General features: G+C 42.9%; 1 protein-coding gene across 1 annotated transcript; it reads left to right on the top strand.

The window, feature by feature from the left end:
* MYO1E (myosin IE) lies at positions 64,697-281,201 on the top strand. Its single transcript, XM_005685707.3, has 28 exons — positions 64,697-65,092; positions 160,422-160,565; positions 173,429-173,518; positions 176,603-176,697; positions 192,759-192,846; positions 196,935-197,024; positions 202,040-202,171; positions 205,278-205,412; positions 207,339-207,471; positions 212,794-212,990; positions 216,428-216,508; positions 216,801-216,887; positions 219,193-219,279; positions 220,409-220,576; positions 221,538-221,623; positions 224,230-224,311; positions 229,445-229,551; positions 233,487-233,585; positions 240,390-240,534; positions 244,205-244,319; positions 244,528-244,697; positions 246,093-246,238; positions 254,873-255,019; positions 256,664-256,821; positions 258,886-258,978; positions 261,831-262,032; positions 275,646-275,815; positions 280,137-281,201. Exons 1-28 carry the CDS (start codon positions 65,090-65,092, stop codon positions 280,211-280,213), a joined length of 3,327 nt encoding a protein of 1,108 aa, XP_005685764.2. The 5' UTR covers positions 64,697-65,089; the 3' UTR covers positions 280,214-281,201.

Raw genomic sequence — 285,723 nt, 5'->3', positions numbered from 1 at the left:
TAGCCTCTCCGGCTGCTGTTTCCCACCCAGCTCGCAGCCCAGCGACTCCGAGTCGGCGGGCGGGGATTTCGCTTATTGGAAAATAAATCCTGTTGTAGGGCTGCTTGACTTGAAGGCAGAGGTGTTGAAATGGTGCCTGATTAAGATAATAGCCGTGGTGGCTGCACTGTAATTCTCCTCAGAGCCCTCACGTCCCTTTACCAAACCTCTTTCCCACAAACAGCATTATTATCTCCCCCCATCCTCTTTCTTCCGCATCGGGGAGAAGTTATTTTATGAGGCCACTGTCTGGAAAACAGCTTCTGCGTTGACGCCCCACCTGTGCAGGGGAGCTAAGTAACCCTCGAGGCGGCCAAGTGACATCTTAATGAATCACCTTGACACTCGCCACCGGGACCAGGGATGGTGTCTCATTGCAGCAGACGCGAACGCAAGAAAGATCTGTCTCCACCCGTCTTCTTCACCTCCCTTCTACCTCATCCCCTTCCCAGAGCCTCCTAACTCTTTCCACCTTCCTCTCAACGTGGATTCTGAGCAGGATGCACAAGCCGATCCACTTAGAATTTTGCTTCCTGTCCGTGGGCGGGATGTAGCAGAGTTGGGGACCCCCACCTATGCCCGCCTCGCCGTCTCTCCGGTTCACGTCTCTTTCACGTCGCTAGTATTTACCCAGTACAGGTGTTCTATCCGTCTACCCTACCAGTCGCAGCCTCTCCAATCCAGGGAAAGGAGTAGGACTTTGTAGACAGACCCTGAGCTGTGGAGTCAGGCTGAGCTATTCTGGAATCCTCTCTCCAGCAGTGATTTCTGTGTGATCTTGGATATTCTGCTTCCATACGTATAAAACGGAATAATACCCCCATAAAGGGTTAATGCATCCATAACGTTCAGGGGACAGTTTATTGGATGCTTGTCAAATGCTGGAAACTGTGCTTAGTTAGCCCTAATACATAATGGTGAAGAAGAAAAAGAGAAACAGATTTCTGTTCTCATAGAGCCTACAACAAGAGACACATCAGTCAAATAACAACAGACACCCTTGAAACTGCCATTGCCATAAGGAGAGTGCATGACCTTGAGACCTGTGGTGTGAAGATCTAACCTAGGAGCATCCCTTTAGTTCAGTGATTATTCTTTCCTTTTTTCCCTTGGATTCCCACTGCCTGGCACATGGTATACACCCAGTAAATACATATGGAATTCAATGCTATGTCATGGTGATAACAGTATCACGCAGTTTCGCACTAAGTTTTTGGCACTGAAAATATATTTGAAACATACATAACCGGCTGCTATGTCTGGAAAGATGTGCAGGTCTTATGAGAAAGTACTCATTCAAACCCAGAGCCCATCATGAAGAGTCTCAAGAAAGGTTCAAAGTGTTTCTCGCCTATCCACATGGGGTTACTATAGTAAGGTGTGCATCTCAGAGGGGCACATGAAAGTCCTCTTTGCCTCATCCCTCTCCCCTTACTATTCCACTCTCTGCCCTGGTCCCAGCTCCATTCTACCACTTCCCCTTGATACAGAGCTGCAGGACACCCATTCCTGACTTCCTAGGAGAGCAGCTGCATCTTTAAAATCCTAGTAGAGCATCTATAAAACAGAGAAAACTCTCTCTTGTACTTCTGCCGCCTTTGAAGCGTAACTGTGTGCTGTATTTGCCACAAGACTCCATCACTCTCAAGGGTAGAGAAGGAGACCTGGTGAGTGAGGGCCCTTGCTACATATATATACCATTTGATTCTGACTTTTTAAAAATCATATCAAATAGCATAAATAGAATCTAAAATTTTAAAAGATTCATTAGTAAGACACTTAACTGTAGCTCTTTCAAACTCTGAATTCCTTAATAGGAATCCTGAAGTTTCATAGTAGCCTTGAATTAGCACCATGACTTCCCACTTCTGACCTTTTTTTTACCCCTGTTCAGGTGACATGTTTTGGCTCCTGAGGAGACACACTGCACAATGATTTAAGCCTACCTTATTTTTTTCCAGCTCAAACTATTTCTGTAGGATAAATTTCAAAGAACTATCTGTTTTTCCAGGATTGTTTGATTGTGACTCATTACAGGAAATGGATTTTTTGCATTAAATTAAAAAGCTGTGTATTACAAATTATTTAATACTGGCAAAGATTGCCAAAAATAATTTCATCAAAGAGAGCAATTTTATAAACTTGATGGCTATCGTACTGTTTACCAGTTATTAAATACAAATAACAAGTGCAATATATTTTGCTAGATGCTGTAGAGATTTTTTTAAGTGATTTATGACTCGTGGGATCTGAGTTCCCTGACCAGGGATTGAACCCATGTCCCCTGAAATGGAAGCATGGAGTCCTAAACACTGGACCACCAAGGAATTCCCACAACTGAGTTCTGGTCCTACTTGTGTTTCAGCACCAAAAAAAGTCATGAAGATACAATATAAAGGGCTTCTCTGAGGCCAGTGAACAGGCTCATCCAGGGACAGGTCAAGGGATTGTATAGGTCAAACTGGTATTTGTAAAAAGGCTGGAAAACAGGCCAAGTATACGGTGAGCCGTGCAGGGTGGTTAACACTTTATCTTCTAGTCAGCAATTCTCAGCTAAGGCTTATAACTCAGTGGGGTGTCAGGATCCATTGTGAGCTGTGTCACACAATGTTCTTCACCAATAATAAAGTGCCAAAGGATTTACCCACAAGCAATGGTCAAATCTAGGAACCAGGAAGTGGAAGAGGGTTCCCACAAAGGGAACAATGAGGAAGAATAAGATACACTAGGGATGATCTCAGAGAGCCTCTAGGCGAAAAGATTCAAGGTGACAAGTCCCACAGAAGGCAAGAAAATTTAGGGACTAGAAGGTCACTGATGACCTTCATGGGTATTTTTGAGTTATCGGACTGCTGTGGGTTAAGAAAAGGCTGGCTGCTAGGAAAAGGCAGCAGCACGTGTGGGTCACTCTTTAAAGAAATTTGAAGTGCAGGGAGGGTGAGGAATAGGTCAGGAGAACGGTTTTTGGTGCTAAGTGAACATTTTCAATATAGGAAAAAGTAGCCTTTGCATATATGTATTGTTGGACTCATGAAGAAACGCAGAGCACAATACATCATTGTGCACTAACTCAATCTAAATTCTGCTACTAATTTCATCATCACCATATCCATTTTCTTCTTAAAAATCTTTCATCAAATAAGAAAAGTCTTACACTGAACAAAGGTGGGGTTCAGACCTCAGGACATTATTCTGTTAATAGACAGTTAGTAAAATATGTGTTATTCCTGGTGGCTTTTCTTTGGTGGCTTTCCTTGTCGATAATAATAACACAGCTATTTGTAAGGCCTCCCCAGACAGCCATTTTGCTTTTTTGCATTTCTTTTCCATGGGGATGGTCTTGATCCCTGTCTCCTGTACAATGTCACGAACCTCCGCCCATAGTTCATCAGGCACTCTGTCTATCAGATCTACTCCCTTAAATCTATTTCTCACTTCCACTGTATAATCATAAGGGATTTGATTTAGGTCATACCTGAATGGTCTAGTGGTTTTCCCTACTTTCTTCAATTTAAGTCTGAATTTGGCAATAAGGAGTTCATGATCTGAGCCACAGTCAGCTCCCGGTCTTGTTTTTGTTGACTGTATAGAGCTTCTCCATCTTTGGCTGCAAAGAATATAATCAGTCTGATTTCGTTGTTGACCATCTGGTGATGTCCATGTGTAGAGTCTTGTCTTGTGTTGTTGAAAGAGGGTGTTTGCTATGACCAGTGCGTTCTCTTGACAAAACTATATTGGCCTTTCCCTGCTTCATTCCGTACTCCAAGGCCAAATTTGCCTGTTACTCCAGGTGTCTCTTGACTTCCTACTTTTGCATTCCAGTCCCCTATAATGAAAAGGACATCTTTTTTGGGTGTTAGTTCTAAAAGGTCTTGCAGGTCTTCATAGAACCCTTCAACTTCAGCTTTTCAGTGTTACTGGTTGGGGCATAGGCTTAGATTGCTGCTGCTGCTGCTAAGTCGCTTCAGTTGTGTCCGACTCTGTGCGATCCCACAGACGGCAGACCACCAGGCTCCCCCATCCCTGGGATTCTCCTGGCAAAAACACTGGAGAGGCTTGGATTACGGTGATATTTAATGGTTTGCCTTGGAAACAAACGGAGATCATTCTGTTGTTTTTGAGATTGCATCCAAGTACTGCATTTTGGACTCTTTTATTGACCATGATGGCTACTCCATTTCTTCTAAGGGATTCCTGCCCACAGTAGTAGATATAATGGTCATCTGAGTTAAATTCACCCATTCCAGTCCATTTTAGTTCGCGGATTCCTAGAATGTCGATGTTCACTCTTGCCATCTCCTATTTGACCACTTCCAATTTGCCTTGATTCATGGACCTAACATTCCAGGTTCCTAAGCAATATTGCTCTTTACAACATCGGACCTTGCTTCTATTACCAGTCACATCCACAACTGGGTATTGTTTTTGCTTTGGCTGCATCCCTTCTTTCTTTCTGGAGTTATTTCTCCACTGATCTCCAGTAGCATATTGGGCACCTACTGACCTGGGGAGTTCTTCTTTCAGTATCCTATCATTTTGCCTTTTCATACTGTTCATGGGGTTCTCAAGGCAAGAATACTGAAGTGGTTTGCCATTCCCTTCTCCAGTGGACCACATTCTGTCAGACCTCTCCACCATGACCCATCCATCTTGAGTGGCCCAACACGGCATGGCTTAGTTTCATTGATTTAGACAGGCTGTGGTTCGTGAGATCAGATTGGCTAGGTTTCTGTGATTATGGTTTCAGTGTGTCTGCCCTCTGATGCCCTCTCGCACACCTACCATCTTACTTGGGTTTCTCTTACCTTGGACGCAGGTTATCTCTTCACAGCTGCTCCAGCAAAGCGCAGCCACTGCTCCTTACCTTGGACAAGGGGTATCTCCTCACGGCTGCCCCTCCTGACCTTTGACTGCAGAGTTCCAAAGAATAACAAGAAGAGATAAGACAGCCTTCCTCAGCGATCAATGCAAAGAAGCAGAGGAAAACAACAAAATGGGAAAGACTAGAGATCTCTTCAAGAAAATTAGAGATACCAAGGGAACATTTCATGCAAAGATGGGCTCGATAAAGGATAGAAATGGTATGGACCTAACAGAAGCGGAAGATATTAAGAAGAGGTGGCAAGAATACACAGGACTGTACGAAAAAAAAGCTTCATGACCCGGATAATCACGATGGTGTGATCACTCATCTAGAGCCAGACATCCTGGAATGTGAAGTCAAGGGGGCCTTAGAAAGCATCACTACGAATAAAGCTAGTGGAGGTGATGGAATTCCAGTTGAGCTGTTTCAAATCCTGAAAGATGATGCTGTGAAAGTGCTGCACTCAATATGCCAGCAAATTTGGAAAACTCAGCAGTGGCCACAGGACTGGAAAAGGTCAGTTTTCATTCCAAAGAAAGGCAATGCCAACGAATGTTCTAACTACCACACAATTGCATCTCACACGCTAGGAAAGTAATGCTCAAAATTTTCCAAGCGAGTCTTCACCATTACGTGAACCGTGAACTTCCTGATGTTCACGCTGGTTTTAGAAAAGGCAGAGGAACCAGAGATCAAATTGCCAACATCAGTTGGATCATGGAAAAAGCAAGAGAGTTCCAGAAAAACATCTACTTCTGCTTTATTGACTATGCCAAAGCCTTTGACTGTGTGGATCACAATAAACTGTGGAAAATTCTGAAAGAGATGGGAATACCAGACCACCTGACCTGCCTCTTGAGAAACCTATATGCAGGTCAGGAAGTAACAGTTAGAACTGGACATGGAACAATAGACTGGTTCCAAATAGGAAAAGGAGTACATCAAAGCTATATATTGTCACCCTGCTTATTTAACTTTTATACAGAGTACATCATGAGAAACACTGGGCTGGAAGAAGTACAAGCTGGAAGCAAGATTGCTGGGAGAAATATCAATAACCTCAGATATGCAGATGACACCACCCTTATGGCAGAAAGTGAAGAGGAACTAAAAAGCCTCTTGATGCAAGTGAAAGAGGAGAGTGAAAAAGTTGGCTTAAAGCTCAACATTCAGAAAACAAAGATCATGGCATCTGGTCCCATCACTTCATGGCAAATACATGGGGAAACAGTAGAAACAGTGTCAGACTTTATTTTGGGGGGCTCCAAAATCACTGCAGATGGTGATTGCAGCCATGAAATTAAAAGACGCTTACTCCTTGGAAGAAAAGTTATGACCAACCTAGATAGCATAATCAAAAGCAGAGACATTACTTTGCCAACAAAGCTCCATCTAGTCAAGGCTATGGTTTTTCCAGTAGTCATGTATGGATGTGAGAGGTGAACTGTGAAGAAAGCTGAGTATGGAAGAATTGATGCTTTTGAACTATGGTGTTGGAGAAGATCTTGAGAGTCTCTTGGACTGCAAAGAGGTCCAACCAGTCCATCCTAAAGGAGATCAGTCCTGGGTATTCATTGGAAGGACTGATGCCAAAGCTGAAACTCCAATACTTTGGCCATCTCATGTGAAGAGTGACTCATTGGAAAAGACCCTGATGCGCGAGGGATTGGAGGCAGGAGGAGAAGGGGATGACAGAGGATGAGATGGCTGGATGGCATCACCATCTCGATGGACATGAGTGTGAGTAGACTCTGGGAGTTTGTGATGGACCAGGGAGGCCTGGCATGCTGCGATTAATGGGGTTGCAAAGAGTCAGACACGACTGAGTGACTGAACTGAACTGAACTGAATAACACCTTGCTGCTGCTACTGCTAAGTCACTTCAGTCGTGTCCAACTCTGTGCGACCCCATAGACGGCAGCCCACCGGGCTCCCCCATCCCTGGGATTCTCTAGGCAAGAATACTGGAGTGGGTTGCCATTTCCTTCTCCAGTGCATGAAAGTGAAAAGTGAAAGTGAAGTCGCTCAGTCGTGTCTGACTCTTAGCGACCCCATGGACTGCAGCCTACCAGGCTCCTCTGTTCATGGGATTTTCCAGGCAAGAGTACTGGAGTGGGGTGCCATTGCCTTCTCCGAATAACACCTTAGAATTAAGGAAATACCTTGTTTTCCTCTTTTATATGTAAAAATAATGGATTTTTATATGCTTTGAGTAAATTGTAATTGACTTATCTTTATTGCTAATAACTTTCCTTCATGTGGTGGCTAATTCTCTCAGATATTATGTTTTGCTTCTGAATTTGTTGGTACCTATCCATCTCATAATGGTTTTTTAAGTGATTATAATTAGGGTACAACCAGGAGGGAAGCATAGTATATTGGAAGATTCTTCCTAATAGTGTTAACTTAGGAGATGTTATCTTGTCTAAACTTAGGTACCTGGTGGTGTACATAGAAGGGCAAAGTCCACTTGAGTTGTGTTGAAATAGCAAACTGAGCTTTAACATGATACTACTCAATAGAAAGTGAAATCTGGAATAAAGGAAAATTTATCTAAAGAACTTATGGCCAGAAGCTCTAGAATAATTCTATAATTAAACTGATTCATCCCAAACTCACTTCAGTGGCAAAGGGAGTCCTGTAGAAAATTCCATTGTAAGGACTTCCCTGGTAGTCCAGTGGTTAAGAATCTGGCCTGGCAAGGGAGCCACAGACATAGAGAATAGATTTATGGACACTGGGGCCGGGGGCGAGGTGGAGAGGGACGAGTAGTAGGAGAGGGTGGCACAAATGAGAAAGCAGCATAGCAACATATACACTGACCCAGGACAAGTAGATAACCAGTGGGAATTCGCTGTGAGACTCAGGGAACTCAGACTGGGGCTCTCTGGTAACCTAGAGGGGTGGGATGGGGTGGGAGGTGGGAGGGATGCTCAAGAGTGAGGGGACAAATATATACCTATGGCTGCCTCATGCTGAATGTATGGCAGAAACCAACACAATATTGTAATTATCCTTCAACTAAAAATAAAGAAAACAAACAAAAAAGAATCCACCCTGCAGTAGAGGAGACACAGTTTCAATCCCTGGTCAGGGAACTAAGAGCTCACGTGCTAGGAAGCAACCGAGCCCACGCACTCTAACTACTGAGCCTGGGTGCCACAGCTAGAGAGTTCGCGCACCACAACACAAAGTCCCACATGACGCAGGGAAGATCCCACAAGCCACAGCTAAGACCTGATGCAGCCCGATAAACAAATAAATCAGTTAGGTTCAGTCACTCAGTCATGTCCGACTCTTTGCGACCTCATGGACTGCAGCACGCCAGGCCTTCCTGTCCATCACCAGCTTCCAGAGCTTGCTCAAACTCATGTCCATCGAGTCGGTGATGCCATCCAACCATCTCATCCTCTGTCGGCCCCTTCTCCTCCTGCATTCAATCTTTTCCAGCATCAGGGTCTTTTCCAATGAGTCAGTTCTTCACATCAGGTGGCCAAAGTATTGGAGTTTCAGCTTCAGCATCAGTCCTTCCAATGAAGACCCAGGACTGATTTCCTTTAGGATGGACTGGCTGGATCTCCTTGCAGTCCATGGAACTCTCAAGAGTCTTCTCCAACACCACAGTTCAGAAGCATCAATTCTTCCACACTCAGCTTTCTTTATGGTCCAACTCTCACATCCATACATGACCACAGGAAAAACCATAGCTTTGACTAGACAAACTTTTGTTGGCAAAGTAACGTCTCTGCTTTTTAATATGCTTTCTAGGTTTGTCAGAGCTTTTCTTCCAAAGAGCAAACATCTTTAAACTTCACGGCTGCAGTCACCATCTGCAGTGATTTTGGAGCCCCCCAAAATCAAGCCTCTCACTGTTTCCACTGTTTCCCCATCTATTTGCCATGAAGTGATGGGACCAGATGCCATGATCTTTGTTTTTTGAATGTCCAGTTTTAAGCCAGCTTTTTCACTCTTTTCTTTCACCTTCATCAAGAGGCTCTTCAGTTCCTCTTTGCTTTCTGCCATAAGGGTGGCATCATCTAAGTATCTGAGGTTATTGGTATTTCTCCTGGCAAACTTGCTTCCAGCTTGTGCTTCATCCAGCCCAGCATTTCACATGATGTACTCTGCATATAAGTTAAATAAGCAGGGTGAAAATATACAGCCTTGATGTACTCCTTTCCCATGGGAGGGGGGTTCAGGATGGGAGGACACATGCATATCTAGGGCCAATTCATGTTGATGTATGCCAAAAGCCATCACAGTACTGTAAAGTAATTGTCCTCCAATTAAAATAAACAAACTTTTTAAAACATAAAATTTAACGAAGAAAATTCCATTGCACATTGATTTTGGAAAAGTTTTCCTCAAAGCGATTTTCAGAAAATAGACATACACACACACACATATATACACACACTGTATAATCTTTAAGCTTTTTTGAAGTTTCATGTCACAATGGTTCAGTTTAGTATAGCTGAGCAAACGTGTTTGTTTACTGTGTATTAACCAGTCACGTCAGCACAGTTTAGGAAATGGAACCCCACATAAGCTGACACCCTTGTTTCCGCTTCTCTGCCAAGCAGTGCATTACTAGACAGTAATCCTCACAGGTAGGAGAATTAAGAGACAACTTTCAGTTCTGTTTAACAACAAAAAAGAAATGACAATACCTACTACATAACAATGCACGCCACATACATGATACATTATACAGTACCATGCTAAGCCACATTGAAGTGAGGCAAAAGAAAAATCAAGACTGCCAATCCTGTACTTGTTCAAATTTTTGATAGTTTGTTCATCACTGATTTTTGGTGTTAATTGTCAATTTTCAAAGTATTGCATTAAAATTTTATTTATCTTCATTACTGAGTGTTTTGGGCACCCCCTTAAATTTCACACTTAAATGCCTTACCTCACATGGGCCCTATCTAGCTCTGATGCTACAATAGCCAGTGTTTATGTATCGGGCCCTAGGCTAACTGCTTTACCTATAGTATTTAATTTATTTCTTGCAACAATCCATGAATAAAACTGCGACTTAAAGACATTACTAAGTCTCGTCCAAGTCCCAAAGCTGTTTAGCACTGCTGCTGCTGCCACTAAGTCGCTTCAGTCGTGTCTTACTTTGTGCGACCCCACAGACGGCAGCCCACCAGGCTCCCCCGTCCCTGGGATTCTCCAGGCAAGAACACTGGAGTGGGTTGCCATTTCCTTCTCCAATGCATGAAAGTGAAAAGTGAAAGTGAAGTTGCTCAGTCGTGTCCGACTCTTCGGGACCCCGTGGACTGCAGCCTACCAGGCTCCTCCGCCCATGGGATTTTCCAGGCAAGAGTATTGGAGTGGGGTGCCATTGCCTTCATTAAAAAGAACAAATACACAGGTAAAGAATATGGAGGCTCTGTTTGCATGTAAGTTTCAGATAATTCATCTGTAGCTCATGGACAGATAGGAGTTGTGGCTGAAAAGGTATTTACTGTGTCTGATGTTTAGATTATAACTAGAAAGACTCCTGTTGGGATTTGCAATATTAGGCAGATTTTTATCAGTGAGAATTTCATCATAAGATATTTGACAGGGCTCGTAGATCAATAAATTAATTGGCAATAATCTTGATTCGTGGGTGGCATTTTCAGATGTTGGTATTTGATGTTCCTGTATTTGAAATATAATGACAATTTTTCATGTTATTGGCCCTAGTCAGATTTCATGTAAAAATAGTAATAGAGAAAACTAAATAGATACAGTATAAATTTTAAGTACTATTTGTGTGGAATTTGAAGTACTATATGGTGGAATTTGAACCTGGGCACTTCTGATGCCACGACCTGTTTTCTAACCAGATGCTGGATGGCCTTCCGATGACCACATCAGTCTGAGAGGGAACAATGCATCACAAACTTCAGTACATAAAGCGTGTGGAAAAGTGAATCGTGAATAAATGCTGTTTTTGTTTCCCTTTTTCTTCCCCCAAGAACTGCACATATCAGAGAATATGAAGAGTAACATAAAAAATTTTGTTTGGGGGAGAGCAAATTAATTTTAACACGAATTTCTTACACCTTCACCCAGGTCTACACTGGAAAAGAATGAAGATTTAGTGTCATTTTCGAATGAACCTGATAAAAGCATCTTTAGTTTGATATACAAAGAACCAAAAGCATTTTGGGATTTGAGTACCTTCTTAAATTATGAAACTGAACCAAGAGCTTTATGAGTGCATGCTTCCTAGCAAAACGTACACAGAGTGATTTTTTAAGATCTAATTGATAGACAATACACATTCTGTACTTTAATATTATCCAATTGCTCTTAAAAGAGAAATATCAAGTATAATCCTCTTTGTTTCCTCTCTAGCATTTAGCTACTTTGTTTTCATGTACATATAGCAGATTTCCCAAGGTAGTATAAAGGAGTTTTAGGATTTTCTAGGAGAAGGCAATGGCACCCCACTCCAGAACTCTTGCCTGGAAAATCCCGTGGGTGGAGGAGCCTGGTAGGCTGCAGTCCATCGGACATGACTGAGCGACTTCACTGTCACTTTTCACTTTCATGCATTGGAGAAGGAAATGGCAACCCACTCCAGTGTTCTTGCCTAGAGAATCCTAGGGATAGGGGAGCCTGGTGGGCTGCCGTCTATGGGGTCGCACAGAGTCGGACACGACTGAAGCGACTTAGCCGCAGCAGAAGCTGTAGTTCCCCCCACCCCACGTAGTCATGGAGCAGGTTTTCATCACTACAGACTCAGGAAGCAACTTTTTCTTCCCCTTAGAATCATAAATTGTAAACTTGACACTTTTTTTTCTTTATGAGGATTCATGCTGTGAACTTCCTGAACACTATTGGTATGTGTTTAAACTAGTTACTTAACCTCTCTTTGACTCAGTTGCATCATCTGTAAAATGGGGGTAATATAGTGCTTGCTTCATTGGGTTCTAATTGAGAGCAAAAGCACTAATTCATGGTAAAAAATTTAGAACATTTAAGTTACTATTTTAATGTGTTTATTATACTTAATATCATATAAGTTTTATTATTACTATTTTTTCCAAGGACCCAATCAGAAGAGTGGAAGTCTAATTAATATTGGCTCAACTATTTTATCTTACATATGCAGACAGAAGTTGGTAATTAATCTGGTTGACTCACACCCTACACTGTTTTCTGATGTTGCTTGTCTTGGAACAATTCTAAGTTATCCTTCTGGTGTCAGCCACATCCCAAACCATCTCCTTCCCTTGCATGAAACTATCAAGTCCTAGTCAAGTGGATGTACATTTCCAACATCCTAGATCATTTTTGGCTGCACCTAATACAAATGCCAAGGTCTCCTCTAAGAACAATGAGTGAGATTGTCACAGTACAGCTTCTGCCTTATTTATCTGAATCCTTCCTGTCCCACCTATATGATTCAAACAAACTAAGCACACACCCAGGCCCTTGAAAACAGAAAGAAGCCTATGCATTTGGTGCCGTGGGAAAAGTGCAAATGGCATCACTAGTCCATCCTTCTTCCTCCCACTGCAAATTTAAGTCATTCTGTTCACAATGGCCATGTCTGAGGCTGAATGTAGCCAGCAATGGCTGAGGAGTTGACAAATACAAGTTTCTTGCTAATTCATTATAAGTTTAAAACACAAGCATACATAGTATCTAATCTGTTTTTTTTTGTTGTTGTTGTTGTTTTAGTTCTCCCAGTTTATTGCTACCAACTTATCTCCCTCCACCCCCATGCACGCATGCTCAGTCTTGTAACCCCATGGACTGCAGCCCACCAGGTTCCTCTGTCCATGGACTTTTCCAGGCAAGAATACTGGAGTGGGTTGCCATTTCCTTCTCAACACATTATATAATAAGTTTGACATTCCTTTTTCCAAAGAAGAGCTTACTCCCTTTCCAAGGGGAGGAAATAATGATATCTGTAGAAAATTTTTCACAAGAAATATCAGCTTTCCTTTTATTAAATTGAAAGAGAGAAAATTATAAGTAAAGCTTAAAAAAAAACTTCAACGCAGGCATTTTTATGACCAGTATTGGATGACAGGACAACCAATCAGATATCCCATAGCAAGCCCTTTAAAGTTGCAGAAATTACACAAGAAAATGTCTCATAACTGAAGGACTTGATCATCTAGATTGAAAAGAGTCACCAAGTCCCTTCAAGGGCTTCCCTTGTGGCTCAACTAGTAAAGAATCCGCCTGCAATGTGGGAGACCTGGGTTCAATCCCTGGGTTGGGAAAATCCCTGGAGAAGGGAAAGGCTACACAATCCAGTATTCTGGCCTGGAGAATCCCATGGACTGTATATAGTCCATGGGATCACAAAGAGTTGGACATAACTGAGCAACTTTCAATTTCACCAAGTCCCTGGGAGAGTGAATAAAAAAGACTCATATCAAGGCAATTCATTTTGAAATATCAGGCCACCAAAGATAAAGAGAAGATCCTAAAATCTTCCAGGCTGGTAAAACCACATACAAAGAATCAGAAATCAGGAGCACATCTTGGTAGTAATATTACCAAGCCCAAGCTCATTCTGCTCACCACATGACAGGCCAATAAACTGGGAGACTCTGTTATTGGAACAAGGAATAACGACTTTAATTAGAAAGCTAGCAGATGGAGAAGACGGCAAACAGCAGCTCAAAAAACCATCTTCCCTCAGTCTGAATTCAGGCAACTTTTACATACAGGAGGGGAAGGGGCGGGACCCACTATGGCACCAACCAATGGCTGAGCAGGACCGCCAAGGGCACCAACCAATTGCTGAGTGCCTCTGCAGGACAAGCAGAAAGGTGCAACTCCAGGAAGCAGCTGGTCTGAAGGACCCTGCTTTTGCAGAATGTCCTCCTCCAGCCCTCCATGGAGAGAGGCATGCAAGCGGCAGAGACCACGGTGGCCATGCAGAGGCAGCGGACATGCCTATTAACCAGGATCACTGTCTGAGGCTGCGGGTGCCATGGGATCAGCTCACCACTGGCCCCAGCAGTCAGCTTGCGCCAACGAGGAGGCCTGGAAGCTGGTGCCCTGGAGCAGAGCTCCCACCTGCCCGCTTGCCTGTGGGTGGGTGGTGGGAGCAGGTTGGCCTAGTGGGCTAGGTGGAGCCTAGGGCCAGCAGCTCCTGCCTCAACAGAGGACTGAGACTGGCACCAGGGCGGGAGCAGGGAAGGGCCATCGCATCTGGGTTCAGGCTGAGGAAGCCACCACCGCAGTAACACTGGAAGCAAGACCGGTACCTGTGAAATCCTGAGAGATGCGTGTTTCCACTTTAAACTTCCGCATGCAGATGAGCTATCCATTGAGTCTGAGGGCGAAACAAAGACATTGTCATACCTGCTTCTTCCCACAGATGTACACCATCTGCACACTTCTTAAGGAATTTACTTAGAAATGTAAACCATGTGAGAAGTAAACCAAAAGGTCACACTATGTACAAAATAGATAAACAACAAGGATTTACTATACAGCACAGAGACTGTAATCAATATTTTGTAATAACTTATATGGGAAAGGAATCTAAAAATATATATATACATATATGTATACATAACTGAATCCCTTCATTATACACCTAAAAAATTAATTAAATAAATAAAAATAATTTTAAAAGAAAGTAACCCAAAAAGAAATAGACATGGGTCCAAGAAGTAGAAAATCCACTCCAAAAGAAAATTCTTAGGATTATGACAAAAGTCATCCCAGGACTGATATCCAGCGGGTCTTATGGAGAGCAATTAGTGCAGACTGAAGCAAGAAGTAGAACATCACAGGGAAGATATTCCCAAGAAAATGAAAGAGAGCTAGAGAGAATGTGTGAGAGAAAGATGAAACAGCTTACCTAGCATGTTTGTACCACAGTGAAGGGAGTTATAATTCTATCAAAAAGTTTATAGATGAATTAGTGATAAGTGCAAAAAGAACTAAAGCAGTGGCCAAAGAAGGCAATTATTAATATGAAGAGAAGAAAAAAAGTTGTACAACCACACATAGCTCAGCTGTGAACAACAGACATAATATAAACATTGATTACCAGTTTAATCAAAAGCTGGTACATTGCCAAATTGGGAAGATTGGAGGAAAAGCATATGTGGCAGAAAGTCCATAGGCAACTGTGAAAAACCAGGAAACATCATATAAGCAACTTAAAAAAATTATTTTTATTGGAGTATAGTTGATTTACAATGTGGTGGTAGTTTCAGGTGTACAGCAAAGTAAATCAGTTATGCATATACATATATCCCCTCTTCTTTAAATTGTTTTCCTATATATATCATAGAGTATTGAGTAGAGTTCCCTGTGGTATACAGTAGGTCGTTATTATATATTTTATATATAGTCGTGTGTACACACCAATCCCAAGCTCCCAATTTATCCCTCTCTCCCTTCCCCTCCTGGTAACCAAAAGATTGTTTTCTACATCTGTGACTCTGTTCTGTTATGTAAATAAGTTCATTTGTACCATTTTTAAAGATTCCATATATAAGTAATATCATCCAGCCTGACAATCTCTAGGTCCATTTATTTTGCTGGAGCATCTTTGACTTTATAAACTAAGTACATATATTTCTTTGATGCAAAAAAGTTAAAGGAAAAAATCCAGAGTTATGAGGAGAAAATTATAGAGTATTTTTTAAAATACATGTACCTATTATTTTGAAAATCCTCAGGTTATTTATTTGTCTTATTACCTCCTTTCTTCCTAGGACATAATTTCTGTATTTCTATTTCAGACACTTTCAAAATGTGTGGTTAGCAAACCACAGTTCTCCCTTTGAGAATGGCATTATGAAACCTTTTTCAGAGGACATAAGACACTAATTTAAAAGCCAATTTTGTTCAAAAGAACCTAAACCCATTGACTGAATAGTAAATTGTTCCAAATTTATTTTAATAACTTTCTGACAAAAAAATCAGTATATGGTTTTTCCTATCACTTTTAGCCCATTAAAAATAGGATAGTCAAGGTAAGGCCTATTTTATTAACACAAAACATTTTCCAGATACATAAGAGTATTCATTTAAGGCCTGTGTATGTGTGAATATAATAATGTTTTACAGCAAGGAAAAAGAAGAAAGTTATATTAGTTAGCTTATTATAAGCTTTACAAATAACAAAAAGCCAGGGGACTTTTTTCGATTACTCAGATAATGAAAATAATTGCGTTCTGAATGTATATTTCAAGCATTATCATGTAGTAGAAGGGCTCCTGAATTCAATGTGAAAGACTTGGGTTCAAATTTTGGCTTCATCTCTTACTCACTGGATGATTTTGGACACATCATTTAATTTTTTTGATTCTTAATTGCTTCATCTGTTGAGAACCTAGACTGTAACAGGTACTATTTTAAGCATGGGGGTACAGTAGTCATGTGTAGTCTATCCCTCATGAAATTCATCTTTTAAATGGGGAAGATACTAAGCAAGCAAAGCAATTTTAGAGTAACGAGGCTCCTGGAGAAAATTAAAAGAGCCATGGGGGACTTCCCTGGAAGCACAGTGTCTAAAACTCTGCACTCCCAATGTAGGTCAGGAAACTAGATCCACACACCTCAACTGAAAAAAAAAAAAAAAAAAAAAGATTCCACATGCCACGACTAAAAATCCCACATACTGCAACTAAGACCCTGTGCACCCAAATATATAGATATATATTTTTTAAAGACCCATAGGATAGTGACCAATGTGGAGCAATGTCAGCCAATTTTAAAAGGAGGGCTATCATGGACTTTCGGAGAAGGCAATGGCAACCCACTCCAGTACTCTTGCCTGGCAAATCCCATGGATGGAGGAGCCTGGTGGGCTGCAGTCCATGGGTTGTTAGGAGTCGGACACTACTGAGTGACTTCACTTTCACTTTTCACTTTCATGCATTGGAGAAGGAAATGGCAACCCACTCCAGTGTTCTTGCCTGCAGGATCCCAGGGACGGGGGAGCCTGGTGGGCTGCCGTCTATGGGGTCGTACAGAGTCGGACACAACTGAAGTGACTTAGCAGCAGCAGCAGCAGGAGCATGGACTTCTCTGAGAAGCTGGTATTTGACACCAAATTTGGCTATGTGGAGATCTAGGGGAAGAGAATTCCAGGCAGAAGGAACAGCCAGTCAAGAAGGGACTTGGCATGCTCGGAGATCAGAGAAAGCTGCTGCTGTTGCTGCTGCTAAGTCACTTCAGTTGTGTCTGACTCTGTGCAACTCTATAGACGGCAACCCACCAGGCTCCGCCGTCCCTGGGATTCTCCAGGCAAGAACAAGAGAAAGCTGGTGTGGCTTAAATGCAGAATGGGGGCGGGGACAGGGAGGGTTGTTTACTGAATGAATTCAGAGGGCATTGTGTGCAGGAGCTTGAAAGCCACAGGAAAAAGTTTGAGCTTTATCTGAGAAGAGAAACAAAGGACTGTTTTAAGTAGGGGAATAACCTGATCTGATTTGCTCTGATGGCTGTTCTGAAAATGAATTACAGGAGGGCATAAGAGAAAGCAGAGAAACTAGTTTTAAGCTATTGTGTGTATTGTAACAAGAGATGGCAAGGGTGAACGTCAACATTCTAGGAATCAGCGAACTAAAATGGACTGGAATGGGTGGATTTAACTCAGATGACCATTATATCTACTACTGCAGGCAGGAATCCCTCAGAAGAAATGAAGTAGCCATCACGGTCAACAAAAGAGTCCGAAATGCAGTACTTGGATGCAATCTCAAAAACGACAGAATGATCTCTGTTCATCTCCAAGGCAAACCATTCAGTATCACAGTAATCCAAGTCTATGCCCCAACCAGAAACGCTGAAGAAAATGAAGTTGATTGGTTTTATGAAGACCTCCAAGATCTTTTAGAACTAACACCCCAAAAAATTGTCCTTTTCATTATAGGGGACTGGAATGCAAAAGTAGGAAGTCAAGAAACACCTGGAATAACATGCGAATTTGGCCTTAGAATATGGAATGAAGCAGGGCAAAGACTAATAGAGTTTTGCCAAGAAAATGCACTGGTCATGGCAAACACCCTCTTCCAACAACACGAGAGAAGACTCTACACATGGACATCACCAGATGGTCAACATCAAAATCAGATTGATTATATTCTTTGCAGCCAAAGATGGAGAAGCTCTATACAGTCAACATAAACAAGACCAGGAGTTGACTGTGGCTCAGATCATGAGCTCCTTATTACCAAATTCAGACTCAAATTGAAGAAAGTAGGGAAAACCGCTAGACCATTCAGGTATGACCTAAATCAAATCCCTTATGATAATACAGTGGAAGTGAGAAATAGATTTAAGGGTCTAGATCTGATAGATAGAGTGCCTGATGAACTATGGAATGAGGTTCATGACATTGTACAGGAGACAGGGATCAAGACCATCCCCATGGAAAAGAAACGCAAAAAAGCAAAATAGCTGTCTGGGGAGGCCTTACAAATAGCTGTATAAAGAAGAGAGGTGAAAAGCAAAGGAGAAAAGGAAAGATATAAGCATCTGAATGCAGAGTTTCAAAGAATAGCAAGAAGAGACAAGAAAGCCTTCTTCAGCGATCAGTGCAAAGAAGTAGAGGAAAACAACAGAATGGGAAAGACTAGAGATCTCTTCAAGAAAATTAGAGATACCAAGGGAACATTTCATGCAAAGATGGGCTTGATAAAGGACAGAAACAGTATGGACCTATCAGAAGCAGAAGATATTAAGAAGAGGTGGCAAGAATACACAGAAGAACTGTACAAAAAAGATCTTCATGACCCAGATAATCATGATGATGTGATCACTAATCTAGAGCCAGACATCCTGGAATGTGAAGTCAAGTGGACCTTAGAAAGCATCACTATGAACAAAGCTGGTGGAGGTGATGGAATTCCAGTAGAGCTGTTTCAAATCCTGAAAGATGATGCTGTGAAAGCGCTGCACTCAATATGCCAGCAAGTTTGGAAAACTCAGCAGGACTGGAAAAGGTCAGTTTTCATTCCAGTTCCAAAGAAAGGCAATGCCAAAGAATGCTCCAACTACCGCACAATTGCCCTCATTTTGCATGCTAGTAAAGTAATGCTCAAAATTCTCCAAGCCAGGCTTCAGCAATATGTGAACCGTGAACTCCCTGATGTTCACGCTGGTTTTAGAAAAGGCAGAGGAACCAGAGATCAAGTTGCCAACATCTGCTGGATCATGGAAAAAGCAAGAGAGTTCCAGAAAAACATCTATTTCTGCTTTATTGACTATGCCAAAGCCTTTGACTGTGTGGATCACAATAAACTGTGGAAAATTCTGAAAGAGATGGGAATACCAGACCACCTGACCTGCCTCTTGAGAAACCTATATGCAGGTCAGGAAGCAACAGTTAGAACTGGATGTGGAACAACAGACTGGTTCCAAATAGGAAAAGGAGTATGTCAAGGCTGTATATTGTCACCCTGCTTATTTAACTTCTATGCAGAGTACATCATGAGAAACGCTGGGCTGGAAGAAGCACAAGCTGGAATCAAGATTGCCGGGAGAAATATCAATAACCTCAGATATGCAGATGACACCACCCTTATGGCAGAAAGTGAAGAGGAACTAAAAAGCCTCTTGATGCAAGTGAAAGAGGAGAGTGAAAAAGTTGGCTTAAAGCTCAACATTCAGAAAACGAAGATCATGGCATCTGGTCCCATCACTTCATGGGAAATACATGGGGAAATAGTAGAAACAGTGTCAGACTTTATTTTTGGGGGCTCCAAAATCACTGCAGATGGTGACTGCAGCCATGAAATTAAAAGACGCTTACTCCTTGGAAGAAAAGTTATGACCAACCTAGACAGTATATTCAAAAGCAGAGACATTACTTTGCCGACCACGGTCCGTCTAGTCAAGGCTATGGTTTTTCCTGTGGCCATGTATGGATGTGAGAGTTGGACTGTGAAGAAGGCTGAGCGCCGAAGAATTGATGCGTTTGAACTGTGGTGTTGAAGAAGACTCTTGAGGGTCCCTTGGACTGCAAGGAGATCCAACCAGTCTATTCTGAAGATCAGCCCTGGGATTTCTTTGGAAGGAATGATGCTAAAACTGAAGCTCCAGTACTTTGGACACCTCATGAGAAGAGTTGACTCACTGGAAGAGACTCTGATGCTGGGAGAGATTGGGGGCAGGAGGAGAAGGGGACGACCCAGGACGAGATGGCTGGATGGCATCATGGACTCGATGGACATGAGTCTGAGTGAACTCCAGGAGATGGTGATGGACAGGGAGGCCTGGCTTGCTGCTTTTCATGGGGTCGCAAAGAGTCGGACATGACTGAGCGACTGAACTGAACTGAACTGATGATGATGGGTGGATTACAATCGTTACAGGGGAGATGGATTGTACTGATTTGGAATATAATGGAAAGACAGATTTAAACTTATCATGAATTAGTTAGGGATGAAGAAAAGAAAAATTCAGTTTAGTCACTCAGTCTTGTCCGACTCTTTGCGACCTCATGGACTGCAGCACGCCAGGCCTCCCTGTCCATCACCAACTCCCAGAGCTTGCCCAAATTCATGTCCATCCAGTCGGTGATGCCATCCAACCATCTCATTCTCTGTTGGCCCCTTCTCCTCCTGCATTCAATCTTTCCCAGCATCAGGGTCTTTTCAAATGAGTCAGCTCTTCACATCAGGTGGCCAAAGTATTGCAGTTTCAGCTTCAGCATCAGTCCTCCCAATGAATATTGAGGACTGATTTCCTTTAGGATGGACTGGTTGGATTTCCTTGCAGTCCAAGGGACTCTCAAGAATCTTCTCCAACACCACAGTTCAAAAGCATCAATTCTTCTTTATGGTCCAACTCTCACATCCATACATGACTATTGGAAAAACCATAGGTTTTACTAGACGGACCTTTGTTGGCAAAGTAATGTCTCTGCTTTTTAATAGGTTGGTCATAGCTTTTATTCCAAAGAGCAAGCATCTTTTAATTCTGAAGGAAAAAAAAAATTAAGGTGGTTTTTTTTTTTTCAAATCTGAGCAGATGGGTAAATTTTGATGCCATTTATAAGATGGATATATATCTCTGTGGGAGGATCAAGTTTACAGGTAGAAATCAAGAGTTCAGTTTTAATCATGTTAAGTATGACATGCCTATTAGACCTCCAAGAAAGAACTATGCTGGAACTCTGAGTTTGAACTCTGGGGGAGAGTTTGAGCAGAAGATATAATTGGATTAGCATTAGCATATGGTTGGTACTTCCAGTCAAGGGATCAGATAAGATCATATAGGGAATACTGACAGGCAGATGAGGAATAGTCTGTGTCCTGGAACCAAGCCCTGAGACAAAGGAAAACAAACTATATGCTGGAGTCAACAACCAAGAATCAGAAAGGAGACTGAGAAGGAGAAGCCTGTGTAGATGAAAGAGAGTCAAGGAAGTATGGTGATGCAGAAGGCAGAGGAGTTTCAAGGAGGGTGTTGACCTTGCAGTCAGCAGGGTCAAAGGCTGCCAAAAAGTTTCAGAAGGTCCCAAAAGAGAATGATGGATTTGGCAACATGGAGGTCAAAGGAGACCTTGATGAGGGCTGTTTCAATGGAGTCGTGGGGATGGAATCTATTTGAACAAGTTGACGAAAAGATGGGAGATGATTGAAGGAGTGACCACAGACAATGCTTTCAAGGAGGCTTGCAGTGAAGAGGAGCAGAAAAACAGGAAAGTAACCAGAATGACTTTTTATTTTGTTTTTTAAAACAGAAAACATTAGAACAAGTTTCCTTTCTGATAGTGGTGATCCAGGAAAAGATCACCTGGGTGATGCAAGAGAATCATGATTTTAAAATCCTGACAGGACTTCCCTCGTAGTCCAGCTTAACCACTTCCCAACGCAAGTGTGGGATCAATCCCTGGATTGGGGAATTAAGATCCCACATGCTATGGGGTGCAACCAAAAAAAAGTTAAAAAAAAGACTCCTGACAGTTGAATAATTAAATAGAAGTCCATTAAATTATATGAAAAACTTCCAGCAAAACTCCCTAACTTTGAACAGATCTATGAAGATTTCTGGGGCTTCCCTGATGTCTCTCTGGGTAAAGAATCCACCTGCAATGCAGGAGACACAGGAGACTCAGGTTTGCTCTCTGGGTCAGGACGATCTCCTAGAGGAGGATATGGCAACCCACTCCAGTATTCCTGCCTGAAAATTCCCACGGACAGGGGAGCCTGGAGGGCTACAGTCCAAAAGGGTGGCAAAGAGTCAGACATGACTGAGTAATCACATGCACGCATGAAAATTTCTGGTGTTTTGTTAGCTTTTTCTCATTGCTTGTTTTTAAGCATTTAAACTTGAGTTTACATGTATCTAGTTTTTTTGCTTTCTGAGAGTTTAACTTTCTTTATAATCCATACTTGTCACAGATAATAAGTCTGTGTCCACATGAGGTATTATTTTGTTGTGATTAAGAGATTGAGTCCTGGCTGCAGATTGGCTTGGATTAAGCCTCAGCTCTGCCACTTGGTAGAAAGAGGAGCCTGGCCGGCTACAGTGCCTGGGGTCACAAAGAGTCGGACACAACTGAGCCACTAAGCACAACACAGCACTGCCACCTGGTAGCTGTGTGGCCTTGACACGCGTTAATGAAAATCTCTGAGCTTTGGGGGTATTTTCTATCCTTAATAATAATACCTAGTTCATTAGGTTATTCTGAGCTTAAATAAGCAGCTATATGAAAAGTGTCTAGTATGTAGCAGGCATTCCATAAATAACAGCTAATATTATCATTACCACCTAAGAAAATTAAAAAATTAAAAAATATTCATGTAGTTAAAATATTTACAATTTTCAGAGTTAATAATTTGCCTAATGAATTTAATAAATGACAGAAATTTCTTCTGAATCACCCAAGTAATCTTTACTTTTGTACAGCTTTCAAAAGATAAGTGTTAATTGTTTTGGGGACTAGACAGAGATGCTTGCACCAAACATGAGTGTATACTGTACATGAATTAATACATGAATCACACACTTGCAAATGCTTGATTTTATTTTCATGAATTTTACCTCAATTTTTTAAAAGTGTGCAATGAATACTTCCTATGTGCAAAGCACATACTATGTGCCTCTATCTTATTTTGTTTATGAAGATATAGCCACAATGTGGGCTTCCCTGGTGGTGCCTCAGATGGTAAAGAATCTGCCTGCAATGCGGGAGACCCAGGTTTGATCCCTGGGTCGGGAAGCTCCCCTGGAGAAGCCATAAAGAACTTTCTTTTCCTTTCTTGGTCAAGAACATCAAATTAAAGCAGAGATGGATGGAAATAGGTGGATGGATGGGTAGATGGATGAGTACAAGATAGATAGACAAGAGACAGACAAATGATCAGGGTTTCATGGTTTAGAGAGTCTATCCCCAAAGAAAGAGCTTAAAGACCTCAATATTTTTTCCCAGGCAGGACCAAAGGCTCCAGATGTTAGCTAGAAATAAACACGAGGGATAGTCAAGCATCAAAGTCCAAGAAAGGCACATTTTCAAACAAGGATTTAGATTGATGTTTTGGATAAGAGCTAAAATTCAGGAGGGGATCCTGCAAGGAACGGAGACTGGGGAGAAGTCTCAAGCAGCACCAGGGAGAGCTCCCAGCCAGTAGGCATTTCTGCCTACTAAGAACAAGCTACCCATTTTCCTTCAGAAACTCAGGTCTTCCTCAGCTTGTTCTGCTTTCAGTACAGGGCTATCCTTAAATGGGAAGGGAATCCACGGAAGAGGGAATATATGTATAACTATGACTGATTTACTTTGCTGTATAGCAGAAAGTGACACAGCAGTGTAAAACAGCTATACTCCTTTTTTTTTTTTTTATGGCAATTAAAAACAAGAAAAAACTGGGTCATCTAAAACTTAAGGACCTTTCTGACCTCCAGCCCTAGGGATCACATCTGCTTGCACACAAGCAATTTCAGTCAAGCTTTCAAGGACCTGCTTCTCCACAGAGACTTAACTCTATTTAGAACATTGCTACCCAAAGTCTGGTCTGTGCACCAGGAGCACCAGCACCATTTCTGTGTTAGAATGGAGATCCACAAGCCTATGAAACTGAATCTGCATCTTTACAAGATTCCAGTTGATTCACATGTATCTCAAACACTGAGAAGCATTTGTCTGGCAAACATGACTGCACCAGAATCAGACTCTTGGAGACCTTTGTTTTTTCCCCTGGATAAGAAACAGTGGTTCAAGAGGCAGGAACCCTGGTCATTGGAACCGCTGGAAAAAATCTAGAATTTTGTGTTCAAAAAGAATCCTAGTGATGTCTTGTCATTTGGAATTTATAAGGAATATCTATTTGATTATATAATAACTCATATAAACCACCAGGAAGACATGTGATTAAAAGGAAGAAACAAATGGGAAAATTCTCTCTAGGCTGATATTCAGCATGCAACAATATGCAACAGATATTCAATACGAAACATGTTTATTTTTCCATTAAACTCAGCTGTACTAATTTAAGAGACTCTCCAAAAATATCAGTTGCTATTTAGCCTCCCTTGGTTAAGAGTTGTTTAATTTTTCTATAGACAATTGAGTTGATTCTCATCACCACAGAAGGGAGAACAGAGTGTCATAAAGTCACAGAAGGATGTCCCACTTCCACACGGTCACAGTGCTATGAGTAGGGGACACTGTGACTAAGGGCATGTTCTGGTCATATAAACTTAGAGGGATATGATGGGGATTGCCAGAATCAGAATCAAGTTGTATAAAGTGATGTGTTTGCTGCTTGTGTTTGCTTTTTGCATTTCAGTTTCCCAGCAGGAGCATTTTTGTCCTGTTTCTTAGATGCCAGTCCCCAGGGAGTGATTCTCCATGTTTATCTTGCAATGGATTTTCTAGGTCATCATTTCAGGGAAACTCTCTGTGAATCAATCAAATATGCACCAGGCACTTGCTCTGAGTCTAGTTCCAGGCTGGGGAGTGTGAAGGGGTGAGGGGAAGGGAATTGGGGAGTGAGACCCAAAGTGTGTTTAAGTTCCTCGATTCCTAGCCTTGACAGGTTTCTTGTCTTGCTGGCTTGAGTTAAAATTAAAAAGATACACACACACACACAAACAAAACAACACAAACAAAAAAACGCAGAAACCATTGGGAAGAAATGAAGAGAGTAATACAGTGCTAAATTATGTGGTTCACACTTTGAGTGCTAGAGAAGGTCAGAAAAGATGGAGTTCTTTTCACCACTACTCCACACTGGCCAAGCTTCACAGCTTGTAAGTGATGGTCCAGTGGTTAAGGCTCTGCACTCCCAAGGCAGGGGGCCTGGATTCAATTCCTGGTCATTGAACTAGATTCCACATGCCACAACTAAGGGTTCATATGCCACAACTAAGACCTGGCACAAATAAGTAAATAAAATAGTTTTTGAAAGGAATCATTGCAAGAAATGGGCTTTCCTGGTAGCTCAGCTGGTAAAGAATCCGCCTGCAATGCAGGAGACCCCAGGTCAATTCCTGGGTCAGGAAGATCCCCTGGAGAAGGGATAGGCTACCCATTCCAGTATTCTTGGGCTTCCCTGGTGGCTCACCTGGTAAAGAATCTGCCTGCAATGCAGAAGACCTGGATTTGATCCCAGGGTTGGGAAGATCCCCTGGAGAAGGGAATGGTTACTGACTCCAGCATTCTGACCTGGAGAATTCCATGGACTGTTTATTCCATGGGGTCACAAAGAGTCGGACACGACTGAGTGACTTTCATCATATTTCATAGAGCAAGAAACATTATTTATTAAAGTTTTCCCTACCTTGCCTCCTGTTAGCATAAACAACATTTGGAGGAAAAAATAGCTGAAAAAGTGAAGTGGTCCTTATACCAGTCTTGAGAAGCACTTTTGCAACTTATGAGCTATCAACCAGACTACATTCTAACAACCTGTTTCAGCTTTCTTAACTCACTCTTGGGAAGATTAGATTCCAGAGAGATCACAGAACTACTGTGTTTATCCCTGTGAAGTAGAGAATATTGTCTTCTAAAAGAGGAAACATTAAGTTACAGCTCATGAGTTTGATGGATTGTGAAAATCAGTTTGGATAAGTTACCAAGCACCTTTTTCCTGCATCAGGGAGGTTTTCTGTTGCCACTGTTCACTGCCTCACCTCTGCGACTAGTCCATCAGCCCAGTCTTAGAACTAGCTCCCAGCTCGTATTGTATCCTCAATGTACCATGAAGCTTATACTAGAATGTTCATTTGGTTCCCTAGAAGAGAAAGGCTTAATGCCTTCCTGGTAAAGCAGAATGAGTTTTTGGCTTTTTTTTTTTTTTCCTATAGCTATGTTGATCCCAGAGTAAATTTAACACTTAGAACTTGAGGAGATGATATTTAGGAAACCAAGTAACTATGAAAGGAGAGATGAGGGAATTCCCTAGTGGTCCATCAGTTGGGACTCCAAGCTTCCACTGCAGGGGGCACAGGTTTGGTCCCTGGGTCGGGGGACTAACAGCCTGCATGCTGCACTGCTTGGCCAAAAAAAAGTGGAGGGAGATGGCAATGGAGCCACTGACTCGGCATCCACAGAATTTGGGGGATGGGAAACTACTGAATCAAGATGCTGGAGATCTCAGGACTCATCCATTTGGAACTGCAGTGAGCTCCACTCATGCTTTTAACCTCTAACGTCTCCAGTTCTGATTTTCCTTTAAGTTATTTCTCAAGATTCTTCAAGGGTAATGACAGAAGCTCCTCCAGCTGCTTCACTACACACTCCCCACCCTACCCCCCGTCAACTCTTTCAGTGATTCTGGGCACATCACTTGGGAAGACACACATGCAGAAGTCTAGGACGGTGGTTTACAGACTCTTCAACTGCTTACAAAGAATTTTGAAAAACTATAAACCCCCACATACATTTTAAATTTGACATCTCAAAATGTTCACCATAAATTCAAATAGTTGCAAAAGATGTAATTTCTGGCACAATAACATTTTAGAACTGAACTGTTCCAACACACTTTGGAATGATTCCAATATCCTCTAAGCACTAAAGCTCTTTGAAATGTACCCTGTAGGGTCATTATAAAGACTCAAAGACTTAAGAGATGACAGTGCCCTGCACATGATGAATACTATGCATTTGCTATGTGTATGTGGTATGGAGAGAGGTGGAGAGGGGTGGCAAGATGTTAGGTGTTAGTCTTAGGAGGGGTTGTAGCAGGTGATATCGATGTTTCACACCACAGCTCCTCAGCCCATGTTTGAGTTCACGCACTCCTGTGGGGCACAGTTTCTGCTGTGCTGAAGACTCTTATCTCTCACATGGTACACAGCTCTGCTTTGCTGCCAGAGAGCTCTTTCCAGCTCAAAGGAGTTTACTAAACTGACGCTTAGACACAACCTGCAACCTGAGGCCGTTGACTTCCTCGGAGTCAACATTCCACCAATGGGAGACGGGAAGCAGTGGAACAAAGCCCCAGTCCCCCCTTTCCATTTCCAGTGAGACAACTGTGAAATGTGTTGTACAATTTCCCAGATGGTCCCCCAGCAGGACTGAGCCCAAGTGGTCCACTGTCTTATTAAAACACACATTATTGCGGTTTTTCCTTTCCTGTCTTTTCAAAGTAAATAAATAGATTTTTAAAAAACGTTTTAGAAAAGCAGCCCCATGGGATGGTTGGGCATTGTTCCTGGCTGTATGCTCTCTAGCCTGTTCCATGGCCCTCCCAGAGTTCCTGTAAGCTACAGAATGTCTCCTTATAAATCTATTTCTGCTTAAAGAGAAATCTTTGGTAGTTAGTAACAAAAGGTACAGAAGAATGGTTCTGAAGGAGTAATCATTCTGTCATTTAAGGATACCTCCTCTTTCTACCATTAAACAATTACCATGAATTTGGTGGCTTATCATGACACAGATTATTATCTCACAATTCTATACATAAGAGGTCCTATATAGATTTCACAAATGGAGGTGTTGGCGGAGCTGCATTCCTTTCTGGAGGCTTCAGAAAAGGCTCCCTTCCATTGTCCTTTCCAGCTTCTAGGGGCTGCCCACATTCCTTGGCATGTGGCCACTTACTCTACTTTCAAAGCCAGCAACAAACGGATTGAGCCTTTTTCACATGACACCTCTCTGGTCCTCTCTCTGCCTCCTTCCTTCATTTTGAATAACTCCTATGACTAGACTGGCCCCATCTCAAGATTAACTGACTAGCAATCTTAACTGCACCTGCAACCTTGATTCCCTTTTGCCATGTAACACATTTTAAAGTTCTGGGATCAAGAACATCTTTGGACATCTTGGGAGCACCATTGTTCTACCTATCAGAGCCTCAAGACAGCTTGATCCCCATCTCCCTAAGAATGACAGGATCACCTGGGAGGAAGCTATGGCTTCCCAAACCAATAAGTTTCCAGGTCTTTTCCTGAGAAATGAGCATAGCCATCTACCTGTGGCCTAAGTAAGAACTCCTGCATGCAAATAAGGAAGAGCAGGTAATGGCTTAGAACTCTTCAAATTTAGGCTTAAGTAGAGAGATTTTGAATGGTTTGCCTTGGAAACGAACAGAGATCATTCTGTCGTTTTTGAGATTGCATCCAAGTACTGCATTTCAGACTCTTTTGTTGACCATGATGGCTAATCCATTTCTTCTGAGGGCTTCCTGCCTGCAGTAGTAGATACAATGGTCATCTGAATTAAATTCACCCATTCTAGTCCATTTTAGTTCTCTGATTCTTGGAATGTCAACGATCACTCTTGCTATCACTTGCTTGACCACTTCCAACTTGCCTTGATTCATGGACCTGACATTCCAGGTTCCTATGCAATATTGCTCTTTACAGCATCAGACCTTGCTTCTATTACCAGTCACATCCACAACTGGGTATTGTTTTTGCTTTGGCTCCATCCCTTCATTCTTGCTGGAGTTATTTCTCCACTGATCTCCAGTAGCATGTTGGGCACCTACTGACCTGGGGAGTTCCTGTTTCAGTACCCTATCATTTTGCCTTTTCATAAGAGTCCAAAATGCAGTACTTGGATGCAATCTCATAAACAACAGAATGATCTCTGTTCGTTTCCAAGGCAAACCACTCAATATCACAGTAATCCAAGTCTATGCCCCAACCAGTAATGCTGAAGAAGCTGAACGGTTCTATGAAGACCTACAAGACCTTTTAGAACTAACACCCAAAAAATATGTCATTTTCATTATAGGGGACTGGAACGCAAAAGTAGGAAGTCAAGAAACACCTGGAGTAACAGGCAAATTTGGCCTTGGAATATGGAATGAAGCAGGGCAAAGACTAATAGAGTTTTGCCAAGAAAATGCACTGGTCATAGCAGACACCCTCTTCCAACAACACAAGAGAAGACTCTACACATGGACATCACCAGATGGTCAACACTGAAATCAGATTGATTATATTCTTTGCAGCCAAAGATGGAGAAGCTCTATACAGTCAGCAAAAACAAGAACGGGAGCTGACTGTGGCTTAGATAATGAACTCCTTATTGCCAAATTCAGACTTAAATTGAAGAAAGTAGGGAAAACCGCTAGACCATTCAGGTATGACCTAAATCAAATCCCTTATGATAATACAGTGGAAGTGAGAAATAGATTTACAGGCCTAGATCTGATAGAGTGCCTGATGAACTATGGAATGAGGTTCGTGACCTTGTACAGGAGACAGGGATCAAGACCATCCCCATGGAAAAGAAATGCAAAAAAGCAAAATGGCTGTCTGGGGAGGCCTTACAAATAGCTGTGAAACGAAGAGAAGCAAAAGCAAAGGAGAAAAGGAAAGATATAAGCATCTGAATGCAGAGTTCCAGAGAACAGCAAGAAGAGATAAGAAAGCCTTCTTCAGCGATCAATGCAAGGAAATAGAGGAAAAGAATAGAATGGGAAAGACTAGAGATCTCTTCAAGAAAATTAGAGATACCAAGGGAACATTTCATGCTAAGATGGGCTCGATAAAGGACAGAAATGGTATGGACCTAACAGAAGCAGAAGATATTAAGAAGAAGTGGCAAGAATACACAGAAGAACTGTACAAAAAAGATCTTCATGACCCAGATAATCACGATGGTGTTATCACTCATCTACAGCCAGACATCCTGGAATGTGAAGTCAAATAGGCCTTAGGAAGCATCACTATGAACAAAGTTAGTGGAGGTGATGGAATTCCAGTTGAGCTGTTTCAAATCCTGAAAGATGATGCTGTGAAAGTGCCACACTCAATATGCCAGCAAATTTGGAAAACTCAGCAGTGGCCACAGGACTGGAAAAGGTCAGTTTTCATTCCAATTCCAAAGAAAGGCAATGCCAAAGAATGTTCAAACTACTGCACAATTGCACTCATCTCGGTGGCTCAGAGGTTAAAGCATCTGCCTGAAATGCAGGAGACCCAGGTTCGATCCCTGGGTTGGGAAGATCCCCTGGAGAAGGCAATGGCAACCCACTCCAGTACTCTTGCCTGGAGAATCCCATGAAGGGAGAAGCCTGGTAGGCTACAGTCCATGGGGTCGCAAAGAGTAGGACACGACTGAGCGACTTTACTTTCACTTTACTTTCACATGCTAGTAAAGTAATGCTCAAAATTCTCCAAGCCAGGCTTCAGCAATACATGAACCGTGAACTTCCTGTTGTTCAAGCTGGTTTTAGAAAAGGCAGAGGAACCAGAGATCAAGTTGCCAACATCCGCAGGATCATGGAAAAAGCAAGAGAGTTCCAGAAAAGCATCTATTTCTGCTTTATTGACTAGGCCAAAGCCTTTGACAGTGTGGATCACAATAAACTGTGGAAAATTCTGAAAGAGATGGGAATACCAGACCACCTGACCTGCCTCTTGAGAAACCTGTATGCAGGTCAGGAAGCAACAGTTAGAACTGGACATGGAACAACAAACTAGTTTCAATAGGAAAAGGAGTATGTCAAGGCTGTATATTGTCACCCTGCTTATTTAACTTCTATGCAGGGTACATCATGAGAAACGCTGGACTAGAAGAAACACAAGCTGGAATCAAGATTGCTGGGAGAAATATCAATAACCTCAGATATGCAGATGACACACCCTTATGGCAGAAAGTGAAGAGGAACTAAAAAGCCTCTTGATGAAAGTGAAAGAGGAGAGTGAAAAAGTTGGCTTAAAGCTCAATATTCAGAAAATGAAGATCATGGCATCCAGTCCCATCACTCCATGGGAAATAGATGGAGAAGCAGTGGAAACAGTGTCAGACTTTATTTTTTGGGGCTCCAAAATCACTGCAGATGGTGACTGCAGCCATGAAATTAAAAGACGCTTACTCCTTGGAAGAAAAGTTATGACCAACCTAGATAGCATATTGAAAAGCAGAGACATTACTTTGCCGACTAAGGTCCGACTAGTCAAGGCTATGGTTTTTCCTGCGGTCATGTATGGATGTGAGAGTTTTACTGTGAAGAAGGCTGAGCACCGTAGAATAGATGCTTTTGAACTATGGTGTTGGAGAAGACTCTTGAGATTCCCTTCGACTGCAAGGAGATCCAACCAGTCCATTCTGAAGGAGATCAGCCCTGGGATTTCTTTGGAAGGAATGATGCTAAAACTGAAACTCCAGTACTTTGGCCACCTCATGAGAAGAGTTGATTCATTGGAAAAGACTCTGATGCTGGGAGGGATTGGGGGCAGGTGGAGAAAGGGACGACAGAGGATGAGATGGCTGGATGGCATCACTGACTCGATGCACGTGAGTCTGAGTGAACTCCAGGAGTTGGTGATTCACAGGGAGGCCTGGCTTGCTGCTTTTCATGGGGTCGCAAAGAGTCGGACACAACTGAGTGACTGAACTGAACTGAACTGAGAAAGATTTTGGGGTCTTCTCAGGTAACTCAGTGGTAAAGAACCTGCCTGCAATGCAGGAGACCCAGGTTTGACCCCTGGGTAGGGAAGATCCATTCTGGAGGAGGGCATGGCAACCCACTCCAGTATTCTTGCCTGGAGAATTCCATGGATAGAAGAGTCTGGAAGGCTACAGTCCATAGCGTCACAAAGAGTCAGACACAGTTGAGCAACTAACGTGTTTACTTCTTTCACTTCAGAGACTTTTGTATGCTTCTAGGTTTATACGTCCACTAAAATAAGGAAATGACACTTGCATCCTTAGGTTCATAAAGTGTCATATGGTTTATTCAAATACTGACGACTGCGTTTTGAGGGCCTGGCTAGAGTGCAGTCACCTCCTCTCTCTGAGCAGTCCATTGAGTCCACACCCCAGCCGCCTCCCTCATCAGGCACTCACACTCCAAGCTGCTCTGCACCATACTAGTCACTCCAGGGCCAGGCACCAGACAAGCAGGGACAGCCCCTGTGCCCAGGAACCTGCTGAAATCATTCAAGTCAGCCAGTGCTAAACCTCGCTTGTTCCTTCTCACAGAATCCACAATAAGGTGCTTGCACATGGTTCTGCTTTTTTATGCCTGTGGCTGGCCCCAGTATTTCCCGGCCCTGGCCCGGCTTCTCTGAGTGGCCCTGGAATGGCTTCTCGTTTCTCCCCAGGGATCTGTGAGTCCAGCAACACTGTAACACTCTTTCTGGTTGCTCTCGTGATAGGTGTCTGGCTTCACTCAAGGTAATACAGTTAAAACACGGGGTAAGTGTGTTTAATCGATTTTTCTCACTTTAAATTTTGATTGGGGCTTCCTCGGAAATCCAATGCAGAGGGCACAGGTTCACCCCTGGTGGGGGAACTAAGATCCCACATGCCACATGGCTGAGCCAAAAAAAAATTTTTTTTAATTGATTTTTCTCTCCACAAACGGTTCAGAAAAGACGTTTCTCACTGGGTTCAAGGCAAATTTTAATACCAAAAAAGGGAAGTCCAGAAATCCCGAGGCAGCTCTGCTGAGGGCACCCAGCTGTTCTCTCACCCCTGATGCTAAGAGATCTGCTCAGGCCACTCCATAGCAGATGGCAGGAAAGAAAGTGCAGGGAAGGACACGGATTGCAAAGCAGGTCTTTGGAACTAGTTTTTGATTGGTCCCCAAACCAGCCTCCAGGGTGGGAACAGGAATTCTGACTGGAAGAAATGGCTCTTCATCACAAAGAACCCAGACTGCTTCTCAGATCCATGACACTCCAGCAAGTCGTTCCAACAAAACTCCCACAGCTCCTTCCCTATCACAAATGCTGCACCATCTGCCCCAAACATCCAACCTTTCGTCTCCACCTTATACATCACAGGCCTCTTTCCGCTCAGGAGCCCTAACTCTCTCCAACATCATCTCCACAATCAGGGGGCAGCAGAAAGCTAGATCCATGTACACATCTAGGCAACCAGGCTGTGAATGCAAAGCCCTCCCCTGATTGCTCCCCTCCTATCTCTCTGTCCCATTCTCCCCCTTTCTCTTCCCCAGTGGAGTCTCTTCTCCCTCATTTTTGTCCTACCCACTCAAACAAGGGCAGCAGCAGATTCCAGCCAGAGGCAGGGACCTGGAAGAGACACAGACAAAACACTTGATTCCTCTGGTGGAGAGAAGTGGAGAGATGGTCACTTTTCCTACACTTGTGTCTCTGCCCTGCTCTGAAGGAGACATGCAGTCGTGACAAGTCTGTCATGTTTGAGGACTGCTCTAGAAATCCCCTAAGGGACTTCCCTGGTGGTCCAGTGGCCAAGACTCCCAAGGCAGGGAGTCCAGGTTTGATCCTTGATCAGGGAACGAGATCCCACATGCTGCAACTAAAACCTGTCTCAGCCAAATAAATAAACAAATATTTTTAAAACAAGAAATTATCATTAATGCTTGGAGTAATTTCTTTCCCCTAGTCTTGCTTCCAGCTGAATTCTTACTGGGAATGCCAATGTTCTCTATGGGAAGATACATACATAACACTATTTCTGCTGAGGACCTAGGTTCATTCTGCTTCTTCTTCCAGGCCCCCAAATCCAGCTCTGGGCTCCCCACAACCTCACAGCTCCAGACACCCCTCCCTCCTTTGTGTCCCCTGCCCCAGTTACCCTTCCCAAAGCAAATCCCAGCCAGTGTTCTGTGCTCTGTCCACGCCCCTCCCTACCTGTGGGACTGAGATTTGTGTTCATTCATACAGCAGAACTCATTTCTAACTTTCAAGATGGTTTCTTTCTTCCCAACATAGGATGTGGGAACATTTCCCAGGTTAATTAGTTATCCATTTCATTGCAGGTCCTGGGTTACCAGAAAATACCTGAAATTCTTTCTCCTTCAGCTACTGTGATGAATTCTCAAAGTCCCATCTCAGATCCTCCTTCCCCTATGCATGAGTATGGCCTCACCCTGCTTATTTAACTTATATGCACAGTATATCATGAGAAACACTGGGCTGGAAAAAGCACAAGCTGGAATCAAGACTGCCAGAAGAAATATCAGTAACCTCAGATATGCAGATGACACCATCCTTATGGCAGAAAGTGAAGAGGAACTAAAAAGCCTCTTAATGAAAGTGAAAGAGGAGAGTGAAAAAGTTGACTTAAAGCTCAACATTCAGAAAACTTAGATCATGGCATCTGGTCCCATCACTTCATGGGAAATAGATGGGGAAACAGTGGAAACAGTGTCAGACTTTATTTTTGGGGGGGCTCCAAAATCACTGCAGATGGTGACTGCAGCCATGAAATTAAAAGACGCTTACTCCTTGGAAGAAAAGTTATGACCAACCTAAACAGCATATTCAAAAGCAGAAACATTACTTTGCCAACAAAGGTCCGTCTAGTCAAGGCTATGGTTTTTCCAGTGTCATGTATGGATGTGAGAGTTGGACTATGAAGAAAGCTGAGCACCGAAGAATTGATGCTTTTGAACTGTGGTGTTGGAGAAGACTCTTGAGAGTCCCTTGGACTGCAAGGAGATCCAACCAGTCCATTCTAAAGGAGACCAGTCCTGGGTGTTCATTGGAAGGACTGATACTGAAGCTGAAACTCCAATACTTTGGCCACCTCATGTGAAGAGTTGACTCATTGGAAAAGACTCTGATGCTGGGAGCGATTGGGGGCAGGAGGAAGAGGGGACGACAGAGGATGAGATGGCTGGATGGCATCACCGACTTGATGCATATGAGTTTGAGTGAACTCCGGGAGTTTGTGATGGACCAGGGAGGCCCGGCATGCTGTGATTCATGGGGTCGCAAAGAGTCGGACATGACTGAGTGACTGAACTGAACTAAATTGAACTGATGGCACCAGATGCCATGATCTTCATTTTCTGAATGTTGAGTTTTAAGCCAACTTTTTCATTCTCCTCTTTCACTTTCATCAAGAGGCTCTTTAGTTCTTCTTCACTTTCTGCCGTAAGGGTGATGTCATCTGCATATCTGAGGTTATTGATGTTTCTCTTGGCAGTCTTGATTCCAGCTTGTGCTTCATCTAGCTCAGCATTTCACATAATGTACTTAGCATATCGGAGAAGGAAATGGCAACCCACTCCAGTATTCTGCCCTGGAGAATTCCATGGACAGAGGAGCCTGACAGGCTACCGTCCATGGGGTCGCAAAGAGTCAAAGATGACTGAGCGACTTTCACTCATTTGCTCGTTCTGCATATAAGTTAAATAAGCAATGTGACAATACACAGACTTGACATAATCCCTGCCCAAATTGGAACCAGTCTGTAGTTCCATGTCTGGTTCTAACTGTTGCTTCTTGACCTACATACATATTTCTCAGGAGTCAAGTAAGGTGGTCTGGTATTCCCATCTCTTGAAGAATTTTCCAGTTTATTGTGATCTACACAGTCAAAGGCTTTGGCACAGTCAATAAAGCAAAAGTAGATGTTTTTCTGGAATTCTCTTGCTTTTTCAATGATCCAACTGATGTTGGCAATTTTATCTCTGGTTCCTCTGCCTTTTCTAAATCTGGCTTTAACATCTGGAAGTTCACGGTTCATGTACTATTGAAGCCTGGCTTGGCGAATTTTGAGCATTACTTTCTAGCATGTGAGATAAGTTCAATTGTGTAGTAGTCTGAACATTCTTTGGCATTGCCTTTCTTTGGGATTGGAATGAAAACTGACCTTTTCCAGTCCTGTGGCTACCTCTGAGTTTTCCAAGTTTGCTGGCATATTGAATGCAGGACTTTCACAGCATCATCTTTCAGGATTTAAAAGAGCTCAACTGGAATTCCATCACCTCCACTAGCTTTGTTCATAGTGATGCTTCCTAAGTCCCCCTTGACTTCACATTCCAGGATGTCTGGCTCTAGGTGAGTGATCACACAGTCATGGTTATCTGGGTCATGAAGATCTTTTTTGTGTAGTTCTTCTGGGTATTCTTGCCACCTCTTCTTAATATCTTCTGCTTCTGTTAGGTCCATACCATCTGTCCTTTATTGAGCCCAACTTTGCACGCAATGTTCCCTTGGTATCTCTAATTTTCTTGAAGAGATCTCTAGTCTTTCCGATCCTATTGTTTTCCTCTAGTTCTTTGCATTGATGACTGAGGAAGGTTTTCTTATCTCTCCTTGCTGTTCTTTGAAACTCTGCATTCAGATGGGTATATTTTCCTTTAGCTTCTCTCTTTTTTGTAAGGCCTCCTCACACAACCATTTGCCTTTTTGCATTTCTTTTTCTTGAGGATGGTCTTGATCACTGCCTCCTGTACAATGTCACCAACCTCCGTCCATAGTTCTTCAGGCTTTCTATCAGATCTAATCCCTAGAATCTATTTGTCACTTTCACTGTATAATTGTAAGGGATTTGATTGTAAGGGATTTCAGTCATACCTGAATGGTCTAGTGGTTTTCCCTACTTTCTTCAATTTAAGAGTCTGAATTTGGCAATAAGGAGTTCGTGATCTGAGCCACAGTCTGCTCCTGGTCTTGTTTTTGCTGACTGTATAGAGCTTCTCCATCTTTGGCTGCAAAGAATATAACCAGTCTGATTTCAGTATTGATCGTCTGGTGATGTCCATGTGTAGAGTCTTCTCTCGTGTTGTTGGAAGAGGGTGTTTGCTAAGACCAGTGCATTCTCTTGGCAAAACTCTGTTAGCCTTTGCCCTGCTTCATTTTATACTCCAAGGCCCACCTAATCACTTTGCTGTACATCTGATATTTTGTAAATCAATTATACTTCAAAAAAACTGGCTTGTTTTCAGGTCTTGGTAAAGAAAGGAACACTTCTGAGAGATGGGGGCAGGGGAGAGCATCACCTTGGCTTGAAGGCTTCATAAACCCACTTACCTCCTTTCCGCCTCTGGAGAGAATTTGTTCTTGGTGAGAAAAGAAGTGGGTATGAGAGGGGTCGGAAATGACTAACCCCACTGGCAAGGGTTTTGTTCTCTCCCCGGGGGGAATGGAAGTTTCATTCAAAGGAACAGGGATGGTGTTGGGAGGAAGGAAAGGGTTTAGCTCCCTCCTTTATCTTTCCACCTAGGAAAGGAACTTAGGTCTTCGCTTCAGAGAAAGACGTCTCAGGAATAACAGAGGGTCTGGAAGCACTGGAGTAAGATCCCTAGGGAGACCCAGGTCTGGAGCAGAAATATATGTTTAAGTTTTTATGGCCATAGTGGGTGGGAATCGGGGAGAGAGTCAGAGGAATTGACTCTTTGCTATTGTCTTTCATGCTTCCGCTTCCAGGGAGGAGCTTCCTTACTGGGTACAAGCTGGGCTGGTGCACTGTAGGTTGGTCCCCTGGATTATGTTTTTTCAATAAGATTTGTAAGGCTTCATTTCACTCTCTGCATTTTATTTAAAATGGAAACTTTCCTGAAACTGTTTCGAGTAGAAGTTCTTGAATTAAGATCAATGATTCCACATGTTTGAAGAAAACAGGAAAATCAACAGGTATGATTCCCCTACTTTGATTTTCTCCTCCCAGCCTGGCAGCACCCAGGTGAGCCTCCTTAGAAGCCAGGACCAGTTAACAAACATACACTTCCACTCCAGGCCTGCTGCAGAAGTGGAGGTGCAATGCCTTCCTTCTTGGGTTTATCCACAGCACACCTCTGAACTGAATGTTGAGAAATGATAAATAGTCTTCACAAAACAAGTGTGTTTTTTCATAAAAGATAATGCAGGATGATTTCATTTATACAGAGTATCTAGAGAAGCAAATTTGTAGAGATGAAAAATAGATCAGTGTTTGCCCAGGGCAGAGGGTGGGAGGGGCATTACCTGCAAATAGACATGAGGAAACATTTGGGGCAGTGGAAACATTCTGAAACTGCAATATGGTTATGGTTGCATTCAATTGCCAACTTACAGTGGGCGAATTTTATGATATGTAAATTATGCCTCAATAAAGCTGTTTTTAAAATAGTGCAGGTAACTGGCTTAAATTAATGTACCGAATAACAGTGGTTAGTTAGTATCCATTATGGTCCTGACTACTTGCAAACCATGTGAGTTGGAGAAAAGTAGTTCACATCCCTCATCTTCAACCGCCCCATGTGTAACACGAAAGGTGATAATGCATATCTCTTAAACAGAACAGCAATTAAATGGGATAGCTTGCAGAAAGCATTGAGCTCTGCAGCTGGCACAAAGCTACTGCTTTTTCTTTTAACCTTTTATTTTGTATTGTTGCTGTTGTTCAGTTGCTAAGTCACATCCAACTCTGAGACCCCATGGACTGCGGCATGCCAGTCTTTCCTATCCTTCACTATCTCCCAGAGTTTTCTCAAACTCCTGTCCATTGAGTCAGTGATGCCATCCAACCATCTCATCCTCTGTTACCCCTTTCTGCCCCTGCCCTCAATCTTTCCCAGCATCATGGTCTTTTTTTTATATTGGACTTTCACTTTTCACTTTCATGCGTTGGAGAAGGAAATGGCGACCCACTCCAGTGTTCTTGCCTGGAGAATCCCAGGGACGGCAGAGCCTGGTGGGCTGCCATCTATGGGGTCACACAGAGTCGGACATGACTGAAGTGACTTAGCAGCAGCAGCATAGCTGATTAACAATGTTGTGATAGTTTCAGGTGAACAGCAAAAGATCTCAGCCATACATATACATGTGTCCAATCTCCCCTAAACTCCTCTCCCGTCTAGACTGCCACATAACACTGAGCATAATTCCGTGTGGTATAGAGTAGGTCCTTGATGGTTATCCATTTTAAATATAAAAGCCACTGCTTCTTGAATATTACATTTTATCCATAACTAGAAAGGTAGGGAATGCCCTACAGGTAAGTGTGAATATTAATCTCTTCTGGACTTGGGAGGGACGTTCATTCTGGACATTTTAATGAGAATGATCTAGAGAGATCTACCATAGCATTGTCTCCAGTCTCTTAGGCCCACCAATGCCTCTGTGTCCAATAGTTTCACAGTTCCACCCTTCCTTTCCAGGAGTACCTGGACATTCTTTCACTTCGTCCTGGATCAAGTTGTGAAGGGGACAGGAATGAGATTTGTGGCCAGGCACACAGAGAGAGCAGATGCTCTAGGCTCCTTGGTGACTGTCCCAAGCTGACTGCCCTACCAGATGCTCTACCAGATTGAGGCAACAAGATGTGCACAGAGTCCTTATCTCCTGAGAGATGCCTCAGTGAGCCCAGAAAAGTCATATCTGATTTGACTGCTGGGATCAAAATAGGATAACTGGAGTTTGCCTCTAGAAAGAGGCAGTGCAGGAGGAAGGTGGGTGGTCTCAAGACCAGTTGGGTGGGCTTGTTCTCTCCTTGCGTGTGGAGGATACTGTTTCCTAAAGTTCTTAGGGACAATGGTGGACAGAATGAAGTAGCAGACATTCTTGGACAAAAGAGGCATATAGTTGCATCACGCACAGCTTCACGTTTCTCATTCCCACTCTGTAGCTAGAGTGGAGTAACAGGAAGGCATGGTGCTGGGAGATGAGTTCGGGGCAGTGGTCAGGGCCCAGACCGGTTGGCCTCGCTGGCCACAGGAAACATGAATTTCATTTGAGGTATGATGGGAAGCCATTTGGAGGAGTGCTTTGGGGGCAGGGGAGACAAGTGATGTGATGTATAGAAGCTCATTCTGGCTATGGAGAGAACAGGCTTCTAGGTGCCGGAATATTCTCACTGAACTAGTACAGATTCCACACTAGAGTGGACAGCCCCTTCTACCAAGAAACCCTAGTGACTCTGTCGGAAGAAGAGGGACCATGGGTCTCACATTGCTGGGATAATGAGATCCCTCCTGCTTTTTTGTCCCAGCGGGTCTTCCATTTCCTGTTTAGGTTCTCCAATGTGTCTCTCACCTTCTCTCCAGCCTCAAGAATAAATGGGTTTGTTTGTTTGTAAAGATTTACCTTTAGAAACAATCTAATCCCCATTAATTCTCTGGCATTGAGTCTTGAAGACATTGAAGAAAACTTTTATTATGATTTGGAGTAAATTTACCATATAAAATGTTTTAACATGGAAAGAATTAATTTCTTCCCCATGTGCCATGCATGCTAAATCTTTCCTTTTTTTTTTTTTTTTTTTTTTTTGGAAACATCTCTACAGCTCTAACCAGATCTCCATTGCTGGACTAAAAGAAGGCCTTGGATAAGATTTTCTGTGGATGTGTGCTAAGTCACTTCTGTCGTGTCTGATTCTTTGCAGCCCCATGGACTGTAGCCACCAGGTTCCTCTGTCTATGGGACTCTCCAGGCAAGAATATTGGAGTGGGTAGCCATTTCCTTTCCAGGGGATCTTTCTGACCCAGGACTTGAACCTGATAAGTGGATTCTTTATCATTAGCACCCCTGAGAAGCCCAGGGCTTTCTAGCCAGATGCATTTGTCCATAAAATAACCCAGAGAAAGGTGCCTGTTAGTTTGCTAGGGCAGCCATAACAAAATACCACAAACTGTGTGGCTTTAACAACAGAAATTTCTTTGTTCACAGTTCTAGAGGCTGGAAGTCCAAGATCGAGTTGCTAGCCTGCTTGGGTTCTGGTAAGACTTGTCTGCTTCACTTTCAGATGGCCACCTCTCGCCATGTCCTCACATGGTTTTTTTTTCCTATGTACAAGCATAGAGAGGGAGCTCTGGTATCTCACCTGGGGACCCTAGGTCTGTGGCCTGCAATTTTCAACCGTATTTTCATTTAACCCAAGGTCACATGCGTCACACTTGAGAAGACCTCATGTTGTCCATGCCACCTCCGTGAGGGTCTCAAACTCAGTGTTCCCAAGGGAGCAGAGGACATACATGTCAACAGAAATGAGTTGTATAAGCCAAAAAACATTCAAATGAATTTAACATTTTCAAATGGTAAAAAATTTTGAACATCCTTTTAGCCAAACAAAACACATTTAGAGTGCTAATGTGGACTGTAGGCCACTAATTGGTAACCTCTGATGAGCATAATGGATGTGAAGCTTTTTTCCAACTGTAGGCTGTTGGAACAGAATTCAAGCAAACCCTTCTTCCTGAAGGTAGCTCTCCATGGGCAGCTCTCCTGAGACCCTCAACCCTCAAATTCCTGCTGGAGCTGGAGGCAGAAATGTACTGGGTCTGCAAAGCAGTTAAGAGATATTAAGATAACACCACCACTGTTGATGTTTAGTTGCTAAGTCGTGTCTGACTCCTTTGTGACTCCATAGACTGTAGTGTCCTGAAGACCCAAGAGACTCCAGCACAAAAGCTTTTATTGCCTGGCTAGAGTTAGGGCTTGAGATGAAAAACTGGTCTGAAGTCCCTTCCTGTGTATCTTCCTCAAAAAAAGCAGACTTCTTTATGTTCTGGGGATTTATCTCTGTCTTTAAAATATTAAATTCCCCCAGTGCCTCCCTAGCATTTCCATTTTTCACTGTGGCCACATATTGAGACACAGAGTAAACTAGTTAATGAAAAGGTAAAATCAGGAAAAACTCCCCTAGTCTTAGGGTTTCATAATAAACAGAACCAGATACTTTATCACATTATATTTGACCAGTGGTACCGAGCACAGTTCTAAGTACTACTTTCCTTGCATGAACTGATGCTTGTGCTTCTGGTTCTAGAGCAGGGGTGGAATCGTGGACCCCCATTGGATGACCCAGCTGGGGAGACGGTTGAGCAAACAGCAGCAAGTGTGAAATCACAAGGCAACACGTGTACAAAAGGGAAGAAATATGAGAAATATGGGAGGATGGTTCTTAGCAGACTGAGAGTTTAAGAACAACCTCCCCAAGACAGCAACCAGAGCAGAGAAGGCGCAGGTGCCGGGCATCCACCGGGAGAAAGCAGGAGCACACAGCTTGCGGGAAAGCGCTGAGACGGGAGGCAGGCCAGGGGGTTGTCCAACCCGACTGGTGACCTAAGTGGCTGGACTGAAGGGAGATGGGAGGGAATGGCTCTTGGGTGGTGGGAGTAGTGTGGGCTTGAGAACCCAGTGCTGCACCGAACACAGAAAGAAAACCCCAGCGGGGACAACAGTGGCGAGGAAGGGGGACTATGCTCACCTCATGCTGTGAATGATGACCGTGCCTGTGGCATGTTCAGGTAGCAGAGGGTCCGAGTAGGTGCAGGGCAACCAGATCGACAAGCACTGCGGTAAGTCAGGAGCGCTTGGCAGTAACTCGGAATAGCCTGGGGCAGTGAAGCTGGAGGCGGGGAGGCGGGGGCAGATGTGAGAGCTATGGGGTGGGTGAGCGGTTGGATGTGAGGGGCAGGCAAGAGGGGGGAGCTCAATAACTCTCTGTTTTCTCACCTAAGTGAGGAGATACTTTGAAGGTACATTCCTGGATACAGGAGACATTGAAGAGAAATGAACTTGGGCGGTAAAAGCATGAGTCAGTCTTGGACAAGTTGACTGGGAAGTGGCTTTGCATCCCCAGTGACCCCCTGTCGCCCAATTCACAGGTCCCGTTTGTCATGCTTGTGACAGTAATGGAAGGAGGTTCTCTCCTAGGTGCGGAGGGGCAAACCGGAGCTTCTTGGGGAGCTCTCTCCCTCAACCCCTCACACACTCTGGAGCCTCATCAAGGACTCCACTGAAGACTCATTTCTCATTCTCAATTTCTCTATTCTGAGGGGAAAACAGAAATCCTTCACAAGGGTATTGTGTTCTGTCTGCTCTTCCCTTTCCTGCCCTGGGGAATGGCCGCTCAAGGTAAACTTGGAGAATCAGATGAAGCAGGAGACACGGGAGAAAGCCAGGCCTCCGGGAACATCACTGGAGAATGGGGACAGGCCTCCCCTTCCTCCTCTCCTACATCCCTTTTGTCCAGAAGAGGCCCTAATCATATTTCATTCACTTTGCGCTCAGACATCCTCTTTTTCAGACGGTTTTTCCTGATGTCCATGGTTCAGTGTCTGTGGCCAAGACTGCTAATCATATCATCCAGTATCCATTCTCTTCTTTCTTTCTTGGTCCCAGAACCCCTAATTTTTAAGTATAGGGTGCTTGGAATAAAGACTATTTCCCAGCATCTTTCTGCAGGTAGATGTGGCCACCTGGCTAAGTTCTGGCCATGGACATGAAGGTGGGAATGTTTGCAATTTCCCAAATGTGATCTTATAGAAAGGGAATATGCCTTTCTTCTCCTCCCTCCATTTGATGGAGGGTATGATGGTTGATTCTGTAGCCACCAAACTGTACCATGAAAACAAGTAAGCCAGGCTTACTTATCCAAACACAATGCTGAGAACCATTTCAAAGGCAGCTTTCCAGTCTTGAGTTCACAGCCTCTAAGTGAGGTAGTGATTAAGACTAGGTCCATTTCTCCTCTAGTGCAATTTCTCACTCAATATCTGGCTGCAACGCGGGAGACATAAGGGGAGTGGGCTTGATCCCTGGGTCAGGAAGATCCCCTGGAGGAGGGCATGGCAACCCACTCCAGTATTCTTGCCTGGAGAATCTCACAGACAGAGAAGCCTGGTGGGCAACGGTCCATGGGGGTCACAAAGAGTCAGACACGACTGAAGCAATTGAGCACACACAACACCCCACCAATAAACCCACAGACCCCAAGGTGAAAAGTACACACACAAACATCTTTATAACTGACATCTCCTACTCTACATGTCCTGATATAGTATTTGGCAGATCAAAAATAATTTTTACAACTCTGATGGTTTGGCATTTGGAATATCGAAAGCAATCTGGAAAATCCTGATAGTGTTTGTGTCTCCATCACTAGCTTCAGAAACAGATTGTCAGGATGGTTTTCAGTAAAATCAGAGGAGTGAGTGTCTCCAGCTAGATCAGCTCATCAGTAGCAGCGTTAATGAGCGTTTGGTGACACACTCTTCCTTAGACTCTAGCAATAAGTCTATGCTGAAAATTCAGCTTTTTCCTGCAGAGCCTTTCAGTGGTCAAATACGATGCAATGGTGTTTCACACCCTTACACCAAGGGTTTCTGCTTTAATTGGCTCACTTGCTATTGAAGAAGGCTTCAAAGCACAAGCAAAAGTAGTAATGGCCAAGACCTAGATAGAAGAACTAAACCTGGAGACTATCTTAGAAATCTGAAAAATAATTGCACATTATCAACAGAATAATGCCCAAATGTCTAGACAAATCTGATAATCTTAAGGGTTGAGGTCCCAATTATGCTGTATTTTGGGGCTTTCTTGAGCCAGCAGAAGCTTCAATAATAACTCTTACCAGAGGACAAATGTTTATTAGCTTAAATGACTAGTTAATTCACCATGTAATAGTCCATCTGATTCTCCTTTTCCAGCTCCAAAACCACAGTCACATGCCACGGCTTGGAACAAGCTTCTCTTGTTTACAGCTCTGGCCAAAGGACTCACTAGTAGCCTCACTCCCCAGAGTATGGCCACGAGACTTTTGCAAGTTTAGCCTCGAGCCCAAGGGTCAGAGAGTCCAACTTGGCAATATCTACTGATATACAGTCATCAGAAAATTCACGTTAAAAAAAAAAAGGAAAGGCAAAATAATAATGCTGCAGGAACTCAAATAAAATGACTTCTCTCCCTTACATTACATGAAATCTTCTTTTCCCCAGCAACGGATTGTGCTCGTGTTACTCTGGTTAACAACCTTCTGCCTACCTGGCTCCAGGGATCACCAGTAACCATAGCTGATAAGGAGAAAGTGGGAGGGTAGTTTTGTGCTCATTCCTCCATTTCTGTCTCCAACCTTGAATTTGCAGTGAGGCAGTGGGGCAGGCACACCACAGAGAGGATCTATGGCTTCAGCACCACTGGACAGAAACTAGATTCACGATAATGGTACAAAGGCCAGACTTGCCTATTTGACTGGCTAGAAGTCTCTCTTAGACTATGCTCAGCAAGAATCAAGTGTTTCCTGGAGGTAAGACTGAGATAGTTTTGGCTAAAGCTGTTTTTCTGTCAGCTTTAGCTGTTTTTCTGACATGTAAAGCTGTTTTACATGTCAGCTCCTGGGAGTAATTTGCATGAAACTTGTAAGAAGTGCATTTTCAAGCCCTGAAAACACAGTATTTGCCAGATTTAAGGTAGGGACTTTGGTCAACCAGACATCTGCCTGCTAAGGCTTTCCCACGCATCACCTTCTAAGAACCAATAAGCCAATTCCAAGGTTAACATTTCAGAAGGAGCTGGGTCTACGCAGGCGTTCAGCAACCTATGCTAGGGGGACTGAGAACGGGATGTCAGGACCCACGGGGTGGAGGGTAAGACTGAAGGCAGCCTTGGCTAACCAGAGAGTCAGTGTTCTGGAGTCAGCAGACCGAGGGTGAGTGAGTTTCTTCATCTTTAAAATGGAACTAATGAGAGCACCAATCAGAAACAGTGAGTGTGATAGCTGAATGACTTCATGAATGCAGCTCGATCTGCATATTGGCTGGCACACAGTATATTCTTGACAAATGTTAACTGTCTTCCTCAGCACCATCTTTATCCTCACGGTCATCACCATCATCTTGGCTTTTCTACTTATTATGTATGTGACCTGGAACACATTTCTTAACATCTCTAAGTTTCATATTCTTCATCTTTACATTGAAGCTAAAAAATATTTATCTTCAAGGATATAGTGAGGGTGAAACTAGATGATGATGCACATAAAGCATCTAACGCAATGCTTGGCGCATAGTAGGTGTTCATAGTGTGGGTATCATTCCCTAACTGGCTGCAAGACTTTTTAATATCATTATTATTTTAAATATTATTTTTATTTATTTCTTTATGTGGCTGCACTGGGTCTTAATTTCTGCACTCTGGATTTTCAGTCTCCATTGTAGCATGCGGGATCTTTAGTTGCAACACTGCAACACTTAGTTGTAGCAAGTGGGATCTAGTTCTCTGAGCAGGGATTGAATCAGGGTCCCCTGCATTGGGAGCTCAGAGTCTTAGCCACTGGACCAACAGGGAAGTCTCAAAACACTTTCTTTTTTCTTGCCATGCCTCTTGCAGTTTGTGGGAACTTAGTTTCCTGACCACGGGTCGAACCTGGAACCTGGGCAATGAAGGTGCTGAGTTCTAACCACCAGACCACCAGGGAACTCCCAAGGTATTTCCTTTTTTGATTGGTAGTGAAGAACAGGGATTCTGACCCAGATGTGTACGACCACAAAGGAAGACACCAAAGTCTGCCCAATGGGAAAATTCTACTGGAAGAAACATTCTTGTTTTCAGCGGGAGTCTTTCTTTATATTATCTCTATGGCACAATGTGACGTCTCTCTAAGGCTTCAGACATCCTTGAGTGTTCTGTCTCACACACTATGGAGATTTTGTTTTTGAAGAAATCAACGAAGATTGAAGATCTGAGGACTCATGGATATAGGGTTGCCAGGTTTAGCAGATTTTTGTTTTTTAAGTATCCTTGGGACTTCCCTGGCAGTCCAGTGGTTAAGACTTCACATTGCAATGTAGGGAATGTGAGTTCAATCCCTTGTCAGGGAGCTAAGATCTCACATGCCTTGCAGACAAAAAGGCAAAACACAAAACAGAAGTAATATTGTAGTAAATTCAATAAAGACTTTAAAAATGTTTTTTAAAAAGTGTTTTCTATTTTTTCTGGCAGTCCTACATGGATGTCAATTTATCTTCTTGTAAAATCCAACCTAGGGGTTGACATACATTTTGTGACTTTCTCTGATGTCACAAAATTCATATTCCAAATCATTTCAGAGAGACAAAGATTCTGTAGAACTTGCATTTGATTTCTCAGAGTTCATGACTATCAGGGGGCTCATTTACCATGAATCATGTTAGGCATGGTTGGTAAAGACCTTGATGCTAGGAAAGATTGAAGGCAAAAGGAGAAGAGGGTGGCAGAGGATGAGATGGTTAGGTAGCGTCACCAACTCAATGGACATGAGTTTGAGCAAATTCCAGGAGATAGTGAAGGACAAGGAAGACTGGCATGATGCAGTCCATTGGGTTGCAAAGAGCTGGACATGACTTAGTGACTGAACAGCAAAATGTTGGGCATACGTAGAGGCAAAATGGACCCTGCAGGTTATACTCCAGTACAAAGGTCCTGAGATAATTTCCTCAAGATTTCTCTTCATTATTATTTCTTGTTATTATCAATAGAGGGCTACACATCCTCACTTCCCCTCCCAGACCCTGCAATGTGCTTTCTCTCACTCAAAGGAAACACTGCAGGCTCTCTACAGTGTAAGGAATGGAGTGAACTGTGACTTTCTAATGATGACATTATGAGAACCCAATGCAAACCTAGCCTTCTGGGCTCCATTTTGGCCAACCCATAATATTGAGGGGTTATACCACTTCTCTTTCCAAACTCCCAATGGCATTTCCCTGTAACTTGACTCTTGAAAATGTAGATGGTACAGCAACTACCAAATTAATGATATTTAGCTCAAAATCAGGATAGTACACTGACTTCCAAGTGTTTTTGGTGGAGATGACAGGAATAGACTTCAGAGAAGGGTAAATATTATGGACTTTCCATCTCACCAACTGCTATACCCTAAAGCATTGTCTTCTGCAGAGTAGGTCTTGATGTAATGCGTTAGTGTTTATGAATACCTCTCTAGAATTTTCGTGTCCAGTCCTTATACCATTCCTGGCTGGGATCACATGACTGGCCTTCAGAGTAGAATCTTTCAGAGCCCAGTAGCTAAAGTGACAGTTTGCTAATCCTCATTTTTGGAATAGCATGTGGGAACCCCAGAATTCTCTGCCCAAATGTCCCTGAGATAGCTTCTAGGCTCAGAGCAGGCCTTTTCCAGGTCAGTCAGTCCTTCCAATGGTGACCCCAAGCCCAGTATGTACACCACAGGCTTAAGGAATTTTAGCAAAGACTAAGTATGGAGGGCAGTGAAGGAAACTGGATAGTGCGTTGAGGAGTCCATATGAGTATGCAAGGGATCCCTGCTGATGTGAGGAGGGCTGGAGCTGAGAGAGGGAAGAGAAAGGGAAGCAGGATGAGGACTGAAGCAAGGCCCTGCTCTCTCTATGCTGCCATGTTCTGGCAACAAATTCTGAGGAGTCCAAGAATTCTAAATTCAAGTCTGGACTTCCAGGTTGTCCCGAGGTATTTTTGTCAAGGTAGGAGGACAGAACATGTTTTATTTGTTAGCTTGCTTTATCATATTTAGACATATGTTTTGTGAGCCTCCATTTGTGCTCCTGACTTGGGGCCTACCACACCCCTATCCCCTTCTAGAAAAGCCTTCACAGCCCACACAGCTCAGTGGTCCAGCTGAGCCCACATGCTGAATGGCCTTGCATCTGTCTTACTTTTCAGACTGCCCTATTTTAGCTTCTAAGAGTGGTTAGATCATACAGGCCTTTGAGTTAAGGATTCATCCTTATGGCCACATGTTTGTGTGTTTTTTCAGTTCTATCAGTTTATTACTACCAACCCGTCTCCCTCCACACTCATTCACACATGCTCAGCCATGTAACCCCACAGACTGCAGCCCGCCAGTCTCCTCTGTCCAGGGACTTTTCCAGGCAAGAATACTGGAGTGGTTGCCATTTCCTTCTCCTGGCCACATGTTTTGTACAAACCCTGTATTAATTTCCATGTCTGTGTCACTCAGGACATTAAAAGTATAAGGTTTATCTGGCTTCCAGGGACCATTATACTAATTCAATTGAACTAGGAGCCTTGGAAGGGGCTTCCCAGGTGGTGCAGTGGTAAAGAATGCGCCTGCCAATGCAGGAAACAAAAGAGATGGAGGTTCAATCCCTAAGTCGGAAGGATCCCTTGGAATAGGAAATGGCAACCCAGTCCAGGCCAGAGGAGCCTGGCGGGCTGCAGTCCGTGGGACTGCAGAGTTGGACACAGCTGAGCGCACACGCACGCAGAAGCCTTAGAGGCATGCCTGAAAAGGATGAGGCAATTCATATTTGGCTGACAACCTGACTTTCTTTTTACTGGGCAGTGTGTGCTGGCTGAAGAAGAAAACAATGTCTGGCACAACAGGCCCCAGGAGGCAATTTGAGGGGGAAAGGGGATGAAGCCACTGCTGGGAGAAAGACTTTTGTTTTTTGGCCATGCCGGTGGCATGAGGGATCTTGGTTCCCAGACCAGGGATCAAACCTGAGCCCCATGAAGTGGAAGCACAGAATCTAAACCATCCTCCTTAAGAAAGAGATTCTGAAGAAAAATTAGAAGTACACACTGATTTTATTTTTAGGGAAATGTTCTATATGTTCTGAGGAACTTGCTGAACTTTTCTAAGAAAAGTCAGTGAACTCTCCCCACTATTCAAGACAGCTTATGGATTTGGATTTGTTGTTTTGGAGAAGGGTGACTGAAGGATGGAACCTGGTGCTGAGTATAGTGCAAAGATGATCTTGGAGTAACAACAGAAGCTGCAAAGGGCCCATTCGGGTAACTAAGTGAAAGGAATATTGACCATTTGCTTCTCTTTCCCCAGAGCTGATTGTGTGAAGGCTTTAAAGGCCCTATGTGATGACCACATAGCTGAGACTGAACCCAGCGGCAGTGGCCACAGGCTTCCTCCAGGCTTCCTGGAAGATGAACTAAGAGCGGGATGAGAGTGTGCTTGGCCCTGGTCCACCACACTCTCTGCTTTTAAATATGTGCTTTGGTTGTTTTCTGTTTTCCCTATAAAAGTAGTTTACATTCATTACAAAATAGGGAAATAAAGAAAAAGTTAAAGGAAAATAAAAATCATCCATGGTTCTGCCATCTGCATCCCATCAATATAAACATTTATTATACTTCCTTCAAGGCTTTTTTTGTTGTTGTTCTTTGTAAAGCTGGTGTGTGTGTGTGAGAGAGAGAGAGAAGAAGAGTGACTGATTTTAACATAATTGGATTCAGTTCCCTAAAGCACTGGTTTCAAGGCAACTGGATTAACGTGATTAATGTAAGTACTAAAATGAGTCATTTTAGGATTACTGAGCAACTTCATGAGGTTTGGTGAAAACAAAGTTGATTTTCCTTTATCTTGTCATCAAGAATCACCTAGTCTAATCTTCAGCTGCTTTTTCATGGTCCAAGTTCAGTAAAACATGAACATGGATACACATCAAGAGATATAAAGGTGAGAAATACAACTAAGGCATGCATGAGCTATTATGACTTTAACACTTAGTAAATTATTACACAAACCCAAGTCCCTTAGTCACAAGAGACCTATCTATGATTAAGGTTAAAGAGGTTAAAAATCAGGTTTAATCATTTGAATTTTCTGCTAAGTCTTGCCACAAAATGGATCAGGATTAGATTTTTGTGACATAGCAGCTTCATATTTTCTTGGTGGCTTTTCTCCAAGATGAGCAGCAGATGAGATCTGGCAAACCTGAGAATGGAATATCAGTAGTATATGAGAAGTTGCATTTTATATCAAGCACAAACTGGGAAATCAAGTTCATTTTGCCGTAGTTTCTAAGAGACAAAAATGGACTCTCAGCTCATTATTTTCTCAGAGAGTTTGAGAAAATGTCCTGGGGAGAAACACTGCCAGTCAATTCTATTAGCTTTCATACCCCTAGGCTTTTGCTTGTGTGTGTGTGTGTGTGTGTGTGTGTGTGCGCGCGTGTGTGTGTGCGCACGCGCATGTGTGTGTGCGCGTGTGTGTGTGGGTGCACGTGTGTGTTCTCAGTCATGTCCAACTCTTTGCGACCCCATGGACTGTAGCCTGCCAGGCTCCTCTGTCCGTGGGATTTTCCAGGCAAGAACACTGGATTGGGCTGTCATCTCTTTCTCCAAGAGATCTTCCTGGTCCAGGGATCAAACCCGAGTCTCTTGCATCTCCTACACTGGCAGGCAGCTTCTTACCACTGTGCCGCATCCTGAAACCCGGAAGGTCTGTGCTAATGCACCATCTTTCTAAATCAACATTGAAGGCTAGCCAGCTCCAATGCCAACACTCCAAGAAGCCCTTCTATATTTTCAAAATCTTTGTTTCTATGACCCCTATTTAGCCTTTGTATTATTCTGCCATATGGAACAACGTATTTTGCTTGATGATATTTTAAAACATTTCTGAGTAATATGTTTACAGAGGTTCAAAAAACAAACCACATAGGCCATCACTTAAAAAGTCTACCAATAATAACTTCAGAGAGGGTGAGGAGACAAGGGGACCCTCTTACGCTGTTGCTGGGGAATGTAAATTGGTGCAGCCATTATGAAAACCAGTATGGAAATTCCTCAAAAAAACTAAGAATAGAGTTGCCGTATGATCCAGCAGTCCCACTCCTGGCCATATACCCAGACAAAACTATAGTTTGACAAGATATATACATCCCAATGTTTATAGCAGCACTATTTACAATAGCCAAAACGTGGAAACATTGAGAGTTTGGGTTTAGCAGATGCAAACTAGCACATATAGGACAGATAAACAACAAGGTCCTACTGTATAGCATATGGAACTATATTCAGTATCCTGTGATAAACCATAATGAAAAACTATGAAAGAGATTATATATGTATAACTGAGTGACTCTGCTGTATAGCAGAACTTAACACGGCATTGTAAATCTACTATGCTTCAATAAAATTAAATAAAAACAAAATGCACCCCTCCCTCAAACAAACAAAAAACCAAAACTCAAGTAATATGAAACATATTCAACATACAGTCTTTTCCCTGCCCCTGTTCCCATATCTCACAAACACGTCTGTAAGTTTCTCGTGTCTATTCCACATTTTCTTCATGTGAGTCACATTTTCTTCATGCAAACATAAACACAAACCTATTATTTCCCCATCCCTGTTTTCTTACACAAGAGGTAGCTTGATAGACATCTGATTCTTGATATATTAATACATTCTATTCTTAGATATACATAGATTCTTTAGATATACATACTATTCTGTACTTTGCTCTTTTCATTTTAACTTTTCAGTGCATCTTGGAAATTGTTTCATATCAATTCAGAAAGAAATTCCTCTTTCGATTTTAAAAGCCTTTAATTTCTCTTTATTTATTTATTTATGTCTGTGCTGTGCTGTGCTTAGTCACTCAGTCGTGTCTGAATCTTTGGGACCCCGGGGACTGTAGCCCACCAGCCTTCTCTTCCCATGGGGATTCTCCAGGCAAGAATATTGGAGTGGGTTGCCATGCCCTCCTGCAGGGGATTTTGCCATTCCCTCCTGCAGAGCATCTTCCCAACCCAGGGATCAAACCCAAGTCTCTCGTGTCATGGGCAGATTCTTTACTGTCTGAGCCACCAGGGAAGCCAAAAATACTGGAGTGGGTAGCCTATCCCTTCTCCAGGGGATCTTCCCAATCCAGGAATCAACTCAGGGTCTCCTGCATTGCGGGTGGATTCTTTACCAGCTAAGCTACCAGGGAAACCCTATTTTTGTTTGCACTGGGTCTTTGTTGTTGCAATGGCTTTCTCTAGTTGCGATGCCCAGGCTTTTCATTGTGGTGGCTTCTCTCGTTGTGGAACATGGGCTCTAGAATACTTAGGTTCAGTAGTTGTGGTGAATAGGCTCAGTCACCTAGAGGCATGTGGATCTTCCTGAACCAGGGATCAAGCCCATGTCCCCTGCATTACAAGGTGGATTCTTAACAAATGGGTCATCAGGGAAGTCCTTTAAAGGCTTTTAAAATTTTAAAAATTCTATTATATATTATATGTCTCCTAATATATTTCACCAGTTCCACGAATGATGGACAATTTGGGTTGTTTCCAATCTTTTGCTATACCAATGATGCTTTGAAGACATATGTTAATTTGCATTGTGTATGTACATCTTTGGATAAATTCCCCAAAGCAGAATGGCTAGGTCAAAGATCGTACAGTTTTGTAATGTTGCTAGATAGTGCCAAATTGCTCTCCATAGGGTTTCTACCTATTTATACTCTCATCAAAAAAATAGAAGAAACCTGTTTTTCCACAGCCTTGCCAACAGAGAGACAAGGAAGGAGAGAAGGTTTAGAAAAGAATGGTTTGATATCAAAAAGAAGACAATTAGATGAAGACTGCAAAGGCACAATGTCAGACCTGACCTCTCCCCTGAGGTTCAGCCAGTCTCTCCCAGAGATACTTGGTGATCTCTCCCAGAGACACCTGGCGATCTCTCCCAGAGATTGCTGTTAAGTCCAGCTGAGCATGTCTAACTTGGAATTCACTAAAATTGAAGCCTCTTTTCTCCCAATGGACTCACCATTTTCTCATATTTAAAACTTTGTAGGCGGAGAAGGCGATGGCACCCCACTCCAGTACTCTTGTCTGGAGAGTCCCATGGATGGAGGAGCCTGGTGGGCTGCAGTCCATGGGGTCGCAAAGAGTCGGACATGACTGAGTGACTTCCCTTTCACTTTTCACTTTCATGCATTGGAGAAGGAAATGGCAACCCACTCCAGTGTTCTTGCCTGGAGAATCCCAGGGATGGGGGAGCCTGGTGGGCTGCCATCTATGGGGTCGCACAGAGTCGGACATGACTGAAGTGACTTAGCAGCAGCAGCAGGAGGAAAGGTATGGGTGACTAGACTTTCACTTTTTCCTTTACAAATTCTGAATTCATATGCTTTATTTAATAATGTGAAGCATGTATTTTTTTGTAATTTAAAACCAGTGATAACGTACTGTGAACAAAATTGTGAGTCTAGTTATCTTTTAGTCTTTATTAATTTATTCAACCACTTTTTATTCTGTCAGCTGTTTTTTCCCCCTTTTTCTTTTCCTGCCAGGTGCTTATGGTTTTAACTAGCTTTATAGGGCAACTGGCTTCCCAGGTAGCACTAGTGGTAAAGAAACTGCCTGCCAATGCAGGAGACATAAGAGACCCAGCTTTGATCCCTAGGTCAGGAAGATCCCCTGGAGAAGCACATGGCAACCCACTCCAGTATTCTTGCCTGGAGAAGCCCATGGACAGAGGAGCCTTGGTGGGCTACAGTCCAAGTGGTGTTGGAAGAGTCAGATAAGACTGAAGTGATTTAGCAAGCATGCATACAGAAATTAATAAAAAAAAACATTATTTCTACTTTATAAATTATTTCTAAGTATCCTCTTCCCTGGCACCACTTTCATACCCACTCCCAGTTTTTAAACTGAAAAGAAATTAAGAAAAAAATATCTCTTAATGATATGTTAAAATAATAGTTATTAGAACTGGGATACTATTTTAGGGCAAATTTATAAAGTTAGATTTTATAATAGCTGCATGATATTTTAATGTGTTATAATGTGCTGTGGACTGTAGCCTGCCAAGCTCCTCTGTCCATGTGGATTCTCCAGGAGTGGGTTGCCATGCCCTCCTCCAGAGGATCTTTCCCAAGCAAGGATTAAACTCATGTCTCTTATGTCTCCTACTTTGGCAAGGGGGTTCTTTACCAGTAGTGCCACCTGGGAAGCTCATAATATATATCTATACTTTTCAATCCACTGAGGTCCTTTAGGTAACAAAGGTGTACATTTATATCCATTCGATACCATTTGAAGCAAAATTGTACTATCTTAAATTATAGAAACTTACAACTGTCACATTCTTGGTCAAATATATAATTCATTTGTTATCAATGCCTTATTAAAACATCCTTAGATGGAAAGCTATCATCAGTTTTTATCATGTCTGGTTCTATTTTGGGATTTCCAAAGACTTAATATAGTAAAAGGGAAAGTCCATTTCCTAGTGCCTTTGATCTTTGTACATTCACTTTTGTACAGATAAGGACGCCGTACATTAATGTAGCTGACCCATGTTTCCTATATGGCACCAGGTGATAAGACAGGTAACAAAGGAACATGTTGATGGATCTCACGTGAATGCTTCCTGCTAGCTCAGCTCACAGCGGGTTCCCTCTGTACCGTCTTTCTCAGCCTTGTAGCCTTTATTCAACTGTGTTCCTACTAAGCTGCATTTAGCGTTGTTGCTTTACCAAAGTGTGTGAAATATGAGGAAAATACAAATGCAAGCAGCAGCCAGCGGAAGTGCAGTTCTCATAAACTTAAAACAGTCGAGATACAGAAGGAAACCAGGTGGTGGACTTTAGCCTCAGTAATGAGGACTCATGCTGAGAACTCCATGTGCCTCAGTCGCTGTTCTAATCGCTTCACATGACTTAATTCATTGATTCTCACAATATGTGAGATACAAATGATGGCGGCATTATCATTCCCTCTGTGTTTTTTGGTTTTTTGGCCATATGGCATGTAGGATCTTATTTTCCCGACCAGGAATGGAACCTGGGGCCCCCGCAGTGGAAGAGCAGAGTCTTAACCACTGGACCACCAGGGATGTCCCACTTTCCCTCTGTTTTTACAGACAGGAAAATCTATCCACTATCCATAGGGAAGTAAACAGCCTGACCCAAACTGGAAAGCTGCCTTCCAGACTTTTGATAGTCAGCTCCACTCAGCTGGGATGTGCTATGCTTGTGTCTGACTATTTGTGATGACATGGACCGTAGCCCACTATGGGGATTCTCCAGGCAAGATATACTGAAGTGGGTTGCCATTCTCTCCTCCAGGGGATCTTCCCAACACAGGGATTGAACCCAGGTCTCCCGCATTGCAGCGGATTCCTTACCAGCTGAGCCACCAGGGAAGCCCAGGAATACTGGCATGGGTAGCCTATTCCTTCTCCATGGGATTGTCCAGGAATCGAACCAGGATCTCCTGCACTGCAGGTGGATTCTTTACCAGCTGAGCTACCAGGGAAGCTGGGATGGAGAAGTTTAAATTTGAAGAACATTCACTAAATTTTGGAATTACAGCTATAAGAGACAAGACACAATTAGGAATTTTAGAGTATATTTTAGCTCTCTGGAAATGGAACGCTCTCCTTGAAAAACACGAATCTGTTTTTGAGTTTGATACATCTAACATGGTTGTGTATTTTCTGGAGCATGTTGTGTACTGAAGTAGGAAGCCCTTGTGGTGGTGTGTATGTTTTTGATGCAAGTAGAAAGATGTGACTCCCACGGGGACAGAGTATTTGTCTAACAGTTCTCCAGCGCCTACAATGCTCAGCAAATGTTTGTTGTGGTGGTGAGTGAACGGGGTAGTGGTTTGGAAACCATGCCACTGACAGGCGGAACACCAACATCACGAAGCACTGTACTGGGACTTCCCTGGTGATCCAGCAGCCAGGACTCCATGCTTCCACAGCAGGGAGCCAGGGTTCAATCCCTGGTCAGGGAACTAAACCTTGCACATCAGAACTCAAAGGTCCTGAGCGTCCCAACTAAGATCTGCCCCAGTCAAATAAATAAGCAAATATTTAAATTTTTAAAAAGGACAAAAATTTTTTTTTTAAAGAACCACTCTACTGAGGTAAATCCCCCTGTTGATGGGGAAGCTATGCACGTGGTGGGGCAGGTGTATGGAAAATTTCTGTACTTTCCCCTCAATCTTGCTGTGACCCTAAAGCTGCTCTAAAAGGTAGTCTATTTAAAAAAAAAAAAGTCTGTTTTAAAAAAATTAAATCCCCTCAAGTGTTTGTAACAATATCTTGAAAAATATGTCGTCTTAAACACACACACATCTATGTGTATATACAAAGTTATAAGCATACATAAACACAACTTCTAAGTGCATGATAATAAAAGCAAAACATATGTCACAACTTAAATATGTAACTACATTTATTTATAGGTCTATGACAATAAATTCGAAATAATGGTTGTTGTAAAACCTACGCTTTTTTTTTTTTTTTTGCCGATTTCCTGAAGCTTGTGGGATCTTAGTTCCTTGACCAGGGGTTGAACTCAAGCCCGTGGCAGTAAAAGGACTGAGTCCTAAACACTGGACCATCAGGAAATTCCCTCTATGCGTTTTTTTTCTGTTGAAGGGGTGAGTGAAACTTCCCTCCTCGCTTCACTGAGACAACTGTGTATGAATTTAAGGAACAGGCAGTTGTGAGTGGCAAACAGCTGCATGTCCCAGAGCTGGGGTATCCTTTCCTTAGAGACTATCCCCATTCACCATCTCTTCTTTTTTTACATATTTGTTTATTTATCTCTGCTGGGTCTCAGTCGCGGCACACAAAATCTTTTCAGTTGCAGCTCGTGGGCTCTAGTTCCCTAGCCAGGGATCAAACCCAGGCCCCCTGCACTGGGAACGCAGAGTCTTAACCGCTGAGCCACCATGGAAACCCTCACCATCTCTTTTTAATAGGGCATAGCTCCAAGACACCACCCTTGTGACAGCACTTGCTTGGAATGTGATTGTACAGATACCTGGTCCAAGCAGAGCTTCCATAGGCTTTCCAGTGACCTATGGACAGGGTGGCGTGGTTTGAAGGGTTGAGCTGGTTGAGTTAGATTCTTTCTCTCCCTCCCTTTCTTTCCCTGGAACTTGAATCCAGAGACCAAGAGGGAAGTTTCCAGTCAATTGTGGGCAGTACAGCCGAAAGATGGTTTGGGGGCTTGAGCCAGGATCATGACAAACTAGAGACACTTTGCAAGCTGAAATTATGGAAGGGGGAGCAACCATGAGCAAGTGGGAGAAGCTAGAAGAGACAGAGAAGAACATCCATCCTTGCTGAGAAGCCAGGAAAGGACAGAGCGCATAGACAGCCCTACCACCCTTCGTGTTTTTCCCTGGACTCTGGGGCATATATACCTTTTTTTATTTGGCTGCACCACAGTGTATGTAGGACCCCAGTTTCCTGACAAGGGACTGAACCTGCACCTCCTGCCTTGGAAGCCTAGCATCTTAGCCATTGGACTGCCAAGGACGTCTGGAGCATATACACCTTTAAAATATTTTTCTCACAAAACAACCCGTGTCCTTTTTTTTTTTTTTTTTTTTTGCTCCTTGTTACTAGAGGAGACTAGATTGAAATAGCAGATAGCACGAGGAAAAAGTCTGTGACATGGAGGGTATAAAATAAAAACTAAAAGACAGGATAACTATACAAGTACAGCAGTCCAGGGACATAAAGTATAGTGGCAAACAGTGGTTCCATTCAATAGTCCCCAAGGACCTCAGCTCAGTACAACCCTGTGTGATAATCGATATTTATAGTGATGACCTTGAGTCTTCAAGCACAGGCTGCTTCACATTCAGCATATTTTCAGAAGGCAATAAAGCATGTATAAAAATTTTCCCTCAAGTTAAAAAAAAGTTTTGGTGCTTAAACAGGCAACGTTCATGCAGTTATGTGTCATTTTTTAGTTTGTTAAAGGCATATGCTTATTTACATATGCCTTGCCTTTTCCAGCAAAGATTAAAGATGACGTAAAAGAAAACACAAATTTCAACAAGATAGCATAAGTGGATAGTAAGGGAGAAAAAGAAAACCAGGCTGTGGTCACATTGTTGATTCCAGAGATTCAGTTATCAGCAAAGCTGATCACCTTACTCCTTGATAGATCATGGGACATCATAACTAGTATTACTCATCATTCAATCATTTTAAAATCTGGAGCAAGGTCAGGACTTATCTTCTGAATGTAAAAATCAAATTGAAACTGGGAGAAAGAAAGAGAGGAAAATATTGGCTTGTATCAGAGAAACTATAATCATAAATTTATATAAATGTGCATTTAGTAAGCTGTCAATTTAAATGTATGTTTAAGTAATTACTGTTCCTTTATTTTGGTAAAATAATTGTTATAGTAAAAATTATATTAATCCGAAGTAGCATCATATTATATCATCCCACTGTTGAAATTCTCTGCTATATCCTTTTCACAAATCAATATTAATATATCAGAAGAACAAAGAATGTTCAAGTTAAACTCTCTGTACAAAGGCAATTCATATTCCCATAAAAAAGCAAGAATATTTTTAGAAAACAAACTATGGTTACCAAAGGGGAGGAAGGGGGAAGGATGAATTAGGAGTTTGGGATGAACATATACACACACTGCTGCTGCTGCTGCTAAGTCGCCTCAGTCGTGTCCAACTCTGTGCGACCCCATAGATGGCAGCCCACCAGGCTTCCCTGTCCCTGGGATTCTCCAGGCAAGAACAATGGAGTAGGTTGCCATTTCCTTCTCCAAAGCAAGAAAGTGAAAAGTGAAAGTGAAGTCACTCAGTCGTGTCCGACTCCTCGAGACCCCATGGACTGCAGCCTACCAGGCTCCTCTTTCCAGGCAAGAGTACTGGAGTGGGGCGTCATTGCCTTCTCCATACACACACTACTATACAGAAAATAAACAGCAAGGACCTACTGTATAGCATAAGGAACTACATTAAACATCTTATAATGCCTATACTAGACAAGAATCTGAAAAAGAATAGACGGTATATATATATAACTGATTGACTTTGCGCTACACCTGAAACTAACACAACATTGTAAATCAACCATATGCCAATTAAAAAAAACAAACAAATAAATAAATAACGAGCAAGAATTTTTCCAGGATCCTGGTTTGGACAGGCTCCTAAGGTGGTGCTAGTGGTAAAGAACACACCTGCCAATGCTGGAGACATAAGAGACACACGTTTGATCCCTGGGTCAGGCAGATCCCCTGCAGAAGTGCATGGCAACTCACTCCAGTATTCTTGCCTGGAGAATCCCATGGACAGAGGAGCCTGGTGGGTTATAGTCCATAAGGTTGCAAAGAGCTGGACTCGACTGAATTGACTTAGTACTAACATTTTAATGTGTGCTTCCATTCATACTGGACCTTCATAAGGGGAAATTCTTTCTGGTGTTCATTCCAGTTACAGAGTTGATGCTTAGAAAGTAAAAGTTTCAGAATTAAACAAATATATATAGATTTGATGCATGGTAGCTGAGTGATGATATCTTGGGCAAGTTACTTCAAATTTTTACCTTAGCTTCTTAACTGTAAATGAAGTTAACAAGGTTGTATGGAAGATAAAATAAAATACTGTAGAGTAAGTACTTAGCTCAGTATCTGATACCACCCGAACCTAATAAATGATGCCTGTTATGGTAGAAACACTGATAACCCAGGAGATCTCACATTGATGTGACAACAAGCCTCTCTTTCATTAGTGTCTTATTAAAGAATTCTGCCTTTATTTTCCTATTAACACATTTTTTCTGTGTTGTGAATGCATTCTGATGTTTTTATGAAACTCATTTCATTGCCCTATATTATCTTCTTACTAATTATTTTCTAAAATACGTGAGCAGTGATTTTTCTTTCACTAATGGATTTGTCTGGGGATCTGCACTTTGTATTCATCTCGATTTTTTCCTTTCATTTCTTTTCATCTCACCTCAGATAAAATGCAGATAATCATGCCAACTTCTGTATAAAGTCTTATCTGACTAGCTCCATCATGTGTCTAGAATGAGTTTTACAATTTTGAAAGTTTTCACTTCATTGCTACTATGATCTCAAATAAGAATAAATATCTGGTAAGATATTACTGAGTTCTCTAAAAAAAGGGCATAAATGAAGAAAATTGGAAAACCTTTCATTCTAAAAAGTGAGGATTTTGGGGGAGGCGGAATTTGGCCAAAAATCTATGGTGACCATGAAAAGTCTGACATTTCATTTCATACTTAACATCAATCTATTTTATAGTTAAGGGAATTGAAGCTCAGAGAAATTAAGATCTTACAGACAGTTGAGTGGAATAGCCAGACTACAAATTCAACCTAGTTTGGTTTATCATTCAAATTAGGCCTTTTGGGAATGCAAGAGGGGTGCACTTCATCATTTCACTGAGATAAAGGCATTAACCAGGGCTCCCCCAGGCAGAGGACTTCCCAGGGGGCTCAGTGGTAAAGAATTTGCCTGCCAGTGCGGGAGACATGAGTTTGATCCCTGGGTCAGGAAGATCCCCTGGAGAAGGAAACAGCAAGTCACTCCAGTATTCTTAGGAGAAGGCAACGGCAACCCACTCCAGTACTCTCGTCTGGAAAATCCCATGGATGGAGGAGCCTGGTAGGCTGCAGTCCATGGGGTCGCAAACAGCTGGACACAACTGAGCAACTTCACTTTCACTTTTCACTTTCATGCATTGGAGAAGGAAATGGCAACCCACTCCAGTGTTCTTGCCTGGAGAATCCCAGGGATGGGGGAGCCTGGTGGGCTGCTATCTATGGGGTCGCATAGAGTTGGACACGACTGAAGAGACTTAGCAGCAGCCAGTATTCTTGCCTGGGAAGCCCATGGATAGAGGAGCCTGGTGGGCTACAATCCGTGGGGTTGCAAAGAGTCAGACACAACTCAGAGACTAAACAACTCCCACGTAAACCAGGATGTCACCCCAACCAAAAGTGACAAAGAATCTTCCTAAAATGAGGATGGAGCAGACAAGAGCTTAAAGGGATTCTTCATGAAATTATAGGCTCTTCCACATCATCACACTCTGTATTCCATGCTCAAACTGTGAATTAGTGGATTCTGCTTTGCTAATCCAAGTGAACTTTTGTGCTTTTAGTAACAAACTCAGTTCTAATCCTTATATCTCAAGAAAAGCACAATGATAGAGACAAAAGTCCAGAGAGGGATAACTAATATGATCAGGAGCTGTGGGTGCTAATGGTTGGCAGTCATGGCATCTTTGAGGATTTGATGAAAGCTATTAATATTAACTCTCCTTGAAGAAAAAGGCACACATAGTCAGCCCCTCGAAGGACTTGGCATGCATTCAGACGGCCAAGGACTGTCTGATCTCACTCAGGGATCCAGGTCTGAATCCAGAACCTAGAATGCATGATGTAGACGAAGGGAGAAGGGAACCAAAATTTGTTGACCATCTTTGTGCACATTTCATTCCAGACTTACATTAATTTATTTTATAGTTAAGGGAATTGAAGCTCAAAGAAATTAAAATCTTACAGACAGTTGAGTGGAAAAGCCAGACTACAGATTCAAGTTTATGTGCATGAAATCTCATATTCTAAGTACTGCCTAGACATAACCATTAATCTATATATTTATATTTCATTTTGGAAAGAATTATATTACATAATCATGAAAAATGAACACAAGCAGATATCTTCATCAAAGTTGTACCTACTAGAGCTGGGACTTCTTCTGGAAACTGGAAAGAGACTATTAGGGCAAACAAAAGTAAGCACTTAAAAAAAAATCTCAGGGACTTTTCTGGTAGTCCAGTGGTTAAGACTTTACCTTTCAATGAAGGGGGTGCAGGTTCGATCCCTGGTCAGAGAGCTAAGATACTACATGCTGCTGCTGCTGCTGCTAAGTCGCTTCAGTCGTGTCTGACTCTGTGTGACCCCATAGACGGCAGCCCACTAGGCTCCTCTGTCCCTGGGATTCTCCAGGCAAGAACACTGGAGTGGGTTGCCATTTCCTTCTCCAATGCATGAAAGTGAAAAGTCAAAGTGAAGTCGTTCAGTTGATCAGGCTTCTCCATCCATGGGATTTTCCAGGCAAGAGTATTGGAGTGGGTTGCCATTGCCTTCTCTGAGATATTACATAACTTCCAGGCAAAACATAATACAGAAGCAATATTGTAACAAATTCAATAAGGACTTTAAAAATGGTCTACATAAAAAGACACTTAAACGCTAATACAACTGAAAAACAGTTTCAAGGTAGTTTTAGATAAATTCAAGACTGATAAGCTGGTGATAGATTCCTAATAAGTTCAAATTTCCCTTTTGGTAACCTCTGTTCATTAGTGTTTTTTTTGCCGCTCCACTTGGGGATCTCAGTTCCCGGACTAGGGATTGAACCTGGCCCTGCAATGAAAGCACTGAGTCCTAACCACTGGACTGCCAGGGAATTCCCTAGTCATTAGGTCTTTTTTTTTTTTTTTAAGGCTTTTAGAATGACTATTTAAATATTATATGCAAACAATACATAAAGAGTAATACATGGATTGGTTGTATGAAAAGAAGGACTATTCATAGAAAACGAAAAATTAAATTTAACAAATATTCAAGTTGAAGTGAAACAGTTCATGTTTGGAATAAAGGCTTTAGTGTTCTTTTTCTCTTTGAATTACTATACCCTGTTCATTAGTTTTTAAGATACTTGCTCATATTTTGAAGCTGACATGCCCCTGAGACATGGATTTACCTGAGAATAATGAGTCACATCCGAATATACTTAGCCTATGATCACACCTGTACGGACCTAATGAGTGCTCAACAGATGCCTTGAGGGTTTCCTGTCCAGTCTGTGCTATGGAATGCTTTCAGATCAATTATCTAATCTATAGCTTCAAATATGGTACTTCCGTGTACAAAACTACTTTTACTTCTTCTTATAGTTGTATCTTTCCTGTAATTATTTATTGTTTTAAAATTTATCTTTTGTCTCCCTCCCTTTAAAATTGTAAGCTTGATGAAGTCAGAGACCACTATATTCATAGTGGCCATAATTAGGTCATTCAATTACATCTATTTGCCTTCCTGTGTAGATGAGGACAAGAATTTGGTCAACATGATCTTCCAATTTTTAAGACAGAGATATAATTCACATACTATAAGGTTCACCCTTTTAAAATGCACAGTTCAGTGGTTTGTATTGTATTATATTCACAAAGTTGTGCAACCATCACTACCATCTCCAGAATATTTTCACCAATAAGGAAACACACAACTATTAGCAATTATCCCCACACAGGACTGAGCGACTTTCACTTCATTTCACCTCTCTCCCCAGTCCCTGGAAATCAGTGTTATCCATTTCTGCCTCTGTGGATTTTCTAATTTCATATAAATGGAATCATATAACATGGCGTCTTTTTTCCTGGATTCTTTCACTTAATATTGTCAAGGTTCATGTTGTAGCAGCACGTTGTTAGTACTTCCTTTTTAACAGCTGGATAATACTCTATTCTGTGGATATACTACATTTTGTTTACCCCTTCCAGACAAGAGGATTTTTAACATCCCTTCCGACTCGAGGATCCTTTATTCAAGTGAAGGGTTACCCCCAAAGTTCATAAAGCAAATCACGGTGAATCATTATGCTTGGTAGTTTTTCTGTGCCCCGAAGTTTTCAAATCTTACCTACCATAGATCCAGAGAGGACTATCTTGTTATGACCCAGCATGTTTACTTCTGAACCCTGAAAACATCAGCTTCTCTAATTTATTTCAGGATTCTGCTTTCCCCCCACCCCAATCGTCTCTTCACTGCCCACCCGATTCTTGATTGTAACTCAAACTGTCATCAGCAGATCTGTGCTGACTGAGATTGGGTGGGCGTTCTTCCCACGCCTCTCTCCCCTGTCCTTGGGCTTAGTGCATGTGCAATTTCTTCGCCATCAAAAACGCCCCTTCCTCTCCTCCCCCTTGAAAAGCCTTCCTTTGTTTTCCAAGGAAATTCAGGTGAAAGAAAGGGTGGGGGAAACGATATTTTTGACTTTCCTCACAATCCAGACGTTGGAAAGAAAAAGGATTTCCTTTGGGCTGCTGCCATGACTCTGATCTTTTATGCTGATAAAATATTTCCTTCTTCTTAAAAAAAAAAAAAAGGCTATGGGAAAAACATACACTTCAGCTACACTTACTCTAACTTTGGCGTTAAAAAAAAAAGTTTTCCAGTTTACTTCTCTTTCACAGAGTGGTTTTCTTCTTACCAGTTCAGGGATTGCAAGAGGGAGCGAGCCAGGTCAGCAGCGCTTTTTGGAGGCTGGCGTGGAGGAGGACTACAGGATCCAGAGGGCTTTGGAAACTCCAACAGCTACAAGCTTGTTGGCTACTACGGTTTCCCTGAGGAGTGACGCTGTGAAAACAAACCCTGATTGGTCAGGCCAGAGCTGAATTCTCCATTTATGGACAGATTGCCCTGCCCGAGTCGAGGCTCAGCCAGAGGAGTACGGAGTAAGTGGCCGAAGAAAGAGGAGCAAGGCAGGGCAGCTCGTGGGACGCGCGGAGAGCATTGCACTCACCTAGGCGGGGCGGCGAGCGCTGGGTCTGGGTGGACCCTGGTCCTCCGCAGTATGCGCCCCGCCTGCTAAGCAGCCTCCTGCTCGCCTTCACCTACCGCCGCCGATCCCGCGTGGATGGAGTCCCCCCAGGGTTCCCATTGGTTCTTGTGAGTCCTTGGGTTGTCGAGAGCCTGTTTTTGGCGAAGGGAACCAACTTTTGAAGTTCGCCCAGGAGACTGCGTTCCAGCCCCAGCTCCCCGGCAGCCGGACACGCCAGAGGCGCGATCGCGGCGCGAGTCACCATGGTGAGTTGGCCGCGCGGCGTCCCGGGACGCCGGACCCGGGGATGGGGCGGGAAGCCCGGGCGCGGGGCACCCACCTTGGGCGCGCTGCCGAGGCCGGGAGAGGAGAAGGTGGACGCCGGAGCCGGCACGTCGCGAGTCCTGATTTCCTGCCGCTTTTCCTCCACCCGGACTCAGGGAGAGGGAGTGGGGGGCCAAGGAAAACTTTCTTTCAAGTCGCTTTCGGCGTCGCCAAACTTTTCGAGGCCGGTTGGCTATGGCTGCCAGCTGTCGGAAGCCGGGGAGATCCGCGTTCAGGGGCACGGCTCCCCGGGAGGGGATGGGCATCGCTTTCTCCCGGCTGGGAAGGTAGGAGCGGCCGCCCGCAGCACCGGCGCCACGGACCCCGCTCCTCCCCGGCCGCCCGGCAGCGCCGCAGTTGTCCCGCTGGCATCCGCGCGCCGGCGGGGGCGACGCGGCCGCACAAAGGCAGCCGGGCGCCAGGTAGGGCGAGCACCTGGCGGTGGGCAGGCGGCTGCGGGCGAGGGTGCCCCGGGCAGCTGAGAGCCGCGCCGGCCGGGAGGGTCTTTGCACCAAAAAGGCCGAGTAAACACCACCCTCCCTTTTCTCCAAGTGCGAGGTGGCTGGCACTTTTCGGGTGTACAGCAGACGGTTCGCGGGGGAGGAAGTCGAGTTTTTTGTTCTTTTTCCTTCGGTACTTGGGAAATTGATGGAAGTGGCTGGCCTTTTTTCTGACTCGTTTCTGACTTTTCCTCTACCCCACAATGTCCCGCCTCGACTACCCCGCCCCCCATAACCTTAGCCACAGCCCTTGGGGTTTGGCGTGGTGTGTACTTTTCTTTCCAAAGCACAAAAGCAAGGGCTCTATTTTGAAGAGATTGGCAATCCATCAGCGGAGGGGAGGGGGGAAGTTTTACCCCAAGGCTTCATAGTTTCCACACTTGCTTCTTTTCAACTAATCTGACTTAGGACTCCGCTGGTCCTCTTCTGTTTTTTTTTTTAAGTGACTGTGAAAGTGGCGCTAAGTAAAAATGATAACCCGTGCAGCACTCATTTAAAAATCTCTATCCTGCAGGAGCTGGGGGAAATTAGCAAAGGCACATAGAAACTTACAACTAAAAGGAGCACTTGATCCAGTGCTGTGTTTATTCAAAAGAATGATTAAAAACAAACACACAAAAATCTTTAAAGGGGCACCCTTGACCAAAGCTTTTTGTTTTGTTTTGTTTTCACTTAGTCCAAAGTTATGTCACCCTTGCTTCTACCTAAGAGGGTACTTAATCTGTAAATAAAATTTCCCTTTCAGTTTTAGGGTTTAAGAAGTCAGCCCACCCCACATTATTTTTGGAACCTTTATAGAGAACCATTTACTTAAACTGTGTATTAGGGTGGAGATACCTAAACTGGGCCACAGCCTAATTGGCTACTTAAATTTAAGTACTTTAGAATTGCTATAATTATTTTCCATGGTTAAATATTTCCAAAAAAAAAAAAGAAAAATCAATGTGTTTTATGTCAAGAGCTTGAAGAATCTTACTGAATTTAAATAGTTGAGTGGTACCTTGAGAAAATTAACTTTACCTTGTTGACTCATTTTTCATGCTGTAGAGGCTAAAAAGTACTGTATGTGTGTGTGTTTAGTCACTCAACCGTGTCCCACTCTTTGTGACCCCATGGACCGTAGCCGGCTTGCCAGGCTCCTATGTCCGTGGAATTCTCCAGGCAGGAATACTGGAGTGAGCAGCCAACCATTCCCTTCTTGAGGGCATCTTCCGGACCCAGGGACCGAACCTGCATTGCAGGTGGATTCTTTACTGTCTGAGTCACCTACTGTGGGATGCCTTTTCTAGGGACCTTGGAGACTCGTCGCTCAATTCAGTCCATAGCTGTTGAAGTAGGTGGATGGTGAAGTGGATGCAGAAGAAACATGCTCTAAGGAAGAGTTGTTTCCAGAGTGTGTAGGGTGTCAGTCGAAAAGGATGGGGTCTGACTTACCTATTGATGCGTTCCCTGCCAACAGCGCAGATGGCAGTACTGTAGGGTGCCAGGAGACTATCAGTGCATCAGATACGGTTGCTGAGGCCACGATACCCTGACGGAAAAGTTGAAACAGCTGGCTGTCCTGAAATAGGAGCTGTGCCATCAGTCACTCCACCTACTGGATCTAGAATAGTTTGGCAAAAATGAAATGAATCATTTCTTCACTGGCTTGCAAAATTAAGTCTGTGCACTGGATTTGTGAAGTTGCCTTAGAACAGAGCATAGGCAGCTTCAATAGTGAGAAACTTTAGTTATTATGTTTACTATTTATGTAAGACCCCCTTCCAGCTAAATGAGGCATTGATTTGTGTTTCACATCTGTCTGCCCAGCTGCATCCCTCAGCTGCTTAGAACAGGAAGAGAAGACATTGCCTCCAGTGGGTGTGGCTCAGTGTTAGGGAGAGTATAATTGACCAGGAGCTTGGCACCTGTACTGTGGATTTTCTCCCTCTCTCCCTCTCTCTCAGATATCTTAGGAAATCTGGTAGCACATTAGGAAGGCTCTCCACCTGTACCCAAGACTCACTCAGTTGTGATTCACAGGGAGAGTGCCATTCTCTGACTCATGAACAAAGTATACAGCTTACAGTTTACCTCATATCTTCCTCCTGGACTTTGGGACACTTTTCTCCATCTTTGGAGAACCAAGAACAGTACCAGGCAATAGCAAATTTGTTTCTTTTTTTTCTTAGGTGACTTGAATGGGGAAAAAGTAGAAAAACACCAAAAAAAATCTCTGCATGTCTCTCTAATTTTGTATACATTGGTTAAGAGGGCACAACAGTCTCCTTTGACTTTAATCAAAATACCCATCTAAGATTTCCTTTATAGAATCTGGCTTTATCATCAGCCACAAAGGAAGTTCTGCTTCTGTGGCCATGACAAGTTTGGACTGTCTAATGAACTAGACCCATGTGTGTGCCTCTGCTGTGTACTTCAGAGCTAGAAGCCATGATTCATAAGGCTTTTGTGACTTAGATATACTGACATAGTTAAGTACATCTGAATTGGCCATCACCTCTGAATATGTTCAGGATATGGTCCCTTCTCTTTGCTTGCATATTACTTGTGAATAAATTGCAGACGTTATACATAAAAATACATAGAAATAGACTTATGAACCTTGAAATCTGATGAAGCTGACTACAAGTTAGGTAAGTTACTTTGAGTGAAGGCATGGCATGTTTGACATTTAGAAAGCCTGGAATCCATTCTAAACATATTTTCTGGGAAGGTAACCTACTCCATTCCCACTGATTAGTTTATCAGATTTCTTGTAGCCTCCCAGCCAAAGCAATACAAAACACACACACAAAAAAACAAAAACAGAAAAGAATGGAATGACGCCCAGAAAAAAAAAATTTTTTTTTTTGGCTGCACCATGCATCTTGTAGGATCTTAGTTCCCTGGCCAGGGATTGAACCAGCATCCCATGCAGTAGAAGTGTGGAGTCTTAACCACTGGATCACCAGGAAAGTCCCCAGAACAGTTTTGATGGAGGCAGAGGGTTAGGGCAAGAGTGGATGCAGGACATTGTCTACAGGCTTCTGTGGGTGGGCCTGCCTAGTAGGAAATATTTGGCTGCCCAGTGGGGCCGTGGATGGAGGGGATGGAGAAGTGGAGGAAGCAGGCTGTTGCAGAAGCTGAAAGACACTTCCTCCTCGGTTTTGCTGGGGATTTCAGCTTTGTCAGTGGACGCAAACTCAAATGTCTGCAGGGGCCAGGATACGGTTTTTGATGGGGTGAGACTGGCCCCTGGAGAGTAAATACAGAATGTATGCCCATTGGAAGAGGTATCATTGCTTGATCCTAGGCTGTGGTTACATTGACCACATCACCAAATTGTCTGCTTTTTCAAGAGAAGCTGAACATCCAGATTTTTATGCCAAATCTGTCAGTTTTTAAAAGTGTGCTGATGGTTGCTGAGAGGCCAAACAGGTAAGCTGTTTGTAGCCACTTCATTGTAAATCTCAAAGCGGTGTTCTTACAAACCACCATGCTTCCTTTCATTCACTTACCAGTGGGAATGTCTACACTTTAGCCACACTCCCAATAAAGGCATTAGATTTTTACTGACACATCCACACCTTCCCACTCCATTTCCCTTAAGAGAAGGAGTTTCCTGATATTTGCAGCCTGTGGACTTTCTAAGCTATCAGGCAGGGGCAATCTGCATTCAGCTGCTACCATTTGGAGCTAGCTAAAAACACCTGTGTAGAGCTATGAGTGGTGAGGCTGTACGTTGTCTTAACACTTCAAATCCCTTCTCCGATGGAAAGGCACTACCTTCTCCATACTGTGTGATGGACCTCTTTCATCACTTCTTTCCCTGTTGTATCTCATGAATTCAAGGTCTGTTTCAGGGATTCTCCTTGAGTGTGTGTGTGCATGCTCAGTCCTGTTTGACTCTGCGACCTTATGAACTGTAGCCTGCCAGGCTCCTCTGTCCATGGGATTCTCCAGGCAAGAATACTGGAGTGGGTTACCACTTCCTCCTTCAGGGAATCTTCCTGAGCCAGGGATGGAACCCACATCTCCTGCTTTAGCAGGTGGACTGTTTACCACTGAGCCACCTGGGAAGCCCGGGTTTCTCCTTGAGGCTAGATAATGAGCATTTTTGTAAATATAACTTGGAATACAACCTTTTGCCCTTGACTTAATTTCACAAGCTCATGTGAGATGAAATTAAAGAGTACCTTGAATTTCCTGATGAGGAGAGGACCGATTCTCATTACTTGGTAAGAACTTAAGAAAGCTCTTTTCATCAGCTTCAAAAAGCAGAAATATTTTGAAACCTCTATACGAATGCAGAGCTTCATTGTGAGCTTCATTAGGGGTCATATAGAAATTATGTACAGTTGTAATTTTCCAAGTTCAACTCATCTACTATTTTTTTTAACAAAGATGCCGCAACTTGTGTTTTCATCAGTATGTAATTAAAATGAGTTTCTCCATGGTCAGGTTTTAATATTTTACTTTTTTTTAACATGCTGGGACTTAATATTTACAGAACAAATAGAGGGTTAAAGGTTAAATGCCAAAGGTATTAAAAATAAACAGCTTGGCCTTGTAAGCACATTCTGTAATAATGGTAAGCAAATTTTGTGTTTTTAATTTCAACTTCAGAATTTGTTTTGGCAGAGATGAAAGATTTGGGGGCATCTTAGTGAAGTATTTTTGTACATATCTTTATGACAACCTTACTTCAGAGAAGTAGAACTATGAGCGGGTTCCGCTTATACAGATTGTCCCTAAAAATAGGGACATGGGCTTAGACACTATGCATCTGGGTAAAGTCAGTCTTCCTTTCTGAGTTGCCACCGTGGGAACATTGTTTAAGGCATTTCCAAATGGTCATTTAAGAAAAATTTTTTACTTTCTTTAAGACCTAAACTGTAGTGTCCAACCTGATCACCTATCTTGGTCCCTCTTAGCTGTTGCCAGAAATTACATTCTGCCTCAAAGGGCGAATAAACTGATCCTGGAGATATGCAGTATTAGGTAACGTAGGCTCTGCGGCCCTGAAAGGAGGTGGTTCTTCCTCCTCAGTACTGTAAGAACTGTTCCAAAGGAGGCCACACTGTCTTGGGTGTTTTGAGTTGTGACGTGTTTGTTAAAAATTCATCCATTGTAGAAAGGAAAACACATTTTACATTGTAGAAAGCCCAGAAGAGAGTTGGAAGAGTCTATCCTAAACCCTTTTGCTTGGCTTCACAGAAAGATCTAGAGGGGTTAAACAGCTTCAAAAATCTCAGAGGTTTTGGCTGATCTGGTGCCAGAATCCAGGTTTTCAGATCCCAGCCTAATAAGACTTTCTCCACCAAACCACTGTGGTGGGTTAGAGTCTAGGCATGACTAGGTAATTTTCTTTCTGGGACTCTTCAAAAAAGCCGGCTTGGAGATGGAAGATTGCTCTTTATTTTTGATTTATTACTGTATCAACTTTAAGAGATTATTAAAAAATTAATTTAGAGTAATTCTTCATCATGTCAGTACCCCAAAGGTAATGACTTTCATGTCTTTGCGTTTCTTTCCAAACTATCCAAGGGCACATCATTTTTATTTCGTTGTAATTGTGGGGCAAATACACAATTTGTGTTCTGTATTTTCCCATTTGTTTTATACTATAAATTCTTTTCCTTGGTAAGCATCTTGGTCGTTTTTGGTGGTGGCTTGAGAATCCTACATAGCCTGATTGCCCAACTTGAGTCCTGACTCCAGAGACCTGTCTTCCAGATGCCCTGCTGACTGTTCCTCCCTGCCCTCATTAAAACTGCGCTGGCCAGTGCTGGGTGGCTCAGCCTCCCCACTGCTTTAAACCTAACCTGCTTTATAGTTCTCTTTGGTTTTAAAGTCTGAAGCCAGGATGGGCTGGCTTGGTGTACACTCCATACTTAGTGCTCTTGACCTGAGGTGGGTACCATTTGTGTTCCCCTGAGATTGTGATGCTGGCACTTAAATGTGCGACAGCAGTGGGTGCTCAGGCCTGTGACTCCTGCTTGGCAGCTATGAGTTCCTCTTCAGAGAACCCAAGTGGTTGGAGACAAGGAGCTCTGAAACCCAAAGTAGAGAAGACCAGTATTTGCATAGGAGGTTAGCATACATGCTTGATAGGTAGGAATCCTTATCAAATACATTGGTAACCCTAGGAAATCAAAGATGGGTTAAGCTTGGCCTCTGCTTCTGAGATACTCATAGACCAGTGGATAACAAAGGGTGCTCTTTTTATTTTCTTTTTTTAAAAATATTATTTATTTGGCTGAGCTGGGTCTTATTTGGGGCATGCGGGATCTAGTTCCCTGACCAAGGATTGAACCCTGGCCTGCTGCATTGGGACCTCCGGGTCTTCGCCACTGGACCACCAGAGAAGTCACACAAAAGACTTTCCTATAGGTGATTTCATCTCATTTCTTACACCAGTGATGGTTTTTGTTGCCATTTGACAGTAAGAAAACCAAACTGTGGTGAGGGAAAGGGAATTGTTTAGGACCATTCCATTTACATGTAATGAGCCAGATCTGCTAACTTTATGTTCTTTCAAAAGCACTTGAATATATTGTCTCTGAATTTGAAATTTCTGGGTCCAGATATCTGTATAACACTTCATTATTTTACATACTTCCGAGGAAAATCAAGGTTGATTTAAAATCCATTTTTAAGTCTGAGCTGCTTAATGTCCTTTTTTGTGGATGTTTGCATGTCACCGTGTTTGAGGACTAGATGATACCACACTGGGATCAAGCATAACAGTAAAAGAAAATCATACTGAAAAGCTGTCTTATCTCAATTAAAAAGTAGAAAATAAGGGAAATAAGCAACTATATTCCTAACTGAAAAAAAAAATTTTTTTAAAGAAAAGAATGGAAACAAGATAACCGCCAGAAATTTAGCCCTGGAATCCTTACGTACATGACAAGAAAACAGGATAGCATATTATTAGTTTTAGTAATTTAATTGGTGTGACCAATATTTGATGTCGACGGTTATTTAGCACAATATTACTTGGTAATAGAATGATTTGGACAGTATTGTCTGAATGTAAAATTTTCAACAACAGAAAAATTAGGATTATTTTTAGTGTCTCAATTAGATATGGACCTTTGCTACACGAAATTTTGGATTTGAATGAAGAAGTGTCTATTAAGCTACTTTGAGTATGATAAAGATAGCACCTCCAAGACTTGGGAGTGCTCTGATGCAGAAATATGTCTGCCAAATTATGGCAGTTCTCCTTTCTCCCATCAGATTGTCAGAGATTCTTAACATTTGGGGTGTCCTGAGGCCCTCTGAAACTATGTTGGAAACTACTGACATGTTTCCTGACAGTGTTTATACTAACAAGAGCAGTAACAACAAAAACCCAACCAAACAAAAAGACAGGAGCAATCTAAATGTCCATTAGTAGAGAAATGCACACATGCTGTGACTTATTTATAATAAGGAATCAATATGGATAGATATCACAAGGTAGTAAGTAGTGAAGAAGCAAATTGTAGAAAGATACGTGTAAAGTCATTTAAGAAAAATTTCAGAACACAAAACAAGGCTATCTATATTTGAGGATATATATTCATATATATGTATATATTTATGTGTATATTCTTTTAAAAATATAAATTGGGCTAGAAAGATATCAAATTCAAGCTGCTGAAGAGGGGAAGGAGGAAGGAAGAGAAGTGAGGTGAGCAGACTAACTAACATTATTAGAAATGTTTTATTTGCTTTATTAAAATATAAAGCAAATGTAGAAAATAGTATTAATTCTGGACTGTATGTGCATAAATACTTTTTTTATTCCTCATAGTGTTAAACATCTTTTTACAATTAAGAAGAAGAAAACCTACATAAACAGAATTCTTCATTTAATTTTAGGAGGTTCATACACCTCCAAAGCCCATACAGTATCATTCCCAGAGTCTTAGCAAACTTTGTCTTGAGGTAAGTATTAGGGAGTAGGCAATTTGGGGTCTACGTCAGGTTGTTTTAATGACAGCTGACATACAGTCAAATCAATAGTAAGTCCCACTGAGTTATGTAAAATTCACTAGGAATTTTGTTCCAGGATGTTCAGCTTTTCTTGAAGTGAAGTCGCTCAGTCGTGTCCGACTCTGTGTCCGACTGTAGCCTACCAGGCTCCTCTGTCCATGGGATTTTCCAGGCAATAGTACTGGAGTGGATTGCCATTTCCTTCTCCAGGGAATCTTCCTGACCCAGGGATTGAACCCGGGTCTCCTGCATTGTAGACAGACGCTTTACTGTTTGAGCCACCAGGGAAGACTTTTCTTAAGCATCTCTTTTTCACCTTTTCAACTTACTGTGTCTGCTAAGTTTTAATATAATTAACCACCCCAGACTTCGTGGTTGAAGTAGTAAAGGTTTATAATTTTTCATGATTTTGTGCATCAACTGGGGAGTTCTGGGCTAGGTCGGCTCATCAGCTCCCCGTGGTCAGTTGGTGGCTTGACGGGGGATGGAGCAGCTGGGAGGGCCTCACTCAAATGTCAGGTAATTGGCTCGGATTCGGCTGGGGCAGTGGAGATGTCTTGGCCACCTGTCTCTTTCACAGTGGGCTAGCCCAGGCTTGTTGACGTAGCAGTGGTCATAAGGTTTCCAAGAGCAGCAAGAGAGAAAGTGAGTCACAGTGCACAGGCGTTTTTTAACCCCGGCCTGCATCACGGTTGACACTGTCTCATTGGCCAAAGCAAGTCACATGGCTGCCCTCAGGGTTAGTGTGGCTGAGGACTGCCCCGGGGCTCAGATACTGTTCCCACCTTGCACTTTTTCTTTTAACTTGTCTCAGGTGAATACATTGAGGCAGGAATAGATTCAGTGCAAATCCAGTTTTCCCTGCTGATCTGCTGAACTCTTGTGTATGACAGAAGCCCCCATTGCTCCTGATACATCCACTGCTATTTTCCCAGAGCTGTGGCTGTTGTTTAGTCATTAAGTTGTGTCTGACTCTTTGCGACCCTGTGAGCTGTAGCCCACCAGGCTCCTCTGGCCATGGGATTTCCTAGGCAGGAATACTGGAGTGGGTTGCCATTTCCTTCTCCAGGGAATCTTCCTGACCCAGGGGTCAAACCCTCATCTCCTGCATTGGCAGGCAGTCTTTACTGCTGAGCCACCAGGGAAGCCCTGTTCTCCCCAAGTACAAGGAATCCGAACTTGTATTATGGAGCCTCAGTATGATTCTTTTAAAGTTTATTTTTGGCAGTGCTGAGTCTTCATTGCTGCGTGGGCTTTCTCTAGTTGTGGCGAGCAGGGGCCACTCTAGTTTTGGTGCATGGGTTTCTCATTGGGGTGGCTTCTCTTATATTGTGGAAGACAGGCTATACTAGGCATGTGGGCTTCAGTGACTGCAGCACCTGGGCTCAGTAGTTGCAGCTCCCAGGCTCTAGAGTGTGAGCTCAGTAGTTGTGTCTTACAGGCTTTAATTGCCCACGAGGCATGTGGGATCTTCCCAGACCAGGAATAGAACCTGTGTCCCCTGCCTTGGCAGGTGGATTCTTAGCCACTGTACCACTGCGGAAGTCCCTCAATATGATTTTTAAATTGATATTTCTTTTTTGAAAAAACACAAAAGCAGAAACTAACAACAAGAAGAAAAATAAAAAATAATGTTTTTCTGTTAAAGGGAGCTTTGTGAAAAATAAACATTTCATGATTAAGGCCAAACTTGGAGAGCAGTGCATCATGCCAAACCAGACTGGACTGGATGGCCTGTTGGAAATAGGAAATAATAGTGGACCAATACTGTTTGGAACAGGTGGGGACAATGCTGTTCACTGCCTAATTCTGCCTTTTTGGCCAGCCCTTCGTTGTCCATGTGGAGAAAGACATTCTTCACACACAAAAGTACTTTTTTGTCTTGGATGAAAGTCATGTCTTCTGGATTATATGATGGTTCCCAGAATAACCCATATTGGTGTCACTTCCTTATTCTGTGTGCCACAGACTGTGCTATCTGGATGCCTCAACAACCTGTGAATTGAGTAGGATTAACTTAACTTTGTGCACAGATTTCAACGACAAAAAAATCCATTAACCTGTGACACTTTCACTTTGATTTTTCTCTTCTCGTTTTAAATGGAAAAATTTTAACTACACAAATGGGGAGAAAATTCATTGCCTAACTTGTTTTCTCTACTTTGTTAATATGATGTATCACATTGATTGCTCCGCAGATGTCAAACCACCCTTGCATCCCTAGAATAAATCCCACTTGATCATGGTGTATGAACTTTTCATGTATTGTAATTATTTCTTTTTTTTTCTTCTTCATTTTTTTTTTTTCCCTCACAGCTTGCAGGATTTTAGTTTCCCAGGGATTGAACCCAGGTCCTGACAGTGAAAGCACCAAGTCCTACCCACTGGACTGCCAGGGAATTCTCTTTTCCTATGTTACTGAATTCAGTTTTTTAGTATTTTGTTGAGGATTTATTAGCATAATGCTGGCCTTATCAAATGAGTTTGGAAGTGTTCCTTCCTCTTCTATTTTTGAGAAGAATTTGAGAAGGATTGGTATTCATTCTTCCTTAAATATTTGGTAAAATTCACCAGTAAAGCCATCTGGTTTTGGAAATTCTTTTGTTAGGTTTGGGATTACTGATTTAATCTCATTAGTAATTGATCTGTTCAGATTTTCTATTTCTTCATGATCCAATCTTGGTAGGTTGTATGTTTATAGGTTTCTTCTAGGTGTCTTGATTTTTTGGACATAATTATTCCAATCTTCTTAACTATCTCTATCACTGCTAAGTCACTTCAGTCGTGTCCAACTCTGTGCGACCCCATAGACGGCAGCCCACCAGGCTCCCCCGTCCCTGGGATTCTCCAGGCAAGAACACTGGAGTGGGTTGCCATTTCCTTCTCCATTGCATGAAAGTGAAAAGTGAAAGTGAAGTTGCTCAGTCATGTCAGACTCTTAGCGACCCCATGGACTGCAGCCCACTAGGCTCCTCCGTCCATGGGATTTTCCAGGCGAGAGTACTGGAGTGGGGTGTCATTGCCTTCTCCAATCTCTATCACACTGGCATTTAAATAAAGGAAAACTCAGCTCTCAGCTCTCGGTACTATCTTCTCCGGGTTGGAAGAAGGGGTGTATTTCGTAACCAAAGTAAGTAGCTTTCTTTTCACTCTTTTGGGCTTTGTTTTACAGAATAATGTAGACATCTCCAGTCACTGGGTGGACTCCTTAAAACTTGGCCTCATTGTGTCCACAAGAATATCTGGCGCTGATATCTCAGCATTCATAGTGTTGGTGTGCAGGGCATGGGTGGCCTCCCACTCTACAATCCTAGCTCTACTCAGGCACTACCTAAATTTAAATAGGATTTGCAGGGTCAATTCATGCTTATTTGTCTCTTCATTTCTTCTGATCTGTACCTGTATCATGGTGCTGGCTATGCAAATAATAATTGTTTCTTTCCATAATTAGATACCTTTTAACATAGAATATCAAGATGAGAGTTGTCTCAGAAGGAGTTGAAGGAGAAGGGAGGAGGGGGTCTAGGAAATTGTACACTGAAGTTTGTGTCTGTATTGATGTCCGCATTTCTTTTCCTGGGAAGAAGAATTCTTAAGTCCCTAAAGTGGTCCATGGCCCACCCAAATGACTCTCTAAGGTCCAGAGAATTTAAGTAGCCTGACCAAGTTCACCTGGCAAGTTAATAGAAGAGGTGGCCTTAGAGTCCAAGTCTCTTGTCTAGGATCTTGCTCCTAAACCTGCTTTTACTGGAAATGTTTGAAAAGCTAATGTAATAATGCTTTACAGAGAAAGAAAGTTGAAAGTACTGAGTTAAATAACTTTGTAAGATTCCCAGAGATACTTTCCCAATTTACTGAGATTAAACCAACATAAGTTACCATGAAACAATGGTCAGTATTATTTGTTGGCAACTAATTTGATTTTTCAGAATAGTTGTAAAGCATAAAAATAGTTACAGCATTAGTCTTTTATTAGATTTTTTATATTCTCTTGTGATCACGAAGAGAAATATGTCCAGTACAGATCTCAAATATAAATCAAGGGCATAATGGTTTGACACTTATGTAAACACTCAAATGCTTATTGTTTCCCTGATGAGGATCCGTTATTATTATAAAATTAATATTAACTAATTGAGGACACATAAGGAAATTGCTGGACTCTAATAACTGGACTCTGGAGCAGAGTTCTGTGCTCTGTTCCTGTTCTGTAGGACTAGCAGTTGGGGTGTAAGAAAAAAATTGGAGTTGGGGTAGCTTCTTCCTTCTAGCTTTCTCTTCTCTGTCCCCAAGCCCTAACCACATTCTCCATCTATCTTGCATCCTGAGAGGAGGAGGGTTGCAAAGAGCAGAAAATGTAAGCAAGTGAAAACTATATAAATGAGCACACATTATTGAGGCTGCCAAAAGAAGGGGAGCACCCTCCTCCCATCTTGGAACCCTTTTTCTCCTCCTCCTCCAAGGAGAAAGAGGGTCTAGCACTCAGCAGCCAGTGGGAAATGAGCATCATCTGCCCTAGAGATAAGGCACTGTCCTCTTGGGGCTATGACTGTGAGTCTTCAGTTTTTGCAGTGGTTCTATTTATGACCATTGGCAAAGGTGTGTTTTATATAGGCTGAGATACCCCGCATCCAAGGTCAGAGAAACCCAAGTAAGACGGTAGGTGTTGTGAGAGGGCATCAGAGGGCAGACACACCGAAACCATACTCACAGAAAACTATAGTCAATCTAATCACACTAGGACCACAGCCTTGTCTAACTCAATGAAACTAAGCCATGCCCTGTGGGGCCACCCAAGATGGGCGGGTCACGGTGGAGAGGTCTGACAGAATGTGGTCCCCTGGAGAAGGGAATGGCAAACCACTTCAGTATTCTTGCCTTGAGAACCCCATGAACAGTATGAAAAGGCAAAATGATAGGATACTGAAAGAGGAACTCCCCAGGTCGCTAGGTGCCCAATGTGCTACTGGAGATCAGTGGAGAAATAACTCCAGAAAGAATGAAGGGACGGAACCAAAGCAAAAACAATACCCAGTTGTGGAAAGCTGAAACTCCAGTACTTTGGCCACCTCATGCGAAGGGTTGACTCATTGGAAAAGACTCTGATGCTGGGAGGGATTGGGGGCAGGAGGAGAAGGGGACAACAGAGGATGAGATGGCTGGATGGCATCACCGACTCGATGGACGTGAGTTTGTGTGAACTCCGGGAGTTGGTGATGGACAGGGAGGCCTGGCGTGCTGCGATTCATGGGGTCGCAAAGAGTCGAATGCGACTGAACTGAACTGAACTGAAGATGTAATGAATTGCAAAATTCTACCACCTGCCAGTTCTGTGCATTCCACCTGTGGAATGTGGCTCTAACCTGCCCCTTTTGCCACGTCTCTCACTGAGGTCTCCTGGCCAGATTCTACTACTTGCTGTGCCCCTTGCAGGCTTGGATAATCTCACCTTTCTCCAGCTAATGTCTAGCAGCCGTCAGTTCCTTCCCCTTCCCCAACCCGATGGTTTAAATCTCCTTGGACGTCAGCTCCACTTCCACCTTCTTGAGTCTCCTAGTTGGAAGATATCTTCAAAACCCCAGAACTGTTGATCTGCAAAGATCTCCTGACTGTTTATGGACATTTAATCTTCCCTTCTGAACAGCCACGTGTCTGGTAGAGTTGTTTCTTCTTCATCTTTGTGTTCCATCTCCATTTTGGGACTTGTGATACTCAGTGCTTCCCTCATAACTCAGTCAGTAAAGAATCTGCCTGCAGTGCAGGAGACCCAGGTTTGATTCCTGGATTGGGAAGATCCCTGGAGAAGGAATGGCAGCTCACTCCAGTATTCTTGCCTGGAGAATCCCATGGACAGAGGAGCCTGGCGGGCTACTGTCTATGGGGTAGCAAGAATCGGACACAACTGAACGAGTAAGCACACACGCACACATACTTGGTGTATACAGTGCTATTTTAAAATGTAGTATTGGAGGAGAAATGCTTGCATTTTCTTCTGCTGTGAGTTATGCATTTGTTCAAACTGCTCCCTCGGCTTTTATGTTGAGGGACAAAAGTAGAGTGCAGAACTGCCAACACAGTGAAGCGCTCTTAAAATGCACACCAGTGAACTGTAGCTCTTAGGCATTCAGCTAATGGAATGAAACAGGGGAGGAAGGGATCCATGAAAGAGCCGTGCAATTCAAATGTCACTGGAGCTTTGATTTTAGTGTGAATGCTGCAGTTGTCTGATGTAGGTGTCACTCCTCACTTCATTCAGCATGTCCTTTGGAAGATGGAATAGTGAGGACAGAAAGGGGAAGAAGCAGAGAGATGCTTCAAAGGGCACCTGAAAGGAGAGCCACTCATTCACCAAAAGCTGGGGAGTCATTCTGCTCATCATCATGGCTTTCTTCACTCGCCAGCCAGCTATAATGTTGAAACCAGGGCAGACAGCCTTCCCCCTGCAGCTCTTTCAGTCTGTGAAAATAGTTCTCCCAGAAAGCTACATCTATTGTGTAGGTTACCAGTGATTTTCCTAAGTGTAGATGTTTGAGAAATAGGCAGAGATAGTAGATGGGAGAAGGAATTGAAGGAGTTGAAACGGGATTTTGAAGCAGACAATAGGCTTTTTTTTTTCTTCTTTAAATTGCAGGTGGTTTTGGAGGACGGGGTGAATGAAGATATTTGAAATTCATAGGGCCTCCAAATTCAGACTGTAAATTCAGACTGTCCTCATGAAATCTTTGTACTGGAACTCATCAACCAACAAAATGGACAGATAGGCACCTTTTGAACTTTGTGGAGTATTAAGTTTTCCATGTTCAATCAGCTCCAGGTGGATGGGTGAGGTATTCTAAGCCTTCCAGAGTATAGAAGGGACCTCCAAGATGAGGCAGGAGAGAACGGGAGAAGTCTGGTAACTTACAGAGCCTGGAAACATATGTATTGTGATCACCAGTTAGAACACTTGGAGTGAGGAGATTGGGGTGGCTTGCAGACCAGGAACTCCATGGATGAGACAGGCAAGATAAGTTGGGGCCCTTCTACCAACGGGAGATTTTTGAGTGATATTATTTCAATAAATACACTTATACACTTATTGTTCTGTCTCATTGGCCTGTAAACTCCCTGAGGGGCCACTGTGTCACGCTTATTTTTTACATTTTCACTACCACTCTTGACATCTGGCACGTAGTAGCATCGGATAATTTGTTGCATAGAACCAAACTTCCCACTAGGCCAAAATGGTACAGAGGTTGAATGGTTGTAGGGATGCAGGCGCCATTGAATTGATGAGTGATTTAAAGTAGGTGATTAACTCATTGCAAACTGGAAATGTTTCCAAGGTAAAAATAGCCCCTCACATAAAACCAGCAGGGCTTCCTTTTGTGTTTTCTTTTACTAGGACAGGATATTAACAAGTTGAGCTTGGTTTCTGTAGAAACCGGAGACTGGGAGCTGGGTGGGCTTCTACACCCGACCCTCACTCCTTTTATTCCAACCTTCCTTCAGCTGGGATCAGAAGAGGCGGGGTGATTGCCTAAGGCCACACAGCCAGTCCCAACTTGTCCCCTTAAGGGCTGGTGCACTCTGCAGCCACAAATGGGGACAAAATTCACCAGTCCCCTTTCTAAGGAAAAATTCCCATCTCCAAACAGAAACTTCAGGTGTGACTGGTGACCTCTGTTTAGGGCTTTTCTTCACTGTTGCCGGAGAGTGGTTAGGCAGGTTTTGGTGATATAAAGGATCACTGCCAGATTAACATACGGTAAGAAGGTTTTTCTTGTTCAGCTATGTAAAATTTCTTGAGAAAGTTTTTATCTATCCTGGTTGAAAGAGGAGTATTTAATGCCTTTGTTTATTGATAGTCAAACTAACCACTACTCATTTGGCATCAGGCTTTGCTCTTCTCCAAAGGCCAGATTGTCTCCTACGAGACATGCTAATAGCTTAATTGTTTTGTTTATTTTGCTCCTTACAAATTCCAGTAGCTTCATTTGCATTGAGAGTTAGGACTTTCCAGTGCCCTGGCATTTCCTTGGGGTTTAAATGGCTCTAAATGTTTGCTCTTAACGTTTTTTTGAAAGGTTGGTCACCCTAAGTGATAGGTGTGGCTTTCTCTAAATATGAGTTTTTCTGGGTATAGGGTGGGGAAAGTGAGAAAAAGGGAGAGAATTTTAAAAAAAGTTACACACTATATGTGTACAACAAACTGTAGATTATTTTGGAGCCAGATATTTATGTAATTATGTTCACTTGGCTCACGTACTCTGGTTTTTGGGGTTAAGCGATGAATGCATGCCAGGGAATGTTGATATTTATCCTGGCAAAACTAAGCATTTATAGAGCTGTGGTTTGCTTTTCAAAATGTAGAAATGTAGAGAAGCTTTGCTTCTTCACCTGAGACAAAGAATTCCAAGTGTGAAACTGTTCTGGCTCATGTAGTAAATACATTTTTCTAAGTTTGTCACACAGCTGTATAATGTATTTCAGGAGTCATTGTCAATGCAGGGTGGAATCTGACTTTTGGGAAAAGGAAATTTGAATGTTGAAGAAGCTTAAATACACTAGTGTTGGTTAAATCTAGGTATACTGACCTCTTTAGAAAAAAAATGGTTTCTTTCCCTGCAAACTGAAGTTTGGGAATTTCATAGCTGGGAAGTTGTGTAGTAGATCTTGATGTTATAAATCACATGGGAAAATAAAGGATAATGCTATTTTGGGATGCGTGTGTAGTTATGCAAGATTGTCATTGTTATTTAGTCTCTTAAGTTGTGTCCGACTCTTTGCGACCCCATGATATGCAGCACACCAGGCTTCTCTGTTCTTAACTGTCTCTCTGAGTTTTCTCAAACTCATGGCCATTGAGTCAGTGATGCCATCCAACCATCTCAACCTCTGTCACCCCCTTCTCTTGCTGTCACTCTTTCCCAGCATCAGGGTCTTTTCCAACAAGTCAGCTCTTTGCATCAGGTGGCCAAAGTATTGGAGCTTCAACATTAATCTTTCCAGTGAATACTTCGGGTTGATTTCCTTTAGCATTGACTGGTTTGATGATCTTCTTGCTGTCTCTCAAGAGCCTTCTCAAGGGACTCTCAAGAGCCTTCTCCAGCACCACAGTTCAAAAACGTCAGTTCTTCGGTATTCAGCCTTCTTTATGGTCCAATTCTCACATCCATACATGACTACTGGAAAAACCATAGCTTTGACTATACGGACCTTTGTTGGCAAAGTTGATGTCTCTACTGTTTAATACGCTAAGTTTGTCATAGCTATTTTTCCAAGGAGCAAGCATCTTTTAATATCATGGCTGCAGTCACTGTCCACATTGATTTTGGAGCCCAAGAAAATGCAATCTGACACTGTTTCCACATTTCTCCCATCTATTTGCCTTGAAGTGATAGGACCGGATGCCATGATCTTTGTTTTTTGAATGTTGAGTTTTAATCCAGCATCTTCACTCTCCTTTTTCACCTTTCAGAGGCTCTTTACTTCCTCTTTACTTTCTGCCCTTAGAGTGGTATCATCTGCATATCTGAGGTCATTGATATTTCTCCTGGCAATCTTGATTCCAGTTTGTGATTCATCCAGCCTGGCATTTCTCATGATGTACTCTGCATAGAAGTTAAATAAGCAGGGTGACAATATACAGCCTTGATGTACTCCTTTTCCTATTTGGAACCTGTCTGTTGTTCCATGTCCAGTTCTAACTGTTGCTACTTGTCCTGTATACAGGTTTCTCAGGAGACAGGTAAGGTGGTCTGGTATTCCCATCTCATTGAGAATTTTCCACAGTTTGTTGTGATCCACACAGTCAAATGCATTGGCATAGTCAGTAAAGCAGAAATAGATTCTTTCTGGAACTCTTGCTTTTTCGATGATCCAGCGGATGTTGGCAATTTGATCTCTGGTTCCTCTGCCTTTTCTAAATCCAGCTTGTACATCTGGAATGTCTCGGATCATGTAGTGCTGAAGCCTGGCTTGAAGGATTTTGAACATAATCTTGCTGGCATGTGAAATGAGTGCAATTGTATGGTAATGTGAGCATTCTTTGACATTGCCTTTCTTCAGAATTGAAATGAAAATTTACCTTTTCCAGTCCTGTGGCATCTGCTAAATTTTCCAAATTTGCTGGTATATTGAGTGCAGCACTTTCACAGCATCATCTTTTAGAATTTGAAATAGCTCAGCTTCAATTCTATCACCTCCATTAGCTTTGTTTGTAGTAATGCTTCCTAAGGCCCACTTGACTTCACACTCCAGAATGAAGATTATGCAAGATTACATGATGATAAAGACTTTTCTATGGCTTTTCTAGTTTCCGAGGGTTTTCTGACTTTTGCATTCTTAGTAATTTCTTCTAGAGACATTAGCATTGGGGGGATGGGGCAGGAGGTTAGGCTGTGAATTTAACAGTTATCTACACCGCTGAAGAGTAGGGAATCTGCTATTGAAATTAACAGTTATTGTGGAGCCCCTCTGGATCATCCAGCATTTGTACCTCTTTTGAGATAAGTATTATTTCCCTTGGGCTTCCCAGGTGGCTGCAGTTAAGAATCCTTTTGCCAATGCAGGGAGTACGAGAGATGTGGGTTTGATCCCTCGGTCGGGAAGATCCCCTGGAGAAGGAAATGGCAACCCACTCCAGTATTCTTGCCTGGAAAATCTTTTGGCCAGAGGAGCCTGGCAGGCTATAGTCCACAGGGTTGCAAAAGAGTCAGAGACAAGTGAGCACACACATACACACAGATTATTTTTCTTGGTTTACAGAAGAGGAAACAATGTATGAGTGAAGTAACCTACTCAAAGTCATCCATCTGAAAAGTATCAGAGGAGGGATTTAAATTCGGGGTCACCGGAATCTAAGATCTGCTTTGGAGAGGAGCTGTCTATCCTAGACAGGTACTCAAGTATATCAAGGCAGCATGGGCATCACTTGGGATGTTAGGACTGCAGAACTTCAGCCCACCCTGTCCTCCCACCCCCCAGACCTACTGATTCTGTATTTTAGTAAGATTTCTAGGTGATTGCAAAGCACTGCTTTGGAGCATTGCAACCCAAGCAAGGTAACATGATTGTAAACACACGCCGCCCCCTGGGAAATTCTGATGGCTGTCCTCCAGGAGATCACCTCCCAAGGTTAAGGATGCAGTTGGACACCTTGAACTTTCAGGAATGCAATCAATAGTCTCTAATTATCCTGCTGAAGCAAAAATGTCAGGGTTATGCTCAGGGGTGGGACTGAGGGAAAAGGTTTTTCTCAGGTAGTTCCAGAGATGGCTGTCCTGAATAGACACATGGGAATGGTGGTTCTCTGCAGAATGCCTGGAAAACTTTCCACTCGGGTTGTCTCCTCTAGGGCTGCTGTTGATGTTGAGCTTTCTGCTCTTACTGGTTCCTTTGAGGACTACTGCATTTGCCAGTTAATGACATGTCACTGTGAACTAGTCTGTCTAATCTTCTAAAGCTGCCTGAGAGCAGATTTTATCAGGCTGGGGAAGGAAGAAAGAGATCCAGACTTCAGTTCAGTTCAGTTGCTCAGTCGTGTCCGACTCTTTGGGACCCCATGCATCGTAGCATGCCAGGCCTCCCTGTCCATCACCAACTCCTGGAATTTACTCAAACTCATGTCCATCGAGTCAGTGATGCCATCCAGCCATCTCATCCTCCGTTGTCCCCTTCTCCTCCTGCCCTCAATCCCTCCCAGCATCAGAGTCTTTTCCAATGAGTCAACTCTTCACATGATGTGGCCAAAGTATTGGAGTTTCACCTTTAGCATCAGTCCTTCCAGTGAACACCCAGGGCTGATCTCCTTTAGAATGGGCTGGTTGGATCTCCTTGCACTCCAAGGGACCCTCAAGAGTCTTCTCCAACACCACAGTTCAAAAGCATCAATTCTTTGGCGCTCAGCTTTCTTCACAGTCCAACTCTCACATCCATACATGACTACTGGAAAAACCATAGCCTTGAGATCCAGACTGGAGAATATCAATGGTGTGAAAAGAGAGAAACGCATTGAAGAGAGCCTGAGGCAGGAGATAGATGGGTTCCAGGTTAGAGTGCCCAGCCTCCAGAATATTCCAGCCCTGAGGCTGGAGGAAGTGTACCTAGCCTTCCCCTCCTAAGTGGTTTCTCTTTTAGAATTCCCTCAGACACCTAGCCTGGAGACATCAGGGTCCTTGTCTGTTTTCCCTCTCCCTTCCAGATTCCTGTTGGTTCCCAAGCCCCATGAGTATGTCTTCATATGGCTCTGCCTTCCTCTTCACAGCTGTTGTGCTAGTTTCAATCTGCATTGTCTTACACTGGGACCGTCCAAGAGTTTCTTAAGTGATCTTCACTCTTCTCCCTGTAGTTCACAGAAACTGCATTGCCAGAATCATCTTCCTGGTAAATAGAGCTTTGCACCTGTCACTCTTACTCAAAAATTCTCAGCTCTTACTGAGAATAGGCTTTAGCCCAACATGCAGTTCTGTCTCAAATCTATTCCAGGCTGTCTCTGTCCAACTCTTATTTTCCAGTAGTCCTTCTGGAATATGGAGAGTTGATAAGGGCCACCCGAATGCATAGACTGCAGTATTAGCTCTTAGCATAGTGCCCACATTCAGTCACTCAGTTGTGTCTGACTCTCTGTAGCCCCATTAACTATAGCCTGCCAGGCTCCTCTGTCCATGAAATTTTCCAGGAGAAAATACTGGAATGGGTTGCCATTTCCCCCTCCAGGGGATCTTCCTGATCCAGGGATCGAACTCTAGTCTCTTGCATCTTCTGTGTTGCAGTGGACTCTTGACCACTAGCACCACCTAGGAAGCCAGCCTGCATGCTGTAGGTGCTCGGTAAAAATTGATTGGATGAATGAATGATGAGCTGATTTTCATGTCCATATTGTATAGCCTGGCTGGAATATACTCCTTGGTCAGGCCAGTTTCCATGACTGGACTTCCTTTCCCTTTCTTGTCATTTATCAAAAACTTTGAGGTCCAAATAAAGTCTCATTTCCTGGAAAACCTTTGATTTGACTCACCAGTATCACTCCTTCTTCTCGTCCTCGCCCAAGTCTTGGAGTTATTTATTTTATTTGGTACTTAATAACTTGTTATCTTGCATTGCTGTCTGTGTGTATATGAGTCATACTCTCCAGAGAGACTATAAGCCCCTTGAGATCAGGAATGGTTTATGTGTCTTTATACACCTCAGAGGGGCTTCCCTGGTAGCTGAGTAGTAAAGAATCCCCCTGCTGATGCAGGAGATGCGGGTTTGATCCCCAGATCAGGAAGATCTCCTGGAGAAGGAAATCGCAACTCTTGTATTCTTGCTTGACCATCGCATGGACAGAGGAGTCTGGTGGGCTACAGTCCATGGGGTCGCCGAGTTTGACGTGACTTGGCAACTAAACAACAGCAGAACCACTCAGAATTTCCCATCTTTCCCTTTGGGCTTTTGTGTTCCTGTGAGCCCTCCTCATTCCCGGTCCTTCACAGCTTTTCCATAGCACTTCTGTGGAGTATTATGGTTGCTTGCGCATCAGGCATGTCTCCCGGGAAGGAATGCCTAGGATCCCTGGGCGCAGAGACGGTATCACCGAGTTAGTTTCTCTTTCTGTCGTCTATGGTTTTTTGACTGATGGATGCTATGAACTTGGTCCTTTTTTGAGTTTTATGTCCCTTCTTTTTCTTCTGCTCAGTTCTTAAAACTCCAGTTTGCATACTTCAAGTATGCTCCTAGCAGTTAATGCCACCATGACTCAGTGTGTCCTCAGCAGGGGTGTGGAGGTGACTCAGGAGCCACCTCGGGCAACTGTAGTAGATTTGTTCCACCCTGAGCCAGAGGCAGGAGCCTGCCTGGTGATCAGGAAAGAGGTGTTTTCCCCCTCATTGTTTCCTGGCACTGAGGACAGAGGAGCAGGGTGGGCTACAGTCCTTGGGGGTCACAAAGAGTCGGACACAACTTAGCAACTGAACAGCAACTACTTCAGTTTAATTTATTTAAAAAAGGAAATGAGATTAGTTTTTCTTCTCTTTTCTGGTGGTGATACATTGAGCATTATTTAAAACATAATTTTACTTATTCCTTTTTGGTTGTGCTGAGTCTTTGTTACAGGCTCCTCTCTAGTTGTGGTGGTTTCTCATTGCAGGGGCTTCTCTTGTTGCACGGCTCTGGGGTGTGACCTTCAGGACTCTAGAGCACAGGCCCAACAGCTATTGCGCAGGAGCTTAGTTGCTCCGAGGCATGGGAGTTCTTCCTGACCCAGGGATTGAACCCATGTCTCCTGGCAAATTCTTTACCACTGAGCCACCAGGGAAGCCTACATTGAGTATTAATAAGAACGTTGCTGGGGGATGAACTGGGAGGATGAGATTAACAGATGAACGCTACCAATACAGCAGTTTTACCAATACAAGGATTTTCTGTACAGTGCAGGGAACTATGTTCAATATCTTGTAATAAACTATAATCGAAAAATCGAGAAACAAGTACAGATATATACATACGTGTTAGGTATATATATATATATGATATAACATCTGAAATTAACACAATATTGTAAATGAACTATGCGTGTGTGTGCGCTCAGTTGCTCAATTGTGTCTGACCCTTTGTGACCCTATGGACTGTAGCCCGCCAGGCTCCACTGTCCATGGGATTTCCCAGGCAAAAATACTGGAGTGGATTGCCATTTCCTCCCCCTGGGGGATCTTCCTGACCCAGGTATCAAATGCATGTCTCTTGTGTCTCCTGTATTGGCAGGTGGATTCTTTACCATTGTGCCACCTGGGAAGCCCCAAATTTGAACTCTGTTACCAAAAAATTGAATATTATAACATGCTTTGAATCCAGTCCCTGAGAGTATGTAAAGTTTCACAATCCTATCAAGGCTGAAGCTTGATACTAGATACCCCTCCTCCTGGCTCTCCCGCCTCCCCCCAAAGCTAGAGACAACTATCCCCAATATAGGTAGTACATTAGCATTTTTCAAGTCTTGGCTGACTAGACTTTAGGGGAACCATACCACTTATCTCCAGTCTCTTAATAGGCAACATGTAACTCAAAGACAGTTTGTTAAGGAAATACATCCAAATTGGGATCAATTGAGTAAGGTTAGAAATGTTTCAGGGAAACAGACACATCTCAGCTTCCTCTGCCCAACTTCAGACTTTGACATCTACTGATTTGGAGAGGAACAAATGGCAGGGAAGAGAGATCGCAGAATGAAGTTTATTAGTAATGTATTTGTTGAATTTGGACAGGTCAGCTTGGCTGTTTGAAAAGTTCTTGGCAAAATGTCTCATCACCTTCCTCTCTAATTGGCTGGGTAATATGAAGTAGGCTTATTGTATTTGAATTTTCGGAGTATAATAAGTTCAGTTCACCCTTTTGTACATGATGGATTGTTGGAAGTGCATTACCAGGGTGGGAGAAAGACATCCTTCTCTGCTTTATCCCCAGGCTGGGAGGAGGAAGCACAGCCTTGTCTAGAAGCATGATGAACACATGATTAAATCCATTTCATACACATGACAAAAGCCTTATAAGTTGGAAGATTATAATTGCAAGAAATAGCGGGAATTTGCTGTCTGACATAAGGAGCTCAAATCCAGTGTTCCGTGACAATGTAGAGGGGTGGGATGGGGTGGAAGGTGGGAGGGAAGTTCAAGAGGGAGGAAATATATGTATACCTATGGCTGACTCATGTTGATGTATGGTAGAAACCCAACACAATATTGTAAAGTAATTATCCTCAAATTAAAAATAGATTTTAAAAAGACAAAAATAATTGCAAGAAATAATGAGGGAGGCATATATATGTATATAGTATATGTGTGTATGTGTATATATATATGACATATAGTATTTACTATAATATTATAGTGTACTAAGGGAGTTTCCCAAATGGCACTAGTGGTAAAGAACTTACCTGCCAAGGCAGGAGATATAAAAGACATGGGTTCAATCCCTGGGTCAGGGTGATCCCCTGGAGAAAGAAATGGCAACCCACTCCAGTATTCTTGCCTGGAGAGTCTCATGGACAGAAGAGTCTGGTGGGCTACAGTCCATAGGGTCGCAAAGAGTTGGACACAACTGAAGTGACTTAGCACCCACACATGCATGGTATAATAAGTGTGTGTATATATATATATATATATATATATATATATTTAAATGTTCATATGAGGAGTTATGGGGGACAATGAAGTAGTTACTAACCAAATAAGGTTCCTGATGATCCTTTTTTACTCCTCTGCCTGGGTGCCACCTCTCCCTGCCCAAGTCTCAGACAACTTTCTAGGTCAAGGCTCCACAAAATCCCATTCCCTTAAAGAAGTCTTCCCAGGCACACTCCTCTCCCATAGATCCGTGGCACGTTGCCTGGAATGCTCTTGTCTCATACAGCAAGCTTACCTTGTATTGGAGCAGTCAGATTCTGTGTCTTATTAAGGTGTGGAACTCCAGAGAGCAGGGGTTGTTTCTGGGCATGGCCAGTGATCTCCGTCCAGTTAAGAAGCACCTGTGGATCTTTCTAAAAACTGTCAATCCTAGACCAGTTGAAATCGAGGTTCCCTGGGGGTGGAACTCAGGTGCACTGTATGACTTTTCAAAGCTTCCTGGGTGACTCTAAAAGAAGCCAGTGCTGAGAGTCACTGTGAATAGATATTTAAGAATTGATGACTGTGCCATAATTTGATGCAATGTCTAAAGCAAACTGACCAGGATGTATTTTTGCCATGCTGCAGCAAATGACTGAAATTAAGAGGCTTGGGGGCTTTTTTTTTTGGTGTGAAGAAAGGAGAGGGATGGGGGAGAAATTTGTTTAATACAGCCGACTTCCTTAAAAAGGAAAATAGTTCCCGGGGACTTTACAAGAGAGGAACCATTGTATGTACAACACCTGGGAGCCTTCAGTGATGGCAAGGCTGTTGTAGCCTGGTGAATGCCTTGTAACCTGAATCTTTCTTTCCCCTTCTCCACTTTGGTGGTGTACCCTGGACCAGAGGCCTCTGACATATCGTGGGGTATCACATTCACCTGGGAAGGTGATCCAGCAGGTTTGGGATGAGGCTCAGGAATATAGTTTTCACAAGGGTTCCAAATGATTCCACTTTCCCAGTGGCTGATCTACAACTCTCTGGAAAGTACTGGAGGTCTGGATTCATAAGCAATGGGTCTTTTTCTTTGTGGAGGTGGTGGTGGTTGTTCTTTACCCTGTTGTCTTTCTTACCCCCAAATTAGATAATCATGTACATATTTTCTCTAGAATGTTTCTATATTTTTGAAGTTGAACTCCTTGTGTCATCTGAAATTTACTTATCTGGTATGAAGGGTCATATAACTTTTTTCAATGGATATTTAATGGTTCTAAAAATAAATTTTTAAATAATGCAATCTTCATGTTCTGTTCTGAAATGCCACCTCTATCCTATATTAAATTCACATATGTAATTTATTTCTAGCATCTCTGTTCTTTGACCCTTTTCTCTATTCTTGAACTAGTTACCAATACCAGACTATGTAATTACTCTAGTTTTAGAATATGTTTTCATGTTTGTTTGGGTAAGACCTCCCTAATTATATTCCTCTTAAATGAATTCTTGGCAATTCATCTTCATTTACTCTTGCAGATAGAATTTAGGATCAACATGTCAAAGTTCCAGAAGAAAATCTCATTAGAACTTAGACTGTAGTTTTATAGACTATGGAGGGAATTTGGAAAGGTGAACATTTTTATAGCCACATCTTTTTAAATCTATAAACACAGTGAACATCTCCATCAGTTTTTTTCTTTTAAGACCTTCAGTAAATCCTATTTTTTTTCATACATGGTTCTATCACATTTTTTTAATATATAATTTTTCTGGCCATATTGCATGGCACGTGGGATCTTAGTTCCCTGAGCAGGGATTGAACCTGCATCCCCTGCATTGGAAGAACCAATTCTTACCAACTGGACTGCCAGAAAAGTCCCTTACATTTTTATTAAGCATATTATTGGTATTTTATAACTTTTGCTCCTAGTTTGAATGGGATCTTTTCTATAACATTGTCTTTTAAAAATACTAATTTTTTTTTTCATTTTTAAAAATAATTTAATGGATATCATGTTACAACCCACAAAATTAAAATAAGAATCTCATTTACTTGAGTAAGTAGGAATTGTAGCATTTGGTTCATTCTGTTTTTAATGAATGTATTTTTTGTTGTTGTTGTTAAAAAGGAAAATACCAGCCACCAATGTCTTAAGTATACTCTTCTTAGTTCTTTTTTTGTCATTAATAGAGTGGCTTGGACCATTGGGTCATCATTCTGAAGATTCATAGCCCATGGGTGCAGAAGGGGCCGAAGAAGCTGGACCAGATGTTTTGGTAGCAGGATATACCCTGCAGTTGTACTTCTCAATAGATCCCTGATAGTGGCCAGATGCTCAATGATGCACTTCCTCTTCCTAAAGATCTAGAAAGCACAGTTAAAAGTGAAAAGAGGAGAGAAATATTGCAATTCTGCTTAGCAGAATGAGGGATTTAGAAGTAGGAGCCAAACTTTTGCTAAGAATCTCAGTAGGAAAAAAGACTCCAGGAATCAAATAATTCTAATTACATAAAAGTGTCTTGCATACTATAAAGTGATATTCAAATGTGTTAGGAAGTACTAAGACCATGTGTTTTTAGCTACATTTGAAAGACTTTCCTGGTGATCCAGTGGTTAAGACTTTTTTTCTCTCTCTTTTAAAAAATTTATTTATTTTAATTAGAGGCTAATTACTTTACAATATTGTGGTGGTTTTTGCCATACATTCACGTGAATCAGCCATAGGTGTACATGTGTTCCCCATCCTGAACCCCCCTTCCAATCCTCCTCCCATCCCATTCCTCAGGGTCATCCCAGTGCACCAGCCCTGAGCACCCTCATGTGTTGAACCTAGACTGGCGATCTATTTCACATATGATAATATACATGTTCCAATGCTATTCACTCAAGTCATCCCACCCTCACCTTCTCCCACAGAGTCCAAAAGTCTGTTCTTTACATCTTTGTCTCTTTGCTGTCTCGCATATAGGGTCATTGTTACCATCTTTCTAAATTCCATATATATGCATTAATATACTGTATTGGTGTTTTTCTTTCTGACTTACTTGGCTCTGTATAATAGGCTCGCGTTTCATCCACCTCATCAGAACTGATTCAAATGCATTCTTTTTAATAGCTGAGTAATATTCCATTCTGTATATGTACCATAGCTTTCTTATCCATTGTCTGCTGATGGACATCTAGGTTGCTTCTGTGTCCTGGCTATTGTAAACAGTTTGCTTCACAGCTTCGATCTCTGATAAGGAAACTGAGATCCTGCACGCTGCGGGGTGTGGCCAAAAAAACGAGGGGGGTGCTTTCAGAAAATAAACAAGCCAGTACTGGAAAAAGCCTGGTCCATCTCCCCCAGAGTTGTTGTCTTAGTTTTAGAGGGAGTTTTATGTGAAAGCAGAGAAAACTGCAATATAACTCTTTAATCCAGCTATTTGTCTGAACCATGAATAACACTTAGGAAGCCTTGGGATTCTGGTAATTGGTGAATATGCTATCTGTTCGTAGCATCCACACAGGCTAAATTAAATACCCCTCCAATTGCCAAGTGAGGGCATGGGAGAATAGTGTCCCATTATCAATAATTAGTCCCATTCCTGGTGCCTCTCTTTGCCTTCCCTTGTTTTTCCTCAATCATCTTGTATTGTAGGGAATAAAAGGTAGTTTGGCCATTCTATTTTCTGATATTAAGATAAAAGCTGAAAATTAATGCTTAACCAATTGGGCTCTAACAACTAGTAGAATCAAGAGAGTCATGTGCAAGTAGTAAGTATTTTGTGTACACAAGAAAGTACTTTTTTTCATCTTCATATTTTCACATTATATTCACCTGAAATAAGTAATGTCAAATTTTGTTTTTGAATGTTGATTTTCTTTTTTTAAAAAAGGTTAGGAGAAAATAATCTATAAAAATATTGAATTGCTATGTTGCACATCTGAAACTAATTGTATTTTAAGTCAACTGTACTTCACTTTAAAAAAAAAGATTGTAAGGAACAGAAAATTTTAAAAATCATTGATTAAATGCTAGGATATATTTTAGGAATTTAAGAATAAGAAAGGAAAGTCTAGGAAATCATTACAGAAACAATGTATGCATTAAAAAATGAAATTGGTCCAGGAAACTGACAACCTGTTTATTATTACTGGGAAAATTATGGGGAGGAGAAGGTAACCATTAGAGACTTCCTAAAACAGAGACAACTAAGAGTTCCTGGAACTTATATTTTATTTAGGATCTTTGATTCTATCCTTGAGTAGACTTCTATACTGTGCATCTCTACTGAAGTGAATTTAGATGTCAAGATGATTTTACTGGTGAGTTCTATAACACTTTTAAGGGATAAACAGTTTTTCTAAAAAACAGTTTCAGAGCAGAGAAAATGATTTCAAATTTTTTCCTATGGGGTTAACGAATCTCAGTTAAAAATACCGCACAAGGATGACACTAAAGAAAACTAGAGGCGTTTCACTCGTGAATATAAATGCCATCCACTTTAGAATTTTTTAGGTAGAAGATACTTTGGAGACACCTACGTCACACCTACCATCTTTTAGGTGAGAAAACAGGTTAGAGTGGCCGAATGCTTTCGTTTAAGGTCATAGTTTGGTTGCACCTGTAAGAAAGGTTGTTTCTTGACTATGCAAAGTCAGAATAGCACCCCCTCAGGAAGGGTGGGAATTAGTAGTAAGTGAGGGTGTGCTTCTGCCCACCATGGGCTCTGTGTGGATTATCTTCTCATTTTATATGAGAAAAGAATCTGAAAAAAGAATGAATATGTATATAACTGAATCACTTAGCTGTAGAACTGAAAGTAACACAACATTGTAAGTCAACTATAATCCAATAAAATAATAAAAAACACCTCACATTTGCCAACTGAAGGATATTCTGTTGTCTCTTGTTCAGAAGAGAAAGCTGTATCCCAGGGAGATTACATGGTTTGTGCTAAGAGTCAGAGCTGCAGCTGCTGCTGCTGCTGCTAAGTTGCTTCAGTCGTGTCCGACTCAGTGCGACCCCATAGAGGGCAGCCCACCAGGCTCCCCCGTCCCTGGGATTCTCCAGACAAGAACACTGGAGTGGGTTGCCATTTCCTTCTCCAATGCAGGAAAATGAAAAGTGAAAGTGAAGTCGCTCAGTTGTGTCTGACTCTTTTTGACCCCAAGGACTGCAGCCCACCAGGCTCCTCTGTCCATGGGAGTTTCCAGGCAAAAGTACTGGAGTGGGGTGCCATTAGTCAGATCTAGTTCTGTTTATTTTTGCTTTTTTTAATGCTACTGTTCTTTTGCAAAGTTCTGTGCTCTGCTTGGGCTTTCCAGGTGGGCTAGTGGTAAAGAACCGCCTGCCAATGCAGGAGACCCAAGAGACTTGGGTTTGATCCTTGGGTCTGATCCTTGGGTCCTATCCTTGGGTCGGGGAAGATCCCCTGGAGGAGGGCATGTCAACCCACTCCAGTATCCTTGCCTGAAGCATCCCATGGACAGATGAGCCTGGTGGGCTACAACCCATAGAGTTGCAAAGAGTCAGAGTCAGACACAACTGAGGTAACTGAGCGTACACACACGTGTCCTGCTTAGGTTTTTTTAAAATCCAAATACTGCATTTTTGAGTACCATTCCCTGATTGCTTTAGGGAAAGCGCTTCCAATGGACTAAACGCATTTAATAATGCATTGTGGCTTCTAAACTCCCCTCTTTATGGGGAAGAGGTGTCTCATCTGTCCACTTAATTAAGCCTCTTTTAAATTTTTTTCACTTTTAATTTTTGTATTTTAAAAATGTAATGGAGGTGCAGTTGATTTACAATGTAATATTAGTTTCAGGAGTACAAAGTAGTGATTCAAAATTTGCACAGATTATAGTCTATATGAAGTTGATCGGTCCTGGGTGTTCTTTGGAAGGAATGATGCTAAAGCGGAAGCTCCAGTACTTTGGCCACCTCATGCGAAGAGCTGACTCATTGGAAAAGACTCTGCTGCTGGGAGGGATTGGGGGCAGGAGGAGAAGGGGACAACAGAGGATGAGATGGCTGGATGGCATCACCGACTCGATGGACGCGAGTCTGAGTGAACTCCGGGAGTTGGTGATGGACAGGGAGGCCTGGCGTGCTGCCATTCATGGGGTTGCAAAGAGTTGGACACGACTGTGCGACTGAACTGAACTGATAAAATATTGGCTATATTCCTCGTGTTGTATAATGTATACGGATAACTTGCTTATCTTATACATAGTAATTTGTACCTCTTAGTCCCCTACGCCAGTTTGTCCCGCCTCCTTCCCCTCTCCTCTGGTAGCCATTAGCTTGCTGCCCGTGTCTGTGTATCTGTTTGTTGTACTCATGTTTGTTTTATTTTTTAGATTCTGCATATAAGTGGTGACATACAGTATTTGTCTTTCTCTACCTGATTTATTTCACTAAGCATCATCTCCACCAGGCCGATCTATGTTGTTGCCAAAAGAACAAATTTTATTCTTTCTTTATGGCTGCGCAATATTCCATATATATACCGCATCTCTATCTGTTCATCTGTTGATGGATGCTCCGGCTGCTTCCATACCTTGGCTGCTGTAAATAGTGCTCTGTGAACACTGAAGTGCATGTGGCTTTTCGATTTAATGTTTTCATTTTCTTGGGATAAATATCCAGGAGTAGAATTACTCTGTTCTGATTTCCGTAGTGGCTGCACCAATTTACATTCCCATCAACAGAGTACCAGGTTCCCTCTTTCTCCACATCCTCTCCAACATTTGTTATTTGTGGTCTTTTTGATGATAGCCATTCTGATAGGTGTGAGATGACATTTCATTGTGGTTTAATTTGCATTTCTCTGATTAGCAATGTTGAGCATCTTTTCATGTGCCTGTTGGCCACCTGTATATCTTCTTTGGAAAAATGTCCATTCAGATCAGCCCATTTTTTAAATCAGGTTGTCTGCTTTTTCGATATTGAGTTGTATGAGCTGTTTATGTTTTGAATGTTCACCCCTTATTGGTTGTTTCATTTTGCAAATGTTTTCTCTCAGTCTGCAGTTTTGTCTTTTCGTTTTGCTTATGGCTTCCTTTGCTATGCAAAAGCTTTTAAGTTTAATTAGGTCCCATTTGTTTATTCTTGCTTTTGTTTCTTTTGCCTTAGGAGACAGATCCCCAAAAATATTTCTATGATATATGTCAGAGGGTGTCCTGCCTATAATTTCTTCTAGGAGTTGAATGGTTTCTGTTCTTATATTTAGGTATTTAAACCCATTTTGAGTTTATTTTTGTATATGATGTGAGAAAATGTTCTAATTACATGCTTTACACATAGCTGTCCAGTTTTCCCAGCACCACTTATTGAAAAGACTGTTTTTCCCTATTGTGTATTCTTGCCTCCCTTTACTTAGATTAATGAGCCATAAATGCAGAGGTTTATTTCTAGGCTTTCTACTCTATTCCATTGATCTGTGTGTCTGTTTTTGTGCCACTACCATATATACCATATAGTAATGGCCTGAAGTCAGGGAGCTTGATACCTCCAACTCTCTTCTTCTTTCTCAAGATTGCTCTGGCTACTCAGAATATTTTGTGTTTCTATACGGATTTCAGAATTCTTCTAGTTCTGTGAAAAATGTCATTAGTATTTTGATCATGATTGCATTGACTCTAGATTGCCCTGGGTAGTATAGACTTTTTTCTTTTTTCTTGATTGTCCTTCATGAAAAGTTAGACATTTTAGAAATTTCCTTTTCCCCCCAAATAAATTGCTTCAAATTATTTTGCAGGCTGTGGTCATAGCTCTTCAGTATGAAAACAGATTAAAAATGATATGCTAGTTTGTGTTCTTGATTCTTTCATGCCTGGTGATTCTTTTTGCCTATTAACTGGCTGCTCTCAGGGCTGCTAGTATCTATTGAATCTAAATATTATGTTCCTTTAAGACTTTTCTGATACACTCCCTTGATTCTTGTCCCCAAATAAAAATTAAACAGTATAAAATTAGCTTTAATTTTAGCTTAAAGTGTCCAAGTAAATTAGAAGAAAGAAGTAGGAAAAGGGCAGTTATTTGCAAAGATGATTATAAATATATTATCTTCTCCTTTCATTTGATGCTACACAGTAAAAAAGCAGTGCGTTGAGGTCATAGAGACCCACCCAAAGTCTGACCTTTTCCTGTCTTGGGAATTTTCCTCCTCCCTTCAATGGTACACAGAAAGTAGGCTATGCAGAGAAAATGCAACAAGAACACAGCATTTTAGAGAACTAAACCTCAATGAAACAGGTTTTATGTGAAAGATTTGCATTCCTTAATTTCAATGTTAGGCTAGATTTTTAAGATTCTTATCAGAGAAGGCCTTTGAGTGACATGTGAAAGCAAGGGAAGCCCTCTCTTCTCATGTTTCCACTTAGCCCTGTCCACCTCTCCCTGCCCTTCCGCCTTGCTCCTCGGGCTTTTGTGTTCACCTCTGTGTGTCCTTGGGACTGAGTTTGGTGCTTTCCTTGTTCTGAAGTATATAGCAATGACCTCTTTTTCCTTTTGGAAAAAGATACTCTGCAAGTCCAAGTACATTTATTCCCACTCAACTAATGTAAATACCATACACTGAATTCCATTATGCACATCTTTATTTTGGTTGCTCTATATTCAAATTTCATCTTTCTCCAGGTGAACATATTTTAAGGGAGGAAAAAATCCTGGATGTTGACCAGGAAGTTGCCTGGAGAGGCAAAGAGAAAAATAGATGAATCAAAATAAGGAATGCCTGGGAAGGGAGCCTAAAGTCCCTAGGCCCGCCCTACAGTGTCTGTTGGAAGAGGCACTGGCCTAGAGGTCAAAGAAAAGCATTACAACTTGAGAAACACCAAGCCCGCAGCACAGAATAGGTCTTGTCAAAGATTTTCCATCTCAAGTAACCCAGTTACTTTCTATCTCTGACTGCACTTGGGAACCAGAAAGTCAGTTGAACATTTGGTTAGAGAATCAGTCGCAGGGGAACCAATGTCTCTTATTACACATAAAATCTATGTTGGAGCACAATTAATTCACAAACACTCATTAGACCCACTGGAGGGGACGACCCCAGAAGATTCTGGTCTAGCAAGGAGTGATAAAATGGGAGTTGAGTGTAATGCCCATTGCTGCTAGTTTAAGATGTATAACATGCCATTGGCATTTTAAAAACAGGGTGTTGTCCTTATTATTGGGTGATCCAGTGGCTAAGATGCTGCACTCCCAGTGCAGAGAGCCCAGGTTTGATCCCCGGTTAGGGAACTAGATCCCGCCTGCCACAGCCAAGAGTCCACAGGCCATAACTGAGCCCGAAGATTCCACGTGCTGCAACTAAGATCCGGTGCAACCAAATACAAAAGATGTGCTGCATACCCTGAGAGCTCCCCCACCTTTATGCCCCAAGGCCTAGGAGCCAGCTGGCCAGAGGTCAGCCTGCCAGCAGTGCACCCAGAGTAGTTACCCCACCACAACAGAAGGGCCCACCGAGTCCATGCAGGGAGCACCCCAAAAACATATGGCTTTGGTGACTAGAGGAGAGAGTGCTGCTGGGCCCCTGTATCTGGCCACTCCTCCAAGATCCAGACACAACTGACTGACCTGCCCTGGAGAGGTAAACGCTGAGAACTGGGCACTATGAGGAGATGGAGTAGTTATGTTCCAAACAGTGGGATACAAAAGTGGAGATAAGCAGTCTACCCAATAAAGAGTTCAAGGTCATGATCATAAAGATGATTACCCAACCCAGGAGAAGAATGCATGAACGTAGTGACAGTGTCAACAGACACAATATAGAGGAAAACCACAGGTGAATTAATAGAGTAACTGGAATAAAAATGCTGATGAGATTGTCATAGCTTCACTCCTGGCTTTGGTCCTTTTACATGGCTTTTCTCTGGCATCCTAAGTTTGTAGCCACAGGATTTTGGGGGACCTTCCCCCTTCTACTGGGCTTCCCCAGTGGCTCAGCTGTAAAGAATCTGCCTACAATGCAAGAGCTGCAGGAGACGTGGGTTTAATTCCCAGATTGGGAAGATCCCCTGGAGAAGGGCATGGCAACCCACTCCAGTATTCTTGCCTGGGGAATCCCATGGACAGAGGAGCCTGATGGGGTAGAGCCCATGGGGTCGAAAAGAGTTGGATGTGACTGAAGTGACTGAGCATGCACACATAGACCTCCTGCTAGAGGGATGTGGTTACAGGTTAGGAGGGATTGAAGCTCCCCTGTTGCCTTTCTCTGGTCAGCAGGCTCGGTGGGAGCCGAGCACAACTCAGGAGCAGAGTTGGCCCAGTGTCTTTTGGAACGTGCTTCAAGAGAGGGTTCTGAAAATAGAGAGGGAACAATTTTCCGTTTCCCAATTCCCACTTCATAATTCAGCAGATGGTGTGCCTTCGCCATCTGAGATTTAATACAGTCAGTCCTCTCACTGACCGACAGGTTGAAAAAGAAAGTTTGCTGGGCACCGACCTGGGAGTCGGGAATGGACTGTGTGCCGAGTACATTTCAACTCCTCTTTGAAGCAAAAGGAAAGTTTCGACACTGACCTAGTTTACATGGCTACTGTTAAAAAAAGAAAATTCTGTTAGTGAAGATAGAAACTCAGATGTAAATAAACAAGGCTACAAATTCCTAAATCATCTCCTAAGTTTGTTCCCCCAGACTTTATTCTATTGCTTCACCTCACAATGCAGTGGTTGCCAGAGGCCACTTTAGTTGCACCTAGTAACTGAATCTGCAATACCACACAGCAGTGGACTTAATTTGATTAATTTACTCTCTTGGGTGACATTTCTCAGCTGAGTAGGAGGGGAAAAGCTAGTGTGATTTAACCATATTACCCACATCATAGATGGAGAAATGTAAGGAGAGTAAGTGATTTATTTGCCTTACTACTTGAATGAAGATGTTTCTAAGCTTAGGTTTTACCTTGTTCTCTAAGAACTTTATGAGCAAGATATTTTGGATTATGGTAGTTGATGTTCTTTAAGTCTGGTACAGCAGGCTAAAGCTCTATTTTCTGCCAAATGTGAAAGAGCAGAATGAAACCATGTGCTTTACATTATAAAAATGGTACTGATGGATGTTCATGTTTAGAAAAACCATCATCAAGATCACCATCTGTAGATATGGATAATACAACCCTTTGCCGAATAAAGCTGGTTTCGTCATAACTGCTTACCTTTGTGTATCTTATTTTTCATATCTCTAGTAAACTAGATTTGGTTAGACAAACTATTAGGTGGAAATCTATAGTTGGGAGCCTGGCTCTTGTAATCTTAGAGCAATTTCCTCAGTTTTCACATCTGTAAAGTAGAAATGTTCATAGTATTCATAATAATAAATCATTTTCTAGAGTTGTTGTAAAAGTCAAATCAAAGTATCTGGAAGTATATTGTAAGTTGTAAAAAAATTTAATAATTGTAAGGATTTTATAAGCATGGATTTGCTTTAAAACAGGAGCGTTCTTAGGAAATATGCTATATGAATTACTGAAGGTACCAGAGAATTTTCCAGATGGTCCAACATGTGTCCAAAATTCAAGTCCTATTAAGACACATATTTTAAAATAAAAGACATTTGTCACGGCATTCCCAGATCTAGATTTTAAAGGATATAAGTAAACATTGAACAGGTTTTTTTTTTTCAATCCAAGAAAGAGCTTCAGGATTTGCTTTTTCTTTTGATATTTGCTGGATGTAGTTGGGAAGAGGGAATAGCAAATAGAAGTCACTGCAGGACTGATCCTTCTGTGTCATCAGTGAGATTCCCACACCACAGAACCAGATTTTCCCCTGAGAAGACACTGCAAGCCTGTGTGCAGAGAGCACTGCATATATTTTAGATGACAACTTGGAACATTCCTCCCCATAAAGTAGGGCCATACATCATTTCAAATGATGAACTTTTCCCCCCACATTCTCAAGTCATTCACATTTATTAGTTTCTCTGCCCCCCCTCCCCCCATTATACTTGCCAAAAGTTTGTTAGTAAATAAATACTCAGGCTGTTGACCTGTGGCTGTGCTCTGGGGCATGGAGTGTGATAGTTTTAAGTGCAAATCCATCCTAGCCTCCAAGTAGCCAGGAAAAACAGGTGCTGGACTTCAAAAAGATCTGAAAGCAAGCCTGATTGGGTGTCATCTAGTTCTGCAGCCCTGATCATCATGTGGCATGTGGATGGGACTGCAGTAAAAAGCAGCCCACTTTCAAAACTAAGTGGATTTTCTATTATTCATATTCCATACAGATCTATTGATGCAAAAAACATGCTTTCCTGATGTGGCCACTGAATCATCACTTGCTTCTTTCACAATCCCTAAAATCTTGTGTTCTGATGGTATTTGGCAGATCCCACCTCAAACTGCAGCAGTTCGTGCTGGCCAGTGAAGTGTCTGAAAATGGTTTCAAGTAATTTCAACAAACTCTTCACAGTCCACCTGCTCACTACAAAGAAAGAATAGTACCTATGTCTACCAAGGTGTGCCACATCTTGTTGTTATTTCTTTTTTAATTTTAACATCAAATTTGAAAAAGAAATACTTTGCTTAATAACAAAAGTATAAAGTACTTTGTTTAATAAAAAAAGTATAAAGCCATGAGCCAGGCAAGGAATGAATAAAGGTTATTCTGAGTAGACTTGTGTCCTACGTAAGTGCCTTTTTTTTTCCCTCTCTTTTGTAGTTTGGCCATTGTGGTGTGAATATTCTCTTTGTATTGTATTTTTCTTATAAGAGATATTAAAGATGGTTAAATCTTTATACTAGTAGATGTGTTAAGACTTCCTCAGCAGTGTTCACAGCTGGGAGGTGTTGATAGATGTGTTTTTTTGCAAATAAACTTCCTATGTCTGCTTAGTAATTTCCAGGTTTCTGAAAGTATAACCCATAGATGACATGTATGGGTGGCTAGAGCAAAATGATGATGGAGTTATTTGTGCCAGCCTGATGAGTCAATAATTCTAATAGGCAAGGTTAAAGAATGGGCAAGTTTCTGTCAGATTCCCTACTATTCTTGACCTTGCCAGCTGGGCCAAAAAGACCTGGCAGTGTGAGGAGAAAGGGCTGCTGCCTTTGCCAAGTGATTTTTTTGTCTAGTCAACTTAAAGAGCCCTAACAGGCTTTGGAGAATATTTGGGTGAAGTTGGTAGCAGTTTCATTGCTACCATCTGATTCTGCTTTGGGCCTGAAGCAGTTTCTGCCACTATGTGACCAACAGGAAAAAAATGCTATTCAGTTCAGTTCAGTCGCTCAGTCGTGGCCAACTCTGCGACCCCATGGACTGCAGCACACCAGGCCTCCCTGTCCATCATCAATTCCCAGAGTTTACTCAAACTCATGTCCGTTAAGTCGGTTCTGCCATCCAACCATCTCATCCTCTGTCGTTCCCTTCTCCTCTCACCTTCAATCTTTCCCAGCATCAGGGTCTTTTCAAATGAGTCAGTTCTTTGCATCAGGTGGCCAAAGTGTTAAAGTTTCAGCTTCAGCATCAGTCCCTTCCAGTGAATATTCAGGGCTGATTTCCTTTAGGATGGACTGCTTGGATCTCCTTGCAGTCCAAGGGACTCTGAAGAGTCTTCTCCAACACCACAGTTCAAAAGCATCAATTCTTTGACGCTCAGCTTTCTTTATAGTCCTCTCACATCCATACATGACCACTGGAAAACCCATAGCCTTGACTAGACAGACCTTTGTTGGTAAAGTAATGTCTCTGCTTTTTAACATGCTGTCTAGGTTGGTCATAACTTTTCTTCCAAGGAGCAAGCATCTTTTAATTTCATGGCTTCACTCACCATCTGCAGTGATTTTAAAAGGAGCCCCAAAGAATAGTCTGTCACTGTTTCCACTGTTTCCCCGTCTATTTGCCATGAAGAGATGGGACCAGATGTCATGATCTTAGTTTTCTTTTTCTTTTTTTTTAGTTTTTTATTTTTTAAATTTTAAAATCTTTAATTCTTACATGCGTTCCCAAACATGAACCCCCCTCCCACCTCCCTCCCCATAACATCTCTCTGGGTCATCCCCATGCACCAGCCCCAAGCATGCTGTATCCTGCGTCAGACATAGACTGGCGATTCAATTCTTACATGATAGTATACATGTTAGAATGCCATTCTCCCAAATCATCCCACCCTCTCCCTCTCCCTCTGAGTCCAAAAGTCCGTTATACACATCTGTGTCTTTTTTCCTGTCTTGCATATAGGGTCGTCCTTGCCATCTTCCTAAATTCCATATATATGTATTAGTATACTGTATTGGTGTTTTTCTTTCTGGCTTACTTCACTCTGTATAATCAGGCTCCAGTTTCATCCATCTCATCAGAACTGATTCAAATGAATTCTTTTTTACGGCTGAGTAATACTCCATTGTGTATATGTACCACAGCTTTCTTATCCATTCATCTGCTGATGGACATCTAGGTTGTTTCCATGTCCTGGCTATTATAAACAGTGCTGCGATGAACATTGGGGTACATGTGTCTCTTTCAATTCTGGTTTCCTCGGTGTGTATGCCCAGCAGTGGGATTGCTGGGTCATAAGGTAGTTCTATTTGCAATTTTTTAAGGAATCTCCACACTGTTCTCCATAGTGGCTGTACTAGTTTGCATTCCCACCAACAGTGTAGGAGGGTTCCCTTTTCTCCACACCCTCTCCAGCATTTATTGCTTGCAGATTTTTGGATCGCAGACATTCTGACTGGTGTGAAGTGGTACCTCATTGTGGTTTTGATTTGCATTTCTCTGATAATGAGTGATGTTGAGCATCTTTTCATGTGTTTGTTAGCCATCCGTATGTCTTCTTTGGAGAAATGTCTATTTAGTTCTTTGGCCCATTTTTTGATTGGGTCGTTTATTTTTCTGGAATTGAGCTGCATGAAGTTGCTTGTATATTTTTGAGATTAGTTGTTTGTCAGTTGCTTCATTTGCTATTATTTTCTCCCATTCAGAAGGCTGTCTTTTCACCTTGCTTATATTTTCCTTTGTTGTGCAGAAGCTTTTAATTTTAATTAGATCCCATTTGTTTATTTTTGCTTTTATTTCCAGAATTCTGGGAGGTGGATCATAGAGGATCCTGCTGTGATTTATGTCGGAGAGTGTTTTGCCTATGTTCTCCTCTAGGAGGTTTATAATTTCTGGTCTTACATTTAGATCTTTAATCCATTTTGAGTTTATTTTTGTGTGGGGTGTTAGAAAGTGATCTAGTTTCATTCTTTTACAAGTGGTTGACCAGTTTTCCCAGCACCACTTGTTAAAGAGATTGTCTTTACTCCATTGTATATTCTTGCCTCCTTTGTCAAAGATAAGGTGTCCATATGTGTGTGGATTTATCTCTGGGCTTTCTATTTTGTTCCATTGATCTATATGTCTGTCTTTGTGGCCAGTACCATACTGTCTTGATGACTGTGGCTTTGTAGTAGAGCCTGAAGTCAGGCAAGTTGATTCCTCCAGTTCCATTCTTCTTTCTCAAGATTGCTTTGGCTATTCGAGGTTTTTTGTATTTCCATACAAATCTTGAAATTATTTGTTCTAGTTCTGTGAAAAATGTGGCTGGTAGCTTGATAGGGATTGCATTGAATTTGTAAATTGCTTTGGGTAGTATACTCATTTTCACTATATTGATTCTTCTGATCCATGAACATGGTATATTTCTCCATCTATTAGTGTCCTCTTTGATTTCTTTCCTCAGTGTTTTATAGTTTTCTATATATAGGTCTTTAGTTTCTTTAGGTAGATATATTCCTAAGTATTTTATTCTTTTCGTTGCAATGGTGAATGGAATTGTTTCCTTAATTTCTTTTTCTACTTTCTCATTATTCGTGTATAGGAATGCAAGGGATTTCTGTGTGTTGATTTTATATCCTGCAACTTTACTATATTCATTGATGAGCTCTAGTAATTTTCTGGTGGAGTCTTTAGGGTTTTCCATGTAGAGGATCATGTCATCTGCAAACAGTGAGAGTTTGACTTCTTCTTTTCCAATTTGGATTCCTTTTATTTCTTTTTCTGCTCTGATTGCTGTGGCCAAAACTTCCCAGAACTATGTTGAATAGTAGCGGTGAAAGTGGACACCCTTGTCTTGTTCCTGACTTTAGGGGAAATGCTTTCAATTTTTCACCATTGAGGATAATGTTTGCTGTGGGTTTGTCATATATAGCTTTTATTATGTTGAGGTATGTTCCTTCTATTCCTGCTTTCTGGAGAGTTTTTATCATAAATGGATGTTGAATTTTGTCAAAGGCCTTCTCTGCATCTATTGAGATAATCATATGGTTTTTATTTTTCAGTTTGTTAATGTGGTGAATTACATTGATTGATTTGCGGATATTGAAGAATCCTTGCATCCCTGGGATAAAGCCCACTTGGTCATGGTGTATGATCTTTTTAATGTGTTGTTGGATTCTGATTGCTAGAGTTTTGTTGAGGATTTTTGCATCTATGTTCATCAGTGATATTGGCCTGTAGTTTTCTTTTTGTGTGACATCTTTGTCAGGTTTTGGTATTAGGGTGATGGTGGCCTCATAGAATGAGTTTGGAAGTTTACCTTCCTCTGCAATTTTCTGGAAGAGTTTGAGGAGGATAGGTGTTAGCTACTCTCGAAATTTTTGGTAGAATTCAGCTGTGAAGCCGTCTGGACCTGGGCTTTTGTTTGCTGGAAGATTTCTGATTACAGTTTCAATTTCTGTGCTTGTGATGGGTCTGTTAAGATTTTCTATTTCTTCCTGGTTCAGTTTTGGAAAATTGTACTTTTCTAAGAATTTGTCCATTTCTTCCACATTGTCCATGATCTTAGTTTTCTGAATGTTGAATTTTAAGCCAACTTTTTCACTCTCCTCGTTTATTTTCATCAAGAGGCTCTTTAGTTCTTCTTCACTGTCTGCCATAAGGGTGGTGTCATCTGCGTATCTGAAGTTATTGATATTTCTCCCAGCAATCTTGATCACTTAAAAATGGAAGTGATTATTACTGTAATGGAAAAAGTTGACATTCAGTAGCAGTTTCCTATCTTATCTCAGAAATCATCTAAAATGTCATAACTTTGAAGAGCAAAGCATCTATTGATGTTGTTTGGCTCCAAGGCATTGATTACTTAGTTGAAATGATACTGTCCATCATGAGAGTGAGCAAGAGGAGCTAATAGAAGGGAGCAGTGAAGGCATGTGGAGGTCCCGTTGAGCCCGACTTCCATTGAGGTCTTATAGTTCTGCCACTCTATGAGTCCAAGGGAGACAGAGGGTCTGTTCTATTAACTACTTTTTCTCCAGAACTTAGTGTACCACCTGGTATAGATTAGGAGCTCAGTTTGTTGAATGAATGAATAGAGTGAATGAAAAACACCAAATAGAAAAGGCATTCTGGGAGCAGCTGCAAGAAAAAGCAAGTCACATAATCAATTGCATTTTATGGTTTTTTTTTTGTTTGGTTGGTTGGTTGATTTTCAAAGGCTGAGAAGTATAGGGAAAAGCTCACCGGACTCTAGCCGTTTGGTTTTCTTTTTATTTATTTATTTCTGGCGGGCTGGGTCTTTGTTGCTATGTGAACTTTTAGTAAGTAGCAAGGAGGGGATATTCTGTTGTGGTGCACAGGCTTGTCATTGTGGTGGCTTCTCTTGGTGTGGAGCACAGTCTCTAGAGTATTTGGGCTTTAGTAGTTGCAGCATCTGGGGTCAGTAGTTGAGGCTCCTGGGCTCCAGAGCACAGCTGTGGCACACAGACTTAAATGCTCCACGGCATGTGGGATCCTCCCTGACCAGGGATCAAACCCATGTCTCCTGCTTTGGCAGGCAGGTTCTTTACCACTGAGCCGTGAGGGAAGCCCCCAGACTCTAATCTTCGTGTGGTTGTTGTTTATGATGTGGATGGAGTGAGGGCATCCTTTCTCTATCCTAGCATTGCTTTTTTAAATTAATTAAAAAATTTTGACTTTTTGAATTTATTTTTTATCCTAGCACTTCTCATGTTGTGTCTTGAATGTCACCATCAGTCACCACTTCCTCCTCTTGTTGCTGCTGTTCTCTGCTGCAACAAGGGGAGATACCCAGCATTGGCAGACATTTAGATGATTTCCATTTTTGTTAAACGCTTCTGCTAATATTCCTTTTTTTAAAAAAATATTCCTGTTCAGTAGATTCTGTGAGGCAAGATTTGCTGGTTCATGCCTGTTGCACTTTTTTAAGATGTTTCATAATTGTTTTCCAGAAAGGTTTTGCCTATTTACATGCTTGCCATGGCCATAAGTGAATAGTTACTAAAATAAGGTAACACTTTGAAATTATTGGAGCAGAGTTTCAAATAACTAAAAACTAACTACTTGTAAGCTCACAAAAATTTTGAGGATGAGAGGGTCTTTATATTTTATATTCTCTACCATACAGTTAACTGATGAGTGTAATTGATCTTTTTTTTTTTTAAAGAAATGTATTTATTTGGCTGTGCCAGGTCTTAGTCGTGACATGTGAACTCTTAGTTGCAACACATGGGATCTCATTCCCTGAATAGGGATTGAACCTGGGCCCCCTGCATTGGGAGTGTGGAGTCTTAGCCAGTGGATCACCAGGGAAGTCCTTATAATTGATCTCTAGGCAGGAAGTCTCTTTTATCCTCTTCCCCATTACCTCAGGCATATATCCAGGGGATTTCAGAGGAAGAAAACGTAGCCCTTTTCTATGAGGATATGCTGATTTCTGTGTTTGCTTAGAGACATGGTGGAAGTCCAAAAAGTATTTATTAAAGTTGTTCTTGTGGTTCAGCTTTCATCTACTAATATGATAGGAATAAAGAAAAAAAAAGTAAAACTAAAGGCTGACATTAAGGCAAGAAGAGAGTACCTCTAGAAGGAAGTGGGAAACCAGATTTGTTCAGAGGAAGAAGGAAGGACATGCCATCAATGGGAAATTGGTCTAGTGTGTGGGTTGGTGTGGGTTTGGTAGCAGGAAGTCTTAGTGTAGAAAACTGATAAGTGGATGTGCTAGAAAGGAGATAGTAATGCAGCTGGAAAGGTGAAGCAGAAACTTGTAAGGCAAGATGTGGGCTAGGCAAAGAGGATTTCAGATTTAAGAGAAATGTGACATTTCTTAGAAGGTTGTCCGCCAGTTGTTGAGGCTACCATGTATGGCCAGTCCAGGTAAATTAGACCGCTGAGTCATCATGGAAAGGAAAGAACTGGGGACTCATATGTCTTCCCAGCTTGTTTCCTTTTTAGGGTACAGTTGTGAGGGGAGCTTCCCCAGTGGCTCAGCAGTAAAGAAATCCGCCTGCAATACAGGAGACGCAGGAGGTGTGGGTTCGATCCCTGATTTGGGAAGATCCTCTAGAGCAGGGCATGGCAACTCACTCCAGAGTTCTTGCCTGGAGAACCCCATGGACAGAAAAGCCTGGTGGGCTACAGTCCATGGGGTCACAGAGAGTCGGAGACTGGGCACGCGTGCCTGTGGGGGCTGGGTGGACAGATAAGGTTAGGCTTGTCTACATAACAGGAAATACCTGATTAAAAAACAACATGGAGCTACTCTTGATTAAAAAACAACATGGAGCTACTCTTGACAATCAAAGGGGCTGGATTCAGTAGAATGCAACAGAGGCAGTTCCTGAAATCTCTTCTGTGCTGTGGTAACATGAGTGATGGGGAAGTTTAGCTTATGTGACTTTAGCATTAGGGTAATGACAGTTCTGCTGTGGATTTACTGGACAGGGACTACCAGAACTAGAAGTACCTATGACTAGACTTCTGGTGCCATTGAGGCTCATCTCTATTCTAACGAGAATGGACATCACCACCCCAGTGACAACCCATTAGTGGCAGTCCTGGATCAACGTGTTCAGTCATTTGGGTCTGTGAGTCATAATAGGAATATTAAGTTTACTTTTGATTTTGAGAAGGTAAATGTGTTTGTTAGAGCTATAGAAAAACCCAGAACTCATTTCTGCTACATTGGCTCAATTCTTGCATATTGTAATCCTATCACACACTCTGTCTCACATGAAAAGTAGCAGCAATTAGGCGACTTTGAATTCTTTACCCGTGACTTTGAGGCAGGTGATTTAACCCCTCTGAGAACACAGTTCCTCATCTGCATAATGGAAATAATGTCTACTTCTACTTCCAGTCACAGGGTTATTTGCGTGCTAAAAACGGCAAAGGAGGTCAAAGTTAAAGTACTGTAAAGCTGACAGGAACTTTTTGATTTAAATTAATTTTTTTATTGAGAGCTTAGATTCTAGGCTAATGAAAGAGAGCTCTTAGCTTCATTCCATGTGAATTATCCCTGTGTTATCCTTACTTTAAAATTAGTTTTTGTGTTTGCTTCTGCCTCTTTTGAGAATCACTGTATCCTTCAATAATAAAATAGAGCTGCCAGTAGTGAAGTGAGACTGTGAAATTATAGACTGGTAAAGCTGGAACTAGCTAGCTGTGGGTGAAGAGAAAAGCAATTGGATTAAAATAACTCTTATCAAGTTGAAAATGACCAACAGGTCTAACTCCAACAGGATTATTTAAAACTTTTTTGACTGTTTCTCTAAGTAAATTTCTAATTGTGGAGGATATGATGTATTGATAACTTGGGACTCAAATTTCTTTCCAGGTCAGTGTTTTTGGGGATAAGGAAATGATGTGTCTATAGTTTTCCATTAAGGAACAATTTGGGGCTGACATTGACAATCAAATAGATTGCAATTCATCCAAGAGGAAGTCTCTCCCATCATTTTCATGCCATTTGTATAAACTGTACCCTCTCCTTCATCTCATCCTAAAATATGGGGGTCATCACGGGGTTCTAAGGCACTCCTCTTCTGACATGTTGCTGACCTCTGATTACACATATCAGAGTTCTTCCCTTAGCTTAGGGATGCGCTTCTATTAATTGTGGACTGGAGTTTAAAATGAAAGGTGGTTGTGATATAACAGGCTTGCCACTTCTCCAGATATTTGTCTCCCCACAGTGCTTCCACAACATACTGAGCACCACAGTGGACTGTGCAAGGCTGCACTCATACCTTTGGGATTTTCCTTTGGGGATTTGGATTTCAATTTGTTCTTCTATGATAGCCAACAAACTTCTTTAAAGAGTCAGCTAATAAATATTTTGGTAAACAATATGGTCTCTGTCGGAGAAGGCAATGGCACCCCACTCCAGTACTCTTGCCTGGAAAATCCCATGGACGGAGGAGCCTGGTGGGCTACAGTCCATGGGGTCGCTGAGTCGCACACGTCTGAGCAACTTCACTTTCACCTTTCACTTTCATGCACTGGAGAAGGAAATGGCAACCCACTCCAGTGTTCTTGCCTGGAGAATCCCAGGGACGGGGGATCCTGATGCCCTGCCGTCTATGGGGTCGCACAGAGTTGGACACAACTGCAGTGACTTAGCAGCAGCATGGTCTCTGTCACAGCTTCTCAAATCTGCCACTGTACATGAAATCAGCCATAGAGACTATACACATGAATGAGTGTGACTATGTTCTAATAAAACTTTAATTACGAAGATGAGCAGTGAGCCATTTGACTCACATCTTGAAATTTGCTGACCCCTGTTCTGTACATTTCCATAAAGATAGAACAGATGCACTTATAACGTTAAACACAATTCATTTATTAATTTGGGTATTAATTTGTAAATATCCTAACATTGACTCAAAATTTTTTTAGGAACTTACCTGCAAATACCTGCACAGTATTATTTCTTTACACTGTACATTTGACCCTTGAACAGAATGGGTTTGAACTGCATGGGTTCATTTATAGTATGTGAAATGTATATATATTTTGCATTAATATATATATTGGAAACATTATTTTGAGATTTGTGACAATTTGAAAAAGTTTGCAGATGAACTACCTAGCCCATAAATTTCAAAAAAAAATTTTTTTTAAGTCAGGTATGTCATAAAGGCATAAAATATAGATAATAGTCTATTTTATCATTTACTACGATAAAGTATACATGAATCTATTATTAAAAGTTAAAATTTATCAAAATTTATGCACACACTTACAGACCATACATGTGCCATGTGCACTTGAGAGAAATGTAAAAAAGATGCTATATTCAATCATAACTGCGTAAAATTAACTGTAGCATAGGCTGTACTATTGTAATAATTTTGTAGCCAGTGTTAATCCACTGTTTATGGGTAACAGGTAAGGCTTCCAGTCAACAGTAGGCTACTCCCAGTTAATTTGATGGGGTTGGGGGAGGGAGTGAAAAGTTGTATGCGGATTTTTTGACTGTGCAGGGGTCAGCACCCCTAACCCCCGAGTGTGTAAGGCCTGGCTATGGATTTTAGGAATATTTACTTTTCTCAAGCGTTTACTTTTCCATGTGCTTAGCCTAGCATTTTTCATGCTGCAGTGTCATTTTAAATTAAGGCCATGGACCTAAGGCCAGCTATATACTATTCAGCCAGAAACTGGTAAAAGGAAGAGTGGAAAAGGGACGAGAGAGAAAAGTTAACCTTAAATGATCCTTGAAGTCAGCATCAGATACCTTGAGAAAGAAGCCACCACTGCTTGATTTTTAAGATCTTCAATTACAGTTCTTTGATTCTTAACCTTAAAAAAAGAATTCTACTGCAACCATTTCAAGCCATGTGGAATATCTATTACTGCTTAGGAATTTACTGTGGTTTTTCATTGATCGCAGACCCAGACTCTGGAATATGTATTAATTTATTTGGGCAAAGAGTGCAGGAATCCACATGCAAACTAAAGTGAACTTTCTGCTGAAACAGAATATTGAAGCTGGGAATGATTAATTCCTCAAAAACGAACCATTGGCATGAATAAATATTGAATTCAAGACGGTTATTTTGGGGAGTGTGCTTTTTAAAGTACGGAGGTATTCTAACCAACTTCCCATTTGAAAGGGAGGGTATGTTCCCCCCATGAACAATATTTGTTTAGCATCATTAGTAAATTATTAATCTGCATTCCAGTGTTACATGTTTGAAATACCAGTCCTGCCTGTCTGTGCTGCATTTGATCTCATTAATCAGGAGAGTGTTCTGGGAAGAGAGGGAATGACTGTGGTTTGCTCTTTTAAAGACCTTAAGATAGAATCAAAAGGCCTTGGTTATACAGGAAGGAGGCCTGTCTAGTGCTTGACAGCTGGCAGTTTCCATATCGAGTCATGTGATGCCATGAACTTGGAAGGAACACTAGACTGTGGGAAAGTTTGGGTGGGCTTCCTCCTCCCTCTGATTTGCAGATGTCCTAGGATGTCCTTCAAAGTGTTTCTGCAGCTCTTTTGAACAGATGTCAAAATCACTTTTGGTTTGGAGCTACCCCAGATATTTATATCCTTTGGTCCATTTTCTTCTAACTGTGCATATGTAGGGTTGCTATTGGGGTATCTAATGAATTGGACTGGTAATAAGATTCCAGGGAGCTCTCCCTCTCGCTCCACCTCACTTTCTAACTATGGCACCGTGGGTGGGTCTGTCTGGTTCCCTCACTGAAGGAGGTTATGACAGTATGTACATCACAGTGTTGTTTGAGGGTTAAAAGGAATAACTCATGCCATTTGGCCTGAGGTTTCCTCCACTAGAATGTAAGCTCCTTGGGGAAGCTGTATTCCCAACGCCTATAGCAGTGCCTGGCACACAGTAGGAGTTCAGTAAATATCTGATGAATAAATTAATACTGAGCACTCAGTAAATGTTAGTTATTATAGTCATTATTGATAATATTCTTATTCTTATTATTACTTTTCTTAGCTTCATATTTAAATGTCATTTTGAGTCCCTCCTTACCGTCTGCTGATGGAACCTTGATGAAGCAGCTGTGGTGTTAGCACAGTGCTGGGTTCGGATCCTGATCTGCCCTATGTGCAAAGTTGCTTAATCTGTCTGAGCTAGTTTCTTCATCTGTCAGTTCAGTTCAATCGCTCAGTCGTGTCTGACTCTTTGCGACCCCATGGACTGCAGCTTGCCACGCTTCCCTGTCCATCACTAACTCCTGGAGCTTGCTCATACTCATGTCCATTGAGTCAGTGATACCACCCAACCATCTCATCCTCTGTCGTCCCCTTCTCCTCTTGCCTTCCACCTTTCCCAGCATCAGGGTCTTTCCCGGTGAATCAGTTCTTCGTGTCAGGTGGCCAGAGTATTGGAGTTTCAGCTTCAGTATCAGTCCTTCCAATGAACATTCAGGACTGATTTCCTTTAGGATTGACTGGTTTGATCTCCTTGCAGTCCAAGGGACTCTCAAGAGTCTTCTCCAACACCACAGTTCAAAAGCATCAATTCTTCAGTGCTCAGCTTTCTTTATAGTCCAACTCTCACATCTGTAAATGGGGATAATGGTGCCCTCTCACAGAATTTAAGTGTGTCCTATATCTCTGCCTTTGTTTTCTTGAATATATGGTCGTAAACAATCTAGTATTTACTCCATTTCTTGGATGTTTGCCCCTACTACTTAATCCTGTAGGCGCTATAGACTCCACACTGGAGCCCACTGTAGATTGCCCAATGTATGGAGGTCTAATGCAGTCCTTTCCCCGGGAAGAGCCATGTTGAGATTTGTCTCAAGTGGCCAGGGATTTGTCTCTCTACCTGGCTCAAAGTATCTGTGTTTGGATCAGACTCATCTCTGGACAGCTGAAATTGTGTATGTCCTTTTAATTTCCATGATTTGTGTTCATAAGATACTGACAATAATGCTACTTCATGTTCTGTGGGTTGGAGAGATATGAAAAACACCACCACCTCTAGGGGTTCCCAGAGGTTGTAAAATTAAGTTTCTCACACCCTTCCCAAAACGTCTGGTCAACGTCTGGCCAATCATCAACCCAGTACAGGTCGGTTCCTTTCCAGAGCCTAAAGTCTTGATAGTTAGAGCCTGGGAATGGGATCAAGTTCTCTTCCCTCCTACAGAATCTTTCATCCAGGCCACGCTCTGGGAGGTAGCCTGTGTCCAAGTTGAAGCCATTTCGCCAGAGTTAGCACATGCACGGCTCTGCTCCTACCTCTGATCTTTGGTTTGAGCAAAGGCCAAATCCCACAAGGCCTTTTAGTGCCTGATTAATACCCAGGGGTGAACTTTCTCTCACCCTTTTTGTTGACATCTCTGTCACCTGGACCTTTGCCTGCTGGGTGTAGTGTGACAGAATCGGACATCATCACAGCTGCTCCTGTTGGAACCAGCCCATCACCCCGCAGTCCTGCCATCGCGCTTCCTTGCCTTCAGAGGTAGGAACCTCCGGGAGGCTTTGCCCTCTCCTCCTCTGCCTCCTTTCAGCAGGGGGTGAGCTCCTGCACTCGTGTCCGAAGTGCCCATGCTGTTGGGCCCACCCCCTCCCCTCTCAAGACAGAGAGGAGACACATATGCTCCATGAAAGAGTGGAGTGGAAAAACAGCTTCCCCTGCTAAGGGAGATGATGCCACCATGGCTGTGGTAGTTCCTTTTCCTGCTGAGACTCCATGCAGTAAGCTTCTCCAACACCAGGTTCCGGTTCCTAAGGGTTGTTGTTTAGTCACTAAATTGTAGCCCGCCAGGCTCCTCTGCCATGGGGTTTCCCAGGCAAGAATACTGGAGTGGGTTGCCATTTCCTTCTGCAGGGGGTCTTCCTGACCCAGGGATTGAACCTGGGTCTCCTGCATTGGCAGGCGGGTTCTTTACCACTGGGCCACCAAGGAAGCCCTGTGGTATGTTAGATGATTGCCGAATCCCAGTGTTATAACCTTCCTGCTGTCCTCTTCTTTACTCTCCGAGGAGTTCCCTGACTTGCTGTCTTAAAACCCTTTTTACATCGATGGGAAGTGGGCAGAATCTGAACCACTCAGCCCGTAGAGGTAGACTCTCAACTGGATGCTTTTGAATCCTTTTCCAGTGTCTTTTCTAGCATATTGTTGAAGGGAGGAGTTTATGCAGTGATCACATCTTTAATTAAAGCATAGATATAAAATAAACTGGTAGCAGTGAATATTTTATTATTATTTATTTTATTTTAGATTCTTTTTCTTTTATAGCCACACTGTGTGGCTTACAGGATTTTAGTTCCCCTGACCAGGGATTGAACCTGGGGCCTTGGCAGTGAAAACACCAAGTCCTAACCACTGGACCAGCAGGAAACTCCTAGCAGTGCATATTTTAACACAAAAGCAAGGTCCATAGACAAAATCAGAAGGATAAAATCATAAAAATGTAAATCTGTTGTGTAAGATTGTGTAGGAATCATTTAGACTCAGAGAATTATTTAAAAACCAACAGATATCACCAGCTAATGTGATGTTGAAAAACATCTTGTGACTTTAAGTTGGAAGGTGGGTTCAGTCTGATCACCCAACTAATTCTGTGCAATTTTCCAGAGGAAGTGAGAATTATTTATGTACTGAGAGAAATACATAGCCATCTGGGTTTTTCTTTTTTCCATATAAGCACCTGATAATAAAAAAGTATACCCAATAGAAGAGGAATGAGATCTTTGAGTTTGATGAGAGTTTGGTGTTTAATGTATCTGAGACCATGAAGAACGTGTGCTGAAATTTCTTCCTGTTACTTTGGAAGTTCCAGTTGTTTTGCTTTGAGAAGATTCTTGATGCTTCCACATTCTGATTTCCTGGATGGCCCTGGTCACAGGTCACAGAAGTCAGAGCTGGAGAAGGTTGTGAGGGTCCAGCCATGTCCCCCATTTGATAGGAGAGAGGATCAAGGCCAGATACCGGGAGTTCAAAAACTTGCCTAAGCTGATGCAGGGTCAGGACAGATGTGGTGAAAACAGACACCATGCTTCCTCACTCAGCAGCTTTCCCCCAGCCTCGATCAGTTTAATTTTAACTAATTTTATTAATTTACCGAAAAATAAGGAGGGTATGATAGGTTAGCTTTGAAAATGACTATTAGTATGCCTTCATGTTAAGAAGCTTACACAGTGATTGGACAGGTACATCTTAGTACCTGTTTTCTAAAGGCTGTATTACTAGATTGCACTGTCAGACACTAGGAAATCCAAGTTGAAATGGTAAATCGTCCCCACTCATGGTTTCTCTGGATGCTGGGTGCTGGTCAGCTGATCTCACACCCTGTTGACTGGGACTCACTGCAGGAATTTAAGGCCTTCAGTCAAGCTTTGATCATTTCCACAAAATCCCTGGTTATGTAATTTGGAGATTTTTTTCCCCCCCTAATAGAAAAGGAAAACTCGATTAGTTTAGATTGTGAAACCCTGCTGAAAGGGGAAGATATTAATAATTCTCCAGGCTAAAGTCATATCTTTGTAAAAAGTCTTAGAATGCTAAAAATAAAAGCAAATCCAAGGATTATTTTAAACTTGTGACTTGCAGTTGAAATAAGCTGGGTTCTCCTCAAGACCTTCCTTGCCCCCTGATAGAAGTAAAGCCCTAGGAATCTTTTAACATCTTTAGGATATAAGACTCCTTCTCAGTCTGAAAGTTTACTCAGCAGTCAGGCTGAAGCAGGTGCAACTCTTGGGCATTCGTCAATCAATAATTCTGAGGCTCTGCTCTGTGTTGCTTTCTGTGTGAGTTGCTCAGATAGGAATAAACAGTCAGGACACAGCTCTCATCTACCTGGGCTTCAGGGAGAACACTCATGGTTTGGGGAACTTGGGGAACTCTGTGTGTCTGCATCTCTGGGATGCTTCTTCCCCACTTCTCACCTTAAAGCAACCCAGATTCTCCAGTCTCCTGATCGCTCCCCTAAACCTGCCAAATTCCCAAGACAAGACATCCTGATTTTCTAAGATTATTCTCTCTTACTCAACTCAGGATTAAACTTTTTTTTTTCCTTTTAAAATTTTCAGCTCTTCAATCACAGTTCTTGTATTATTATTATTAGGCCATGTTGCGTGGCTTGCAGAATCTTAGTTCCCTAACCAGGGATCGAACGCAGGCCTGCAGCTGTGAAAGCGCTGAGTCTACTAGGCCTCTAGGGAATCCCCTACCATTCAGGGTTTAACTTATTTGACCAGTACTTGCATTTCTGTGTGTTCACAGTCTAGGGACACTGCATAGTGAGTTTAGTGTGGGCTTTCTAACGTTTGGTTGTCATATACTCTGCCTCATTGTCCACATAGATACAGGTACTTATCTGACTTTGTGCTGTGTTCTTTGACCTCAGAAAATATAGTTACCCTACCTTCTCCCAACCAAGCCTTCTTTTCCCATTTATCATTTGTAGCCAACACGGGTCCTGTCTTTTCTCACTATCTTTTCAAGTCTTTTCCACTTTTATAACCTCAGCCAGTGTGTCAGACTTGGTGATGTTGAAGCCAAGCTATGAACTCTATGAAGAAAATAGGGTGGTTGACCTTATGCTGGAGTGGATAGCCTTCCCTTCTCCAGGGGATCTTCCTGACCCAGGGATTGAATCTGGGTCTCCTTAATTGCAGGCAGATTTTTTACTGAGCCACCAGGGAAACCCTAGATATATATACTTGTCTGGCTTTGTGCTGTGTTCTTTGACCTCAGAAAATCTAGTTACCCTACCTTCTCCCATCTAACACTTCTTTTCCTATTTATCATTTGTAGTCAATGTAGGTCCTGCCCTCTAGGACCTGACGGGGAAGGATGCCCCACTTCATTCAAAGGTACAGGTGGGACAAGGGGAGATTCCCTCTCCTGCCCCTTTACGTCTTGAACCTCAGCTGTCTCTAGGATTCTGTTTTTATCCTGTTTTTCGAAGCTTCCTCTGCCTCCAGGCAGCCAGCAGGGGCTCCTGGGGTCAGAGAAGTCACAGTGGGCACACGATGGGCTTGTAACTCTGAATTCAAAACACCAGAGCCCCGGAAGCTTAGTAATAATAGAAGGTGACAATCACATCTTCTTTATCTATTCCTCTGAATGTCCATGGTACATTATACATTGGAATATTACACAGCCATAAAAAGGAATGAAATTGTGCCATTTCCAGAGACGACTGGACCTCAAGATTGTCATATACAGTCAAGTAAGTCAGAAAAGGAAAAACAAATATCATATATTAACACATATATGTGGAATCTCGAAAAATGGTGTGGACAAACTTATCTGCAAAGCAAAAATAGAAATACAGATGTAGAGAACAAACGAATGGACACCACGGAGGGAAGGGGGTGGGATAAATTGGGAGACTGGGGTTGACATACATACATAACTATGTATAAAATAGGTAACTAATGAGAACCGACTGTATCACAGAGGGAGCTCTGTTCCGTGCTCTGTGATGACCTAAATGGGAAGGAAATCCAAGGAAAACGGGGTATATGTACACATGTGGCTGATTCCCTTTCCTGTCCAGCAGAAACTAACACAACATTGTAAAGAACCATACTCCAGTTAAAACAACAAGGCGACAACCTCCCAGAAACTCTTGTGGGCCAGCCAGGTCAACGCCCTGCTGCTTTCCCCTAACCTTGAGTCCCCCTCCCCCATAGCACACACCAGAGCTGACGCAGTGCACACGGCTACCCTTAATGCTTTTTTGTATTTTTTGTAATTTTGTTGAAGTGTAGTTTATTTACAGTGTTTTGTTAATTACTGATGTACAGCAAAGTTACTCAGTTATATATATTTATACACATTCTTTTTCAAACTCTTTTCCATTATGGTTTATGACAGGATATTGAATATAGTTTCTGGAGAGTGGGTAAACAATAAGGTCCTACTGTGTAGCACCCTTAATTCTTGAATGGGAATTTTAATTCTCATGTTGAAACTGTTTATGTAATCATGTTCAGAAATGACCACATTTCATCAAAACTAAGTCTCCATTGGTTTATTTTTTTAAGAAACTGATTTTTATTTTCTGTCAACTGTTTCCATTTTCTGTTGCCATCGATTTTTAAGAAGCACCATTTAAGATGTATATTTAGGAAAGAAAAATGCTATTGACTTAAAAGAGTTACGTCATCAATTTTAAGATACAGTCTGATTTCAGCTGTGTTAAAAAGCAAAAACAAAACAGCGTGCTTTTCTCCCCTCCCCTCCCCACCAATGTGCTTCTTAGAATCAATAAACTCTGGGTCAGGGCTCAATTAGATTTCACTTTCCCCTCTGACAGAACTACTTAGGTTGTTAAAATAGCCAGGTAAGCAGGACAATTTCCCTTCAGCCTATCACAGGCTCTCTGACTTCCTTCTCCTGTGCTCTGTAAGTACTTTGAACTTGAAGAACACTTAACTGTTCTCTCAATTGGTCTGGATTGTTTGACCATTTAACCACAAAAGGTTTGGGTTTTTATGTCTCAAAGTGTTGTGGATTTTTTTCTTTTTAATTTCACCTTTTAAAACTAAAAAATAGCTCATTAAACTAAATAGCTTACTTAGTTTCTAAAACTAAAAAGCAGCTCATCAAGGTCAAGTGACCTTGACCTTGACGTTTGACATGACCTTTGACCTTGCCAAAACCACTTGTAGGTATAGATACAGCTTCACTGTGACAGTTTCTTAAGATGTAAAGGTAATGTGAGCTATACTTAGTCACTCGGTCGTTTCCTACTCTTTGCCACCCCATGGACTGTAGCCTGCCAGGCTCCTCTGTCCATGGGGATTCTCCAGGCAAGAATACTGGAGAGGGTTTCCATGCTCTCCTCCAGGGGATCTTCCCAACCCAGAGATTGAACCCAGGTCTTCCACATTGCAGGTGGATTCTTTCCTGTCTGAGCTACTAGGAAAGCCCAAAGGTGACATAAAGGACCCATTTTCTCAGTAAAGATCAGCAAGCATCATCCAGGGAGAAGGGCAATACTGAGAAGTGACCAGCCAGTGAAGGGAAAAAGGCAGGCAGTTAAGAGAGATCTCATATGCTGTTATGTCTCCTTTCCCTTGTCCAGAAATCCTTCTGACAATTTCTGACAGTATTCTTAAATATGTGATTAGGAACTTGTCTTAGAAGGGAGCCTATTTATTTTTGAATAGCTACATTTATTAGAAATGTGAGGGTGACTGTTTCTTTTGTTTTTCTCTTTTAAAAGAATTTTACATAATCCATTTTTAAAATTCAAATAAATTACAGGTTACCACAGAAACCTGGTGTTCGAGCTAAAATTTACTTTTTTATGACATTTATCCATTCATCCTGGTTCTGCTCCTCTAGAATTACCCAGCCATGAAAGTCTTTCTAATCCATTATCATGTCCTCCTTCTCCTCTGAGACAGAAGAAATGCAGGAAATGTCCAGTTCCTATCAGAAATGAACTTAATTTCAAGTTCAGCTCTACAGTTTACTCACTGTGTGATCCTGGGTAGCTTACTCATTTTCCTCTACTTTGAAATGGGAATAATAAAGCGTTTTATGAGAAGTGGATTGGTTGGTACATGTACAGTACCTGGCAAATAGTAAGTGTTCAGTGTTAGTATTCTTAGTCTTAGTCACTATTCTGGTCGGCTCCTATTGTTCTCTACCTCCCAGATTCAACAAAAACATCTTACTGCTTTTAACTTCTTAATTTCTATGAATGGCGTCACAAGTGTTCCAGTCTTGGAAGTTTGAAATCCTGATGTCATTTTCTTTTTTTTTCCTTCAATCTTCCCTTGATTTCAGTGTCTGATCAGTTATCAAGTCTGCTACCCGCCCGTTCCTCTAATTCTCAGGACCACTCATCTTGACAGTTGTAAGAATCTACCACCTGGTTTCTTGCCTCCAGCTTTGCTCCGACAGTGTGGTTGGAACAGTAGGGACTTTCATGATAGTCTCACTCGAGTTCATAATCTGATTCCACCACATACAGCAATGAATGGACACTTTGAGACTTTGGTCCAGTGTCAATGAGATGGGAATCTGTTTCTTTCAGAGTGAAGATTGTTGGGTAATGAGATAAAATAGTAAGATACGTCTGAGGTGGTCTGGACACACCTGAGGCATTCATTAAGTGCCAGGTACCCTCCCCAACCTGTCCGGTTCATTCTACATTCAGTGACTACGTGAATTCCTGATATCAGTGTTTAAATTACATAGTACCTTGCTTAAAGACCCTCTGTGGCTTCCTGTTTCCTATTAAGGCATGTCTAACATCTTCAGCACACATGGAATGTGGAACAGATGTTCTCGAGCCAGGCTGGGTGTGCCGGAATACTGGCTCCGTGACTTGCTAACAGCCTTGGACAAGTTTTGGGACTTCTGCCTCAGAGTTTTTTCTTTAGTAGAATGGGAGTGATAATAACATCACTACCTCATGTTGTTGTTTAGTTGCTGAGTCATATATAATTCTTTGTGACCTCATGAACTGTAGCCCACCACTCTCCACTGTCCATGGGGATTTCTCAGGCAGGAATACCGGAGTGGGTAGCCATTCCCTTCTCCAGGGGCTTTTTCCAACTCAGGGACTGAAGCCCCATCTCCGGCATTGGCAGGCAGATTCTTTACCATGAGCCACCAGGGAAGCCCCACCTGCCTCACAGAGTTAAGGTCCCTGATGCCAGTGCTCTCAAGCCCGTCCCAATATCCCATCAGCTTTCTTTCCTGGCACGTTCCCATGACTCTTCTGTACTCTTAGTCTCCTCGTAAGCCAGATAATTTGTTATCTCAAATCTGTCTCTCACTTCTGCCTCCCCTTCTCTTAAGGGTTTCTGTTGCTGCTTTCTTCACAAATTATCTCCTCTGTTGGTTACCTTGGAGTGATGAGTTTAGAGTTTGCCCCAAGACTCTGGACTATTTCTATGATTTATATCAGATTAAATTCTCTCAGCTCCCTTCCAAGTTTCTTTAGGGAAGAGGATGAGAAGAACATGCCTTACTGTACATGACTCTTATCAAACTCTTAGAATTGTTTGTTAGCCTGTCTTTATGCCTCATTGGACTGTAAGCCCCAAGGGAAATGAGAGAAGTACCTGTCTTGTTCATATCCATCTCCCAACTCATGGCAAGGTGTCTGGATGTAATAGGTACTCAATATGTATTTATTGAAAAGATGGATGGAGAGCATTTTGGCATTTCCAAGTTGCAAATATCAGATGCACTTCTTTTCTCCCTAGGATGAAACTACTTCTAGCAAGAATGCAGTCCAATGCTGTAGAATACTCCTGGGTTCCTGAGATTATTTGGGGAGCTTTGCTACTGATAAAGCCATGGGAAGTTGACTATTAGCATATATGAGTGATATCTTTATCATATCCACTTTAACAAGTACTTGGACTGAATTCAGATTTATTTTCCTAGTATAGTTTTAATTTTTGATGTATATTATTTGCTTTATATGATACCTTACTTACCTAGCATGGTACTTTCATAGAAATAATGAAAAATAATTGCTAATGAACTCAGAAGAACTCACATAAATCCTTTGTGAATTCTGCAGTGGAAAGCAACAGAACCAGTGTTTGATACACACGTGATGAAATGAACTTTGTCATTGAAAGACCAGTTTATTTGGCAAAAAGTGATCAGAAATAAAGTAGGAAGGACAAGGGTAGAAAAGCGTATGCAATCATTTGGTCTTAATATCAGAATTCTTTCTGGATTTTATTCACTTCCATTCCATTCCTTTCTTTCTCTTCTCTAATACTGCTGGAAACAGAGAGTACTACCCACAAATTTTTTTTTTTTGGCAGACTAGGGTAAAAGTTAATTAACATTTTGACCTCCAGTCTGGAGAGCAGACCCTGTTCTCTTTGTAATGGGTGCTGTCAAGGAAACTTTTCAAAGGCAGAGGGAAAAAATGGTGCCCACTCCACTGTTAAGGATTTTTATGAGGGTCAAGTAGCCTTGGCGAGGATTCAGGCCGGAAGGACTTGGCTGCTGCAGAGAATGCCACAGCCCTGTGACAGGTTAGATTTGCCATAGCCCTGCATTCACTAAATTCCTTAGCCGGTGAGAGATTGCTGCACTCTGGCCCAAGACTTTCGCATATGCTTTTGTTTTTATTTTTTTGCAAGTGCAGGTTGGGTAGCTTGCTGCTCTCTCTTTGCTCACTTTCCCTCTTGCTATTTATGCCCCTTCTTAGAATCACCGTAAGCCAAATCACCTTAAGACTTGTCCCTCCAGGCATCAACATACGAAATATTCTATGAGATCCACACAGCATTCCAAAACGTGTTTCAGTAACATAATGTGTCTCAAATAAGCCAATGAGACACGGCTTATTTGTTCTGGGAAAGTCTGATTTCATGCTCAAGTTCCACCCTGTGTGAGTTTTTATGCTAAGCGTCAGACAAATGTTAACATTAATCTTGACCTGTGCGTGTGTACTAAGTTGCTTCAGTCCTCTCTAACTCTTTGCGAGTCTATGGACTGTAGCCCGCCAGGCTCCTCTGCCTGTGGGATTCTCCAGGCAAGAGTACTGGAGTGGGTTGCCATGCCCTCCTCCAGGGGATCTTCCTGACCCAGGGGTCGGACTCGCATCTCTTACGTCTATCTGCGTTGGCAGGCATGTTCTTCACCACTAGTGGTGACCTAAGGTGTGCTAATTTTATTACTTTTATTAATAGCAGCAGTAGCATTGGAGCATTATTTCCAAAGGCAAAGGATTCAAGGAGAGATTGAGGTGATAGTATGAAGTCATTCAGCCTTGCTAACAGCTCAGTGAAGTGCCATTAATATTTGACCAATAAGGCAACTGAGGCATGAAGAAATTAAGTATAGTAATTGGCCAAATGTTTTTCTTGGAAGGTCAGGACTAGATTTTTTTTCTAAGGTTCCTTTCAACCCTGAGAGATTCAAATTCTTATTTGGGTGGAGATGGCACATCAGGTCAAAGATGAAGCAGAAGGGACTTCCCTGTGGTTCAGTGGCTAAGACACCATACTCCCAATGCAGGGGGCCCAGGTTTGATCCCCGGTCAGGGAACTAGATTCTACATGCCACAGCTAAGAGCTGGCACAGCCAAATAAACATTTTAGAAAAGATATAGCAGAAGGAGTGAGAGAGGGAGAGAGAGGTGCAGGGGTGTGTACTAGTAAAAATCTTTGGGAGACAGATATAACATCCTGTGCTGCCTCACAACATCCAGGAAAGTAAGGGCAGAAGCTGTTTAGCTTCACAGAGCTGTGAAGGAGACTTTGGATCTTCTTCCAGGTCAGAGGTTGAAAACTGTTGGCCCCTAGCCTCCATTGGGCCTGGAGATGCATTCATTTGGTCCATGCATTAAAAAAAAAAAAAAAAAGAACTAGAATTTAAAAATCAAAGATTTCATGTGAAAATCCAGATTTCCAGCTTCTCTAGAAAAAGATGGAATCTGGCAACCTGGACTCTTCATTTCCTAGGGTGAATAGAAGCCGCATAGTGGCTGCCCTCCTCTTCAGATCCTGTCCCTGCAGTCAGCATTGCTTCCTCACTGCCGGAGTCATTCTTTCATTATCTGCCTGGACCCTGTAGGTGTTTGCCTCTCAACCACCTCTTTGGAGCTTGGTTTCTCATCCTTGCTATTGCTGACATTTTGGTCCTGATAATTCTTTGTTGTGAGGGGCTATCCTACATCTTGAGGGGGGTTTAGCAGTATCCCTGGGCTCCACCTATAAGATGCCAATAGTATGCCTTCTTCAATGTGACAACCAAACAGAAATCCAGAGTGCCCAGTGCCCCCTGTGGAGAAAAATGGCCCCATGAGAGCCACTGGGGTTGCATAATGAGCCTGTGCCACGGGCAGCTCCATCTCTAAGCCTCTCTGTTATCAGTTTCTGGATATGAGAATCTGATTGGTCTTACTTGGCTCAGAGGTCTCCTCCTGGAGTCAGGTGGCAAGATGGCATTGACTATCATGACTGCCATCTCCTGCAGAAAGGGAGCAGGTCAGGCAAACCAATAGGTGCCCATTTTAAGAAGAAGGATGCAAAGGATGCTATGTGAAACCAGAAAGTCCAAGTGTAACTCTCAATAGCAAAACAGTCTTCACTTTCCAAAGGATGTTCTTTGTACCTGTTCCCTCATTTATTTTTCTCTTTGTCATTCCATGAAATAGCTTAGGCTCATAGTTTGTCCTTCTCTTTCAGCAGATGAGGAAGCAGAGGTTAAGGTTGCTACCTCAGGGCACTAGAGGGACTAGAGGGACTTCCCTGGTGGTCCAGTAATTAAGAAGCTGCCTTCTAATGCAGGGGCCTCAGATTCGATCCCCTGTGCTACGGGGCAGCTAAGCCCAAGTAGAGCCACAGTTCAAGTGAAGCCTACACGCTGCAGTGGAAAGCCGGCCTGCCACAACTAAGACACAGCACAGCCAAGTAAATAAATATTAAAAAAAAAGAAAGCCGTTAGATAGAGGAAGGACCAGAACCCAGGCTTTTTGAAGCCCACTGCCCTTCCGGTTACCCCTGAACTGGCAGCCCCTGGTAATACAGCACCCTGTCTGCTCAAGGGGGATTGAGGGAGAGAGCAAAACCAGCCGTCACCAGACAGCCCGGCCCTGAAAACATGAGCAACTCAGTCACTCCTGTCTGCAGAGCAGGTTTCTTTGGCAGGAGGCCACCCTGTCTAAGTCCTTCTCCGGTCCGTCTGGGTGTAACCCAGCCATGATGGTCTCTCTCGGGTTTCAAATGCACAGGAACAATTAAGTCATTCTCATAATTTCATGTGGTACAGAAAGTCCCAAGCCAAAAATACCATCCTTGCTTCCTACTTTTAGACTTCCAGGGAACTTCCCCCTCCTTCTCTCCCTACAATTCACTTTAATTCCTTCTATTTTTCTCTTGGATGCATTGGCCAGATACGGGGTCCTAGTTTATTTAACGAGGAGCTTCAGACCCAACACAAATAAAAATAAACCCAACCTCCATTTGGCAGGAGTGGTGAAAATAGGGAATTGTCGGTGGCCCTCAAGTACAGAAGGTTAAAACACAAAAGAATGTTCAGATCTCATCTCCAGCGTATGGAAATAGAAGAGCTGATGACCATGTGATCGCAAAAGAACGATGGGGTGACAAGGGAAGCGGTTGTGTCTAGCATATGCCTGTTATTTTCCTGGCTACTAGGTAACCATAATCAAGTCACATTCTTCAACTTCAGTATGTAAAATTTCTTGTCTCATAGGACTGTGACATCGGTCCTGTGTTGGTTCCTTAAAATAATCTTTCTAGGTCTTTCTCAGATGCACATTAACAGTTATTTGCCGACAGACAACAGATTGGTCTTTGTGTACACACACATACTCGGGTGCACACACAGAGTCTCTGCCTTGGTGCTTGTTAACACATTGCTGGACTACCATTTAGGTTATGTCAAGAAGAAAGTAAATAAAATGAACTCCAGTTCCAGATGATTTGAAAGTTTCCTCTGCAGGAATAAATAATGATAAACTTATTTGTAACATGTCTTCTCCCTAGAGCAAAAAACTTCTCAGAAAACTTTAGCCTGCATCAGAATCACTTGGAGAATTCATAAAAACCCTGATTGCTGGTCCCACTCTCACCCCCAGAGCTTCTCATTTGGTAGGTCTAAGGTGGGGCCAAAACTTTGCATTTTTAATAAGTTTCTAGGTGTTGCTGTCTGGAGGTCCCTTTTGTGAACTAGACTAATCATGAATGGTGCTTTGGGGAATTCCCTGGCTGTCCAGTGGTTAGAGCTCTGCACTTTTACTGCCAAGGGCCTGACTTCCACCCCTGATCAGTGAACTAAGATCCTGCAAGCCGTGTGGCGCAGCTTTAAAAAAAAGGTGTCAAAGTGGCATCCTACAGATCAATGAATAATTCCAAAGGGAAAATGTACCTTGAAAAAAAAAGAATGATGCTTTGATTACTAGGTTTCCCCAGCAGCAGTGCTGACTTGCTCCTTCTGCTTCTGTGCCTTCATTTGTGTTGTCCCTGGAAAGCCCCCCTCCTCCCATTGACCAATCAAACCCTCTGCATCTGGCAGGCCCAGCCTAAGTTCCCATTCCTTCACCTACCCTTTCCTGACTACTCCAGCTCATACTTGTCACTTCCCTTCTCTGAGCTCCTCGAGCTGTAGAATTGAACCTGTTGGCCTGCGTCGTGAGCTCATTACTTGTTAGTGCTTTCCCCATCGAGACTGAACACATTTGATGAATGAACATGACCATGCCTTATGTACTCTGTGTCCCTGCACCTTGCAAGGGTTAAGGACACTGTAGATAACTCAACCACTTATTGATTGGTGAAGGTTCCAAGTGCATTCAGAGAAGAAATAGAATACCACCAACTGATGCAGCCTGAGACACCCACCAGATTACATTTCTGAGGTGTGACCCCTTTGACTTCTGTGCTCAAAGCCCCAGATCCTTCTGCTTGATTCAGCATTGCCCAGACTTAGGTCTTTATAGGAAGGACATTATGGCCTGGCTCAGGATGGTAGATGCCCAGGACCACTCTTGAGGCCAGCTGGGTGGTTGTCATCACCACGCCTGTTGTCAACTGTGTATGAGAATCAGTCACTGGACCCCAGGGCGGTGTGATGGCTGGAGGGGTCAGCTTGCAAGAAGTGTCAGGAGGAGGGGGAATGATGGCGATTGTGCTGGAGAAGTAGGTTGGGACCAGGCTGTGAAGGCCCTGTATGATGTATTAGGGGCTTGGAGTTTGTCCTATAAAAAATAAACGTTTGTTGTTTGTTAAAGAAGGGCATAATCAGATTTGTCCTTTGGAATCATAACTGTAGAGGCCCCTGGCTTATGGAGACAGCAAGAAACTAGCAGAGGCAAACTTGTGAAGAACAGTTGTTTTGGTTTGAAGATTTTCTTTATTTATGACTATGCTGGAACTTCACTGGTGCACTTGAACTTTCTCCAGTTGCGGTGAGCAGAGACTCTTCTCTTGTTGCAGTGCGTGGGCTATTGGACGTGCAGGCTCAGTAGTTGTGGCACATAGGCTTAGTTGCCCCATGGCATGTGGAATCTTCCCGGACCAGGGATCAAACCTGTGTCCCCTGCATTGGCAGGTGGATTCTTAACCACTGAACCACCAGGAAGTCTGAAGCCTGCCTTCTTGATAGTTGACTCTCCTCACCTTTCTTTAGCTACTGTTCTAGTTTCCTAGGGCTGCTGTGACATTATCAAAAGCCAGGTGGCCTAAGACAACAGGTTACTCTCTCCCATCTTCAGAAGCTAGAATCCAAACTCGATAGGACTGTCCTCTTTCTGAAGGCTCTAGGGGAGCCTGCAGTCCCTGCCTCCATCATCGCATGGCCTTCTCCTTCTCCCAACTGTGTCTGTCCTTAAGGACATCAGTCATCCTGGATTAAGGTTCACCTACTCGTAGGGCTTCCCTGGTGGCTCAGTGGTAAAGAATCCACCTGACAATGAGATGCAGATTCGATCTTTGGGTCAGGAAGATCTCCTGGAGGAGGAAATGGCAACCCACTCCAGTATTCTTGGCTGGAAAATCTCATGGACAGAGGAGCCTAGTGGGCTACAGTCCATGGGCTTGCAAAGAGTGAGTCACGACTTAGTGACTAAAACAACAACTCCTCTTAACTTGATTACCTCTACAAAGACCCCTTCCCAAGTCAGGTCACATTACAAGTACTGGGGTTTAGGGCTTTGACGTATCTTTTCTTGGAGAGGGACGTGATTCAACCCATGGCAGACACTTGCTACCTCTTATTATTTTAGGGCTCAAGGAAGCAGTGGGCTTGCTGCTGTATCCAGCTAGTCAACTCACCTGTGTAATGTGTTCCTGGGGAGGGTTAAAAAGTTGCCTCCACCTCCAATAATGCCAACAGTTCACTTAAGTATTTATGCAGGGAGGGTACACAGGACCGACGCAGCAGCAGATGAACTGATTACAAAGGCCAGTTAGGGTGCTCCTGCAAGTGAGAGATAATGAGGTCAAGTATGCCATGGCCGTGAGAATAGAGAGGGGGCGAGTAGATTGGAGGAACAGGTCCATTGTAGAGCCAATAGGATTGGGTGTCAGGGCAGGAACGACTCAAGTGTCATTCTTAGCCTGTTGGAAAATGTGTCTTTATATGTGTATAAGTATACAATATCTATATATTATATATGTATTCTTTTGGCAAAGATAAACAAAGCCTTAGAAACAAAAGTTTCTTTTTCTTTGTCTGTTCCCAGTGAACTCAAATGATGCTTTATTGTGCTGGAAAGGAGAGTAATAAACTGGAAATGATGTGGAATAAAGTGAAGAGCAACCGTGGAAGTCTGTAGGGAGTGATTGTCTCAGGACGTGGCAGCCACTCACCTGCCACGTGGGCACAACCCTGAAGGCCCTTCATTCAAGTCCATTCCCGGCCATTTTCTTCAGCCTGAGACTGGGCCACTGACTGACCGCCAGGGAGACTCAGATGTTTTGTGAACATAAGTTGCCAGGTCCTGACATCAGCCTCATAATGTTCTCTTCACCCTTCAGCAGACGCTTTTGCATCTGTTGTCTCATTTCGTTTTCACAACCTTGGCCAGTGGAAAATCCCTTGACAGGTCAGAAGAACTGAATTTAAGTCCTCCTGGGTTTTTTTCCCCCACCTGGGAGTGGGGTTAGTGTTTACATGAGACACTCAACTTTGCAAAGCTCCGTTTTCTCATGAACAGTGGCGCGATAACCCCCTTCTTGTAAGATCACTGTGAGGATGAACATCAGACAGTGTTCACTGGCAGTACGGAGTCTTAACCGTCAAACCACCCAGGGATTCCCTTCTTCCAGGTTTTCTGGTCTTGGGGCCAGAGCTCTTTGCCATTCTATTCCCCTGGAAATAAAGCATAAATAAATAAAGAAGAGATAAGTTATGGGATTCCCTAGCGATCCAGTGGTTAGGACTCCAGGCTCCCACTGCAGGTTCTGACACCTGGTTGGGCTACTAAGATCCCATATGCTGCATGGCCCAACCAAAACCAAGATAGATTACAACTGAATTCCTAGAGAGGGTTTGCTTTAAACTCACTGGAATCCATGATAAGTTGCATACTCATCCAGAGGGCTAGATCAGGGGTTTGGGAGTGCTTGAAGCAAATCTTTGAGAGTGAAGGTGCAATGGAAATGTCAGCATTATAATTGGGATGAATGTAGATCAAATTGAGGAGGCGGTAGCTGCTGCTCTCTCTGTCCCTTTCCCACGCTGGCCTGTCCCAGCTGCTCTTATCTGTCAGCTGGACTTCTGCTTGTTCTCCTTCCAATAGAAAATGATTCCCAGAACCTCATCTTCCCAAGGTACTAATGCAATTGCTTGCGGATCTCATTGGCTCACCCGGACTCCAGGACTGCCTGAGACACTGGCGCGCGGCCACTGCTCAGGTCCCTGTGGCAGGGCCCCTGAGCGACATCCGCTTGGATCTAGTTTCACTCTGAAGTTAGAAAGCAGTGGGAATGATGCTTTCATGAGGTCTGCCCCTTCACCTTCTGTCTCTGTGCTGGCCTGCGTTTCCCCAATAGCGGTGCTTCCCCAGGGCCCCTTCTACCTGCTCACAGCCCATCCTCAGGCCCCTGATTGGAGGTCCATGTCAGGGTCCCTCCCATGGAGATGTTAGCCCGAGGTGCAGATGCAGGCGCCAGAAAGCTTGCTGCCACATTGCTCATAACTCAAAGGGCCATCCACAGGGTTTTTCAGATGGATGGCTTCTTGAGCAAGTAACTCACAGTCTGAGAACTTCTAACACCTTGTTTGTTACATGTAGATTTCAAATATCCAGGCTGATTATAAGGACTTTGAGATGATGAGTATGAAAACACTTTCTAAATTGCAGATGGTTTTACAGATGTGAGAGGGGATATGATGTGAAAAGAGTCCTTTGAGGCCTTTTACAAACAAAGGCATTTTTATATATTTAAACTCTTGGCACTCGCAAATTTGCATTTGAGGGTTTGCCAATCTGGGGAGCAATCTCATAGTAGTTTGCAGTTTAGCTGAGGTGAATATATTTTCATCCATCCATAAATGTGACTATCTCACAGGAAGATGAGAAGTGAACAGATAAAGTAGTAGAGGTTATAAAATACGATTGCATTACAGAGTCTTTCAAGGCTCATTAAAACATATTTGTGTATGCCTTTTATGCCTCAACCAAAGGGCTCTGGATTATTGGGAAAGAATGAGACAGAAAGGTAAAAATTAGAAATACATTGTGTAATAAGGTAAACCATAAGTTCACTCATAAAACAATTAGTAAGCATAGCAAGAAAAAAAAAGCAATATACACCATTATTATAAACAGTTTCTGTATTCTGGTGTTCTAGAAGAACTTCTGGGGTTAAATTTAATTTTATTACATTTAACTGTTGGTGGGGGTGTGGAATGCCCCGCCCGAGAATATGCAGATGCAATTACCAGTGGGTTTTATTGATTGTTACAGGTATGAGTATTGACTTCCCTCCCACCTCACATTCTGCGATGTAGGCAGTGCGGGGTTGGCGTGGAGCCCTCCGGCTGTCTAGGGTGCAGGCTCCCTCCCATTTTCCACTCTGTCACCCCTAGGGTGTGGCGCTGATCTTTATGGACTCTGGCCACCACCTGCCAATTTGGAGCAAGAGGGGGAGGGGGAGGGGTCCACACCCGCGCCCTTCTTTATGATGTGTGCTAGGGCTTGCGCACATCCCTTCCGCTTCCGTCACCTGCCACACCTAGACACACAAGAATCTGGGAATGAAGTCTTTGTTGTGAGCAGCTGTGTGCCCATCTAAAAGCCAGAGACTGTATTGCTCAAGAAAAGGAAGCCTCGTGTTGGGGAACAATCACAGGAGCCAACACGGTTCGGCCTCCTGTCTGCCCGGGAGCTGATGGCTCAGGTGGGAAGAAATCTCAGGGAGGAGGAGACGAGTTGATGCAAGAAACTGTGACTCAGAGCTTACCCAGTCTGCTAGGGAGTTCCTGGGGTAGTTTAGTGCTGATTGTATTTTTGGTTTCACAAGGAAAGGTATCATTTGAATTAAATTATCATTGAGCGATTTTTAGACTTTCCGTTTGATATGAAGGCTGCTCAGAGGCAGTAGTTTAAGAGAGGAAAAAGCAAGTACTGACTTCCTGGCATGATACAGCTCATCCTGTGTGCTGCTTGCTGAAGCCAGCCCGGCACTCAGGGAGAGGCTGTGTTCTCCTGTTGGACAGGAGCAAGTTCACACAGCACCAGCCTCAGACAAGATTTCTCTGAAACCATGTTCAAGTGAGGCCAGGCAAGGCCACTGCCCAATTTCCTCTAAGCACAGACCAAAATACGTTTCCTGTACAACCCACTATACCCACCAAGCATCCTCACCAACTCCCTGCCCCCTCCACCCCCGACTAATAGACGTAGCCACTGCTACTTTACCATTTTATGATCTTGGTCATCTCATCACTGCTCACTGTAAATAACATTTATTGAGATACTCAATCCTAGAATCACCACATTTTCTGACAACACCCAGTCTAGAGCAAACCCTTGCCTCCTCAGAAGCTCCCTAAAAACCACCCAACGCAAGCCCATCCTGGAAGAGATTCTGGTGCCTTCTTTCTGAGAAGGTCCTTCCGTTCCCCATGCTGCCTACTCTCCCTCCCCTCAATGAATAATGAAGCCAGCTGGTGCAACCATGTATAAACTTGGCGGCCTCTGACTTTAAGATGTCAACATATTGCATAGTGGAAGGAGTAATACTGTCCTGTACATTTAGAAAATCTGTGTTCATTTAAAGGAGACTTGACTGCAACCTTAGGCCAGTTTCTTAACCTCTGAAAGCTTCAGTTTCCTGATCTATAAATTGAGGATGGTAATATCCACTTTACCAGGTTGTAAAGGTTAAGTGAAGAATATATGGGTAAGCGCTTTTAAAATTACAAAGCACTTTACAAATCTAAGGGATTTAATTTTTATTATGACAGGGAAAATAATGACAAATTCTTTTTTTTCTGAGATATGATTTGAGCCAGGGTCAATGAATAGCTCAGTTTATAACTTAATTCTATCAGTAAGTAATTTTGCATTCATAGTCCTCTTGTATCTGTACGTGGGAAGGAATTAACCAAGAGGCAGATCCCTTGTCATTTCTGTCCAAACCAGGGCAGTTTCAACAGAGCCCTCTTGAAAAGAAAGTTTTTCTGAAAAGAAGATAACAACAGTCATTTGAATAGAGAAGATGAAAAAGGCAAAAGTCAAATTATGATATATTTTGTGTCATACCTAAGTAATTAGAAGATAACCCTTTTCCTTAATAACCTTTATAAAATTTTCATTGGGCTTCTGAAGCATAAAGGAAATCTCTGGAACCAAGACATATTTCAGCTTGTTATTTCTCAGGATCGCTATCACCCCAGATTTGTGAAGAGATGAAAAGAGGTTACCTGAAGTAATGGAGTAAGAATCCACTCTGTCTTTTGCTTTATGTGTGACCTTGACCAAGTATAAGACCATCACTTCCCTCATTTAGAAAATGGAAGTAGAGATGCTTGCCTTACAACTGCAATTGTCTTGGGTGTCCTTGGGGGACTGGTTCTAGGACCTCTGCAGATACTAATATCCTCAAAAAGTTCCTTTATTTAAAATGGCATTGTATTTGCATATAACCTGTCACATCCTCCCATGTGCTTTGAACCATCTCTGGATTGCTTATAATACCTTGTACAGTGTGTATGCTATGTAAATAGTTGCCAGTATGTTGCAAGTTCAAGTTTGCTTTTTGGAACTTTCTAGAACTGTTTTTTCCCCAACATTTTTGGCTTGCAGCTGGTTGAATCTGTGGCTATGGAGGACTGACTGGACCTGAGCCACCGCTCCAATAGGAGCATGTGAAGACTCTTAGCTGTGAAGTGCCATATATTCAGGAAAGAAACAATTATATTCCTGGTTGTGTTATTTAGCTGGGAGCGGGCCCAAAGGACTGCCTCAGTATAGCAAGCTGTATTTGAGTGCTGATTTTGTGCCGTTCACATGTGTGATAAATTGTACCACCACTCTTGCGAGCCACCTACAGAATCAAATTAAAGGAGATGTTTGTGCCCCAGTGGCCGTCTTGAAGTCATAACCTAGCTGTGAGTACAGTACTTACTCCAGATAGAAGCCTAGAAGGCACCCTAGCCTCTCGTTTCTGTATTTCAGACAATAGATGTCATCAAGTTGGCAGCTGATTCTACCAGTCAGAGTTAGACTTGATTGGAGTCTGAAAGTCTTGAAGGCTTTCTTTGCAGCAAAGAGTTTACCTGTTAAACTGGTTTCTAGAAAAACCAACCAGGATGTCACATTTTCTTTTATGTGAGAATCAGTTACTATGGTAGGTGGCTTGGAATGATGCTAAGGACCAGTCTCACCAGACAACAGGTGAGAGTGTTTCCTTTTTCCACTTTGGAGATGGCCTAGGGTGACAGACTAAAGTTATAAGTGCCCTTACCACAAACGTTCTCTCATGGGCAGAAGTAGAGTGTTCTTACCTTCCAACATCATTTTATATTTTGGGTTAGCAAACATCTTTTATTTGCCTTCAATATCATACCTTTACATACATAGACCTTGTGTATTCAGTTTATAATGCACTGTACACCTCATCGGTCAATTATAAATTTAATAAGATCAGTCAAGAACTGAGGAGTGCTAAGCACTGTGCTTGGTAGATTCTGGAAGTTCAAAGAAAAAGTGACAGATTTCCCTGACCACATAGGACTCAGAGTTGAGTCAGAGAGTCAGTGAGAGCTGAACAATAAAAAAGGCTAAGCGCCAAAGAACTGATGTTTTCGAACTGTGGTGCTGAAGAAGACTCTTGAGAGTCCCTTGGACAACAAGGAGATCAAACCAGTCAATCCTAAAGGAAAAAAAAGAATCAACCCTGAATATTCGCTGGAAGGACTAATGCTGAAGCTCCAATACTTTGGCCACCTGATGCAAGGAGTTGCCTCACTGGAAAATACCCTGATGCTGGGAAAGATTGAAGGCAGGAGGAAAAGGGGACGACAGAGGAAGAGATGGTTGGATGGCATCACTGACTCAATGGACATGAGTTTGAGCAATCTCTCTGGGAGGTGGTGAGGGACAGGGAAGCCTGGTGTGCTACAGTCCATGGGGTTGCAAAGAGTCAGACACGGCTGAGCAACTGAACAACAACAAAATGTTGAGACAGCAAGTCCAGCCCAGCCATTGAGATGGGTCCTGGGTTTTGCACATCTCTCTTCATGGCCCTGGGATTCCCAGATGGCTCAGTGGTAAAGAATCTACCTGCCAGTGTGGGAGATGTGTGTTCAGTCCTTGGGCTGGGAAGATCCCCTGGGGGAGGAAATGACAACCGATGCCAGTATTTTTGCCTGGGCTAATCCCATGGACAGAGAAGCCTGGTGAGGCGCAGTCATAGGGTTACAGGGCGTTGGATATGCCTGAATGACTGTGCACACTAATGGCCCTATCATCATTTTGGTTAGTTGGTTTTGAGGCTCTTTCCATGGATGAGGAAAACGAGATTGAGTGATCTTACGTGACTGCTGCAGTCTTTTCGCGAAGGTGACCTAACTTGTAAACATTGGCCTTTTCCACCGTCTCCCACCCTCTGTCACTACCCCCACACACTACCCTGTCCCTCTTTTCTTGTCAGTGTCCTTTCATAGCATGCTGCCGTTGCAAGGTGACAGATTAACGTCTCTGATAACGGACAGAGGAGCCTGGTGGCCTACAGTCCACGGGGTCGCAAAGAATCAAACACAACGCCTGGACGACAGTTATACAGAAACTGGATTTGGGGTTGACTGTTCTCTCCAGGCGTTTAGGGAAATGCCTTGGTTGTCTGGACACGTACTAAGTCTTATTTCACTAGCAAACTGACCTCTTCATTGGCTGATGTTCTGTTCACTTCAAGGTGTTCCGTTTCTAACCTTTCCCGGCATAGATGCTCATTCTGCCCAGGATCTGCCTGGGGGGTGAGCCAGATCCCATCCCCATTCCCTCCAATGGGACTTTTACCTTTGCCGAGCAGTGGACAAGTTTACCCTTCTTTTAGGTGTTTTTCATGTTTTTTTTAGAAATAGGTTTGAGGAGGGGGGAAGGTACATTTTGCAAAGTGTTTATAGTGTGAGGGTATAAATAGGAGAAATTAATGAATTAAATGGTATCCTCATTCTCTCTTGATGTTATCACAGTAACTCATTTATATGGCACTACCAGTTTACAAAGGACTTCCTGTCTTCTATCTCACTGATCCCTCACTAACAACCCTGAGATGGTGGGAATAAGACAGTTTTAAGTAAGTCCCCAGGCCACCCAGCCAGAAAATGGCAGAAGAGTCTGAGTCCATTCTTGAGGCTCCCAGTCCTGGGCTTTCCCTCTCTGCCAGGTCATGGCAAAATATGGACGTACTGACCGTAGAGTCGGCTCAAGCGCTGAGAGTGGTTGCTACTTACTTTATTCCTTCCAGCATCCAAGAGAATCTTCTCAATTATAAATGAGAGCCTCCAACTTGAGCCCTGAAAACATTGCCTAAGAATCCTAAGTGCCTTCCCCCACTTCCAGGCTCCTGTTAAATCTCTGAGGATCATGAGTGCATCACAAATAAAGGGTGGCTTTTCAAGACTGCAGCCAATTGTGGTAAGATTTCCTAGGAACAAGGGCATTTCAGAGAAATGAAAAGGTAAACTCTAGTGACTGCCAGGTTGCCATAATATAAATGGGGTACTGACCTACTTTTAAGTACTCAAATGTCAATATACATAGTAATTTGGAGGCCACATTTTCCTCCAAAGAGAATGCTTCCTAGACTGTTGTGTACATCAACTGATGTAGGTCCTTAATTAAGGACATATATATTGAGGGGTAAGTAGGAGGGTTGTGTGCCATGGCATGTGGGGTCTTATTCCTCGACCAGGGTTCTGACCTGCACCCCCTGCATTGGAAGTGCAGAGTCTTAATCACTGGACCACCAAGGAAGTCTCAGGAGAAATTTTAAAGAAATCCCAAGGATTTATATGCTGTCACTGCTAAAATGAAAAGGGGGGGGGAGGTATAAAATAAGCCCTCTCAAAGAGTTTATTTCTATTACTCTTATGATTATGATTTTGTCATTTGAATATTCCCTTAAAGTTGGTCTATGAGCACTTCAAAAAAAGTCTGCCCCAGTTCTTGAAAACCATACCTCCAACCCAAGATGAGCTTTTTTGGAATTTCTTTTAAAATTAGAACCCTGGAAGATTTATAGCTAGTAAGCCAACACGGGTTTCTAGATGTGCCAGCTAGCTTATTGTCTTCAGCCAGCATCAACTTCCTTTTACATCATGTGACCCACTTCCAGATTTCAAAACCTGTGACAGCATCAGGGGTAGATTCACTTCCTCCTGTGATTAAGTCAGAGAAAGGGGTGGGTGGGAAGGATGGGTGGGTGAGAGTGGTGGTAAAGACATTGATGCTTTAAACTTTTGGTGTAGTCTTCTGCCCCTAAAGGCATAGGAAAAGGACAGCTTTCAGCGTGGGCAGAGTCGCCAGAGCCCTGAGAACAGGAACACCCAGTCACTCTCAGCCTCCCTCCAAGGACTGGTCTTGCCAGACCTACTGGCTGGAAAGAACTGCCCTCCGTTATATAGGAGACATTCAAGGGGACCCAAAGCTCAGGTATTTAATTTAGTGCTTTACCTGGGGACAAATTATAAACCAGCTAACTGGTCTGTAGGCAACAGTTGCTCAAAGGCCTGTTCAGCTTCTCAGTGGCCACAAAATAAATGTGACAAAGTTCTTACATTAAAGATTTAGGGATTCCAGTTAGGATATTTAAAACCTCGTGCCCGGCAAGAGACAGTATCACATACCTCACACCAAATTGCTGAGTCTTACAGCTGAGCATTGAGGGTTTTTTAAAGCAGTATTTGAGGTGAAAGAGAGCAATTTTTACAAAAAACCTGGTCAACGTCACTTAATGGAATAGGTTAGAGCTGATTGTTGTTTGACAAGGCTTGGGTTGGTGTTTCTGAAATGAAATTGCAGAGTTCTTGAAATGAGGTCATCAGGTTAGAATTCAGTTGTCCACAAAGATAAATGATTTGTGTGCCTTTCTCAGCTTACCTGGCAGCCAGGGGTCATATTTCACACTTCGGCGTACTGTGCATTCACGCTTTTTTTTCTGGTAGTCACGTGCCCATTTTGTGTTTTTATGCAATGGAAGAATTGAACGTTGTGTCAACAAAGTCCATTTTTCACACTGGAACTACTGCTGCATACTTAGGTAATTAATTTATAAACCTTTCTATATTAAAAAAAAAATTAATGTATCCCCAGGGCTTGACACATTACCTGGCACAGCTATTCTAGATGGAGTTAAAATGGTTCAGTCAGGGAATGACTGAAGAAGTAAAAAACGTAGGATGAGGTTCAAGGAAAAGATTACACAGCAGTTTTATCTAAAGAATGCCATCTCTGAAATTACTGTTACCGATGCCAAATCTCATTTATGTTTATGAAATTTTATTATTATGAAATTTATTATGTTTAGAAATTTTAAAGGATCTATCAGTACTTTACAGCTCATTACTCTAGTTAGGAGAAGCAAATTCTTAAATGTAAACTTTTTACCTGAAAGGTGTAGAACTTTTATTTTTCTAGCGGTATTTCAGCAGTCATTGTTAAAAATCACTAGCCTATATGTGCATTTCAGGTATGAGCTTGTGTAATGTTGACAGGATGAGGAGAATCTTTGGTCACCAAATAAGCTCCCTGGTCTTCCTTTCTAAGCTAATTTGCTGTAGAGACGGTTCTGGTTCCTTCCCAAGGTTCTCTCCCAGTCACTCCAGCTGTGAAAGTGGCCATCTACTGGTGGCTCTTGTATGATAAAGCCCTCTGAGGTAATCGTGAGCATGTGTGTACTAAGTCCTGTCTGACTCTACGACCCCATGGGCCTATAGCCCACCAGGCTCCCCTTGTCCATGAAATTTTCAAAGCAAGAATACTGGAGTGGGTTGCCATTTCCTACTCCGAGGGATCTTCCTCACTCAAGAATCGAACTCAAGCCTCCTGAGTCTCCTGCATTGGCAGGAGGATTCTTTACCAAGGGCACCACCTGGGAAGCCTTCTGGGGTAGTTATTTCCACACAGTGAGTTTTAGCAAAAAGAAAATGTTGGCTGCCTCGGGTGGTAGCAGGCTCCCTCATAGGAACAAGAATGTCTGGAATGGGAGGTCAGGCCTAAAGAAGGTCTGCCCTCTTTGTGGCTCAAGAACAATTGCTGGCCACCTCTTTGAAATGTCTGGTTGGACTTCATCCTTTTTACACACATTCTTTGCCCTTGACTCCCCCATCCCCACCTTGCTTTAAGCTCCCTGGTCCAAAAAGACTGACCCCACTTCCACCTTTTAGACAGTAATTTGTTCAGTGGCACTGAAGCTAATGAGAGGAGGGGCAGGATTAGGGTGGGGATGAGACGCACGGGCACCTTGATGGCGGGAACCAGGGACACACGTCCCACATGTAGCAGCTTTGCATATGGACAGGCCTGATTTCTTTATATGTATTTTTCCATGGGGCTGTCTGGGCCAATAAGAATCACCTCGACTCATACTTCTGGTTTTCAGTTCAGCTTCTAGGAAGGCATTATGTCATACCTTGTGGGGGTGGAATTGGGTGTCACAGGTGGAGGAAGTCAGCCACCTTAGCCTGTCTGGAACCCAGCAGGTGGGAGGAAGCCAGCTACCCTGTCTCTGAGACACCCACAGAGATACTCGGTAGCCCTTGTCTGTCTGAGACACACAGGTTCCGAGAGCAATGCATTCTCTCTGAGTGCCAAATAACTGGGCTTGAAATTTTAATTTTGTCAAAGCTGGTTGTCACGATTTGATTAGGAACAGAATATTTACATAGTCGCACAGTATCTCCCCACAAATCCCTTAGTAGTTACCAGAGGAGGGAAAAATAGAAATTAGTGGAGAAATGGGACAGTACTTAATGAAGTGGTATAAATGAATACCGCCCACAAACATGATGTCAATCCAGACGTGATATCCCGAGAAGGACGCAACAGCACGGGACACACAAAAGCTGAATCTAATTATGAGGAAACATCACACAAACCCAGACTGAGGGCCATCCTATAAAATAAGAATTCTTTAAAATGTCAACATCATAAAATACAAAGGAAAGCTGAAAAGCTGTTGGAAATTAAAGGAAGCTAAACAAATAGGAAAACTAAATACAATACGTGATCCTGCACCAGGAAAAAGAAAATCTTGTCAAAGGACATTATTGGGATAATTGATGAAATTAGGATATTGACATGGATAAAATGTATTGTATTAATGTGACATTTCTGGAAGTTGTTTAATTATATAAGAAAATTCCCTTATTAAGAAATACATACTGAAGTGTTAAGGAGTAAAAGGGCATGATGTATCTATTTTTAAATAGTGTAGATTAAAAAAAAAACTATACTATATATAGAGAGAGGAAACAAATTGGCAAAATGTTATAGATTGATATAGAGTATAAGAATTCTTTTTTAAAAAATGTTTTCTGAAATGTTGAGATTACTTCAAAATAAAGAGTTTTTAAAAACTATACTTTTGTGATCCTACCATCAAAACCAAACTGAACAAAATGCCCAGTTGTCTCATTTACCCTGGGATGGCTTAGCAATCAGCTGAAAGGGCTAGAATGCGACTTCCAGCCCCTGCCTGTCCCCTATCCATACTCGTAAATCGTATAGGTACATGTGGACAATTCCTGCTGAGACACCAACCTGCAGGTCCAGAAGGGCAACAAGTCCAGGGAACTGCTAGGCGAGATTGTTCTTCTTGGCATCACGGCCCCAAAGAGCCAAGATTTCTCTCAGCCACAATAATGGTGGATGCAGATTGAGGTCAGTATGAAAACAGATCTGTTTTGGGTTGTACTGTTGCACATAATGTGATGAGTGAACAGAAAAGAATGTACCCCAGTGAAGGGACGGCCTGTGAACTCCCGATCTGGTTCTGAATATTCTTATAATGCCCAGCGTAGAAAACAGGAAACATCAGTTAAAATGGGAAATGGCTGTGGGCTGAATGACTGTAATTCCTCGTCTTACTTAGAAGTTGGCATGGAATGGCCTTCATCCGCAGCCTGACATCTCCTGAGCTTCCACGCCTTGATAATTTTGCCCTTTCTTAAGGGTGGTGCATTACCAAGCAGAGAGGCTTTTAGGCTGGAATTGCTACCTTTAAGTATGCTGAGAGATTGTGTTTTTAAAGAGCTGTTTGTTTTTCTCTGTCTCTCAGTTAAAAGCAGCCTGGCTCTGCCTCTGCTTCTGGTTCCCTCCTCCTGCCCCCTCTTTCTTTCTTAAGTAGGCGAGATCCAGCACACAGAACGACTCACAGCCCAGCTTAATAATAACCCAGCAATAAATGACATAGCCATTATCATGCTAGACGGATAAACAGAGGGACAGTCCCCAAAGCTGGGGAGCCCAACCTGAAATTTACTTTTCGGTTCTCCTCGTGTCTCTACCACTCCTTTGGGGTTCTCTAAAGTATCAGGGAAGTGTCACAGACTGTCCAGGCTGTAAAATGGAGATAATTATTCCTGCTCCCTGCCTGCCTGGCTGGCTGAACTGCTTTAGAACTCACACGGGATGATGAGCAGAGAGGTAGCGAGACCCTGAAAGCAACCTACAAATAAGAGGCGGTGTTATTTCTCTTACTGGATGGGGATCTGACTAAAGTAGTCTGGGCTCATTCCCTTTGGAAGGAAGACAGTTTTCCTGTGTGACCTGGGCTGCACCCTCTGATGGGCAGTCCCATCTTGACTGCCTGTTTCCTGTCTCCAGTGCCAAGTGCCTGCCCTTCTGGCCTTCCCGCGGCCACCCCTTGTTTTTCCTATCGCTCTATCTGTTGGTTTTCTGCCTCATTAATGAGAAAGGAAGCTTGATAAAAGCTGGAGTCTTGTCTGAATGGTCTGCAGGTGCTACCCCAGTGCTTAGAATAGTGCTTGGCTCCTGGTAGGCACATAACTATTGGGAGGAATGAATGAATGAACCAATGGATAAAATGCTTCTCATCCTCTGTTTTCTTATCTCTTGTTGGCTCCCTGTTCCGCTCAATCCTGCACAGACCTATGATGAGAACTCATAGTAGCCAGTGGTGGACTCCTGGCCCATTTCTTGCTCCTGAGCTCCAGAACTCCAGATCCAAATGCCCAGTGCCTATATGAAAAAGCTGAGTCAAAAAGGGATTATGAGTGTGGATTCTGGAAGCAGAATATTTGTTCATGGTATTATCTGGGGCAAAGGTTGTAACTTCTTTGTGCTTCTTCATCCTTAAAATGAGGGTTAATAATAATGCCGACCTTTTAAGTTTGCTGAGACAATTAAATGATGTAATGCATGTAAGGGCTTCCCAGGTGGTCCTAGTGGGAAAGACCCACCTGCCAATGCAGGAGACAAAAGAGACGTGGTTTGATCCCTAGATTGGGAAGATCCCCGGGAGGAGAGCATGGCAACCCACTCCAGTATTCTTGCCTGGAGAATCCTATGGATAGAGGAGCCTGGTGGGCTACACAGCCCATAGGGTCTCAAAGAGTCAGACACGAACAAAGCAACTTAGCACGCACACATGCAGTGTGTGTAAAAGAGCTTAGAATGTTGCTTGGTATATAATGAGCCATCGGTAGAGCTCACTGGGGTTTTCATTCTTGTTTAGTGTTCCATCTGGGAAATTGGGGGTGATTGGTTGTTTTTTTTTTTTTTTCATATAAAGGGGGGCCCTCTCTGAATCCTGCACTGTTTTCTCCCAACCAAGTGCAGATTTATTCTTTGCTTGTGGTATTTGGACTATGGGTACCCATGCCTCTCTGCTCAGCACTAGAAAAGTGCATTCTCCATCCAGCAAACACAGCAGCTAAAGCATTCATGGACTGTGTAGCCCACCTTGATCTGCAAACTGCCATTCCCTCCCCTCCTCTGCCACCCCCAGCCCAGCCCTGGGAGGATACTGTATAGTTGACTCCTCAAGCTCTGACTGCTAGAAATTCAGTCCCTTCTATGGCTATGTGGATATGCTTTAGGCAGCAGGTTGTGGGTTATGTTCAGATAAGAGAAGACCCCCTTCTCGGGGGGAGGCCCCTGTTCATGTTGCAGTCTTGTTTGTAACTGTAATCCTGTCACAATTCAGTTGAGATTTTCATCACCCTGGTCAGGAAATTCTCGGTGAAGGTTACTACAGCAACCTTCACTCTGCTCTGGAAAGCATATCACTTACAATGGGGCCTTTCAGTGGCTGGGCCCCGAAGCCGGGCAGTGATTCTGTCTATTCAGAACACAATGGGGCAAAACAGAATAGAAAGGAACCACACAGTGTCTTAGGCTCCCGCTGCCATCTGTGGCATTGCACATTGTTGTCCATCCTTGCATCCAACTTCAGTTTTGTTTCTTCTGGGACAATACACTTTTAATTTCACAATGCATATGCCTGCCGGTTGAAGTGCGTTTCATGGAAGTTTAAATAACAGTAACAATGCCATAGGGGTGTACAGACTTGGCCAGGAAGTGCTGTGGAAATATCTTTGAGAAAAGGTGATACAGGCTTTTGATTTAGAGACAAAGGAAACACAAAGTGGGTTTGTTTAAAAATACCCAAACTACTCTTCAAAACGGATTCTTTTGCCTTGGACTCCTGTAGATTTTTTTTAAGGGAGAAAAATTTAAATGACAGAAAATCAAATCACCCTTGCCTTTATTCACAGCTACTCAAAACAAACCCACCCACCAAACAGAATTTACCCAGCGATAGAAAATGATTGGTTCACTTACATGTTTTTAAAAAGCAAAAACTAGAGAATGTAACAGAGGTATTTTCAAAGCTGAATTTATATATTAAGCATGTGAGCTATAGTTGTACCAAGAAAAAGAATTGTGGTTTTCTTAGAATGGAAGTTGAGAGAAAACTCTTCTCTTTCTTAATTTTTTTTTTCCTTTAGAGCATTTATGGTATTTTATTTATTCACACGGCTTGCCCTCTGATCAAACAACTTTTCTTTGTTGTATGTTTATATCTCTAGGGTTGTTTTATGTCCATGCCTTCTTTAATGTTTCCCGTATGTTTAATTTAAATCATTTGCCTTTTATCTTTCTCCGGGTTGCAAGCTCTTTCTCTCTTTTCTAACCTTTGTACTCTTCTTGCTGCACTGAATTTAAAAAAAAAATGAAATGAGATTTTTTTTTCTAAGTGCAAAGCTAAGATACTTCTGTATCTTCAACCCAGCCAACCTCCATGAAGCAAATGGTGATTCCATTTTGCTTTTGATTCCAATGAACCTTCACTGCTGTGTGTGTTCACTCCCAGGTATCTCTGGGTATTGGTTATTTGATCAGTAAGTAATACTGTGCTTTTGGCCCAACTCCCAGGAAGAGAAGGGGTCACAGCCAGCGAGACCCTTAGAACTGCTGGCACTATATTTCCTCATTTTTTGGGTCTCAGGGTTCAGGTAGAAAGGGACTTTTGTGCACTTGGGAGCAAAGCATAGTACAAATCGTTTCTCCATTTCTGCAACCAGAAACCAGGCAAATGTTTTTGCAAATCCACTTGTGGTCTTGCTGGCAGTTGTTGAGCATAGCCCTCTTTGTGAGGCAGTGATGTTGACCTCTATTTTCTATTCACTGTCCTGTCCCAAAGTGAGCACACAGTTTTCTCTGTAACCGGGTGGGCATACTCGTCTCTACCTAAAACAGAGAGCCGCCAGCCTAGCTTTGCCTGAATTCTTGCACAGAGTGATTTTGGTTACCCCTCCTTTGGGATCACTTACGTGTCAGCTCCAGCCCCCTTAAACCCTCATTCCCATCCCTGCGACAAGGAAGAACTTTGCAGGGCTGGGAGCAGCTGCCGCCTGGCTTCAGAAGCTCTGGAGTAGGTTCCCCTGCGGATCCCTAGCTGGGGCCATTTTGGCAGTTCATGTCTATCTTGCCTATTTTGTCAGAGGGAGGATTTCTGTGAGGTTATTTTCAACCTGAGTGTCCTTACTATGCTGAGAGGCACCTTTGTCACACAAGGAAACCATGCCTCATCTGTCTACTCCCCAAAGGATTTTGAACGAGAAGCCTGAAGACTTACTGAAGGTGTGGGGCTCTGGCCTTGAAAGTGGCTATAGGAAGTCCTTTGAAGGCAGAGGCGCAGTGTCGCAGGATGGCTCCAGCCCTTTGGCCTCTCACAACACCTGTTATCTTCGTAACCATCAGTCCTGTGAGAGTGAAGTGAAAATGTTAGTCACTCAGTCATGTCTGACTCTTGGCAGCCCCGTGGACTTTACAGCCTCAGGAAGCCTGCCGGGTTCCTCTGTCTGTGGACTTCTCCAGGCAAGAATACTGGAGTTGGTTACCATTTCCTTCTCCAGGGGATCTTCCCAATCCAGGGATCAAACCTGGGCCTTCTGCATTGCAAGCAGGTTCTTTATACCATCTGAACCACCGGAGAAGTCAGGGAGTCAACCCTATCCATGCCTAAAATGCCGCTGTTGAGAGTAGTGATCTCTGTTCCTTCATCCATCTTGCCAGGGGGACCTAAAAGGCAGTTTCAGGTGCTACTTTTGAAATCTTGTTATCAGAGAACAGCTGCCTTGACACACTTTCACACAGTGGGGAATACATTTCGTTTGACTTCCAGGGCCTCCATGGAAGCTGCTCTGGGTTTGTAAACCCACCAGTACAGATCTGGACTCCATGACTGTCTCTGGCCAATTTTTTCATCTCTTACACAGAGATCATAGTACTCCCCATCCCCAGTTCTACAGTTCTTTTGAAACCAGATGAAATGAAGCACCTAACAGTGTTTAGCACATAGTAGGTTGTTTAGAAAAGCCATGCTCATTCCCTGCTCCTGAACACTGTGGATCACACTTCTTAATGAGGTGGGTTGCCTTTTTGATGCTGTAGTGTATTTCATGGAATACAATGAGCAATGGGTAGCGATCACAGAGACTTTCTTGGATTTTCTATGGAGTTGTGAATTTTAAGCTGGTATGATTCCCCCGACCTCATAATCAAGTCAGATATGGTTAACTTGTGTTTTGATTTCAATTTTAGTTGTTCTGGCAGAAGAAAATTACTGTTGGAAGGAGTGCCATGGAATTCTCCAGGGATCTCTAGTTAGATTACAACTTTCCAATTTCTGTGGTCATTTCCCCCCATTTTCTGGAGATTGCCTTTCTCCTTTACCTACTTGTTTCAATTTTTTAAGCCAATGCTTTGACTTTTTTCCCCCCATATCTTGGGTGGAAGGCAAGGGGTTCTAGGAAAGTGATCCCCAAAGTGTGAGGTCTGTGCACCTTTGCCTGCAAAGTAACTCACTGGAGAGAAGGTTTTAAAACTTTGATTCACATTTACCTTAATATTAAAACGAAGAAGAAATTAAGCTCTTTAAATATTTACTATCTGGATGGATACCAGTGGCCTGATGCAGTCTGATTGCTCAAAGATCATGGTTCACAAATGATCATGTTTATTAGTTGAGAGCTTTAAAACATTTAAATACCTAGACTCTCTTGATTGTTTTTCCTGGAACTTCTGTGGGTGATGAAAACCTTTGCTACATATAGGTTTGCTGGGGAGGGGTTGGTGGTAGAGAGCCAACCACTGACTGGGAGGTAGAAGGCCCAAATTCTAGCCCTGGTTCTCTTCTAAGTAACTAGCACCGCCGACATGTTCCTCCTCTCTGGCCTCAGCCTCCTTATCTGCACAGTAAGAGCTTTGGACTGGTGGATGGATAGGCGAGGCCCCTTCCAGCTATAAAATGTTCAGCTCAGAATGTAAATGTAGAGGTATTGTGCCCCGTCCTTATGCCTCTTCATTTGTAGTTTGTTTCAACCCCTTCACTTTCTTACCTGTAAGCCATCTGTTCGTGACTCAAGCCATCCAGTTTTTTAATTAATTTTTTATTGGAATATAGTTGCCTTACAGTGTTGTTTCTGCTGTACATCAGAGTGAATCAGCTATATGTATAGATGAAGGGTGAAAGTGAAGTTGCTCAGTCGTGTCCGACTCTTTGCAACCCCAAGGACTACAGTCCACCAGGCTCCTCTGTCCATGGGGTTTCCCAGGCAAGAATACTGGAATGGGTTACTATTTTCTTCTCCAGGGAATCTTCTCAACCCAGGGGTCAAACCCATGTCTCTTGCATTGTAGGTAGATTTTTTACCACTGAGCCATCAGGGAAGCCTGTCCGGTTTGTACCCTAGACCAACACTTTATGGCTGCATTTTGCCCCTGGAGGAACATGACATCTCTGTGCAGCAGGTCAGGCCAGATCAAGCAAAGAGTCTAGATATGCCCTTGCCAAAACCTGGAGAAGATGCTGAAGGCATTTCTCAATTCTGTATTTCTTTCTTCATTGTTGGCTAGTGACTGTGGTGCTTGGGGGACACCTCTCATCCCTGAACTTGGCTTCTATCCTGGACTCAGTCTCCCCCATGGCTAATTCATGACAAAAACTGTCCGGCGCCCACAAGATATCCTTGATCACACTCCAGGCCCTTCCCGCATCTACCACATTCTGAAACACTCATCCTGGGTTTTCTCATTTATATATGCCCAAAAAGTTCATTTTTCAGAAAAAGTAAATTATACTTAAAAAAAAAAAAAACACCAAATGAGTTGATTTTCTTGTGTTGTCATACCTCTGCCATTTTGCATGACATAAATAATACATGTTTTGTAATCAGTGCGGAAAGATGCTGTGAATGATAGTGAGTCCTGGAAGACTGTTTTTAATCAGGTCAATATCCATTCTACTGAAGTCTTTTAAATCTTTGCATATTTTTCTTTTTCCTCAAAACAGGGTTTGAATTAGAATTTATTTCATAGTACAGAGTAATAGTTCATTTCTAAGTGATAGGAATTGCTCAATTATCTTCCTGTTTTTATTTCCATTTCAATTAATAGTATGAACAAGAGCCGTCAATGCCAGTATTTCTAGCTGGTCTGCCTGCATCATTACTTTGATTTCTTAATTCAGCTTAAGAAATTTACTGAACAGCTACCATTGCTTCAGGGACTATCATTTTCAAACCAAAAATTAGGATACATTGTCTGATAGGAATTTTGGTCATAGATTCATTAACCAAGAAAACAAAATCCTATCGTAGAGGTGCAAAAACTAAATCACATTAACCTGTGTATTTAATAGACTACCTGAATTGTGAAGAATTAAATTCCATGAAACTGACCTTGCCAAAGGTCACAGAGGTAGAGCCTATACTTGAACCCAAGTGTGTTCATTGTAATCAACTCCTTGAAAACACGAGCAATGACAGGTAGGTCCCTGAAGGAACTGATAAATGCTTGTCATGTTGTCAAACCAGCAGAGCTGCAGCTGAAAAGACAGAGCCTGACATCAATGTGACTCTTCCGTTGCTTTATTAAAATATAAACAGAGACAGAAGTAGAATGAGCATTTGTCACATAATGGAGTTTCAACCATTTGATTTATTTTGTAGCTTGAAATGTCCTCACCCTGTGGTCAAAAGTAGCCTGTTTTCCTTACCTGGATGACAGTGGACAGTTAAGAGAGAATTATCTTTAGAGGCAACTTCTGGAGAAGGAACTGGCAACCCACTCCAGTACTCTTGCCTGGAAAATCCCATGGACGGAGAATCCTGGTAGGCTACAGTTCATGGTGTCGCAAAGAGTCAGACATGACTGAGCAACTTCACTTCACTTCACTTCTCTTCCCTTTGATCTTCTGGGCCAGGAGCATTAGGAAAGCTTCAGAAAGTTTTTTGCTTGGGGCCGACCCCCACCCTAGCCCCCCTCCCCCGCCTTGTCCCCCTCTGACTGCTGCCACGGTGAGATATTTAGTTCTTTATTTATTTATTTTTGGATTTGTCCTCCTTGGCTGAGACTTCTTTATTATTTTGTTTTATATTATGGTTCATTTTTATTTTTTTAAAACATTTTATTTTGTATTGGAGTATAGCCATTTTGTTCACCTGAAATTATCACAACATGGTTAATCAGCTATACCCCCGATACAAAATGTTTTTAGTGTTAAAAAATAAATAAAGATAAAATTCAAAAAAAGAGTGAAGGAGAATCCGTACCCCAACCCCCCAAAGACTTTGTCATTGTTGTAGTTTGGGGTGAGGGAAGCAATGTTGTAACAGTTTCAGGTGGATAGCAAAGGGATTCAGCCATACATGTGCATGTATCCATTCTCTCCAAACTCCCCTTCCATCCAGGCTGCCACATAACATTGAGCAGAGTTCCCTGTGCTATACAGCAGAGATACTGTTTAGCTCTGAGATGAACCAAAGCTGCCTGGAATTCACTGGCCCAACTAGTACTGATTGAGCATGCCTACATGCCAGGCACTGATCTGCAGGCTGGGAACATGGCCAGGAGTAGATGTGCTCTCAAGGCCAATGGCCAGACTACTTCCTCTGTGGACTCCCAGGTGCTGAGCTTTGCACAGGGTACCCTGTGTACCAATAATAAAAGTATCCACTTCATGCTGTTCTGTGGAGGAAAAAAAAGTTGATATGTGGCAAGCAGTAAACATTCAATAAAACAATTACTGTGGACGCTAGGATTATTGCCATTTCCAACAGTCACTTACCTTATTACAAGACGCAGTACGTATAATGATTAAGTGCAGAGAAAGCTGGTTGGCCTGGGTTTGAAGCCCAGCTGCTGCGGTTGGGCAAGTTATTAATAGTTAACTTCTCCGTGCTTCAGTCTCCTGCCTGATGAGGTTGTGAGGATTAAATAAATTATCATGTATATGTATACGTAGGGCTGACTCATGTTGATCTATAGCAGAGGCCAACACAATATTGTGAAGCAATTTTCCTTCAGTTAAAAAATACATGCTTGGGGAAAAAATGATCATGTATGAAATGTTTAGAACCGTGCTAGTATGTAATGAGAACTAGCTGTTGTGTGAGAAAAGTATTTTTCCCAGAGGAGAGAGCCACTATCCTAGTTTACCCTAGAGACTGAAGGGGAAAAGGATGGAACAGTGCAGGTAATCCTTGTAGGAAGCACTTCCCAAGAGAGAAAGAGTAAATTGTAGGTGCCCAAGAGAGAACTTCCTTGTCGGCCTCAGGACAAGCCATTACTCCAGGGGACTGATCAGATGTCCCATGTGTGGCTGTTTTCCCAGGAGAGAGGACTAGAGGAGTGTTCTGGGGACCCCTGATGGAAAATGCAGGGGATTTGGAACATGAATACAAAACAGTTTCTGCTTGTAAAAATGAAACCTCACCTCTCATCTGCTGTCAAAAGGGGATCTGGCCTTGCCATGTGAGATTGTTCACAGCAGAGAAAAATACGTCTAGGAAGTAGAAGTCATTTAAATTCTTTATGGCTAGATTTGAAATTGGTGGGAATAAGCTCAGTAGGGAATGGCAGTGGGACCCTCATGCGAGGGACACGGCAGCAAGGTATACTGTAAGGGCCCTGTGTCTATGTGTGTACTTTTCTTCTTAATTTTCATTATTTTTTGGCCATATCACTCAGCATGCAGGATCTTTGTTCTTCAACCAGGGATGGAACTGGTACCCCCTGCAGTTTTCACTTTCATGCATTGGAGAAGGAAATGGCAACCCACTCCAGTGTTCTTGCCTGGGGAATCCCAGGGACGGCAGAGTCTGGGGGGCTGCCATCTATGGGGTCGCACAGAGTCGGACAAGACTGAAGCGACTTAGCAGCAGCAGCAGATGTAGGAAGGTTGTTAAAGGGGTTGAAAGTGAAGTTTAGGAAACACTGGAGTAGAGTGTATATGAATGAAGGCCAGAGCTCATTGTAATCCCCTGGGGTGGACATACCACTTGTGGGCAGTGGTGAGGGAGGCAGGGTTCCTGCTTCAGTGAACTTAATGAAAGTGAAGTAGAAGTTGTTCAGTCGTGTCCGACTCTTTGCGACTGCATGGACTATACAGTCCATGGAATTCTGCAGGCCAGAATACTGGATAGCCTTTCCCTTCTCCAGGGAATCTTCCCTACCTAGGTATCGAACTGGGGTTTCCTTCATTACACGCGGATTCTTTACCAACTGAGTTATTAGGGAACCTTTCACTTTCACTTTAAAAAAAAAATACTGAAGGGATTTTTAGATTGGAAGAGGTCCAAGCTGAACATGCCTTTTACAAACTGATAGAGAAGGAAATGGCTACCTACTCCAGTATTCTTGCTTGGAAAATTCCATGGACAGGGGAGCCTGGTGGGCTGCTGTCCATGGGGTCACAAAGAGTTGGACACCACTGAGCAACTAACATACATTTACAAACTGAAGAGGAGGTTACCTTGCTTTGCAAACTTGCAACCTGATGTGGACAGTTTAATATGAGCTGCTTGTCAGCCAGGACTCTCACCCGTATCCTGTTTGGGATGAGGGTGGAGAAAAAGCTACAAAAATTGTCACAGCTAACCCTCTAGAACTGGGCAATTGATCAGCCTCACCAGTAAAACCATTACACAGTTCTTGACATGACATTAGTACATGGTACGATGCTTCCAGAAGAACCGAAGCTTCATAATGTCTTTGATGATTTAAACAGTGACCCCACATTTGTAAAGGGCATAGAATGGGGCCTGGCTTCTCAGAAGTGTCTTGTGCCATAATCTATCAAACCTAAGATGCTCCTGATTATAAGAGTTAATCTGTGATACAGCATTGGTTATAGGACACATCCTAATGTCACATTGTAAGAATATGAAAAAATGCATCTTATTGATAGAATTGATGGAATATGTTAACTGTTCCTTTATACCATGTTAGGTTTGAACTGTTCACTGATATAAAAAATGATCCTTTTGGGAGCCACATTTCAGTTAGAGTAAGTGAAAGAAAGGGTGTTTCTTTTCCTGGGAGCCCAATGTTATTTAAAGAAGAGTTTACTATAGCTGCAAGCTGGGATGAACAAACTAACACAGAATAACAAGAGAAGATGGGAAAAGTGTCATTTATACATAGATTTCATTTCATTGTACAAAGTATTTATCCCTTATTTGCATCTTATCTAATTTTTTCACTGAAAAGAACTGTATATGTGTGTATATGTGATCTTCCCTGGTGGCTCAGACGGTAAAGCATCTGTCTACAATTCGGGAGACCCAGGTTCGATCCCTGGGTTGGGACGATCCCCTGGAGAAGGAAATGGCAATCCACTCCAGGACTATTGCCTGGAAAATCCCATGGACAGAGGAGCCTGGTGGGCTACAGCCCAAGGGGTCGCAAAGAGTCGGGCACGACTGAGTGACTTCACTTCACTTCATATGTTTTATAAATTGTATACTCAGTAGAGAAGTAAAACCGTACAGAAACTACACTTAGGTAAATAACCACATCATTTTAACAACTGTTTTGCCATACACAGATACCATTCTGTATTAATAATATGATGATTGTAATTAAAACCAAATTTGGGCACCTTACCATCTCTCTCTCTTTTTTTTTTTTCCCTACAAACCTTTTTTTCTCTCCCCTACTCAGTTAGCCCAGACACTGTTGCCAGACTGGTCTGTGCCCCGATCATGTCATCATGTAAAGCCAACTCTACCCCAAGAAGGACTTGAGATTGGTGTGATTATCCTCTGGGGGCAGTGCAGTGTCAGGAACCTCTTTTCTCCTGAGCAGACCGCTAAGAGGCCCTGAGAGCCTCAGAGAGGCTTAGTGATTTGTGGGAGACCCTGAGGATCTTGCTGGGAGGGCTGGTCTCTGAGAGTTGCCTGTGATTTTTCTGGGATCAGGTTGGTCACAGATGCAACCATGCAGCCTGAGGTGGTCCCAGTTGGTGCCTCTTGTTCCAGCTTTATTATTAACAACATCCCCTTCTGCACTCAGTGTCTTGGTTTGCTCTAGTGAGGAAGGGTGACTCTGGCCAACCCTGGCTTAGAAACCGCTGGATCTAGTGATCCTGGAGCCAGTGTTCAGACTTGGCCTTGATAGTGGTATTGGAAGTGAGCTGTGGTATAGCAGAAAGAGTGAAGAAAAGAAAGTCAGAAATCCCCATGACAGGTCTCAACCCTGGTCCTTTGTATGTGGAAATGCTGCACAAATATTCAGCTTTTGATCAGCTCACATGTACCTACATGAGTGAAACTAATGAACACATCTTCTACCTTCCTTGGGCCTCCTACCCTGTGTGCTAACCTCCCATTGACTTTCCCATCCTCAGCCTCTCCAAGCAGAGGCAACTTGGTATGTTATAATCCCAGGCCTCACTTTACCCATTTGTAAAATAGTGGTGGCATGATTGTAATATTCACGTCTTATGGGTATTGTGAGAATCCATTGAGATACCATAGAGCTTCGGCATATATTTATGGGTTCAGTAAGAGTCAGTCCCTGTTACGTTAAGGACAGAGGGGATTAGGAGTTCTGTGGGCTCCTGACTGCCCGTTCTCACCCCTAGCCCTCGCTCTTCCAGAAACACCCCTTCCTTGTGCTTTGTTCATTGTAGCTCAGCACTGGTACATACTTGCTTCAGACATCTGTCTTCATACCACCCAAACAGTGTGTGTGTGTGTGGAGGCGGGGGAGCGGGCAGTGATCTACGTTTCATGAAGTTAAAACACAATGCTGGCTGACTGTGCCCGGTACATAGACAAACAAATATTTATGGTTGATTTTTCCATCATTTGCAATGGAAGTGTTTTATTCCAGTCAAACAGCAGAACTGCAAAAAGTAGAATACCCAGACTGTCAATTAAAAAGATTGGAACATCTACCAGAGAATTAGATGTCCATGCCGTTCCTGTTGAGTCACTGGGTCAGAAAATCCCATTAAAAAACAAGTTAAGCTCATCCGCAGGCCAGGGCATTACCCATTGTCCGTTGTTGACAATAAGAATATGGTTTCTCTCTCTTTGAGGGTGATTTGCTTATAACATTGGGGCATTCTAGTCCAAGTTTTTTTGGAAATCACCATCCCCAGAAAATGCTTGATTTCATTGGCATCGTATTCAACACTTCTATTTTGTATTAATTAATTAATTTACTTATTTTTGGTTGCACTGGTCTTTCTTGCTGTGTGGGGGCATTTCTCTAGCTGCAGTGAACAGGGGCTGCCCTCTAGTTGCGTGCACTGGCTTCTCATTGCAGAGGCTTTTCTTGTTGTGGAGCACGGGCTCTACGCACACAGGCTTCAGTAGTTGCACGTGCATGCTCAGTAGCTGCAGCACATGGGCTTAGTTGCTGCACGACATGTGGAATCTTCCCTGACCAGGGATCGAACCTTTGTCCTCTACATTGGCAGGTGGATTCTTATCCACTGTACCAGCAGGGAAGTCCCAGCACTTGTTTATTTTTAAATTTCACTTACACATGCATATGGTTCAAAATAGCAGTAAAAAAGTACACTGTGCTGCCAAGTTTAAAATGAAGAGTAAATGTCACCTTTTTTCCCCAGGCCTGCTCCCTGATGGAACCTTGTGTGTCTTTCAAGAAAGCAATTAAAACACATGTCTTTTAATGTGTCATTCAATACTTAATTCACATACTGATTGCTATTTTTGCACATCTGTGGGTCTTGAAGAACTTTCCAAGTCAGCACAGATTCCTTCCCGTGACCACGTGGAACTCCTCTCAGGAGGCGCCATGATGTGATGGGTCTTCAAACCCTGTGTCCACTTTTCCCCATTACACACTTTGCTGCAGGGAAGAACCCTGTATATACATCTTGGCATCCTTGGTAGATTTTAAGGTCAATTCTTTAAAATAAAAGTGGAGCAAAGAGAGTATGCCCATTATTTCTGTTTAGTTGACGGTGTTTATATTGGTCTGTGTGACTTTAGTTTCTATCCCTAGTCCTACACAACTCTATTAATGATACTGTGCCAAAGAATCTATGTTTTCACACTGTGGTGCTGGAGAGGCCTCTTGAAAGTCCCTAAAACCTCTGACTGTGGATCAAAACAAACTGGAAAATTCTTACAGAGATAGGGATACCAGACCACCTGACCTGCCACCTGAGAAATCTGTATGTGGATCAAGAAGCAACAGTTAGAACCGGACATGGCCAACGGACTGGTTCAGCATTGGGAAAGGAGTACGTCAAGTCTGTATATTGTCAACCTGCTTATTTACCTTGCATGTAGAGTACATCCTGCAGAATGTCGGCTGAATGAACAAGCTGGGATCAAGATTGCTGGGAGAAATATCAATAACCTCAGATATGCAGATGACACCACCCTTATGGCAGAAAGTGAGGAAGAACTAAAGAGCCTCTTGATGAAAGTGAAAGAGGAGAGTGAAAAAGCTGGCTTAAAACTCAACATTAGATCATGGCATCTGGTCCCATCACTTCATGGCAAATAGATGGGTAAACAGTTGAAACATTAACAGACTTTATTTTCTTGGGCTGCAAAATCACTATAGACAGTGACTGCAGCCATGAAATTAAATGACACTTGCTCCTTAGTAGAAAAGCTATGACCAACCTAGACGGTGTATTCACAAGCAGAGACATCATTTTGCTGACAAAGATCCATATAGTCAAAGCTATTCTTTTTCCTGTAGTTGTGTATGGATGTGAGAGTTGGACCATAAAGAAGGCTGAGTGCCGAAGAATTGATGCTTTTGAACTGTGGTGCTAGAGAGGACTCTTGAGAGTCCCTTGAACTGCAAGGAGGTCAAACCAGTCAATCCTAGAGGAAATCAGCCCTAAATATTCATTCAAAGGCCTGTTGCTGAAGCTAAAACTCTAATACTTTGGCCACCTGATGCAAAGAGCTGACTCACTGGAAAAGACCCCAATGCTGGGAAAGATTGAGAGCAGGAGGGGACGACAGAGGATGAGATGGTTGGATGGCATCACTGACTCAATGGACATGAGTTTGAGCAAACTCCAAGAGACAGTGAAGAACACGGGGTCACAAGTGACTGAAAAACAACAAATACTCTCCCTACAGGAGAGCAAGCGTGTGTGTGGCCACCCCTCCCCTAGACCCTGCCCAGCACTGAGCCTCTTGTGTTTACTCAGCATGTTTGATGGCCTCCCTTTCCTGGGCATCTTAAGGGCACTTGAAGAAGTAAAGTTGCCCGTTATGTGATCATCTCCTCCCTCCAGGATGAACCAAAGAAGGAAAGTGCTCAGAGACACTAGTGAGAGTGTGGCAGCGCCCCCGCTGTGGGCAGGGCTGCCCTGGGGCCTCTTTGTGGGCGTGGAGGTTGGCTTTCAGGACAGTACCTGCCTTTGTGCACTGACTCACCTTTGCTCATCCTGGTCCCCACCCTGCTGAACACACACCAGTTCATGGCACTCCGCCTTTTAAAATCAGTGCCCTGGCTTCTTCCTCCATGTGAGGTACTTCTGTGTCTTGGTGCCACCCCTTAAATGTGAGGAGTAAACCAGGCCATTATGTGGATGTGGGTGAACCCCACGTTTTAAAACTTGAATATGAATCCGTGCTTTTTAATCAGCTGATTCATAATTAGAAAGTAACTATGGACCTGAGAAAATCTGCACTCAATCTTTACCTAGTGGGAAGTATCTCGTTCATATATATTTTTTTTCCTTCTTGGCCACACTGTATAGCATGTGGAATCCTTGTTCCCACCCCAGGGATCGAACCTATGCCCCTTACTTTGGAAGTGGAGACTTAACCACAGGACTGCCAGGGAAGTCCTTCTCTTTCAGAACTTGTAATTGTTGTCAGGGTTAGGAGTAACCTTTTATCATCATTATCATTGTTATTATCATTATTATCACTTCTTAGCTGGGGCATCAGCAACCACATTCCTGTCCTTTGTACAACAGTGCTTCACTCACCAAGAACTGTTAGAAAATGAAATACCTTGCTGAGTGCCCCTACTTATTCAAATATTTCCTTTTCTGGTTGGGAAACAAAAAGGTGTTACCCACCCAGAAAGCCCATAGAAGAGAAGGAAGCGGAGTCAGGTGCTGGCCTGGTAGCCTGGACCTTGGCCATGAGGAAAAATGTCCCTCCTCACCCAGATGGGGGCGACCCTCAGGTCCTCCCCCAGCAGGTGTGGCCGCCTGTCCTGCCCTTCCCCTCCCAGTCAGGGGCAGGAGAAAGAAGCAAAGGGGTTGGGGTTCTGTGCCCCCAGGAGCGCCGTTCTTATCCACATAATTCAAGGACCATAGTTTGTGATCTGATGGCAACTTTCAGCTTCTGCTTCCAAGGATATTGTCCAGGGTTGTAAGATGACAACCACTTCCCACTCTGTTCCCCACTTACTCACTGTCAGTGACTGTGTTCCAAGGAAGGCCTCTGGGAAAGTCACTGTGTGATCAAAGTTTATGGTCCCCTACAGGAAAACAGAAAGCTTCCCTGGGCTGGACTGGAAGCCTGTGCATCCCTGTTTGGTTTCCAGGCTCCCTGATCCAGTTCTCACCCTCTGCTAGAACTGCCTAGCCCAGCCCTCTCCCAGCTTTTATTTCCCCATGCGTGGGTTCTGACCTTGCCCTTGGCACTCTGGGCAGGTCAGCCTTCCCCCCGAAAGCTCCGATTGCTCCCTCTCACTCTCAGTGTTGCTCTCAAATCAAATGACTCACTGCCTTGCTAGTAGTAACTGTCAGTCATTCTATTGGTTCCTTATCCTCCTGTAGATAGAAGTCTGGAGAACCAGCCAGGGGAACTTTTTTTGTGTGGAGGAATATTTGAAACTCTGTACAAGGAGTTCTGTTGTACTGGGGAGTAACTGCCAGTAGAAAGAGGACACTGCCTTTGAGTTGAGACAGACAGTAATGGATCATTTTGTAGTGACAGAGAGAGAAAAGACAGATTGGACTCCAAGACGGACTTGGATCACATTGAGAAGGCATTTCTGCGGATCAGTACAAACACATACACTGTGACAAAGAGCTCCTCCATTTCTTGCCCTTTGTAGACGTTATTTAACATCTACAACTTATTAGTAGCCCTCCTGTTTTGTTCAACTCTGCTTCTATTTTTAGAGAGAAAACAACATTTTGGCCATCTTTTAAGTACATGAATAATTGTTGGTGTTGAAAAGAAACATACATACTGGTTAGTTACTCCAGGAGCTTAGTTTTCTCTGCATAGTAAGTTTTGCAGGTGTCCAGAAAGAATATTCAAGCTGGAAAAGGAGGGAGGGCAGCGGAGTCTCCAGGAACCTTTATCTGGTTGGAAATAGACTGTGGACCTTCGACTGAGATCCAGTGAGTCATCCTGTGGCCAGTGCTTTTTGTTTTGCCACAAGAGGAAAGAGAGTGGTGAGGTTTGAGGTAATTTTGTAGAACTGATGCTGCATATGATTCTGAGAAAGTCAAATATATCATGTAATGGTTTCCCTCTGCAAGGCAGCATGGGTGGCAAGCCTTCCCGAACCCCTTTTTGGAGCTTGAACCCATGGCGCTATGCTTTTCCCATGATGGCCACTTCCTTGGCTGGATTTATAATAATTGCTTTCCCAGAAACTCTTAGAATTTGCTGTTATCAAAGGGCCCATATCTCCAGCAGAGAAAACATTATGCAGTTTTTTAAAGGGAAATTTTAAAATGTTACCTATCTTGTTTCCTTCCACCTCCCCCTTCTCTCAAAGAGCCTATTGCCTTTTCTCATCCTAGTTTTGACATTTGACAGGTGGCCTTTCTAGACTCCCTCGTTCAGAAATTTTTTTCTTCTTTATTCAGACTCCCTCCCACAAAAGTAAACTTCCCCCCAAAAGTGAATTCCTGAGGAGGGAGAGGAGCCGGTCTTGTTCAGTTCAGTGCCCACCATCCTGGTCCAGTGTGTGACATGTCCAGTAGAGACTGCGGAGAACTCCAAGGGAAGAAAGAGCCTTCCAACAACTTGTCATGTGTTATTTGTCATTATTTCATATGCATTGGCTTTTTTAATTGCCTGTGAGTATAGATTATAATGAACATCCTTCTTTGTCTCGTCTTGTCTGGGAAATTCAAAATATTATAGATTCATTTCTCATGGCACTTTCTCCAGGAAGTGGTTTCTCTCTCTCCTGGGGCAAAGGACTCTCCACCCACTCCTGGAACACCCATTTTGCACATGTTTACATATTGACTGTTGCTGACGCACAAATTTTGAATAATTTGGTGGGTATCTAGTGTCCGAGTGCAGCCACCATGATGTACCCATCTGCCCTTAACCCCAGGGCATGGCACATTGCCCAACACATGGGGATCCCATGACAGAAATGCCAAGTGATAGGAAATCCTGTCTGGTGCTCAGAGCCACCCCTGGTGTAAAGTTGTAAATCCAGTAAGCAGACAAGGGCTCTACCTAGCCAAGGAGGCCATGGGATCAGATGAGGTTCTTCTGTCCATAGCATGGGACATAACATGAACATTCTGTGTTCATGTTTAGACCATCTGGTCCATTTCCATGTATGATCAGTCATCAAAATGTAGCTTATCTTTTGAATGTGTGTGTGTATGCTCAGTTACTTCAGTTGTGTCCGACTCTTTGCAACCCTATGGACTGTAGCCCACCAGGCTCCTCTGTCCATGGGATTCTCCAGGCAAGAATACTGGAGTGGTTTGCCATGCCCTTCTTCAGGAGATCTTCCTGACCCAGGGATCGAACCTGTATCTCTTGTGTCTCCTGCATTGCAGGCAGGTTCTTCATCCACTGAGCTACCTGGGAAGGCCGATCTTTGAATGTGGAAACTTATCAACAGTGATAAGTTTATGAATGGAAAGCAATTCAGATGGCTTGAGAAATTATGATCACATGACATAACTATTGTGGGATATGTATTCTTTCTACTTCTGAGTTCTGTCATATAATTTGCAAAACAAGTCTGGAACGTTTCTATTTCATTGCTCATTTGTCAGTCAGTTCTACAAAACAGTAAGCTTGAAGGAATTATCCAAGCCTATTGATCATTTACTGTGCCCTGCTCTGGATAGTGCATGGTGCTTTACATGTTGTTTTATTTAATCCTTACAGCAACTCTGTGAACTGGGTCTTATTTTTCCCTTTTTTTTTTTTTTTTTTAAAGAAAAGCTTAAGTGACACAAAAGCTTAGATCACTTTTCTCCACTTCATTTAGGTGGCAAAGCTGAAATCTGAATCTAGATAGCAAGATATTTGTTTGCTTTGTGTGTTCTTATTTGATACAAGGAATATTTGGGAACTTAGTGATAATTTTTTTTCCCTCCAGGAGAAAAATAAACCATCCTCATAATTGTGTGTGTTCTGTTTGCAGGGAAGCAAAGGAGCCTACCGGTACCACTGGCAGAGCCACAATGTCAAGCACAGTGGTGTGGATGACATGGTCTTGCTCTCCAAGATCACAGAGAATGCTATCGTGGAGAATCTAAAGAAGAGATACATGGATGACTACATTTTTGTATCCTTTACTGGTTTCCTTGGACGTGTCATCTTAGTAAGATGACATCTAAGTAAGAGACCATCTGAAATTCCAAACTGATGCTTATGTGTTCAAGTCATTTTCACTATTTCAGAATGTGGCTTTTTACTTTTTGTTTCTTGATTCAGGTTACGGGAAGGCCAAAGATGGTGCTAAAGTTGTTTTTCCTTTTTTTAATTTATTTTTAGAGGACATTTGCTTTATAATTTTGTGTTGGTTTCTACCATACAACAGCCTGAATCAGCCACAAGTGTACATATATCCCCTCCCTCTTGGCTTCCCTCGTGGCTCAGATGATAAAGAATCTGCCTGCAGTGCAGGAGACCAGGTTCAGTCCCTCAGTTGGGAAGATCCCTGGAGAAGGGAATGGCAACCGACTCCAGAATTCTTGCCTGGAGAATCCCATGGACAGAGGGGCGTGGTGGGCTACAGTCCATGGAGTTACAAAGAGCTGGACACAACTGAGTGACTAACACACCTCCTTCTTGAACTGCCCTCTCCCGCTGCCCCCATTCCATCCTTCTAGGTTGTCACAGAGCACTGGGTTGAGTTCCCTGTGTTTTATAGCAACTTCCCACTAGCTGTCTGTTTTACATATGGTGATTATGTGTTTCAGTGCTATGGGGCTAAAGACTTTCCTGGTGTTTTTAGTTTAAAGTTTGTTCCTGCATCAAAATCATGATGCAGCCAAGGACTTCCCTGGAGATCTAGTGGTTACGACTCTGTGCTTCCACTGCAGAGAGCACAGGTTCAATCCTTGGTCAGGGAACTCAGACCCCAAATGCCATACTGTGTGGGGAAAACAAAAAGATGAAGCCAGTATTCTCTATTTCAGTCCGTGGCTCCATACCTTTGATGTGCTCTAGCCAGGCACGTGGTGTCTAAAACCTGCGCTCTTCCTAAAGAATGTCCTGATCTGTAGAATTCTATCGGTAATGTTCCCTAATTGCAAAGCAGAGACTGATAAGTCCAGACTTAAAAGGTTTAAAAAAGATTGCCTCATGCAAAAAATATGCCATTTTGCCTGTTTTTCTGCATTCTTATGTTTTACTAAAAGAAATAAGAGACACGAAGATCAATTACTGACAATGTCTGACATTCTTGAGTTGTACTATATGTTTCAGTCTTGGCTTGCCAGATGCCATTTTGGGTAGGACTGGAAAGCATTCAGAATGGAAATTTGATTCAAATGTGTTGACTTCATTATAAACTTCATAGAGAGCTATGATAGTTGCTTAAGTTCCTACAGGTTTCAGGAGTTCTGTTTGGTGCAACTATGTAAAGTTACTTTAGCATAATTATTGTAGGGTTGGTCATAGACAAGCAGGGGTCTGTGAAAATCTGTAGAGTAGTACCAGAAAGTTTATGCTCTTGGTGGCTCTTGGTGGTGATGCTGTTGGTGTCTTCTGAGGGTGTGGTGTTCTGGATGGCCATTAAAAGTGGAGTCTTTGAACCATTGTAACATACACTTTTAGTTTTTAACCTCTAAACCTCGGGGAGGTAAAGTCTTCACATCCATAGCTTCTGTGTAATATTTACACCGCTCCTCTTACTCTTAGATAAAAGTACCCGTAAATATGCAGCAGTAGTTTTGCATCATTTCCATCATTGATGAGGAAGGAGCTCAACTTACCAGGTATTTATGCTAATAAACATTCCAAGGTACTTGTATATTTCTAACTAATATGGTGCTGTTTCTTGTTTACATAGGAAATTTTACCAATTATCTGGGTAGTTAAATCCCTAAACCCCTGCTTTTAAGTATTAATAGATATATTTGGATTCATTAAGCACATTATAATAGCATCTTGATCAAGTGTGGAAGCCCACTGCCTACAGACAAAACCCTACCCATCACAGGATTTTATTGGAATGCAGCTATGCTGGTTGGTTTGAAACCCAAGTAAAATGGTAGGTGTTGCAAGAGGTTATCAGAGGGCAGACACACTGAAACCATACTCACAGAAATCTAGTCAATCTAATCACACTAGGACCACAGCCTTGTCTAACTCAATGAAACTAAGCCATGCCCGCGGGGCAACCCAAGACGGGCAGGTCATGGTGGAGAGGTCTGACAGAATGTGGTCCACTGGAGAAGGGAATGGCAAACCACTTCAGTATTCTTGCCTTGAGAACCCCATGAACAGTATGGAAAGGAAAAATGATAGGATACTGAAACAGGTACTCCCCAGGTCAGTAGGTGCCCAATATGCTACTGGAGATCAGTGGAGAAATAAATCCAGAAAGAATGAAGGGATGGAGCCAAAGCAAAAACAATACCAGGCTGTGGATGTGACTGGTGATAGAAGCAAGGTCCGATGCGGTAAAGAGCAATATTGCATAGGAACCTGGAATGTCAGGTCCATGAATCAAGGCAAATTGGAAGTGGTCAAACAAGAGATGGCAAGAGTGAACATTGACATTCTAGGAATCCGTGAGCTAATATGGACTGGAATGGGTGAATTTAACTCAGATGACCATTATATCTACTACTGCAGGCAGGAATCCCTCAGAAGAAATGGAGTAGCCATCATGGTCAACAAAATAGTCTGAAATGTAGTACTTGGATGCAATCTCAAAAATGACAGAATGATCTCTATTCGTTTCCAAGGCAAACCATTCAATATCACAGTAATCCAAGTCTATGCCCCCACCAGTAACACTGAAGAAGCTGAAGTTGAATGGTTCTATGAAGACCTACAAGACCTTTTAGAACTAACACCCAAAAAAGATGTCCTTTTCATTATAGGGGACTGGAATGCAAAAGTAGGAAGTCAAGAAACACCTGGAGTAACAGGCAAATTTGGCCTTGGAATGCGGAATGAAGCAGGGCAAAGACTAATAGAGTTTTGCCAAGATAATGCACTGGTCATAGCAGACACCCTCTTCCAACAACAAAAGAGAAGACTCTACACATGGACATCATCAGATGGTCAACACCAAAATCAGATTGATTGTATTCTTTGCAGCCAAAGATGGAGAAGCTCTATACTGGCAACAAAAACAAGAATGGGAGCTGACTATGGTTCAGATCATGAACTCCTTATTGCCAAATTCAGACTTAAATTGAAGAAAGTAGGGAAAACCACTAGACCATTTAGGTATGACCTAAATCAAATCCCTTATGATTATACAATGGAAGTGAGAAATAGATTTAAGGGCCTAGATCTGATAGATAGAGTGCCTGATGAACTATGGAATGAGGTTTGTGACATGGTACAGGAGACAGGGATCAAGACCATCCCCATGGAAAAGACATGCAAAAAAGCAAAATGGCTGTCTGGGGAAGCCTTACAAATAGCTGTGAAAAGAAGACAGGCGAAAAGCCAAGGAGAAAAGGAAAGATATAAGCATCTGAATGCAGAGTTCCAAAGAATAGCAAGAAGAGATAAGAAAGCCTTCTTCAGCGATTAATGCAAAGAAATAGAGGAAAAGAACAGAATGGGAAAGACTAGAGATCTCTTCAAGAAAATTAGAGATACCAAGGGAACATTTCATGCAAAGATGGGCTTGATAAAGGACAGAAATGGTATGGATCTAACAGAAGCAGAAGATATTAAGAAGAGGTGGCAAGAATACACAGAAGAACTGTACAAAAAGGATCTTCACGGCCCGGATAATCACGATGGTGTGATCACTCATCTAGAGCCAGACATCTTGGAATGTGAAGTCAAGGGGGCCTTAGAAAGCATCACTACGAACAAAGCTGGTGGAGGTGACGGAATTCCAGTGGAGCTATTTCAAATCCTGAAAGATGATGCTGTGAGAGTGCTGCACTCAATATGCCAGCAAATTTGGAAAACTCAGCAGTGGCCACAGGACTGGAAAAGGTCAGTTTTCATTCCAATCCCAAAGAAAGGCAATGCCAAAGAATGCTCAAACTACCGCACAATTGCGCTCATCTCACACGCTAGGAAAGTAATGCTCAAAATTCTCCAAGCTAGGCTTCAGCAGTACGTGAACCGTGAACTTCCTGATGTTCAAGCTGGTTTTAGAAAAGGCAGAGGAACCAGAGATCAAATTGCCAACATCCTCTGGATCATGGAAAAAGCAAGAGAGTTCCAGAAAAACATCTACTTCTGCTTCATTGACTATGCCAAAGCCTTTGACTGTGTGGATCACAATCAACTGTGGAAAATTCTGAAAGAGATGGGAATACCAGACCACCTAACCTGCCTCTTGAGAAACCTATATGCAAGCCAGGAAGCAACAGTTAGAACTGGACATGGAACAACAGACTGGTTCCAAATAGGAAGAGGAGTACGTCAAGGCTGTATATTGTCACCCTGCTTATTTAACTTATATGCAGAGTACATCATGAGAAATGCTGGACTGGAAAAAACACAAGCTGAAATCAAGATTTCCGGGAGAAATATCAATAACCTCAGATACGCAGATGACACCACCCTTATGGCAGAAAGTGAAGAGGAACTAAAAAGCCTCTTGATGAAAGTAAAAGAGGAGAGTGAAAAAGTTGGCTTAAAGCTCAACATTCAGAAAATGAAGATCATGGCATCCGGTCCCATCACTCCATGGGAAATAGATGGAGAAGCAGTGGAAACAGTGTCAGATTTATTTTTGAGGGGCTCCAAAATCACTGCAGATCGTGATTGCAGCCATGAAATTAAAAGAAGCTTACTCCTTGGAAGGAAAGTTATGACCAACCTAGATAGCATATTCAAAAGCAGAGACATCACTTTGCCGACCAAGATCCATCTAGTCAAGGCTATGGTTTCCAGTAGTCACGTATGAATGTGAGAGTTGGACTGTGAAGAAGGCTGAGCGCTGAAGAATTGCTGCTTTTGAACTGTGGTGTTGGAGAAGACTCTTGAGAGTCCCTTGGACTGCAAGGAGATCCAACCAGTCCATTCTGAAGGAGATCAGCCCTGGGATTTCTTTGGAAGGAATGATGCTAAAGCTGAAACTCCAGTTCTTTGGCCACCTCATGGGAAGAGTTGACTCATTGGAAAATACTCTGATGCTGGGAGGGATTGGGGGCAGGAGGAGAAGGGGACGACTGAGGATGAGATGGCTGGATGGCATCACGGACTCGATGGATGTGAGTCTGAGTGAACTCCGGGAGTTGTTGTTGGACAGGGAGGCCTGGCGTGCTGCGATTCATGGGTCGCAAAGAGTCGGACATGACTGAGTGACCGAACTGAACTTACGTATTGTCTGCCACTGCTTTTATGCTACAGTGGCAGACTTGAGTATTTGCAACAGACTCTGTGATCCACAAAGCCTGAACTAATTAATCTCTGATCCTTTACAGGGAACATTTGCTGACTCCTGGATACCTGTACAGAGCTTCCTTTAATTGTATGGAAGCAGTTGTGTGCAGTTGTAAGTTTTCATTTTATTTGGCAAAAAAGTTGAAATTTGCTCACTTTATCTAGGCTTATCATTAAAAGGTTTTAATAACTTTTGTGTGCAAGACCCATGCAAACTGGCCGATGATGGACCAGAAAGAGTTGGGATGAATCTGGAAAGCCTGGTTTTGAGCCTTAATCTACATGAGCTTGGTGATCTTATACAAGTTTTGTGATCTGTGTTCCTTGATTTCCTGACCTGCAAAATGGAAGTGATGATAAAAACTCCTACATGAGGCTGTTTAGGGTGAATTGAAATAACAAATGCAGTAAATACATGATTAGTGTTAGTTATTATTATCATACATTAAGGCAAGTGTACAAGTTCTCTCATATTTCTGAATTATGTTCCAAAACTCCATTATAAAGTTGCTTTTTGGACATTCAGATGCATTTTACCATAGAAACTTTTAAAGGGCGGATAGGTTTATTGACAAGCCCATAAAAGGCTAATTTCCAATGAGTGTAGTTGAACTCATTATTTATTGGAATGTTCTTAGAACATGGGCTCATTATTTATGTAGACATGGTTTTTGATTAGCTGGGTTAGAAAAGAAAAAAATGGTTATCATCATCAACCCAGACAGACTTGCTTTTTCCTGTATGGTCATTTACCTTAAAACACTAGAAATTCCTTAGGAACAGGGATTGTGTCCTTTACTTCTCTTTTAAAAACTAAAGTTTAAAAACCACTTTAAAGCAATAAATGTTCATTTTAAATGATTACAAAATGCAGTTAACTAGAAAGGAGAACAGTAAAATCCCTTGGAATCCTACCATATAAGGTTTGCTCCTATTAACCTAATATATTTTTAATATATTCTTAATTAACCAGTTTGATCACATATAGACATGTATGGGCTTCCCTGGTGGACCAAACAACATATGTATATATGCATGTGCCTTCTTGTTAATTTTAGCTAAAAAATGTCACCATCCTGCATTGTTTATTTCTTTCCCACATCATTTTTGGCATGGTGCATTATATTAAGTGTTTGTTGAAAATTTGTTGACTATGAAGACTTGCTTTTATATTCAGACAGCAGAATTCTAAAATGACTCACACCAAGGGGGCTGATTCCCAGTCTTTGAATTAATGTCTTTGAATCAATGACTGACTAATCATGTGTTCTACCAAGGAAATGAGTTAGTTGACCACTAATAGACTTTCTGTTGTAGAAATCTCTGCCCACTCAGTATATGAGAAATTTGACATCAGTGTGCTTTCCGGCAATAGCACAGAGCAGCTTTCAGCTTTGAGGAAGCTTGGTGGCTCTTTTGGATGTTTATGAAATAATGCCAAGGGTCTAACTGCAGATCTTTTCCTCTAATAGGGGATAAATCAGTTTAATGCCAAGGGAATATTATTATGATAGGGTCCCATTGGTATTGTAAATGAGTTTCCCCTCCTTCTCTTCTAAGCTCAATAGTGAAGACAAGAAGAGATTCAATTTTAGATTAAGTTATAATATTGTTCATTTGACCTCTTCTGCATCTAATAGCAGCACATTGTCTTGTGCTGAAGGTCAGTATTTGGAATGATCAATGGTTAATGCATTCAAGCTGACTGCACATTTCTTTGTTCCACAGTAGAAAAAAAATCTGCTTAGAAAATGCGAGCGTTGTCAACCAAGGAAAACCCATTTTTTCAGTTATTTATCCTAAGACCAGGAAGGTTTCATTTCCTGTCTATTTTCTGAAGTGTTGCCACCCTTCTTAGAATTTCAGTTCTAAAATATAGGAGGGAGACCTTGTTGTGTTCGCTCTCTGCTTGGTGAGACATCACTTGCAGCCAGTAGGCTGACAAAAATAGTTCTTGCACAAAGCATGATGGCCTCATTGGGTCCAGCTTTCTCCAAACTTGTTTTTCCTCAAAGACCACACTCAAGTGTGCTTGGCATTTTCAACCCTTCAATTAGGACTTGAGACACTTGTGCCAGAACCAACCAGAGCTCAAAGCAGCACCCTTCTTCCAAGTGAGGTTTGGCCCTTTGCTGTCAGTTCGTGTTGGGGTTGGGGGGGAATGTCGCGCAGTGAGATGAATGTGGGTCTGATGGCCAGAGCCAGGGGCTCAAGTTCCATCATTTCCACATATGTGACTTCGCACGTCACCTCACCTCCCTGCGCCACCTCAGTGTTGAATCCAGGGAGGTTGACTAGATCAGTGTGGGCAGTTAGAGGGAATTCACTGGCTATTAAAATGTTTTTTAAAAAAGTTAAACTCTTGTTAGAAAACAGAAAGAAACTCAGAGACTTAGAAAACAAACTTATGGTTGCCAGGGGGAAGGGATGGTTAGGGAGTTTGGGAAGGTCATATACATACTCCTATATTCAAAATGAATAGCCGACAAGGACCTGTTGTATAGCACATGGAACTCTACTCAGTGTTATGGGCCAGCCTGGATAGGAGGGGAGCTTGGGAGAGAATCGATACATGTATATGTATGGCTGAGTCCCTTCATTGTTTACTTGAAATTACTGCAACATTGTTAATTGGCTATACCCCAAAACAAAATAAAAAGTTTAAAGTTTAAAAAATAAAATAGAGTATGAGCTATTTTAAACATAAAAAAGTTAAACTTTTCCTTATAAGACCATTAAAAACAAATTTATAGAAGCAGCGCTACCATCACATTTCATAAAAGAAAGAATATTTCAACACCCCCCAAACAGAAAGGAAATAGTTTAAGAGTAAAGGATGGCCTTTATACTGGAAAAATTGGACTTTATGAAAAATTGAGGGCTCTCTTTCTCTTTTTGTCATTCTTGTTGCGGATCAGTGAAAGCTTATGGATCCATGGACAAACATTTGGGAGCCAGTCAATTAGAGATCTGTTGGCTCTCTTCTGTCTTGCGTATTCTGTTGGCAATAATAAGATGGCATTTATTTTATTTCCTTTTTTTAAAAAATCATAGCCTTGTATATCTACATACAATTTGAAAGTTAGCCTTGGGCCACACCTTTCTAGCTAAAAGTTATGTGGGTAGAGACAGTGATGAAACAGCTTTTTCCAAAGGCACACCTGAATTATGCAGCAAGGAGTGGGAGTGAGTATTGGACTTATCTGGAAAGTGGCCCAACCCAGTAGAAGACCTGTGTGTGCCCTCTTGAAAGTAGCTGAGGTGTCTGCAGACCCAGGCAGGTGCGAAAAATATGTTTGTTTCCTTTAAATTCCAAATCAAATTCTCTTGTCTCCATTCTACTTTAAGTAAATTTGTAGCTACTTAGTATAGATAGGACCTACATTATCCATTTCAAACCAAACTTTGCTTATCAGGAGTCCCCCCTCAAATAATACTTCCCATGAGAAGCCCTACTGAAATCCTTCTTCCAGTCTGATTCATGACTCATTCATGATTGGTCTAGAATACTCCAAAAGTTTTTTTTCTCTGAACATCTCCTTGCCAGAATTTATATAGATTACTTAGTAAAAATCAAGACTGTGTCTTTTTCATAGCAACATAGCAGATTATTAACAGTAAAAAAAAAAAAAAAAGTTGCCTCCTATAGGAGTTCTTATGTTAACCCAATCCAGATTTATTTATTGGAGAACCAAGGTTGGGTTCAGTTCAATTCAGTTGCTCAGTCGTATCTAACTCTGTGACCCCATAGACTGCAGCACGCCAGGCCTCCCTGTCCATTACTGACTTCCGGAGTTTACTCAAACTCATGTCCGTTTAGTCGGTGATGCCATCCAACCATCTCATCCTCTGTCATCCCTCTCTCTTCTCGCCTTCAATCTTTCGCAGCATCAGGGTCTTTTCAAATGAGTCAGTTCTTCACATCAAGTGGCCAAAGTATTGGACTTCTAGCTTCAACATCAGTCCTTCCAATGAACATTCAGGACTGATTTCCTTTAGGATGGACTCATTGGATCTCTTTGCAGTCCAAGGGACTCTCAAGAGTCTTCTCAACACCACAGTTTAAAAGCATCAATTCTTCCACTCTCAGCTTTCTTTACAGTCCAACTCTTAGATCCATACATGACTACTGGAAAAACCATAGCCTTGACTAGACAGATCTTTATTGGTAAAATAATGTCTCTGCTTTTTAATATGCTGTCTAGGTTGGTCATAACTTTTCTTCCAAGGAGTAAGCATCTTTTAATTTCATGGCTGCAGTCACCATCTGCAGTGATTTTGGAGACCTCAGAAATAAAGTCAGCCACTGTTTCCACTGTTTCCCCATGTAGTTGCCATGAAGTGATTGGGACCAGATGTCATGATCTTAGTTTTCTGAGTGTTGAGCTTTAAGCCAACTTTTTCACTCTTCTCTTTCACTTTCATCAAGAGGCTCTTTAGTTCTTCTTCACTTTCTGCCATATGGGTGGTGTCATCTGCATATCTGCGGTTATTGATATTTCTCCTGGCAGTCTTGATTCCAGCTTGTGCTTCCTCCAGCCCAGTGTTTCTCATAATGTACTCTGCATACAGGTTTCTCAAGAGGCAGGTCAGGTGGTCTGGTATTCCCATCTCTCTCAGAATTTTCCACAGTTTATTGTGAGCCACACAGTCAAAGGCTTTGGCATAGTCAAGAAAGCAGAAATAGATGTTTTTCTGGAACTCTCTTGCTTTTTCCATGATCCAGCAGATGTTGGCAATTTGATCTCTGGTTCCTCTGCCTTTTCTAAAACCAGCTTGAACATCTGGAAGTTCACGGTTCACATACTGTTGAAGCCTGGCTTGGAGAATATTGAGCATTACTTTGCTAGCATGAGATGAGTGCAGTTGTGCGGTAGTTTGAGCATCCTTTGGCATTGCCTTTCTTAGGGACTGGAATAAAAACTGACTTTTTTCAGTCCTGTGGCCACTGCTGAGTTTTCCAAATTTGGTGCTATGGCTCAGGTCCTCTAGCAACTGTTTTTTGGGGGTTTTTTTTAAGATTTTTTTTTTTTTAATGTGGACCATTTTTAAAGTCTTTATTGAGTTTGTTACAGTACTGCTTCTGTTTAATGTGTTGGTTTTTTGGCCATAAGGTATGTGGGTTCTTTGCTCCCCAACCAGGGATGGAACCTGCACCCACTGCATTGGAAGGCAAAGTCTTAACCACTGGACCATCAAGTAAGTCTCCTTGCTGTTGTTCAGTCACTAAGTTGTGTCTGACTCTTTACGAACCCATGGACTGCAGAATATCAAGCTTCCCAGTCTTTCACTATCTCCCAATGAACTGGGCATAGGGAGCTTGGTAATCTGATCCAACCATCTCATTGTCTGTTGCCCCCTTCTCTTTTGCCCTCAATCTTTCCCAGCATCAGGGTCTTTTTCAATGAGTATACTCTTGCCAGTCCCCCTCTAGCAGCTCTTTATTCTCTGAATGCAATGATCAGTTCATTCAGGTGGCATTCATAGTAGTCCCTTTACAGCTAAGGAAGAAGCACCCGTTCTCCAGATGTAGGCGTAGACATCTCCCTCTTCTGAAATGAATGTGAGCATAGTAATGTTGTATTTTCTGAATATTGAAAATTTCTCTTGCCTCAGTTTCCTCCTAGTAAAATAGGATTAAAATAGTATCCAGGTTGTCATCAGGAACTTAGATTGATGCCATCTGTACATGTATGTGTTCTATCAATGTTTGTTTTTATCAACACTTGTTGAGTCTTGACTGCAACACCACGCACACTGATGACCTGCTTATTAAATCTAACAATAAACCTGCTCTAAATCTTACCTCAAAAAAAGTCGGCTTCTAATCTGTTGTTGGCCTCCTCTGACTTTGGCACTTGGAACCACGTTTTCTCTTGGCCCTTCTTCCATAATTCTGGAGTGATTTTCAGTTATTCACCGCCTCATCTGCGTTTTCTTTCAGTGCCACGGTCTGCCCCTGTGCCTGAACGCTGCAGGGTGCCTCTGGGTGTGCTGAGCAAAGGGACCTATCTTCTCTACTGCCACTGGATTGGCTGAATGAACTTTTTGACCAACCCACTATTTCACGTCCAGCCCTTCTGAATCTGAAAATCTTTCTGTTTAGAAAAAGCAAGCAAAATTGCAGCCAAATCATTCCCCATTCTTCCCTTCATGTATAAATATTATGTTTTAAATATTATATGATCCATTCCACACTTGACTCATTTGTGTTCAATAATACTAACACTGCTTCTCAGAGGTGACACGGTGAGCATCTTGAAGTATATGAATTAAGGAAACTGCCTCTACAACATATCAGACATTGTGCTGAGCATTTGATACTGTTTTGCTTAATTCTCATAACAAAACCTATCAAGTAGGTTCTATTTACCCCATCATCTAATCACCACCACTCAGAGATGAGAATTGCCCAAGGCCAGAATAGAATAGAACTGGGCATAGGGAGCTTGGAAATCTGATCAAACTTCATTGTGTTGCTCTATTTGACACTCAGGTCCTAATACATAAATGTCCCTTTGGGGAAGGAAATCTCACAGCTTTCAGAGATCAAACCTGCATTCCCTGCATTATGAGGCAGAGTCTTAACCACTGGACCACCAGGGAAGTCCCAGCTTTACACTCGTAACTGCAAAATTTCTAAACATTTAGAAGTCATTGATTAAAAGAAACAATTTTGAGTATTGTATATGGTTTGTTTTTTGTTGATGTTTGCATTTTTTAATGGTATTTTTACATCAGTTCTCTCTGCTTTGTCTACTGCTGTATATCCCCAGCATACGTAACAGTTCCTGGCAAGTTGTAGACATCCAATTCAAACTAGTTGGTTGTTATATGATAAATGGAAATATTTTGTATGTTATAATAGCACTTCATTTTGGGGACGTAAATAATACATTTTCTTCTGAGGGGCCTTCGAGAATTTCCCATACATAAAGGTGGGAAGGTGTAAACCTTCTTCCCTAAACCTGGTCTATGCTCAGATGCTCAGTTGTGTCCGATTCTTGGACACATGAACTGTACCTCTATGGACTATAGTCCATCAGACTCCCCTGTCCTTGGAAGTTTCCAGGCAAGAAGACTGGAGTGGGTTGCCTTCTCCAGGTTCCTTCTCCAAAACTTGATCTATATGCATTTGTAATTTTCTGCTATGAATTCTACTTATGGATACAACTCAGTTCTCCATGGCTTCTGAAGAGCAGGACTGTGCAGTTCATCTTATATCCCTCTGTTTATTAAACAAATAAATGAATATGTTCTGAGTATACCTAAGAGATACCAAGGAAAAAATATTTGCTCTTTTTAGTCCTTGATCATTTGGTTTTTTATCCCTAGCCATGCATGTCACCAGTCTTGAGAGAATGTGTTTAAATTCACTTAATGATTTATTTTTGTAACACCTTGGTAATTAAGTTCATTACTCTTCCTGAAGAACAAAACCTGAACTACTTGGTAATTGCTTTTGTCTTTATTTATAATCTTTTAGAAAACAAGCCCATGAGCTTTTCATTGGGACAATCATTATGAATTCTTGATAACATCTGGTTGCTTAATTCGAAAAATGTGTAGCTGTGAAGATTAATGATAGACCTTAACTGGATTTAAATTCAGACATATATAGGATCCGTATTAATCTCAGTCAACCCTTTCAAACAGATGCCATATTTTGGGGAAAAGGAAATTGAAATGTACCAAGGAGCGGTAAGTTACATGCCACATAAATTACTGCAGTGTTTGGGGCTTTTATGATGTATGGGCAATTGAAGTTGGCCATATATTTGCATTTTCTTATATAAATTATTTATTGGGGAGCTTAAATAGGTGACATTGTTTGATTTTTTAAATGATGTGCTGCTCTTTAGAGTACAGCTCAAAAAAGGCATAGGACTATTAATATTGGAACATTATATACAATGTTAGTTTAATGGAATGTAGGACTTACAGCTTCAGGCATCTTCCACATACGTCACAAAACTCTAAAGAGTAAAAAATTCAGTAATCGGTAAAAAATATAAATTGGGCAGTGGGAACCATTCTCTCCAAATCACTGAAACCGTGGCTATGACTGGAACATGGAAAGCAAATCTTTTTTTATTTCATTCAGACCCAGCTCCGTAGCCATTTCAGTTGTGACATAAAAATAGAATCTGTAATCCTAATTCATGTGTTTCATTCTCTGGCTCATCACTTCCCCAGGCCTCCCCATCTCTACATCTTTTTCCTTCCCTCTTTCCTTTGCAGCAGAAGCACAAGAGCGTTCATTAATCCTGACCCCTGGAAAACAAACAAAAGGGAGCCCACACAAATTCATCAGTTGAAGTGGAAGGCAATTTACCCAGAGCAAGAGCCCACCCCATTGTTGCCAGATGAATGGTGCTGGTAGCTGGAGCCGAAGGAGGCTGCCACGCGAAAGACCTTTGATAATGCTGCCTTTATGGGAGCCCAGCACAAGGGAAACACTGTCGGCAGAGGCTGGGCCCTGCCCTGGCGCCCTGATCAGGAGGGCCCTGGGGCAGCCGGGACGGAGCTGGCTTGGAGTCTGCAGTGACAGCCAAGGCAGGGTGGATGGAAGCGCTGTGTGTTCGTGCTGTTTCTTTCCAGTTCTCTGAAAAGCGTTCTCACATGAGTCCCTTTTAGACCATTCATCTTTTGAAGAGTTCTTTTTAAAGAAATGCTCTAGAATTTTAAAAAATATATTTATTTTAAACTGCTGATGGCAACAGAATGTTGCAAAATTGGTATTTACTTAGTGCCAGGTCCTATGTTTATGTTTGCAACAATAATAAAGCAGCCCTGGATGCTGGCTGTGTATTACTATGTGTGCCTATTTCACAGATGAGGAAACGGAGGCTCATAGAGGTGAAGTAATTGAATCTGTTGAGTGTTGGAGCTAGGAACTGAAGTCAGGTCTCAGTGACTTTCAGGGGTTTTCAGGCAAGGGCAGAATCAGGTAGAGGAAATGGCTACCCTGCAGTTTTTATCATGCATGCTCAGTAGCTTCAGTTGTGTCTGGCTCTTTGCGACCCTATGAACCATAGCCCGCCAGGCTGCTCTGTCTAAGGGATTCTCCAGGCAAGAATAATGGAGTGGGTTGCCATGCCCTCCTCCAGGGATAATTCTCATCAGTAGCTGAAAAATACCATGAGCCCAGAGATGAGAAACCCATTGGAAAAATAGTGATACATAGAGGTTAAGTATAACTAGTTAAGTGGCTTTGAGGCCTTACTGGGCAATGACTTGCCCACTCCTTTCCCTCCGCTGCTCACAGCTTTCACTCCACTCTATTTCCATTTTTTATTTTTATTTTTGGCTATGCCATGTGGCATGTGAGGTCTTAGTTCCCTGACCAGGCATTGAACCTGTGTCCCTGGCAGTGAATGCAGAGTCTTAACCAGTGGACTGGCAGGGAATTCCCTTGTTCTCTTTCCTTTTCCTCTATTTCCAGAGAGGTATTAAATGTAATCGTGAATGAGCATCCTGCAGTCCCATCCCTTGACTGTGAAATGAAGGCAGGAATGACATATTTTTGTCCCTATATAGAATTATCCAGCTCAACAGTCTCAGGAATGAGTTTTAGACCTCACTGAGCAGTTTCCCTCCTGGGGCCCCTATTCACACATAGGGAGCCATGGGCACTGGATACACTGATGCTTAACTTGGGTGCAGACATCAAAGCAGTCACCCCTCCTCCTCGTCGCTCAGCTCTGATCCGCCAGAGCTTGCGATGAGTGGCCATTTCTGGGGCAGGCCCCTTATGATATAGTAAGTTGTATAATAAGACTCAAAGTTGGGGTGCAGTACATTCTACTTTACCTCTGTGTTTCACTAACCTTTGCTAATTACTTTCCTGTGCGTCGTCTCAGCTACCTTGTGAGACGTGGATACCGTGGACCTTGTTATCCCCCTGTAGAGACGGGGACCAGAGAAGGGAAGACAGAGTCTAAATGTCTTCTCACTCTGGATGTGACTTTCTTCTCACTCTCCTATGTTACACAGTCTTAAATTTAAGGGGTGTTCTTTCTCCAGCTTTCCACCATATGAAGTGTTTTTCTTTTTAGTGACTTTGGTGGGAGTGGTAGAAGTGGTGCCAAGAAATGGAAGAAAGCAGGGCTGAAGTCGTCCTGACACAGTGAATTTACTGGTGGATTTATATTATGCATAGCTCAGATATCCCATGAGACTCAAGTACAAACCCACTGTCTTGGTGTGCTAGGAATTTTTGTTTTTCCATGTTGAGATGGAGCAAACTGGTCAATCCTGTTTATCCCTCTAAAGAACCACACCTCCTGCCGCCTTCTTATGGAAACTAAGTTTTTTTCCTTTTATTCTAATAGTCTCAGTTTCCTCTAGGGTCCCAAGATCTCCAACTTGCCTCTTAGGGAAAACAAAAATAATGTAGAAATTCTGATTTAGTACAGGTCAGATCCAGGTTTTTAGTAGGCCTCTCCTAAGACCTGTTGCCCAAATACCTTTCAGAGACCTTTACAAATGGAATGTGGCCTGCAGAGGCGTGCTGCGGGTAGAAGGGCGTGGTGGTGGAGTACCTGGAGACCGTGGGTCACGTCTGAAGGCTGACTCACTCATAGGCCTACAGAAAAGTCCGTCCACATTCCTTCCATCTTCATTGTGTTAAGGGTACCTCCTCAGGACCTTAGCAACTTTATGATTCTTGTATTACGCAGCCTTTAAGACGGGGACTGTACAGTGGCATGTTCATTTCCAAAGGAAGAGAAGAAATGTGTTGCTTTTGTCTGACCGTGGTTTTGTTTTGTTTTGCTTTTCTAGGCACAGTATGAGAACCCACCGCATATCTATGCTCTTGCAGATAATATGTACAGAAATATGATAATTGACAGAGAGAACCAGTGTGTCATCATCAGGTATGGAGAAGAGCAGTTTTGGGTCCAGGGAACCCAAGACCATGCTGTGCATAGGACGCTGTCAGCAGCAGTGCTTTTGCAATAGTTGCTCATTTCAGAGTCTGGTCAATGTGTCTGAGTAACAAGTAGCCTGTTAGCTTCGCCTTGGTGTCTTTTATAACTTCAGATCATAAAGCTTCGGGCTTCCGTGAGGTTGCTTTTTGTACCCATGTCACTTGAAGCGTTAAGGGCACATGGTTCTTTCTCTGATTGTCATCAGGCCTGGAAATAAAAATCTCAAGACACTTCCCCTCCCATTTGGGATTGTATTGTGGTTTTACTCTGGATTGGAGATCCTTTATGTTACAAGTATAGTAAGCATGTGTCACTAGTTTGTCAGCTAGAGTCCTTTTTTCCTAGGTCCTTTTTCCTTAATATTTCGAGTTTGAACTTTTTTGGGTTTTTTGTTGTTGTTGTTGTTATTTGCTTTTAATTTTCTGAAGGCATTACTGGTCAAAGCCAGCATTAGGCATCCACAGCTATATTTCACAATCCTTTTAACCTGACCCAGCTCTGAGTCTTTGCTGCTTTTACAATTTTGTTTACTGTTACAAACATTTTCAAACATACAGAAAACACAAGCAATCCATATTTCCATCACTTAGAACTTGCCATTTGTTAACATTTTGTTTGTTCGTCTTTTTAGTGCTTTAATTTTTTAATTCTTAATATTTTAAATGAAAGTTAAAGTAAAAAATCCTAATTGTAATTTACAAGCATACACAAAATTACGAAAAGTATTATAATAAGCCCAATGTATCTGTCATCTACTTTGTACATTTATTAATATATGGCCAACCTTGTTTTATGTAGTCCTCCTACTCTGCCCCCACTTGATTCAGTCGTAGGTAGAAAATAATTTCATTTGTCAGTAATTCAGGGTATACCTCTAAAAGACCATTCTTATCACAACTGAAAAAAAATGAGTAATTCCTTCAGTATGATTTAATATTATTGGTATTCCAATTCCACGATTGCCTTATAAATTCCTTTTTTTTTTTTTTACAGTTGATTTATTTTTATTTAGGTTTCAAAGGCTCATGTTTCATACTTAGCTGTATGTCTCTCAGGTCTTATAATCGTTAATACTTCTCTCTTATTCTTTTTGTTTTCTTGGTGTTTATTTGTTAAAGAAAAAGATTTGTCCTGTAGAATTTTCTGCCACCCGGTAATAGCTAGTTGCATCCCGTGACTTTGCACTGTCCCCTGTATTTCCTGTAAATTGACAGGCTTTGAAAGCTTGATTAGGTTCAGTTTCAATTTTTTAGCAAAAATGCTCCATCACTGATGCCTTGCACTTAATGCCTGTTTGGCTAACTTTTTGTGATGTTCAGATTTCCATTGAGTCCATCCATTATAAATTCTCATTTCACAATCATTTAATTAATGTTTAGAAAATAATTTTCTAATTGTATTCCTTCTAAATTAATTTATTAATTGGAGTTTTCATTTGTTTATAATAAAATACAATCTAGATGGGAAAATTGGATAAAAAGCTTGACTTGTTATTTTTATTTACTAATTTTTGAAGCAATAAGTTGATGCCCTAGCAGCCTCCCAAAGTATCATGTTTTTGTTTTAAGTATCATTCTATATTGGTGGGTTTTAAATACCGTACCTGTTTAACTACACTGCGGTTTTTCTTTTAGGTTCAAATAGTCCTAACTTTGGCTTGTGAGAGTCCTTTGTATCGGCTCCTTTGTCCCTTTAATATGACTCCAGTGGTCTTTGATAGTTTTCTTGTATAAGATGTTCCAGGCTTATCTTGTACGTTTTCTGCCAAGCCTTAGGTTCAGCCATTTCATCAGAAAGCCCTGGCTCATTTTAATGGGAAACAGTATTTAGAGACCATCAATCTACTGATGAAGAGTGCTCACTGCTGTGTGTTAATGGTGCTTCTTGTTCTTTTCAGAGGACAAAAGCAAGGAATATGAACTTTTTAAGAAAAATATGAAACATCAATTCACACTGATAATGTCCAGTTCATTTGTAAGATTATAGAGTTTTTATTTATTTGGATTTTATATTTGAATGCCATTTCTCTTATTCTGAAAACCTTGGTTCCTGATGATATTGTTAGAAGTGTTTGTGCTATACTATGTCTGTGCATAAAATTACAAATAAATAATTAAGTATATACTTATACTTAAGTGTATATTTACAAAAGATATATTGCACAGTAAATAATGGGGTAAAGCAAATAAATAATTCTATTAATGCTCTAAGATAACAATACCAACATTATTTGTAGCAATACTATTTCACTTTTAAATTTCTTTTTTCTTTTATGTCCTTAGGATGTACAGTCAAAATATTGGATTTTAGAAGTCATTTAACATAATACTTTTCTGTGTCATTAACATGCCAATTTGACCTACAATTAGGTTCCTGTATTTCATTTTGGATTTTAGAAGTTTAAATTTTTCATTTTAATTTTGTTTTAAAATTGTTTAAACTATTTACATGGTTCCAAAGTCAAAACTATAAAACACTGAGGCATTTTAAGATACAGACTTCATGATATTTTATCTCCAAAGATCATGATATTTTATCTCCAAAGATTTCCATATGTATCTCAAAATATTTTCTAATTTAGCCCCAGTACCAGTATCACAACTAAATAATAAATAAGCAATCCACATTTAAATTTCTCTAATTGTTGCAAACATGTCCTTTCTTGCCAGTTTATGTAAATCAAGGAACACTGGCTACATTTGGTGAGTCATTTTTTTGGTCTTACCAGAGTTCCTTTCTCCCTTTTTTTTCCCATTGACTTAGTTAAGAGAACAACCCAGTTTTCCTATAGACACCTTTTAGATAGGTCCAGTTGCTTCCTCATGGTCTCATTTCTCCACTTCCTTCAATTTTCTGCAAATTGAAAGTTAGATCTAAATTCTTAATTAGCTTCAGGCTAAGCCTTTCAGAAGGAACACTTGTGTGTTGATGAGTCTGGTTACTGAATTGGAAATGGTTCTGTTTGTTCCCAAGTGGAAGTCACTGGCCAGTAGAGAGGTGGGACATGTTTTCTTGACTCAGATTAAATGAGAGAGGACAGGATGAGTTTTCTAACATATTCCCTTGCCCTTTCTCCTTTCTTCTGGGCCCCTAGTAAGATGAGAAGAAAAGGAATGGTCTTGTTGCATGAGTTTCCTCAGTTCGGAGCTGCTTCCGTTTTTCCTAGTTCACCTTTCTCCCTCTCTCAGATCTCCTCAGTTGGACCCACAGGAGACACTTGCTCTGAGGCAGGACATGTGCCCACTTCTAGGAGCCTTCTTTTCAGTGTTCAGGTGGCAAAGACTTGAAAGCCCTGCCCCCGGGAATTCTACTGCAGTCTCTGTGCTGGCAGAGATACAGGAGATGGCAGGACAAGGAGCTGCTTTGACCTCTGACATTAACCACCCAAGTCAGGCCAGACTTCACATGTGAAAGGCACAGTTCTCCATGAGACACCAGCTGCAGGTTGCGAGGTTCCCACCACCTCCTTGGTTTCATCACTGCAACAACTCACAAAAGTCACGAGAGCCCTGGACTTATGGTTACAGTTTTATTAGAGCAAAAGGATACAAAGCAGAACCAGGAAAAAGTAGAGACACAAGGGCAAGGTCTAGGCGGGGTCCAGATGTGCGGCTTCCAGCCTTCCTCCCCACATGGAGCCATGGACAGTGTCATGTCCTTCCAGGTATGGCGTGGGAACTGACAACACTACTGCCAACTAGAAAGTTCACCTGGGCCTTTGGTGTCCAGAGGTTTTATTTGGGCTCAGTCATATACTGCCTGCATGACTGACCTGTAGCCTCCACCCCTCCTGAAGACTTGGGCTGATATGTGTAGTCTCCATGTCCTCCAGGAATCACAACTTAGATGCAGCTTTCCAAATCTCTGCTCATAAACCTTTGTCCAGTTCCCAAATCTCCCAGGCAAATAGAGACTCTCTTGTCAGGAAGGATGTTTCAGGGCCCTAGAGAATTACCTCCCCAAAGCCTGACCTCTCTCTGTGTTAATTCTGTATTACCCAAGAGCTGTGCTTTGTCTGCTTTGAGAAAGTAGCTTTGCTTCCTCTGGCATGCCATGGTTCACTCTCACCCACTCTGTGATCCTGGGCAGCAAATTCAGCAGTTGTCTGGCCCTCTCTTCCTTGTGAGTGAACTGATTGACTTCTGAGGTCTCTGAGGTTTGGGAGTTTTGGAACCCTTTCTTCCAAATAATGCTCAGGGAACTGGAAGGCAGAGGAATACTGTTCTGGGTAGAGAAACCCAAGTTTGCAGCCATGACATGGCAGAGCTGGGTGTGGGTTCGGCCAGGGCTCCTGCCTGAATGCATTTGTGAACAGAAAACAAAACCAGCCTTCCTGGAGGCTGGAAAAGAAGTCTGCTCCTTATGCAAAGGGCTTCTGCCATATCTGGAGAGACTAGGAATTTTTAGTATCATTTAATTAGAAAATTAAAAATGAATGATGATCTAATCTTTCTTGTGTTCCTTTTAGACTTTGACCTTCCGATTTCCCTGCTATATGACCTTATCCACATGATGAAATGAATACCCTTTATTTTTTACTCATCTATTTTTAATTTTAAAATAAATTATTCATTTATTTTAAAATCTGATTTATTAAACATTTTATTAAATAATGCATGTATATAAATATTTTTTGTTTAATGCATTTCACTTTAGAGAGAAATATTTGGGATTTCCATGACAATACATATTTTATGCATTTTTAAATCTCGGTATGGAAGAAAATGAAATGAAGACCAGATACATTTATAGTAAAAAAGTATTTTAAAAGAAAATTATATTCAAGTAACAAGAAAAATTTTATGTTTTTTAAATTTATTTATTTTAATTGGAGGCTAATTACTTTACAATATTGTAGTAGTTTTTGCCATATATTGACATGAATCAGTCATGGGTATACATGTGTTCCCCATCCTGAACCCCCATCCCACCTCCCTCCCCTACGATTTTTTCTAAATTGGAGTGTGATTGACCCACAGCACTATGTTAGATCCAGATGCACAGCATAGTGATTCAGTATTTCTGTACATTACGAAGTGAGAGCCATGAAATCACACTCTTAGATGGGACAGTGCTGTACACAGAACCAATATTATCAGTTCCTCCCAATCTTATGTTTTCTAAAGAGGTGAATGCAGTGATAGGATGGACTGGCAGCTGACTATTTCTGGATAGAAATCAGTGTAACAGATTGAATTTTATTTTTATTTATCTTAGAAGATTTTTGGCTGCACGGGGTCTTCGTTGCTGTGCTTGGGCTCGTCTCTTGGGGGGGTTACTCTCTAGTCGCAGTGCACAGGCTTCTCACTGTGGTGACTTCTCTTGAGCCCAGCTCTAGGCACGTGGGCTTCGGTAGTTATGGCACATGGACTCAGTAGTTGCAGCTTGCCGGCTCCCAAGCACCGGCTCAGTAGTTGTGGCGCACAGGCTTAGTTGTTCCAAGACATGTAGAATCTTCCCAGACCATGGAGAGAACCCATGTCCCCTGCATTAGCAATGGAATTCTTAACCCCTGAACCCCCAGAAAATTCCCTGAACGACCAGAAAAGCAAATTGAATTTTAAGAGAGAGAAATCAAGAAAGAAGACAGGCTGTTTTGTCAAGCAGAGACCTCCATCTAAGTCTTGGCTTTGAGTTTGTTTTTTTAAGGTGAAGTATAGTTGATGTACAGTAATATATATATATAGGTATATAGTGATTTACAATATTTAAAGGTTATGCAGTTACTATAAATTGGCTATATTCGTGTGCTGTACAATATATCCTTGTAGCTTACTTTATACTTACCAGTTTGTACCCCTTGATTCTCCTACCCCATCTTTCCCCTCCCCGCTTCCCACTGATCCACGAGTTTGTTCTCTTTGTGAGTCTCTTTTTTGTTACATTTACTAGTTTTTTGTGTTAATTAGATTCCACATGTAAGTGAGATCGTACAGTGTTTGTCTTTCTCTATGTGACTTATTTCACTTAGCATGATGCTCTCCAAGTCGACCCAGGTTGCTGCAAAGACAAAATTTCATCCTTTGTGTGTAGCTGAGTAGTATTGCATTGTGTACGTGTACCGCATCTTCTTTATCCGTTCATCTGTTGACAGACACTTAGGTTGTTTCTGTGTCTTGGCAGTTTTAAATAATGCTGGAGTAACCATTGGAATACATGCATCTTTTTATCTTTCTCTAATTGATGGTATATCTATATATGTGTGTTAGTTGCTCAGTCGTGTCCCACTGTTTGTGGCCCCATGGACTGTGGCCCACCAGGCATCTCCATCCATGGGATTCTCCAGGTAAGAGTACTGGAGTGGGTTGCCATTCCCTTCTCCATATATATATATGGTTTCCCTGGCAGCTGGTAAAGAATCTGCCTGCAATGCAGGAGACACTCCTGGGTTGGGAAGATCCACTGGAGAAGGGATAGGCTACCCACTCCAGTATTCTTGGGCTGCCCTCGTGGCTCAGCTGGTAAAGAATTCACCTGCAATGCAGGAGACCTGGGCTCGATCCCTGGGTTAGGAAGATACCCTAGAGAAGGGAACGGCTACCCACTCCAGTATTCTGGCCTGGAGAATTCCATGGACTGTATAGTCCATGAGGTCACAAAGAGTCAGACATGACTGAGTGACTTTCACTTCACTTCACTTCATATGTATGTATACACACACACATGTATACATACATATGTATACATTACACACACACATGTATACATACATATGTATACATTACACACGCAGGAATGGAATTATGGAATTGCTGGGTCATTCTATTAGAGTAGTTCTATTTTTAGCTTTTTGAAAAATCTCCATGCTGTTTTCCACGGTGGTTGCACCAATCTACATATCCACCAGCAGTGTACAAGGGTTCCCTTTTTTCCACATCCTTGCCAACACTTGTTCTTTGCGTTCTTTTTGATGATGGCCATTCTGACAGGTGTGAGGTGAAATCTCAGTGTGTTTTTCATTTGCATTTCCCTGATGATTAGTGACGTGGCGCATCTTTTCATGTTCCTGTTGGCCATCTGCATTTCCTCTTTGGAAAAGCATCTATTCAGTTCTTCCCATTTTTTAAATCGGGTTGTCTGTTTTTTTGATATTGAGTTCTATGAGCTGTTTCTGTCTCTTGCCCAGATTGCTGTCCCTGTCTGGAGTTACTTTCCCAGCCAAGGCTGTTCTCATCGACTTCAACCCAGTGATTCTTCATCCTTTGAATTTCAGTAGCAGTTCATATACCCCTAATTTTCCACCTATTTAATATATGTTTTTAAAATTATATTGAAGTATAGTTGGTTTGCAATGTTGTGTTAATTTCTGTTCTACAGCAAAGTGATATTAAAAAATATATCCTTTTAAAAAATATTATTTTCCGTTATGGTTTATCACAGGATATTGAATATAGTTCCCTGTGCTATACAGTAGGACCTTATTGTTTATCCATCCTATTTATACTAGTTTGCATCTGTCAACCCTAAACCTCCAATCTTTCTCACCCCTACCTCCCTTCCCTCTTGGCAACCACGTCTGTTCTCTGTATCTGTGAGTCTGTTTCTGTTTCGTAGATATGTTCATTTGTGTCGTATGTCAGATTCCACATGTGAGTGATATCATATAGTATTCTCTTTCTGACTTCACTTAGTATGATACTCTCTAGGTCCATCCATGTTGCTTCAGATGACATTATTTCATCCTTTTTATGGCTGAGGAATATGCCATTGTGTGTGTGTGTGTTCACATACATACTTGGACATCTTCTCTATCAATTCTGTTGATGAATACTTGTTGCCATAGTGCTGCTAAGAACATAGGGGTTCACATTTCTTTTAGAATTATGGTTTTCTCTGGATATCTATCCAGGAGTAGGATTGCTGGATCATATGGCAACTCTATTTTTAGTTTTTTAGGTTACCTCCATACTCTTCACCATAGTTGCTACACCAATTTATATTCCCACCACCAGTATAGGAAGGTTCCTTTTTCTGCACACCTTCTCCAGCATTTGTTACCTGTAGCCTTTTTAAATGATGGCCATTCTGATCAGTGTGAGGGGGTACCCCATTGTAGTTTTGACTTGCATTTCTCTAATAATTAGCAACAAGGAGCATCTTTTCACATGTCTGTTGACCATCTGTATGTCTTCTTTGGAGACATGTTTGTTTAGGTCTTCTGCCCATTTTTCAGTTGGGTTGTTTGATTTTTTTTTTAACATTGAGCTGCATGAACTGTTTGTATATTTTGAAGATTAATCCCTTGTTGATCACATTGTTTGCAAATATTTTTTCCCAGTCTTTTTGTTTTATTTATGGTTTCCTTTGCTGTGCAAAAGCTTGTAAGTTTGATTAGGTCACATTTGTTTATTTTTGTTTTTATTTCTATTGCCTTGAGAGACTGACCTAAGAAAACACTGGTACAATTTATGTCAAAGAATGTCTTGCCTGTGTTCTCTACTCGGAGTTTTATACCACCTAGTTAATATTATTATCACTTTTTAAAATTTGCATGCACTCATTTTCAGTAGTTTTTCAATCCTTGCTGACTAGAAATTTATGTTTCTCTGTTGCACATAATACATGTTTATCATTTTGAAGCTTGAAATAAGCTCTAAGTGCTGTTTGCATTTAGAAAAGGGAGAGATTGATTTGGACTGAAATAAATAGCAAAAGTGTCACCAAGGTGTTGGGATTTGGGTTGAATCTTCCATATAGGATGGGTGGAATGAAGAAAACATTGATGGCTTGACAAATTCTGAAGCCCAAACCATATAATGGGGAGAACATGAGGAGGACATCAGTGTGGTGGTTAAAGAAAATTTACATTGACGAATGGTCCTTATAAATTACTTGAGGGCCAGAAATGGGTCTCTCCCTTCTGTTTCTGTATGACAGCCATATGGCATTTGTGTAGTAATGCAAGATTGGTTGATTTGGGGAGATATGGTTGATTGAGTGACATGTACCTCCTTGAATAACAGGCTGGGTAATCTACAGACAAGCTTTCGGGCCTCAGTGATGTCTTGCAGGCCTCTGAGCAGAGACATGGTACCACAGGAGGCTGGTTCACAAAGATGAGTCTATGGGTAGAAAAGAGAGGGACTCTTGAGCAAATATGGAGGTCTAGATGTTAAGATGATGAAGACCTGACCTGAGTTGGAAAGGCAAAGAGGAAACTGATGTGTGACCTTCCATAACCCTGTGAAGGAGTAAAGGAGTAGAAAGTGAGTGTGGATGCCAGGCAGTGTCAACAGAAAGCTACAAATAGCTCCCTTAGTATCATCCCTTGTCAATGATGAGCACCTGAAGACACAGGCAGACACCTGTGAACCCAGTAAATGAGCAACCCAAATCTGCTTAGCCCAGTAGTCTTCTGTGCTTTGGAATCCAGGATTTGTATTTGTATTTTAGAGTCATGCCTGTGGTAGCTTTAGACCTACTGGAGACATCTATGCAAATGTACTTAATAAAATAATACAGGATGAGAAGGGAAAGTGACAAGTTTTTCTCTTACTCTCTGCTATCTCTGTATCATCAGACTAGACCTTGGCACTCTAGCCAGAGACATTTCTGCAGCCCTTGCCAACTGACTTCTGTAAAGACTTAATGGGATCTTGGAGAATATTTATGTGGCAGCTTTACTGCTGCCATCAAAAGTGAATTCCTATCACTTTTGGCCTGCATCAGCTGTCTTAGTGCATTAAATATATATATGATGTTGATCTGAGAGCATCACATTTGGTGCAGTTTCTTTTCTTTTTTTTTTTTTTTTGCCACATGGTGAGGCTTGCAGGATCTGACTTCCATGACTGGGGTTCAAACCCAGGCCCGTGTCAGTGAAAGCATCCTAACCCCTGGATCACCAGGAAATTCCCCAGTTTCTAATATTTTTGCTTGAGATACTCAAGCAGCTGTTTTTATTCTGTCCTTAATGTATCTAACACCAGTTTGCAAAGTCTTGTTAGATTGTATCCTGAACATGTGACAAAGATCTATTTTTTAAAGAACAAATAAAGACATGAGAAATGTTTTGAAGGCGCATCGATAAGATTTAGTGGCTGAATTTGAGAATTTTCGTAGAGGAAAAAGAGACAGTTCAGCAATCTTAGATTCAATAGTGACAATGTCTGCTTCAAGAAACATTTTGAGTTTGGAATCCCTAAGATTTGCAGGAGTAAAGATGAAAGACAATTTAAAAAATTAGGTCACTTCTGATATTTGACTTATGTCTTATCTCTGCTGTCTGCCTCAGCACTATCAAGTGTCTCGTGGATTCTCGAGCTGTCTTCCTGTCTTTGATGTATTTCAGGAGCCTTTTATTGTTAGCATTGGAACTCTTTCCAATTTCTTGTTTATCCCAGCACCACCGTCCTTAGAAACTCCCTGTCCCTCTGGCCTGGCTTTGGGAGGCCCAGTCATCTCACACCCTGACTATGGGATTCTGCGTGAGGACTGCCCTCTGTCTGCAGTCTTGAAGAACTATGGCTCAAGTTTATCCTTTCATCCCAGATTCCCTGAAAATCTTACCTACCACCCTGAATTGAAGCGTGTTATTCAGGAAGCCCAACTCATTCACTAGTTTATATATTATCTATAATCATAATAGTAACCCCCTTTCAAGTACTTGCTTTGTATCTTAACATCCTTTACTTGTATCATTTACAACCTAGGAAACTAGATATTTGGGCTTCTGCTGGTGGCTCAGTGGTAAAGAATCCCCCCGCCAATGCAGGAGACGTGGGTTTGATCCCTGGGTCTGGAAGATCCCCTGTAGAAGGAAATGGCAACCCACTCCAGTGTTCTTGCATGAGAAATCCCATGGACAGAGGAGCCTGGTGGGCTATAGTCCATGGGATTGCAAAGAGTCAGACATGACTGAGCGTCTAAACAACAAAGTAGGTGTTATTACCCCCTTTATTGCAGATCAGGTAACTGAGTCTCAGAGAGGTAACGAAACATGTTAAGCATCTCACATTTGAAATGTGACAAGGCCATGTACCAAGCCAGGACTGCCTGGCTCCACTGTTACACTCTCTCTACTTTGCTGCTTTGAGCCAGAAGGTGTCAGCTTGTCTGGTTAGTCATCTGTTACCACCCATGGTAATGGGGTGCAGTGAAAAGGTCTCTGGTGTTGAGTCACAGGGCAAACTCGTTATTCTGTTCTGTAGAAAGTGTGTGACTTCTGCAAGCCTCAGTCACTTCATCTGCAAAATGGGGATTAATGTTGTTCAGTTGCTAAGTTGTATCTGACTCTTTATGACCCTGTGGACTGTAGCATGCCAGGCTTCCCAGTCCTCCACTGAGGAGTACAGGGAAAGTTGTTGAATAAGAAATACACATAAAAAATTTTTTTAACTGTTAAGGAGTGATGTATTAAGATATCTGTTTTAATAAATAATTCTTTTTACTGTAGTAACAGTAAAAGAAATTGTAGAGCTAACAAGTGGCTGAGCTGGGGTTCAGACTTGACGTTCAGACTAAACACTGGGTTCTTCCTATTGCATCAGGCCTGGGCCAAGATGAGCATTGCCCTGGGGCCATTTTCTCGGCAGACTCTAGGTGATAATTTTGTCTGCTTGGCGGTTCTAATTGATTTGGAAGAAGTCAGTCTTATTTGTCCTCATGATGTTAATGAGCTTTTATCATTTTCTCAGTCATTTCTGCTTGATTTTGTATTTTATGCATTCAGCCATTGTATGTACTTGAGGCTTATATTTTTCAGTGTTACTACAGGCGCTGACAGACCATCATCACCCCTTTCTCTCCAGCTCTGGAAACCTTCAGATAGGCAAACTAAACTGCGACATTCTCCTTTACTTTCTAATCTCCTTTGGAACTTGTGTTATTTCTCATCTTCCGGATTCTTTTAGTCACTAATATGTCTATCCTTTATAACTCTAGAATTACAAAAAAAATTTTAACTATTGCTGTGTTTTTTTCCTTGGATTATACCTTCTGAAATAGGAATCAAGTTTAATAATAATATGTATATGTGTATACACACACACACACATATATAAAGTCAGGTCTAAGAAAGTAGGACCCAGTGGGGATTTTCGTAACTTCATTATCTTATCAGCCATTCATTCTAGACAGGAATGTCACCCTCTAATGCTTGCCTACTCACACATCCTCCCTCAGTCCCTCCCCTCCCCGGCTAACTTGAGATGTAAGTAGTGTGACTTGACTTAGCTTATCAATTCCTTTAGGAATCTTTTCCTAATACGTACTCAGAAATCCCTAAAACTGTACCCGTATCTCCATGGTGTTACCGCAGCATCAGTACATTTGACCTCCCCTGGTGCAGTAGGCTCCTCTCATTCCAGGAGACCCATCTCATTCCAGCCCCAGCCAGCCCTTAGCATGAGGAGGCATTTAGTGCTTGCTGGGTAAACAAATGCACATACGATTTCTGTTTAAAATTTTTATCCTTTATAAAGTGCAAGTACATGTAAAGTTGGCAGAGCAACATTTCAGTTACTTTAACTTGAACAGTTATAAGGGAACAAAAGCTAGTGTGGTAAGAACCAGAAGAAATTTTTCGAGACTAGCAAGGGGGAAGATAGAATGGATGACTACTTATTCTATGAGATGTCTCCCCTCAAAATAAGGCTGAGATATTTTTTAATTTGTTAAAATCAGTTGAAGTGAATTGAAAACACCATTCATTATTAAGCGAAGAATAACTTTCAGTCTAAGAATAGCAATATAGTCTCTGAATCCAATTATTAGTATATCATTGTAAATAGTCCCCCCTCACCCTGAACATTCTTTCCATCTCTTTGATACTTTAGCAAATGTTTCCATTTCTATATTGAATGCACACGGAAACATTACATTATTTCCTCTTTGAATTGATGTTTCCTGTGAAGTCTGTCTTGACTTTGTTTTACATTTGTTTAGTGGATTCCCAGCCAGCAATATAAGAACTAGGGGGTTTGTTAGAAATTATTTCTAGGCCCTGTCCTTGGAGACTAGGATTCAGCAGGTCTGAAGACAGACCAGACATGGGCCCTTCTTTAAGTACTTTGAGGACTGTGGTAGGCTGCTGGACTTAGGGACCACTGGGGCATTTTTCTAATTTTAAAGCACATACACTTCTAGAGTATTTTTTGGTCCACTTTGAAAGTCCAATGAAGGCAATTAAGAAAGGTTGCTTATAATCATAAGCAGAGCAAATTGCTCTCATTGTTGTGAGATGCAAAGCAGATAATTTCAGGTATGCTATATAATCTGATACTTTCACATTCTTTTAATGTGGGTTTTTAGTCCAGGGAGAGAAAGTTTTTTCTCTCAAAGGGACAACATAATTACCGTTATATATATATTGTAAGCTTCAAGTAATTATGTAACATTCCATTCTTATACCATATTCTGAGCAAAGTACTGGCCTCTGATCAATAAAATTTCTTTTTATGGGTCTGTAAATTGAAACCAAGAAATGAAAATTCCGATCAGTGTTCAGCCAGACTAATTATTTTAAATCTTCTGAAAAATATCACAGTTACTGAGAATGTAGATGTTCTATTATTGTGCCCGGCCTACTTATTATATGAAACGAGTCACTTTCATTATTCTTCCTTTTTTTTCCCTTTCAACAAAAGATACAAAGTATTTTATGTCTAATCACAGTATTAGCCAGAGAAAGAGTGGGGGCATCACTGTATGAAAGCGTACAGTAATTTTAATAGGATTTTTTTTTCTTTTCTCTTTCACATACACACAGCTTTCTCTAAGGAATTCTAAATATGAAAGTTGTTTACTTGTGACATAGTGAATAGCGAAGTCGCTCAGTCGTGTCCGACTCTTTGCGACCCCATGGACTGTAGCCTACCAGGCTCCTCTGTCCACGGGATTTCCCAGACAAGAGTACTGGAGTGGTATGCCATTTCCTTGTGACATAGAACCTGGGTTCGATTCCTGGGTTGGGAAGATCCTCTGGAGAAGGAAATGGCAATCCACTCCAGCACTCTTGCCTGGAAAATCCCATGGACGGAGGAGCCTGATAGGCTACAGTCTGTGGGGTCGCAAAGAGTCGGACACGGCTGAGCGACTTCACTTTCACTTTCACTTGTGACATAGAAATAATCTAAAGAAATTAATCTTGTTGATTATCATTGTGATGTATAATCTCACTTTTTCTGGAAATGCTGTTTTTAAAAATATGAAATATGTGGTTAATTGCTTCTTCCAAAACTTCAACCATTAAGAGAAATTACATCAAAAGAAATAAGAGTTACCCAAAAAGTAGCTGCCCAACAAGTCAGAACTATTTTTTGCCTTGTTTCGTTGTGGTTCCTGTCCATACATTATTTTTGCATAGTTGTAAATTGTCGCAGGTAGTGTCTTCTGCTTATGTTGCCACTCAACATTAACTGCCTTGCCTTTGTGTTGCCACATAGTTTTCTGTTCATTTTTTATGTCTGTGTGATATTATATGAGCTTCCCAGGGGGCGCTGGTGGTAAAGAACCACCTGCTGATGCAGGAGACATGAGATGTGGGTAGGCTGGTGGTACCATTGTACTCTTGGACTTTCCAGTATTCTTAAATGTTCACGTTATTTACAACATTATAAAATGGAGTTTCATTGTTGATAAAACCTATGCTTCAAATGAGTGAGAGTGCATGTTTTGACCTTGGATCTGGGGTATAAATCTTCTGATCACATGGGCCATTTGAACAGATAACTTCCTCATGGCACTGAAATATTTATTATACCTACTTGTGCCTGTGAGTAAGCATGGCTTCTGTGATCGGCGTGACCCAGCATCCCAGGCTCACTGGCTTTCTGCTTGCCGCCATATCTTATGAAATATCAGTTTGGTTTCTGTATTCATGTGACCTGGAAGTCAGGAACTGAATATTAGGATGCTGAATGAGTTTGTTGATGGAGTTAGACCTTTAGAGGGCCTCACAGAGGATGGTTCTCTCATTCTTTCCCATAATCTCTCTAATTAAACATATATTAGTCCAAAGAAATTCAAACACAAAAAATGTCATTTGAACTCACAGCACCCTCAATTTTTCATACTAAATTTCATCATTATTTTACACAATACAGAGTTTTTCCTCTAATTAATTCTGTCATGCTAACACAAAGGTCACCTGTAGAGAGATGAGAAATCTGACTGACTTAAGCTTGTTTTGAATTGAGGTCGTCATCAATTCAAGGGGATTTTGAAGGAAGAAATGGGGTTTTTGAAGATCTGACTCTATGGTGCTAACAAAAGGCTTTCCCCATGCAGTAAGGCCACCAAGCGGAAGCAGTCTTTGTTATGCAGGATGTGATTAATATTACCTCATCATTTAATTTTAGAACTTGAAAATAAAGTTGCTTGCATCAGTTCCCAGTTCATGGCACATGGTTTGAAACCTGAGCATATCTACTTTTTTTTTGTTTTTAATTAAGAAGAAATACATGATTACTAAAAGTGTAGGAAATAATGAGCTGAAAGAAGGCTCCCAGGGTATCTTTTCCTTTACCAAACCTCTGCTAATCTTTTGTGGTTCTAGTTCTAGGCTTTTTTGGTTTTTTTAATGTGATTTTTTTCCTTTACAGTTTTTCACATATAATTTGAATCTGATTTACTTCACATAACATTACTTTATGTGCTTCATTCCCGCCCCCCAACCCCCCATGTTTACAGTCTTGCTGTCAGTTGTAATCTGTTTAGTCTATCCTTCTGATGTTCTGTAATTTCCTAATCATGTCTTCTATTATTGGGCATTTAGAATGCTGGACGGTCTCTCCCATCACAGTGGTGATTATCAGGCCCCCAGCCCACACACCATGTTAATAGTGATCATACAAGTCACAGAGGTAACCTGATCCTGCTGTGATTTAACTGTGATTAAATCACTGGTTGTGATTTAGTCTCAACCAGTTCTGTGATTTTTTTTAAACCGAGTTCCTTTTTACCAGTTTTCTTCTTCAGTTTTGTTTGGGAGTGGGAGTCTTTTCAGGGGAGAGGGAGCTGGTCGTGAGCCACTTCATAGGTGAGTCTTTTTGTCTTTCTTTCTTTAGTGGCGAAAGTGGTGCTGGAAAGACAGTGGCTGCCAAATACATCATGAGTTACATCTCCAGGGTGTCTGGGGGAGGCCCCAAAGTCCAGGTGAGTTGGTGCTGTGGCCCATTTTGAGACTTGGTGCTGGGCCAGAGGACAAGGCTCCATTTGCTGTTTGAAAAAGGTTTTCTCTTCCACAGAGAAGACACTGGTTTTATAACCAAGAAATTTGAAATCTGCAGAAAAACAGCATATTATGAGATGGAGATGCCTACTGTATAATTAATATTGTATACAGTCTAGGAGAAGGTTACAAATCCCAAAGGAAAATAAATACAGGGCATAAAAACCATCTCATAGAAAAGGAAATATAAATGACTCATAAAACACGTGGCTTCCCTTGTGGCTCACCTGGTAAAGAATCTGCCTGCAATGCGGGAGACCTGGGTTCAGTCCCTGGGTTGGAAAGATCCCCTAGAGAAGGGAAAGGCTATCTACTCCAGTATTCTGGACTGGAGAATTCCATGGACTGTATAGTCCATGGGGTTGCAAAGAGTCAGACTCGACTAAGCGACTTTCATTCACTCAGAACATGAAAATATGCTCACTCCCAAGATAGTAAGAGAAATGCAAATTAAAACTACATTGAAAACTGTTTCTTAACTGTCAGAATAACAAATTTTTTCTAGTGTTTAAATACTCTGTTGTTAAAAATATAGGGGCATTGGCCCTCTCACACATTACTAGTGGGAACATGGACTAACTAGTACACTTCTGTGGAGGACATGTCAGCAAAGTTTTTCAAACCTATAAGCAAACACCCTTGACTCATCAGTTCTGCTTGGGAGAATTTATCATTTAGGTGTCTTGAAATGTATGTAAAATAATACATGTATAAAGTTCTTTGATGTGGCATTTTTTGATGATGGAGAAGACTAGAAACAAATGTTCATCAGTTGGTGACGGGAAATAATTTGTGGTTCATAATAGACTAGAATATTATGCAACCATAAAAATGAAGCTTCATGTACTGATAAGGATTGATCTCCAAGATATATCATGAATTGCGAAAAGCAAAGCTCTGAATGTTGTATATAATGTGCTACCATTTGAAGAAAAAAGAGCATGTATTTATAAAACATTTGTTTAGATATGTATAACATAGCTCCAGGGAGATACACATGAAATTGATAATAGTGATTTCTCCAGGAGGAACCTGGGAGACTAGGGAGAGGCATTTCTCCATGTAGACCCTTGTGAACTTTTTTTTATTTTATTGATAGGTAAGAGGTGGATTTATTTAGAAAGATATATACTCCTTAGGCAGCACGCTGACCATCTCAGAAAGTGAGAGTGGCTGTGAACGTTTGATTTTTGAACCATGTCAATTCATCTCCCATTTAAAAAATTTGCAAAAATTTTAAAATACAGAAAGGAAAAAAAGAAAGAAGGATTAGAGTATTAACGGAAAACATTAGGAGAAGGGGGGAAACCCAGAAGAATGAGGACACAGGAGAGGGATAAAGAAAAGGATGGGCTTCCCTTGTGACTTAGACAGCAAAGAATCTTCCTGCAATGCAGGAGACCCGGATCTGATCCCTGTGTTGGGAAGAGCCCCTGGAGAAGGGAATGGCAACCCACTCCAGTATTCTTACCAGTGAATTCCATGGACAGACCATGGGGTTGCAAAGAGTCGGACACGACTGATCAACTAACGCACAGTGTGGCACAGAAGGGGCAGATTCAAGAGGACGGCATGAAGAAAGGGGCAGATGCAGCCTCACCTGTCTTTAGTTTACTCACTGTGGTAGTGAAAGCAGCATAAGCAGGACTGGGGAAGCCTGTCCCCAGAGGGCAGCGGGTGATGGTGATGAAGGCTAAGGTCAATGGGAGCTGCCCGAACTCACAGTGCTCATCACTTGCACAGACCTCTGGGAACTTTTTTTTAAATTAGAAGTCATGATCCAAGGTAGATTTCACCCTGAAGATTAATTTTTTAGTTGGAATCATTTAATATGATGTTATTGCCATAGTCAGCTGTAGACTTTAAAAAGACACATCGAAATTCTCTTCCTATGGCTTTGTCTACTAAATCAATAGTGTTCCATTCTGTCCTGGGGGATCAGAATGCTTCAGGCAGAGGCCAGTATTCCTTATGTAGAATAGAAAGGTCTTAGAGTAGCCTCCTATACTGAATGAAAGGAAAATCTAGAGCAGCACCATCCAATAGAAAGATGGTGGGTGTCACATGCATAATTTTAAATTTTTGAGTAGTCACATAAAAAAGTGAAAAGCAAATGAAACTAACTTTTAAAATATATATTTCAGTTAACCCACTATATCCCCAATACTATTTCAGCCTATAATTACTAATGAATTGATGAGATACTCTACATTCTTTTGCATCCTAAATCTTTGGACTCCAGTGTGTGTTCTCCACTTACAGCATATCACAGTTGGAACTGGCCATGTTGCATGGGCTCAGCAGCTTCCATGTTGGACAGCGAGTACAACTCTACGACTTAAATTGGTGTGGTCCAGTCCATATGTTTTTCTCCATTTGTGTGACCATACCCTGTCTCTAGAAGATGGACCTGGAGCAAGAAATCCAGGATACTCTTTTGTGTGTGGGCTGCTCTTTTAATTTGCTCTTTTTCCCCTCTGTATGCTTACCACATGCCACGAAATTCTGTTGGCCATCTTGATAGTGGATGGATGGATAGATGGAGGAATAGATAGATGGATACATGCAAAAGGTTTTCAGTTTAAAAGTCAGTAATTAAAGAGGGAAAGACGAGCTTTTCTTTTTTTCTGTCCCTACAAGAAAGTGCAGTGTTGATGAATGGTGTAGGGATGTTTGGCCAGCAAACAACAAGTACAAAAGATTAACGAAGACCCACAAAGTCAAAATTATTTTACGAACAAAAGCAAATTTCATATAAATCCGTGAGTTTTTTTAAAGGAAAATAGGCTGCTTAGAAATACCTTTCTAAACTCTGAAATGGATTCCATGGAGGAACCACCCATAATTTGCTCTCTGTGCCCATTGCTAATGACATGTGCCCAGTGGATGGAATTCCAGTTCTCATTGCCCTTCAGAATGTTCAGGGGGTGCCAGAGAAGCACTTTGGCTGTTGCAGAGTCAGTTAGTGGTTAGTGCCTTCATCTCATCTGATTTGCTATGGACAATGACCTAGTGGCCCGACTGTAGACGTTTAATGTTGATTTTTCTCTTCCTGTTTTCCTGTGAGGACAATGATACAGAACTCTTGGCTTGAAATTAGTCAGTAGCTAAAGAGCACAAGCCAAAGACTTGTTATTTCTGGAACATGTTTAACCATAGCATGTGAATAATTAGAAGTACAAGGAATGACTCACTGGTTCAAAACCTTCTCCAACATCAACTCGTATCTGTTGAGCTGTCTTGCCCATGGGGTGTTTTGTACTTTTCAGTCTGACGCTGAATTGGGGTATATGAAAACCAAATTCTTCCCCTCCAATAGGCCAGGAATTGTTCCACCCAATCCAGTGTTGATCCTTGTTGCTCAAATGGGGCTCTGTACAGACAAAACCAGCAACACCAGGAACACCAGGGCTAGAAACGTGGACTCTTGGGCCCCACCTCAGACCTACTGAGTCAGTATTTGCATTTTAACACGATTTCTAGGTGATTCAGGCACATGAAAATTTGGGAAGCACAGGTCTGTGTGTCTGTAATGTTGTTAGGGGAGGAGAAACTATTTCCCTCAAGGTAACTCTCATTTGCAGTGAAGAGGGGGATGCAATAGGTGGGGACAGAAGTTGAGTAGAACAGGAGTAGTGATGATTAAGAATCTGATCAGAAGACGAGGAGAGACCCCTTCTTCTTATGTTCCCCGATATACCAGGGGGCACAGGATAAAGCTGCACCATCCAATCTGGAAACCCAATCTGGGAACATTCATAGATCCTGATTTGTGGTGGCCCCCTGGCTGCAGGGAATCCTGCATCAAGCCAGGGGAGCTGGAAGACACGACCGCACCAACAGGGCCAGGTCTGTTGAGAGGAAAGAGTAAATCCTCCGGAAATCCCAGGGACTGGGATTTGAGTCCTCCCACCCTCACCGTATTCAGGAGCCAGGTCCTCGGGCAAGTCTGGCCTTTCACTGCCAGGTAGGTGTTCACGTTGTCCTAACTTCGGTCTTTCTGCTATAACAGCACGTCAAGGACATCATCCTGCAGTCCAACCCGCTGCTGGAGGCCTTCGGGAATGCCAAGACGGTCCGGAACAACAACTCCAGCCGATTTGTGAGTTTCTTTCCTGTGATAGAGAGTGCCACCTGATTGGTGTTGTTGACATTCCTGATTTAAGTTCTGTGTCCCCAAGGAAATAGGGGTTTTTCACACATTATCAGGAGGTTTCCTTTTTGAGCTTTTTTAAAACTTTTCTCTAGTTGTGAACTGTCCGGCTTCAATTCACCCTTTGACTCAAGTCCTTTTTGAGCCTTGGGGATATAAAGAAGATAATTTCTGAAGCTAGTTCTCAACTTAAGTTGCCTTCCTAAGCCAAGTGGAAGTGTCAGCTTTGGTCTTGGAGAAGTTTCTTTGCTTTGGGCACTAGAGAAAAGGCCTTCTTTCCCAATTGAAGGACCCAGGTCTTGTCACCTTGTTTTGCTTCATAGATCTGTGGACCCTGGAGGGGAACTTTGATCTGGCACATTAGAGAGAAACTTCTTCCTGTCTGTCGGCCAGAAGGAGCTGCTTACCCTGCCCCTCTTGGCTTTGTGTGTGTGTGTTTCACATGTTCTTGTAACATAATGACATGCCAGAGTGACTGACCTGAGCCTACATGGTGCTCCTAACTGGCCTGCTTACCAAAAGTAATGAAAATATCAGCTGAATGCCTTGAATGCCTAGTTAGACGTTTTTCTGTCTGAGTGTCTCCCGAGGGGGTGAACTGGAAAGCTGGCAAGGATGAATATGAATATATTCCCTTTGACAAAAAGCCACGTTTACAGAGGAGTGAATGTTAGCTCAGTAGCTTTGATTTATGTAGATTTTGTATCTTATCTCAACCATAGATTATGTCTGGCAGTAAAGCACTTAGGGAACCATCTGTGATGTGGATTCTGTTCCATTTTAAAATAAATAAGTGAGAATTTTGGAGAAAAGCAATTTCTTTTTTATCCTTCTGTTTTAGAAGGAAGCTTCTATTTCCAAGAGAATTCTTACTCAGTTTTCATGGAGTAATTGTTAAGCTCCCTGGTGAGTTTTATCTGTCAGAATTGCCCTTACTTTCCTCACTGTTTAATACTATTTGAACTATTACTCATTTGTTCTTCTCTAGTTTTTCTGTTCAATGCCAGGGCTATGTTATTTTGAAGTTTCTAGGTAATGAAACAGGAAAGAAGATGTGAATGAAATTTTCACTGGATCTTTTCTTCCCTGATTGTCAATCTCAATCTGCCTTTTATAAGGATTTGAGCAAATTTAACTCTCTAGCTACCCAACTTCCTTCTTTTGCCTTCCTTACGGAGCAGAAGAGTAACCAAATCAATATTTCCCTTGATATTTCCAATATAAATTATTCTTTTGTCTTTGGACAAGGCGGCTATAGCAGTCAGTTTTTGTAAAGAAAAGCAAAAATACCCAGAATTTATTATTTTTCTGATAACAGAATTTCATACAACCCTGATGGAATGGTGGGAAAAGCGTACAGAAAGGTAGTACACACATACACACACGGATACACACACACACGGATACACACATATGCACATGGGTGTACACGCAGCAGAATCTGATGGGGCATCAAAAGATGTGCTCATTAGTAATGAGAGAAATGTAAATTAAAACCATATATCATTTTCGGTCTCTCAGATGGTGAAACATTAAGGAGGAAGACACTATTAGTTAAAGACTGACATCTTCTCCCAGGAGAGCAATTTGGCAGTTCTTATCAAAGTTCAAAATGCTCATTGTCTTTGACCCAAAATACTTTTAGGTTAGAATATCCATGTTCCCTGTTAATAGTAATTTATTTTGAAAGATATCCGTAATATATTAATTTTTTGAAAAGGTTATAGGACAATATCTATAATATGGTCCCATTTTTATTTTAAAATGCACATTTATATAAAGCATAATTAAGGTATCTGCAGATCGATGTTTGAATATACTATAATAGTGATTAGTAGGAGGAGGTAGAAGTGCTTCAGGGTGGGATTATGGGTAATTTTACTTCAAATGGACTTGCAGTGGGAATCATCAAAATTCATCTGTTTCCACTTACAAATCTTTTCAAGTTTCAAGAACTGTATTATGAAATATTTCAAACACTATTTTAAAATAAAACAGTGAACGTTGAGGTACCCAGTGCCGAATTTAAGAAGTAAAACATTACTAAGAACTGAGGTTTCTTTTCATTTATGAATTAAAATATCGTATCCTCTCTTTATATAGTTTCCTCCTTCCCTCAGGCTGCTTACAACAAAACTGAACTTTTTGATCTCTCATTATGGATTTTTGCTCTTTAAATTACAATTTTGAGTTGTGCATAAGCATTCCCATTACATTAGAGTAGTGATTCTCAAACTTGGCCACATATGAAAAACACCCAGGTGGAGTTCCCTGGTGGTCCGATGGTTAAGAATCCACCTGCCAGTGCAGGGGACATGGGTTGGTCCTAGATCTGGGAAGGTCTCACATGCTGCGAAGCAACTGAGCCCATGTACCGCAACTCCTGAGCGTGAGCTCTACAGCTCCGGGGCCACAGCCACTGAAGTCCACACACCCTAGAGCCTGTGCTCCCCACCAGGAGAAGTCAGTGCAATGAGAAGTCCTCGCATCGCAACAGGAGAGCAGCGCGTGCAGCGGTGACGATAGCAGGAGAGCAGCGCGTGCGGCGGTGAATATAGCAGGAGAGCGGCGCTTGCGGCGGTGAATTTAGCAGGAGAGCGGCGCATGCAGTGGCGATAGCAGGAGAGCGGCGCATGCGGCGGTGAAGATAGCAGGAGAGCGGCGCGTGCGGCGGTGATAGAGAGGCGCGTGCGGCGGTGGCGACAGCAGGAGAGCGGCGCGTGCGGCGGTGAGGATAGCAGGAGAGCGGCGCGTGCGGCGGTGAAGATAGCAGGAGAGCGGCGCGTGCAGCGGTGGCGATAGCAGGAGAGCGGCGCGTGCGGCGGTGAAGATAGCAGGAGAGCGGCGCGTGCAGCGGTGGCGATAGCAGGAGAGCGGCGCATGCGGCGGTGAAGATAGCAAGAGCGGCGCATGCGGCGGTGAAGATAGCAAGAGCGGCGCATGCGGCGGTGAAGATAGCAAGAGCGGCGCATGCGGCGATGATAGCAGGAGAGCGGCGGCATGCAGCGGTGATAGCAGGAGAGCGGTCGGCATGCAGCGGTGATAGCAGGAGAGCGGTGCATGCAGTGGCAATAGCAGGAGAGCGGCGCGTGCGGCGGTGAAGATAGGAGAGCGGCGCGTGCGGCGGTAAATATAGCAGGAGAGCGGCGCGTGCAGCGGTGATAGCAGGAGAGCGGCGCGTGCGGCGGTGAAGATAGCAGAGAGCGGCGCATGCAGCGGTGATAGCAGGAGAGCGGTGCGTGCGGCGGTGAAGATAGCCGGAGAGCAGCGCATGCAGCGGCGATAGCAGGAGAGCGGCGCGTGCGGCGGTGAATTTAGCAGGAGAGCGGCGCATGCGGCGGTGAATATAGCAGGAGAACGGCGCTTGCGGCGGTGGCGATAGCAGGAGAGCGGCGCATGCAGCGGCGATAGCAGGAGAGCGGCGCATGCAGCGGCGATAGCGATCCAGCGCAGTCAGAAACACAAGCCAGCCAGGCCTCTCACAGCCGCTTGTGTCTGGGTGCCAGGCCCTAGCAGCTGCCTTACTTGCCTGGAATGGCATTGGGCAGTATTTCTTAGAGGATCTCCCAGGATCTTTCTAGTGGGCAGCCAAGGTTGTGAACCATTAACAAAAGGACTTGAGAGTTTGCCGTTGACCAAATCTGCCCTTCGTGGCTTTGACATCCTGTTTTGTTTCATCCCTCTCCCAGATTGATAGGGAATGGGGTGGGGTGGTGAGGTCGGACGCAAATGGACACTGAATTATTCCCTGCAGAACGTGCCCAAAGGGAAGGATGGAGAAGGATGGCCACGGAAGGAGGCACGAGGGGTCTTGTTGAGCAGGCTTTGCCGTGAACCGCTGTGGTTCGGGAGGGCAGTCGTTTGTGGTCCTCTGTGTCTGCTGCCTCGGGATGTTTGTCTGGGGGTTTATTTTTGGGAGAGGGAGAGGAAAGAGCAGATTAAGACAAATAGACAATTAGACTGTGGCTTTCTTTTGTAGCTTTTTTGATACCCAGAATCGACGTTAACTTAGCTGGAACATAGCAGTACTAGGTGTTATCCACAGGAGGAAAAACACGCAGTGTGTTTTTCTTCTCCTTAGTGAGTTTATGGTTCTGGTCAGAGACTTGTGGCTTGGCAGGCTTCATCCCTGAGATGGTGCGCTTCATCAGAATACACATTTAAAAAATATTAAATGCGAATGCAGTTAGGCTGGGCATGCTCTCCAGTCTGACCCTAGGTCACACCACTCCCTAAAACCCACATTCTCATCTTTTTCTTCATTTAAATTTACACTCCTGGACCCTTCTGAGGACTGAAGAGAAACTAAATTGTAGTTTTAAAAAAATTATTTACTTAACAAATCTGGACACCTTTTCAGCTACAGTCCAGGGTTTTATTCTCTTTTGTTCCCTATTAGCAGTCATTTAAAAGGAAATGTTAACAAGAACAACAGTGACAAAAATCCCCACACCCACAGCTAGCTGGAAAGAACTTATAAAAGTACTTTTATTTCGTGTTAGCATATTAGATGCTCCTGGGATAAAAAGAAATTGCTTTTGCTCAAAGCCATGAAAATAAGTCTCTCAGAGGGGAAATCTGATTCCTTTGAAAGAGGCTGGCAGAGTTCACTCTTGTTAGATCAAGGGGACCATGTGATTTTTCTGTCCTATTCTTTACAGCTTCTGGTTTAGCAGACAAGCGCCTACTAAGGGAAAAGGGGAAGGAATATAGTGAGTGTATCCATATTTAGTCAGGTTAGAATGATAGATTCTCTCTTTCAGTACAGAACTGTATGATTGGACAAAGGCACAGGTTATTGTCTGATAGGAAACGGTGAGGAAGTCTAGACCAGAACTGGGAATAATTCAGAACATATCTTTCATTAATGAATTTCCTTGAATTATATGCTATATCCCAAGCCTGTTTAGAACATCATGTTTTTGTTCACCGACCATTAAAGGAAGTCCCTAATTTTCTTGCAGGGAAAATACTTTGAAATCCAGTTCAGTCCAGGTGGGGAACCAGATGGTGGAAAGATCTCCAACTTCCTTCTGGAAAAATCTCGTGTGGTGATGAGGAACCCTGGCGAGCGGAGTTTTCACATATTTTACCAGGTTTTCCTTTATATTATTTCTTTCCTACTTCTCTGTTCCTTCTCCACATTTAAAATGTTCTTCTCTTGGTCCTCAGGTCCTCAGGGTGAGATAGTTTAGTCTGGCCAGCCCTTGAGTCTTAATTAGCGCAGGATGTGCAAGTCATGTGCGAAAGAACTGTGAGGATGCCCTTACTTGCAGGCAGAATAAGGTCTAGCTGGGGTGAGAAGACAACAATTTCCCTAAAGTAAAATAATCAATAAAGTGTTGACACACTTCAGAACAAAAGTAGGGATGTTTGATTCTTGGCTAAATAGGAGATCACGAGGGGAGATAGAGCTGGGACAATAAGGAGAGCTTTTAAGGGGGCACAAGATAGTGTGGAGGAGAGGTTGACTCAGGTCGAGTCAGATGGTCTGAACAAAGCAAGGAGGGAGGGATGAGGAGGTGGGGAGATGGGAGAGACGGAGGGGAGGGGACAGGTAAGCTAATGAATGAGCCAGGCTCCAGCCAGATTGCAAGGGTAGAGGCCTCCAAAAGGTGAACTGTGGGAAGAAGCACTTGAAAAAAGACTTGAGGTATTTCTTGCCAGGTCAAAAAGTTTTGGCTTAGACTCTCAGAAGCCATGGAGAGTTTGGTGTTAGAGCAGTTAGCCGGATGCTTTTAAATTATGTTCCAGGCTTCAGCAATCATTTGTTTCAACTATTTTTTAAATATTTTTTTTAATGATGATTGATTTTTATTGGAATATAATTGTTTTGAATGTTTTTTAAGTATTTGAAAGTATAATGATACTATAAACAATTTTTTTAATATATGGATTTTTGTATTAGTACTTCATATACCGGGGACCTACATTAGATTTTCTTGAAGAATTGGCTGCAACTGTTAGTTTTTTGTTTTTTTAATTTTTTGTTAGAGTTTGATGATTATTCAGTTTGAAGGAAGTTAAGCTATGTTGATTGCTTCCATTTCAGTCTTTTCAATTCCATAAACATGTTAGGTGGTGGCAAACAATTCTTCTGGTTAGAATCTATTGGTTTAAAATATCTATAAATGACCAAAAGCTTCTGTCTATTCAATAATGCTTTTAATTATATTAATCAAAGCACCATGTACAGGTCTTTGAAAAGTAATTTCATGTATTACACATACTATATTATTTATTGAGCACTGGACAGAAGTTCATAATTATTTCCTGGATGCTGTACTATAAATGCCAGCCCTATCCCCCTTCAGAATCCTCTGCCCACAAGTTGGAAAACCCCAGCCTGGAGACTGGGGAAGTGATGAGTTCAGGGTAAGACAGAGTTTAAGATTCTGACATAAAAGTGATAGTCGAAGATGTGAAATAGGTAAGACTCCTGTGGGAGTGAATGTGGCGGGAAAAACCATGCCCATTTAGGACTTGGGGACCTGGAGACCACCTGTGGGATGAGAGAGGCATTGAGGAGCCAGGAAAGTAGTCAGAGGTCCTGCAGTGTCACCGAAGCCAGGGGAAGCTTTAGGGGTGCAGGGCAGGATCACATATTCAGAGCTTTGTGGGGAGGGATGAGGCAAGGGCCTGGGGACCAAGCAAGGCCTGGTGGCTTCAGCGGCTGCAAAGCAGCCATGAGGCCTGTTCCATCAGAATGGTGACGGGGAGGAAGAAACCAGATGAGGAAGGAGAGGAAGGAGACTCTGTAGCTTGAAGGATTTCAGAGTCAAGGAAAAGCTTCTAAAGAAGACAAAGAGGCACGTGACTGTAGGCTGGAGAGAAAGAAAGGGATGTTTGAACCTTCAGGTGAAGGGAGTACATGATGTGGGTAGGGAGAAGACTGAGACAGAGATGGGAGAAGTTCTTCCTTAGCAAAAACAAAACCAAACCAAAAGAAAAAGGAACAGAGTGGCACAAAAAGATTTTAAGGAGATGGGGGGAAACTAAGGGAACCTGATGTAATAGGATGACCAAGAACTTCTCCATAAAGGAGATGAGGTTCCCTGTTTTAAGGGTGTGAAGCTGGGATGACATGAGGAACTAAACCAAGATGAAGAAGTGTGGATGAGGGTGGGGGCCAGTGGTGGCTGGCGCTGGCTTGCATGGACTATGTGCATTTCTTCCTTCAGTGACGTTTCTTGGTAGTTTGAAATCATTCGTGGTAGGAGTATTTACACCACCAAAGTTAGCAATTGCTACACGTTGATTCCCCACCCCCACCTCAAGAATGGAGTGTTGAGGACTTCCCTGGTGGTCCAGTGGTAAAGAATGCACGTGCCAATGCAGGGAACACAGGTTTGATCCCTGGTCCAGGAGGATTCCCCATGCTGTGGGGCAGCTAAGCCCGTGGTGCCACAAACACTGAGCCCATGCTCTGCAACAAGAGACGTCACCACAATGAGAAGCCCAGGCACCACAACTAGATAGAGGTCTGCACTTGCTGCACCTAGAGAAACGCACATAGCATAGCCAGAAAAAGAGAGAGAGAAAATGGGTTGGTGAACATTTTCTCGCACACCTTTAGGGCCCTTGCTCAGAACTAAGGTAGATCCCAGAGATAGAACAGAAAGCCAAGGGACAGGACACCAGCGTGGGGGACCTGAGGCTGTACTTGAATATGCACCGTGCTGTGAGAAGCATGGAGAGTCCAGCTGCCCTTTACAAAGGCATGTGCATTGACTCACATTGTTGTACAGCAAAAGCTGACACAAGGTTGTAAAACAAATATACTCTGATTAAGAAAATAAAAAATAAGAGTCTGACTCCACCAAAAATAAAAAAAAGAGCCATGTGCAAGTTGAGCAGGAACAAAGTAGTGATAATCTGGCTTGCTTTCCACTGTTCCAAGGGATCTCACCAATGTAACTGCACAGTTCAATGTGTCAGATAAGAGAAAATTCTCAGCCCTTGCAGGTCTAATCAGAGTTAAGAACTAGAATTTGCAGAGATGATTTGGGGCTACTGCACAGAGAGCAGATATTCTGAAGCCCCTTCATATTTTTGAGACCAGGAGCATCCATCCATTTAGGAAGCAGGGGTAGAAGGTCTGATTGCCTGACTCCAGGGGTGGTGGGTGGTAGCGGGACCCATGTGGTACCTTTGCCTGATCCATAGGCTCCACCACACACATGCCGCTTTCTCTTGCTCCAGCTTATCGAGGGCGCCTCCCCAGAGCAGAAGCATGGCCTGGGCATCACCACCATGGACTATTATTACTACCTGAGCCTCTCGGGGTCTTACAAGGTGGATGGCATTGATGACAAGAAGGAGTTTCAGGAAACCCTGGTAAGTGCTGGTGCAGGCCGGGCATGATCTGACATCTAGACCAGGCATTGTCTATGGCAGAAAGGGCAGGGAAGGTGAACAAAGCAAAGAGCAACCTGAAACATCACCTCTTTTTGCTGGAAGTGCTCCATTTCTTAAAACACACATGTAAACACCCTTAAATAGCCATCGGCCCAGTTGCCAGATGACCACTTAATGATTAAACATGGGTAATAAAAAAGTTCATCATTACCCCTCTGTAGGTATTCTGATTCACATAAAAACTATTTTCAGTAATGTATTTACCATACCTGTTTGCCGAAAGCTAAGCAGTTGTTGAGCTGTTTCCTTACAAAGACAAACCAAAAATTATGATCTTAATCAAGTTTAGAGGGACTTCCCTTGTGGTCCAGTGGCTAAAACTCCAGGCACCCAATGCAGGGAGCCCAGGTTCAATGGTCAGGGAACTACGTCCCACACGCCACGACTAAGACCTGATTCAGCCAAATAAATATTGGGAAAAAAAAATCAGTGTTAGAAATCTTAGAACACCTTCAGTCTCATTTCCACCTCAGTATTTACAGGTCAGAGGGCAAGCCTTACTCCATTCTTTAAACATGTTGTGTACGTTATGGTACACACTGTGAATTCAGGTATATTATTGAGGATTCACATCCTTGGGGAAACAACTTACTAACTCAATCAATCTAGAACTTTCTAGAGACTTCCCTGGTGGTCCAGTGGTTAAGACTCCATCCTTCCACTGCAGGAGGCACATGTTTAAAACCTGGTCAGGGAAATCAAAGAGCCCACATGCCATGTGGTGCTGCCAAAAGAAATTTTAAAAATAAAAAATAGAACCTTCTAGAGGTGGACTGCTCACCCATTTAGCCTCAAGGAACTGCATCACTACTGCCCTTTAAGTCAGGTACCAGCCTGGCTCATCCCTCAGCCTGGATCCCAAACCAAGTGGGAAAACTGAATGGGCAATTGGAGGTACAGTTTCAGGTGGCAGGGGGCTGACATTTGTGCTTGAAAGGGGCAGGCTGTGTCCCAGGTATCAGGAAAGAAGGTGGCATCAAGGGGCCACGTGGCCTCAGAGGAGGTGGGAGAAAACATGCAGACAGGCCTGCAGTGGTCTTAGAAAAGAGCCCCCTTAAGATATGGGTATCTAAGACTCAGGCCTTTCATTTCCTTTTATTTGAATTTAGTGGATCTCAGAAACAAAGCTCTTCTAATGATGCTTTTATTTGGTTTTCCTGGAATTTTTCAAGATCCTTTTGCAAGTACAATTTACTCTCAGCCCTCCCAATGAAGAGAAAAATCTGTGAGAGTTTGGAGTGGCTGGAAAGCAGACTGGTGCCCTTAGAGGGAGAGGGTGGCAACAAGGGGAAAATTAAGAGACAAGAACAGACTTGTTGACTGGGCAGCTGCCCCTGCATCTGAATACCTTTCCTCCAGAGCCTTCTCACATGTATTTCTAGATGATCGCATGCTCACACTGGGCAGGTTATTTATTGGGCTCCCCTGGTGGCTCAGTGATAAAGAATCTGCCTGCAATGCAGAAGACGTGGGTTCAGTCCCTGGGTCGGGAAGATCCCCTGAAGAAGGAAATGGCAACCCACTCCAGTGTTCCTGCCTAGAGAATCCCAGGGACTGAGGAGCCTGGTGGGTTACAGTCCATGGAGTCGCAGAAGAGTTGGGCATGACTGAATGACCAAACCACAAAAAAGAAATTTCAAGACTGAACTGCCTTTCCAGCACCGTGTTGAGACTTGAACGTGTGAGAGGGCGTTGGTCAGTGAAAATGTCTTATGGTGACTTCCAGCTGCCGTCGCAGACTAAGCCTTGTGTAACTGCACAGCCCCATCCAAGCTTTGGTTTCTTTCTGATGTGTTCCATAGCTACTGACCGACTTGTCTGGTTCGTTTCTGTCCCCTCTTCCAGCACGCCATGAACGTGATTGGGATCTTTGCAGAGGAGCAGGCGCTGGTGCTACAGATAGTGGCGGGGATTCTCCACCTGGGAAACATCAGCTTCAAGGAAGTTGGCAATTACGCGGCCGTGGAGAGTGAAGAGTGTGAGTGGTTTGGGCACACGGTTGCCAAATGAGGAGATACAGTGTTTAGTTCCGATCAGAAGAACTCACCACTTTCCTATGCTTTGGGTTTTTGAGGAAGAGAGGCTGAGGAGACTGGCAGGTCTTGCTGTGGCAGAACTGAAAGGCCTCTTCTGTGCACCCACACTAGGGACCGCTGAGGAAGCTGTTCTGCTTTCTCTTTAACCTTGGGGAAACCTGGCAGAATTTTACATGGAGGTTTAAAAATCAAGCTATACTTTAATGAGAATTAGAATTGTCTCCTACTAAAAATCTTTTCTGTAACTGATCTTTAGGGTTGATATTCACCTGACGTTTCTCTCAGGATGTAAGTAAATATGGATAGCTCACAGGTTTGTAAGTTGCCCCATGGGTTGGATTAGATTGGGTTTCTGAAAACAAGGGGGTAAAAAATGGACACTGTTGTGTTGATCTTGCTGATGATGCCTTTAATGGCCCCTCTGTAGCAGTCAGAAGACCTAGATGATCGCTTTTACCCTTTGAGAAGGAATCAGGTGCTCCCTGCAGAGGCGCACTACTGGTTCTGTGTACACTCCTGTGCTACAGCCGCTGTGGCGTGTGACTTTAGCCTCTTTGTCATCGGTCAGCTTTCCAGGCTGCTCTCAGAACCCACACATCCTTCAACCACCCAGGAAGATGTTTCTTCCTTTCTCAGCATTCTTCCAAGATGATAAATTTAGATGCCCAGTAATAAATAGTATCCTACTCATTGCTGACAGTGCAGTGAGGCTCTTTCCATTCCAAATAAGGTTCTTTTTTATATTTTTGTTCTCTTTGGTGATAAAAGAGGGAAGTTCTGCTAACTTCAGATGTCTGTCTGATAAGGAGAAACATGAATTGTGTTTACCAGGGAAGGGAGTGTGGTGGAAAACAATAAATGCACAGGGTATCCATGAAATCTAGAAGCACAACCCAAGAATAATAACTATGTTTTCATACTTTATGTGCTTTATCCTTCACATTTAACAAATGCGTGTATGTGTCCAGGAGGGTCATGAACACTTGCCTTTCGTCACCGACCTTTCCGATTTCTTGACAGTTTCTATAGATGTACACTGGAATTCTGTTGCTTTCTTAAATAGTACAATCCTTTACTGACCCTTTAGGCTGGAGGAAAAGGTCATGGCTTTGACACAGCAAGTATTTTCCCGGATGCTTGAGCCAAGAAGCCTCCTCAGCCAACTGGGTAAAACCCAGGATTGGCAACTGCCATGCGATCCTCTGATTGAAAGTGGTGTGGGGCTGTCTCCATCAGAGAAGGGCTATTCTTGAAGCCAAAGAGCTTGAACAGAGAAATAGGTCCTCCTCCCAGTCATGTTGTTTTCTCCCAGTTGGTAATACCTAAACATGGTCAGGGCAGTACATGATCACAGTTCTCGCATCTACCCATTTGCTAGTCAGAGTCCACCTGCAGTGCGGGAGACCTGGCTTCAGTCCCTGGGTTGGGAAGATCCCCTGGAGAAGGGAAAGGCTACCCACTCCAGTATTCTGACCTGGAGAATTCCATGGACTATGTAGTCTATGGGGTCAAAAAGAGTCAGACACGACTGAACGAATTTCACATTCACTATTCCCCTCTGTAGTAGGAACCACTGTTTCCAATCTCTTGTATTCCTTTCAGGGGAATACTGTGTTCCTAAGAAACTACTCATATCTCTTCTTTTTTTCCCTACTATTCTACATTAGTTGGAGTTTATAACATGCTCTGTGATTTTTCATTCCACGTTGTATCTTGGAGATTATTCTATAGCAATTCATTAAGAAGCTTCATTTAAAAAGTTTTTTTTTTTTTTTTTTGCTTTATGGTTGATTTACAATGTGTTAGTTTCAAGTGTATCACAAAGTGAATCAGGTCTGCATATACATGTGTCCACTCTTTTTTAGATTCTTTCCCTGTATAGGTCATTACAGAGTAGAGTTCCCGGTGCTACACAGTAGGTTCTGATTGGTTCTGTTCCCCGGGTAGTAGTGTGTATATGTCCATCCCAATGGCCCAGTTTATCTCTCCCCCTCTCTTATTCCCTGGTGACCATAAGTTTGTCCTCTGTATCTGTAACTCTGGTTCTAATTTTGTAATTTGTACCCTTTTTTTAAGATTCCGCATATAAGCAATATCATATATTTGTCTTTCTCTGCCTGACTTATTTCACACTGTATGACAATATCCAGGTCCATCCACATTGCTGAAAATGAGGAAACCCCATCCTTCTCAAAGCTGCATTAGCATTCCACTGCCTGACTGTACTTTAGTTTACTGAGCCAATCATCTGTTGATGGACATAAAGATGGTTTCCTGTTACTCTTCCAATTACTTAAAGTGGATAACCTGGTTTGTGTTGTCTTTCTCATATTTGACTTTAATACATGGAATGCATTTATAGAGGGAAGGCTTAGCCAATGTTTTTATAAAGGAAGAAAGCAGACTTTTCTTAGCTATTGTATTGTAGGAAAAAAAATTGTTAAGACTTTCATCACAACTGGTCCACTAAAGCAGAATATTAAATACAAATTAGCTTAAGAACTTTGTTGAAGGAAATAAAAATACTACTTAAGTAACCACAGGAGTTTGCCTTGTTATTAGTGGGTTAGAAAGCATAGACCCTCAACACCCAAGACTGATAAACCACATTTACTTTGCCATTTCTTTTAAATTTGTAACAGGGAGTTTTGTTTTGTTACATCTTTTTGGTTTCTCTATATTCCCTATGCTTAAATGGAAAAATTCAATCCAACTTTGCTTTACACTTGAATGCAGTAGTAGAAATCTATCCTCATTATCAAAATGTGCTAAAACATTCTTTCTAGTGGGTTCTTTTATGCCCTGCATAATTCTGTTTAACTCTACCAGAGTTACGTCAGCATTTTTTAAAATTAATCAGTGCTTTCTCCTTGCTCTCTCCTTCCCAACCCATTCCCCCAGCCTCTGAACTTCCAAACTGCCGCTCCTATCCAGCCATTCTTGCATATACCTTCATAGAAATTCACAGCTGGAACGAAGTTAATATGAGCAGCCCTACAGTTTTAGCACCAGGGCAACCATTGAAGAAGTTACTATACTTGAAAAGCATGGCATGGATTTTTTGGAAAAGCAAGTACTAGATTTCCTCTCTAGACTTCTTAGCTGTTTCCCTAAGCTTGTGACTCAGATTCTTGGCCAAAACTCCCTGCCTTGGTTTTCAAGTACCTGGGGTCCTTCACTTTTGCCCTCTTCTACTTAAGATATAGGAGGCCTGGAAGGATATTGTTTCCTTGTCAGTCTTGTCTATTTCATCTCCAGGACCCAAGGACTTATGCCATATTGTTTTGTTTCTTTAGCTGTGGCATAATGGTAATGCCATAAACATTGCTACCAACCATTTTAACTGCGTCCCTAGTTTAGCATGGTTGGGGGCTTGGGAGAAGCCCATGTTTCACCTACATGCTGTCTGCCTGGTGAGAGTGAAAATAACCAACATTGTAGTTTCTCCTTAATGAAGGTCTCCTCGGTGTCAGACACTTTAGTAAGTGTCTTTTGATTCTCACACAAAGCTGCCCATGTGATTTACAGGCATCTTATGTCCTTGTTCTGTGCAAGGTAATTTTCATTTTGGCAGAAGACACATCCAGATTCCTAAACATATGTGTGGTGAAACTAAACTTAAAAGAAATTGGCCATTGGCAAATTAGTGTGTTTAATTTTGTTCACATGCCCTTTGAAAAAGGAAGCCCTCCCCTGTCAGAGCATTTCTGTGGAAGAGTCACATAGATAATAAATACTTTGTTCTGGCATTGCCCTTTTTCAAAATGCTTTCACTGACTTAATCTCATTGGAAGGTACATACGGAGAAATGTTAGCCTGTTACATTCCATTGCCATCTGTGAAATTCAAACAGATTATCTTTATTGGGAGCTTTATGATTTTTGAGGATTATTGTAAGGTCTTTAATAAAAATCCCTTTATCAGAGAATTTTGGCAAAACTTTATGCAGAAAAAGGGAATTCATATCCAAGTCCAGAATTTTGATTTGTGTTCATAAAAATCTTTCGTTCGTACTGGAAAAAATTCTGAGCATTCTTTCATGTCCAGGAATCTCATGCTTGTCATTTATTCATATTAGAGTAATTTGACCAAAAAGTCAAGAAAACATGTTTGTATCTCTGGGCCCCCTCCTGGTGAGATTCTTGGCTTGAGACAATTTGCTGAGCTGTGAGAACCTCACCTTTTCTATCTGAAGACCTCAAGCTGTGCCAACTGCCATGTCTTTAGTATGGGGTGTTTATTCTGTGGTGTGACTACTAGAGTCCCCTCCATTGCTTGTACACTGCCCCAGGGAAATCTGGTAACATCTGTCTCTAGAAGCCATCCAGCCCCCTTTGACTCCAGACCAAATATCCCCTACCATTCAATTCCACCATTAAAATTCATCCTAATCTTTTCATCACCTACCTTGACCTTCATCTCCAGCCAGTGCTCACCTCAGCTGTGTCTCCCTTACGCAGCATCCTTGTCTTTGCACACCCCACTCCCCTCTCTCCCTCTTCTTTCTTCCTCTGCGTTTGTACAAACCCTGTTCAGCCTTTTAGCCCCTCCCCTTCCCCCCAGCAAATCCCACATCTTCCTTGACCACCCCAGCAAACAGTAATATCTCTCTGCCCTAAATCCTCCAGGGCTTTATTGTCTGTCCACGTCGTATACTCAGCTTTTTGTAGGCTTCTTTATTTGGTAAACTGTCTTTGCCCCATCTAAATTGTCTTCAAGATTTCTTAAGTATTTTATATCCTGTCCTCTGTCTTTAGTACACCAACACATGGAAAGCGCTCAATAACTATGTGATTTGTTATCATTATAAGTTTGATGATATCAGGTGCTTCAAGCTGGGAATGATGATTCTATGAAAACACTGTACCAAAAAGGAAGAAAAACAGTATTTGGAGCCAAAAAAATGTTTCTTCATTTAGTTCCTTCCAGGCTGTCTTGCTGCAGACTTGGAAAGATGTCCTTTTCAGGCATTTGGCTGTGATCTCAGTAGGGGGGATTGGTTTGCCACCCTTCTTGGATCACTGATTTGTATTATTGAAAGTCTCGGTCATCATAGGAATTGACTCATATAATAGAAAAATTGGGAAAAATTAAAGTGGATGGATGTGTGTAAGATTTCTGATATGCCGTCTTCATTACACTGAAAGATCTTGGAGGCTAATGGTGGTTGGTATCTTGCATGTGTGCACACACATGTCATGTATTTGTGAGAAGAATTGTTAAAAATCTGAAAGATAGTCATGTTTTTGTTTTGTTTTGTATAGTTTTGGCTTTTCCTGCCTATCTCCTGGGGATCAACCAGGACCGGTTGAAAGAAAAGCTCACAAGCCGGCAGATGGACAGCAAGTGGGGAGGCAAGTCAGAGTCTATCCACGTGACCCTCAACGTAGAGCAAGCCTGTTACACCAGGGACGCACTTGCCAAGGCCCTGCATGCCCGGGTGTTTGATTTCTTGGTAGATGTAAGTAAACACAGATCGACATTGCTGGGGCTCCATATTCTAATGTCACGTAAAGAGTGAAACATCTCAGAGCTTTGTTTCCACATTTTGGCTCATTCCTTATGTGATCATCACTTCGCTCCTCCGTGTTTTATCCTCACACTGGAACCATGTTTTACTTTTCCACTTTTACTTCTAGTATTGTCCAGCAAAACTCTAATATGGTAACAGCTTCTTGTGGACAAAATACTTAGTAAAGCTAAAACTACAGACCAGAAAAAGAGGAGGCCCACTGTTGTAATCTTTCAGCTTAAAGGTTTGGAATGTTGTATTTGTCATCTATTGTTATGTTACAAATTAACCCAAAACTTAGTGGCTTAAAATAGTAAGCATTTATTTTTTCAGTTTCTGTGGGTCAGCTGTTTGGAGGTGACTTAGTTTGGTGGTTCTGACTCAGGGATGAGAGGGCAAAAAGATGCTGATTAGAACTACAAGGCTTGACGAGGGTTGGAGAATCTGGTTCCAAGATGGCATCTTCATATTGGCAGGATGCCTCAGTTCCTTGCTACATGGGCATCTTTTTTGGAGCTACTTGAATATCCTCACAACATGGCAGTTGATTTCCCCTAGAATGCGTAAGAGAAAGAGCAAGGAAGAAGCTGCAGAGATTTTGATGTCCTAATCTTGGCCTCAGATATTGCCAGTCTGTCAGCTTCTGTTCATCAGAATCAAGTCACTAAGGACAGCCCACAGTTAAGAGCAGAGAATTTAATTTCCAATTTTGGGGGGAGAGGAGTGTCAAAGACTTCTTGGATATATTTTTTAAACTACCACAGACTTTTAAAATGATGGTGTAAAAAATTAAAATAAAATAAAATGATGGTGTAAGCATACAGATATTATATCTAAATATGCATATACATGCATATTTATATATGTATATAACTTATAGATTCTGAAAATTAGTCTCTCAGCACTGTCACTGCCAGTGACAGTCTGTGTTAATCCCTCTAGCTTGTAAATGATTAGAATAATAATAGCAAGCACTTATATAGCACTTAACTACGTGCCAGGTACTGGTCTAAGTCTTTTAGAAAAAGAATAATTCTTACAACTCTGTGACTTAGGTATTATTATCTCTATTAAACATATAAGCTAATTCTGAGGCACAGAGAGGTTCAGGAACTTCCCCAAGGTCACACCACTATTAAGTGATAAACCTAGGAATTAAACCCAGGTAATTTGGCAGATCTCCAGCTATTTCACTCCGCTACCTTTTATTTATTCCAGCCAGAAAGAACCCCATGGGAACCCCAGTCAGGGGACAACAGGCTGGCCATTAGATCCCGAAAGTCTGTGTTTCACTCCAGGCAACATCTATAAGGCTTAAAGTATTGTTGGGTGTGTTTAGGGTTGAGTAGATCAGAGTGGGACAGGGTAAATATTCTGTGTACTTCTTATGGTTATATTAATGGTAAGATTGCTTAGGAATCCGGTCAGGGTTATACAAAACATTAGTCATGCCTTTAACTTGTCCAGGCCCATCATTATATTGACAAGGGAATCTTAGCCTCAAGTATTGGTGATTTCACCCAAGGCCGTTCAGCAGGAGGGTTGTACTGAACTGGGATTAAAACCTACATCTCTTGTCTCTGTTCAGTGAACCTTCCAGTGCTGGCCTTCCCACTTTATTTCCTTTCTGTCCTCCCTTGATTGTGTGGTGTAATGGGGCAGATGCCCTGTGTAAGTGATGCTAATTGGAGCTGACGTTTATTAAGCCCTGACTCCTTGCCAGGTGCTGGGCTAAGTGCTATACATCATTACCTGTTGGCTGATAAAAGATGAATGTCATTTTCTTTGCCTGGAAAACAACTCTGGTACTTAAAAATTCCTCCAGTTATTCTCAATCGCCAGGAATTTTTCTCTTACATTCCTCCCTCCCCTGCAGGCCTGACTAACCCCCTCTAACCTATACCCCACCTCCATCATTATCTGTTTCATTGATTACACATCTCTTTTCACAGTGGTCAAGAACACCAGAATCATCATACTACTTAAATAGAATTCCAGACCCTTCCTCTTATCCAGTGTGGTTTTATGCATTATGATGTTATCAGTGTCATTAAGAGGATTGTAGCAAGAACTAAATGAAACAAAACTTGGGAAGCCCTTCCCAAAGCCTGGTGAATGTTGAATCCATGTAAAGTCGCTTTTCATTACCATCACTTTAATACTAACTAATGGCATTACTGTCCATAGTTGCCTCTGAGAATAAAGACTGTCTTGTTGACATTCCTTTCATATTACGTTGCTGCTGCTAAGTCGCTTCAGTCGTGTCTGACTCTGTGCAACCCCATAGATGGCAGCCCACCAGGCTCCCCCATCCCTGGGATTCTCCAGGCAAGCACACTGGAGTAGGTTGCCATTTCCTTCTCCAATGCATGAAAGTGAAAACTGAAAGTCAAGTCGCTCAGTTGTGTCCGACTCTTAGCGACCCCACGGACTGCAACCTACCAGCCTCCTCCATCCATGGGATTTTCCAGGCAAGAGCACTGGAGTGGGGTGCCATTGCCTTCTCCGGCCATATAATGTTAGATGATCATTAATTGATTACAGGGCATACCTGGTTTTATTGTGCTTTGTAGATACTACATTTTTTTTTACAAATTGAAGGTTTGTGGCAACTCTGTTGAACAAACCTATCAGTGCCATTTTTCTGACAACATTTGTTCATGTCATGTCTCTGTCACATCTCGGTAATTCTGGCAATATTTCAAACTTTTTCATTATTTGTGATGGTACTCTGTGATCATTGATCTTTGATGTTACTACTATGACTTGCTGAAGGCTCAGGTGCTAGCATTTTTTTTACCAATAAAGTAATTTTTAATTAAAGTAGGTACATTTTTTAATATGTAATGCTACTTAAAAGACTGCACTTAATAAACTACATACAGTGTAGTATAAGCATCTTTTTTATATGCACTGGGAAACAAACAAAGGGTGTGACTCATTTTTGTGATATTTGCTGTATGGCAGTGGTTTGGAACCAAACCCGCGGTATCTCTTATGTATGCCTATACTGGACGGGGTTAATGGAAAGAATATTTACAATTTCTGCAATAATGGTTCTTTTTGTGAAACAGGTTTTACTTCACTCATCCAAGATGATATTTTCTAATTCTCAAGACTTCCTGAGAAAAATTAGTTCTGCCAGAAATGAATGGTTTTCATCTTTCTACCATGCTACTTTTTTTTTTTTTTTTTTTTTAAAGATTCTGGTGGTTTTCCCACAAACTTGACATTGCACTGAGGCCTTTTTAAGGAGAAATTCATCTGTCTTCTTGTCTGCTTCTGTTTCCAAAGGCAGTAGTATCTGCTTTTCTTATCCCCATGCATGCCCATTATTAATATGAATGTGAGAGGAGTTAATTACCATGCTGGTTACTTTCTTCTAGTCTATCAACAAAGCAATGGAGAAGGACCACCAGGAATACAACATTGGCGTCCTAGACATCTATGGCTTTGAAATATTTCAGGTAAGACCAGCTTGAGTAATTGAAGACAAAGAGGGGTAATGCTTTTTACCTGGCTTGAAAGAAATAATTCTAGGCAATGAAAAAAATATCATTGTGGCTCACTTTTGCCTTTTTGAGTTCTTCATGTACCTATACTAAATTAGTATCTCCTAAATATAAACCATGCTGTTTCTACTGATGCCGCCAACATTTCCGTTAAGCCTTTTCACTAAATCACTCAAGAAGTGACTTTAAAATGATTTTGCAGAAACAAGTACATAAAAGTAACACTTTGTCTTTTTCTTTTCTTCAGAAAAATGGCTTTGAGCAGTTTTGTATCAATTTTGTTAATGAAAAATTACAGCAGATTTTTATTGAACTCACATTAAAGGCAGAACAGGTGAGCAGTCCTCTTCCTTCATCTTGTTCTGTTTCTGATTTGTTTTGAAGGGTATAAATGTCTCTCTTTTGGTAATAGGTTCAGATTATAGTTTTTTTTATTAGAAAATGTACTTAATAGAGTCAGGCAGAAAAACCATATGCCACTGTGACATTTTAGTCTGAAGTATAAACACCATCTGCTACATTTTCTTTCTCTGTAAGTAAATGATGCTGTGAAGTTGGACTTATGACTGGTTGTTTTTACTACTCTATGACTCATTGACCAAGTGCAAATGGAAACCTATTCCAACCCCAATTGCCTATGGCATATACTGTGTTCCAAAGGAAAACTTGGTTTTCTCGGATTTGCTCTGCTCCCAATCTAACATAAAAATAAATGTGTCTTTAACAAAGCTGGTATTTAAATTCTGACTTGAGGTTACTTGCCTTGATTATACTACCTACTGAAAGTCCAGTGCAAGTTCCCTTTTATTCTGGTGCCTACTGTTTTTTGATTTCTTAGATTGCTATAATAAGGTACCACCAACCAGATAGCTTAACACAATAGAAAATTTTTTCTCTCCCAATCCAGGAGGCCAGAATTCAAAATCAAGATGTTGCTAGGGTAGCACTCCTTCCAGAGACTATAGGGGAAATTCTTCCTTGCCTCTTGCAGCTCAAGGTGCTCCTGGCATTCCTTGCCTTTGGGCAGCATGCCTTCAGTCTCTGCCTGTGTCTTCTTGGGTCCATTTTCTCCCTGTGTCCAAATCTCATTCTCTCTTCTCTTAGAAAGACACCAGTCTCTGGAATTAGGGGTCACCCTAAATCCACAATAATTTCCTTATGAGATTCTTAGCTAATTATATCTCCAGATATCCTATTTCTGGACATTTTAGGGTTCTAGATGGACACAAAATCTTGGGGGACACACTCAACCCACACTGCACACACCCGAGGCTGTCTGAAGAATGTTTATTCATGGAAGTGTTCATGTGTCTGCTCAGGAACACCAGTGATCAATAGTTTTCCTGGGAAACTCTGCCCTGGAATTCTTCCACTCCTCAGAGTAGCTAGAGCCAAACCCCAGGAGTGGACATGGTGGAGACTGAGATGGGAGAAGGTTGGGTCACAGAGCAACTTGGTGTAGGGCATGGCGAAGAGTTCAGAGGAAGTATGATGAGAAGCCATTGAAGGATTTTCAGTAGAGTGTGATGCCATCTGATTTGTTTTTGACCAGTTGGCTTTGACTCTTTGCACTTAGACAGGGCAGGCTGAGGCAGGGGAGGACCAACAAGAGTCGAAGTTTCAAAACCAGACTCCCAGGGAGACTGAGCAAGAATGGTGAGGTGTGGACAGTGATGGCTGCAGCAGAGGTGAGGCGTGGACAGTGATGGCTGCAGCAGAGATGGGGACATGATCCCCTAATGAGGGGGTCAGATTTGGTATATATTTTGCAGAATGAGTCAGTGTGACTTGCTCTCAACATAATTAGCTGAGGAAAGAGGAGTCGCAGATGATTCCTACCTTTGCAGCTTGAGTAACAGGACCAGTGGGGAGACTGTTTACTGAATGGTAAGATGAGGGGGAGAGCAGGTGGCTGGAGGCAGGCATGTAGGGCCAGAGCGCTGCTGAATGTGGTAGATAGGAGAGGCCTGTTACCCTCTGAGTGGGAATCCCAGGATATGACGTACATGTGACTCTGGAACTCAGGGGGCCAGCCTAGACTCAAGAAACACTTTCAGGTGTCGTTAGCCTATAGGTGTTATCTTAAGCCACGGAGTTGATTGGAATTACCTAGGGAATAAGGTTGAGAAAACAAGGCTGGGAGATTGAGCCCCCATCATATAAAGATCAGGGGGTAGAGGGGAGAGCCAGCAAAGGACGCTAACAAAGCAGGACTGGTGAGGAACGAGGAAAACCAGGAGCATGTGATGGTGTTCATCATGTTTAATGAGCAGCTGACCTGAATGAGGGGCCTTCCTTCTAAGTACCTAGATGCTAATCTGTACTTCTGTTCTCTGTGAAGTTCAAAGAGATTATTTCAAAACTGGACCTATGGGTTAAGCCATTTCTAATTGCCATCTTTGTATGTCAAAAACAATTGTATGGAAGCAATTTTATATGGTTCTAACCAAACATAAAAATTACCAAGCAATGAAATTCTCTTTTCCTGTTCCTCTTAGAAAATATTAGTATTGCTAGTTTTTATGAAAGAGATCCAGGTTTTTCTTTCCTGATGATTTATGTGCCTGTGATATCCATTTGTGCTGAACTCTAGCTGGTCTTCACTGAGTCAATGAGAATTCCTGCTTTCTGTCCTACAGGAAGAATATGTGCAAGAAGGCATTAGATGGACACCCATTGATTACTTTAATAACAAAGTCGTATGTGACCTCATTGAAAACAAAGTTGTAAGTATGGTCTGGTGTGTCTCTTCACTGTTGACAGGTTTACACTAAGAGAGTTTTTGTTCTCTCCGTCATTGTATTAGAATAGAGAGGGTGAGAGCTCTGACTGAAGAGAGGTGTTTTTTGTTTGCTTATTTGGCTGTGCCTGGCCTTTGTTCTGGCATGTGGGATCGAGCTCCCTTACCAGGGATTGAACCCAGGCCCCCTGCATTGAGAGTGCGGAGTCTTAGCCACTGGACCACCAGGGAAATCCTCGATGCAGAGAGTTTTAGCAATTACATTTATTTTGCCTCTACGTATATGTGTAAAAGCAGGGTTTTATTCTTACAGTTAATATATACATGTGTATATAAGCACATTGTCAATTTATGAAGGGAAGTCATTACTGAATTTTAAGAGGAGACAGTTATCACTTATGTTGATGGCATAGTGTATGAAGAGACATAAAATTGACCCTGCCTTCTAGACCATTTATACAACTTCTAGGACTTTACCCCTAGAAATTATTCAAAAGAAAATAAAAGGGCATAGACACATCTGTACAGTACTGTAAAGTCCCAAACTGGAAATGATGAAAACATTCATAGAGAATTCAGTCCTTAAATAAATTATAGCATACAAAAGCAGGGAAATATAGCCATCAAAATAATAAGTACAAAGACTGTGCAAAACAGGAGGATTATTTATAAACTAGTGCTATGCATAAAAAGTGATATATGATAGAATGTATCCAGTATGTAACTGTATTATCTATGTCTATATGGGTAACAAGCTGAAAACAAACATTAAGAAATGAATTAGGGTCAAAGAAAAATGGTTTTCTTCAGAGTTTTAAAAATCAACCTAGTACAATAAGAGTGAGCAGATAATGATCGTTCTGTGTATGACTTTGAATAGAACCTTGGGAAGTTGAACTTTTCTTTTTGAAAATGGATTTTGTTCCATCGTTAGATCTAAGAGGTGGCTCCCACTTGGGATTATTAATAGCATCCTTCCTCAAAGGGAACGACTGACTTCCAAGATGGTATCTTAAGTCTCAGGAACTGTTTCCTTGCTTAAGGAAAGACCTAATGAACATGGTATGTTTTAGAACAGTCAGTGAACTGGGGCTTTGCTTTCTTGGTCCCATCAGAACCCTCCTGGAATCATGAGCATTCTGGACGATGTATGTGCCACGATGCACGCAGTGGGTGAGGGGGCGGACCAGACACTGCTCCAGAAACTGCAGATGCAGATTGGGAACCATGAGCACTTCAACAGCTGGAACCAAGGCTTCATTATTCACCATTATGCTGGGAAGGTATGGCCAGGGAGCAGGGGTTCAACAAAAAGGAAGTTACCTGTATTAAGCCTTTGGGTCTGCAATCTGTTTTCTCATGAGGCAACTGAAAAGTGTCCATATAGTTTTATCTGCCTCGCTGTGTTTTATTGACCCATCATTCATTCATTCAACATGGGACTTATGAAATATTTGGAGAGACAAACAAAAGATAGTATACACTGCTGCGTGTTTTTTAACACGAATCACCCTTATATAACATAAGCATGAATCAGCATATATATTAACTGCTGAAGGAATGAGTGTTCGTCTTGCCTCTTATGCAAGCCTGCAGTTTTTTACTTGCCCATCTTCCTTGGGAATATAAATAAGGACCAGGGGTTTGTTCTTATAAAATGCGTGAGTACTCTGTGTTACTGCATTACCAGGCTGGTGATACACAGATAAGTAAACTGAGGTCGTGATATTTGGAGTCTTCACAGTACTGTGGAAATTCATTGGTCTCACTCTTCATCCCAATTAATCTCTTGTTAACCAGGGAGGATCGTTGAGCATGAGGCTATAGCTAAATTGATCTAACACCATTCATGGGAGAAATCAAAAAGCCTCAGATGACATGGCCCATTGCAGTGGTTTAGTGTGCACAGTTTCATTTTATTCCATCTTAGCTAAAATTTAGGGAAAGAATTCAGTGTATTATTTACACACCCGAATATCTGTGGAAGGACTATGTAATCGTGAGAGCTGGGGGCCTGGCGATGTCTTTTGGATCGTGTATGCAATCAGCATCTCCAGGCCATCACCAGCTAAGTCATCTAGCAAGTAAAACATACACAGCCTTAATGTGGCATATCAGGATGAAAGCGCATTTGTTACATCTGAAAATATGCATATTCCGTGAAAGATAGCCATGCTGGCTTGGATGTTTTGTTCAATGAAATATTTAAAAGATAAAATTTGATTTCTTTCCATTCTTGGCAAGGTATCCTATGACATGGATGGCTTTTGTGAGCGGAACCGTGATGTGCTTTTTATGGATCTGATCGAGCTTATGCAAAGCAGTGAGCAGTAAGTGTGTTTGCCTTATCTGACACAGGGGTTTGATCATTTTTTAGTATTAGGACAAACTTGTGATGTTTAAATGTCAGCATTTTGGGCTTCCCTGGTGGTCCAGTGGCTAAGACTCGGTGCCCCCAATTCAGAAGACCTGGGTTCAGTCCCTGGTCAGGGAACTAGATCCCACATGCCACAACTAAGAGTCCCCAGGCTGCAGCTAAAACTTGGAGAAGCCAAATAAATAAATATTTTTTAAAAATAAAAAAATAAAAAATAAATGTCAGCATTTTGCTTCCTTGTGCTGTTAGGTCTGAGTTATCCTTAGACAATTTGACTTCTTAAAATAGTTATCCTCCCAATCTTAGTCTCTCCCTTATCCTTAATACGTCCCACCCCCCATTCTAAGTGCCATCTGAAAGCCCTTCAGGGTCTCCAACTTCATCATGTTCAATGGTTTTATCTAGAAGAAGTGCCCATCCTGGGATTGGGTTGGGATAGCCACGTCATCTATGAGTGGAATAGTCTGGTTCTGTGAAACTTTGCCCTTGGAATATCATCCTAAGAATTCCCCTCAGTCACTCAGTTTTTAAAAATGCTAATGGCTTAGCTACACCCAAGTGAACCTGAGTTGCTGAAGCACTTGAGAAATGGCTCGAGAACTCGGGGAAGGACACTCAGAGATCCATTTTAACTCCCCAGACCTTGACTAAGCTATGGTCATAGAAGCAGTGGGAATACCACGCACCGCCCCCGCCCCCCCCCAACCCCCTTGCAAGCTGCTAGAGCACTTAGGACCAGCTTTGCCATGTCCTTTCCTTCCCTGTTGCCTGCAAAGGTCCCCATGGTCCTGGGTAGTGGATGTCAGGCATCATTTTCATGATCAAGCCTCTCTATGCCAGGCAAATACAATATTGCACAGTCTTCCAGTTTTTACAAGTTTTAGAGCTTCCTCCAAGTAATAATGTCCTTTTAGTCTCTTTCTTCAGATATCATAATATGAGGGTTAACTGCTTTAATCAACAGTTGCAAGCATGATTATTTTCTAGAAAGGGCCTGACTTCTATGAAAGCAAAATCAAGTTTCATTTTTGGTCCACAGTTCAAATTTCTGCTCTGTTTAATCCTCTACCCCTCCCGCCAGCCTCCACTCCTCCCCAGCCCACATCTTCCCAGGCTTGTACTTCCTTGGCACTCACATCCCTCACTTCAGAGATTTCTTCATTCAAAACATAAAACATAAAAATCTATTTGCTCTTAAAAGGTCAGATAAACCGCAAGTCCTGGCTTGTGGGGTTTATGATAATCAGGTGCAGACATGCTTTCAGAGATTTTTTTAAATTATTAAAATTACTGCCAACTTCAAGAGCTATTGATGCTTCCATCTAAAACTTGTGTTGTGTAGACATGGTCTATTGTTTAGAAAACACATGTGCTGTAAAAATCTATAATTGTGTCTGGTGAGGTTAAAAGTAGATTATTGCTGGGGAGACTTCCTGGAAAATTCATGATGCCCAGTAAGTCACTTGGGTTTCCCTGGTGGCTCAGATGGTAAAGAATCTGCATGCAATACAGGAGACCCGGGTTCAGTCCCTGGGTCGGGAAGATCCCCTGGAGAAGGAAGTGGCAGCCCACTCCAGTATTCTTGCCTGGAGAATCCCATGGACAGAGGAGCCTGGCGGGCTACAGTCCACGGGTCACAAAGAGTCGGACACGACTGAGCCACTAGCTCTATTACTGCTATGAGTAAGTCACTTGGGAGGAGTTTACATGGATCACGTTCATTCCATGAGTCAGTCAGTCAGCGAGTATTTATTGAGCGCCTACTGTGTTCAGGGTAGAGGTCATGCTCCAAACACTGGGCGCACTGCAGTGACTAAGACATTGTCCTTGCCCCGTGCCCTTTGAGGCAGGCATATCAACAGATGCAGCCCAGTGACACTTCCTAATGAAGACACATTCAGCCAGCAAAGCATTAGTGAATTAGCTTCACTTAAAATTGCTCATACTCAAAAGCACAGTTTGTCAGGGTCTTTTGCTCGAGGGAAGGGATGATAGAAAGAGTGGCCTATTGGCATCTAGTAGGCAAAGGCCACTGATACTGTGAAACATCCCATAATGTGTAAAGCACACCCCTCACCCCACCCCTGGGTTCCCACCACAGAATTATCCAATCCCAAGTATCCTTAGCACCAAGGCTGAGAAACCCTGCTTTCGAGCAAAGCAGAATCTGCATTGAATCTGGACAGTTCATACACATCCTCCTGCTATGGCCTGTCTTATTTAACTCAGCAAATTCACACTCAGCCCCCTCTGTCGTGTCGTGCTGCCAAGGTGTGTCTCAATAATAGTGGGTGGGGAAACATGAAAGGCAGAGTTTAAAATTTTATTTTTCCAACTTTATTTTCCAAGATGTTTCTGTCTTAGAATTCTTTCTCAGTGTTCCTCTTGTCCACTGCTTTATTTTCCTAAGTCTTGATGGCCTGTACTTTGAGTCAGGTGGCCATTCTGTAGTCAAGGTTCTGTGCTTCTGGATGACTCTCACTTCTCTATGGAAGAAGGTGTTCCAGCCCCCGAGGTACTTGCTGATTGTTAATCCATTCTCTCTCTTTTTTTTCCCAGACCTTTTATAAAGTCTTTATTTCCGGAAAATCTGCAAGCTGACAAGAAAGGGCGCCCAACTACTGCCGGAAGCAAAATAAAGGTGTGTTCTATTTTGGGAAATTTATGGATTCCTGTAAGAGGTAGGATTTTCTGGGACTCGGGAACCATACCCCTGGGCCAGGCTGAGGTCAGTGAGATGCAACAGATTGGTTACAGAAGATGGCCAGAAGTGATGTTGCTGCTCGAGAAAGGCTTACAGGATGCTAGCTGGATTTGACTTGGCTGTACTAAAACCCCAAAGGGATATTAAATACCTCGTAGCTTAACAGTCAGCAGATGATAATCAGCTACTTTCTAAGAGGAAATGGCTTTGTGCTGAATCTAGGAGAATTCACATTAATCTATCAGAGAAATTTTATGATCTAGAGCCATATTTTGGATTTTGATGACAGTTTTCCAGACCATACCCCAAAACTCCGCCAAGTACTTTCTACGTACCTGAAATTCTACTGAGCCTTTTAAAGGGAATTTATGCACCTTCCTCACTGGACCTTGCAGGCCCTTCTTTTTGTGAATTACAGGCATCTTGGCCCCACAGTATCTCAGAATCAAAGGAATTCTTAGTGTATCTTTTGTTCTTTTTTTTTTTTGGCTGTGCCTTGCAGCACGCATGATCTTAATTGCCAGACCAAGGATCAAACCCATGCCCCGTGCATTGGGATCTTGGAGTCTTAATCACTGGACAACCAGGGAAGTTCTCTTAGTGTTTCTTGGAAGCCTCTTGTGGGGTGTGCACTGAATTATCAGAGGCCTTGTGTGATAAAATTGTCCCTAACAACACTCTGAATTTAAAGGTTGTGTTGAACATACTCCATCATGTTTTTACTGACTGGTTTTTTTAAAACCAGTCAGTAAACTTTTTCTTTTTTAATTATACCAGATGAAAACACTTTTAAAATTATGTATTTATTTTAAATTTTTATTTTATTTTAGGGTATAGTTGATTTACAATGTTGTTTTAATTTCAGGTGTACAGCAAGGTGATTCAGCTATGCTTATCCCATATAGGTTATTGCAGAGTATTGAGTAGAGTTCCCTGTGTTGTGCAGTAGACCCTTGTTGATTATCTGTTTTACATATAGTAGTGTGCATATTAAAAATGCTTTTTTAAAGAATCATACCAATTAAATACCGCCCTGTCTTTATAATCAATGGGATCATCAAGTGGTTAACAGTAGGGTCCTGGGGTTCATCATTAGTGTTCAAATCTCTCACTACATGATTGCCAGAAAATTACCTAAATTCTCAGTGCTTCTTTTGCCTTCTCTGTAAGGTAGAGATTTTAGTACCTGATCTCAGGGGGGATACCGTGGTAATTAATTTCATAATCCAACTAAGGCACACACTGCCTGAAACAGAAGAAACAAGAAAGCATATGCTCTCACGTTACGTATCCTCCATCTGTCCCCTCCTTCTCTCCCGTGCTGCTTCATCTCTAGATAAGTCTCAGTGGACACTCGATGCGCCTGTGCTGACTCGCCACCTGGACTGTCCTCCCCCCACCAGCTGTACAACCAGATCTTACCTGCCCTTCTCCCCCTTCTTGGTAACCCCAGCCGCATGCATACGGTGGTGGTTCTTGTCTGTTCTATTCACTGGCTTTGTCTTCTCTGAACAGTTCAGGAAAATGGAAGCCTGCCTCCCTAGCCTCTGAGGACACAAACGCTGTAATGTCACAGCAATCCCATCCAGAGGGGCCTCAGGTTTTATGGAGGAAGTCAGATGCAAGCTGGGTCTTGAGTTAGAGGGTAGAGTCCACTAGGGGATGAAGGACAATCCTGTTCAAGGAACTGGAGACTTAGAATGTCCTGGGACGGAGTTTGGATGGAGTTCCCTGGGGCAGAGAGAAGGTGCAGTTCTCACGAAGCCCCAGATGTTGACCTCCGTGCTCGGCTCTGACTCACGCCGTCACTTCTGGGTCCTAGAAGAGGATTCGCTTAAGGCTGGAAACTCTGGTCACAAGACTGTCACACATTCACATCCCCAGATCATCAGGGCTGCAGTGACTCACTTTCAAGTGGTCTGGATTCTCAGTCCAGCTTATTTCCTATAAAAAGGAGGGCGGGGGCAGGGGCATTTTTCTCCTCCTTGGAAGACTTGAACCCTTTGCCTCCTTCTTATTCTTATCTAGTTGAATGCTCAGCATTGCCCCCTTCCAGGCATACTCAGAATGTCCCAGACTGCTATGCTTGGGGGAGTCAGCAAGCTTGTTTAGGGAGCCTGGACTTTACATATTCTCACCTCCAATGGTCCCTTCTTGGTGAACCATGTGGCCTCTGGCTGTCTGATATTCTGCCTCCACATAAGAGTGGGTCTCCCTGTTTTATGTCTCGTAAGTCACCTCTTAGAGTTGCATAGCTCTGGCCCAATCTCTTACATCTTTCATATCCTCAGTATTTTGCAGATGCTAAGCGTCATCTTTAAAAAAAAAATTTTTTTATTGAAGTATAGTTGATGTACAATGTTGTGTTAGTTTCAGATGTACAGCAAAATGATTGTAATACCTATATATGTACAACTTTTTTAGGTTCTTTTCCTTATAGATCATGACAAAATATTGAGTATAGTTCCCTGTGCTATACGGAGGTCCTTGTTGGTTATTTTATATACAGTAGCTACATATCATCTTAATATCTCTGAGGTATAAGTGTTTAAAGGGATCCTGCATTCCTTAGAAGAAAAATTAGTGTTCAGGGTAGTTTTAATATTGGATATTTTATGTATTCTAATTCTTTAAAATGTGAGAGTGTTCTGTAGAATTTAATTTATAGAATATTTGGTGAGAACTCCCACTATCTTTGTAAAGCGTATTCTTCGTTTAATAACATGTGATTGTTGAGGCTTTCCTAAATTCTACGTTGTCATGGCTAAAAGGGACCAGTTTTGAAATTAGAGCCAAAGGTTGATGCTATTGGGAGATAGAATGGAGCTCAGAGTCGGCAAAGTAGACTGGGCTGGCAGCTTTACCTAAGTGGGCCTGGCCACTAAAGGAGCAGAGTGACAGGAGACGCAAGTGCCATGAGGTAATTGGACCGAGAGACATTGAACATCCATTCCAACCTGCAGATTGAGGCAGTAGAAGTATTCCAGTTCTGCTTAGTTTACAGATGGGCAACTGTGGTCCAAAGAAATTTAGTGACTTGTCAGACAGCTTGCAAAGAGCAGAGCCAGGATCCTAGTTCAGACCTGCTAACAGTCTGTGTGGAGGGTAGAAGGAGGAGCTGTCCCCCTAAGGAGTGGCACCTTTGCTTACTGTTTGGTCTGCATATCTTGATGGCCACTTCTGCTCAGCAAGTAGCTTTGGAAGCTTTCTGTTCTAAGTCATGGGCTCTTCTTGTCTGGAGTCAGAGTAAATTCAAACTGTGGCTTCCCTACCACCTCTGGGGACATCTACAGTTGACCCATAGCTAAGTACAGGATAATTGTGATGGTTAAGATAAATTCTTGTTTGCTCAAATTAATTATCCCACAACCTAAAGGCTTCTGTCTAATCCTAGCCCTCCCAGTTAATTCCTTTTGGTATTACAATAAATTATTCATTATCTTCCTTAGGAAGGAGGAAGGCATTGTGGTTAGGGAAAAAACTTGCTAGCTCACAGACTTGGGTTCAAGCCTCACTGCTGTTGCTTACTAATTGTGTCATCTCGAGCAGTACTTTATTTAAGGCCCCGTTTCCTCATCTAAAAAATGGGAATGATAATCGTGAGTCATAAATAAGAAAATCCATGTGTCTGCAAATGAGAGTTTGTGTGTGGCCATTCTTGGATCCGCAGGGTGAAGCATTTTCAGTACATTACTGTTTTGAGCTGGAAAGAACTGTGTCAAGTGGCATATAAACTCAAGTCAAACTTGCCCCTGTGTTTTCAACTTGCTAGGTTGAAAAGAGATGCTCTTAAGTGCTTAGGACTAAATAGTGGGCCAAGTTATTCTTAAAAATAAGAGTTTGGGATTAAAAAAAGGATGCAATCTGTCATCAACAGGGAAGATAAGTCAATTTAAATTTTTATCATGGAGCTTTGCTTTGCTCATATAGCCTCTGCACCTTTGCTCTGAATTCCAAGCATTGCAAATAATGCCATATTCTGCATATCTAAATAGAGAACTTTTGCTTCGAATACACTGGAGTTTTTCTCAAGGGTTTCGGATTTCCCAAACCCTTGAAAATAGGAAAGTCCTAACTGAAAGAGGGTTGTCTACTGCAGGCAAGTCTCTTCTGCTGACTTGGTAATGGTTTTCTGGCTTTAGAGATCCTCTATTTTCTTTTAGAGGTTTTCTCTCTTCACGCTGATTTGCTTGGAATGAGAGTTTGTGTGTGCCCCGTTCTTGGATCCACGGGGTGTGCTCAGCTGTGGGGATAGAAATGCTGATGTGGGCTCTGATGTGTTTTTCATTTGAGATACTCATGATTTGAAATATGTCATGAGCAATTTTAACCCTATTTATGTGGCTTTTTCTGCTTGAACCCAGTTCCGTTGTGGGTGCCCAGTGTGCAGGTAGTGAGGAATGATTTTACATCGAACATTTTAGTTTGTGAAGGAGTAAGTTTCCTGCTACGCTAAAAGGGCTCCAGGTCAGCAAGTCTGTAAAAAGATGTGCTGAGGAAGAAGATGAATGAAATGGCATAATAAAGGTTTATGAATTCTGAAGTTGTTATGTGTCTCCCACCTTTTAGTTGTGACTTTCCATCATTTTATTAAGATGATTCTTCATTGGTTGGATTGCCTGGAAAGAGTACAGGGGATTTATTCTTGCAGATAATTTGTGTCCCACCTCTCCCTCCAGAGTTTATAAGAAAAATGTATTTTCAAAAGCCCTCAGTTGATATGAAATTAACTAAAGCTGTTAATAATTAGCATGCTTTCTTATTTCTCTTAAAAATTATGTCTGGATATACTGGGTTCGGGGGATTCTTTTTTGCTTTTATTTTATTAACCATACTAAAAAGGCCTCATTGTTGTCAAAAATTTAATTTCAAATGCACTTGTGAATGTTTAGATCACTGTAACAGTCAGTAGAGCTTTGAGAAAGTATAGTATCCCTGAGTTAAATCTAATGAACAAACCTTCATGAGGATGAATTTCTAGCTGTACATTTGCACACAAGTCTCCTTGGAAAGCTGATCTACTTTAGAGCACATTCCATGTTTCTAAATGATGTTATTCTTCCTTTCCAGAAACAAGCCAATGACCTCGTGAGCACCCTGATGAAATGTACACCTCACTACATTCGCTGCATCAAACCCAACGAAACCAAGAAGCCCAAAGACTGGGAGGAAAGCAGGTATGGCAAAGGCGCAGGTCAAGGGCAGCCTCAGCCTGTTTTCCCACTGCTCAAGTCAGGCCATCCGGCCTCTGCTCCAGGCAGGAGCAGTTTCAGTCATCTTCAGATGTGTTTTATGTCTTCGTGTCTTAACTACAGGAAGAAGCCTATGTATATATCATTTTCCCCTCCTTGTTTTTTCCTGAAATGTTGGCGCTGCCCTTCAGTTCAGAATTAGCGATTTATAATGTTGATCTTGGCTAGTCCAGGGGCAAATGGAAAAAAGAAAGCAAACCTCAGCACAACAGAGTCAGGATGGTTTTCAGATTAGTTTCGGCCCTGTGTAGACATTCTTAGTGCACTCGGCTCCTCGTCAGCACCCACAGGATGTGGCCTGGAATGCTGAGCTCAGGGTTGCAGGTGGGGTTCTGCAGAGCTAGTTAAAAAACGATCTGTCGTTTAGTTGCTTATGTGGGCAGAGGGGCTGTAGGCTCTGTAATCCCCCAAGCCCGGTGCTGATGAGCAGCGTGACTCTAGGAGGGAACCAGCCCAAGGGAGATGTGTGGCGTGTAAGCAGTGAGCCATATCCTCCCTGGCTTCCCAGGAGTCCTACGTCACATTCCTCCTACACCTGCCATTTAGGGATGTGGCCTCTGCAGGATACAAGGGGGATGATTGAGTAGGAAAATGTGAAGATGATGACTGGAGAATATAGGTTTTGTATCCAGCTGGGGAAATTCCTCCTGTCCATAGGAACACGGGAAGCAGGGCTGAAGAGGGACCCTGTGAGTGACTTGGACTAGAGAGAGAAGTCCTACCACTGTCACCAGATGAGATGGACTTGAGCATACTGGTGTTTCTATTCATACTAGAATTCATGCTGGAATGCCTGTCTTTTTTCCTTTTTTCTTTTCTCTCTTGGAAAAAACATAGACTCTTCTAGGTATCAAGTGACGTAGTCAAGGTTAAACTCCAATAGGAAGACCAGGATGAAAATTCCTAGCTGCTCATCACCTCCCCCGAGGGGCCTGGAGGGTTCATTTCCCATCTCCCCCACAAGACCCTTTCCAGCCCACAGCAGACAGACAATGCTTGATCATTTCCAGGAAGGAAAAGATAAATAGGAAGGAAAACTCCCAGGTGCAAGCACTTGCTGTCTACAAATCCTTCTTGGTATTTTCACACTTTGTGGTGCAGCCTAAGACTGTTTTTCTCACCTTAAGGTGCTGCTGGGATGTGGCAGCCTTCTGTTTGGTTATCCCACAATATTCTGAATAATCTCATCAATAAATGCGGATTCCTAAAACATCTTTTTTATAGAATTACTGGAATTTTCCGATTTAAAATAATCTAAGACTCTCTTACAATATTATCTGTAAATGACATTCATGCTCTGATGGGAAACCCATTCCTCCTGGGTCATCAGCTCACCTTTGGATGCCTCTTGCCACCAGCTGGCACTGCAGCCCTTCTCTAAGTCGGTTTTACTCTATTCGGCCATAAGAACCATTCTTGGGGCTCTTCTGTGCGATGGCTCTTCTGCTAGTTCAAGGCAGTTGCCACGTTTTATCTGGGATCTTCTCTTCCATGAACTCATTACTTAGCCACTCCAGCCATTCCTTTGAAGGTGCTGGATGTGGAATCCAACCTTGCCCCTTCTTGGGTCATTCCTCTGGATGTGCTTAAATTGCCCTCTGCTTTTCTGAACTGTGTTACACACTTTTTCCTTTGATGTCAAGAGGATAACAGGTGGAAAATGTCTGGGGGGTTTTGCCTTCTGACACTAGTTCTCAAACTTGAGTATGCATCAGAATATCCTCTGGAAGGCTTATGACAGGGCCCCATTCCCAGAGTTTCTGGGTCATTGAGGCTGGGGTGGGGCCTGGGGGTATGCATTCTTAACAGGCCCCCAGGTGATGCTAGTGATGATGGTCTGGGCCTCATATTTGGAGAACAGCTGATCTAGGGCTAAGTTCTAGCCTAGGATTTGGAAGAACTGTATCCTGTGCTGGTCGGTCACCAACTAGTTTGAGTGAAACACTTCATCTCCTGAGTCCTCAGTCCCTTCCTCTTTAAATAAGAGGGTCAGGCCAGAGAGGGACTCCTTCGGTCAGACAGAATGAACACCCCCAGGTCTGTTCCCCTGTGTCTGTCATCCTGCCCCTGCCCGTCCCTTCCTCACTCCTGTGCTCGCTCACCCACACTCACGTCTCATGCACACACATCGAGTAGAAGGGTGGTGTCATCAGCAGCCTCGGAAATAAATTACAAGAGCCGAGAAAGCAGAGGAATTGCTAAGAAGTGCTGGAGCCCACCCTTCCCCCTACCTCAGGCTCACTCCAGCTTCCCTTCCCAGCAAACATAATCATGGCTGAAAACAGCTCACTCATCCTCACATGCAGTACCTCCCTGGCACGCTCCTCCCTGCCCCACGTATTCCGCTCTGCTGGCAGGCACTCTAATGCAGATATCTTGCAGTAGCTGCTGGTTGGAAGTTCCTCGATCATGATGCCACCTTCTCAAAATCCAAACCGAGTCATTGGAGAAATGAAGACAGTGGTACATTTTATTCAGTAAATTTTCATAGACTTTCCCCCAATGGTGCCCCCCTAGCTTGCTTTTTCTTTTTTTTTTACATCACATCCCTTATTTGAATTTCAGTGACAACCTTCCTAACATACACTCTTGTAAACTGGTGTTACAAAGACTAAGGTGTTCCTTAGTCAAATGTTGATTTGTGTTTCCAGTAGGATGGCATCCTGGGATCCACCCTCATGTCTTGGTTCAGGATTACTGTGATAGATGGTTTCGCTCTGGGGCTTTCCCAGTGGTTCAGTGGTAAAGAATCTGCCTGCATTGCAGGAGACAGGGGAGATGCGGTTTGATCCTTGGGTCGGGAAGATCCCCTGAAGAGGAAATGGCAACCCACTTAAGTTTCCTTGCCCAGAAAAGTCCCATGGACAGAGGAACCTCGTGGGCTGTGATCTCTGGGGTCAAAAAGAGTCGGACAGGACTGAGCTACTGAGCACGCCTGGTTTCGCTTCATCTGTGAGCATGAGACGTCAGGGTCCGTGGAAGGACAGTGTGCTTCATCGGCAGGGATCACACGGTCAATTGAAGTTCTCGGCAGACAGGGTTACTCATTCCACAAGTTTATGGCGTGTAGTTTATTTTTCTTTTCCTGTTGGAAATGTGTCTTCATTTGGCTTTGGGCAAACTGCCTGCCCTGGATTCTGAATTACTGCCCTGGTGGAGTTCTCTGGCCCTAACCTTCTTGGGTTAATGGCTGAGGACGGTCTTGAAAGAGGACTCCTTCTGAAAGGAGGAGACGGCTTACTCAGGAGAACAACAGGTATTGCCAGCCTGGCTGATGTTTACTGAGGAGTGATGTTGCTCCAGGAATATGTAAAAAACATGGAGTTTTAAACATAACACAATATTAATACTTTGAACCAGTTGTCCAGTTGACAAAAATTCCCTAATGACGAAAGCTGTAATGAATGGGGCAATGCTTTCACGCAAGATGCATTGTTTTCCATGTGATTCATGAGGAACGAACATTTCTTCTTGAATCAATGGGTGATGCATTCCCTGCTTCAAAGCTTGGGGTGCAGCCAGTATTTGTGTAGAAGACTTAAAATGAGCAGATATCTCTAATTGGCAGCATCATGTGTAATTTCCTTAATGGAGAAAAGGTCGATGGTGAGTTTGGGCTTTGGAGGATGGGAAAAAAGGAAAATTATTTTCCCGACTCAGGTTTCTACCCCTTTGGTTTACCAGATATGTGTGAAGATTGTATAACCTGAGGGCCAGCTCAGACTCAGATTATTATAATTTATAATCTTTTTTAATATGCCTCCCTGAAATGTGGAATTGCGAGTTTATGTGTATAGTGGGTAGGAGAATAGGGTGAAAAGATTATCCAGTCCCATCCTGGCTCCCTCTCTCCTTTATAGGGTAAAGCATCAAGTAGAATACCTGGGCCTCAAAGAGAACATTCGAGTGAGGAGAGCTGGTTACGCCTATCGGCGTGTCTTTCAAAAATTCCTGCAGAGGTAAGACTGGTGACTTGGGACTCTTATGTTTTAAACAGGCTTATTGAGATATAATTCCCATATCATACAATTCACTCATTTGAAGTATACAATTCAGTGGCTTTTAATATATTCATAGAGTTGTACATCCAACAATGCTGTGATAGACATCACATTTGGCTCTTATGAATAACAAATAATGTGTCTATCAGTGCTCACATACACATTTTTATGTAGGTATATGTTTTTATTTCTGGCATTGCCAGATCAAATGGTATTTATGTTTAACCCTTTTGATGAACTGCTCTATGTTTTACAAGCAGCTGTACCGTTTAACATTCCCACCAACAGTGTTTGAGGGTTCCAGTTTATGTGCATCCTTGCCAATATTTGTTATTATCCAGCTTTTTGGTTCTAGCCATCCCGGTTGGTATGAAGTAGTTTCTCACTGTGGTTTTGATTTGTACTTCCCTAATGGAAGATATTGCTGAGTATCTTTCCATGTGCTTATTAGCCGTTAGAGAAACGTCTGTCCAGTCCTTTGATCACTTTTAAATTACTTGTCTTTCTAGTATTAAGTTATAACAATTCTTTTTAGCATCATTTATTGTGAATAAATCATTTTAAAGCATCATTTATTTTAAGTAAAATCAATTATTTTGTCTGTTTAGAGTGATACATCAGTTCAGAAATTCATGGTAATTGTGACATGGGGAGAGACTGACATTTAACTCACTGAGCAAATGAGTAGTGTGGAGACAATTTCAGGAAAATATTTAATAGCTTAAGGTATTTAACCTCAAATTTTTTGTCCAAACATAAAGTTAAACTGATTTTTATATTTCTATTAAAGTACATTTGGCAAGATCTGTGCTAAATTGTTCTTACTTTGTGTTGTTTTTAAAAAGGATAAAATTGCAGTGTTCTTAAAATACTACATGGTTTTAATTTCTCTAGTGATTCTAAATTAGTGGAGTTTCACTGATGTTCTACATTTATTTAATTTCCTTTATGAAAGAAGGAAGCCATATTTACTGTTTTAATCAGAAAATAATTATGTCTTCCTGGTATGTGATACAGGACCAGGATATAAGAACATTTTTTAATTCAGATTTTATGTGACAAAGAGGTTTAGGAAGGAGAAGAACTTAATTGCCATCTTTGAGATCCAGTATTTCTAATAGAGTAGCTTTCCCTTTGAGGATGTTGTTTCTTCTGCTGGGAGATAGGGATGGCTAATCTACCGCTTATCAGTGTGGGTCATCATCTGTGGAAGGTCATTGACGTGGAAGGTCAGGAGAGGCTTGGCCAAAGGGTGGATCATTCTGTACAGTAAAACTTCATTGATTTTTCTCCCCACACATTCAAGATTGCTGATGATTTTGGAGGCTGATTAAACTAGGAATAAAATTCACCATCAGGGCTCTCTGAATTAAAAGGCCCACTACACCTCCTGCGTAAACACAGCAATGTGATAAGAAGTCTTTAGGAAGATTAGAAAATAAATTTGGAGTGCTCTTGCATCACTGTAGCAGTATCCATTTGCTGACCAACACCTGAGATGTTAATTATGAAAGACTTTGCTCTTTAAACAGATGGCCGGCACTAGCTTAGGACAGGATTTCTCAACCTCAGCTATTGACGTTTTGGTTTAGATGAGTCCTCGTGTGAGGCTGTCCTGGACATTGTAGGATGTTTAGCAACCTTCTTGGCTTCTACCTACTAGATGCCAGTAGTACCAGCAACGCCTCCATCCCACCCTTATTTTCCCCTAGTTGTGACACTCAAAACTATCCGGACATTGCCCCATGTGGCCTGGGGAGACAAAGTCAGTTGAGAGAACCGTGGCTTAGATTATCATTAAGGTTCTTCGCAGAACTGCATTTCTTTGAAAATACCCTTTTTTAATTAAGAGGGAAGAAAGTTAAATACAGAACATAGTGAATAAGAAGTATTTCCTCCGACTTGCTTTAATTTCAAAAGGCTTGCCCTCAACAATTCCAAAATGTTTCTAGTTTTATTCTCCTTCAATATTTTTTCTAGACTTAAAAAACTTTTTCTTTTTTATGTAAAGTTCTTTTTTAACATTAATCCATTTTCGGCTGCCCTGGGTCTTTGTTGCTTTGCGCAGGCTTTCTCTAGTTACAGAGAGTGGGGCTATGCTTCGCTGTGGTGCACGGGCTTCTCCTAGCGGTTGTATTTTTGCAGAACGCAGAATCCAGGTGTGCAGGCCTTGGTGGTGGTAACCCATGGGCTCAGGAGTCGTGGCTCACCAGCTCTAGCGCACCGGCTCCGCAGTTGTGTCACACGGTCATGGTTGCTCCGCAGCGTGTGGGATCTTCCTGGAGCAGGGATCGAACCCGTGTCCCCTGCATTGGCAGGCAAATTCTTTACCACTGAGCCACCAGGGAAGTTCCTGTGCTTAAAAACTCTTTATTTTATATTTTCAGATTCTCTCTAATTGACATTGCTATTGAAAATGGATCTGATTTTTTTTTTTAATTTTACCTTAATTTTTTTTCTTTTAAGAAACCGATCCCTTCCTTCCATATTATTTAAAGACAATCTGACAAACCTGACTTCCATCGGCAGTGCTGTGAGATCCGCCACTCTGTGGGGAGCAGGAAGTCCATGCTCTCTGCCAGATTGTCTGGGGTGCCCTGAGCAGGCTGCGTTACTTGTTTGCAGCAGCTCCTTAAATGAGCTATGACATGACCTGGATCTAATATCCGGACCTCTCTCAAGTACCAGGCTAGCTGCATGGCTGCACAAGTGGTACTTTCTGTGTGCCTTCCAGAGTCAGCGTTTAGTGCGTATCTGTTATGCCCTTTGTGTCGAGCGTCTTTTTCTGAAATGATTTTATCCTTAGATGCCTTCCTGCTCAGCACTCCTGCTGTGGGCTTTTCCTTTTAGAAGAGACAGACGGGCTTCCCCGTCTTACACAAAGCAGACTCTTGATGTTGTCATATTTTTTGTTTTGTTTTAATTTGAAAGTACTGGGAGGATAATACAGAGTTCAGAAAGAAAATTTGTTTTTCAGTATAAAGTATGTGTTGAGTCTCCTACTCAAAAATGGCTACAAGGCCATATATCTGTCAGTGGGCAAGGAATATTTTTCCAGAGACAGTGCTGTTTTCCATAAGGTGTGTGAGTCTGGGATTGTAACAGGATTTGTCCAGAGTCTGTCAGTCACATTCTCATCCTGTGATCCACTGTGAGTAACTGAATCAGTTTATACCTTTATTATCTCAAGCACGGAGTGTAGCGACTGTCCTGTTGGCTCCCAGGACTTTTTAGTGTCCTTGGGGGTCAGACACATCCTTAAATCCAAGTATCAGAAGCTGGAGGTCACAAGTTTGGGCTGTGTTTCCTCTGGGGAGGAACCACTGGATTGGTCATCTGGGCAATTACAAGAAGCGTTGCAGGACTTCCCTGGTGGTGCAGTGGTTAAGAATCCACCGGCCAGTGCAGGGGACACAAGTTCAATCCCCAGTTTAGGAAGATCCCACATGCCTCAGAGCAACTAAACTTGTGGGCTACAGCTACTGAGCTCATGCTTGGGAGCCCATGTGCCGCAACTACACAAGCCCGTTCACCCTAGAGCCCGTGTTCCCCAACTAGAGAAGCCACCACAATGAGAAGCCTGCGCACCATACCTACAGAGCAGCCGCTACTTGCTGCAACCAGAGAAACTTGTGAGCAGCAACAAAGACCTCGCACAACCAAAAATACATTTAAAAAGATTTTAAAGGAGCCTTGCAGCCTAGGGGCAAGGAAGGGAAATCTAGGCAGTGACAACAGCCAGTGCAAAGGCCCTGGGATGAAATATTGGTCTTAAGTTGAAACCACTTGATGAAAGGGGTGTAAGTCATTAGGCTCATCTCTGCAAAATTATCATAGGCACCTATTAGGCAGCATCCCATTGCCTTGTGAACCCATTCCCACCAGTATGTCCTGGAGAAACATGACTGAACTGGGTGTACTTACATAGTGAGAGAACACTGTACTAGAATTATGCTCTGGTCTATCCAGTGAAGTACAAAAGGAAGTGAGGAGAATGCTGCCAGTCCTCCTAAAAGCAAAGGGAACCACCACAAGTGGTCCATGGTCAAAGGGACAGGCAATTCCCATGTCTTACCCAGACCCAAACTCTTATAGGTCTTGTCAGGAAAAAGGAGAAGAAAAAGTCTCTGGAAACCAAGTTCCTTACTATTAAAACAAGAGAGAGAGAAATACAGTATTATTTTAATAGGGGATTGATGTGAATTGCAAAGAGGTACCTATTTGTAGTTGCACAATAAAAATACTTTGATTTATCATTTTGATTGGATTAAATCAAGCCAAGCAAAATCGCACTCTTAGAAGAAACGTGTCACCTTGTTGGTCTGCTCTTTCCCTTTGCACCCATACTCTTCATGAGCTTTCTCCCTCCTCCCTTTAGATTGCAGACACATTACTACTTCTTCACCAGTGAGATCCCCCAGTAGCATCTCTGCTGTCAGTCATTTCTATGAGGCTGAATTGGTGTAGCCGACTTTATTATGCCATGTAAGAAATGTACTCAGGCTAATATGTGGCTTCAGGTAGACATTTTCATTTTTAAGCTTTTTATCTCTAATTAGTGAATAGGAGAATTCACATTAATCTATCAGAGAAATTTTATGGTCTAGAACCATATGGAGAAGGCAATGGCACCCCACTCCAGTACTCTTGCCTGGAAAATCCCATGGACGGAGGAGCCTGGTAGGCTGCAGTCCATGGGGTCGCTAAGGGTCGGACACGACTGAGTGAATTCACTTTCACGCCTTGGAGAAGGAAATGGCAACCCACTCCAGTGTTCTTGCCTGGAGAATCCCAAGGATGGGGGAGCCTGGTGGGCTGCCATCTATGGGGTCGCACAGAGTCGGACACGACTAAAGCGACTTAGCAGCAGCAGCAGCAGGATTTGCTTCTCAAGGAAATTTATATTATCACGCAGAACGTGGATATTTAGGAGGAACAGAGAGGGTCCCTAGAATCCCCTTAGTCCCAACCAGCCAGCTCTGTGCGCGTGATGTGCCTGGTTGTGTCCTCTTAGAGAGCCCAGGATCCTGAAGGCAGAGCCACCCTCTCCTTGTCAAGGTTCCCTTCTCCCTTTGATGCCGTTAGTGAGTCTACTCCTCGTAGTAGCTTCTGGGAACAGAGGAGGAGGGGGGCTTCTTTAGTGGCCTGGGCCCATTCATTGCTCATCTTCCAGATGTGCCTGCACATAGAACACACCCTCCAGTTCCTCACCCATACTCTCCTCTAATTTCCCCTCCTTCCCGCCATCCTTCTCTCCCTTCCTTCCACCTCGAGTCTTTGGTACCTTTTGTATTTGACATTCTGTAATAGGCTTCTGTCTCCCCTATTAGGTTAGCCTCTTATATAATTGAGCTTCCCTCATAGCTCAGTTGGTAAAGAATCTGCCTGCAATGCAGGAGACCCTGGTTCAATTCCTGGGTCAGGAAGATCTGCTGGAGAAGGGAAAGGCTACCCACTCCAGTATTCTTGCCTGGAGAATTGCATGGACTGTATAGTCCATGGGGTCGCAAAGAGTGCGACACGACTGAACAACTTTCACTTTCACTTATGTAATTATCATGTTTCTAACATAGACATATGTAGCAGACTGTATCATCTGTGAAGGAAAGGTTTACATGTATACTAATCCATGTCTTGTATGTACTGCTGTGATGAAAGAAACAGCTTGGGGTTCAAATCCCAGCTCTGGCGTCTGCTAGCTCAGTAGCCTTGGGTAGTTCTCTATTTTCCTCTCTTTCCTGTTTTGCAAAATGGGAAAACCAGCTGACTGAGGTTGCTATAGAGATAAAGGAATCTACTGCACCAAGAACAACACCTGATGCAGAGAACACCCTTTAATTACAACAGGTTACTCTTTCCTGCCGTGTTCCTGGCATTGTATCAGGTGCCAGATGTGTGGGGTGAGCCCCACAGATATGACATTCCTTCGTGGAGCTCCTCTCCCCATGGGGGTGGCATAAATTACCCGAATAGGTACAGACATGACTATCATTACAAATTGATATATACTCTGAAGGCAAAATATCATTTTCTATGAGAGAAAATAGCAAAGGGGACAGTTTTTGCGTGGGTTGTCCAAAAAGGTTTCTATGGAAGCGTCATTGAAGTCCGGACCCTCCCCGCTACACCCCAACTGCTGGGTAGGAGCCAGCCCTCTGAGGGGTTTGGAGACCAGCACATCTGCCAGAGAGAAGAGCATGGGCGAAGCCTCTGAAGAGGGACTGTGTGCAGGAAGAGGAGGCCATCCTCCCAGGAGTGGGGTGAGCCAGAGAAAGCAGAGATGAGACTGGAGAAAGCTGAGGACCAGTCACCAGGGCCTCCTGACTCAGGATGCAGAGAACTCCACAGATGAAAGCCGATCCATCGTAATCATAACAGCTGCTTATGGGGAGCTCCATAAAACTCTTCACGTTGACTGTTAAGTGCTCCCAAGAAATCAGGGGAAATCAGTGTTGAGAAAAGACCATTTGATTTTGCCAGAAGAGTGTCGTTGGTGACCTTCAGCGATTCTATTTTTAGACAGTGGTAGAAAGGAAAAGCAGATTTTCTCCAGGGCGTTAGCATGGAAACAGTTGGAGAAGGAAAGAGTAGGTGGCGGCTCTGAAATGGGCATACCAGACCCAGTGGGTTTTTGCAGTTGTCAAGGTCTACGCCTGAGCCTTGGAAGGGAGGCGAGGGGATGGCTAGGACTCCAGCAGCACCGGCTGCCTTTGGGGGGCGTCCAGGCCAAGCCTGATCCTTCTCTCCCTGTTTTCCTCACAGGTATGCCATCCTGACAAAAGCCACCTGGCCCTCATGGAAGGGGGATGAGAAGCAAGGCGTCCTGCACTTGCTGCAGTCCGTCAACATGGACAGTGACCAGTTCCAGCTAGGGAAGAGCAAAGTGTTCATCAAAGCCCCCGAATCTGTGAGTTTTCTCCGGCCACGCCTCTCCCTGCGGCCCCCTCTCAGCCCCCTCCATACAGCGAGGCTGGTTTCTTTACTTCTCCTGTGCTTCATGTCTTAAATGTCAGTTCCTCAAAGAAGGCTGTCCGCTACTCCGAGTCTGTGTGGTTCATGCCCCACACCCTAGCACCTTCGGAGTCCTCAGCTTGGATACAAAACTATCATCACAAGAGCTTTCTTTAGTACTTATCTTATAGAAGGTGAAATCTCCAGTCTTAAAGGATACAGATATTTACCAGTAAGGAACTCAAAACACAAAGGTTTTACAATTTACTAACTTATCAGACTTCCACAGATTAATTTAGTGGAACTTCTTAATCTTTCCTGTGGAGCATGTGATCACCCTGAGCTGAATGATTGTTCACAGGAAGTTCTCAGTTTGAGCAGGAACCCAACACAGCCCCTCAGTCCTTCTGCCCCATAGCTCTGGGGCTGTGGAATGAAGACAATTTCAGCTTAAAAATGAAGACAATTTTTAAGCTGGAGAAACTGCTGGAACTAATAGGGGTGGGTGTCATCATTTCTTGAGGTTCCTGTAATAATCACAAGACTATTTTCAAGAGTCTATGGAGACAGACTACCCTGCTGGTTCAGTCGTTAGGGCTCTTTGCTTCCACCGCAGTGGGGCACAGTTTCGATCCCTGGTTGGGGAACTAAGATCCTGCATGCCATGTGGAGTAGCCAAAAAAAAAAAAAAAAGTTGGTGGTGAATTTGGCAAAAGTAGTCACCATATCACCAAGAGAACCTGCAGTGTTGGTCATAACGGAAACCCTTGACTCTAGGCAGATTCTGGTCCTGCCATGCGTTTTCTCCACTAGAAGGGGCCCCATCACTGCTATTCTGCCTGCCTCCCAGGATCATCCTGAGATCAGAAATGCTAATAATTGTAACTGAATTACTTTAAAGGCTGTTAAATAATAAGTGGCACACATCGATAGAACCCGTATGAAAAGTTTGTGGTAGCATTTTCCACTTTGAGATATTTGTAGCTTCACAGCAATTTCATTTCCAAATATAAAATGAAAATGTTGTGTCATACACCATTAAGCAACCCACAGAACAGTTCCTGTTCTTTCTAAAACGGGCTGGAGTGATTTATCGGTACAATGGAGAACTCTTCTGTTTTATACCCTCTCCTCTGTTTTTACTTTTTCGACTTGCTGAATTTTCACAGAAACAGCCTCAATGTTTTTCATGCTTTTTTTTTCTGATTCAGTAGAGCTTTGAGATTTTACTTTCAAATCAAGATTTATTTTTGGTTTTTCTTTTCCATGTTTTCCTCCCAGTTGCATTTTTACCTTCACTTGACTCTTCCTCTCCCCCATTTTTTCACACACACACACACACACACACACACACACACACACACACCCATCATTACTACTCTGTCCCCTCCCCGCATTGCTCTTCCATCCGTTTCTAGCCCTGACATTGCAAACACTTTTACAAAAATTGTTTTTTTAGGGACTTCCCTAGCAGTCCATTGGTTAAGACTCCACGCTTCCACTGCGGGGGGCGTGAGTTCCATCCCTGGTTGGGGAACTAAGATCCTACATGCCGCAAGAAAGACATGGCCAAAAAAAAGGTTTTTAAAAATCTAACCTGTGATTTTGCTTTAACTTTTATACTAAATGTGCTGCATTTACAAAATAACCCATTTGCTTTGAGAACCCACATTAGGCATGAGAGAGTTTGGTTTGGTTTTGTTATGTGTGTCCGTGCTTTTTGCTTTTCTCTCTTCTTCTCCCTCTCTCTCTCTTTCTTCTTGAACCTCCCTGATTTCTAACCCCTATGGCTTTTGGAAAGAACCTAGAAACCAGCTCATCTTTGAACTGGTCTATAGGAAGTTGGGAATTGGTTGACTCTTCATCCTTTCTGAGTCACAAGTATATTTTCTATGACGCTCTCAAAATAGTTCTGGGAAAGAAGAAGAAAACAAGACTTACTCAGAAACCCAACACAGAAAAGAAAACACCAGTGGATAATCTTCCAGGCAATTGCTGGGCTCAGATTTTTAAACATTCTGGCCAGTTGTTGAAAAAATCTTTTGTTCTTGAAATTTGCACCTTTGTTTATTGTATGGCACTGATGGCTGTGGAATGAAGTGCCCCTCTCTTGATACGTTGAGTCTGAGGTGGAGCTGTGAGAAGGAGAAGTTGAATGTCAGGAGGAGAGATCACTTGCTCCAGGGTACAAACCCAGATAAACCGAGACAACAAATCAAGCCCAGCTGCCTTCAAACCAAATTTGCTTATTTAGTTCTGGAATGTTTTTACGTAGACATCCGTCATCATTACTTTGGGTTTTTATTGGTCTGTTTTTTATTCCTAGAGAGTCATGTAAACTACTTCCTAGGTGAATGAGAGTTTGCCACCATTTTACGAGTTGATTAGAAGCAGATGATTCTCTGTCCAAGTGAGGAGGAGCCTGGCAGAACCTGAAAGACCTCGGTTCACTTTCCAGCTCCACCCAGTCTTAGTACTGATGTTCTTCTCTTTAAGTTGGAGATAATGCAAATAAGTGGTACATGTAGTTGCTAAGTCGCTGAATGAAGTAATGTGTGTAAAGCATCTAGAATGATTCCTGATCCATTGTGGGCATTACAGCTGTTTGCTGACGTCTTCGTCACTCTAGAGCTTTGGTGAGTCGTGTACAACAGTATTCATCGTTAAGATGACCTGAGTCTCAAGACCTGCCAGTGTCTGACATGAGCCCTTAACCAAATCAGCCTCAGCCCCTCTTGGTGAATCCAAGTCCTTATTAACACATCATAAGTCCAGCTCCAATCACTGGTTATTATCCTCTGCCCAATGACTCCCTATAGATTTCTGTGAGGCAGGAAGTCTGTACGTTCATGGAACCAAAAGTTGGGCAGCCCTCCTTCCACAGCAGCACGAGCTTTCTGCAAAAGCTGGAAAATTCTAGTACGAGGCTTATATTGCAGCACTAAAAGCTGCCTCCGTGAGCTCATTTGATCTAGCCACTTAATGTCCTCTTTGGATCAAGGTGGGAAATAAATGGGTTTGTGTTGAATCACTCATTTGATTCTTACAGAGGTTAGGAACAAGGTAGGGCAGACACCATCATTAAGGTCCAACTGAATACACTCAGATCCAGCTATTTTCCACTATGTTTTTTAGTAAAAGAATATATATAAGGACTTATGTGGTAGTACAGTGGATGAGAATCCACCTGCCAGTGCAGGGGATGTGGGTTTGATCCCTGATCCAGGAAGAGCCCACATGCTGTGGAGCAGCTAAGCCCATGTGCCACAACCACTGGCCCTGTGTGCCTAGAGCCCACGCTCCACGATAGGAGAAGCCACCACGACGAGAAGCACGTGCACCGCACGGAAGAGTAGCCCCGCTCAGCACGGCCAGAGAAAGCCTGCGTGCAACGACAGAGACCCAGCAACCGAAAAGGAACTAGTTTTTAAAATATCTTGTCTCTATATATTTATATATAAAAGTTACAGTGACCATAAGCAACACATTTTTTTCACCTTTGTTTATGAGTCTGAGAAGCTGCTTCCCATTGTGTCCTTGACTAAACTGAGTGTCCTTGAAATATCCAAGAAAGTAATGTTCAGGTCCTGTGAACTGACTCACACTTGTCTTCTCTCTTTTCACAGCTCTTTCTTCTAGAAGAAATGAGGGAGCGAAAGTACGATGGGTATGCTCGAGTGATACAGAAATCATGGAGGAAATTCGTGGCCCGGAAGAAATATGTCCAAATGAGAGAAGAGGGTATTATAGTCATTTTATTTCATTCATTTACCAAATCTCAAGAATATTTTTGAGCTTAGATGAAGTTACAAATTCATTGTACTTTGCACATACTGTGCATTGCAGCCTTGCATTCATTAGGAGTCTCTCTGCGTCTTTCCACACGGAGCATTTTCCTCCTTGTAGGGGACTGATCCTTCTCCCTTCTCTGCCCTTTTGGGAACTGCAGCCTCCAACCTTCTGTTGAACAAGAAGGAGAGACGGAGAAACAGTATCAACAGGAACTTCATTGGGGACTACATTGGGATGGAGGAGCACCCGGAACTCCAGCAGTTTGTGGGCAAGAGGGAGAAGATCGATTTTGCAGACACAGTGACCAAGTACGACAGGAGGTTCAAGGTGCGTGCTGCCTGCCCAGCCCTGGGAGCCACCAAACGGGTTCCTTAGTTTTAAAAATAACTCACCATTTTGCTTTTGGGATTACCAAAACAGAACGTATCCATTGTAGATAAATGTAGAAAATGCAGATAAGCCAAGAGAAAAATAGCCACCTATACCCAGAAACAATCACTATTAACATCGTGTGTGCCTCCTGTAGAACGTTTTCATGCGGACATACATTTGTATATTTAGTTTACAAAACTGAAATCTACCTTAATGCTGGTTTGTGTTCTGCATTGGTTTTCTCCTAAAATACACCAGGGAGAACTTTCTATATTAATAGATATGTTAATATCATACCAATTTATACATTGTTTTGTTTACCTGCATAGTATCCCATTCAACAGTTGCTTCACTATTATTTTGAGCCAGTTTCTTCTTAATGTCTTCTCGTGACTTTTTTTTTTCTTTACCATCATAAATAAAAGGATACTGTGAGCATTCTTTCACATGGCTTTGTGCATTTGTCTACTTATGCTTTTAGAGTAAATTGTTAGGAGTAGACTCATTGGATCAAAAGATTGAGAATAAAAAGTGAAGTGTTCTTATCCATTTTCCCTGGGCAAATGACTATGCGGGGCTTTGACAGCTGGAGGACAGCTGATTTTTTAACCTCTTTCTTTAGATGTCTGTCTTTTTTCTTTTGCCTAATAAAATTTTGACCCTAACAGTGAAATCTGAAGCCATAATAAATTATGGGCCATTAAGAGCTTTTTATGTGAGTTATTTCTTGTTTGGTTTTCGGTCGGGGAAAAAAATAAAGAACGAACAATAATAATTTCAGAAGAAGGATGATGTTGTTTTGCCAAAACCAAATCACTGCTTACAAACTAAATATGGTGCTACTGGCTCTGGTGGCAGGTTTGGATACAAACATGAATGTTAAGTCTCTCAGTATTGTTTGGATATAACACAGTACATTTGTATTAGATTTTTAAGGATTACCATTGAAATGAAAATGTATCAATTTTAAAGAGTAAAACTTTAATGGACTCACAAACATTACATATGCAGGGTCCCTTGAGGGACCCCTGTATGAGAAACATCCTGGAGCAGACCATTGGTAGGGTCACCCTGCGTGTTGGTTTGCCCTGATCCCTTAGGTGGATCCACGTGAGTCTAACATTTTTATAAGTTAAAGAGAGTCAAGTATCAGCAGTTTTGTATATGTCAACCTAACAATCATAAGTAACATGTTCTTTTGCTCTCGGAAGACTTAGATGATAAAGGGAGTCACCCTCTGATCGTAGTGAAAGTTCACCGCCTGAAGCAGCTTCCTTTCACCTGGTCACCAATGTCCTGTGTGTAGACTACTGTCACTCTGACACTTTTCTAAAACACCTGTCCTTACAGAGCGTAAAGCGAGACTTGCTTCTGACTCCAAAATGCTTGTACTTGATTGGACGAGAAAAGGTCAAACAGGGTCCAGACAAAGGCCTGGTGAAGGAGGTGCTGAAGCGGAGGATTGAGATGGAGAGGATCTTGTCTGTGTCCCTCAGGTAAGTGGCCAAGGGTGGGGACGGGGAGCCCCACCTCTGCACGACACTGCCATCTGCTATTCCAAACACCGCCTGGAGAGACGCGGCGTCAGGCTCCCTAGTTGTAAAAATGATGATGAAGAGAACCCAGTTTTCTCTTCTTCCCTGAGAAGAGCTGATCTTCTTGGGTCTCAGGGAGTACTATAATCACAAGAAAAGGTTACCTTCTGATCTGCTCCTCTAGTCGAGGGATACTCAGATCCTTTGCTCCCATAAAATCTGAGGGGAAAAAAAATGTAGTCTGTGAAACAAACAGGGCATAATTGCTGTTATTGAAGGTGGGGGTCAACATTCTTGAGTCCTGCCCCCAAGCCCACCTTGCCTCTGATGAAGAGGGCATTTCACCAGGAAAAGCCTAACCCATTTCACCAGGAAAAGCCTGAGCAGAGGTGGCCGCTAGGTCATCAGTGCTGCTTTTAGTTTGCTGTGAGCTTGGATTGTCCTGATAGGAAGGATCTCTGGACTCCTTGAGGCCCCTCTGCCTGCTCATTCCCCTGGGGGTGAGGGGGAATGCAAATTGGTCTCCATAATCTGTAACCCTGGGGTCACTGCCAAATGCTCCCTTCAACTCCAGGTTCACAGGTAGGCACCCTTGCTCTTCCCATCAGCACTCTGGTTTATGAAATGAGTGCAATTGTACAGTAATTTGAGCATTCATTGGCATTGCCTTTCTTTGGAATTGGAATGAAGGACCTTTTCCAGTCCTGTGGCCACAGGAGCTTTTGCAGTCCTGTGGCCACTGCTGAGTTTTCCAAATTTGCTGGCATAATGAATGCAGCACTTCACGGCATCATCTTTTAAGATTTGAAATAGCTCAGCTGGAATTTCATCGCTTTCGCTAGCTTCGTTTGTAGAAATCTTCCTCAGGCCCATGTGACTTCACACTCCAGGATGTCCACACCCTCATGGTTATCTGGGTCATTGAGAGCTTTTTTGTAGAGTTCTTCTGTATATCCTTGCCACCTTTTCTTGATCTCTTCTGCTTCTATTATGTCTATACCATTTCTGTCCTTTATTGCAAGAAGGCTGACTGGTTGTCTGAGGAGGCCTTACAAATAGCTGAGAGAAGAAGAGAAACAAAAGGCAAAGAACAAAGGGAAAGATACACACAACTGAATGCGGAGTTTCAGAGAATAGCAGAGAGAGATGAGAAAGCCTTCTTAAGAGGACAATGCAAAGAAATAGTGGAAAACAATAGAATGGGAAAGACTAGAGATCTCTTTAAGAAAATTTGAAATACCAAGGGAACATTTCATGCAAAGATGGGCACAGTAAAGGACAAAATGGCAAGGACCCACATATGCTGAGACTTCCCCAAATCCTCCCTGTGATGAGAGGAAATCCTCCGCCACAGAAGGCGAAAAAAAGAGGAAGAAAGGCCCCTTTGAGGCTTCCTCCTTGAGTCATGTCCTGGGGCCCTTCTGAGGATGCCTCAACTTCTGCCAGGGCAAGCTTAGGGCTGCCATCATATTAAAATATTAGGGATGTTCTGGTCACCTGCAGGTGCGTATTCTTGGAATTAGGACTGCTCTACACTCTCATTCCACACACAAGACAAAATTGCTGCTTGTAGGCAAAAGCAGAGTTTCTGTGCACACAGGAAACTGATTTACCAGGCTACAAAAGCCTGGCTCCAGTGCGATCATCCAAAGCAGATTTTAAGTTGTGTCTGTTCTTGCCTATGTCACTGTGGTTTCTGATTTTGTCTGTTCCCAATTTTCCTGATAAAGAGCCAGGCAGGGCAGTGACGTTAAGTGTTTAAAACACTTCAGTTGACGATGCGGTAGAACTGGTAAGCAGATGTGTTCATCAGCAGCTCTTTGCAGCCACACCTCAGGTGGTTCTCAGTGCCATGGATTTCACAGACACACTCTAGGCACTGTCTGGTTTCCCAAAGGTCTTTCTGATCATGCAGCTCACTGACCAGGCCACGACCTGCTGACCACACTCTCCTGGTTACTGGGCCCCGAGACTGCCCTTGCTGGTCCAAGGAATCCAAGTGGAAGCTTCTTTTTTTATCTTGCATGGGAACAAGGGCTTACACCTGGGCTAAGCTGAGTGAGCTAAAACATGCTGGGCACACTTGACAGCTGAAAGCCCAGGAGTCACAGCTCTGGGACACAAGTGCTCACTACTCAGAGTGAGTGTTGTTATCACAGTTACTACTGCCTAGGTGTGTCTGCAGCCCTCAGAGGCCTTAAGCGGCGCTTGATCTTTGTATATCTACACGTGCACCTGGCACTTGGACACTCAGTGTCTTGTTGATCAAGTCTCTGAGGCTTATCAAGGTGTGGGATATTCACACTCAAGTTTCTTCCTTGTCTCTTTTTCTTTTTTCACAGCTTCTGGGGATGCAGTGTCTCACAGTTAAGATCAGATTCTTTTTCCACTTTCTTTTTAGTATTCATGGTCTGGATGTTTGCTTCCTTGTGGCCTTTCCTTATTGGAGGATGTAATAAAATGAGGTACTTAGCCTGAAATTTGTTCTGACTCTAGGAGGGAAAAAGAGCCCGAGTCATTTAAAGGTGTTATTTCTGTGTGTTACAGTCACTGAGCCCCAGTTTGCCAGGATTAATAACCATTGCCTCATTTCTTTCAGCCGCTGGGATAGGCTCGTAATCTAAACCAATAGAAGTGCAATCAGATAGAGTGTGCAGAATCAAAATAGAGGAGAAATTGATTCTGGTACCAGGAGAACGTGTCTGTGTGGGTGTGTGTACACGTGTAGTCTCAATATAGTTCAGTATTAGTATAGAGAAAAATTTGAACAGTTGTCTTGCACTTTGGGAAGAGAGTCGTAATGTGTGTTTTGAAGACTTCATGGGACTTACTTCTTGACTGTTGGCTAGAATGATCACCTAATGGCTTCTAATTCAGACTATCAAAGTGTCCTACAAACCTGATCTTTCAGCCCATCCCTAACTCTTATAACTACTGGGGAGGCCAGATTGGCTCACAGCTGCCTATTCGGACCAACCAACCATATGAGAAAACATACAGGGCAATTTGGGGAACGTAAAATAACTAAATGTTTTGCAAGCGTGTTATGAGCGTTCGTTGCTCAGTTGTGTCCAACTCTTTGTGACCGTGGACTGTAGCCTGCCAGGCTCCTCTGTCCATGGAATTCTGCAGGCAAGAATACTAGAGTGGGTTGTCATTCCCTTCTCTAGAGGATCTTCCCAAGCCAGGGATTGAACTCAGTTCTCCCGCATTGCAGGCAGCTTCTTTACTGTCAGAGCTGCCAGGGAACGTGGCAAGTATTTTGTATGAAGGATTTACTGTTTATTCCTTTAGGTGTGGTAATAATATTGTGGTTATTTATATTTAAGAAGGCTTTATCTTTTAGAGATAGACACTGAAATGTTTAATGATAAAATAATATGATTATACTCTGCTGTAAAATAACCTAGCTGATGTTGTGGAAGTGGGGGTAGTGAGACTGCAGATGAATTTGACTGTCTGTAGATTGATCATTGTTGAAAACTCCTGACATGTGGTGGTTCATTCTGCTACGCTACTTTTTGATATACTTGAAATTTTCCATAATAAAAAGTGTTTCCTAATACTTTAATAGACATCATATTTTTAGAAGTCTCTACCTTTTATAAGTGTACTGAAATATATCTAGTTGAATTATAATTGAAATTTTTTAAAAACTTTTTTTAACTTACAAGAAAAAAAAAATAGATTAGGCCCAATAGCTCAGAGAGCTGTGATGATAACAGTCACTCACAGGGCAAGGAGAACTCCTTATCTAAATAAAAGGCCAGACACTGACAACCTGCATTTCTGCCTTCATGGAGACGTGGTGAGAATATCGGGAGGTGACACACTCCTGATGTCTGATGCCCTTGGGGCATCATATTTCCAAGCCTTTGAGGGGACCGCTGATGGAAGGCCGAGCATCGTTTCTGCAGGCTCCTTCAAGAGCTGCTGCTTGTCCAAATACCTCACTGGCCTGTGTGTGTGTGCTTAGTATCCGACTCTGCAACCCTTTGGACTGTAGCCTGCCAGGCTCCTCAGTCCTTCAGGCAAGAATACTGGAGTGGGTTGCCATGCCCTCTTTCAGGGCCTCTGCCCAGCCTGGGGATCAAACCCGGGTCTCCTGCATTGCAGGCGGATTCTTTACCTGCTGAGCCATCGAGGAACTGACCTCGTCTCGCTCTTATTTGAAAAACTCAGTTTGCTGGAAGAGTGGTCAGGAGGTACAATGGCCTGTATTCTTGGCCTTCCTGTTGTAGCTCATGAGGTTTGAAACATAAAATCTCCTATATGGAGCTCTCTCTGATGAAGCTTCTAGTAGTCCTTCTCTTTCCCATAGCTGACCCCCAGAGGCCTAAGATCAAAAGCTTCAGGGCTGTCTGCGTAGGTCAGTAGATTTCCAGTACTTGTACATACTAGGAAAGTCAGCCTAGAAGAGTGGGCTTTAGACAGAGGCCCCAGCACTCCTGGGCATGACATTCTTGCCTAAAAATGGTTCGTTGCCTAATTGTCCTAACTCTCTGGCAATAAGAACATCCTCCCTCACTCGGGATCTGCTCTGCTGACCTGATGCTTTCCTGAAATCTTGACTTCCTATGGATTTTGAGCTCTGGGAAGCTGGAAGTTTTCTGCATTTTTGGACTGACCACCAACCTTGTGTTCAACTCTGGATTTGCAGTTGGTGAGACACAGTCTCTGCCTCAGGGCGTTCTGGAAGGAGGAGCCATGCCCTGCGTAAACATGGGGCACACAGCTTACAAGTGTGGAGAGATTGGTTTCCAGGATATTCCTGGGACACAAAAATGGGACTGAGCCTTTCCCCTGTGGTCGGGTGAAGCTCTTCCCAGGAGGCCTGACACCACATGTATCTGCACTTTCTCAGAGAAATTAAGTAGGCTCCCAAACTGGTGCTACTGGTATCTCTGGGTGGTAGAGTTCTGGATAAGGCTTGTTTTCTTCTGCTTTTAATTTTTACCTTTGTAGTTCTCAGTTTACTGAAAGGAGCATTGGGGACTTCCCTGGTAGTCTAGGGTTAAATATCTGCCTTGAAAGGTAAGCAAATCTGGTTTGATCCCTGGTCAGGGAACTAAGATCCCACATGCAAATAAGACCATTTGCCACAACAAGAGAAGCCGCTGCACGCTGCAACTAGAGCAAGCCTGAGTGCTGCGGCAAAGACCCAGCACAGCCAAAATAAAGAAATAAACATAATTTTTTTTAAGGAGTATCTATTTCATAAGCAGAAAACATTTCTTTTTGAGACTTTAAATAAAAGCAGGGGCCATCCTAGCTGAAATTGCCTTTTCAGCTTAAGAAAAAAAAAAGAAAAAACTCCTTTAAAACTTTACCCAGGGTTTTGTAACTAACATTTTTATGAAGAAGATTTGGTTAAGGGAGTAAACCAAGCATTTCTAGTGTGGTCAGCTGTACAACAATAAGCCACAGAAACAGAGGATAAAGAACCAATCAAGAGCCAAACCAGGGACTAGTTAAGCTTCTTTCAACATAAGCTCCTACGTCAAACATCTGTAAGGAATTGCAACTTGAGCAATTGAAGAAGACGGAGGTGAAGTCCAAAAATAAGTCTGATATTTTAGAGGAAAAAAACAAGGTGTAAAATCTTTGTTTTCAGACCTAGGAACCTGGGCTGAGGCAAGGGGAATGAGCTGAAGCTCTGGCCTGGGTGAAGAGAATTCCTGATTTTCTGACTCCGATCACCAAAGGGAAGGGCTCTTGAATTTGATGGTTAAAGTCCTAATGTCCAAACAGTCTCTTCTCATTTCCAGACTCATGCTGATAATTGACCTTGATGTTTTGGCCTGCTGGCTTTATTTCTTCCTGATCATGAAAATCCTAATAGTCTGCACACATTAAACCACTCAAGGTTTCTTATGTTGGACTCCTTTAATAATCCAGTCGAATAATTACTGTCCCGCCTAAAGGCCAGCCAGGCAAATGGACATGCCCAGACGTGAATCCAGCAGCTGAAATGGGAGTTTCACTCCGCCCCATACACCAAACAGCGCCTGTTGTTCCCCTCTCCCCTCCGTACAGTCTCCTTCCTGACACAGAGGTCTTTGTAGCCCTGTGCTAGAATGCTGGGACTTTATTCCATTAATTCCAAATGACTTGGGGGAGTTGTTTTGAGCAGCTTTTTACACAAGTGCCTTTGGAGTTTGGAATTGCTGTCGTTGAAGTAATTGAAACAATTCCAGAGTTTTCATCTACCTAGAAACAGGAGGATTATAGGAGTGTTGTGGCCGCACCTTCTGAGGTATACTGTTCTCAGAAAAGACTCCAACTCCAAAGTTGGGTAAATCTGAGCAAGGAGGTAGAGTGGAGACTCTCAGCTGTCCCGTAATACCCATTCTCTCCTTTACATGACAATAGCTGACAAACCAAGGACTGCATTTCCCAGGCTCCCTGCAGCTAGGTGTGACCATGTGACATATGCTGGCCAATGAGGTGCAAGCAGAAATGACTTGTATGACTTTCTGATCATACCTGTAAGGAGGAGTAGACGCCTGGCTCCCAGGCACTGTAGAACTGTCATGTTGGCCCTGAATTGCTTTTTCTTATATTTGGAAACACTGTTGAGGTAATAGTAATGACCACATGCTCCACCCAAATGGCCATTATGTGTCCCAACATGCCTGTGAAGTGTTCTGACTTCACATCCAGGAAGAGCTGTTTGGCCTACTGGTCTTCAGTAAGCAGGATGTGAAGGGCTGGGCTCCTCTTTCCTGGTGAGGGTATCTCGCTGCTACTCTACTCCATTCCTCCCCTGTAGTTATGAATGCTGTCATACTGTGCCTTTGCAGTCCAACTCTATTGTGGTCCTACCTTATACATTTTTTCTCCTGTGGATTAAAAGCTCTTGTAGAAAGACTGAGGGGCTGAGGGTTTAGAGTGAGGAGCTGTGGCTGTAGCTACTGGCTTGATAAGGTACAAGTCATTAGCTCCCTGCCTTGGAACAGAGAGAGAAGGTTCCTAACAAGCCCGGGATCATCCACAAAGGCTCTTTCTACTCAAGGAAGACTTCTGGTCCCATGGACTGCCCATCCCCACCTTGTCATATTCCTGTGACTGAACAGAGAGACCACAAGGGTTGCTGTTTTGTAACCTTAGTCAGTCAGTTGTGTCCGACTCTTTGCAACCCCATGGACTGTTACTTGCCAGGCTCCTCTGTCCATGGGATTCTCCAGGCAAGAATACTGAAGTAGGTTGCCATGCCCTCCTCCAGGGGATCTTCCCAACCCAGGGATTGAATCCAGGTCTCCCACATTGCAGGCAGATCTTTACCTTCGGAACCACCAGGGAAGCCCAGTTGCTGTTTAGTTGGATCAGACTCCATGGAAGAAGGCTCCCCAGTCTCAGAGATTTTTTATACCTCAGTCCTTTGCACTCACCTCACTGTCTGGTCATGTCACAGCACAATAATCCTACTGATGCCCCAGCCCTGGGGCCCCCTGTGCGGGACATAGGAACAGCTCCTGTGTTACTGATAGAACCATGTCATTGGTATTTCCTGTACTTGGAGAGATTAAAATTTAATCTCTGTGGTCAGTTTACTGAAGTGAGTTCACTTACTTTGCTTTTAGTACCTGGAAAAACACTTACTGTCCCTAACGCGACGTCATTCTTAGGAGGGTTGTTTTAGATGTATGACAGTGTTGCTAGGAGGTAATGGTAGGGTTGTATATAATGAAGCCTTTGGGGTGGTGGCCTCTTTCAGGTGAGCAGTTGAGCAATACATCTAGCAACTAAGGAAGAAAAATTCTCAAGTGTATATGTGTTCTGATTTCCACAAACTCTGGCTGGGCCTGGAGAGGAACTGTCTGAAAAGTCCCCTTACCACTAAGCATACTCCCCAGTTCTGGCTTTGCCCTTCACCCTCTCTCTTCCATTCTTCCTGCAGCTCCTAACATCCACTGTGTGTATGAATTTCCCCAACAGCCCTACCCTGTCCAAACAAGGAACTCCCACAAAGGCATGTCCTTCCCCTGACCCACCCTGAGGGTGGGGACTATGCTTGCTGTGTGTACACCTGTCTCTCATTTCTCTGCAGTTTGATGTGTTTATGCATCTGGCAGGCAGTATTAGCAGAGCACTGAATACCTGAAGGCTTCCAACTTGTGCCTATGAAGCGTAGGACTTTGGTTTCTCTTTTGATAACGGAGCTTACGGTTCTTCAAGTTAGGATGTATTACGGTAGCTGCAACCGTAGCCTAAATGCTGCCGACCTGGGACTTAAGGGGAATTGTCCCTTCTTTGCCACAGTCATAACATTCTGGGTTTTTATGATTTTAAGAACATAGAAGTTGAATTTGAAAATGGATTTTTTAAAATACAGACTGAATTGTCCTTAATTTCCTGATTTTAAAAGTCATGTGAGAGAATATTTTGATTATGCTGTTGGTAGACTGTAAACTTCTTTTAAAAGCAGATATTATTTTTGTACTTCATTGTTGTGTTTTATTTTAAAGATTTTCAGTAGCAGAGGAAGATGGTGGAAATTTAGTGCTATCTTACAGGATTAAAAAAAGGGTGGAAAAAAAATCACGGAATCAACAAAACTGCAACTTTCATTGAATCTTTACAATCTCTTTGCAGTACTATGCAGGATGACCTTTTTATTCTTCATGAGCAAGAATATGACAGTTTGCTTGAATCTGTCTTCAAAACTGAGTTCTTGAGCCTCTTAGCAAAGCGTTATGAGGAAAAAACCCAGAAGCAACTACCTCTGAAATTTAGCAACACGTAAGTTGGGATCTGGGGCCTTGATCTCACTGGTGGAGTCCACTGTGAAGTAGGGGTGGGGTCTGACTGGCTTGGGTGGCTCTAAGGAGCTCTGGGGCCTTGGCTTCTCCTGTGGACTCATACGGCCTGCAGAGGACAGTCAGGGTGATTGCCATGGACTTTGGGAAGGTTACTTTTGCATTTCTGTGAGATGACTTCATTGAATGGTATATTTTATCCCTTGGGCAAAGGTCACCAACATGAGGTCAAGAAAGGCAGATTTTTGTATCTTACTAATGAAGGAATATTTTATTTTGCAGAGCAGGTAGAAACAGTGTAAGGCTGAAGCAGAAGAAAGGGATTGGGGCTTAAATCCCCTAGACGAGTGCATGGCACAGCCTGCTGGTGGAGCATTTGGAGACTGGGGGCTGTGGACGGCCAGTGTCTTGTGTCCGGGCTCGCCTTCGTTTACGTTAATAACATCGTCTTACGTGCCAGACATTGGCAGACTGTTGAACTTCTAGTCTCACGTTTGCCAAGTGATTTATTTGGCTTTTTGTTCTTCTTCAATTTCCCCATCTATAAAACGATACCCTCCACTCTTCCTACTCACAAGCAAGGGGCCAAAGTAAAGCCTTCGTTCCAGGAGGGGGGGGAACTTAGCATAACTCATCCTGCTGCGGTTGAAGTAAAATAGACACTAGAAGTAGAATGAAGTCATTATAGCTTTTTCAAACAACAATTTGGCCATGAGAACCAGGGGCAGTTATTTTTGTCTTAAGAATTTGGGATAAAGGGAGTAACTCAAAAAAAGTAAGAATATGTATAAGCCAAGCTGCTCAAAAGAATAGGCAGCTACTGGCAATTATGGTTTTTCTGTCTTACAAAATAAAAATACAAGGTTAAAAAAGCAGAATATGGAACTGCATTATGTAGGCATATGGGCAAACATAGGAAATAAAAAAACTGGCTGGGGAGTTTTGCATTTGTGAGTAAACTTCCCTTTTATTTGGGTATTGGCTGCTAGTGTCCTTTCCTCCCTGGGGTGGGGGTGAAGGTGGAGGAATAGAACTTAATTAAATAGTAGCCACGTTCTCAGCCTAGATGGGAGGGGAGTCTGGGGAAGAATGGATACATGTGTATGTATGGCTGAGTCCCTTTGTCATCCACCTGAAACTGTCACAACATTGTCAATCAGCTATACCCCAGTACAAAAAAAAAAAGTTAAAAAAATAATTAAAACATAAAAAACTTAAAAATACTAGCCACATACTGTGCAAAGGAGACTGAGCTCCCTGTCTGGCATCTCTCAGTCCTCCTCACCCACAGACCTGGGCAATCAGACAGGACACGGAGAGGCAGCGCAGCAGGTGTGGCCTGGAGGGTGGCCTTTCCTTCTGTCCCCACCTGTCTCCACCTGACCATGCTCTAATACTGGGGCACCTCCCTTACCAGCTATTATCTCCCAGGGGCTGGGCCCCCAATTCTCTGCCTCTGGTTGGTGGCTCAGCATGTGCCATGCCCGTCCACTGGGCCCCAGACTGGTTCCCATGATCCAGTCTTGTCTTGTTTTACAAAGCAACTCCAGGCTGGGGTCTGTGAACGCCACTTTCTCCCTGATTCTCTCCCTTTCTTTGTTAATTCGAACATATACGCTTGTCACAGGCTTGAAATCAAGTTGAAAAAGGAGAACTGGGGTCCCTGGAGTGCAGGGGGCTCCCGGCAAGTGCAGTTCCACCAAGGCTTTGGCGACCTGGCCATCCTCAAGCCCAGCAACAAAGTGCTGCAGGTCAGCATCGGACCTGGGCTGCCCAGAAACTCCCGTAAGTGTGCACGGGCCCACGGGCGGGGCTGCTGCTGGGCCGCTGGGCTCCCTGCCTGGCCCCTGCTCACCCTCTCTCCAAGCTAAACTCTTTTCCCACCAAATGCTCATAACACTGCACAGATCTGCGGGCCAAAGAACCAGTACACTGGCCGCTTCCTGTGGCTGGGGTTTTCTTCTGATTGAAACGTTTCAGACTAAACCAACGTCAAGGCAAATGGGCAGGTTAAACTTTTCTGAATCATTTAGTAGTTATGTGTAGTATTCCTGGCATTACAGTATTAATTATGTTTAAAACAAATCTATTTGTCAGCTTTACATTTCCCAGCCTTTTCCAGTCCAGTCTTGTCAACAAGACAAACTTCATCCTCTGTGTCAGTGTTAAAGAAATTGACCACACTTACCAACTCCTTACAAGGGTTCACTCCGTTACAGTGCATCCCGGTTAATGTCTCCCCCCTTCACTTTAAATTGTTTCATTAGGAGACACACACGCACTCACTCACACTCTATAGTTCAACTCCTTTTCCTGGCCTATGATTCTTTTTTTTTAGATGCCACCCTTACAGAACACAGTCCGCATGTATACCCAATGAAGAGTATGCCAAGTATAAAACGGGCCTTCGTGGCTTCTGTCTGCAGCGCACGCTGGCGTGCCCTGTGTAGCTCACTAGTGCAGCACAGAAAAGTAGCCACTCAGAGAATGGTGTATGTCTGAGTAGCAGTGAGTACTTGCAGAAGACAGCACATTTAGGTGGGATTTTTGAAGACACTTACATAAAAGGACTCTTTACAGAGATGTGGGCAGGATGAAGGGAACAGGGTTGGGGCTTGGGCAGAGAAATCCAAGATGCTACTATTACCTTAAGGATGTAGGATGTAGAGGAGACCCCAGAAATCTAAAAAAGCACGTGTCTCAGAATCACTTTGCTGTACATCAGAAACTAACACAATAATGTAAATTAAATACTTAAATTTGAAAAAAAAAAAGTAACCCAACTCCTGTCCCCTCTGGCACTCCGGCCTCCTGCCAGTGCCTCCCACACGGCCAAACCCGACTCGAGTGCAGAAGCCTAGCAGTCCACTGGCTCAGACCCCAGGGCACAGGGCCGGGCCAAGGAGCGCTGTGGGTAACCAGAGGATGAGTGAGAGCACTGCTCAGTGGGCCTCGAAGTGAGCCACTGTGTAATACGGTGTTTGAGCGTATCTCCATGGGACAGGGAGGGCAGGAAGGGGGGCCCCCACACCTGGCCTCCTCCCCTCACCCCAGGACCTGATACCCGGCTCCTCTGCGTTGTGCTGTTCATACCTTGCCGCTTCCTGCTCTCCTCTTTACTAGGAATTTCCTCTGCGGCCCTGTTCCAGCTGGCTTAATCGCACTCTCCTTCATGTCCCACTCGAGACCTTATTGACTGTAGTTCTTTCCAACACATCGCCTCTGCAGAGGTCTCGTCTGGGCTGCAGTCGCCCCACCTCCCCGGGCCTCGTTCTGGCCCCACAGGGCTCCATTTAGCGCTGCTTATTTTCTGATGCTTGCGCATCATGTCAAGGGTGCCAGTCTGCTTCTCCCCTTTAGCATCTCTGTGTTTCCTTCAAAGACTGTAGAGCACAAACTCTGGTGAGGAAGGCTCTGGACGACAGCAGAGGTGGGGGAGCTGCGGTGTCCACTCCAGGGACCGTGGTATGCAGCTAACACAGCCTCAGCTTCTGTGCTCTCTGGGCAGAACATGAGTGCGAACACTCATTTGACCCATCTGTCTCTTCGCAAAGTCAACAACAATAGAAACCCCTTTGTATGCTTATTAATAATTCTTTGTAAAGCCATTGTCTCTGACATTCCAAATCTCTCCCTCTGTCAGTGAATCCTCCGGCCCCTCCCATCCAGCCGCTGCCAGGACAACATGCCCCTCACATAGCCTGTCTACCCTGCAACCAGTCTCCTATAGATCCCACAGAGACCTGCCTTCCAACTTCTCAAAAGTTTTCCACCAGCAAAAATCCATCAGGAGCCATAAAAACCAGCCAGTAGCACTGATCTGGACCTTATCTTGCTGGCTTATTTCAGGTCCTACCCGAAGGAATACAATTCAAAGCAGAGATTATTCCAGCAGGACTCACAATGCCAACTACCCGATGAGAGCTGCCCCTCTGCCACCAGGTAAGCCTAGCATGCGCTGTAGGCGAGACCCAGATGTGTAAAATGCATTGAGGAAGAAGCGCATCAGCCAACAGATGCCAACATATCAGCCAGCCGTGAGCCGTCTCAGTGTCAGATGTCCTTCTCCCCACATGATGGCCCTGCCTGTGACCCTAAAATTCACGGGACTTGTGTATGAACCTGTGAGACCGCACTGTAGCCAAGTTAGCGATTTGCCTGGAAGTATTAATTCCTTAGGAAAGGCTTCCTACATCAGTAAGAGGAAGAAGAGTTCACTGCCCATGGCAACCAGAATGTCATCAGTTTTTAAGATGTAGGATGCTGCCTTAATGGAAACTGGAGTTTGCAGGTATAACCCCACCATCACTACCCAGCTCCAGCCAAACGCTGACAATACTTTGCATCTAGTTAACAGCTGAATGAAGAAATAGAAAGTCTTTATTCTTAGCCAGATAGGATCTAGGAGGTTGGCTCCAAAAAAATAAAGTAATATGAGAGAATTGCAAAATTGATACCAAAAAATTTTTAGATCTTATATTACATTTTTCTCATTGTTTAACTGATAAACATATAGCATGCAAGTCAAAATCCAAACCCAAATAAATGTAAGAGGTTTTGCCCTTTAAAATCTGTTTAGTATTGGAAGAGTGCTCTCCAAATTCACAAGTGTTTTTCCATCGCTCACAATTCTGTTAATAAGAAACTGCCTCCAGAATGCTTGATGTTAATAAGTTTAGTGTTATAGGTCTTAAAAGGGTCATCTCTGGACCACGCTTGACTCAGATCATGCCAGACAAGGCAATCTATTTGTAGCAGCATCCAAAATAAGCAGTAAGAAGCATTTCTTTAGTCCCCTGCCCTGGAATCACATAGTTGAGTGCTTCAGTGTGGACAATGGTGCCTACCAGTGAGAAGCCAATTCTCATCTCTCTTGGAGTCCCCATCCTGCCTGGCCCAGCTGTCTTTCCTCCTCTCTGCCTTTATTCTTGAAGGAAATCCAAATACAAAAGAACCTAAGAGAACCATGTAGTATTGTGTTACTACTTATGCGCCAGCCACCCGTGCAAAATCTTGGCCAGACCACCTGGAAAGTTCATTTGCCTCAACTACACTGGCCAGAGTTGCCTCAGACCAACTGCCTGACCTTGAGCACAGCTCTCAACCTCTGTACATGACAGTTTCTTCATCAGTAAAATAAGGCAATTAGACCCAAGTCCCTTATGTCAGTACTTGCACTTTCTGTGGTGAAGGATCAAAAGCTAGGGGTTTTTTTTAGCTTTGGTTTAGTTTTTTGTGTTGTTGGTTTTTTCCTTAATTTTTAACCCATCACAAACTCTACTTTTGTAAGATATAATAAAAACTACTAGGATTTTAAAAGCAATCAAAATACAAGCCAAAATTTCTTATTAGATTCAGCAGACATGAGATACATCTGTGAAACTGCTCCGAACATTTCTAAATGCTGGCTCTTAATTTCTTTTTTTTTTGGCTCTTAATTTCTGAACTTACAAGGGTAGCTGCTTCATGGGTGGCACAGAGCAGCCCATCTGTGGGACCCCCTTTGAGTGTCATGGCCCTAGAATATGTCCCTCTCTGGATGTCCCTTGGCTGTCCTTGGTGACTTGGGCAGCAAGTGGGGTTTCACCAAGCTCCTTGTTTCTTTAATGAAGAAATTGACAGTCCATCCTAAAGGAGATCAGTCCTGAATATTCATTGGAAGGACTGATGCTGAAGCTGAAACTCCAATACTTTGGCCACCTGATGGGAAGGACTGACTCATTTGAAAAGACCCTGATGCTGGGAGGAATTGTGGAGGAGAAGGGGACGACAGAGGTTGAGATGGTTGGATGGCATCACTGACTCGATGGACGTGGGTTTGGGTGGACTCCGGGAGTTGGTGATGGACAGGGAAGCCTGGCATGCTGAGGTTCATGGAGGTCACGAAAAGGCGGACATGACTGAGCAACTGAACTGAACTGAGCTGACATTCTGAAAGATCAAGTGTCTTGCTCGAGGTCAGGTAGCTATCAGAGGCAGGCAAAACCTGAACCTCAATTCCTCTTTATAAGCTAAGTGTCATCCCACTGGTACCAAAGAGTTGTTCTCTTAATTGGGATGGAAAAGGTTTTGTGGCTCCTTGGGGAGCCTTGTTCCCCTTCATTCTTGCCCAAACCTGTCAGTGAGAGAAGAGATAAGGCCTTCTGCATATGTAACATAGAACAACAGTTCCCCTTTCAGGCAAGGTGTGCGGTTTGGAGCCCAGCACCGTAATCCATCACTTACTGGATAATGTGATCTTGACTAGGAACGGTTGTTTGACTAGGAGAGCTTGCTCTGTTCAGATTAATCCAACCAGTGGCCACATTTCCCCTGCCTGTGTGGACTCCTCTCTCCGTCTCCCATGACTGGCTCTCACAGAGTACACCCAGGACTGACTCCTTGAAAATGGATGTCCAGCTGTTTAAACAGCTGCCTGCCAGCCCTTTTGAATCATAACCTCATCATTTTTCTTAGACCCAAAAATGTGCCTTCCAACTAGTCAGAAGCTTACCTTTCTTTGACGTCGGCTTTGAAACCCTGAACACCTGGTAGTTCTAATGTCAAGTTCAACAAGCACACATGAGAGTCTGCTCTGTTCCACGTATTTGCCAGGGAGTTTACAACATCTTGGGTCTATTCTTCACAATATATGATATTAGCAGTTATGCCCTTAGATGAGGAAACTGAGGCGTAGCAAAGCTAAGTAACTCGCTCTTGGCTAATAGAGAGGAAAAGTTTGAAGAGCCTTTTAACACAGGATCAGAAATTTTCAGCTTTTCCCTTTTTGTTTTCTTCTGTTTTCCTCTTTCTAGGATTGCATCAGAATGGAGTCATTAAAAACCAGTTTGTGCCATATTCCTATGCTGCTGGAAACCAGAGGTCAAATCAGAAGAGCCTGTACACATCCATGGCACGCCCGCCTTTGCCACAGCAGCAGTCCATCGGCTCGGACCGAGCATCACAGGTGCTGGAGAGCTTGGATTTCCTCAAGGTCCCAGACCAGGGTGCTGCCGGGTAAGAGTGCCACCTCCTGTGAGTGACCCTTGTGACCTCCATCTCCATCAGTCATACCAGGGTTCAAGAACTCAGGGCGTCATCTGTGTGTGATTCTCAAGATGAGTTTTGCACCCACGTGTGGTCACCCAGCCTCATCCAGCCCTGGGGCTGTGAGGCTCTAGGTTGGCATCTTGAAAAGTACAACCAAGTTGATGTCAAAGGCCTTATCCTGGAAACACTAGAAAAGGGATTCCCTTCCACCCCGAGACTGAATCACTCTGTGACTTATTTTGCTCTCTGGGATGGTTGAGGAATAATGAGGGTGTTGATTTATGTCTCTGCTAAAGGTTCATAAACACAGTGGCTCAAAGAGTCATTAGCAACATAAAGAGTACCATCCCAGCATTCTATGAGGTGTAGACGTTTGTTTACAGACTGTCAAGGCTTTAAAATAAGAGCCTGTCTGCCTCTCTAGAACAGAAGAGGGGAGGACAGAAACCAGCTTTTTAGTTGAAAGAAGTAAAGATTCATGGAACTCTGTGCAGATAGAGTTATCAGTGGGGGAAAAGGAGTTGGCTGTGTCCTGTGGAGTCACCTGGCGTGTAACTAGGGCTGGCTTCAAGACAAGGGAGTGAACTCTGCCAGGAAGTAGATTTTGGCACCGATAAACAAAGAAAGCATTCCAGTGGCCTAAAGATGAACTGCCCTAGGATGTAAGGAGCACCTGGTCCCTGCATGTATTTAGTCACAGGGCAGATAGAAACCACAGACAGGAGTATTATAGAGTGACTGTGTCATATACCAGAGAAGGGTGAGAATCCTGTCTCAGCCCCTGCTAACTAATATTGGACCTGCTTCTTACCTTCTCCGGGCTGCATTCTGCTTATCTGTACACTGGTGTAATACCACCAAACTTACAGGGTTGCTGGGAGGACTAGAGAGAATTTAAATAAAACATCTACCATGGTTCCAGGCACGTAGCTGGCTGCTCGGTCAGCTGTAGCCTGATGATGAAGACGGTGGTGACGGTGATGGTGGTGATGAAGCGGTTTTTGTCTTATGATGGCCAAACTAGTGACTTTTTACATTTGTTTTTAATTGGAGGATAATTGCTTCACAGTGTCGTCTTGGTTTCTGCCGTACCACAGCGTGAATCAGCTCTATGTGTACGCTTATCTCCTTCCCCTTGAGCCTCTGCCCCCTTACCCCACCCCACCCCGTTAGGTCACCACAGAATGCCAGGCTCTGCTCCCTGTCCTACGCGGCAGCCTCTCGCCAGCTGTCTGTTCCCCGCATAGAAGTGTATATATGTCAGCCCTGCTCTCCCAGTTCATCCCACTCTCCCCTTCCTCTGCTGTGCCCACAAGTTTTCCGTTTTCTATATCTGCATCTCTATTCCTGCTCTGCAGATAGGTTCGTCAGTACCATTTTTCTAGATCCCGTATATATGCATTAATAAACAGTGTTTGTCTTTCTCTTTCTGACTCACTTCACTCTGTATAACAAGCTCTAGGGTCATCCACCTCGCTACAATGCAAATGTGTTCTTTCTGTGGCTGAGTAGCATTCCATTGTATATATGTACCGCAGCTTCTTTATCTGTTTATCTGTTGATGTGAACTAGTGGCTTTTAAGGAATCTCTGACTCTTGGCAAGAATCTCTTACACGATCCTCAGTGGTGGAATAGTTCTCTCTGCTGAACCCCATAATGGGGCTGCTGCAGCCCACTCTTCCCCTCCCTCTTGCCCACCTCCATTGTCTAGTCTCTCCATGTCTGTAGAATAATTGAGAACTTTTGAGTGTGATCAGGAGACTCATGTACAAACTAGAGCAGTGCTGGGTGAGAAGCAACAGCTCCTTCCTTTGGGCGGGGAGCCACCCATTCACTTGAGGCCTTATCGAAGGCAACAGACTCTTAGGAACTTTCCCAGATCTCACCAGGTTCTCTCCTCACGTTCCTTTTCCCCTGGCAAGTCTTCCCTCATTTGGGCTTCAGAGAGGAAAGCACTTTGGTTTTAAATTTTTATTTAGCTGTGCTGGCTCTTAATTATGACATGCAGGGTCTTAGTTGTGTCACGTGGGACCTGGTTCCCTGAGCAGGGGTTGAACCTGCCCCCCCTGCATTGGTAGCTTGGGGTCTTAGCCACTGGACCACCAGGGAAGTCCCAGCACCTTGGTTTTATACAAATGGCCAGCAGGAGAGTGGCCGCCACTTTCTATGACGTCTCTCTCCCTGCTCCCACCACTCCTGCATATGGAGCTCTGTCCCTCCAGTTCTCATGATCATAGTTTGCCTGATCGGCTTGGTCTAAAGAGGTGGTTCTCACACTTTAATGTGCTCCAGAGTCACCTGGAGAACTTACTGGCCCACTTCTGGCATTTCTAATTCAGTAGGACTGGGATGGGGCCCAAGAACTTACATTTCTAACAAGTTTTGAGTTGATGGTGATGCTGCTGATCCAGGGACCACATTTTGAAAACCACTTTTATCAAATCATTTTGATAAAAACAGGGAAGTTTCTGTGAAAGGTGAATTGAGAGGTGCTATTGCAGCAACAGGATTCTTACTCCATAATCCAGACCTACACTACTCAGATGGATGAAACTAAAATAATCAAACAAGCCTTCCTAGGCCCAGTTTGAATTCCCAAAGTAGGCAGGGGATTAAAACCAGTCAGCAAAATGCACCAAATCTCTTCGCTCTGTCTGCTAGCTTCCTACTTGCTTTGGTTTTGGCAAGCAACACCGTCTTTCCAGGCTGCTTTGCAAGTTGCAGACTTGCACACCAGCCAGCTGGGAGCATCTGCCAGCCAAGATGCAGGCAACTGAGGAACACTGCGTCCTAACTGAGGCTGCTCCCTTCCAGCCCGCAGCTGTGCTGTTCCCTATTGCAGTCTTGTCACACCTTTGCCACCTTTAACCTTAAAGATCAGGCATACGTGATGCTATTTTGGCAGTGGCGGTGAGGCTGGAAGGAGGGAACCTTCACTCCTGTCTACTAGACTGTAAGATTTTCCTCTGTATAAAACTCCCATGAGGCACACTGAGTCCCATAGCTATAACATCTCAGCCAGCCTCCTCTTTGTACATCTGCAGTGATGCAGATTCTTCCTTAAGAAGTCATACCCTGATCAAACAGCTGAGCTTTTGCTTAGTATTTCTTTTCTAAAACACATCAAGTCAAAGCTAAAATAATTTCTAATGTGGCCACAGATCTTAGACAGGCATCTCAGGGCCCTTGTGATTACCTACATTTAACAGTTCTTCATTGCCAAGAAAACATGAGTTGCGTTTCCCGTGGGAGGTTGTTGAGCAAACAGGGAGCTGTAGGATCCCTAGCTGGTTCCTTTCCGCAAAGATGGAAGTTCCTGTTTACATCACTGCCTCAAATGACGCCCTTGGATTTACCAGCCTATAAAAGGGAGGCTACCTCTAGGTCTCCTTGGACTTTCAACTCTTAGGTTCATCTTTCCTTTCCCTCCCTCCTCCACCCCCAATGCACTTTAAAATTTTATTTATTTGCACTGGGTCTTGCTTGAGGCAAGAGGGATCCTCAAACCTTCATTGCAGCTTGTAGGATCTAGTTCCCTGACAGGGATCAAACCTGGGCCCCCTGCATTAACAGAATGGAGTCACTGGACCATCAGGGAAGCCCCAATGTACTTTTCTTTATAGACATATTTAATATAAGCAGTCATTTCTTTTGGATCATGTAATGTGGATAAAATCAAATGGTGTAATTAGCACCTCAAGTTAATTCAAGAAAGTCTTTATCAGGTTTGTTTTGGGCTCAATCAGTTGGGTTCTGGGTTTTGGGGTATTTGCTTTTGGAGAGAGCATGACACCTTCGCTAAATTCCCACCCCACGTGGATTCTTTACCCTTGCCACGCCATGTTAGTTGTCATCGTCATAATCATTATCCAAGAAAACTAAGATATAGAAAGAATTATCATCTTACAGTCCCTTAGCATACCTTTTCAACAGTCTGTTTCAGGTTCAAACTCTGTCCTGATTCTCAGGAAAAGAGGACAGGTAACACAAGAATCATATAAACATTTCATTCACGGGGCTCTCCTCTGGCTCCATAGGAACACTTGATTTACCAATCAATGTACCCTATATTCTCCCTCCTGTAACTGAGATGTACATAACCCACCTCCAGTTCATTACTGGAAGCATTAAAACCCAGCCTGCCTGGAAATTTTTTTTTTTTCTGTTGGCCTTTTTAATCCTGTGGTCCATTTCAGGGGAGGACCACTTCAGGAAATTTCAAGATACTCCAGAGATGAATCCAACTGGAAGGTGGAGAAACAGAAAAATATTGAAAGTGCTCAGTGGTTGGGCTTCTGGCCATGCCACAAAAGAGAGATCGATCGAAAACTGTAAATGCTGCCTGGGTGTCTCCTGACAAGATTCTCCTAATGGAGTCATATTTTTCAAGGGGCTTAAAGTTTCCAACAAGTGTCCAATAGCAATATTTCTTAACCCATAGTCTACAGGAGCAGCAGCCATATCCTGGCCCAGGCAGACACGAAGCCTAGGAATTTCTGGCATCCATTCCCACATTTCCAGTAATGTTTATAGATTCAACCTTTTGGAACAGAGCATATTTTAAAGAGCCAGTGAAATAAAATGCCATTATTTTCCTTCTTGGAATTTTGAGACATAAATTTCACATCTGCAGAACAAAGACGTGATGCTTGAAAGCTTAATCCCAGCTCTCACTGGCACAGTGACATAGGCACACCCGGGTGCCCCAGAGGCATGGGGGCTGCAGGGAAGCTCACAGAATGTGGCCTGGCCATTTGCAGGAAGCCAGCTTCACAGTAGCCAAGGCTGGGCGTGAGTCCTGGGTCACTTGTTGACTATTGACTGAACCATGTGCCTTCTGTATGCCACCTGCTGGGCACACGGATTGTCTCACTAATTACCAGCCGACAACCTCACATGTATCATTTAATCTTCCCAGACCTTGGTGTCCTCATCTGTATCATGCTGCTGCTGCTGAGTCGCTTCAGTCGTGTCCGACTCTGTGCGACCCCATGGACTGCAGCCCACCAGGCTCCCCCGTCCCTGGGATTCTCCAGGCAGGAACACTGGAGTGGGGTGCCATTTCCTTCTCCAATGCCTGAAAGTGAAAAGTGAAGTCACTCAGTCATGTCCGACCCTTAGCGACCCCATGGACTACAGCCCACCAGGCTCCCCCGTCCTGGGATTCTCCAGGCAAGAACACTGGAGTGGGTTGCCATTTCCTTCTCCAATGTGTGAAAGTGAAGTCGCTCAGTCGTGTCCGACCCTTAGCGACCCCATGGACTGCAGCCCACCAGGCTCCTCCGTCCATGGCTCATAGAGCCAGTTAATAGATATTTAAAGCCCATTCACAGTTCTGTGGCGATTATATAAGGCCACTTGAAAGTTTATCTGTGTTTTTGGCTGCACTGGGTCCCTGTTGCTGCGTGCAGGCTTTCTCTGGCTGCGGTAAGCAGCGGGCGCGCTCCAGCTAAGGCGCCCTGGCTTCTCGTTGCAGTGGCTTCCTTTGTCGCAGAGCACGGGCTCTAGGGTGCATGAGCTCAGTAGCTGTGGCTGCGCACAGGCTTAGAAGCCCCAAGACATGTGGCATCTCCCTGGACCAGGGATTGAACCTGTGTCTCCTGCATTGGCAGGTGGATTCTTTACCACTGGACCACCAGGAAAGTCCTATTTGTGTTTATCTTATGACTGTTATTCATGTGATTTGATCTTACAGAGAAATATTAATATTCTACCAAGGTTGAAAAGTGGGTGTCCCCTGGCCCAGTGGCTTTATCCACAAGAACTCAACCCTCTGGCCTGCATAGAGCTCTAGGCTACAGAGGGGCTAAGCTTTAGGAATAGCTGGCTTTAATGGGGTGGGGGAGGGGGTGATGGGGCAACCTAGGGAAGCCAAGACAAGGGGACTAGTCAGGGAGACAATCCCTCTCACTCCCCCTTCTCTGACCACCGCACGTGTAAAGCCATGCTACTCTCTGGCCTCAGACCAAAAGCAGAACAAAGCTGAGAGGCTATACTGTAGTGGATACTAGCTGTGTTTCAATAACGGAAATAAAATCCAAAATTCCTTCTTGTGCTATGCTGTTCTACAGTCTTTTTCGAGTTAAACCTCCTTTGCTCCAGTCACCATAACAACTCATATCCCATGAAGAGTGTGAACAGTCCCTGTCTCTACGTCATTGATGTCACTTGGCGTTTTGTGTTCTTGTGGGCTTCTGGCCCCTTGTGAGGTTGGACAGCTGTCTGTAAGGGCTCATCGGTCGGTCAGCATCCGGTGTCTCAGGGCCTAGCATCTCTTGGCCTCCCCAGGCACTGAAACAGGCAGGTTTTCACAAAGCCAACTGGGTGTGATGTGCCTGATTACTCAGGAAACTTTGTGGTATGGGTTATGCTGTGACTGCATTAGATGTCTAATACCCTACTCAGAAAAAGACCTAATGTAAAAGCTAGGTGTAACCAAGCTTCTTCATGTGTTGCTTTTTCTAATGAAGGATAAACACAGTAAAGTGGTAAATGTGTACAGTCCCTTGGTATCCACCAGAGATTAGTTCCATCACACGCACACACACACCAGATACAAAAATCCATGCATACTCGAGTCACTTGTATAATATGGCATGGTATTTCCCCAGGTGGCTTAGTAGTAAAGAATCCACCTGCCAATGCAAGAGACTCAGGAGTCACAGATTTGATCCCTGGATCAGGAAGATCCCTTGGAGTAGGAAATGGCAACCCACTCTGGTATTCTTGCCTGGAAAATTCCATGGACAGAGGAGCCTGGCGGTCTACAGTCCAGGGGGTTGCAGAGAGTTGGACACGACTGAGTGACTGAGCAGGCACATAGTATTTGCATATAACCTACGCACATTCTCCTGTGTACTTTAAGTCATCCCTGGGTGACCTGTAATACTGAATACAATGTAAATGTTATAGAAATAGTTGCCCTGCCCAGCAAATTCAAGTTTTGCTTTTCAGAACTTTCCGGAATTTTTTTCCCAAATATTTTCAACCTGCAGTTGATTGTATCTGCATCTGGGATGCAGAACTCCTGAATGTGAAGGGCCGACTATACAGATTACACTGAAATGATGGGTCACATGGTAACAGCAAAGCTACTTTACACTAGGCCAGAGTTACATATAATAAAACAACCGGATTTGCTCCGTGATGTGGAGTTTTATAACTCCATACAAATCTGCACACAGAGAACCTTTATTATTGAAATGGCAATAGGAAAAATAACTTTGTTGTTTTGATTCAGAAATTCTTGCTCCAACCCCCATTATCCCAGTAACACAGTTTTCAGTCAGGTGAGGTTTAATTGGAATACAAATATCAAAATATGAGCACTACTAAAAACTACCTTGTTGTGGTTTAGTCGCTCAGTCGTGTCCAACTCTTTGAGCCCCTGTGGACTGTAGCCTGCCAGGCTCCTCTGTCTATAGGACTCTCCATGTAAGAGTACTGGAGTGGGTTGCCATTTCCTTCTCCAGGGAATCTTCCCAACCCAGGGACTGAACCTGCATCTCTTGGGTCTCCTGCATTGGCAGGCAGATCCTTTACCGCTGAGCCAGCAGGGAAGCCCCATAACATCCTGCATATTCATTGTAAAATAAAACTAGTCTAAGTGCTTTCAGACGAGTAAACGTGAGTGACTATGAGGGACAGTGGTGTGCTCCGAGAGACTTTTCTAGTCTTTCCGACAGAGCTGTAACATTTGTTAGTTTCCCCTCTCTGTGTGGCCCGTTTCAAGCTACCAGGGTGACTCCCCCACTGGTCGCAGAGCTGGGAGGAGATGCAATCTCCCACCGTCATGTAGGCAGCAGACATTAATAGCATGGATAGATGTAAAATGTGGTAAAATAATTAGGGAGGGTTAAATTCTGAGTATTTGTTGCCGTTGCTTTTAATTTAACTTATTCAGTGAGATGTTTTTTTATTTCATCTTTGTTGTTCAGTCACTCAGTCATGTCCGACTCTTCGCAACCCCATGGACTGCAGCACGCCAGGCTTCCATGTCCTTCACTATCTCCTGGAGTTTGCTCAAACTCATGTCCATTGAGTCCAACCATCTCATCCTCTTTCGCCCCCTTCCTCCTCATGCCCTCAATCATTCCCAGCATCAGGGTCTTTTCCAATGAGTCAGCTCTCCGAACCAGGTGGCCAAAGTATTGGAGCTTCAGCTTCAGCATCAGTCCTTCCACTGAATAGCCAGGGTTGATTTCCTTTAGGATGGACTGGTTTGATCTCCTTGCTGTCCAAGGGACTCTCAAGTCTTCAACACCACAGATTTTATCTTTAACGATTCTTTAACAACTGACCCACATAATTTCTGAAAGTGTGACAGCCTGCTCTCACAGGCTGGGTTGAAGCCAGTTCCTGCACACTGGGCACGAGGGTCTTGTTTGCTAGGTAAGAAAGTCTGAATCCCTTTTTCATGACTGTGAGAGGTGTCCTTAATTTCTGGTAGCTGGTAGAAAGGAGCCGTCATCTCCTCGTTATTGACTGCACAGGATCGCCACCTAGTGGTGGAAAGAGATAGTCTGAGTTGAGTCCAAGCCAGCCAGGAAAATGGCTGTTCTGACTGATTTGTGTGATGGTTTCCAGGTCTGCACTGCAGTTAGTAAAGAGCCAGTGATCACCCCATCGGGGCAGGTGTCCTGTGTTCTGTGGTTGGTCTGACAGTAGAGATTTTAAAAGCACTCTGGAAAGCTGTCTTAGAATTAGGAAAAGGGCCTGGGCCATTGCCAGAATTCCCTCTTTTTAACCCATGAAGACAGATCCCTAAGATGTGAAGTGATGGATCCAAGTCATGTGCCAGCCAGTGTCGGAACTGGGCCTCAAACCCAGTGCACCTACTCCGATTCAAGCCACAGTCCCTTATACTACTCCTGCAGGACGTGCAGATTGAGGCCACACAGTCTTCCTGGGCCTGACACCAGGTCCAGGGATGACTATGGTGAGAACAGCCACCTCCATGGACTCTGCTGTCCTGCTAGGGAGACAGGTAGCCCAGGCCCCTGTCCCCAGTGCACCTACCCCCTGCTCAGAGCAGACACAGGCTACCAGAGGATGCTGCAGGGGCTGAAACAAGATCCAAAGGCTGAGTAGGAATTAGCAGTGCTCTGTGTGGGCCGGGGAGCATGGGGCCAGAAAAATCAGTGTGGCTGGAGCTCTGGGAGCCTGCTGCGTATGCATCATGCCATTCGCTGATGAAGCCAGCAGGAAATTCCAGGAACCCACGTCAGTGATCTCGTGGGAGTGTCGTGAGGCTAAATGAAGCAACATTTGAAAATGCCCAGCATGGTATCTTTCCCAGAGCTCCAGGCAGGGGTTCCCAGACCACACCCCCTCTGCTGACACTCACAAGAAGAGCAAGGACATGCTTAGATGTGAGAATGGGGCAAAAGTGACCGGAGAGGAGGAGGGCTCACTTGGCGAAGGTGCTGCCTGACTGGACAGTTGTCCCCTTTCCTGGTTACAGAGGCAGACAGTGGTGACCTTGGGATGGCCTAAACAGCCCCTTTCCTGATGCAAAATGCTGAGCTGTTCTCCACCCCCAGGTCCTTTCCCCATCAAGCACAGCCCACCTCGTCAATACTGCTGCTCCCCAGCAAACAGTGCCCCATTTCAGAGCTCTCTGGAATCTCCCCCTCCCAACTGTGGAGCACTGTGAGCCCCATTCAGCCAAGAGATACACGACCAGATGACCTTACACTGCATGGCAGCTGTTGTCCAGGGCCTGGGACAATCAGGCCAATGTCCACTGTCCACGGGAACCCAATGCCTCAGTAATCCCTGAGGTTTTACTTTGATGACTTATTCTGAGGAAGTAGGCTCTGATGGCTTGGAATCAAAGACCACACAGTGGCTGTGTTCACACAGGTGTTTAAATGGTCTTCCATCCCCTCCTCCACTGTGTCCCAGTTCCTGGGTGGGACACCCAGCAGCTGCTTGTACACAAGCTGGCTGAGCTGACTCTGGGTATCAAGAGTGCACTGCAGAGCCCGGGGGGCCCATGCAATTTACTTATTTTAAAAATATTTTTTGTGCAAGTATCTTTTAAAGAAATAATTGTGTATGGCTGTGTGGGGTCTTTGCTGCTGTGCTGGCTTTCTCTAGCTGCAGAGAGCAGGGGCTGCTCTCTAGTTGCCATGCCCAGGCTTCTCGTTGCAGTGGCTTCACTTGTTGTGGAGCACCGGCTCTAGGGCATGAGGGCTTCAGGAATTATGGAGCACAGGCTCAGTGGCTGTGGCACTCTGGCTTAGCTGCCCAGCGGCATGTGGGATCTTCTCCGAACAGGAATCAAACCCCCTGCATTGCAAGGCAGATCCTTAACCACTGGACCACCAGGGAAGCCCCTTACTTTTTTTTACTTTTGAGTCAGCTTTCTTGAGATATAATTTACATACCATAACATCAACCCATTCAAAATACAGTTCACCAGCTTTTAGTATAGTCAGGGGTATACAACCATCATCATAATCTAATTTAGGAAGATTTGCGTTATCCCAGAGGGAAACCTTCTTCTCCTTAGCAGTCATCCCTCCCTCCCCTAGCCCTCAGCAACCACTAATTTACTTTCTGTCAGAATAGATTAGTTTTTTCTGGACATTTCATGTAAATAGAATCATCCTTCTTTTGTTAAATTTATTCCTAAGTAATATTCTCTTTGTGTATTGTAACTGAAATTGTCCTCTCAGTTCCTTTTCTAGATTGCTCATTGCTAGTTCCTAGAAATATAGCTGATTTTTGTATATTGATCTTGTGTTCTATAGTCTTTCTGAATCTTTTTATTCTAGTAGTATTTTGTAGCATATTCCTTGGGCTCTTCTATGTGCAAGCTCATCTCATCTGCAAATAGAGGTATTTTTCACTTCTTTTCCAATCTGTATGCCTTTCATTTTTGACTAATCGCCCTGGCTGTAGAGCCTCCAGTGTGTATTGATGAGCTGACAACTCTGTTTGTTCCTGATCATAGGGGGGAAAGTGTATTTGTCACCAGCAAATAGGATGTAGACTAGGAGTATGTGGACAGGGTTCCTAAACCCAGCCAGGGCTCGGACTGCATGGAGAGAGGCAGGAAGATGCCAGTGTGGCCTGCAGTGGGATGAGAGGCTGGGAGCGAGTGGGGCCACACCTGGCAGGGACTTGATAATAAGCCAAGGGCAGGGGGAAGCTGTTGAAGGCTCAGTGGAGAGTGAGGTAAACTAATAACACACTGAACTGGTGTTCAGGGAGCCTTGAAAGAAAGCAGCTGGCAGGAGTGACATGAAGGGGAGGAGCTGGGTGACCTCAGCCAAAGCTGGAGGCAGGTGGGCAGAGGAGCGAGGAGGGAGACTCCTGGGAAGGCTGCAGGCCGGCTGGCCCTTCTTTTCAGAGAGTCACCCAGCTTTGCATCTACACTGAGGGCCCCTGCCCAGAGAATGCACCCAAGTCGCAGTACTCTTGGCCTCCAGACACCCCAACCACCTACATTAATGCTGGTAGGTTTCTCCCCATGGACAAAAAAGAGGCCAGCTCTCCATCTATGAATATTTGGTGAGTGTACATGTGTGCACGAGTGTGCATGAGAACACATACCCTCCCAACCCCACTCCCTGGAAGTGCCAGGCTGCAGGCTTCCTCCCTCCCAGGGTGTTCTAAATGCACACACACACCCCCCTCCCCGCCCCATTCCTCGTTGCTGGGAAATCAGAAGACTTCTGGTATCCAGGCTAATGGCTCTTATTACCCAAATGCTGACACATCTCTAATATATAGGTTACTTAATTAAAAACCTGCTTATCCAGCCAGCCTGCCTTCTCAAGCAGGCGATGGGGATTTCCAAGACTAGGAAGGAAATGATGTAATGCTAATGATCTATACGACGTCTTTCCTCTTCTATAAAAGTGCCTGGAGAGGGTGGCAAGGCGGGCATGGGGGTTGATGTGAGAAGAGTGGAGCCTGAGTTACCTTGGGGTTTGCTCCCTTCTACATAGGGAGACCCAGGAAGCACTCAAGGAACCCCACCCCTGCTGGGGACAGCTAGCAGCCAGTATCCCCCTACCCTCAGCCACCCCCTCATGATCTGACTTGCTCAGCAGCACCGTGTAGCATCTATTGTCCAGGACCTCAGCGAGGACAGTGAGGCTCTGGCCTCTTCAGAACACGCCTCAAAACTAGGTGTGCTTTTTCTCTCCAGAACTCAGGCCCCAGGAAATACCCTGCCTCTTGCTTCGCCCTCCCACAGGTATTAACAGGCCTGACCAGACCTAACAGCCAGCCCCACTGTGTTGAGTTCAGTCCAGCCCCTCTTAGAAGTCTTCAGTTTCTTTCAGAAGCAAATGAGCATAGGCTTCACTTTAGTTAGTCCTTAAAGGGCATGGGGGTGTTTGCTCTACTTGTTTCCTAAATGCATTCTCTAAATGCTTTTGATGAACATATTTAATAAGAGTTATTCCAGACATGTTTCAAGATCTCACTGACTAGGCCCATGCCTTTGAGACAAGGCATGAATGGTGACTGGAGGAAGCACAGTTTGTAGAAGGAATACATTTAAAGCTAGAAGACATTTAAATACATTTAAAACTGGGTTAGGGCCTCAGCACCGGAGACATCTCTGGTGATCATCACCAGGTAGCGGCAGAGGCACTGGCATCTGGGGCAAAGGCGAGGGATGCTTAACCCCCTACAGGGCACAGGGCACCCCCTGCAACAAAGGGTCAGGACACCCACAGCGTCAGGAGTGCTGATGTTGAGACGTTACTTTGGATAAGTTTTCTGCACAAGAACATTCACAGCAGCATTTTTCTGTAATGAAACTGGAATTATCTCGAATGACCACCAACAGTAGACTGGATAAGTAAACGGTGACATAGTCATGGAATGGAACAGTAAATATAAAGCCATGAGAGTGAATGAGTCAGAACCACATGCATCAACAGTGCTCATCTCAAAAATGGAACGAGGGAGGGAATTCCCTGGTGGCCCAGTGGTTAGCACTTGGTGCTTCCACTGCCCTGGCCTGGATTCAGTCCCTGGTCAGAGAACTAAGATCCTGCAAGCTGTGCACTGTGGCCAGGGGGGAGAAAATGGAGCAGGTTATAGCAGTGTGTGACTTTTACACAGTTAAACAGGTAAACTATACCTACTGTTTAGGGCTACTTATGTGCATGGTAAAACTACAAAGCAAAGCAGAATTAATATAAAATGCAAGCTAGGGGTTCATTGTGGGAGGGCTTGCAGCTGAAAGGAGGTAGCTGTAGGCTTCCATGGCAGAGCTCTGGTTTCACAGTTGGGGGTGAGGGGAGTGCACACACGGCTGTCATATTATCATTCAGATGTGTAAATATGTTTTATAAACTTGTCTTACATATTTCCTTTTATGCTGAGAACACAGCAACAGCAGCTAATGTTTATGCAGAATTAACTACGTGTTTTTGCACCGACCTTGTCAGGAAGGGTGTTTTATTCTCCAAGAAAGTTTAGCGGTTGACGTGTCCTTCTAAGGATGGGGCTAGATTTGAACTTGAGCAGTGTTGGCTCCAGGCTCCAAACCAGCACACAGGGCTACTGCCTCCTCTTGGGGCCCAGCTCACCGCCTCTACTCTCTCCACAGGGCCCGGAGACAAACCACCAGCCGGCCTCCCCCAGCAGGGGGGAGACCCAAGCCCCAGCCCAAGCCCAAGCCTCAGGTGCCACAGTGCAAGGCTCTGTATGCCTATGATGCTCAGGACACAGACGAACTCAGCTTCAATGCCAATGACATTATCGATATTATCAAAGAAGGTAAGTGCACGGCTGGCTGGGATAGGCTCAAAGAGCAGACTAGTCATGAGGCTATAAAAACTAGTTTAAATGTGAACGGAATTTATGGGCTCCTCTAACTGAAATTTGAAGAGGTAGGTCAGGCTTCAGGCCGATTGAACTGGAATTAAACTCCAGCTTAGTTTTTCAGTACTCCTGCCAGCTCTACTCTCTCCTTTGTATTTCTTCACTCCTCTGGCTGTTTTTCCTCATGGTAGCAGAAAGACTGCATCAGTGCTAGGCCAACAGATCAAACCATGTCTAAAATCCATTTTACTTCTGAAACTTCTCTTAGCCATTGGATAGAAAGCCTAGGTTTCACTCTGATTGGACCAAAGTGGTCATGTGCCCATTCCTGAATCAGTCTCTGTAGCAAGGCAAATGCTGTACCCTAAGAGGGCTAGACCTGGCGGGGACTGCCCTAGGATATGGTAGGTAGGGCTATCCTACCCAGATTTCATGGACTCTCTGAAGGTAGATGGAATGGAAGCCAGGGAGACAACCTGTAACATCCACTATAAAAATGGTCTGGTCTGTGGGTGCGGCTGAATACTTTATTAATTTGGTAGAGAAGATATGTTAACACAAACATTACTGCTTATGGAAGCATGAAAAACAAAGATCACTCCTAACTTAGGATGTTAGAAAAAGTACCCTGATGGGAATGACATCTGTGGTGAGGGCGGGGGGGCGGGGCACAGAGAGAGGAGCCTTGGAGGCTAGAAAGAGCAGGCCATTTTAGGAAAATGAGCTGACACTTGACCCCGGTGAGGAACCCCCAAGGAGATGTCACAGGGGATGAAAGGAAGCCAGAGTGGCCTGGTCACGGAAGCCCTGGGTGCCAGGCTTAAGTTGTCAAGACAGAGCAGAGCCATCCAAGGAGTCGGGACAGAGCAGCGGCAATCCGAGTGGACAGTGGTTCCCCAGCAGGGGCCGCTTCCGGAAGAGGTGGCCAGTTCTCACTCCCAGGAGAATTCTAGGTCCCCAGACCAAAGTCCTCCTAAGCAGCCTCTGGGTGTTATTTTTAATCTCCTTTTAACCACCTGGTTTTCTACAGGTGTTAATATTTTAAGCCATTTAATAGTCTTCAAAAAGTTGGAATAAAAATAAGTATTGAAATAAACTTTTAGTGACACAAACAGGATTTTTATCACCAGCATTGTTCAGCAAAAATATGGGAAATGACCTAATAGCCAGTGACAGGGATTAGTTAAATAAGGTTTGCCATATCCACTCAGTGAACTTGGATGCAAAAATGTGTGAATAATGTAGAAGTACAGTACATTTATTGAAATGGAAAAATGTTCATGACAAAAAGGAAAAATTAGAGGCTGAACTAGTCTCATTTTTGTAAAAATATAAAACACATGGAATAGAAAAAAATTTTTAATGTTTTTAGAAGTAGAAAATGTTATAGTGTTCCCTTAAGAGTTGAACTTTCTTTTCATTTCTCAATATTTTCAAAGTTTTCTAGAAATAACACTGCTGCTACTGCTGCTGCTAAGTCGCTTCAGTCATGTCCGACTCTGTGCGACCCCATAGACGGCAGCCCATCAGGCTCCCCCATCCCTGGGATTTTCCAGGCAAGAGTAGTGGAGTGGGGTGCCGTTGCCTTCTCCATAAGAAATAACACAGTGGGTATAATTAAAACAATTATATATTTGTGTAAAATATAGAGTCCTAAAAGTTATCAAAACATGCTATAAAGTATTGCTTTACTTTAAACAGTGCAGGAATTGACATACGGATACAAGGGATAGAATAGCATCCAGAAACAGACCCCTGTGTGTATAGGTATTTAATAGATGATAAATGTGGCACTTGAAATCAGGGGAAAGGATAGAGTTACTTTCCATTTTGAAAAGAAAGTTTGCTGTATGCTTCATATACAAAATAAATATCAGATGAATTAAAGATCTGAAAATGTATGACTAAACTATAAGTCTTAGAAGGAAACCTAGAATATTATATTAATCTTTGGGTGAGAAAAATCTTCCTATGGAAGATGTCAAACTCAAAAACCATATAGGATTTAACCTCATAAAAAGGCTACATTGAAACCTAGGTGGTGAATAGCACTGGGAAAGTTAAATGATAGAAAATAGACTAGGGAAAAAAATGTCTTACATATATAAATAACTCCTCTATGAAAATAATACAAATAATCCAGCCCCAGAGTAGACACGGCAGTCAGTGCACAGCAGAGCCTCCTGTGATGTCAGCAAAGATTAAAATGTGAGAGAATCCACCACATTCTCTTATCCAAATCCTTTGAGTAAACTGAGATTCAGAAATCAGAGCTTTTGCAAAGTTGATAATGGAGTATATATAAACATCATGTAATATATATACACATCATGTGATATATAACCCCCCTTCCAATTCCCAGGGCAACAGCTTAGATCAGCCAGTTTCTGCTGTGGAAACTAAGAGCCTTCACGCTCAGTCAAAGACATCATAAACAAGCCCATGTCAGTTCAGGTCAAGTTTGGCCATCAGATGGGTTATAGAAAACTCTCAATTTTTAGAACTTTCTGGATTGTGTCACTGCAAATAAAGTATGGAGCGTAATGTCTGTGTTTAGTCAGGGAAATAGGTACCTTCTTTCACTATTTACTGCTGAAATAGGCTTTTGGGAAGGAAATTTAACAGTATTTATCAAAATTGTTACTTTGGATTTATATATTAACCCCTTCCCCCAAGGTCAGTTACAAATAAATTAATACTTACATGCATAAAAGAAATACAGAAGTCCTTGATGTAAGTATAGGAGAGTTTTCTTTTCTTAATAGTGTCAGTGTGGGAAAGGATTTCTAAAAGTGATAGAAAACTAAGACTGTAAAATAATCATTTGATTCAATTGCTCAAATACTATGTCAGAGTTAATAAAAATGGAAAGAAGAACATTTGTAACTCATGTGACAGATTCACTAGTATATAAAAAAACTCCTAATCAACAAGAGGCCAACATGAAATAAAATTAAGCAAGTGATATGAACAGTGGGCATATCTATAGAATACAGAAGTTCTTTATATACAGATGTGAAATGATCTTTAGTCTATATTATTAAGGTTAAAGTACAGAACACAATCGTATGCTATCATTTATATACAAAAGGTTGTTGGCTTTTTAACAAATACTTGACTTTATAGACATGAACTATATCTTTGGCAGAAGTGCAGCTGGCTCAGACAGTAAAGGATCTGCCTGTAATGGAGGAGACCTGGGTTTAATCCCTGGGTTGGGAAGATCTCCTGGTGAAGGGAACGGCAACCCACTCTAGTATTCTTGCCTAGAGAATCCCATGGGCAGAAGAGCCTGGCAGGCTACAGTCCATAGGGTCCAAACAGTCGGACACGAATGAGCGACTAACACTTTCACTATCATTTGTATACAAATGGTTGTTTGTTTTAAATAAATACTTGCCGTTATAGACATAAACTATCTCTGGAAGAAAGTGCAAGAAATAGGTAATACTGCTTGCCCTCCAAGAAGGGATCTGGGTGGCTGGATTCACTGTTAATACTTTCACGTGCACTTTCAAAAGTACAAAAGGATAATCTACAAAAAGTAAACTAGATTTTCTTAAAGGATAATAGAAGGTCCATGTTCTTTGCTCCAAGAATCTATCCTATAGAACTACTTGCACATGGGCATAAAGATATTATGTATGGACATTTATTGCATTAACAGCAAAAAATAAGAGAATGGTATACAAATTTTGGTTTATGATGCAGCTGTTTAAAAAATGGGATGCAGTCATGGAAAGATGACTGAGTACTGAAAAGCAAGATGCAGAAGATATAGAATGACCTATCTAAAATGAGTGTGTGTTTATAATCATAGAAAAAGGTCTGGAAGAATATATATCAAATACTTATTACTGGTAAGGGACTGGGATTAAGCTGGGAAGTAAGGATGGTGAAGTGCTGCAGATCAGTTCTCCCAGAAAGATGGTGAGGTGGAATAAGGCGTGTGAAAGGTGAGTTGGGAAAGAAAAGGGGGGACGCAGGATTAGAGTCATCAGACCACAAGCTGACCTCACAGTCTGCCAGCCCAGCAGCTGGCCCGTCTCACAGGCAGGAAGATCCCATAGGGCCAACCACTAGAGATGGGCAGCGAAACCTCACAACTGGGCAGTGGGTTCTTCTGGAAAGGGGCCTTTGAGGCACATCTGCACGTCTGATTTTCATTAAAAGAACCTGAGAAAGAACATGGATGGAGCCTAGTCTCCTCTGCCTGTGGGAGCAGCTATGGGAGCAGAGGCCCCGACTCACCTTCACAATCTCTGTGTCCCCACAGATCCTTCTGGCTGGTGGACGGGGCGACTGCGTGGTAAACAGGGCCTGTTCCCCAACAACTACGTGACCAAGATCTGAGGCGAGCAGAGACTCCGATGCTAGGGACGAAGGAGCTTCAGGCACACGTGGGAGGGGACGTGTGGGGGCCCTCCTCCCGACCCACAGCGAGCAGCTGCTTCTGCGAGGCCTGGAGCTCCTCGGGCCCCTGCCCGTGGAAGACTTCGCAGAGCTGGGTTGGAGACAGGGAGTGTCACTCCATTGGATCCCAGGAGGGCAAAACAAGCACCCACTAAGATTTATTTATTCTATTTAAACCTGGTGAGAGGACCAGCGAGGTCCACGCAGACCTTGCCAGCTCTATCAAAACAGCACCTGCTCGCTCACCGGGCCCAGGGGAACGGCCAGGGTGGCCGCTGACAAGTGCCTTTAGTTAAAGAGCACCTCTCTCTCATCCCTCTCTTCACTACCTGACATGCGCATTCCTCGGCCACCTGCCCTCCTGGGGGACCCGCTCTCTGCAGGCGCAGGGGGGCTTGGCGGGAGCGGGCACTTCCCATGCAGATGCCAAGGGCCTGCTGAGCCCACAGGTGCACGGGCGCTGCTGATTCTGCCAGGCAGCAGGGCAGGGGCTGGGCTGTGGGCCAGGCTCTCTCTGGGTCTTCAGTTGGTATGTGGCTGGCCCATGTTGGTTTTCGTGTTTAATGCTGTATCTATTATGAGAAGGATCTTTTTTTTTCCAAGCTGTACATTTATAAAAAAAAAAAAAAAACACACACACACACACACACCAGATCATATACTGTATATATAAAAATCTCAAGGTGGTAGAAACATGTATGAATGTACTGAGTAGTATCCCACTGTACTCTTAAGATGGGTTTATGACAAGACACGCCAGGTACTTACAGATGTGCACTACTCCTTTCTGACTATAGAACTATCAGTGTTACTGCTTCCTAGCTCAGTCCCTGCACACCCTTCCCAGCCCTCACCTGTTGGGAGTTCTCCTCTGCCCCCACTCCGTGTCTCCTCCCCTGCCCTCCAAAATAAAGAATCAGTGAACCACCTTGCTCTTTCATGACCTGTGTCTGGGTTGCGTCCACCTCCACAGGAGAAGGTATGTTCAGGTCCTAAACGCCAGCACCTTACTTGGAAATCAGGTCTTCACAGAGGTGACTAAGTTAAAATGGGGTCATCAGCAGGGCCCCTAATCCAATATAACTACCGTCCTGATAAAAAGAGGAGATTTAGACACAGATCAACACAGAGAGAAGGAAAAGATGAGTGAAGAGTCAGCCACCTACAAGCCAAGGGAGAGGGCCTGGAACAGAGCCTCATGGTCCACAGCGGAGACCAGCCCTGCCAACACCTGCATTGTGGGCTTGCAGCCCCCACAGTGGTGAGGCCGGGGGTTTCTGTGGGTAAGCCACCTGGTCTGTGGCACTTAAGTAACGCAGCGCTAGCACGAGGCAGTGTTCACTGCAACAGCAGGGAGAAGTTGGAAACAGTATTGTGTCCACCGACAAAGGAATAGTCGCAACCTCTTCTCCTGGTTGCCACAGCTGGTCTTAAGCTCCTGGGAAAGTAGGATTTGATGGCATGTCCCTTTTTGTCATTTTGGGGTCTCCAGGTCCAAGGGAAAAAAATTATCAGGGATTACATATTTGGGGAAAATGTATTTGAATTTGGGGCAAATAATTCTACTTCAAGAGCAGAGAGCAAATATCATTTGCTAACAATGTTTAAAGTATATTTCAGTTCCATTTTATGACCACTGAAGAAAGGAAAAGCAAGCCGTAACGTGATGACATAAGGAAAGGTGATTCTACTGACACTAACAGTCTCTCTATTTCACAAGGGACTTTCAGTTTCACTCACTTGGACTCACTGAAGAGCAGGAGGAAGGAGACAGAGGAGCGTCACAGACTCCCCACAGCCAGGCCCAAGGCCAGGCCACCTCCTTAGAAGCAGGACCGTCCAGATCGCCTTGGTGTCACCATGAGCCCCAGGCCCAATGCCCACACGAGGCTGTGCCCAGGGCTCGTGGTGACAGACACCGAAGTCTGGGGCCAGGCTCCAGGAATTCGGGCGTTGCCTGAATTGGTGACGGTATTGACGTTTCTAGGTAAAGACTTAAACTTGGGTTTCTCTCATCTGTGGATCCAGCCAGTCCTGCCATTTGTTTAGACAGACATGAGGCTAGTACAGGAGCCACTTAATAAAACAATGCAGAGGGTGAGAGGCCATCCCCACCTCCTAGAACTGGTCATCCTACTTAGGAGAAGGGGCCTGTGTGTACAGCAGTAGAAACTGTTACATTATGAAAAGGCGACAGATCCCTTCAGCTAACGACACAAAGTAACCAAGAGCCACAGAAGCCAGCTTGAACTTGGACCCTAGGGCAGAGGTGTTCAGACTGGTAGTGGACCAGCAGTTCCCAAACCCTTGGGCCTCAGAACTCCTTCACACACTTCTGTACTATTAACGACCTCCAAGAGCTCTGCTTTTGTGGGTTGTAGTCACCAGTGTTTACCATACTAGAAATTCAAACTGAGAACATTTTAAAACACCAGTGAACACACACATTCCATCATCACATGTCACATGGCCTCTGGAAGATTCCACCATAAACTACTGACAGATTAAACAGTAAAAAAAAAAAAAAAAAAAGAAGCAAATAACATCCTAGTATTAGGAAGAGCTTTTGGCCTCATGGCCATGTTTTGAGAACGACAGAGGTGGGTAAGTGCTAATAAGCAGAGGATGCCACAGGCAGGGAGAACACCTGGCTTCCTGAAAACATTAAGCAAAAGGTCAACTTTGCACAGTGTTTGGGAAAGCAAGATTGACACCTGTGAAGAGGGCAAAGCTGAGCCTTATGAGCTTGCTCCCCTATCAGCAGGGGTGCAACCACCCATACCCACCTCCCCCATCACACCTGACCCATCACCAAGTCTGCCCCATGAAGGCAGTAGGGGTGAGGAGCGCAGTTTTCCCATTTAAAGGACATTCCCTTCAAAATGCACATACCTGAGTCCTGTGGCCTCAGATGCAGGGGTTGGGAGTCTCTTGCTGGGGATAGTCTCTGCCCAGAGCAGCTGGCCCAGCGCTGAGAGCTCACTCACAGCCATGCCTCCTTCCAGGGAGAGATGCTCACTAGCACAAGTGAGGGAGAGCAAGGCTGTGCACCCATGGAACTTAAGTCTCCAGGCTCACTGCAGAGCAGGACGTGCACACAACCCAGATCCTCTCCCACATGATTCCCCCTCAGCTCCCCAGACATGTGTGCTGCTGGGCAGGCCCGGCTTGTCCTGCCTCTGGTATAGGAGATTTCCTGGGTGGTTTCATGGGGGAGTTCTGGGAGTAAAGTCCGTGTGCTGGGAGCAGAGCACACACAGTGTATCTTTGGTGGAGACCTAACAGTTTCACTGGACCCCTCACCTTTGTGGTCATGAGAATGGGGGCCACTCTGCACTGCTGCCCCCATCCCTCCTTGTTTTGTCTCCCAAGGCCTTGCCAGTCTCACTTTTACTCCTCCCAGCCCATCTTGATGCCTTCCCCTCCCAGTGTACGGGACTACCTACCCTGCTAACCAGCATCTCCTAGCCTAAAATGTCCACTTTGCAAATGAGAAAGTTCAAGGACAATGCCCAACTAGAACCAGCTACTACTGGAACCCTGATCTAACCCCAAGGTCTATGCTTTTAGTCTTTGTCTTCAATTAAACAAATATTAAGGTGTTTGATAGTCTGTTAACCTTTAAACTGCCAATATCTTTCAAAAATCAGAAACCTAAAAACAAAAACAAAACCTTACAAATATGACTCAGAGCCTAGAAACAAACCCACACACCTACTGTCAATTAATCTTTGACAAAGGAGGCAAGAATATACAATGGGGAAAAAGAGTCTCTTCCCCAAGTGGTGTTGGGAAAACTGGACAGCTACATGTAAATCAATGAAGTTAGAACACCCCTCACACCATACACAAAAATAAACTCAAAATAGTTTACATACTTAAATATTAGACATAACACCATAAAACTCCTAGAAGAGAACATAGGCAAAACATTCACTGACATAAATTGTACCTATGTTTTCTTAGGTCAGTCTCCCAAGGCCATAGAAATAAAAGCAAAATAAATGGGACCTGGTCAAACACAAGCTTTTGCACAGCAAAGGAAACCATAAAAAAGAAAAACAACAACCTACAGGATGGGATAAAGTATTTGCAAACAATGCAACCAATAAGGGCCTAATTTCCAAAATATACAAACAGCTCATACAACTCAACAAAAAAAGCCATTTAAAAAACAGGCAGAAGACCTTAGTAGACATTTCTCAATGTCTACTGATGGCCAACAGGCATATAAAAAGATGCTGAACACCACTAGTTATGAGAGAAATGCAAATCAAAACTATTCAATAAAATGAAGTACCACCTCACATCAGTGATTAGAATGCCCACCATTAAAAACTCTACAAACAACAAATGCTAGAAAGGATGTGGAGAAAACGGAACCCTTGTACACTGTTGGTGGGAATATAGGTTGGTACAGCCACTTCGGAAAACATGGAGTTTCCCCAGAAAACTAGAGTTTGATCCAGCAATCCTCCTCCTGCACGTATATCCAGACAAAGCTACAATTCAAAAAGGTACACGCACCCCTATGTTCATAACAGCACTGTTCACAATAGCCAAGATGTGGAAATAAGCTGACAGATGAATGGATAAAGCAGATGTGGTACATATATGCAATGGAATACTACTAAGCCAAAAAAAAGAACAAAATAATGCCATATGGGTGCAACAAGAGATTATTGTGCTAAGAGAAGTCAGTCAGGAAGAGGACAGATACCATATGATACCGCTCAAACGTATGACACGGATAAACCTATCTATGAAACAGACTCATGGAGGTAGAGCACAGACTTGTGGTTGCTCAGGGGGAGAGGTTTGGGGAAGGGATGGACTGGGAGGGTGGGATTGGCAGATATAAGCTATTATATATGGAATGGACAGATGAACAACAAAGTCCTACTGTATAACACAGAGAACTACATTCAGTATCCTATGATAAACCATAACGGAAAAGAATATTAAAAAAAGAATGAATATATCAATATATGTATAACTGAATCTCCTTGCTGTACAGAAATTAATACAACATTGTAAAATAAAAACATTTTTTAAAAGAACTATGTACAATATATCTTTGAATGCCCAGAGTCCATCTCTTTACAAGACCATCAACCTTCTTAAACTAACAGCCACTCACATTTGAGCACCTCCAGATACTTGCTTGACATGCTTGAGTACAACACTGTGAGGCAGATACCTTTTTTGGGGGGCCACACCATGGCAAAACATGGGATCTTAATTTCTGCAATCAGGGAATGAACCCACATGCCCTGCATTGGACGCTGGACCCCCAGGGACGCTGGACCCCCAGCCCTAAGGTAGATACTCGTATCCCCAATTTACAGACACAGAAACAAGCACAGAGGATCCACAGCTGCTAAGGACACTTTTACCCAAGCAGCCCAGCTTCTAAAATACTGGGGCTCCATCATCTCATAGTCTAACTT

The sequence above is a fragment of the Capra hircus genome, chromosome 10 (assembly GCF_001704415.2).
Source record: "Capra hircus breed San Clemente chromosome 10, ASM170441v1, whole genome shotgun sequence".
NCBI lineage: Eukaryota > Metazoa > Chordata > Mammalia > Artiodactyla > Bovidae > Capra > Capra hircus.
The sequence above is the reverse complement of the archived record's forward strand: the minus strand, read 5'-3'. Positions and strand labels throughout refer to the sequence as shown.

What these genes read in the sequence shown, in the direction of transcription:
- MYO1E (XM_005685707.3), top strand. An exon ending in ACATGGATGACTACATTTTT is followed by an intron (nt 160,566 to 173,428) that starts GTATCCTTTACT and finishes ATTTAAATTCAG; the next exon opens with ACATATATAGGATCCGTATT. An exon ending in GGGGAGGCCCCAAAGTCCAG is followed by an intron (nt 192,847 to 196,934) that starts GTGAGTTGGTGC and finishes CTGCTATAACAG; the next exon opens with CACGTCAAGGACATCATCCT.